Here is a 288,358-nt window from a genome sequence, read left to right as displayed (position 1 = left end):
TTGAATTTATAAGATTAGCATAATGGTACACAATTGAATTTACCTTTTTGTTATCTTATTTATATACTTACTTACTTACGCCTGTTACTCCTCGTGAAGGAACATAGGCCGCTCACCAGCATTCGCCATCCAACCCTGTCCTAGGCACTCCTTTCCAGCTCCTTCCAGTTTCTCTCCATTCTTTTCATATCTGCTTCTATTTCTCGACGTAATGTGTTCTTCGACCTTCCTCTGTTCCTCCTTCCTTCAGGATTCCAAGTTAGGGCTTGTCGCGTGATGCAGTTTGATGATTTGCGTAATGTATGTCCTATCCATTTCCATCGTCTTTTCCTAATTTCCTCTTCAGCCGGAAACTGGTTTGTTCTCTCCCACAAAAGGCTGTTACTGATGGTACCCGGCCAATGGATGGTCAGTACCTTCTTGATGATGGTTGTTGTAGTTCTTCAAGTTTCAGCTCCGTACAGTAGAACTGCCTTGACATTCGTATTGAAGATTCTCACTTTGATATCGGTTGAAAGTTGTTTTGAGTCCCACATGTTCTTCAAGTGAAGGAATGCGACCCTTGCTTTGCCAATCCTCACCTTTACGTCTGCATCTGATCCTCCTTGTTCATCGATTATGCTTACCAGGTATGTGAAGGATTCTACATCTTCCAAAGTTTCACCATCAAGAATGATTGGATTGCTGTTTTCCGTGTTGAATTTGAGGACCTTGGTTTTCCCCTTGTGTATGTTGAGGCCTACTGATGCAGAGACTGCTGCTACACTGGCTGTCTTTATCTGCATTTGTTCGTGTGTATGCGATAGGAGGGCTAGGTCATCTGCGAAGTCCAAATCGTTTAATTGGTTCTGAGCTGTCCATTGTATTCCGTGTTTTCCCTCAGATGTGGAGGTCTTCATAATCCAGTCGACCACCAGAAGAAAGGAAGGGAGAGAGTGGACAGCCTTGTCTGACTCCGGTCCTTACTTGGAATGCGTCTGTCAGCTGTCCTCCGCCTGTAGCTCTTCTAGAGTTACTGCCGGTCCCAAGCCCGGGTAAAGGAGGAAGGTTGGGTATGGGGTTAGCGACCCCATCCCGTAAAAAACCAACTCGCTAAAAAAACAATAACCAGAAAAATAATTTATTTATATACAATCGTATATAATTTATTCTCCAGTAGTATATTTAACATTTTAGAATTCAGTAATTTGCTATTTAATTCCAACTACTTACTTGGGGTATTTTTGAGGAAAGACTTAATATCCAAATATAGGAAGTCTGAATTCAGTACAGTACTGTACAAATTATTAAAGAAAATCGAAAGTCGAATATATTTAATAATTAATAAAACAAACTTATTAGACATTCTGACTTTTGATTTTTTTTATGCATTTAAAATGAAGTACACATGCATCTGAGAGTTATGTGTTTATTGAAGGCTATTTCAACTAACATTCATTTGGAAAATCTTAGAATAATATGCACATAACTTTCATTATAATACTCAATTGATGTGAATTCGTGTGAAAAATATCGTAAATTATCTTTATTTCAAAAAACCTATTGCCTCATATTCATTTCTCTTTTTTGTTTAACTGTAAAAACGTAATTATTAATTGAATTGTATATCAGAAGACTCATGAGTAACCCATAAGTAACTCATAAGTAGCTACATGCAAAATTCTTGACAGTTGACCTTAAATAATAATTCACGAGACTTGATAACTTCGTTGACCAAATCAATCATTGTTTTGTGCACAATTGTGCTTTGTTTGAGTATCTGGTTACCTATGCATTATTTCGATTGTGTCGAATAACTTTTTCTATGGTGCTACTTATACGGACAGATATAAATAGTATGTACGAAGATTTAGAAATATTCCTAATGAAAGAACAGAAGCAAAAAGAGAAGAGAAAGAAAACCATGAGCAGTCCAAGTAGTGAAAGAAATAAAAGAACTATAAAGTATGTTAAAAATAACTCAAATAAAATGTGCAAATGATGTATTACACGTGTTGTTTCCATATTTTTTCAAATGCAGTGTGTGATTTTGCTCAATACAAAATTGGTTTACCATACCTGAATCTTCGTTTATCACAATTCCATTAATTACAAATCATGTTATTTTATGCAATTCTAGACGTTGTCGGGCAACATAATTCATGAATGAAATGAATTTCGTCGACTGATAAAATAATTTTTGCTTGTACAATATTGTGAACGTTCATTAAAAAACGTGATGCATAAATAATACATTAAATCTTATTCAATACATTCAACAATGAAAATTCAGTTAATAAACAGATTACCAGCTTTATACAATCGTATCTATGTCTATGTTAACATTAATTCATCTACTAAATCAATCCAATTCGATACAGATATATCTTGATAAAACATAATTGGAAAACATCTGAATAACAATATCAATGTCTATGGATACTTCTTTTTTTACAGCACGTGAAACTTACAAGCTTCGGAATATTAAAAGATGAATTGAGTGTATGTACTCTGCATTTCAACTGCAAGTATTATTCTTTCTCTTACATATGTTTATGAAATAAATATAAATTCATTTTGTCAAATATGAAGTCAAAAGCATTTGTGTAAAAATGATTCAATTCGTTTTATAATTTGTTTTCATATAATAACACACTAGTAAACACCTTCATAATTTAGTTAACAGTTTAAATAAAACTTTGGTAAAGTATTATGAAAAAGGACTCTAACTTCGATTATCATACAAATGATCGTTTCAGAATATTTGGATTAGTAAAGGTAGTTTATCTTAAATTTTTTGAAAAATAATTTCTGATAGTTGAATTCATAAGTCAAGTAAAGCCAGACTTCCATGGAAAACCTGGAAGCACTGTATATTAATAGACGGCTGTTTCGTCAAGGTATGAGACTACTCAACAATGCCCATCCATGATCCTAACCTCTAAACCCCTGAGCCGGCCAGCATCCAACGGTTTAAATGTCTAACTTCAACTAATCCATGAAATTGAGCGACAAATTCACCACTGCCTTCAGTGAGTTACTATTTCACAAAAGGCCCGACTGAATTCCACCGATCACTGCTTTTCACTAGAACTCCAGGAAATACCTCTTGAAGTCAGTCACTTGTGAGTACATGATAATTATAATCAGAGAGATGTTTTGTGGATATTATAGTAATTTTTAATAGTTTTTATCATGTAATTGTAAAAAGTGCTACATAGATTTTAATATAGCTCAAAAGTCTTATTTATATATTATTGAATGAAATTATTTCCAATGGTTCTAATTTGAATGTTCTAGATTATTTGTGACACTCTAATTCAAAATATAACCCAAAAAATTATGTCTTTAGATAATGTGAACTTAGTAGTTAGTCTCAGTTAGTACTGAATTGACTAAATAATTCGGTTCAGCATAAAATTATTACAGCACAAACTCTTATTCTACCATCAAGTCATGCTGCATTAACGACTTATTTCCCTAGTGATTTATTTTTTGATTCACTTTGTAATGTATATATTACCGTTAATTCTTATTCTGTTTTCAAAAAAACACATTAATTTATTTACATATTTCACGTTTCTTCCATTTATTTCTTTTCTTTCTTTCTTTCTTTCTTCTAAATTCTACAGTACCTATTTAAATATGGTGAATATTATACAAATATTATTGAAATTTGTGTATAACTGCATTTTTGAAGAAACTCAAAATGATTTCTTTTATAACACTTATGTACTAATAAGGTGTTTGTGAATAATAACAATAATCTGTGTGAATTAAGTCGAAAACATACAATTCGTTTTTTGTCCATAACTTACTTTTAACAGTTCAAATAGTATAATACCTTAAAAATTATCAATAGTTTACTTAAAAACCCATGATAAGTATGATATTTTCCTACTATCAACATCATCAAATAAAGTAAAGATTCTTACAAGTTATATGCTTTTTAAATTCATTTGCTATTGTTTGCTCGTATCTTCCTATTGTTGTTTAAGACTGCAATTGATCAATCTCTTATTAGCATATGTGCATCCTGTGCAAACTGCCACAATATTCTTTTAAGTCACAAGCATTATAAACAAAAATGAACGGTGGCGATCAGGACTCAGTAGTTAAATAGATAACTTCGATGGCGTTTGAAGTGAACGGTACTGCGTTCATGCCCTGGAATGGATATCAACATTCAGATTCAGGTACATCTAGCTTACTAGTTCCAAATAGGAAGAAATACGCATTCTGTATCTCACTTTTAGCTAACATCCATCTTTACTTATGTGCTTTTTATCGTAAATATATTGAAAATTAACTTGGTTAACAACATGAAAATACAAATCGTTATGTTAAAATTAAAACACGAAGTTCAGCGAAGGGATCTCTTTTCAACGAATTTATTATCAAGCTTTACAATCGCATATATATGAAATTTTTTGTTTTTTGTAAAAGTACTAATTCCGCGAGGAAATGTGAACACAATTAACCATGACGTAAGAAAAAAGGTTATAATACTAGATTACGTAATACGAATAATAACAATAGATTTAGTGAATATAATAAGATGATTAAAATGTTTTTGTTATAAAATTTAAAGGTCATAGAGGTGTAAAAAATAAATAAAGTGATATGATGAGCATTTAGTAATAAAACAATGAGAATATAAGACATAAGTAAAGGGGGAATTCAGTAATAATAATAATAATAATAATAATAATAGGATAATAAAAATAATTAAGGCCAAGGTAACGATAACGAAAAGACGTACTTCTTTTGTACGCATAGTTCTGGTTTAAGCTCCTGGATCGTAAGAGCTTCGGCTACTTTTAAGAGTTGGATACGAAGAAATCTGGGTAGATTCGAACGAATCATATAAACAACCTCAAAATCAAATTATGGATCTGTAGAATGGTTACAGTCGATTAGGTGTTCAAGTATAGAACTCCTAACTGCTTTCTTTTCACCCTTATAGAACCAAGCTGGGATATGTTCCCATATTCGAGTTGAAGGCGAGCGCTGGCTACGGCCAATGTACCTCGCTCCACAAGAGCAGGTGAACTGGTAGATTCACATAGAGGCGACCAGACGCGGAAGCTTATCTTTTACGGATACAGAAAATAAGTTCCTACTAGTTTAGCCGCATTAAATGTTCTTCTAATCGTTGTCGTTAGATGACTTTTGATTACGTCTGATGTTCGATCACTTTTAAATTCCAGACTTATATAAATGTTTTTCTTCGAGACGGAACAACTAGATTTCTTGTCGCAGCTACTTCTATTCATATTCTTTTCTATGAAACGTTCTGGGTAACCATTTTTCCTCAAGGTTTTCTTGAGGAATGCGAATTCTTCTTTAATCCATTTTAATTTCTATTTTATTTGATTGATAATTTTTAGTTTTATTTTCTATCTTTAAATAGTTTGACAATATTATTGTCATAGTTTATGCCAATAAAATTAATTGTTTTAAAAATAAATTTACATAAACATTTTACATCATATCGGTTTTCAATCGATGTTGATTGTTTGAAAATAATTTTTCATGTTTAATTATGAAAATGGAATTGTTTCTACAAGTGAAAATTGTTTTCCCAATATTCATGTGATCATGTGACTTTTTGAAATTATCAATAACAATAATTAGTTATTTCTGATTGATGAACATTAACTTGAATGGCTACTAATATTAATATTTAAAGTAGTTTATTAAGTTTACTAATTAAAAATTTATCATTGTTTTCAATGTATTATTTTAATGGTGAGACTATAATATATATCAGAATGGGTTTTGTGGAGATTTTTAGAAATTTCACAGGTTGAAATCATAAGTCAATTGAAGCTAGACCACTATGGAAAACCTGGAAGCACTGACGGCCGTTTCGTCCTAGTATGCGACTCCTCAGCAGTGCGCACCAGTAAGTTCTGTGTTCGAATCCCGCGGGGTACGGGATCGTGGATGCGCACTGCTGAGGAGTCCCATACTAGGACGAAACGGACGTCCAGTGCTTCCAGGTTTTCCATGGTGGTCTAGCTTCAATTGACTCACGATTTCAACCTGTATAATATATATGAACGATCTTCGAGCGACACTTGACTGGCCTTGACAGTGTTAGCTGTAATGCCAAAAACTGTATTTATCCGAATGATTGAATGAATTTCGCGTCGAAATCCAAGACCTGTTATCTTATACGTAATTGGTTAGTCCATAAATTATAATCTCGACATCCTAATATATTGCTTGTTCAACTATAATTATTGCTTATTAATATAAGGTAATATTAATGATGTTTTTAAGATGTATTGGCTTTAACTTTGAAATTAAGTAACTATCACTTCTAATGAGTTTAAAAAATCTAAATATTCTACCTATACTTATTGAAAAATATTGATCAGGTGACAGATTGAATCAAGCTATAAAAATGCGGCTTCTTAAGATTGAAAATATATTTATCCATTGGTCTGCTTTTCATGCAACAAATTTGTTAAAAACATTATATTCTTAAAAGTATTTATTGTCCATACCTGGTGTCCTGCTCAAACATATGAGCTACCTCTTCCTGTCATTTATATATTGCAAAACGTTACCTGTTTTTTTGTTTGTCTTAACACATCACTATGTCTATTAGTCGCATAACCTATTCAAACGTGTTTATAAAACGTTTACCACCTTTCCCTACACAACTCACAAAGTTATGATCATAGGCATCGTAGTGGCTGGCAATATGCACTGAAACGAATGAACATTAATCATATATCAATTTCTGAACTGCTAAATTCTAGTTGCCAATCACCAATTGGCAAGGTGGACTGTCTTCAATTTCTACTAAGTCTAAACATGTATCGTAGTTATGTTATAATCAGTATTCAAGAATCCTACAAGATTTCAATATTTATTATCAGGATCGATCAAGCAGTAGGAAACGAAAACTTGTTGAAATACTTTGTGCCGAAAATTCTATGCTGTATCAAACACAACATTAAATATGACCATGTATTTTTAAATGAGACCCAACATACGAAAAGATATTTTAATCTAATTATCGACATACTTCAAAGCGATTTATAGAATAATTCACTAGGGTATATAATGCAGAGATATTGTTAGATATGAAAGGCTTTTATAGTTGATAATTATTGATTTTCCATTTTATATGTCTAAGTAGTTAGTCACCTTCCACTAAATGTCTAGACTGATTGTCAATAACAAGACACCTAGTTCCTACTGTGTACAACTTACAAGGATGATTTATTTTTAACTGAAGACATCAACTGACTAGAAATAGTGTCTGAGAAAAACCTCACAACAAATATTGTTTGATATTTTAATCCAGATGTTTATATTGAACTGTGGAATTTAATTTAACGAATGAAAGCGAATAATAACAAATCACTACATGCCTATTTACCAATTATTCGCTTAGACTTAACAAACCATTACATCAAAATGTCAAATTTACGATAAACAAAGAAATGTAAATTTCAACCTGATATGTAAGCTCTAGCAATTATAAAATCTAGAAATTATACAATAATTAAAAACTTTAGTTTATAAAAGTAATATTCGTAATATCTGTTCATAACAAAGAATTTATTTAATCCTCAGTCTAATGGATAAATGAAAAAAGAACTTAAAGGTTAGACGATTTGGACGAGTAAAAGTGAATAAGATGCGAAAATGTATTATGAATAATGAAAATATAGTTTTAAGGATACATGTGATGTAGATTATGTATCTGCTTGATAGTTTGCACAGAATCCTAGAAGTACATTTATTTTAACCAACATAACCCTAACAATGAAAGATGTGTACATTTCTGCAAATAACTGAAAGATAAAAACTGTTCAAAACACATCAGTTACTATAATTATGTTTACATACTGTCAATATTTGACACCGTTATAAGTGTTCAACATTGAGAACATTAATTTCGTCACAAAACTTACCAATGTATTATTATAAAACCAAAGTATCTTATGCTATTACATTCGAGAAATCGAGGTTACTTTCCTCGATTAATATGCCTTCAGGGTGAAGTTCAATAAAACGTTTCTTTAAACTCATTCGTACTTTTTTGACTAAAATTGTGATTTTTGGTCAAATCAAAACAGTTTAATCGTATATGCAAATTAGCAATATTAATTAAAAGTTATATAGATAGTCTAAATAACCTAATTTTATAACCGGAAATAGGGTTTGTCAAATAAATATTGTCAATTCAACTATAAGAAACAATTAAAATAAATCTGCGTATTTCCTCCATCATCTACTCGCCTAAAATTTAGGAAAGAATTTATGTAGTTGAATGAACTAGTACTGTGTGTACCCAAGTAAATTGTGTAAATCATGTAATTTCCTAGAAATCTTCAGTAAGGAGTACTAATGCTATTGGAAATGCATATAGCTTTGTAGTTTATGAGTAGATATAAATCAACTTGAGACAGACATAATCTTATCAAATAATAAGGACAAATAACAATACCGTCTAAAAATACATGACATATATTTCTCTTGGAATCATAGTGTTGATGAATTGATCCGGTATAGGTCTATTATGATTGCTCTTCCTTTAATTTTATTGAACTGTCAGTAAACTTAATTTATAGATACTGATAAATATACATTAGTTTAGCTTGATTTTAACACATTGAATGATTACAATAATGTTTGAGGAAATAAGAAAGTGCATTGTTATACGACAGACCTTATTTAAATATATGATATAGAAAGTCATTTAAAATCTATTTTAGAATAGGATTTACGAAACAGTCTTAGTGTTCATAAGTACTTACTTACTTAAGCCTGTTACTTCCAATGAAGTATAGACCGTCGACCAGCATTCTCCAACCTACTCTGTCCTGCGACTTCCCTTCCACTTCTATCCGACGGTTGCTAATTCTTCTCATAAATGTCTCCATTTCTCGAAGTAATGTATTCATTGGTCTTCCTATTTACCTTTGACACTGAGGATTCCATGTGAGGGCTTGCCTTGTGACGCAGTTCAATGCTTTCCTCAATGTGTGTCCCATCCACTTCCAGTGCTTCTTCCTGATTTCCTCCCCCACTGGCATCTACTTTGTTCTCTCCCACAGTAGGTTTTTGCTGATAGTGTCTGGCCAACGGATCCGAAGTATTTTGCGTAGACAACTGTTGATAAACACTTGTATCTTCTGGATGATGGATTTCGTAGTTCTCCAAGTTTCCGCCACATACAGTAGAACCGTCTTGACACGTGTATTGGTGATTCTGACCGTGTTGTTGGTTGAGAGTTGTTTTGAGTTCCAGATATTCTTCAATTGTAGATATGTTGCTCTTGCGTTGCCGATCCACACCTTCACATCTGCATTAGATCCACCGTGTTCATCAATCATGCTGCCCAGTTATGTAGACGTTTATACGTCTTCCAAGTCTTCTCCGTCAATTTTTATTTGATTGATGCATGTTGTGTTGTATGGGAGAATCTTGCTCTTGCCTTTGTTTATGTTGAGACTTACTGTTGCTGAGGCTGCTACTACACTGATCGTCTTCTCTTGCATTTGTTGTTGCATGTGCGATAGAAGGGCCAGATCATCTGCGAAGTCTAGATCGTCCAGCTGCATTCTAGTTGTTCACTGTATCCCATGATTCCCTTCAAATCTTGACGTCTTGATAATCCAACCGATCACCAGGAGAAAGAGAAAGGGTGAGAGTATGCAACCTTGCCTAACACCGGTCTTTACTTCCTGAGTGTTCATAACATAACTTCAAATTATTACAGTTCAAAATATGAAAAGAATTTTTCAGTTTTACTGTGTTTTTTTCTTCACCGTAATGTACAATAATCTAACTACAAGAAATTTCAACAATTACTTTATGAAAGTTTAAAAACAATGAAGATACAATAAATAATGTATTTTCTGTCTAAATTCTTAAAATATTTTTTTCAGAAAAAGGGCTTTGATGAGTGATGTTTCTAACCTTATAGACAAAATCTTAGGTTATTTATTGTATTAATGAGGTGATCACAAACCTATCAATTCAAATAGTAGGGGATTGATATGATGATGATTTAGTTATACGTATGTATTTTAAAAATAATCAAACCACTGATAACCGATTCATATTATATTCTATATTGTGGACTAATTGAATGTAATATTAATGTAATTCTCAATAATTTTTCTAAAAGAAAATAACTTTATAAACTTATAGAATCCGTAAGATTTAGATTTGGTTCATGTTTCATTCAGTTATCACTCAATTTTATCTCTCAATTTTCTCGTACGTATAAAGATAACCACACTTTTATAGTAAATAGTTCAATTGATTTCATAATGGAAGTCGATTTTTCAACTGGAGAATGGATACAGTAAACCGACCAATATTTTACAGTTTATATTTCACTAACATCACTAAATTATCAATCAGCATGCTACCTACTACTTTTATTGTTTTGTCAATACAAACAAACTAAGATTTTTACCGGTCTATTCCCACATTAGAGAAAGTGATTTTCAATATATTGACTCTTTAGCCTTTAGTTCAGACGAAATTACGTATATATATGATAAAGTTTTAGACTGATTCCAAATATTTTCAAGATAAATGTCAGTAGAATCATCTAAAAAGTCATTGATACATACTTAAATGAATTATGTTTATTTGTGCATGAAATGTACCATCGTTTAAAGTCTATACGAAATACTTGTAATATTTTATGAACTTAAATTGTTTATCTTAACATTTATCGGTTAAAAAGAATGTTATCTTTAGATATCTGGCTGATATTTTGATATAATAACATAAATTAATTGTAGGAGAAAACTACATCTCGAAGGAAATTCTATTAAGTAATTATCCTTTAATATATTGAAAAGTTCATTTAAAAAATAATGACACTACTTCTTCTATAATTAAAAAGTTAATATCCATCAAACTGTAAATATCAAGAACTTCATTCATTGTATTTGTTGATGAATAGATTTCTTAGAACACTTAAAAAATAAGTATATTAGAAATTAGTGTCTTTCAAGCGATTGAGCAATGAATGACTCCTATCAGTAGCTCTTAGCAAAGAATCTCTGATTTGATCACTAGATAATATCAGTTTATGAATAAATTACGGTTTAAACAAATGAATTTCTAAGGTATGCATTTTATTTACTATAGTCCGTTATAGAATCAAATGTGACCATTCATAGAATGTTTGTTCAATTTTAAATGTAATATTTAGAACAGTACTTTACATGTACATCTTGAAAGATGAAAATCAAAATTATAAACTGTGCTATATTGAAGCTTCTAAGTAACTAGAAGATAGTAATACTTTCTGCTAATACTTCAAATTAGTTGTTATTTTCACAAATAACAAATAATTATTGGATCAGTTCTGAACATATATAAGTTGTTTAGATTTTCCCATTGATGTTTAGGACTGCAACCGATCAGGTTTTTTTTGTATATGTACATCCTGTGCGGATAGTCTCGATATTGTCAGTAAGTATAAGCATTTTAAGCGCATATGGATAGTGGTCAGCAGTAGAGTTCACTAGATAGCGCGACAGCGCTTAAAGCGAAAGGTGCTGGGTTCGAGACACCAACTATTTAATCCAGGGACATTCAGCTGAAGAGTCCTAAATAAGATGGAACGCGAAACCTGGATTTCATTGATAGCTATCATCCATATCTGCTTAAGTTAAATCAGTCCCACAAAATGCTGGCATACCGAAGTCGGTGTTTATAAAGTCAGTGGATGCTGAGTTCAGTATAAACTTTGAGAATTCTATGTTTGAATTAACTCATATAACTGATTTTACATAAATAGTTACTAATGGAAAACATAATTTGTAGATATAATTGAGTAAAGTAAGTACTTATAGTTGACTAAAAATCGTGAAAATCACTTATCAACAGAGATTCTAGCTTCATTTCTATTAATAAAATGTCATAATCGTTAGTTAATTTATAATAATCAACTAATACATAGTTCATCTTGATAAGTTCAAAGTAAATCTAAATTTCAGCAGTTCAAAAATCACCACAGATTATTGAAAAATGAAGAATATTTGAGTGAACAGCTGTTTTCAATAACTTCATCATCAAGCTCTACAGTTATAAGTCCATAATTTTGATATTTTACAAAAGCCAAAATAAGGCATCTATTAATTGATTTTACAATGTTATGTGTTAAAAATGGTGAACGTTTGCATCTGTTACGACATATAAACTTCAAAATTGTATTATTTGCAAATCAGAAAGGTCATTCAATAAAGGTTAGGATGATTTGGAGTAAAATGTTCAATTACAATCAATAGAATAGTATAATAGCAAAAACAAAAATGCAAAATAATTGTGGGAACAAAATGAACAGTAGGAGAATTTCATATTGCCAATTGAGATAATAATAATAATAGGTTAAGCGTTCGCGCGCGAGACTTAATGCCCTGAGTTCGAATCCCGTGAACGGGATCGTGGATGCGCACTGCTGAGAAGTCCCATAATATGACGAAACGGCCGTCCAGTGCCTCCAGGCTTTCAATGGTGGTTTAACATCAATCGGTTCATGATCTCATTCAGAACTTAACAATCTCCACAACCCCTATACTGATAATAATAATAATATTGTTGTGTGAATATAATATGTAATAAGGGGGTGCTACCAAAGTAATTGCGACAAACAAATTTGGAATGATGGATGTGAAAATTAAGATAAAGGTAGTAAAAAAAGAAGGGAGTAAGAGGTTTACAATATCCAGTTTAAGTATCTGATGATCCAGTCAAAAGCCAAGGTAAACATAGAGGCTGGATATGCCTTTTCTGGATACATAAGTTTGGTTTTCTGGAGTTGATCCAGATGGCTTCGGCTATGTAGAGTAACCGTAATCTATCTCCTTGAAGTAGATATTTTGGAACTTGATATAAAACAGAGAAAGCTTCCTCTATTTTGATATGATGTTCACTATATACCAATTGAGAAAGAATGGTGCTGTTAATCTATTTAGTAACTTCTTTTCCCGACTATGCTCATACATGTTCACGAACACGCAAGGATAAAGCCCTCTGAGTACGGCCTATGTAACTAGCTGCACAGGAGCAGTTGACTTGGTATACACACATGGAAGAGCCCATCTTCAGTAACCTATCCTTGTTTAGTTGTGTGAGTACTGGTTTAGTTGAGAAAATTATATGTAGCTTGGCGGTGTGAAACGTCCTTTCAATAGAGTTTTTGAGTCGACGTGTTAATATATATATATATATATCATATTTTTTGAGATTTCTAAACAGTACAAGAAAATATCTACTAGAAACTTTGATTTCAACACACCAATAGTTCACTATCACATACAACTTTATCTTACTTAACATTTCACATTTTCATAAGATATTGTACATAATGAAATAAGTTTACAGTTGAAAACTACAATCACTAGTTTATTCGTTTCTTTGTATTATATTTTCAAATCAAATTTGAATATAAACAGAATTATGGATGGATGATTTAGTTCTATATGACTTAATATATATATTTTTCACATTTAAATATTTGGATGAATGATTTTAATGTTTTTTTCCTTTATTTTTACTATTAATTTATAATTAACCAAGTCAATGAATAAATGTTATTTCTACTTTGAAATGAATAATTCTGAACAGAATTATTTTCAGATGGTTTGTGGAGATTGTTGAGATCATGAGTTAAATGAAGCTAGACTATCATGGAAAACCTGGAAGCATTGGATGGCCGTTTCGAAAATATTAAACTGTTGTAATAAGTTTTATGCACAATAAATTGTAATGATGTATTAAAAGGTAAAACTAACTCTTAAAGAAGTTCTCAGAATAAAATATTTAAGTGAGTAATATTGTTTTCAATTTAATCTTCATCACGTTTTATTCTAAATTACTGAGATGACTAATAAAGATTTAATGGAAACTATAGAGTTTTCTGTTTTGTATTACCGGCTAACTATAGTTAAATAAAGATGTTTAAAAATATCAAGAAACACTGAATATCGACTTCGTTCGAGTGTGGAACTCCTCAGTAATGTGAATACAAATATCTGCTTGATAACTGAAATTGAAACCTATCTCACACTTTTTTTCTAAACGAACATGATTCCACCGTATATTTTATTACTATGAATCGTCACATCGGTAAAGATGATCAGTAGAACACCTTTTTAGAAAATCACAATAGTTCTAACCTTGAATAAACCGAAAACAGAGAAAACTGGAACTTTAGTACCATAGTAGAAGAATTATGTTGTATTTATTTGAATATTCTTAGGTTTTATGAAGACAGTTACGGATTATCTATATAGAAATTTCTGTCATTTTAAAATCTGTAAATCAAAGAGAAATCTCGAAAATATGAGATTAAGTTAGTAGGCATAATTATGAAATGAAAAGTAGGGTACAACGGAGATAAAATAGACTGGAATGGAAGTTGATAGCATTCTGTTTACAGATAGTTTATTAAATAGTGATAAGAAGAGCATGAATTACTTGAAGTAAACCAACCTTGAGTGGTATACTTCCTTTTCAATTTACTTACCACTTACATTTATTGACTATAACCCAAGTCCTGGAATAAGACTACCTCAATGTGAAAAAAATGACATGTCACTTAGGATTCATGCAAATTAGAACACAAATACTATAAGAGTATATGAATATTAGGAGAACTCGGTTACGCTTTCTGCATTATTTACGTATTCGTTTTGTTATTAATCCCTACTCGAAATAAATTACCTATCTAGATCCTTCAAAAGTAATAAAGAATAAAACATATACAATTGTATGAACGAAGAATATTCTTTTCAGTAATTTCTCACCAGGTTCTACAATTATAAATCCAGATTAACAATCCATAAAATTGGCCAGATTTAAGGCAAAATACATCATTTGGAAATTGTAATATGTGAATCAGGAATTTTTTGTTATATAAATAAAATCGTTAATGTTGGGGCTGACTAATATGAAGTGTTAACTTGAATCAGTTTATAAGTGAAATGAAATTGTGAGATAAATTATCAGAATAAATATGGTCAACATGGGGTAAGAGAGAGAGAGAGAGAGAGAATATTGTGATTAGAAATCGGAAATTGCGTAATATGTAAAATAATTAGGTCAAATATAGTAGATTCAGGGGTGGATATTGAATAAATTCATCATACATAGTGAGCCCACATTTAGTTAAAATCAATCGACAGTTAAATAAAGGAACATCTTATGAACTCTGGTCACATGGTTTCACTTAATAAGTCGTTTTAAATCACCTGCGCAGTAAAGTTATTTAGTACATGAGTAACGGAAATTAATAACTTACACTCTGCAGAGGCTCTAGGATATCATCTTTTCAAACTTTAACTCACTGTGCGAAAGAGATACGTACAAGTCGTCATTCTTTCATGGCCCAAACGCTTATATATCATAAACGGTAATTTGATTTTGCAATACATCCTTCTAGTATTTTTAATCTCCTGAATTTTAGTCAAACATTATGATCATTTTCACATTTTCAATTTATTTTCCACCTTCTCCAAACTCGTCAAGTGTACAATTATCTTTCACACATTTAATTTCATCTTATTATCTCTTTTCAATTCACAATCATTAAGTAAATTCCTTTGACACATGATATGATGTAATCGTTCTCCTATTTCTAATGGACTATTTTATTTATCACTTAAACATAAATACGGTTGTACGACATGAGTAAATGATATTGTCTAAAAAAAATCATCACTCAATTGTCTTTAAATCTTGTTCAATTCCATAGAAATTTGTTTTTTCTTATCATATCTGACTGTTATTATTACTATGCCAAGGACTGCTATCGCCCGTCTAATTTCGAGTCCCTAAAGTTCAAAAAGTTTATTTCAACTACAAAAAGAAGTGGATAGCGAAAGCTTTCCATATATTGCTAAGAAAAGAAAGACTCACTATCTATCCGACTTGGAACATCTGTACAAGCAACCGCGCCTGATTTTATTCATATCTCACACTATTATATATAAAAATTCAACTCTTTTCTTCCACATTACAAATGTCAAATTTTTCATCCATTAAACAAACCAAGAAATACGCGAAAACATCTCATAAATCACGTTGATCGAGAATGACATAACATTGAACTAGTCAGACCTATTTTTTGATCGACATTCAAAATCTATCAAATACTTTAGTCTGTTGACACAATATAACAGACTAGAAAAATTTTAAATAGCCAAAACTTTGAACAAATTTCTGATGATTTTGAATGGAGGCTGAAGGACAGCTTAACAAAACAAACTGACTTACTCTCACCATTACATCTTTATATTGTTAAAATGATCTAAACATATATATCTTTATAGTGAGGTGTATAAAAATTCTACGTTCATTGTTGATAACAATAGCTATTCTTAATAATAAACCATAAATTCATTTCAACGACCTACTGATATCAAACAGCATAAATAAATTCATCTTCATTAATAAACTAACACTTCTCTCACATCAGCTTTGAAAATATTAGCCTTTCACTTGGGTATGCAACTGTATGTATTCATATTTGTCTGTCTTTGTAATTGTATAAAGCAAACAAAAGAATCATTATATGTGTAAAATAAATTATGCTAAAGAATAAATTAAATAACATACACCAAAATCATGATTTAAGTGTAAAAACAAACCTGGCTAACAATATTACTGTCACTAAATAATTAAAATTAAAAAAATATCCAGTCACAGTACTTGAAAAGTCACGAGTACCGGGAGATAATAGATCAATCTGGGACTATGTGCATATAATTTACAACACAACTATGTGTCGTTTGGATTTTTACCTCACACGTTTGATGAAGTAACAAAAAATAAATTCTTTTCCACTTAAAAATGAAATCAACAACAATCAAATTAGAATAAGATCTTTGTTGTGTTGTTTCTTTTTAAAAAAAAATTATTTTCATATGACAAAATTTCGATGAATATTTTTTGTAATTTAACTCATAGACTGGAACAAACTTTTAAAAATAACTTGTCTCTATGCAGGATAGTTTAGTCTCTGTTATAATACTTTCCAGTATCTCAGAATATTTAGATACTTATTTACTTAAGCCTGTTACTTCCAATGAAGTATAGACCGTCGACCAGCATTCTCCAACCTACTCTGTCCTGCGACTTCCCTTCCACTTCTATCCGACGGTTGCTAATTCTTCTCATAAATGTCTCCATTTCTCGAAGTAATGTATTCATTGGTCTTCCTATTAACCTTTGACACTGAGGATTCCATGTGAGGGCTTGCCTTGTGACGCAGTTCAATGCTTTCCTCAATGTGTGTCCTATCCACTTCCAGTGCTTCTTCCTGATTTCCTCCCCCCCCCACTGGCATCTACTTTGTTCTCTCCCACAGTAGGTTTTTGCTGATAGTGTCTGGCCAACGGATCCGAAGTATTTTGCATAGAAAACTGTTGATAAACAGGTAAAACCAGCTGATGAGTTATTATTATTAATGGCTTTATTCAATATTATATTTTGGTACAATACAGAATTTTTCACAGATTGAAATCATGAGTCAGTTGAAGCTAGACCACCATTGAAAACCTTGAAGCACTGGACGACCGTTTCAATGGTGGTCTAGCTTCAACTGACTCATGATTTCAATCTGTGAAAATTTCCAAAAATCTCCACAAACCCCTTCTGACAATATAGAATTCTCAGCACAGCGTATTTCAACAAGTTACTTACGCAACAACAACAAAAAAGACAGTAACAAATACAAAAACAAATAAAAAAGGTTTTAAAATAAAACCCGAAAAACTGTACAACTTTTAAAATTAGAGACATGTTAAGAATGCAGGTTATTGACTAGGTTAACTCTAACAACCTGTTCGTCACAGAGTATATTTGCTAGGTAAGGTATTATAGAACTTTTATACTTTTGCTTGCGTACATGGATTCTAATGTAATTACGTCTCGTTCTACCAGAAGATATACAAGGAGAAAGATAAGAGTGAACGGGATGGCTAGTATCTGACAAAATAACACCTGCCAGGAGTTTGCATGATTTTAAATGTCTATCCACAACCACATTAATTATGACCTCGTAAGATTCACCACACATCTTGCTAACTGCCTTCAGCACTCTCCGCAATACAGCAAAGTCTTTTCTCAAAAGCCCGGGAAAGAATAATGGAGAACAGTAAAGAATAATAGGTAAAATGCAAGAATTGACAAATTGTAAGAGTAAATGACGAGTAATTCCCAAAGCATGCAATCTCTTTATGTAGTAGGTCAGACGGAAAACCTTCTTCGATAACAATAGAACGTGGGAAGACCAAGACAGATCAGAGGAAAAGGTGACACAAAGATAATTGACATTCGACACTTTATCAAAGACTCTCCAACGGTACAAGCATTATGGGATCTCAAAATGGTGTCTAGATTTGATAAGTCTTATTGATTGAACGCTACATTAGTTTCCTAAGCTATTCTGGTACCCCGAAAGCTAGAACTGCACAGTGACTTGAACACCAGAGAGAAGACGCAAGTATGAGGGAAAATACTTTACTCCGAGGTTCACTTTATTACAGAAAATATAGGGTTTTTATAATATATCTAAATGTCCTTGGGTCGCTGGAATATTCTGGAATGCTACTAAATATAGTAGCACTGTAGTAGCCAACCAATCAGAGCTTCCGCATGTGACGTTTCGCTACCCTGATATTTCTGGTCAAGACTCCAAATGAACGCTGATTGGACGAAACACTTCATAGTGTTTCTTGATGCTTGCTTGTCTTTTGCAAGCGATTTCTGGATCACCCCAACAGATTCCGTTCATGTCTCATGCTGAAGTTAACAGCTTGATATTTAGACGGATTAAGTATGAGACCATTACCAACAGACCGACAATCAATACGAGACAAAAACTCATTCATTTCTACGGGATGTAAAGAGGAAGAGATAGGCATACATACTGTGAGATCATCCGCATATTTCACAAAAGTGTTTTCTGTGGAAGATGGCAGATCATACAGAAAGAAAGAGAAAAGAAGAGGTGAAAGAACAGCTCCTTGTGGTATACGTTCATGAGACAGTAGAGACTCTGAACACTTCCCTTCAAACACAGTGTACTGTTCCCTTCCAGAGAGGTAGGAACATAGCCAGTTGGTTATCCAGCCCTCAGTGTTGACGCTGATTAACTTGTTAAGTAAACGTTGTCTTGGTATAGAATCAAAAGCTGAAGTATAGTCCAGAAAAGCACATCGAACATATTTCTGACCCTTTTCTAAGTTGAACACTATGTTGTGATGCAGAACAGCAACAGCATCTAAAGTGCTTCTTTTGCGTCTGTAAGCAAACTGATATGGATCAATATGCTATTTTATCGCAGGCTGAAGTGGAAGTAATAATAATTTTTCCATTGTTTTGAGGAAGGGTGAAGTTATTGCAATAGGTCTAAATTTTACATTCTTATCACCAGATGCTTTCTTCGGTACAGGAATTATCTTCATCTTTCTCCACATTTTCGGTATGAGATTAGATGAGAAGGATCTGTGGAAGATAGTTGTGAACGGATAACCTAGGACATCAGCACACTTTTTAAAAGGAGGTTTGGGATACCATCAGGTCCCAAACATCGAGATGAATTAAGCGACTGGAGACATCTTCGTACATCAGTTTCAGTGAAAGTAGGAACACAGCTACTATTTAAACCTGTGGATAGAGGGAGCATCACATCAGATGACTGACGTACAAAAGACTTATTTAAGTCACAAACATTCAGCTGGTCATCGCTTCTAAAATGTCTGTCACCTGTAGGTTCTGTAAAGAGTTTCCACATACTTGGAGAGTTTTTGCAAGACAAGAGTTTTTGAGTAAACATACAGTTGAGACGTCTAATCTCAAGGTTTATCAGGCCATTTAGCTTACGAACTTCATTAGAGTTCTTCTCCTTGTACATTCTTTCTTTCATCCTCCGTAGTCGTTTTAGTTGTGAAGATGTAAGTCGATCAAAACTTACAAAAATGGTTTCAGTGGGACACTAAATATCAAAACAGAATTTAAGGTAACAAGTGATAACATCAGTAGTGTTTTCCAGTGAGTCATTCGTAAATAATTCCCAGTTGGTCGTATGAAACATGTTTTTCAGATTTCGGATATTTTCTTCTGAGCAATTCCTATATTTGACTTTCTTGGTTTGATGTAAGAGTGTACTCTTCCCATGCTTTCCATATACTTTAGGTAGAACACGAATTATACAATGATCCGAGCAAGACAATCGAGCACGTTTACGAGTCGCATATGTACCCACATCATTAATGAAGACGAAGTCTAAATGCGCATCCAAACGGGTAGGGAAATCTACTACATTTTGGTGACCTAGTGACGTTAGGAAGCTACAGTCACATGAATTGAAATCACCACATACAACTGAAAGTGAATCACTGAAGGCAGTAACAGTAAACTCAGTGGATTCATCAGCGAAAACAGATAGCGCAGATGATGTGCAATCTGGAGTCACGTAGATATTGGTAACATAAACATATTTGTATTTATTCAGATGTTTTGGACGACATCTTATAGTTAGACAGTCGATAAAGTCATTTGAAAACTTAAAACACTCAAACAAAGATCGACACCAGTTTATGTTTACAAACGTAGCTACACCGCCACCACACCTCTTTTCATTGTTTGATCGATCCTGACGATAAATTTTGAAATCACGTAGTGATACTAGGCATTCATCCTGTAAATCATTTAACCAAGATTCTTGAATTGTGATGACATCACAATTACGATACGTATTTTGACTTAGTAGGAATTGCAGATAGTCTACTTTGTTGATTAGTGATCGGCAGTTAGAATTTAGCGGCTCGGGAATCGACATACGATTAATGTCCATTCTCTTTAACTCATATTGCCAACCACCACGATGTCTTTTATAGTACTTTTTTGTAACTTGTGCAGCGAAAGGTCGTAGGCTTTTCATAAAAGCGCCTGAATAATTTATGCAATTAATGGACAGAATTATAAGTTAAATCAAATGAAAAAACAGGTAATTTGTTGAAGTAATTAGATGGCAGAGACAGGTAGCCCAGATATTCAAGCAGGCCGCCAAATAGGACGAAACGCACATCCTGGATTCCACTGCTAGCCATTATCTATATTTGCTTATAAACCCTTTTTGTCATCAGTAACATCATTATAGCTTTTGACCTATTCCAAATTTTTAATAATTTCCATAAATTACCACGAAACTGCAAAAACATTTTGTATTCATCTATTAAGAAGCAGACGGTTAATATGATTCCTTATTGTGGTTATCAGAATTAGTTTATATTCTGTTCTTTTACTGAATATAGGGACATTTTTTAAACATTGATGGCTTTATTTAAGCACATGTATTGATGATTTGTCTTAGACTAATATAAGGTCAATCACTGGTTAATTATTAACATGTTACCTAAATGATAACTCAACCCAATCAATTTTCAATACTATACAGGGTTAGATTCAGCCTTAAAGCTTTGTAAAACGAATTGTTACTATTTTCAATTAAACCACATATCTTACTTTCCTATTAATTTATTGAATATGTTGAGAAAGTAAAATCTTTCTTCTCTGATACAGATGTCATTTTAAGTTTGTGTGCTACATCAATTTCATTTTCGCTGTTTATCAGACAAATAACAAGTTGTTTTCTACATGATAAGTTGCTAACCCTATACCAAATTCTGCTTCTTACCCAGGTTTAGGACTGGAATTAACCTCAGAATGACTACAAACAGAGTTTCAAATAAGTGACATAAAGTGTACTATTTATTTTAACAGTAATTTTATGACCAGTGATATGTTCAACATCTATCAGTTACTTTTTTTCAATAGTCAAGTATATGATGAAAAGAATGAAATAAATATATACCTAGTCAGGATTATAGTCATTCTAAAATAAGTACCCGAATTCCAAATTCAGAATAGTTTTTTTCAACTTTTTATTCAGTTAACATGTAATTATTATGAGTAAATAATGGATTTCTTTTTTTGTACTAATTATCTGTAATAACCAATTGTTTCCATATGATATTTCATCATATTTTTAATTAACCTATAATTTGATTGATCTTATGAAGTTCTAAGAATCAAGCTTAATCTGTATTGTCTCTTCTTATCGATGGTTTGTTTTTTCTTTTATTATTTGAAATTAAATTGTTTGCTTAAATAGATTGTTATTTAAATATTATTTGCAAACGTAATTACTTACTTACGCCTGTTACTCTTCGTGGAGGAGCATAGGCCGCCTACCAGCACTCTCTATTCAACCCTGTCCTGGGCACTCCTTTCCAGTTATTTCCAGTTGTTATTCATCCTTTGCATATCTGATTCTATATCCATAACCGTTAATATAACCATCTGATATAGTGGATATTTCTCTTATTTAGATATTTTCATTGTAAATACAATGAAAATTGATTTGACTAACAATCACAAGAACATATATATATATTGTGCTTACAATATGCTTTGTTTAATTGATAATTGTTACTACGATTTGTAACTTGATACGTTTATACTTTTAATGAAAGAATCATAAATTCATTGAATATTTAGTTTGTTTTATAAATTATCCTAAAATTTATTTTAGAATATCATTATTCCTTAATTATATATTCACTTTTAATTTAATGATATATGCTGTGTGAAGATAAGTAAATGTCAGAAGGGGTTTTATGGATATTATAGTAATTTTAAAATTTGAGGTCATAATTCAATTGAAGCTAAACCACCATGGAAAACCTAGAAGAGCTGGACAACCATTTCGATCTATTATGAGACTCCTCAGAAGTGTGCAGCCACGATCCCACATAGCAGGATTCGAGCACTGAACCTATCAGTCTCGCGCGCGAACGCTTAACCTCTAGACCACTGAGCTGACTGCCATCCAACGGTGTAAATGTCTAAAATCAACTAATCCATGAAATTGAGCGACACACACACCAGTGTCATCAGTGAGTTACTATTTGACGTCAGATCCTGTCGAACTCCACTGGTCACTGCTTCTCACTAGAACTCCAGGAAATACCTCATGAAGCTAGTCACTAGTGAGCATACAATGATAATTAACAGAAGGGGTTTTAATAGAGATTTTAGTAATTTACTAGTTGAATTCATGAGTCAATTGATGTTAGACGAACATGGAAATGTGACGTCAAAACTATAGGAATATGTTTTGCACAATTTTAAATTAATAAATTTCTAGTCGCTAACATTTAGAGATATGGAAAGTTTTTATGTTAATCAAAGAGATTTCGTTCCGATTGATATAATAAGCACTATCAACTATAAAGAAATTCAGCTGAAAATATTCAAATTTGTGAAATTATGTTTATTGGAAACCCACTTGAACACTTTCTTTTGATGAACAGATGAAATTCTATCAATCTAGTCTGACAAGCTCAATAACACAACGTTTTATATTTTATTAAATTTTCTTTAGTTAATTGGACTTACGATATAATTTATCTGTCACTAGTCAGGTAGCTTCTGCATCAGTAGGCTTCAACATATACAAGGGAAAAACCAAGATAACATGGGGAACACTAGCCCACTAACACTCGACGGAAAAACTCTGAGGGGTGAAAAATTTCATGTATCTGGGAAGCATCATAGATGATTATGGAGAATCTGATGCGGACGTAAAGGCGAGGATTGGCAAGTCATTGACAGCATAACTACATTTGAAGGACATATGAAACTCAAAACAACTGTCAACCAATAAAAACTACAAAACCCGATCTCTTCCCCAACAGGTTCAGGTCTAGAAATACTTTAAATATCATACCCGGATAGACGATTATCTGAGAAAAAGAAGATAAATCTTTTTCGTCACTTACAGCCAATACTCAGCAAAGACAACTTTCTTTTCGATGGTTTCATTTACTTAAGCTATACAACTGTATTCGCAGTTAAATTTGTGTGCTAATTATTATGTTAGATTTTACACTAAAACATTTTCAAAGGATCCTGGAAACACATTCTCTTTATAATCAGTTAAGGTGTGAACTACTGATTCATGTACTTCAGCTGTTAAAATCAATATCATTTTTCACTAATTATTAATACCTAAATAATTTTAATAGACTTCACTGTTCTCAGCCATTATTTAGTAATTTTCAAATATAGGATTCCGTAAAATAGAGAAGTTACCTGATTTTACAGAAACTTACCCGTTACAAAAGTTCAGGACAATTATCATCATTTAGAAAATAGTTGTAAGTTATCAATAGGTCTACCAATTCAAGTAAAAAAGGACTGGTGAAGATTTAAATTTTATTAAGTGGATACATTTCAAAACTTTTAGATTATTGACAACTAATTAATATCGTATTTGTGAATTCGTAAATTATTATCAGAAGAAGTTTTTGTGGATATTATGGCAATTTAATAGTTGAGTTCATGAGTCAGTTGTAGCTAAACCACCATGGAAAACTTGGAAGCACTGGACGGCCGTTTCGTCCTACTGTGGGACTCCTCAGCAGTTCGAATGTTGATTTATTATAATTTTTAATGATTTGACTGAAAAAATTAAATTCATAGTTAAGTGATATCCTTTGCTAATCAATAAAATTCAGTTGTCATTCATGCCCTGTTAAATTTTATAAACTGTTCTTATAGTTAAATATTTTTTTCAATTTGTTACTATATATCCTTCAATTTTTAGATTGAAATACCATTTATGGACAAGATATTCATTGGTTTTATAATTGTAGTTATTTAATTAAATACCGTAAAGATAAAATAAACTGATTGATTTCCTGTCACTTATGTTTAGTTAATATTGATTAATGTCCGATCTGCATGCTACTTATTATTTACACGGTCTATTGATACAAACAAAGTCATAAGTTTTCTTGTTTTATTCTCTTATACGAGTACATGATTTTGAATATCTTATTGTTTTATGATGTGATATACATTAAATAAGGTCATATACTCGAAAACATTAATATACGTATCTGGCAAACTTGTAGTATGTTTTTACATCGTCTTCCTTCGCTAGGAATGTCGGCAGCGTCTTTTTTTGAAAACACTATAATACTATACAACAAAGATTATTTGATCTATACATAAAATGTTTATATGTTTAGCAACCATATGAAGTGATTATATTACTTTGTAGGTTAAAAATGCATTACTCTAAAATTATTCATTTCAAATACATTTTTTAAAATCCCCCATTTGTAATTCCTTTATTATCAATAATGATTAGTCCTGATGGGAATATGATGTTCACGATCAAACTGTACACTTCTTATCATTTTCAAATGTAAATGTTAAAGTTAGTTTGTCTGGTCAAAACCGATTAAACACAAAATATGAAAATCAGTTATTTCAGACTAAATATCATTATTTGTACCCATTACTCCGACTAATCACTTTATATTCATAATAGTTTATACACTTCTATTAACTAAGTCTTTACTAATTTAATCCAGAAGAATCTAAAAAAACTGATAGATACCTATACTGATCAGAAACACGTTAGTACTTGGTAATACTGTTATACATTTATATTTTATAGATACCTAATGTCATAATTTATACATGTTGTTATAAACATAAAAATTCGTGTTGTAATGAGGACACTGACCAGTTCATGAAGATTAATTCATGAAATAATCTTACTGTTTTCACCTGGCACATTTTAAATTGATTAGATATTCGAATTGTAAGCTTCCACCAAGATTATATTTCCCGAGGATGTAGATTAATTAAATAAATATGAAGATGATATCTCAAACAACAATACTAACTTTTCTATCGCATATTACTGAGAAATGAGAGTAATTTTAATTATCTTGATATACTGAACATTGATTACAACAATTATTTCATAATTAGGAGTAATTTTGGAAAAAAGCTAAAATGAAGCAAGTTTTCCTTTACCAGTAATTGTTGTCTCTAGTGATAAGTGGGAATGGATACTCTGAGAAACGTTTCATGAATAAATCTCCTGAACTACCAACTGTGCACTAGCATAATGAAAGTCGTTTATATGGAATAAGAAAACGTTTTTATAAGCTGTATATCAAGATAAATGGAAAACTAAACGCCGAACATTGGAAATGTAAAGTGAATTAGATAGAAATACTATTATTCTCCTTGAGTAATTCATCATATTTTGCAACAAATAAAAAACACAGAAGAAACAAGAATAATTTAGAAAGCATGTCATTCTAAAACAAATGAAGGACATAAGCTAATATGAATATTTTCCCACATTAGATGTATTTTCTTTTTCGCAGTTGAATTCATTAGTCGATCTAAGCTAGACCTAGGTTGGAAACCCGAACGGCTGTTTCGTCCTAATACAAAAACTCACCAGCTGTGCATATCCATGATCTCATATAAGACACCTGAACCCAGGACTTTTGGTCTCGCGAGCGAACGCTTAAACTCTAAACCACTGAGCCGCCATCCAGCGGTGTTAATATCTAACATAAATAGACCCATCGATTTGAGCAACTCAACATCCATTGTTTGAGGTCAATAACTACTTCACACCTAACACAGATTGGATTCCTTTTACAAATACAGTAAGTTGACTGATTTTTACCAATATTTATAAAGTTACAATTTACAGTAACATAATTTGTGAAAAATAAACTTGAAAATATAAATAAATAAATTCATTCAATTACTGAAAATTATTTCATAAACAAATAATTTAACATGACCGTTCGACCATAACCTCTTAAAAAACACATTCATATTCCAATTGAATCCCATCAGATTTACTTCTTCATTAATTTCAATTGAACATTTGCAAATTATTTTATAACATTATTTTTACATCATTTGTTTAATCTCATAATAATCAATGTGAACAAATGCTTTGATTCGTTTGTGTACAGTTACAAATAGTAGTATATTAGAATTGTAAATAACTTTACATGGAATATGTGTTTTGAATTAAATACAAAAAATTGAATTACTCAAAATAGTTTTGCTATTTATCCTATTATCAATTTAGTTTCCCTGGTAAGGTAAGTAATAACAATTTTAGTTTTTTTGTGAGCCGGTTAACTAAAAGAAAATTGTAAAATGGAGCAAATGGTTTATGTTGTACTTTCGTTAATGCATAATATACCGGCCTTTTCCAGAAAAATGAGTTGCTTACCTGTTTTCTTGTGTTCCCGTTACCAAGCTTGTTTGAAAGTATATATCTTGGAATAAAGTCCAAGTTTGAAATGTACTATAGAAATTCATATACTTAAAACCTTTTTCTGTGTTGAGTATTACATTGTGATGTAAAGCAACCTCTGTGTCAGAAATACATTTAAGTTCGCCTGGAGCACCTCTTGGGCTACTGCAAGTGCCATGCCCAGGTAAAGGAGGAGGGTTGGGCGTGGGGTTAGCCACCACATCCCCTAGAAAACAAACTCGCTAAAAAAAATCTAAACAAATGACCAACACTTTATCTTAGTATAAGTCATATGCATATAAATTTCAATTTATATCTTTAAGCAAATTATTTGATTTTAGGATGCTTCCTTTTGACTATCTCCTGTATCCAACATTTCCTACCTAAAAAATTGAACAAATAAAATACGCTTAAAAATCCTGTTTCTCAACTTCACGTTTCTCCAAATCACTGACCAAAACCGGTTCTAGAGAAGGAGAGAGAGATCAGAAAAGTTAACGAAATTTAATAGATTTCTGTCAAATACGGTTTTAGAAGGCTGGAATCACCTGGAAAAATGAACGACACACGAGGTCAAATGCGATTGAAAGAATTTACATTTTAGTATCAAGCGAAAGAGATTTTAATTATTTTAAATATTATTGGAAAATAATCCAACATTTACCATTAGTTTTGCAAATCAGTTTTCAATTGAAATGTGAACGCTTTTTGGAAGACAATGTTACTGCGTGATTTAACCTCATGTCTTAAGCATAAAATCAAAATCAAACTATTATAGAAAATACTAGTTTGTAGCTCAAATTTCCAAAGATATAATGCTTTCACAGTTCAGTTCAAGGTACAATGATGTTTAATTTAAACTTTGTTTCTTGGCGAAAAACTGGGTTCGAATTCCGCGAGAGGGATCGCGGATGCACACTGCTGATTAGTCCCATGATAGGACGAAACGGCCGTCCAGTGATTCCAGGTTTTCCATGGTGGTCTAACATCAATCGGTTCATGATCTCAATCAAAAAATTTTTTAATATTTACTCTGCAATATTTTGAACATTTTGAAGAACAATCATTAAGACAGTGTCACACTGTCATTCACACGGAAACAAATGGATTTAATGGTAGAAAAAACTTATTAACATCTATCACTGAAATAAAAGAAGTAGTTTCAATGTTTGTTGTCACTTCACAGTTTACTACCTGATAACTTTTCTAATATTTGATCAAGTGTAAAACAATAGAAAACCACTTTTGTTGAATTACCAATTCATATCTGCATATCACAAAATGAGATCAAATTTAGATATACAATAGAAGTATTGACACTAGTCACACACTTGATTAATTCCCTTGACCATTTTCTAGAAGAGAAAGAAGTGTAGCTAATTTGAACATAGTAAAAATCACGGATGAATTAATTCCATATCTCATGCTTTTTGATTTTAAAACAACTAGTTTATTGATTTTGATTTCCATAATTAAAACTCGTAGTTGGTGTAGTCTGTGAACAGATTACACTACTTATGTAGCCTAAAGTAGTTGATTTTGGACAAAAACATTTTGATATGGTAATGTGTTGCAATTAGTTTTATTCGGATAGATTGTAATTATTAGTGAAAGAAAATGTTTTATTTTCTAACATTAATCAATGTATTCAAAGTTGAAATTATCTTTAAAGAAGTCATTATAACAACGCGTGTACGCAAACGAAATTGTTTTCAGCTAGATCGGGCTTTACTGTATATTAGAATAAAGCTTATATTTATTGTTTTCACTGACACGATGAGAATTTTTGATATTCTGACATAGTCACTGATTTATATTTCGTCTTGAAATGATTCAGCTTAGCTGAGGTCATCAAAACTTATTATTCGATTTCTAAACACTCCTCACTTTTTGTCGAAATGTAAATTGCTACTCAAAAGATCTAATCATTTGTATTAGGAACAACGGTGCAATAGATCGAAGAAAAATGTCAATATAAATAATCAGGAATATTTGGAATTAGCATTCAACTTGTTTATATTTGTCTTGATATCCCTTAATTATGAAAAGATGTTTTTAGAAGTTTATCATCATATTTAGATTAATTATACTTGTTTGAATAAAGTCAAATAAAATCGTTTTTAGGTAATAAATCATGGCTGAAATCTGTGGGCCTTAATATGGATAAATGAACGTTTGGGGTTTTTTATTTCTGTTAAAATATTCTTTATGTTTCTATACACAAAAATATGTGAGAAAGATAATAAAGAATTAGAAATGTCAAGTCCTCTTATATCACATACTGGTTGTATCATATGCTATAGTGTAACACATTTTTCACGAGTCCATTTGAATTAAAGAGCTTAAACAAGAATAAGAAAGAAAGATTAGTTCAGCGAAGAGTTCTCTTTTCGGCGAATTCATTTTCAAAGCTGTACAATCGCAAATATATATACTTATTTTTACAGGGTGATAATAATACTGATAATAAACTTATGATATACATGGTGACAGTGAGGTTAAATAAACAAAGGTATTAGAAAAATTTTTAAAAACAAGGAAAGTTTGATAGTTAATGGCTTAGATATTCATCGGGTAAGAGTAGCTCAGCATGATAAAATAACATAAAATGTTGAAACAGAGATGAAATGTGATCGGAATGACCGTTTATTAAAAAATTCTTAAACAAGAAGCCAAAATGACATCATTAGCAAGAAATTCACTTGAAAACATCCTTGTATTTGATTCTTCTCTCTGCTTTTTCTGAAGGTTTTTACAACAAGTGTATGTTTCAATAATAATTACTAGTCATCAGTATTATTTTTTTCAAAAATTACATTATCATCAAAGTCCATTTTTCCATGACAATTATTTCTTAGGTCTATTATCAAGAATGATGCAAAGTACACTTTACATATCATACAGATCAATAAATGTTATTAAAAAAACATTAACATGGCATTTCTATAAAATGAATTAAAATTAAAATTTAGTTTTGAACTTATACCTAATAAAAACATGTTTAATTTTATATATTGTGGATAATCTCAACAATTTTCGCAAAAAAAATCAAACAGTAATGAGTCTATGAGTTTGATATATTTGTCCATTAGACCTGTTATATGCTTACTTACACCTGTTACTTCCAACGGAGTATAGGCCACCAACCAGCATTCTTCAACCCACTCTGTCCTGGACCTTCCTTTCCAGTTCTATCCTATTTTTGTTCATTTTTTCTCATGCAGCTTCAATTTATAAAACCCCATAGTGTATTAAAGATAATCTATTAACCTTTCCTAGTTTTTAGTACTGCTAATTTGAAGCGAAAAGTCAATATTTTATAATTATCAGGGTAACAAATATGATTATTTCCAAACTTTTTAGTAACAATGATCACTTTTATCTAGTTTGATCCAAGGAACCATTTCACCCATTCTAATATCTCGCAAAACACAGTGTTTAAATTGATTTTAGCAGATTTTATTCATGTAGACTATATTACAGGAAGCAATAAAAATATACGCTAACACAATAGTCTACAGATGTACAAAGACAAACCTTACATAATAAATAATACATCTAAAACCGCTTAAGACTAGCTAATAAAGAGAGATGTATTGTTCGTTACATGTTTTCATTTAATGAAATAATAACAATCTATAATTTAATAGTTGAATTCATGAGTCAATTGAAGCTAGACCACCATGAAAAACCCAGAAGAACTGGATGACCGTTTCGTCCTAGTATGGGAATCCTCAGTAATACGCAGCCACAATCCCGCCCCTCACCACGAGATTCGAACCCAGGACCTGTCGGTCTCTCACGCGAACGCTTTACCTCTAGACCAACGAGCCGGCCGCCATCCAGCGGTGTAAATGTCTAGTTTCAACTAATCCATGAAATTGAACCACCCTCCATCATTGTCATCAGTGAGTTACAATCTCACAACTGACCCCGTTGAACTCCACTGGTCACTGCTTATCATTAGAACTCCAGGAAATACCTCAATAGTGAGCATATGACGATTATAATCAGATGGAGTTTTGTGGATATTATAGTAATTTACTAGTTGAATTCATGAGTCAATTGATGCTAGACCACCATGGAAAACCTCGAAGCACTGGATGGCCGTTTCGTCCAGGTGCAACTTTGTGGATTAATTAAAGTTAGACATTAACACCGTTGGATGTCGCCCGGTTCAGTGGTCTAGTGGTTAAGCGCTCACGTGCGAGACTGTGTTCAAATCTAGAACGAAACGGCCGTCCATTGCTTCCAGGTTTACCATGGTGATCTAGCTTCAATTGAGTCATGAATCCAACCGTTAAATTACTATAATATCCACAAAACCCCTCTCTGATTATAATCTATAATGTATTAGATATAATTATTTTATTTGTTTAACATTTTTATATGTATATCTTTTTATTTCCAAGTGTTTAGTCACTTTTTTTTATTTGATGAATGATATTTAAATTATAATCTATTTATTTATTCACGCATTCAATATAACAGAATAATCTTTTCCGTTGATTTGCGTGTTAGTTAATTGATTTGGTTAAACCAATATCTTTTTGAAAGTTTCCCATGCTGGAATAATGATGTAATTTGTTTTTTTGTTTTTACCTTGGTAATAATTATCTTAAGTTACGTTTATGAAAAAATTAATCATGTATAATCTCTCACTCAAACTACTTAATCATATTAAAATAGGTATCACTTTATAGTTTTTACAACAGTTTAAAAATAAATGATCATTAGTATTTTATTCTAATTGGCATCTACTCATTAGTAGAGAAAAAATACCTAAGACGTTTTATTATGAGAATTTTGTAATCTGAATAACAGATGATATTGAATTGTTTTTTTTTTCTGCAGTTAATTTGTTAGTTACTTGATTGACACTTATTATCAGATACAAATCATTTTCGATTTTATTGAGTAAATGAAAAGTACAATAACATAACTAATCTCTTATAACATAGTAGAGTGAATTCAAACCTGGTAATATCTTATGCGTTTAAACAAAAAATGTTTTTCCTCATTATCTTGAAGTACAGATTCCAAATATATTTGTGCGTATATAAATATTCAGAAACATAATTCTAAATACAAAGATTGGATTTTCATTGATTCCGACCATCAAGCTTTAACCACACGCACCTACATAACACCAAATAAACAGCCCTCTGAATTCGAGGTGGTAAGTATTTTTAATAAGATTGAACTTTATATGCCAGAAGAAAAATTTCTGTCTTTAAAAGTATCAGATGACACAAATGATGCGTTGATAACAATCATCATACATAAGAATAAAATAATCCTGTTGCCGTACAAAGACAATTTCAGTGAATGAATTAGTTATTCTTAGTAGTTTGGTTTTTACAGTCATAAGTTTTATAAGGTCAACTAAAATACTGATCTTTAACCAGCTTTCAGAATGCGTTTGGTACAATACTCTAAACGTTATGAGTACTGGAAAACAAGTGATCAAACAATACAATGAACAACCGATTTAGAACACAACAATGAATTATTGAGATATCCAACTTATAGCCCATATTTTTTTATTACATAACATAAATAACATGTCTTTCTAAAAGCAAACTTGAAATAGTCTGTTAAGAGCAAATGTCAAGTTCTACTTAAGAATTTATACTCGTTCACTAAGATGTTAACAGAAAATTTCCGTATGATCAATTAGGTTTTGCTGTACAGGAATATTTGAGTTTGATGTTCATTATTGAACAGATATGTGAGTTATTACTAAAAAATAAAATTTAACAATTAGGTTTTTTGTAGAAATCTGTATTTCTGATGTTACGTAACTTAAAGTTTCGATGAAGAAATGACTTACATTAAGACATGAAACATCAGACTTACAAATTCCTGCTCATCCGGATATCACAAAGTATACCATTATTATTATTAACTTTCTATCTAATGCTCAATTTATTTAGAAAACAATAAAATTTAAGATATTGTTCATAAACGTGTTTCATCGTGTAAAAGTCGAGTACTTAGGTTGATTACTTTCATAAAATATGGAAACCATACATTAATTACATTATTTGTGTATCTTCACTCAGTTGTTCAAGTTTCTTCCAATCTTGTTGTTATTATAACTGATCTCTATTTCTCTCCCTCTTCTCTTTAATGCACTCTCATCAATTTTCTGCTAGCGGGCATTCCAGTTTTGACTGATGTCACATACTACTTATATCTGTCAACATGAGTAGTATGCCCCACAACCTCATTACTAATAAAAGGAAAAACTGTTAACAAAAATGGATAGATGCTTTTATAATTTTTATATTTCCTAGGAACTGTGAAATTTAACACAACACTCTTAAAGGAATATTGGGAATCCTAGTTTTAATTATCAACAGAATCCAAAGTGTGCCTATATGCTATGGATTCGGCTTTTATTACTATACATTAGACAAGAAATTTTAGTTCACTATTTATTAAGAACTCAACTTTTGAAACCGTTGAGCAACATGTGAAGTGTGAAGATGATAATTGGTTTTGATTTCTGAAATGTAGGATAAATATCACAATTTTCAGGGTTTTTTTAAAGTAGTCTCTCTGACGGCAAAAGTCAAATGAAATTTCTTCAAAAAATGGAATCTTGTTCAAATCACTGAAAGCAATTATCAAAAGTTTTATTTTGTTTCCCTTGAAGACTGTGTAAACAAACATCCTTTTTGGATTTGTTTTTTTATAATTATTGGAGAATAATAAATATAATATCAAAGGTGTGACATGAGATTATTGATGGACCAGTTTTATTTGTCTTTATCTAAAGTTTCTACATTGTAGAAAGGAATAGATTTTTAATAAAATCATCTGAAGTAACTTTTTTTTCAAAGGGTGAAATGAGTACGAAACTACTGCTCATCTGTTGGTTGCGTTTCATTTCTCTAGTTATTTGTTGGACAGTATCTAAAGTACTGTCTGAATGGTTTTTTGATATAGTTGGAAAAGTCTTACTTTGTCATCACTAGTAAATAAATTATTTGCAAACACAACAGACCATATTCTTATGTATGAATGAGCTCATATATATTATGACAATACAACAACAGGCGAAGTTTTTAACATATATAACAGTCAACAATAAACACCTAAACATTGTCTATGCCTTGAGTATTTCCATGTAACAAAAAACTGTCATTAAATTATAGTTGTGTACCTCTTGTGAAATGTTATAAACACTTTACAGTAGGCAGATGATTACCGACATGATACTGTAATACTAAAAGCTAGAGCTGCATTTTTTTCTTACTTAATGAGAATAATATTAGTTGCATTGTTCATAGAGTCTGTTTGTTAATAATTATTCTCTTGACAGAAATGCTTATTTCTAATTTATTACTCTTTGTAAAGTTGCCTTTTTACTCATTAATTAAAATCATAATAGTATTTGTAAATAAAAGTTTTTACTAATATATTATTTTGAAAACTTAATTGGCGCTGGGACTGGCTGATCACGAACGCCCGGGCCACAGGTGGAGTCTCGCCATTGCCCTCCAGAGTGTTGAAGCCTGCGACGATCGCTAATTGGGCTCGCTCGGACACGTAGTTTTTGTGAAAACAGCTTTCAATTCTCATTTATAAAAAGTTAGTTTTCAGGGTACTTCAAAAAATAACTTTCTGAAAAATCGATTGTCTGAAATCAAATTTTCCATGATTACATTTAAAAGTTTTGCTTTTTAGATGAACGTTTTATGTATAACACTATGCAATAGTTATGTATCAAACAAGCTGTTTCATCTTTTCCGTGTTTTGCTTTTAATCATTAACTATTACTTGGTTATCGTTGACTGAACATTCACTGGTCATTAGATTCGTGGAATAAAACAACATTTATGATTCACATTTTGACAAATAATAACCAGTGTTAATGAATTGAGTTCTCACATTAAATGAACTTAATCCAATTTAAGTATTTCAACACAAAATATGCGATAATATGCTCATGAAAAGTATTTTACCCCACAATATATTGATTTATGTTAAAAGTGAGATGTTTTCCCATTGTACTCAGTACAATTCATGCAAATAGAACTAATTAAAACAGATTATAACTTCAACATAATTTTGCCTAAAGTTAACCATTTCAAGCTATATGATTAGAATAAGCTGTTCATTGATATAGCTAACTACAAGTGTCAACTGTAGAAATCAAAGTCAGTAAACAAAATGTTATTAACTATAATAAGCATGAAAACAAACGTCAACCAAATGAAAAGAATGTAGGGTGTTAATGATACATTGAGCACTTTTGCTTGTTGATAGTCTTCTAAAGATCCACTTATGCTTTCGGAATCAGATAAGATCACTCTCATATAAGTCAAGAGAATAATAGTCATCACAATAATTCATTAGATTTCAAAATGAGTTAGGTTTGTAGAACAAAATATAGTATATTCTTGTTACTACTAAAACTGTTATTTGGTTTTTCGCTACATTTTCGCTCTTTCTGGTAATAATCAGTAATATGTTGATGTATATGGGTAATTTCGTATTCTGCTCCATGCTTGCCTAAATTTTATTTTAAAACTCAACCCATGATAAATATATTTTTGTTGTCATTTACATCACTGAAATCTAATATTTTATGACTAAGGTTAACTTTCAACATTAGTTTATGTTTATTCACAGTCTTTATACATGTGTGTCTGCTATGTATATGTTGTTAAGTATATACAATAAGTATCCTACTCTGTCATTGTTTACGTTGACTTATTATTATGAATGGAAAATGAAATACTGTCTATAGGTAATAAATTATATGAAATACGATATCCTGTTACCTAACTCTCATAACTAACGGAATTTTCACAAACAAAATATTATTATTCGTAAACAGATTTCAGTATGATTAGAGTGCAGAATATATCATTGGATTTTTTCGATTGAGATCACGAACCGATTGATGTTAGACCATCATTGAAAACCTGGAAGCATTGAACGGCTGTTTTGTCCTATCGTGGGACTCCTCAGCAGCGTGCATCCACGATCCCGCTAGCGGGATTCGAACCCAAGGCCTTCATTCTCGCGCGCGAACGCTTAACCTACTGGACCATTGAGCCGACATCCGATGACGTTAGTGTCTAACATCAATATAACATCCGATGCTTCCAGGTTCCTAACAGTGGTCTGACATCAATCGGTTCATGATCTCAATCAAAAACTTGATAATCTCCACAACCCCTATACTACTAAGTCATTGAACTCAGATTCACAAAGTATTAAGCATTTTTTTTTAATTTCTAGTAGTTATTGCGTCGTAAGACAAATATTGATCAATCAGAGCAACAACAAGATACTGGTAAGTCATTGGAATCTTTTCAATGTAACCAACATAATAGGTGGATAAATAGTAAACCTATTTTGAGTAATTCAATTTTTTGTATTTAATTCAAAACACATATTCCATGTAAAGTTATTTACAATTCTAATATACTACTATTTGTAACTGTACACAAACGAATCAAAGCATTTGTTCACATTGATTATTATGAGATTAAACAAATGATGTAAAAATAATGTTATAAAATAATTTGCAAATGTTCAATTGAAATTAATGAAGAAGTAAATCTGATGGGATTCAATTGGAATATGAATGTGTTTTTTAAGAGGTTATGGTCGAACGGTCATGTTAAATTATAGTGACTCACGTGCAATCGAGTTTAGTTCAATCAAGGTCTTTTGTTGACCTATTTAATGGACAAAGTCATCCATGATATAACAACTTGTTGTACTATCTTTATTATTATGCTTGTATGAAATACATATGCTTGAACATTGTTTAGCGCCTACGCATGTATTCATTCTGCTAGCTTCATTATTAACTGCTTAATCTATTCGCTGACTCATCCATTTTCCTATACATATATATATGTGTACATTTGCACCCATTCACTACTACTACAACTACAACTACTTGCTACTGCTACAATCGTAGTTCGCTTGCTCATTCATTTTGCCTCTCTGCTGTCTGGTCCGAATTATCTACTAAATAAACTGTAGTAGCTGCTTCTTTTTGCCTTCTGATTTCAAACATCGTTGAAGATTATACGATAACGGTTCGAGGGTGATTAATTAACGAAGCACAGCCACTACAGAATTGGTAATCCCGACGTGAGAACGGGAAGCGAATTTTGATGAAATAATCAAATTCCAAAAATTCGACTACCTTCATCTGAATTTGGATTATCAAATGAACTATAATTACAACTGTGGATTTATATTATTATTATTATTTTAATTACACTTACATTATTTTGCAAACATTATTAAACGTGACAATTATAATCATAATAAATAACAATTATTCATAAACTATTGATATATTGGTGCAATTTAGTAAGTCTGTTCTATTTTATAAATTGTGCCATTTTTTTATTATCATTGTTTTCGCCCGTCTATTCTTCCTTGTGATTGTTAAATTATTTTCGTGTGCTACTTAATTTTTATAAGCATGTCTTATGAAAACACAGTTTCAAGCGTACAGCAAGCCTCGTCCGTGAGGTCTCTTAACCTCCCTGCCCCTTCTTTTAAAATCGCAGACCTAAAACTTTGGTTTATAAGACTTGAAAATTATTTTCTCGCTAACCGCATTCTCTTGCAAAAGCATAAGTTCGGCCTGACAAGCACACTACTCCCAGACGAAGTAGCTGACAGCGTTCGAGAGGCACTAGCAAAACCAGACACAGAAAAACCATACGACGTGCTAAAAGAGGCTGTAATTAAAACTCTCTCTCTCAGTGACCAACAAGCCGTCGAACAACTTCTTAACCAAGTACAAATTGGGGATAGAACCCCATCACAACTAAAAAACTATATGAAAAGTCTACTTGGCGATAGACACATTGACAATAATCTCTTTTATCAACTGTGGCTCCGCCGACTCCCTGCAAATATACAGCAGATCCTAGCTGTGGGAGATACGGATGCTGATTTAGACAATATAGCAAAGATAGCCGATAGAATATACGAAAGAAGCAAGCAAGCAAGCCCTCCACTACACAATGTGACGGTAGACGATAGACTTGATACTCTACAGAAGGAAATAAATGTTTTGTGCCGAAAACTCTCAGAGTTAACGCAGAGAGAAAAGCCACGAAGGTCATCGCGAGATCGTTCGCGTGAAAGGACCCGGTCAACTTCTAGACGACGCACAACTCCCGCGATATGTTGGTATCATCAAATGTTCGGCTACAGGGCTAGAAAGTGCCTACAACCTTGTAGATTTAACAGGGATAGTAACCGATACCCACGAGTATCAATGGCAACAGCATCAACACACATAATGCCTGAAAATAGTCGCCTCTTTTATATACAAGACCGGACCACTGGCGCACAATTCTTAGTTGACACTGGAGCGGAAATTAGCGTAGTACCTCCATTTAACGAGGAAAGAAAAAACATTAACCCGTCGTTAGTGCTAAGAGCAGCAAATAAATCAGATATTAAGACATATGGTAAACGGAAATTGTCCCTAGATTTTGGACGTGGCGCTTCATACCGTTGGAACTTTGTCATAGCAGACGTATCGATGCCCATAATAGGCATAGATTTCTTATGTAACTTTGACCTGCTAGTAGACTCTAGACGACACAGACTTATAAACGGCAGTCAAACCACTTCGATAAGAGGAATACTTACGGAAGCCGTTTCAATGAACCTTGTGATAGATAAAAGTTGTGGTGATCCATATAAATTGTTGTTAAGGGAGTTCCCTGAACTCGTAAAAGTAACATACAATAAAGCGGATCTCAAACATTCTATTCAGCATCACATCGTAACGAATGGTCCACCAATCAATGCAAGACCAAGAAGGTTAGATCCCAAAAGACTAGCCATCTCAAAACAGGAATTCGACAAGCTAATGAGGCTAGGCATTATAAGGCCATCGAACAGCCCGTGGGCATCCCCGCTACATATGGCCCCGAAAAAGAATGGAGAGATTAGGCCATGTGGGGATTACAGAGCACTAAACAAACAAACGGTAGCTGACAGATATCCTATACCGCACATTCATGATTTCACCTACAGTATAGAGGGCACTACTATCTTCTCGAAGATCGACTTAGTCAGAGCATACTACCACATCCCTGTTGCCCCACAAGACATACCGAAGACAGCAGTAACAACCCCATTTGGGCTATATGAATTCCTGCGTATGCCTTTTGGACTGACTAACGCGGCACAAACCTTTCAGCGGTTTATCGACCAGGTCATTAGAGGTTTACCTGGGGTATACGCGTATATCGACGATTTATTAGTAGCTAGCAACACTAAGGATGAGCATATGCAACAACTACGGCAATTATTTATGCGACTCAGAGAACACGGCATTTCTATAAATATTGAGAAGTGTGAATTCGGAAAAGAATCTTTACAGTTCCTAGGTCACAATATAACTTCTCAAGGCATCACACCAATAACAACAGAAGTCGACGCCATTAGGAATTATCCCCTACCCGACTCATGGAAAAAGTTACGCCGATTTCTCGGGTTAATAAATTATTACAGACGATTTATCCCGAATTGCGCGTCAATATTACAACCACTAACAGATGCATTACGCGGAAACGCACGGACATTTCAATTATCACCAGACGCGATCCAAGCATTCGAGAACGCTAAAAAAGCACTAAATAAAGAAGTGACACTAACTAGACGAAAGAGCGAAACACCGTTAGCTATCATGACGGACGCATCAGATGTAGCAGTAGGAGCCGTTTTACAACAATTAGTAAATGGCATATGGGAACCGCTCTCATTCTTTTCGAAAAGACTGAATCCGACACAAACAAGATATAGTACTTTCGGAAGAGAACTCCTAGCGATTTACTTGGCAATAAAACATTTCCGACATATGATTGAGGGTACCATTTTCACAGTATATACAGACCATAAACCCCTCACAAAAGCATTGAATGCCAAACAGGACAACTACTCGCCGAGGGAAATCCGACAATTAGAATTTATTTCCCAATTCACGTCTAACATACAGTATATCAAAGGCAATAGTAACGAAGTGGCAGACGCGCTATCCAGAACGATGGTCAACGCTCTCGTCCAGTCCGAAATCGATTATCACAAGTTAGCAGCATTACAAAATATCGACGTCGAGTTAAACAGACTAAAGTCTGCCAATACAACCTCGTTAGTTCTCAAAGAAACTCCATTGGAAGAAGTAAGCATCATCTGCGATATTTCTACAGGTCAACCAAGACCATTTATTCCAAAGCCGCTAAGGCGAAACATTTTCGAAGCCATGCACAATATTTCGCATCCCGGAATAAAGGCCACCATCAAACTAATCAGCGAACGTTTCGTATGGCCAAGTATGAATCGGGATATTCGTAATTGGACGCAAGCGTGTATAAAATGCCAGAGAGTTAAGATACATCGCCACACCAGTTCCGCAGTAGGTCATTTCCGTCATCCCGATAACAGATTCGAGCACGTACATATCGACATTATAGGACCACTGCCGGTTTCGAATGGCTTCAGTTACATTTTCACTTGCATTGATAGATTCACGCGATGGCCTGTAGCTGTGCCCATAAAAGATATTACAGCCGAAACTATCGCAAAAACCCTAGTAGAACATTGGATTTCCCATTATGGCGTACCTACTAATATCACAACCGATAGAGGAGCTCAATTCGAGAGCCGCCTCTTCCAACAACTCACAGAACTACTCGGAATCAAACGAATTCGCACAACATCCTACCATCCGATGTCGAATGGTATGGTAGAGAGATTGCATAGGCAACTTAAAGCTTCTCTTACAGCTGTCATCAGCAATAATGATTGGGCCAGCAAGCTACCGTTAGTCATGTTGAGCTTAAGATCAACAATCAAACAAGATATAGAATGCTGCCCAGCAGAATTGGTTTATGGAACCACACTACGTCTGCCAGGAGAGTTTTTCACTGCAAGTAAAAGCGTTCCAACTGATATAGCGGACTATGTACAGCGTCTTAAGCAGCATATGAGTAGTCTAGGGATAACGCTTCCGAGACAACATCAACGCCGTGTGTACATACCCAAACAACTAAGTGACAGTACCCATGTGTTTGTCAGAAGGGATAATGTGCAACGTCCCTTACAACCGGCCTACGATGGTCCATTTAAGGTGATTAAAAGAGACGGCAAAACTATCACGGTAGAAAAAGATGGAAAAACGGATGTAATTAGCATCGACCGAGTCAAACCAGCTTTCATCGAAGCCTACGATCAGCCAGTACATACAGATACTGCGAAAACCGTTGAATCATCGAAGCGTCAGTTCCAATCATCAACGACATCGACGAACACAAGCGAAGAGAATCCAGTAACGACAAGGTCTGGCCGAAGAGTAAGATGGCCCCAACATTATGTCGCTGCAATCTTCTATTAATAATTTTCTACTATTTAAAATATTAATTATAACTTCCACTTCATTGTATACACATGCATTACTAATTTCATGTTATACGCTATAAAACTCAACATATCTTATGTACCCCTACACTTACACGTATAATTTTTATTTAAAATGTAAAGCAATACCGCATTCCTTCTATTTATTGCTATTATTTTTTAAAACCTCACGGACAGGCGCAAACCAAATGTACAGCACACACTAACTTCATCTTAATTCTGTACAAACCATTTTTTTTCAAACGATTGTAACTACCCTACTCAGTTTACTATATTTTTTTGTGCAAACACAGACATTTTTCCATATATCTTTGTTTGCAGTGGGGAGCTATTATAGTGACTCACGTGCAATCGAGTTTAGTTCAATCAAGGTCTTTTGTTGACCTATTTAATGGACAAAGTCATCCATGATATAACAACTTGTTGTACTATCTTTATTATTATGCTTGTATGAAATACATATGCTTGAACATTGTTTAGCGCCTACGCATGTATTCATTCTGCTAGCTTCATTATTAACTGCTTAATCTATTCGCTGACTCATCCATTTTCCTATACATATATATATGTGTACATTTGCACCCATTCACTACTACTACAACTACAACTACTTGCTACTGCTACAATCGTAGTTCGCTTGCTCATTCATTTTGCCTCTCTGCTGTCTGGTCCGAATTATCTACTAAATAAACTGTAGTAGCTGCTTCTTTTTGCCTTCTGATTTCAAACATCGTTGAAGATTATACGATAACGGTTCGAGGGTGATTAATTAACGAAGCACAGCCACTACAGAATTATTTGTTTATGAAATAATTTTCAGTAATTGAATGAATTTATTTATTTATATTTTCAAGTTTATTTTTCACAAATTATATTTTTATAAGCTGTAAATATACTAAATATTAATAATTTGTTTGAATCTAAATCAGCATTTTCTTTGCTTTGAAATCAATTATATTAGAGTGATAGATGGATCAATTCGTTTGTTGGGCATTTCTCAACGATTGACTGCAGCCTATCGTAGATCTGATCCTGTTCAGTAGGTTAGATCCCCAAAACTCATATTTTGTAATTTTATCTTTGTGGAGCTTGTATGTAGATGTATGCTCAGGCATTTCTTACCACACACGCACATAGCTAATTGACGAACTTATCGATTAAATGTTTAAAAACTTCCATGGCAATATCGATTATAAATATTTTGTATAAATACGCTTGATTTGTGTGCTTGAGGGATCTGGTATCTTCTGGTTGACTGTAGAATACACTTTCTACATCTTACCAAGACTTCTGGATCGAGTTAGCTGAGTCGGGGGACAACAGACTAGTATAGCCTATTGAGTCTCTGGTTGCTTGATTCTTCGTTCCGTTCCGAGTAAGACGAATCAGTAGTAGCATTCAAGTTTAACGAACATAACAGATCCTTAACGTCTTTATTGTTATCGTTGGTAGGTGTATAGCATTGGATGACGTTCATTACAATGCCCTCTTTCTTGGAAGTGGATAAGACACATTGAGGGAAGCATCCGACTGTGTCACAAGGCAAGTCCCCACTGGGATTCTTCAGTGTCAAAGGAGAAAAGGAAGACCAAAGAACACATTACGCCGCGAAATGGAGACAGACATGCTAAGAATAAACAACAATTGGACAGAACTAGAAAGGAAAACCCAGTATAGTATGGGTTAGATAATGCTGGTCGGCGACCTATGCTTCATTAGAGAATATCAGGCATAAGTAGGTAAGTAAGAGAGAGAGATTTAATTGACGTACATTCCCTGATTCTTTCTAGTTGTTCCGTCAAAATGTACATAATTTCTATATTACTCATTTATTCATAGCTATACTGGAGAAGATTTGGAGGATGTAAAAACCTTTACATATTTGGGCAGCATGATTGATGAACACGGTGGATCTAATGCAGATGTGAAGGTGTGGATCGGCAAAACAAGAGTAACATATCTACAATTGAAGAATATCTGGAACTCAAAACAACTCTCAACCAACAACACGGTCAGAATTTTTAGTACAAATATCAAGACTGTTCTACGGTATGGAGCGGAAACCTGGAGAACTACGAAAGCCATCATCCAGATAATATAAGTGCTTATCAACAGTTTTTTAAGCAAAATACTTCGGATCCGTTGGCCAGACACTATTAGCAACAACCTACTGTGGGAGAAAACAAACTAGACCCCACTGGAGGAAGAAATCAGGAAGAAGCACTGGAAGTTGTTAGGACACATATTGAGGAAAGCATCTAATTGCGTGACAATACAAGCCCTCACATGGAATCCCCAAGGCCAAAGGAAAAAAGGAATACCAATGAATACATTACGCCGGGAAATGGAGATAGACATGAGAGAAATGAACAAGAATTGGATGGAACTAGAAAAGAAGGCCCATGACAGAGTGCGTTGGAGAATGCTGGTCGGCGGCCTATGCCCCATTAGGAGTAACAGGCGTAAGTAAGTAAGTAAGTAATACTGGAAACAGACGAAATGAAAGACCGACTCGATAAGTTTGATTTGATTTCATGTGTAATATTATGAATATATAAATATTAAAAGCTGATAAAGAATAAACACATCAAAAAATGCTAACCAAATGTAAAGCTTTATGTAGAATTGATTCAAACATCATTTAGCATTTAAAATAACCTGAAGAATAAAGTTCTATTCGTTATGTATTGTGTGATATAGTATTTGGTCTAACATCATCATATTTTAACAAATATACGAGTCACTTTTGTTTATATCTTCTTGATCTTCATATTTTATTCGTTCTATTAGAAACACTGACTTCTAATAATTTAGCATAGTTTCTAATTCAAAAACGTTTACGTCAGAAGTTTTAAAGAAACTTTCTTTTCGTGTAATATAAGGGATGAAACTTACGAGGGAACATTGGATTGTTTCAGTTTTTTTTTCAACTTCCTTAAAATCTTAGAATATTTGCTATTTTTTTACTTTGCATCTAATTTAAATTATCTTCTTTTGCCCATATATAAACCTAAATTTCTTCAAATTCTCTTAAAAATATTTTATGACACATGGAGAAAAAATAACAACCTAAGCTCTATCTAGGAATCTAAATGGTTTGAATAGGTGAACGAAGTACCATTATTTTTTGTATTGAAGTTACAGAATTATCAGTAAACAAAAAAATGTTGAAAAATCAAATTGTACTCCTCTTTCGTCTTTTTAAAACTAAAATGTTTATGTCAGCAACAACAACAATATAAACTTATTGCGATCATAAACCAATCAATGTTAGACCACCACTGAAAACCTGGAGGCACTGGACTACCGTCTTGTCTTAGTATGGGACTCATCGGTAGTGCACATCCACAATCTTGTACATAAAACTCGAACCCAGCCCTTTTAGTCTCACATGATAGTGTTCTAGCATTGATCTATTCATGATCTCGATAATAACTCAACAGTCTCCACAATCCTATACTAATAATATAAATTTAATTTTTAAGCTTATTTGCTCTAACCACATTTTTTGATAAGTAACATCATAACAAACATGCAATTTTTGTAGTTGGTTTTTAGTCTCCCCATTTTGTGGCAAATTCAATTTATTATTGTTTACCATACTAACGATTTTATTACGGCTCTGAAATGTAAGATCATATGTGGTACATAAATTTTAATATATATTGGAGAGACATGCATGAACATATACTGCGTTTCCAATACATCAAATAATCAATAATTAGAATTCACATCATAAATTAAGCTAAAAAATCTAAACATGGTTAGGTAGGTGATGAATGTAAAATTGTTTTTGTGACCTTCTGTATCCTCAATAAACGTGATTTTGATATATGGTTTGTAATATTTTTAAACTGAATATACATTGAAACCAAGTATCCTACAAACCCACATGCCTTAATATTGAAAGTTTTAGAGGTACAGTACTAACAAATATATTAAAATGCAAAGATTTTAAATCCTTCTTGAAACTAAAGCTTAGATTTTTGAATGAACTTAATGTGAAAGAACATTCACTTCACAGAATAACATAAAGTTAAATAAAAGTATTAATAACTGTAAAAAAATCAGATTCAAATAAACATCAACCGTCATTCCTAACGATTAATTCGGATAGAGGTTTTCATATGATTTTAATCATCCTAAATTTATTAAGTCGTTATTAATAGCTTCCTGAAAATTCTATGCGTTTTATGAATTATTGTATCAAATGATTGATGGTAGTTAGTTGGATTCATTAACTTAATTGTAATATACATATATCCAAGTTGACTGGAATATGTTAAAAATAAAGTGGATAAAAATAACAAGATATACGTTACAGATCTAACCTAGAAATTCTTCAGAATTAAATTGGTAGGGACATTTTTTAAATTGACTTATAAACATACTCAAAATATCAGAAAACAAATGCGGTTGATTATAATTATGGTTCAAACTGGGAAAAATTTTAGATAGACTTGTCTAAGTAGTTTTCTTTATTCAAGTTCTTTTTGAGTGATCCATATACTACTTGTTATAATTAGAGTATTTCAAAGCAATGTTCTGTCTTCATTTTCATCCTTGCTTGTGAGCTTAATAAATAAATGAATTTCATTAAATCTCTTGTGAGTCCTCAACTAACCAATATTTTATTTACAGAGGATAAATATACCGTTCATATAATGGAAGTAAAATTTGGATTTGTTAATAAAGTTTTTACAAATTGTAAAACAATTCGGAGAGACTATAATTTATGGACGAAACAATCAGATTTAGAATTTTAAAGGTCTTCGATTTTGGTACGAAATTCATTCATCCGTTTGGACAAATAGCGTTTTGGCATTTTAGCTGATGTCATTTCGAAAAGAAAGACCTAGATCTAATTCCTAAGCCTAATCACCAACTGTAAATCATAATCCATATTCATTAAACAGGTTTATAAGCCTCATTTAGCCGTAGTATGTTGGTTGACATTCTCGATGTCTCACAAAGGTTATCCATAAATTATAGTCTCACCGAGACTGGCAATAATACAACTTACAAAACACTAAATAAATGCACATTTATTTTATTTTGCTACTAATTTTCAATATTTGAATCAATCATGTCTATAATGGTGAATGTTTTTAAAAAAAATATGTTCGAATTAGACAAATAAAACATAAATAGTATTCTTACTGTCTATGGCATAATCTATGTATTAAATCAACACTTTTGCCGCTTGATTTAAACAGAGAGAAGTTATCAGAAAAATTCTTATGAATATTAGTGATATTAAAGTCCATCTGTATGGATTTCGGAAAATTTAATCAATACTAATACCTTTTCAATAGTTGAAATCATGGGTTATTTGAAGATGGACCACCATAGAAAACCTGAGGGTACTGGACGGCCGTCTCGTCCTATCGTGGAACTCTTTGATAGTGCGCATCCACTATCCTGCTAGGCGAGATTCAAACGTAATAGGACGAAACGGCAGCCCAGTGCTTCCAGTTTTTCCATAGTGGTCTAGCTATAATTGACCCATGATCTCAACTACTGAAAATACTATAATATCCATAATAACCCCTTCTAATACTAATACTCTTTTATACTATTCTACAATTACTTTGTACATGTATCATTTGTTTTCTTGAATTAGTTGTTTATTATGAGAAAGTAGCACAAGAAATAAGATTGTAATCAAGATAATTCGCCATTTCCGCATAATCAAAGATATGAAGTGGAAGTAGATTTTATTCATAATAAATTATAAAGAATATTTGACTATAAATATTTCATTTAATTTTCATAGAATGTGGCAAATTAATGTAACCTTGAATAGTTTGTTAGTGTTTTGTCTTTGATTCGTAAGAAATGACGACATTCATGAAGAACTTGATTTAAAAATTACTTTACAAATAACACGATATGTAATAAAAACAACATTTATAGTGAATTCCATTTGAAGTTTAATAAATGAAACATTATTCACTGTTTTAATAAATCATGTTCAGTAATGCTTGTAAAGTGGTTTGTGTGTGTTTGCAACAATTTAAATAGAATTTCTTAAAGCTTCCAGTGATCCCATTTGTTTATAACCATAACATAATCTATATATTATGTCAGCAATGAATGCTGTTTTATGAAAGTTGATTTCCATATACAGACATTTCGTTTGAGCAAGAGAAGTATTAATGATTACAAACGTCAACCAACACATTCATTCATATTGAGATTACTACGTAAGAACGGCAAAGATTTTAGATGGTTATAGTAAGATTTATCCAAATAAATGTGCAAAAAAAACCAAACCTTAAGATAATTATTCTTATTGACTCTAATTAAGTATAATGCTGAAGGGTGTATATAACACCTGCATTAAAATGTAGATTAGATTACTTTTGAATAGATCTGTAGCAAACAAAATACTATTTGATAAGCTAAACGTTGGTTATTAGGTAATTAAGTAAACTTATGAAATTGTTATTGTAATTAGTATAATAATAAGTTACGGTCTCAGAAATGATATTTAGCCCTTTCCTGCACGTAACTATATCTTTGAAGCTCATTTTAAAATATACTAGTCAAAGTAGAACAATAACAATGCAGTGAACTTCGTACATAGTACTGATATACTTCATCTTCCCATTGGATAAATAAAGCTATTACTAGCCTATTAGTTTGTATTATACTATAATTTAAAAGCTTAAATAATGACAATATCTTTACAATTCTTATTATCATCACGATTTACCGATAAATTAATGTTTTTTAATCATATCGAAAACATATTTTCTATTGTTATACTCATGTTAAGCTTCAGCTATATTCGGTTAACAACCACACTATTCATGTTTCAGCAAAAATTAACCTAATTTAAATTTCATTTATATCGATTATTAGTTTTGATTTCTGAACACTTAAAACAACTAAAATGGATAGAAGTTAGTGTTCATTATTTCTTTCATATTTGACAAAAGTCAAATATAACCAAAAGATTTCCCTTGGATTTGAGCCAAATCATCCCATTTTTATATTTAGTTCATATAATCTTATAACCAAGTATAATCCATCTTAATAATACCAACTGGTTTTAATATATACATAAGAAATAGTTAGGAAATATTCAATCTGATTATAAACATACGATCTCATCTAATACCAGTTATATTACATAATTACAGACAGTATTCAAAACAAAATATCTTTTTAAAGATTATTACCAGAATCATGAATTCGTGCTTACAAAATAATCATTTTGCATGGATGTTTAGCATGTGAATACTTCATCCATAAATCAAACAATCGTTGCTGGGGTGTAGTACAATATTTGTTTTATGTCAAATATTCTATTGACTTTTGTAACAAGAAGAAAAGACATAGGAACTATATAAGCTTGTCATATATATATGAATGCTTTTTTATGAATGACCTTATTTCGTGTTTACCGCACACCAAAATGATATGGCATTCAAAATCATCTGCTTACATATGAAAATAAGTGAAAAAATGTTCTTGTTCCATTTGTATCAACAAACTGTATAAACAATAAATAGCATGCGGATTAGAAATTAATCACTGTTACAAGAGATAGAAAACCAATCAGTTCACTTGGTCTGTTCGACATTTGAAAAAAATTGTATTGTCCGATAACGCTGATAATATCTTTAAAGATAGAAAAAAATAGTAGAAGTGGGTAAAACAAACACACATTATAACCAAAAAAGATATGTTCACTGTAAATCTAGCGTATTTTAAGGATTATATATCAATCCTGCGAAAAACATTCAGATTACCTCTCAAGCTCGATCCGTCAGTTTTCTCGAGAAACCTACGGTAAATTAAATTTTTTTTCATTTTGAGTTATGACATCTTTTGTTAACATAATCTAGACACTTTTTTAATATTCAAAATATGATACAAAATTGGCATGCGTAAGCTTGTTGACCTGGATCTAGTAAAGGCTTGGTTTGGGTGAAAATATATTCTATCTCACATATTGTATAACTCATTGATATATATGTATATATATATATATATATATATATATATATATATATATATGATGCGAAAGAAAGAAGACTGACTGTGGGAAACTCTCATGTAATCTTCTGGACATATTACGTTTGATTTTCAACAGAAATACAACGCAATCATTAATATTAACTGATAATTTCAATGTGAATCAAAAAACCACAAACTGTAAACCGAGCATTCAAAAAAATAAGTCTTAATAATTTTATACATGCAATACAAATAGTTAACTTTTTTTCGATCCTAGAACGAATTTTCCCTAAGATATCATTCAATCGAGAGTCAGCCGTTTTAAAAAATGCCATTTGATTAACCACACAATAACAGACAACTCAAATATACAGAAAACTCTTCATATTATGTGACTGAAACATTGGAAACAATAAATCCATCATTGGGATTCTAATGACAGGTAATACATTGATTTCAGTAAACAAATATATTCCAATATGATTGGTTAAGTTTGCGCACCACATATCTAAAGAGCTTCCAGCCAATTATCACCAACCACCTGAAATAGCCTATAAATTGACTGCCATTTGATTAGTATATCATTTCTACTCCCTTCATCACAATGTTTGATTTAAATTAATGTACAAACAGAAATAAGCTGACAAGTCTTGATATTAACGAACAGGATATTTTATTTATTACCGTTTGTAGGAAAACATAAATAAAATAAAGTGTGACTTTACGACTTAAATCCACTTTTATTTACAATAAAAATAATCCCTTTTTGTATACCTTAAACAGCTTTCTACTGTCCAGTAAAAATTTATAATACTTAAGCGCCTCTTTTGCTTATTATTAACCGTATAAACAGTGGAAACAAATTACTAATTTATGTTAGAAAGTTCTTCTTCTACATCATCGGAAAAATAACTTATTTAAGACAATTCGGAAAGGAGTTGTACAATCGTAATTGTGGTTATTTTATATATAATGGCCATTTTATAAAAAATGAAATTGTATATCACTACTAACAGTCTCATTAAGATGTTCAAATACCTAACAGAAGTGGATTAATGATCTAAAAAGTATTAAGAAGTAGTAAGGTGAAAGAGAAGATTAAAAAAAATAGGGACTACACTGCTCAGTGTAAGAATTTAAAGAACGATAGCCTGTATTAGACAGCATACAAACATTTGAAGTTGAGTAAAGTTAAAAAGTAAGAAGAGGAACGTGTATCGTTGTTCAAAACATCAAATTTTATTGAGTATTGATTGTTTAAAATATGATAGTAAGAATTAATATATCTGATCAAACAAAAGGTAGAATATAATCAGCTCTGTTGTGGCTGTTTGTTGTCCAGACATGAGCCTACTGTATTTTAATTGTAAAACATCTCATTAAAATATTTTGATACTCTAGTCAGGAAATTTTAAAGAGACCTGTAACCTTGTCAATAAAAAAAATCACGAAATGTTATTAATAACTAACCAATGATTTCAGGTCTTTGAAGACAACTACAGTAAAGTCTTGAACATGCTTTTCGTAATATTGGTGAGGATTATGGTTAGCATTAATATGTAGTCAAAATATAATCAATTAAATAACATAATGGATAACAAAACAAACGTTTGAATATGTTTCATAAACATTATTTTACTAGCTGGAATTCCCAATTTTATATTTTATCAAAATGCCTTTGTTTATTTAATATTTTATTACTTAGAATATCAACTTATCAGTGATTATATTAAGTTTCTAACAATAGAATCCATCAACATTTGCTTCAGTAATTTTCTTCAAACTTGACTACTAATACAATAATAGTAAAATTTACCACAAAGTTTATTTGATTCCAAGATCTTGTAAACTGTTAAAAAACAATTGACAGCTTGCTTAGTTCTGTTGTAGTGAACAAGAACACCAGTGGGGACAATCAAATGTATTTAACACAAAATTACAGGACTTGTTAATAAAATCTAACAATCATAAAGTAAATGCTTAATTTGCAAAATGTTCACCAGTTGTCTCAAAATGACCCAGACTTCATTGTCCTCACATTTTCATACAAATCGCATCCTGTTCCACTCTTTATTGTTCGATTCTCCTGTCTTTCTGTTGCCAGACCTTCTGTTCACGACTATCATCATATACTACTTATGTCAATATTAGTAGCACACACCAGTGTCATTTTGTATCTACCGATAAAACTAAAAAAATCTTGTCAAGTTCAACTTCTCTTTTATTTTTAATTGATGCAGACTAAAATCATGTTTTGAGAAGATAAAATTGAATATGGCATAGCTTTACCAAGGTCTGTTTAATGCAATCAATGAAGAAGATCTTATTGACTAACATTTAAAATCTGCAAAGAAGGAAGTACTTCTACTTCTTATACCTTAACTTCATGTGCTATGAAAATGTTGTGATGTGTGATTTTGTTAGTAGATATTATGGACGTTTTGAGGGGAAATAAACCTTCTTAAATGATTCGCATTTCTACAATTTTATTCCGTTTCAATTGTTTCCTGTTTTACTTTAACACACATAAATCTACAATCGTCATTTTAAAAGAATCAACAACATTCAACAAAACTTATCTCTTTATAAATTGAATTGTTTATTGAATAATCTTTCAACCTTTTTTTATTAATTATACACATCTTGTGCAACCATATTTATTGTCATTTAAATTTTCTAATAATAATTTAGCTTACTATCTAGAAGTAGTGGTTGAATATTCACATAATGAAAAATAAATATTCGCTAGAATATTCATTTCATCTTTCAATGCTCAACCCCAAAATCAGATAGATCAACGAGTTTGACAAAGAAGAAAAACTAGAATTCTGTAGAACCGAATAATTTTTTGTATCAAAAATTTGTACATGGGTCTCATGTATGATTATTCATCTAACCTCATCTGGACTGGGAAAACTTCATGGTATGCATTCCTCTTATCCAGAGATTCTTTAGATTAGCTGGTGGAGCAGAACATTAGGCATGAAAATAAAACTGGCATATTTGTGCTTAATTCCGGAAGATATTCAGTGATTTAGTATCCCAGTGAATAAACCTATAATTATTCAGAAAAGTAAGAAAATAGGTCGTTACACGTCCCTACTAGCTCCTGAACACACTCCTGACTGCTACTAGAATCAAATCAAACTTGAGTTTCACTAAAAACTTTATACCCGGGTATTCTTCAGTGGTAATCTTAATGAGTGATTCTAACACTTAAATAGATAGGCAAAGTTATGTTGAAGGACAGTATTCTGGCATTTCAGTGCTCTAGTTAACCAAGTCAATTACGGTGATTGTTTCCCTTAAGTCATTCTTAGATAATCATTTGCTACTACGATGAGATAGAAATTGACTGACCTGACGATCTCCAACGTCGAACTATTGGTTCAAAAAATAGTTCACATTACTATCAATAACAAATGAAGTGCTTTGATAAAAACTACTGATCCTTGTAGAGCACATCAATAGACTACAAACGTGCTCTGGTCCAAACACAGATTAGTTTGCCATACTGAAAGAAAAATATTGCAGTATAAAGATACCTTCCAGCTGACTTTGATACTGGAAATATCAGAAATTTCCTTTGGAATGACTTGTAGACTACTGTAAAAATAGAGGTCAAGCCTGCTCGTAACCTGAACCGGGTGATAAGGAAGAACCAGAAGATTTTAAAAGTTTCCATATATTATTTGATGGTGAGAAGTTCGTTCTGGCAGTCCCTAAACATTAAAAGTAGAAAGAAGAACTTGAGTTCAGATCAACAAGAAGTCTAGATATTGATTAATAAAAGTAGTAGATAACGAAATTAAATATAATAGAAAGCCCACCGATGAATTATAACACATGATAACTAGTTGAACTCATAAAATAAATTATGATTAAAAAATTAACGTCAACTGAAACGATATTTGATCTGGACTGAATTCCATCAAAATCACTGGCATCATTCTGAACTCTTTATTTTTAAATTGATTATCATATGTTTCACTTTTATGAATCTATATGATACTATTTCCACCTCTTTTTATGTCAATTTCCCCTCTTCTTATATGAATGAAATTCTTGTAATTTAAACTGAGTAATCTGTTTATTCACTAAACTAATTTCCTTCCCGAACTTACCCCTCCAAAACTTATGTTTTTGTATAACAATATAAAAATAAATGAATGAACGTTAACTTTGAATTAATTAAAATTACATGAGAATACAAATAACTAGGTTACTTGATCGTGATACGTACATTGTACTTACAGATACCATTATAAGGAACTCCAGAAAGAAGTCTTCTTATCTGATAACGTTATCGTGATAGACAATAGAATCATAACGACAAAAATACACACTTTAAAGAAGGTAATCTCAAGAAAATATTCTTTTTGAGCTACAAATCTTCTTTTTCCCTTTTCAAATTCAGAAGTATTTATGTTGTTACAAATTCATTAATCATTAATTGAATTGTACGTGAATTGTTGGTTATGGAATTACATACAGTAATTTAATAAGAATTAAAACTAGGATAATTTTTTCTCATAATTATATTCATAAGTCTATTTGTTTGTGAAAAATGATGAAATCAAATATCTTCATAGCATTCAGTGAAACAAGAAATAGCATTCTAACTATTAATCATTATAAATCTCGTAACATTTAATCACCATATCAACTGACTTTTGTGTACTTAAACAAACTGTATGCTAGAAAGCTAATTCCACTTCATGTTACAAAAAGCATTATGAAATCGAATAGCCATTGAATTTATGATATTTTCTAGATGGTACTTACTTACTTACTTACGCCTGTTACTCCTCGTGAAGGAGCATAGGCCGCTCACCAGCATTCTCCATCCAACCCTGTCCTGGGCAATCCTTTCTAGCTCCGTCCAGTTGTAATTCATCGTTTTCATATCTGCTTCTATTTCCCGACGTATTGTGTTCTTTGGCCTTCCTCTGTTCCACCTTCCTTCAGGATTCCAAGTTAGGGCTTGTCTCGTGATGCAGTTTGACCATTTGCGTAATGTATGTTCTATCCATTTCCATCGTCCTTTCCTAATTTCTTCTTCAGCTGGAAGCTGGTTTCTAGATGGTAATTATCCTTTTATAATTCCTACAGTACTCTTAATCATAATCAAATTCTTTCTTTATATCCTTTATACCAATTATTTCTTTTACATTCAATGAATTTATTTCTTAATATTTTTAAGTCGGATTAGAAGATTTAGTAAGAATTATAAAAATCTTATTCTACTTCTGTCTGATTATGTAATGATCAACATTTTTGTCAAAAACAAAAAAATACAAAAAAAAGGCAAACAAATATTAATTTAGGTTATTTACTAAAATATTTTAGACAGATCATGTGATCTACCATTTATTTTATTCATTTGTATATTGATCATCATAATAAAATTCATATCCAAACAAACGACGTTTAATGTACATCAAACAATCTAAACAAGTTGTCTTTAGCTCCATTGTGTAACCAAATAATTTACCCAAATCATATTTCTTATGAATAAATACAAACAATCTAATAATGAATTTTTCACTGGTTGAAATCATGAGTCAATTGGTGTACGGTGGCGCAACATCGTGGATTGGTTGAGGTTAAACATTAACACCGATGGATACCGGCTGGCTCAGTGGTCTAGTTGGTCAAGCGCCTGGCATGAAACTGATAGGTCCTGGGTTCGAATCTCGCGGGGTGTGGGATCGTGGATGTGCACTGCTGAGGAGTCCCATACTAGGACGAGACGGTCTTCCAGTGCTTCCAGGTTTTCTATGGTGGTCTAGCTTCAACTGACTCATGATTTCAACCAGTGAAATTTCTAAAAATCTACACAAAACCCATTCTGATAATAATAATAATGAATTGTTATTTGCATCTCTATTTCGATCAAAATTATATACATCTGAAATTTATTCAACTTTATTTGTTTTTTCTTCGTAAAGTTTACTTAAGTTTTAAATATTGAGAATATTTAACCAAATATGAAAATTACATTTTTAAGAAAAATAATAATTATTATAAATAAAATAAATGAAAATATAACATTTTCTGGACATATTTATTAAATTACTATAAGATCCATAAAGCAACTTTCTGATTATAAACACCATATGCTCATTATTGACAGTCTCCAAGGGGTATTTTCTGGAGTTCTAGTGAGAAGTAGTGGAGTTCAACAGGGTCTGTTGTCAAACAGTAATTCACTGATGACAATGTTGGATGCGGATTGGATGATGGACTAGTTGAAATTAGGCATTAACACCGATGGATACCAGTTCAGTGGTCTGGAGGTTAAGTGTTCACGTGCGAGACTGATAGATCCTGGGTTCGGATCTCGTAAGGCGGGATCGTGAATGCACAGTGCTGAGGAGTACCACAACAGGACGAAACGGCCATCCATTTTTTCCAGATTTTCCATGGTGGTCTAGCTTTACTTGACTCATGAATTCAACTATTAGATTATAGTCAACATGTTGTACAAAAAACATTCATAGCATATTCATATAAAATAATTTCAGTTTTAATACCATCTTTTTGTGTCTTTTTAACGTAAAACTAGTAATTTCGATTTTATTACAAATATTTTGTCATGAAATTTTTTAATATTTAAAAAAAGTTTCCATGTTTATTAAAACAAATATACTTGATCAGAGGGGATTCTGTAGACATTATAGTGATTTTAATAGTTGAATTCATGTGTTAATTGAAGCTAGACTATCATGGAAAACCTGAAAGTACTGGAAGGCCGTCTTGTCCTACTATGGGACTACTCAGCAGTGAGCACCCACATCTATATATTTGAATTGGATGAAAGATATTTCTTTTTTAAGAAATTCTCAATAAATTCTACTATTCTAAACATAATATAATGTCCCAAAGGAAAAATCAACTTAAAAAGGTATATATTTCTTTAAAAATGCACTAGAGAATTGTTAGCAAAACAAATTTGTTATGATTGAAATACCTGATGTGTTATTTAGCTTTAAATAGTTTATACGTCAGTTAGAAATTATGATAACAACAATCAGAAAAAATACAGAATACTGATCTTAAAAATGATGTACAAACTCATTCAAATTAAAGTTATGTACTGAACGTTTTAACATTGACAATTTTATTTTACTGTTTTAGTAATCTTCCATATTCTCACATAAACGCATACACCAAAACAACATGAATTTCACCGGATCACACTACACAGAACCAAATCGACCATATCTGCATCAACAAAAAGTTCAGGAGGACGATGGAGGATGTGAGAACCAAGAGAGATGGTGATATAGCCTCAAGTCATCACTTGCTGGTTGCCAAGATGAAATTGAAACTCAAGAAGCACTGGACAATAGGGCGGACAACATCACAAAAGTTTAATCCAGCTTTCCTTCAGGATACTGACAAACTCAACAAATTCAAGATAGCCCTCGGCAATAGATTCCAGACCTTTCATGATCTACTCGATGGAGAAGGAACTACTGTGGAGAGCAACTGGAAGGGGATCAAGGAGGCAACCACTTCAACATGTCATCAGGTTCTGGTCCACAATAAGCACCATCACTGTTGATACGCTAGATAAGATTCTAGAAAGGAAGAACAAGAACCAGCAATCAATGTCAGTCAAAAAAGAGCAGAGAAAGCCAAGACACAAGCTGAATACACAGAAGTAAACTAGCAAGTGAAGAGGAGCATTAGAACTGACAAATGTAAATATGTGGAAGATTTAGCAATGACGGTGGAAAAGGCTGCAAGAGGAGGAAACATGAGTCAGTTGTATGATACAGCAAACAAGCTCGCTGGAAATTATCGTACACCAGAACGACCAGTGAAAAGCACGGAAGGCGAGGTAATCACCAACATTAAAGAACAGCAAAGCAGGTGGGAAAAGCGCTTCAAGAAACTCTTGAATTGACCAGCCCCACTAAACTCACCCAACATCGAAGCAGCACCCACGAACCTCCTAATCGATGTTGGCCCACCGACAGTTAAAGAGATCAGCACGGCCATCAGACAAACCAAGAGTAGCAAAGCAGCAGGACCAGACGACATTTTAGCAGAGGCATTGGAAGCAGACGTAGAGGTAACTGCAAGGATACCCCACATTCTCTTCAATAGGATTTGAGATGAGTAACAAGTACCAACAGACTGAAAAGAAGGACTTCTGATCGAAACACGAAGGAAAGGCGATCTCAGCAAGTGTGATAACTACAGGGGCATCACTATTCTCTCAATACCAGGGAAAGTCTTTGGTGGAGTGCTGTTAAACAGAATGAAGGACTCCGTAAACACCCAACTTCGAGACCAACAAGCAGGATTCCTTAAGGATTGATCGTGTAGAGACCAAATCAGTAGTAAACATTTACTCTGAGGTAGAGGTACATCCAGCTGCCAGATTCAAAAAAGACGGAACTAGCGTCCTGGATCCTACTCCTAGCTAAAATCCATCTATTCTAAACAAAGACCTAACATTTTCAGCTTACACGTTTTACAGAAAATGGTTACTTTTGTACAACTTTTTCACATAAGAAATGTAAATTACCTTTCATTTATTAAAAAAATGCGAGAAACTGTTATAGTTTTCGCTGCTAAAACAAAGTACAAGCAATAAAATGACTTGATGCTTAGTATAATTTCGTGGTTTGATACTTTAGAGATGCTGACCATAAATACTAGCAAGGTCTGTTTCACAGAAAAAATAATGACAGTGCAGTTAAGAAAACTTCTATAATAAAATATACGGACATTGTACGATATTATTCATAATAGATCCCACCCTAGCATATGAGTTCATCAGAAACAAATGAGTTATTAATCATTTGTTTAAGCATTGAGTATAAAACTGTTTTATTGATCATGTAGGAATTTTAAAGTTTTGACTGGACAGAATCATTTAAGATAAAGAACAGGTAAGCTCTCAACAACTGTCGAATGGTTCTTTTAGAATTGAGTTGTAACAAGTGTCTGACAGTTTGATTCGCCTTATAGTATTTTGGCTTTAATTGCTAAACCCAGAGTCACTTTCCTCTGAACAAGTTTAAACTCACCATGAAAAGGGATCTGCACGTTTAAACCTAAAAAGAGTGGACATACAATTCTAATACAGCAAATGTCACCAAACTTTCAACAATAGAGGTCTTGATTAACTTTGGTTTGTGTATAGATAGCTACTATTCATAATATAAGGAAAAGCTTTTGAAGCCAACATTTTTTGTGTAAACGCATCCATATAAACTTCATTCAGAACACTATGGTAATTCAAAATGGTAGAATAAAACTTCTATAAACCGTACAACAGGTGTGATAAGAAAGTTCAGTGTTCAACAAAATACTTTTAAAGATTTAAGCTGCATTGCTGTCTTAAAATTGTGTACTGATAATCTTATAAATGAATCCATCCTAAATTGTCAGAACAATATCTAGAAAGTGAAATTCTAAGTTTCATTCCTAACCTGACTTATATATAAATCATCCATCGTTAAACTATCAGATTTATTTACTCAACAAGTACACTGATTTCAGGAAATGAAGTTAGATACCAAATTTTCAATAAAAAATGATGTCAATAGTTTTCCCACAGAAGAATATTTGCCAGCAATCTTGATAGCATTGGCGTGATAATTTACATTGCTTATATTGCTATTAAAAGCTACAACCATATAAATTAAATCAGTTTTTCTGATAACGAGTACATTTATAAAATTACTATTAGATGATATTTACTCTGTTTTCATTTAGATAAGCAATAATTTTTCATTAAAGGTGTCAAACATGTAATTTCCTTATCATATTTTCCCATACTTTAAACATTCGGATATATACAACAATTTTAATGAACAAACTATATGTGAAAGCAAAATATTACTTCACTGGTTGAAATCATGAGTCATTTGAAGCTAGACCACCATGGAAAACCTGGAAGCACTGAACGGCCGTTTCGTCCTAGTATGGGACTCCTATTTTATGTAATTATATGTATAAAGTATTTTGCGCACATTCAAACTATTATTCAACGGTTCAGAAAGGTCTTACCTCACTATTAAATTCCCAAAGTTTATAAGTTAAAAAAAATTTAGAAATTGTATTCAAACTTTATGCTATGATTCTATTGACATGCTTTTAACAATTGAATAACTACGAAACACGCTTTAAAGATAGCAAATATTTTTTATGTTGCGTAACGAGATACCCCAAATATTGGGGTGTCTTATTATCAGTTTGTATTAACCTGGCACAGAATAGCGCAGACAACAAGTCATTATAATAAATCCTTTAAAAGAAGATTCACTGTATATATATTTGAATTTGTTGTTATATTAGTGTTCAGAAAATGTAGTCTAACATTCTGACAAAATTTTTGTAGTGACTAGTCTGGCATTTAAATACTACGTACAATCAAAATTTATCCATCACAGTAGCCTGATTTAAAAGTGACTCAACATAAAGAGAAATTTACAGGAAAATTACGCTTGCAAATATATATATATATATATATATATATATATATACCAAAGATCTATCGTTAAACCCAAACCAGAAAATCGATCGGTTATTGCTCTGTATTGTTTGTTTCATAAACGATGACGTAACTTAATACAGAGTATACTGCTAATATAATATTTCTCATTCACCTTTTGAGATCCTATGTTATATACCTAACACTACCACAGTTGCGTAAACTAATTATTTACTCAGTCTTTCTTTTCATTCCTTCTTCTATTGTACTTTTTCTTTCTGTATAACAGTTTCATCAACTGCCATTACATTTATAACATCTCAAAATGACAAGGGCATTTGCAGCACTTTTTCAGAGAAGATAACTTTACAGTATTCATACCACAATCTCCATATTTCTGATTAGTTCTTGACCCTTTCATTATGTTTATAATGATCTCTATCACATATCTATTTTCATAAAATAAACATAACTTTAAATATTCACCAGTAAAATAAGAATAAACATACCTTGTACCCATATATTCAATTATTTATGTTCCTAGTCTGTGGCAAATTCGAGGTCACAATTTTAATTTAATTCATTATTTAAAAAAGAAAAAAACTCAATTGAATTACCTTTTAATGATAAGTTATATATAAATCTGTTATGTTCTTTTTTTCGTATTGACGACAATCACAGGAATTAATGTTCAATTATAAGTCACTTTATATTTCTAAGGATCAGTTTGAGCGATTTAATAAAATTCTAAATAAATAAAAAATAATAATTTCACTTGTTAACAAAATAAATAAAAAAATATTCTAATAAGTATAAATTATTTTAAAATTGAATAAATAAAGAAAGAAAAAGTCATTTTTTAATTCGTTTCCAATGTTATCAAAATTTATTTATAATTAACCCTTCAGGGTAAGGTTAAGTTTACTTTCCATTTAACTGACCTAAAGAATATTTTGAGAAAAGATTATTCGAATAAATAAAATAAGTAGGTATCAGTTTAGGTGTTGTGGAGATGTTTAAGTTTTTGATTGAAATCACTAGTGACTAGCTTCGTGAGAAAATTCTCAGAGTTCTGGTAAGAAGCTGTGATCACTGGACCTAATCCGTGTCGGGTAGAAACAGGTGTCTACCTCAGTACGATGGAGGATGGTCGCGCAGTTTCGTGTATTGGTTGGGGTTAGACATTAACACCGATGGATGCCGGCTGGCTCAGTGGTCTAGTTGGTTAAACGCCTGGCGCGAGACTGATAGGTCCTGGGTTCGAATCTCGCGGGGTGCGGGGTCGTGGATGCCCACTGCTGAGGAGTCCCATACTAGGACGAAACGGCTGTCCAGTGCTTCCAGTTCTCCATGGTGGTCTAGCTTCAGTTGACTCATAATTTCAATCAAAAATAAGTAGGTTTTGAAAGATTTATTTAAAGATATAAATTGGTTGAATAATAAAGATTTCAGTATTTCATAAAATCAGTTTTGTATGAATACATAAGGATTGTTCAATCTTTTGAAATCAACATCTATCACAAACGAACACAATTAATTTATTTCATTGTATATGCATTAATAAGGAACAATAAACGAAGAAAGATCCGTAATCGCCTGCAACATGAATTGCATAGACTTCTAGAAATATCATATTTGGTAAAATAGATGGCTCCATTATTTATTCATACATGAACATATTCTAGCAGTGAGGCGAAATGATATTGCATTATGGATATCAATACACAAAGACAACCATGGGTATGTATCCGATTGGAGAATAATTGAAGTTAATCACTAGGAAAACTCTAGCAATTCCAGAAATGTTCTAGAATTATTACTTTTAGATCGATTAGCCATCAACAGGCACGCTGAAATAAATTTAATTCTTGGACCTACACAGAAGTGGTAAATTAATCACAAAACCAGAAATCAACCAACGAAGACAGACAATATGAATACAAGAACAAGATCTACAAAACTTATCAATCATAAGTCAAACAATTAAAATGAATGACTATAATACTTGTAGAATAATTGAAAAATTGTTGCACAGAGTAAGTTCTGAAAATGTTCAGAATGGTAGTGAAAGCTTTACAAATAAAACATCTAACTCTATAGACATACCACGGTCATTTTTTAATATAAAATGTTGAAAAGGTATTACTTACTTACTTACCTAAACCTGTTACTCACAATGGAGTATAGACCGTCGACCAGCATTCTCCAACCTACTCTGTCCTGCGACTTCCCTTCCACTTCTATCCGACGGTTGCTAATTCTTCTCATAAATGTCTCCATTTCTCGACGTAATGTATTCATTGGTCGTCCTCTTTCCCTTTGAAACTGAGGATTCCACGTGGGGCTTGCCTTGTGACGCAGTTCAATGCTTTCCTCAATGTGTGTCCTATCCACTTCCAGTGCTTCTTCCTCACTTCCTCCTCCACTGGCATCTATTTTGTTCTCTCCCACAATAGGATGTTGCTAATAGTGTCTGGCCAACGGATCCGAAGTATTTTGCTTAAGAAACTGTTGATAAACACTTGTATCTTCTGGATGATGGATTTCGTAGTTCTCCAAGTTTCCTCCCCATATAGTAGAACAGTCTTGATATTTGTATTGAAAATCCTGACCTTGGTGTTGGTTGAGAGTTGTTTTAAGTTCCAGATATTCTTCAATTGTAGATATGTTGCTCTTGCGTTGCCGATCCACACCTTCACATCTGCATTAGATCCACCGTGTTCATCAATGATGCTGTCTAGATATGTAAAGATTTTTACGTCCTCCAAAGCTTCTCCTTTAAGTGTGATTTGATTGACGCATGTTGTGTTGTATGGAAGAATCTTACTTTTGCCTCTGTGTATGTTGAGACCAACTGTTGCTGAGGCTGCTACTACACTGATCGTCTTCTTTTGCATTTGTTGTTGTGTGTGTTGACAAGATATAGCTTATATAAAAACGACGAAATTTTACCATATAAATAATAGTTTCTTATTATGTAATTAATAATCAAAACAAAAAATTGTCATTTTCAATTTTTTTTAACTTTATCCTTTACCAGAATTTAGATTTCATAAAATCTAATAATAACTCTCACCTTAATAATACGAAGAATCTGTAGCCCTGAGGTCGTAGAGGAAGAATTGAGACTTTTAAAAGAGATACTTATCAAAAACGGATATCCTTCTATATTCATTGATAAGAACGTGAAGCCAAAAATGCCAAAACCACAAACAATTACAGTAGAAAAGAAATTTTTATACATGAACATCGATTTCAAAGGTGATAGAGCCGCATATATCTTAAAGAGGAGAATTTCGGATTCTTCAAAAAGAACATTCTTAGCAGCAACATTGCGGATATTATTCTCCAGCCGATTACTGTTCACCAATAATCTAAAGGATAAATTATCGCATCTGACCAACTCAATGTGCATTTACCAATTTACCTGCTCTTGTGGAGCTAGGTATATAGGTCGTTCGATGCGTATTTTATCCAAAAGAATTCAAGAACATTGTCCGTCCTGGTTAAAAAGAGGAGGCAACGGCTCAATAAGAAGTTGTATAATCGAACACCTTGTGAACACAGGTCACTCAATCAAGACAGACTCTGCGTTCAAAGTCATCTACAAGGTAAGTAGTAGCCTTCCTAAGACAATTAGACTGCATCTTCTTTGCATTGCCGAGGCAATAGCCATACATTTTAAAAGACCAGAATTATGTGTACAAAAGAGACTGGTACAACCTCTTCTTCTACCATGGTCTTAATGTATTAAAAAAAATTCTCTTTCTTCATACTCTTGTTCCCTTACAACCACCTGCTTCACCTTCCATCTTCCCTTCAAATCTTCTACCCCCAACCGGTTTGTTTTTATTTCCACGATCATTCCGATCACATTTCATCTCTGTTTCAACATTTTATTTTATCATGCTGAGCTATCATTACCCAATGAATACTTCAGCCATTAACTATCGAACGATTATTAAACTTTCCTTGTTTAAATTTTTTTTTACCTTTGTTTATTTAACCTCACTGTCACCATGTATAACAGAAGTTTATTATCAGTATTATTATCACCCTGTAAAAATAAGTATATATATTTGCGATTGTACAACTTTGAAAATGAATTCGCCGAAAAGATAACTCTTCGCTGAACTAATCTTTCTTTCTTATTTAATGTCATAATGGGTGTATTCCGTTTATAAAAATCTACTAGCCAAACAAAAGATTTGTAAATTCCATTATATTTATTAATCTCAATTAATTCACATTCATTTACAAAAGCTTTAAATAGGTTAGTAGAATGCTGAATTCTTGCCTTATAAATATTTATTGATTTATTTCTAATATAAAGTTATTATTAATAATAATTATTATTATTTATTTATTTATTGGCCTAAAACCAGGTTTTATTGGATTCTTTTTTTCTCATAAGGATTTATTATATTTAATACATTTAAATGTTACATTTTTCAATCCCATGAAATTCTTTCAAATATTAACATGATCAACCGAATTAGCTGAGGATATTTTGTCAACTTCTTGAATGAAAAAAAAAACAAAAAAACAAAAAGAACAACTTATCTAATAATCACCGACCGATTTATTAAGTTCAACATTTACGTACATAAATACACCTTCTTCCTCTTCTTCTTCTTCTTCTTCTTCTATGGTATCTTCCTTTCAATTCTAAGTTCAAAAAAAAAGAAAAAAATTGAAGTATACAATAAATTATTAAGAAAATATCTGATCTATTTAGAAACGGTTATTTTGTTGTGATGCTTAATAATTTCTTCATTCCTTTTGTTTGTTTGTTTAGCATTTAAGAAATAAAATTTTATATTTAAGAAGGAAAAAAAAGGGTGATGAATATTTAAATGAATATTTTCATGAAGTAAAGAAATGAAAGTGAATTATTCATGATTTTAGTTTATTCTTTTCATGAATGAATGAAGTATCTAATTGAATAATGAGTATATTGTTTTCCTTTTCAATAGAATTAGCTATGTAATTTATTCATTTATTAATTGTTGACTAATGAGTTTTTAGTTGAGATCACGAATTAATTGATGTTAGACCACCGTTGGAAACCTGGAAGCACTGGACGGCCGTTCCGTCCTATCGTGGGACTTCTCAGCAGTGCGCATCCACGATCCCGCTCGCGGGATTCCAACCCAGGGACTTCAGTCTCGTGCGCAAACGCTTAACCTACTGGACCACTGAGCCGGCATCCAATGGTGATAGTGTCTAACATCAACCAATCCACCAAATTGCGCGACCAACTTCCATTGTACTGAGGTAGATACCTGTCTCTACCCGACACGGATTAGCTCCAGTGGTCACGACTTCTCACTAGAACTCCGAGAATTCCCTCACGAAGCTAGTCACTAGTGAGCACATGTTAATTATCAGTATGGGGGTTGTGGAGATTGTTAAGTTTTTAGTTGAGATCATGAATTAATTGATGTTAGACCACCGTTGGAAACCTGGAAGCACTGGACGGCCGTTTCGTCCTAGTATGGGACTCCTCAGCAGTGCGCGCAATTTCGTGGATTGGTTGATGTTAGACACTAACACCATTGGATGCCGGCTCAGTGGTCTAATGGTTAAGTGCTCAGGCGCGAAGCCAGTAGGTCCTGGGTTCGAATCCCGCGGGATGCGGGATCGTGGATGCGCACTGCTGAGGAGTCCCATACTAGGACGAAACGGCCGTCCAGTGCCTCCAGGTTTCCAACGGTGGTCTAACATCAATTAATTCATGATCTCAACCAAAACTTAACAATCTCCACAACCCCATACTGATATTGAGTTTTTAACTAAAAACTTGATTAACAAAATATTTGGATAAAGAAACTAGTGTATATGATAATATTTGATAAATGTTACATAACATGCTATTCATATGAATAAACAAGCAGATTGTTTAAAAGATTAGCCATTGTTTAAATTTTTATGTGGATATGTTTGATGTACATTTATTTGTCCAGGGTTTTCTTTTCTTTTGAAAACTTTATAACATTTAGAATTTAATATCAGAAGGGTTTTTTGTGGATATTATAGTAATTTTAATGGTTGAGATCATGAGTCAATTGAAGCTAGACTACCATGGAAAACCTGAAAGAAGTGGAAGGCTGTTTCGTCCTAGCATGGGACTCCTCAGCAGTGCGCATCCACGATCCCGCCTCACGAGATTCGAACCCAGGACAGATCAGTCTTGCGCGCGAGTGCTTAACTACTAGACCACTGAGCCGGCCGGCATCTGTCAGTGTTAATGTCTAACCTCAACTAATCCACAAAATTGAGCGACACGTCCACCATTGTGTTCAGTGAGTTGCTATCTCACAATGGACCCCGTCGAATTCATTTAGAAATTCTGGAAGTTGAAATAATGTGAATAGTAATGTGAACAGAATTCATTAATTTGTTCGAAGTGGACAACCGTCATGAAAACTACATTTATAAATATAACTAGCCTTTAATTCTTATTGAATTGTATATGATCCCTACTAAGTCATTTTAAATTAAACTTAAACTATTATGGAGTATTAACCAGCATTTGATTGTTTTGGAACTTGTATCAACTGCTAGTTAATACTATTTGTAAATTAACATGATTGATATGTAACAAACGTTAAAATATTATACTGATTTTGTTGGTTATTCACAAATATCAGCCGTAAATTTTTTCACGTATGGTACTTATGATCAACCTTCGAACAGTAAATATTTTTTTATATAAATGAATAAGTTTTTGCCTTTAAATCTTCTTACCATTGTACATGATTGGATAATTATTTGTAATCAAATTTATTTATTGTATTGAAAAACAACATTATCAGAAATCAATATCAAATAGTTTTGTATGTGAAGTCTCGCTGAAGAAATAATGTCGACGATAACTTGTAGCAAATATTGTCCCTAAAGAAATGTTAAGCAGTTTTTAAAAAATAACATATTTTTCAATTTGGAAAATCTAAGATACACATTAACAACTGAAATCATTTTAGTTAGATATTTTTATAAGGCTGTAGCGGGAAACAAATCCTTGAGATAAATAGTTCTGTAGGTCTTTGCCATTTCATCCTGCCTCATTAGTTTTACTGGACACACCTAGCTGAAGGTGCTCGATCACACATCCGCACCAGGTCACAAGTGGATACGCATCTCTAACAACCGTAGGGGAGCTTAGATTAAATATTTCCCGTTATGTCTATAACCTTTCAAATTTATCTTCGAACCTCTTGATTGCTGAATTTTGATTTGACTGGGTTGGCATATTCCGATTATAAAGGTGTTATGTGTAAAGGCATTGTCTAACTTCGAATACCTGTGACATCTTTGAGGTAATCTATTACGTTACCAGTCAGGATGAAATTTATATCTTGTTTCTTTTTGTTATTTAACATGTTTAATACATTTTAATGAAAAGTTAGTAACCTCCGGATTTCTACAGTCCTATCAACATGTTTTTCTGGTACTGTAAGTGTTCTGAAGCTATTTGTAGTCAGACATCTTTTTGAGGAATCTTCATATATATGAAATATAAATTGGGATATTGTGTCCTCCATATTATATTATCAGTGGAAGGGGAAGAATTATGTTAATGGTAAAATTAGCTTATCGTTATCAGTCTATATTTTCTATGCACCTGGGTGGAATATACATTGAGATTAATGCATTATCTAAATTAATACATCGATCAACAATTTAACTCGCTTTCACATTGTCAGTTCACAACACATTAACAAAATGCAGAGATTAACACTCACAGTCTACATTACGTTCATATCAAATTTTAATGTTAATTATTTTTATTAAACAATATTTTACGATAATATAGAATAGATGGAATGAAGCAAGCAATGGAATTCAGAATGCTCGTTTCGTCTTATTAGGGATTCGTCAGTTGAATGTACCTGTATTTTAGAATTACTGTTCACTTCAGGACTCCATCGAACACTATCATGTTAACTAACTAGCAACTTATCTCAGATAGTCAATCACTTATGCGACAGGTGTGAGTTTTAATTTAATTTGTAATAATTTGAGTTGTTCAGTTGTTGATATTTTGTTTATATAAACTTATATCATAATAGCTGATCAAATTTCAATCAAAATATTAACAGTGAAATAACCTTAGACAACTCAATTTAAATTGATACTCTATGATGGGTGTAACTCAAACTGAATTAAATATAGTTTGATAAAATAATAATAATAATGAAATTTAAAATAAGTCATAAACAATAATATTTATTTGTACTATTGGTCAATATTACTTACTTATTTACGCCTGTTACTCCTCGTGAAGGAGTATAGGCCGCTCACCAGCATTCTCCATCCAACCCTGTCACAAGCAATCCTTTCCAGCTCCTTCCAGTTCCTATTCATCCTTTTCATATCTGTTTTTATTATCCGACGTAATGTGTTCTATGGCCTTCCTCTGTTCCACCTTCCTTCAGGATTCCAATTTAGGGCTTGTCTCGTGATGCAGTTTGACCATTTGCGTAATGTATGTCCTATTCATTTCCATCGTCTTTTCCTAATTTCCTCTTCAGCTGGAAGCTGGTTTGTTCTCTCCTACAAAAGGCTATTGCTGATGGTATCCGGCCAATGGATGTTGAGTGTCTTGCGTAGACAACTATTTATAAACACTTTCACCTTCTTGATGATGGTTGTTGTAGTTCTTCAAGTTTCAGCTCCGTACAGTAGAACTGCCTTGACATTCGTATTGAAGATTCTCCCTTTGATATTGGTTGAAAGTTGTTTGGAGTTCTATATATTCTTCAATTGTAGGAATGCGACCCTTGCTTTGCCAATCCTTGCCTTTACGTCTGCATCTGAGCCTCCTTCTTCATCGATGATGCTTCCCAGGTATGTGAAGGACTCTACATCTTCCAGAGTTTCGCCATCAAGAGTGATTGGATTGCTGTTGTCCGTGTTGAATTTGAGGACCTTGGTTTTCCCCTTGTGTATGCTGAGGCCTATTGATGCAGAGACTGTTGCTACACTGGCTGTCTTTGTCTGCATCTGTTCGTGTGTATGCGATAGGAACTATTGGTCAATATAAGTTAAATTTATAACCTTTATCTTTCTGAATTTAACTTATGGCATCTAGTTACTAAGTGAATGATATGACACAGTATGATCATTTATATCATCCACTTGTGCTTTGATTTTTGTCAAATAATTTTCTTTAACTGTTTCATTCCATTTGTTTATAAGAGTTATTTACTTGTGTTTACTACATTAATATTTATGAAATCCTACTAATATGAATGATGAATAATTACTAAACATTATTAATTGTATTAAATTAATAAAGAATAAACCAAAACAATATGTATCTTTGAAATAAAACTTTCAAACTTGAATATTATCAAAAACATTTCTCTGATGACAACGAAAATTTTCATAATAACAATCTTGTGATTTTTTTGATTGGGATCATGAACCGATTGATTTCAGACCACCATTGGAAACCTGGAAGCACTGGACGGCCGTTCCGTCCTATCGTGGGACTTCTCAGCAGTGCGCATCCACGATCCCGCTCGCGGGATTCCAACCCAGGGACTTCAGTCTCGTGCGCAAACGCTTAACCTACTGGACCACTGAGCCGGCATCCAATGGTGTTAGTGTCTAACATCAACCAATCCACCAAATTGCGCGACCAACTTCCATTGTACTGAGGTAAATACCTGTTTCTACCCGACACGGATTAGCTCCAGTGATCACGGCTTCTCACTAGAACTCCGAGAATTCCCTCACGAATGATGGTCTAACATCAATCGGTTCATGATCTCAGTCAAAAAAAATTTAACAATCTCCACAACCCCTAAACTGATAATCTTGTGTTTGTTTATTTTTTCGTTTTTTCTGTTGATCTTTTGTTGTTTTCTTTTAAGTAAATTAGGTAAACTGGGTTAATAAGTATTGATAGAAAAGTTGATTAAATTTTCTAAAATATTTTCCACTTGAGACAAAAACTTATTATCATTTTGTCTAATATTTATTTATTCAATTTAGTTATATAATTTGATTTTAGTGAAAATTTTGTCCTGAAAATTAATAATTTTCAAATGAATAATTTGATTGATATGATAAAAGTTTTACAATATTTCTTTTCTTATTTAATGTAATAATGTATATCTTGGTAAGTTTGTAAAACTTTTAATACTGATTCTATTATATATATATATATGTTCTTTCCAATTTTTATAAACAAGAAACTAAATGACCAAATATATTTGTAATATCCCAATGAGTCGAAAAATTAGATTCTTATCTGAAGAAGTGGCTTACACTGAGTTACGAAACACTAGAAAGTCTAATTTTACTACTCATTAGGATATTACGAATATATTAATTTATTTGAAACAATCTATCATATACTCAGCTTATTCGTAATTACCAAGTCAAATCTTGGTAATGATGCCTACATAAATGACTAAAGTTTACATTCAAGTAAACTAATATCAAGTGAATTTAAACTTCATCCCATTGCGTGAGCATGTGGCTATCAGGATTAAATAGCTAAGTGGATAACGCGATGGCGTTCGGAACGAACGATACTGGGTTTGATTCTCAGCGTGAACATCAAGTCTGAGATTCAGGTACATCCAGCTGACGAGTCCGCAAATAAGATGAAGCACGCGTCCTGAATCCCACTACTAGCCACTATACATTTTTGTTTGTAATGTTTGTGAATTAAGGCAATATCGAGGCAATTCGCACAGTATGCAGATATGTCAATAAGAGACTGATCAATTGTAGTCCTAAACATCGTTCGGAACATTTAAGGAAAACAATACCAAGTGAATTTACAATAAACTTTACATTGTTTTTTGCTTTAATATTGTTAAACTTGTACAACTTTCAAATTGACCTAAATACTTATTCATTACTTATTAGTCATTGAAAAGATTAAAGCGTAATTAACCCTTAAAATCTCCAATGATTTTACCATATCTAGTTCCATCAATGAATTTCACTTTAAATATCAAGGTATGTTTTGCAAAGAAATTCATTTGTATGAGTTTTAATTTACTCATTTTAGGATCTATTATAAGAATGTAAGTGATTATTGAAATCACTGTCTACAGATGCTAAGTTCCTATTCCTAAAACTAGTTAATTGACTGAAAAAATTTGGCATTATGAAACATTTTATTCAAGATCATTTGTATAAATAAATAGCTAAATCTATCTAAGCATTTGCATGTTAGTGGAATCTTTTAATTATTCAACATTATTCTGATAATATTATTTATTTGATAGTCAACTTCAATTAAGTGAAAAATAGCCTCATTCTTAATTATTTAATTTATAAATCCTAATTAACCGGTAATTAAGTAAACAGCTAATGTTATTCACGTTTATTTAATGGTAAAATAAAATTCTTTTTATCTATTCAAATCGTGTAAATACTACATGGTTCCCTTTCATGATATAATTGAAACAAAATTCTTATATTATTTGTGTAAAGCAAATATTTCATGCTTCTATAAACATCTGATATCCATTTGAGTTATCCCTACTTACTTATTAATATCATTTTCGATTAAAATTACATTGATGAATCTAAAAAACAAACGTCTCTGAAATCAAACCAAGTAAATACAACTCGAAAAAAAATCCAATTCAGCACATAAAATTATGCTTTGTGTGAGACAATAATAATGTTATTCAATCTTCAGCACTATACAACCATTTTATACTAATTAATATGGATAGACTTTGTGAAAATGCTACGAAATAATAGGAGTTACAAATTGAATCAATAAAATTAGACACCTTACTAAATGCAGTTAGTTGAGAAAAAGACAACTATGGTCTGAATAAATTCAAGTGGGTTGTGGTTTTAAGATCAACTAAATGTTGATATTATTTATAATTTGCCTTCGAATGATATACAAAGCATGTCATTTAAGTACATGTATTTAGTCTCTGAAACCAAAATATCTCAATTCACTCTGTAATACACTCCGTAACTATCAATAACTTTTTTTAAAGAATTAAATGCAGATATTGTATAATTCATGTTAAAATTTCAGCGTATTGCAAAAAAATATTATTACTTGGTAGCTCTCTGTTTTCATTTAGTGTATTGAGCAGTATGTAGAATTGCAGCAAAAATAAAAATATAATGATGAATTGTACAATATAAAAAATGTGTCAAAATGTAACTGAAGAACACCAATATAGGTAGCCCGAATCTAAGTTATTATCGTGATTATTCAACTTTTTTTCTTCTTTTTCAGAAAGTATCATATGGAACCAAGTATAAACGCTACCTTCACTATTCATTCGCAGTCAGCCTAATTTTAAACAAAACTGTTTTTAGATGAAGTTATGTAATAATTTTTCGGTTATAAGTCACAACCTTAGTTATGTGATTGAAACACTTAAACTTACAAACAATTATTGAATACAATATATGAAATTAAATAATAGTGCAAACCGGTTATGAATATAAACAATCGAACATTAAACTTTGTTATGTTGATCTAAATCAACCTACTTTTCACTTCATAAGTAGCTTAACAAATTGTTAATAATTTTAGAAAATTTCAAATCACGTCTTGCAGTGTGATAATAATCACTTTTCTTATGTTTTCCTAATCCTCACATCTGTAAATTGACGACAGTAGGTTAACAAAAATCCTTTTCTTTTCAGATCTTATTTTAAACACGATAATTTAAATGAAAAATTTTTAAAATAAATATAATTTCAAACAATAAAGCACAAGATCATAGGACAGTTATCGACAACTTGTTGAATTTAATTATTGTATGAGATCAAAATCAGCTTATTTGCAGTTTCTTGAAATAAATCGTTCTAATAATTTTTCTCAATAACCTTTGAGTCTTTGTTGAATCAATTTGTATCTTCATTATATTAAAACATTGTGTAGATAAATTTTCTCCTAATACTCAAATTTCACAATGTAATAACTTGATTTCATGCAATTAAATACATTGATTTGTGTACGCCATCAGTTTATTTTTTTTTGGTGGGTAAGGTCTTTTGTTTGATTTGACTTTCTGTGATTTTTTATCGTTTTTAACGCCTTTCATGAACATGATCAAAGTGCAGAAGTAATTATTATATTCAGAGAGGGGTTTTGTCGATATTATAGTAATTTAGCAGTTGAATTCATGAGTCCTTGGAAGTCAGAACACCATGGAAAACCTAGAAGCACTGGAAGGTCTTTTCGTCCTATTGTGGGACTCCTCAGTAGTGCGAATCCATGATCCCGCCTCGCAATATTAGAACCCAGGAACTATCGGTCTCGCGCGCCAACGCTTAACCTCTAGACGGGATCGTGAATGCGCGCTGCTCAGGAGTCTCATAATAGGACGAAACCGCCGTCTAGTGCTTCCAGTTTTTCCATGATGATCTAGCTTCAATTGACTCATGAATTCAACTATTGAATTAATTATTGTATTTAAAATATGTCCCCAGAATTTACTATTGACCGTTGATTCGATTTCGGACACTTTTTATTTCTCCTCTTCCAATGATTTTAAAAGTTTCACTCAAGCTTAAACTTACAACTTAAAATAAACTATTGATTGTACAATGAATTTATATCACCGAAGCACAGTATCAACCATCAGATCAAAAACTGAGTACTTCATCAAAATTGTATCTTTATCCTAGTATTTGATGACCAATTTGAGGATGTATCATGAAGTAAAGTATCGAATTTCAACAGTTATGGAACTTTCACTTTCCTGTACAATGTACACGTTTCGCCAATACAATTTTCTAAAGTCATGTTTATCTAGTCTATATGTAGCTCCAGGTTTTCGATAGTATCAATGGAGATGTTCTCATAATTGATTAAAGTTTTTTAGTTATCGTCCAGACATTTCGCTTTTCTTGCAAGATGTTTGAAAAAGATTCAGTTCGAACATCTGCAAATGAAGCTTGAAAGTCCCTTTATCGAAACACCCATCTGAAATATAAGATATATTTTCACTTTGAATGTAACATCCTAATCAAGCAGGAAATCAGCGCCCAACTACAAGTAAATGTAAACCACTTGTTTCGCATGGTTAGTCACATACCTATCTGTCTACATTTCATTTCTCTACTATTTCAATTCAACGACAGATTACTTAATAACGCTAAAAATTTTCAAGTCACTTTAGAGTTATCAAGTCCTAACCCAACTAAAATATGCTGCCAAACACTATCAACCAGCGATAAAAAAAATGATAGTGATATCAGCATAAATATGTACAGAGGGATTTATAGTAATCTCATGGCTATTCATTTCAAACTGACAGATGAATTTAAAATGGGTTTTTTTCAATTCGACTACTCAAAACTGTAAGTAGTATATTTCATTTAAAAATAAAATTCAAATCGACTTTTTTTTCCCTAATATCTTATTTCAATTATTCACATTTTAGAAATCAGTATGTAAAATACTGACGGGTTCATAAGAGACTCCTTCTTGAGGTAGCGAAATAAAGTAATCTGGCTTGTAAAAAGTTCCGTCAAATGTGGCTTCATCTTAATAATAGCATTACTAAGTTACTGGACGTAATTAGCTAAATATTCTCTCTTTCTTCCAAAGAGATATGTATTTTCGCAAGTTGATTGTTATTAGTTCATATAGTCATTGGACACATCCGCAGCTCAGTTCTATAGTAAATAATCTTATATGAACTACTATCGTTAAGTATTTTTATTATTAGCTCGAATGATTTTAATGGGAGAATTCTACTGTAGATTCACGATATTGTTTACTTGAATTTCCCCATTGATGTTTAGGACTGCAATTGATCAGTCTCTTATTGGCATATGTTTACACTGTGCGGATCGCGTCGATATTGCCTTAATTCACAAGTATTATAAGCAAAGATAGATAGTGGCTAACAATGGAATCCAGGAAGCGTGTTTCGTCCTATTTGGGACTCATCGGCTGGATGTACCTGCATCTCAGAGTTGATGTTTACAAGCAAGTGACTATCAGGACTCAGTAGCTAAGTGGATAACGCGATGGCGTTGGAAGCGGATGTTATTGGGTTCGAGTCTCAAGGTGAACATCAACTTTGAGATGCAGGCAAATCCAGCCGGTGAGTCCCAAATAGGACGAAACATGCGTTCTGGATTTTACTGCTAGCCACTATCCATCTTTGCTTATAACACATTTTACCTTATAAAAAAACAGTTATTTACATCTCTGTAGAAGTTAGAAGAAGATCGCTTTGACAATCGCTTGATATTTAGGAAATTTAATTACATTTTATCAAATGGAAAGTTAACCCATCTAATTTTGAAATATGTTACAAATTTTCAATTTAACAGTTCTAGAATTATCAGATCCTCATTAAGAATTATTTCATTCGATATAGGGTTTCTATATGATTCTATTTGTAATGTAGTTTTATACATAACAATCATGAATTTATTAATATATCTTCGAGCTCAGCCAACGAATTCGCGAATACTTCTGCGTTTTCTTAATTGACTGAAGTGTATAGTTATAAAACTACTCTACTTTTAAAACACTTTAACACATGTCTAATTTCTTTAAAAGTGACTTAGTAGTGCAACTATCAAATAAGTAAACGAAAACTATAAATTTACATCGAAATATATATAGAGTGATGATACAAATGTTAAACACTAGAAAGTGTGGTCATTTCTATGATCATATCTACTAATTACCAATTTTGATTTGGAATTAAATAATTTAGACTCTTATATGACCTTAGTCACATAAATGTATAGGTACACAGAAAATATATCCCTATAATAATCTAGATTAAAAGTTTGTTTTAATTGCCTTTCAAATAATCTCTTCCTTTTTTTCTGAAAAATTTGTTTTAAATATCAAATCCTAGTAGAAATATTATTATATTAATCTAAAATAAATAACCTGATGTCCTTATTTGAATAACTTTTTCTTACCAACACCTCCCATTACAACCACCACTCACTTAGTATTTTTAATCTCCAACACAAATCATCCGTCATCACTCTGAACAGTTTTAAAGAATCTTTAAAAGTAACAAGATTTGCTAATTACCACAGAGTTTATCTCTGTTGATATATATATATATATATAATTCCATTTCAGACTGATTATCTTTCCAAGTTTAATTTGTCAAAATTCTCATGAGACAAATTCAAAGAAAATGAAATACCGAAATAACAAATAAACACTTATCTGTTTCCTAACTATTCCCATTTAACTTCAGTAACTTTGAATTTGAATCCTTTTTAAATGTTACTGTTTATAGATTAGATATGAACGCATATGTTGTTGTGTTTTTTTTTCCTTCCGCATTTGCATACACTCGCTATCTTCTCATCCACCCTCTATAAAAAAAGTTAACTCTATTGGTCATCAAATATGACTAGCTTAAATAAATAAATATATGCATAATTGCGTAAACATCTAAACTAATACTTCATTTTAATGAGTATTTGAAAGAAAACATTAATTCTCTTTATTTAAAAGATTATTTCTATTGCTATGTATGAAAAACCCTCACTATGTTAAAATCTACCCTATTTCATACATATGTCCAACGTACGTGTGTGAATAAACAAATTAAGAAGGAAATTATTCTAAAACAAATGCGATAGTAAATTTATAAATAGATGGAAAGACAGGAGAGGGATGGGAAGATAAAAATAGTATAATTAAGTAAGATAAATAGAAGATACTGAATGTATAGATAGAATGGAACCGAAATGGTAATCGAATTCCTCTGATCAATCAACTTATTTTCACACAAACTTAAAATAATAATTAAACCATAGAATAAATTAATTGTATATATAAAGAAGAGAATAGTATGAATTTCATGCTCATCAAAATATTGGCTTAAATATACATATTCTTCAGCCTGACAATTTTTTGACAGTTTATAAATTAGGCTGTATATTTAAACATGATGTAAGTTAAACATTTGCAGCATAAGTTCAATTTATTATTTACACCCGAAATAAGTGATGTGGAAACTATCATTTTCTGCGTGTGTGTGTGTGCGTATGTGTGCAAGTTTATGTTTTAGTCTCTCTATCTTTCTCATTCACTCATCCAAATTTAATACTATCTTAACTTTTAAAATTCTATCCACCCTATAGTTGTATAAGTATAACATATGCATAGTACACTTGATTGAATCTCCTCTATTTCCTTTATTTGCTAATGTTAATGATATATAAACGAAGAAGTTATAAAATCAAATAAATTAAGAAATATAAGTATAGTATAGAAGAAATAACCTCATTATTATTCACACAAAAAAAGAAGAAGAAATCTATTGAATCATATTGTTAATAGAAATATTCGTTGAAGCAGAAAAACCAACTTATAAAATTAACTTTAGTTAAATTACAATTTTTTATTATTATTTTCACTTCTATTCACTTGATCCTTGAAGATAGTTGCATTTAATATGTATCATTTTAAATCCATGACTTATAATAAATGCTGTAAAACATTTTTATTCATTATTAATTTAAACTAATGGTATCCATGCTCTACAATGTACAATTTAGAATTATACGATCTGTTTTAAATACTTTATAATTGTTAATCTATAATCTAAGGTGTCATACTTGTTAGCATTCCAACAATACAGAGTACACTTGTTTCCATATCATAAATTAATGCTATTATTATAAACTTATGCAAACACTTCATCTATAGTTCATAAATGATATTATGAACTGTTTATTCTGTATATTATGATCTGAAGTAGATAAGACGATTGCTTCATCAATGAAAGACATTCTAAGTATAATTTTATGCTCAGTGCAGAAAATGCTTTCGTAACAGTATCGTAGTTAATGGTAAATAATAATTTTTGAAAATCTACTTAATGTTGTATACTTTTACGTAAACAAAAATTGTTGTATAACTACTGATACATTTGTAAAGCTATACACATATTGAAGTAGGATTTACAAGTTTGATAAGTGCTGATTTTGTAGCTTAAATGTTAAGAGCTCTTCGAAAGACCTGAACCTCCTGTGTTCAGTCTTCGGTAAGTTAAAGATTGGGATTTCAGAAAAGCCACTTAATAAGATGAAATAGCTACTTAGTTCAGTCTGATTTTAACTGGTTTCCAAAATACTATCAGTTTCAGATGTAATCTATGGAATGAAACATTCTCTATATGACCCTGAAATAAATACTTTTCAGTATAATTAGATTTCTGGGCACTAGTGAAATTCGTTTTCGAAATGATCCATCCCATTATTTTATCATGGTTAAATCACCGATTTAAGAGTAAAAAAACTGAGCCCATTTATTTCACAGATGTCGAAAATGACTTAATATCTGTCTTAATTGATTATTCATTGGTCAGTTAGACTTAGACTGTAGTAAGTTATGAATATGTGAATCAAAAGGCCATTGACATATTATCTTCAAAACAACTCACTCAATTTGATAGTGGATATATTACTTATGAGAATCATGTTTAATATTTAGCAAAACATTGGAATAATTTGTTAGGTTGTTGGAAGTAGTTGACAGAAAATCCCGCTTCACCTAGTTTAAGTGCTAGTTTGCACTCATCCGAAATATTTGGTAGTAATCTTGAAGAGAATGAAATTTTTTATTAGATCCCAACCTCCAGCGCTATGCTTCACAGTACGAAACGTTCCCAGTGATCTATTTGGACATCGATTGACCTGTGAGACTGAGATATCTGTAATTGATCGATCAATGACTAATGAGCAACGCCATATTTATCTACTTCTTTGATGCTGACAGTATTCAATAGATCGAGTGAAAATGTAGCCACTAGTCTAAGTGATATGATTTCACGTAGACTCTTTTGAGATGTTAATTTGTTTGTGAAATTCAGTAGTACTGGACACACATAACATTGGTCACTCCCAGTAGCTAATCAGTCATCAAGCTCTCGGGCCCATAGGATATCAGTTGCAGCCAGAATAAAACGGTGATAGCATAACAAACTATGAAGACGAGTAACTCAGGTTTCGAAATCACATATAGCATTCGTTTTACCGAGATTGCAGGTACGCCTTCTTAATAAGTGAAAACTAGAACATGACTTTGGTGAAGCAGGATCAATATTTTCTACGAATATTGGATATTTTAGAATACAATCGGGAATAACAACCATTATAAGTGTTTTTTAAATGCTTTTGACTGACTATTTAATAGGAAAAATATTCTATGATAACAAATCTCAAATGAAAACAACTTATATTTCGTCATATTTACTTGAATACAATAACTTTGAAAGATAATAACTTAAAGTTTTTAAATTAACACAAACTCTAATTAATTAAATTGAATATTAACTGGTTTATTTTGTTTGTAATAATAAGAATTAAAATCCTATTTTGAGATAGAATAAGTACACATAACTCATTTATTATGGATTCCGCTGCTGGAAATATTCACAGTAATAGCTTTATTTGATAATATAACTTTCGGTACAGCATAGAATTCTACGCACCATTTGTGGAATATTACAATAAATATCTATTCAACATGCGTTAAAATTGTTATTATCTAAAATGTGATTTGTAAGTGTTCTAATTATCAAAATTTATCACCTGTATTCAATCACAAGTCTTTTACCAGTTCATTTGCTACAAGTATTTTTTATATCCATTTTCTATTGAATAAATGAATCCAAATATATTTCTTTTTGTCAAAAAATATGGTGTTTTTGCTTGGCTTTCCTAGTTCTTAGCACTGTAATAATTCGCAATGTTTTCATAAAAACTACGAGGATATATGCAGGTAGCATTGATAATTATTCACTTCAAACAAATCTGAAACAATTAGTCTAATTGTCCTACTTACACACAATATACATAACCCGAATATTTAAGTTGACATGATGTACAAAACAACAGTAGTCAATGTATTCTAAACATATTTGTCAACTTCAGCCTTTTTTCGAAATATACAAAAAATATTCAAGTCTAGTCAAAGGTGCAAACAAAAATTATTAAACAAAACAGTCAATAGCGCACAAAACTATCGTAGTAAATGTTAAATTTCTAAAGAAATGATTACCAAAACCTTCATTTATAATATCTATCTCTTATTATATTAAAACCACTAAGTTATAGGGTAGCATTAATAAGTGATATATATATATATATATAGTCTCTGATCTAATCTATATTTGATACTATGTGACAAATAGTATCTTAATCAATTATCAGTAATTTCTAAAAACAATAGTTAAACTTGTTATTTGCCCTCATCCATCTACATACTTCACTACTTAGAAGCTTAGTTCTTGTTCAATTTTTCGTATACATTGACAATGATATTAAGCTGAAAGGATTATTTGTTTTCATTTATCTCTGTAAATCTGTGTTCATATATATAACAATGAAATGATTAATGAAATACTAAGAAATAACTATCGTTAATAATTATCAAAAAAAATTATTATTCTATGACAATTATCATTTATATTATTACTATTATTATTATATGATTATTGTTATTACTCGATTAATGTGGTTTTCAATAATCAATTCATTCAATTACATTAGTTAAAAATGCTAATTAAGATATAAGTTATTACTGGTGATATATATATATGTATACTTGCATGTTTGTGTGTTCTATTGTTTCTCATGATTAATATTCATTTGTTAAGTGAAAGTGGTAGGTATACTATTGGTTGCATTTTATTGCGTGTTTTGTTTTCTATTTGTGCATATATATATATATATATATATATATATATATATATATATACATTGGTCAGTTTTGTATCCAATATTTTTATTTATCTTGTTTCTCAATTTCATCTCACCTCTCTACTCTTATTGTTCATTATTATCTGTTATTGTTTCCTTTTTAAAAGGTACATTTAACAATTTAAGAATATTTATGAAGATATTCTACCGAGAAAAGAAAAGAAAACTACACCACAAATATACAAGATTTACATAAATATAAATAAATATATGTTCTTATTTCTATCCATCAGTTTCAATAACAATATGATAAAAAGGTACCAACTAGATGCTTACACTCAATATTTATGATGATTATACTAATAGTAATAGTAGTAATAACAATCAAGGTAAAGATGAATGAAGTAGATTTTATATATATATATATATATATATATATATATATATGTGGTTGTGTGCTTATGTACATCATTGTTGCGTGTATGCAAATATCCCACAGTTTATACCTAATGTATGTATATATATTACAATAATTGAATTATTCATTATCTATTATTTTATAGCATCTAAAATTGTCATTATGGTTATAACCTTAATTGTTTTGAAGGAATATATGATATTAATGACAATATTATGCATGATTATCATCAAATTTATTTTTATAATTGTTAATATACCCGAAAAAAAGAATGAGATGATTAGTTAATCTAATCAATATAGCTATTAGTTAAATGAAATTCAATCATATCAAATAATAATAATGAAAGAAAGAAACCTTGGGGGTGAGAGTAAATGATTCGAATTAATCGTAAACAAACTATTTTTTTACAAATATGTACATAATCAATGAAATAATTATTAAATCTAAATAATTTATAATGTAATTTATTAAAAAAAAGAAAACTGATGGTAATGTAATTGAATATTAAAAAGAATTACTTTCTGAGTTTTTGGAAATAGATATTAACTAACTCGATTTATTCCTTTAAAAAGAACGCCTCCAAATGCCCTGGTATGGCCGAGAGTGTGATGGGCCCTCCCTCCCTCTCGAAATGCTCTCACACGGCCACGCGTATACAGCCTCTGTCACGGAAGTCCTACTCATTGCCTTCTCGTGGCGGGGTGTTGTTTATGAAAATGAGAGGACGAAAAGCGAATGTCCGGTGCTTTAACCGGATTCCAAATCAATGGTGCACATGGGTTCCAGTATCCTGAAGGAACAAATGGCGTATGAACCAATTTTTGGTCACCCGCTACCATGTAACTGCATCTCCTCACGATGCTCCACTGCCTTGTGGATCAGACCCTTAAGTCAAAGGCTCGGGGTGTGGCCCCCTGAGAAACTACCTGCTTCGGTCTGGGCACCCGGGCAGTATCACAGCCCTCACATAAGTCAAATGAGATTTGTGTGGCACATATGTATTTGGTGCCCTCTTGTATCAATATTTATGTGTTCAAATAAATAAATAAAATGATATATTTATAAATAACTTTGTTTTTACCATCATGAATAGAATCATCATCTGATAACTGAATTGAGTACATGTACAGTTTACTGGTGACAATGGAGGACAATCGTGTTATTCAATGAAATTGTCTGATGTTGAAATATAGAAATTATTGAGTTTCAAATAAATAGTTGGGAATATGTTACATTCCTCTTGATTATAAAGATCATAGGTTTAATAACCTGTCAAGTTACAAACACTTCACTTTAAATTAGTCTTAAACTAGATATATTAATGTTTTCTTGAATCTTTAGTGATTTTTCATCATTTGCTTTTACCTATTGACAATAACTAATATCAAACGAAACAGATGTTAACAGTAGTGTTTATAATGGTGATGATGATTATTATCAGTTGCCTGGATGATTCCATGTTTTATAATATTAAACATTCCAGAAGTGTTCAGCTAAGTTTTACTAATCCAAGGCAGATATTAAGAGCATGAATTGCAAGTCATAGCAACTGGAAAACGGAGTCTAAATAAAGTTAATAAGAGAGTCATGGTTGCAGCCCTATTGCCCAAGAAAGGAAGAAAGAGTGTATGTATGTATGTATGTATGTATGTATGTATGTAAGTATGTATGTATGTATGTATGTATATATGTATGTATGTATGTATGTATGTATGTATGTATGTATGTATGTATGTATGTATGTATGTATGTATCTTAAAAACTCATTGTATTAGTGAATAACGTTTTCCATTTTTGTAGTTATAAGTGTCATTCATCTGATTCAAGATTAAATAATATGTTTATATATTTTCTATCAAGTTTCTCAGTCAATCAGTCAGTCGATGAGCAAATTTACTAAATTTCACTACTCCTTAATAGAACCCTAAGGTTAGTGCAAAGGTATTGTTTTTATGAGGTAAGTACAATATTCAAACGGAGAAGATCTATCATGAATATATCCAAAAAACGTTCCATGTTTTGCTGTAACAAATCAATGTATTAATTAAGAGTTGTTATCATTCATTTTTAAGACAAAATACACTTTTATTCATAATCATTTTAAATTGTATTCTTACTATCAAAAGGTTTCAAACCAAAAAGATCTTAGTAATGAATACTTTTAGGAATTTAATTGTTGTTATTTTTAAAGAATCCCAGACAGAAAACAGTCTCTTATAGAATGAAAAGATGTTTGAATGTAGTTGTCTTAATAAATAAGGTTTATATGCGCATATATACACACATATATACATATTGACAAACGATTCACTTAAAAATACAAAACACAGTGTAAGTAGTTAGTATATTTACCCATACAAATATTTCATAAACCAACTTCTAACTAATTGGGATAATGATTTAGTAGCTGGCGTTCGGTTCTTTTTCATTAATTATGGTGATAATTAGACGATATATGTATAACACAAATGCAAGTGTATTGGCTTTATTCATGTAAGCACGCATGTATGTGTAATATATCATTAGAGAGACGGAGAGTATAAAATATAGATAATTCTAGCCAAGAATTCAGTCAATCAATCATTTATCAGAAATGCTTCATTAGAATGACTTCTTTCTCTGGTATCAGTGCCATGAATACTAATTAGAATGAAAGCTTTAAAAAATCGTTACAAAGTGAAATATTCATTATTGCTATGTGGTGAATTTCACTAGCCTTCAATTTGTAGTCTGTAAACATTAAAATACGATCGCACAAAAGTCAATTATTGAATTCTGATTAAATGAAAGACTTGTATTATGAATATAATAATGATATGTTCATTGACAGCATCTGTAACATAGGCTAATTAAATATGAGAGAAAAATAATTTAGAACGTTTGATTTTAAATGTCTATGGTTGACAGAATTAACCATTTTCAATATGGAAAATGAAAATCTTTAAAAAGAAGTTGTGTAATAGCTGTTGCAAATCTTGCTACAAATGGTTTATAGAATAGAAAAAACTCTGAACTATCAAAAGATTTTTGAACAGATCCAAAAGCGGAAACCTTGTACTTGCTACGAGGAACAGTATATCATGAGACTAAATTAAGTGTACAGATATGATGGATGAGGATTGGTTTAACACAGAAGATAAATTTAAATGATATCTAAGTACATTAATTTTTACATGATTTGTTTACACTGACCGGTAGTCAGATTTGTATTTAAAAGTAATTAATCATTAATTTACTGCATGAACAAAAATTCATGTCATAAAATTAAATCTATGTAACTAAAAGATATAACTTATTTACTAAGTTATGAAATAAATCCTTCTTAAAACGGAATCACATATCACAGGCGACTGGAAAAAAATCTGCTTCGTAAGTGACTCGCGTTTCGATCCATCAAGTGTGTTCGTCCTAATGGTACAGACTCTCACATCAAGACATAGTAAATGTTCTATGCTCCCTGGTCTTCATTGGTTGCTTAGCCAAAATCACTTACTAATGTCTTTAAATTAAGCATTCTCCACAAACGTTTTATATTAGAAATAATGTATTTTTTCAAATTTCTCTGATTTTCAGTTTCATATTTCTAAGTATTGAACATTTGAAAAAAACTAAACATCTTTCATAAAATTGATTAGCTTGTTTGTTTTGAACAAAACAAACTGAGACAGAAGTTCCCGCGTGCGGGATTATGAATGTGCACTTGTGGGGAGTTCCATACTAGAAAGAAATGGAAATCCAATGTTCCCCAGATTTTCAATTATGGTCTAACATTAGTTGGTTTATGATTTCAGTGAAGCCTATTAATCTCCATAACCGTGTACTGAATATAATCTGGGTTTAAACACTGACAACAGAAACGTACAGGATGGTAAACAACAATTTTTTTTGTGAAGAAAAAGACTAATTATTTTATATTTAAATTTACTATCTTTACTTTTTTATGGTTTCAGAGGGGAAAACAATTTCTTATAGAAGAAATTTCACTATGCACAGATTGGTCTAGATACATTCATACTTTAAAAGTTATATGTGACAAACAAACTAATTTATTTGTTGAAAGTTTATACAGATGTTACAATTAGCACTTATTTATTTATTTTGCTCATTTTCTGTGTAAACTAAACCACTGACTAATAATTTTTAATAAGTAGAGACTAACACATACAAACAAAAGTGAATAGATAGATAGACAGACAAACACTCAATAAAGATTATTTTCAGTGACATGAAAATCACGTAGATGTAGGCAAAAGTGGCAGTTACTTTTATAAAGGAGAAAAAAAAGATATGTATATGTATAAAGTATCAGAATAAAACAAATCTTCACTCCCACCACAACTAAATCAATTGACAGTTTCTAGGTCTTTTTATTTTCCCCATTTTTTTTTAACGAGAACTAGGGAAATCAAAATACATCAATAATCATCCAAGACAATGCTCTCTATTATTCATCATATTGATGATTACGTACACACAGTCAAGTACACATACACACACATAGACAAACATTCTAACTAGACAAAACGAATTTGTTATAAAAAAATCAATTATTATATCACGTGAAATAACACATTGAATATACATATAATTGTGGTTAAGTATTGTTTTGTTTTGATTTTGTCAATACAACACACCTACATTGATTTCACTTAATGAATGCAGTCAAAAACACGTGTCTAAGGTAATGTGCATATTAGTGATTTGAATAATGAATAAAAAAATTTTTCGTTTTTCAATATACTTCTCATTAATAAATATACATTTGAGACTAGCTTTATCCGAGAAAAAAGTGTTGACTTTTTTTTAAAAAAAGCACGTAAACAACTTTCCATATTCTATGAAACGTGAAGTTACTGTGCTTTATTTCCTATTTCTTTTTCTGTTTTAAATGTTCAATAATTATCCTTTATTGTCACATTCATTGTGAACCATCAGCATACTAATTTAAATTAAATTTTATCATTCAAAGAATAGTATCAGAAGGGGTTTTGTGGATATTATAGTAATTTTAATAGTTGAGATCATGAGTGAATTGAAGCTAGACCACCATGGGAACCTGAAAGGCGGGATCATAGATGCACATTGTTGAAGAGTCCCACAATAGGACGAAACATCCATCCAGTACTTCCAGGTTTTCTATGGTGGTCTATCTTCAATCGACTCATGATCTCAACCATCAGGCGGCCTGCTTGAATATCTGGGCTACCTGTTCCTCCGATCTAGATATTTCATCAAGTTGTCTGTTTTGTTGTTTGTTTTAGCACATCATTATGTCTGTTGTGCTCACAATCTATTCAGGAGCGTTTATGAAAAGTTTACAACCTTTCGCTATACGGGATACAAAAAAGTACAATCAGCGACATCATGGTGGCTGGCAATATGCATTGAAACGAATGAGCATTAATCAAATGTGGATTACCGAACTCCTAACATCTAACTGGTCATCATTCAAAATTTATCGCCACAATCGATCAAGATATAAGAAAAGGAAACTTGTTGAAATAATTTATGCTGAGAATTCTATGTTGTACCAAAAATACAATGTTGAATAAAGCTTCTAATAATAATAATAATAATTACTATGATATCCACAAAACCCATCTGGTATTAATCAACAAATGATCACTAGTGACTGGCTTCAAGAGGTATTTCCTGGTGTTCTAGTGAGAAGCAGTAACCAGTAGAGTTCAAGTGGATCTGTTATGAGATAGCAACTCACTGAACACAATGGTGAATGTATCGTTTAATTTTGTGGGTTAGTTGAAGTTAGTCATTAACACCGTTGGATACCGGCCAGCTCAGTGGTCTAGTGGTTAAGCACTCGCGCGCGAAACTGATAGGTCTTGTGTTCGACTCTTGCGAGCAGTCCCAAAATAGGACGAAACGGCCGTCTAGTGCTTCCAGATTTTTCCATGGTGGTCTATCTTCAATCGACTCATGATCTTAACTATCAAAATTTGAGGAATATGAATAAAGGAATTGTCAATGAATAAAGAAATGCAAAATATGTGGTTAAAACGAACAATAATGTGCCAAAATAATTTGCTTAAATGAAACAAATAATCTTTCAATACTAAGAAAATAATTACATATTCAGTTCACGATTTATATCAGTAAAATAATTAAAATAATAAATTGTGAAAATTAATAAGTGAAATTTCTTGACTTTATAATCAATCAAAATGTGTAACGTAGGTCTACACCTATTACTTCAGTTTAGTTGTAAATATTCCACTTCACGAAAATTTATGCTTCATTTGACATGGTACCAAAAAATGAGCATTAACATACGTACATCTTAGCTAAGTAAACCAATCCATATATATATATTAAGTATTTAGTTTAGCTTTAACAATGATAGTATTGTAACGGGATCAACCCTAATGGATGTATTCTATTTTTTGTCATTTGTGACGAATAATCTTCAAGCAGAAACTACAAATATGTTTTACATATTTTGAAATACTGACATTTCCCAAATTTTAAATTAGAATAACACATCTAGGTGAACAACGTTGTTTTCAGTAAGATCCTCATCAGACTTCAATCCACAGTAATATTTATAAGCAATATAAAAATATTAAATCACTTAAGGCAGTTTCAAAGTCATTGATAATAATTAAATAGATCACATAATTACAGATAAATAAAAAGCACAAACTAATAGTGTGATGACAAATGTAATAGTTGTGATAAGAATAATAAAAGCCTGGATCAATGATTTGTAACAAGAAGTAGGTCAAAAACTTAAAGATGGACATTGAAATAAAGTTCATTAGGAAACTATTAAAATTACATAATAAGAAATGCTCACTGTCTTCATATATGCATATAACTATCACCGTATATTAGAGTAAAATCTGAGAAGAATCTAATAAGATACAATATTCTACATACTTGGAAGATTTTTTTACAAAAGGAAAGACATTTAATAAAACATTTTAATGAAACAAGATAGATGCTTCATACAGATAGATAGTGAAATCCTGGAAAGATCTATTCACAGATAATCTGTATGAAATGAACAGATTATGAATCTATACATTTTATTCCTTATAACACAAATGAAAAAAAGATTTATTTCTTTATGTAATCAGCATAGATGATATTTTAAAATAATTTTTGGAAATTTTTTTTCACATTTACTATCCTAGACCACTCAAACATTATCATTGTAGTGAAGAGGACAAAGAAATATATGAATATAGAACTCAAAAGTAAAATTGAAAACAAAGTTCATTAAAAGTAGTTTTGATAAATTATATCTTCATAGAGGTTATGTCATTAAACTAGTTTAATTCATTAAAATAGAGTTTCTGTATTCTTTTTTGAATAATATTTTAATGAATATGCAATATATCATAAACTTTTCACCTCCATCTGGTTTGGAATAGTACCCTCATTCGTTAAGATGGTGGTTGGACCTAGATTTCGTGCTACTTGGCACTCGTTAGCAAGGTGTACTTGTAATCTTGGGAGAACTGATGCTCCTTGACGTATTTGATCCCGTGTCACTCAGCTTCACAGTCTGAGACTTTACCACTGATATATTCGGACCTCGACTGATCTCCTGTAGGACTGAGATATATTTACAATTGATTTATCACTGGGTGGTGATCAATGTCATGAATGTCATGTCCTTCTTAGTGCAGATCAAATCCTATCGACCATGTTGTATCTTATCTCAACATATTGCATGCAATGTCGAATCGCTTAGACTGGTGGCCACATTACAACTTAGTCGATAGGATTCGATCTGCACTAAGAAAGACTTGACATACATAACAGTGATCACCACCCATTGATCAATCAATTGTAAAAACCCTCATTTGTTATCAAGGTTTAAACAAGGCGTATCAAATACTAACAAATGTTTTACTCAGTCAAAACAACAACAAAAATTATTCATTACAAATTTGAATAATCTCAATAGTTTTATTCTATAACTTTTGACAACTGTTCCTCTATTAACTAAAAATTCGTTCTTATTTTAATTATATATGTCGATTGGCAAAGGAGTTTTCGAAGAAAAAAAGATATTTTCTTTGAAGCTAATCAACAAAATTCATTGAAACATTAACTTTACAATTAAAAAAAAATAAATAATTTCAATTTTATTTTCCAGATGACAATTTCATACATTCACTATCCAATAGTTTATACGAATCCCTACATTCATAGATATTATTCAATAGGATAAATAAAGTTATTACTTTTTTGTTTCTAATGCATAATATATTTGTATTTGTTATTTTGACTAGCAATTTTCTATCTTAGATTTGTAATAAATTCATGATAAATGTTTTATTTTTTTCTAACGGATATCATTCAACCGATACTTTATATTGTACAGATTGTTTTGGTCCCTTCTTCCACTTCATCACTTCAATGAATAAAAAAATAAATAAATTTCTTGATGGAAAATGATTATTGTTGAGTTTGATATGTCAGTGTTTGTTTTTTTTAAATATAAAAATAAATAAGTTTTTATTGTGCATTATAAGTGTGTTAAAGTGAGAATGCACTTGTGTTTGTATGTATTTGTGACATTGCTTACCTCAATCATCTGTCATATTATTTGAGTTTTTTCTTCTTCGTTTATTTCGTTTTCCCGAAATCTTGTTGTTGACATCATGTATTTCTTATCAAATTAAAACATGGTCTAAATACCAGTATAAATTTTTTTAAAGAATTATTATTCTCTGTGTATATAAGAATCTGTGAGAATATACCATCATTAATTGGTGTGAGATCTATCACTACTCATAAATGGACGTATTATATATATATATATATATATATATATATATATATATATATATATACTGTTTAATTTACACAAAGGTAATAGATATGTTAGACGATAGATTGACTTCTATAAGTTATTACATGCGGTGTTTTCATTGTTAATACTGCTAGGATTTCATTGAATAATTTAATAATTTTCGTGTGGATTGTTTTTTAGTATAATAAATCTTGTACATTTATATTGCTAAAGTATTTCCGCACGAATAGACATCTTTTAACATATCTGTAAATTAGTTGATATGATGTTTATATGATTTCCAAGTAAATATGTTTAATAGGTCATCCCTATGACATAGAAAACAACAAATCTAGTCCCTATCAAAAATGTATTCTAACATCAACTAATCAATGCCAGAGGGCAAAACAAAATGATTTATATTCTAGTGGAAATTCAATGAACCAATAGTAGTTGACTGAATAATTTTAATACTTTGCATAATTTTCCTTAGATTCCGCTCACAACTTTACAATTATCAAAAAATATAAACGATTGATTTTGATGGTAAAGTTAAAAAACTTTATTTTCTCTATATCCCTGCTTGTTTGACTTTGACGTTTTTTAATTTACTATTTTTATGAACTGATCATTAATAATAAACGGGAACTGACAATGGTTTCACCCCAATTCTAAACTTTGTAACGTTGCATGAATCTATGACTAAACCATCTTGAACAGAACGCAATTATATTGATTCACTAAATGATAAATCCGTTAATCTGTATTTTATATTTTAGTCAACTAGTAAATAGTAAGGTTTGACGTTATCACTCAACAAATTAGCGGTTCTACAGGCCACAATCTCTTGCTACGACTTTGAGAAATCTATCATTAATTTGGTTATATGTTAGCACACGACTATTGTTTACCAAACCGTTCGGTGAATAACTCTTTTTCGAAAAAAATATTTTTCTAACTTCATTTTTAACCTAGCTTTCCTACTATTGTCCGGCTATACTCAACGTTTGACAAGGCCCACTTGGAATATTGAAAGAGCCAGTATTTCTCTTTGTGATTAAAATCATCGTCATACACATTAAGATATTTAAGCCGGTCGATTACGGAGCAGTAATCAACTTCAAATTTCTCTAGTCTTCAATGCTGAACAATTTCTGTTTATCAATTTGTGATGTAACTACTGGTCTAAATGATTTAATATCGCGTCCAAAGTACATATGTTTAGAGTCACCAATAGAAGATTATATACATATATAATTATTAACGTCAATTTCCTCTAATTGAAATTGAGACACTGAAATACTTTAATATTGAAATAGTTACATCCCAGTTTATTTGCATAAATCGAACCAATCAATGGAATATCATTCCAGAATTGATTTATAGATATTGGACAACAACAAAATATTTTATATCTTAACATATTACAATATGTCCTTCGAGTAAACAACTTGAAACTGATAAAATCTACAAAATAAATGCCTGTAGAAAAAGATGAATCGAGCAAAGAAATGTTTCTATACATTTTACGAAGAACTTTTGTTTCACTGATTACTTGTAGTTTTATATATATATTTATTTAATATTGCCCTTCATTGAATGTAAAAAAGGTTTCAACACTTCAGGATTAATATGATATTTCTGTATTTCATATTTAAATTAAAAACTTCATTTCCAACATTTAAGTTTAATATTTCATCCATAAATCTTAATGGATATTGGATTTTCAATCAACATTTATGTGAATGGAAGATTCTATATTCTCTTAAGTCAATGAAAACTAAGATTAGTTTCATTCGAATGGCAAATAATACAATGGAATTTTCTACATAACTTATAACAGTCTAGATGAATAAGCTTGTCAAACAGTTATGACATGTAGATATCCTATCGACTATCTTTTACAGTTTCATGTTTTTCATGTCACAATAATTTCATTACTGTATAACAATTGAATATTTAAATAATATTATTTAAATCATATTTACTGTCATGAAGAATAAAAGTACATTCATATGCATTTTGTCTAGTAAAAAAGGTTATTGATTATATCAATATTAATCTGTTTGATTTTCGAAACAGTCATCAACTAAACCATTATCACTAAGGTTAAAATAAATTTCATGATTATAAAAATCCTTTCATCCATAAATCATATTTCTACATGTCAGTTCAAATATTAAAAATGACAAATAATAGTAATTTCTTTAAATAAAATTTTACAATAAAATATCAACAGTTTTATGATGTATCAGAAAGGGTTTTGTGGAGATTGTAGTAATTTCAACAGTTGAGAACATGAGTCAATTGAACCTACACTACCATGGAAAACCTGGAAGCACTTGACGGCCGTTCCGTTCTATTGTGAGACTCCTCAGCAGTGCGCATCCACGACCCCGCCTCGCGGGATCCGAACCCAGAACCTGTCAGTCTCGCGCCAGGCGCTAAACCAACTAGACCACTGAGCCGGCATCCAACCGTTTTATGATGTATAATACTTGTGACGGAAACTGAATGTTAAATCATGACCTATGTTTGCTATATGTATATTTGTGATCAGTATAAAATTTAACTAGACATATATTGTCTGATGTTAAAATAATCCACAATTATAGTAAATGTAAATGTAAATGAAAAGTTACGATAATGAATCTAGTTAAGTAAGCATACAATATTTTAAATCGATCAAATTGTCAAAAGCCTTACTATTTAGATAATCTATGTATATTGGGTCTTAGATGAGCATTAAAATTCAAGAAAACAAACGACGAATTATGTCATAAGTCAGTTGAAGCTAGGCCACCATGGAAAACCTGGGAGCACTGGACAGGTTTTCCATGATGGTCTAGCTTCAATTGACTCATGATTTCAGCCAGTGAAATTTCTAAAAATCTCCATAAAACCCCTTCTGATAACAAATTATATTGTTATTTGAAAGTATTATTAAAAAGTTCATCAATATAGACTTTTAGATCTATCAAAACGTATAGTAAATTCACTTGGTATTGTTTACTTGAATCTTTCCATTGATGTTTAGGACTGTAACTGATTAGTCGCTTATTGGCGCATGTACATACTGTGCGTATGCACAGGTATGCACGTACATCTAGCTGACGAGTCCCAATAAGACTAAACGCGCCTACTGGATTTCACTCCTAGGCACTTTTATTCAGCTTTTTTTAAAGCGTATAGTAGTTATAAGAAATTATATTCACATTGACATCTTTCTAATGAACGGTATTCCAACATTTTTAATGAAACACTATAATGAACAACAAATCTAAGAATATTTGTATTAAAAATCTCATAATTATTCCAATGATAGTAACAGAATTATTTGATAATGTGATAAGAAGACGAAGATTACCAGAAGGGAGGAGCAATCGTGATCTTAAAATTAGGGTGTTTGAACATATACCAAAATGGTTGCAGAAACAAATGCAATCAAATGACCCAATCAGAGTAGTGGATAAACATTCATCATCCTTTATTTCTAAACACATAATCGAAACAGGCTATATGATTGATGTTAACTCGGCTTTTATGGTGTTGTATACAAATGTAAAAGGGCGTATACTAAGGTTTATTAAAGCCTTAGCAATACGAAAATCCAAAACTCCTTTGTGTATTCAAAAACAGTTTGTTCTCACCTTAAAGCTGCCCTGGTAATATTGGCTTATTATCTAGAGTGATTAGGTTTCAAATCGTGTTCCCATTACTATTATTACTCTTATTATTATCCTTGTCTACTTTTACCCCCATTTCCAGTCTAGTTGACCTGATATTTTTTATATATAAATGTTCTTAACAAGTCTATGTGTGATCAGATTGTTCGAAATGTATTTCGCTAATATATCACATAGTTCTGATAATTTTCGTCTTCTTATTACACTATCGAAACTTGTCAAAGGGACTAATTGCTTTAGAACGGTCATTCTCTATCTATATGTGATTAATTATTCAATTAAATCCATGATGATAAATTTAAGTGAAAAATTAGGAATTTTAACAATCTCTTAATTGAACATAATTTCTTCACTGAGTTTTTAACAAAAAATTAATTTAGTCTGATTTGGAGAATAAAAGAGTTTTATTTGTTTCTTTAATAATTCAAAATAGCATATGTTTATGAGGTGTACTGTGTAGTTAAGGAAAAAAATTGTATCTTTATAAAGCCCATCATTTGTTTGAATTTTTTGAAAGAAAAAGTGGAAAAAGTGGTAATTTTTTGTATAATGCATATTAAACTAATTAGTCTAAGTTTTTCTACTTAAATATATAGAAATAAACTTACTTAATCAATCACTTGTTATATATACCCATAGGAATTAACTAATTAGTATATTGGCCTATTTCTCCTCTCCCTTTATAAATCATTTCACCTTAATAAAATATCTTAGAGAATTCTATAATAAAACTTGTAATTTATTTTATCTACTAAATTTGATTATGATTAGGATTATTAAAATTCTATGGAAATAACAATAACATTAACCGCAAAAATATGGGTATAAGTGAAATTACATATATACATGTGACTCAACCTCCACCTTTAGCAATTTTAGATTAAATGTTGGTCCCAAGTCTGCTAAAAAAACACTAGCCAGAATAAATAACTAACCCATCTAAACTCGACATTGAGAGTTCAACAATCTTCATTTAGAAGAATTATAACGCTTCATAGTGAAAGTCGAGATTTTTCAAAACTCGCGAGACTGATGCAAATTCCAACAACCAACGCAATAATTAATATATGTATATGAAATGTACGGACCATGTGGGAGAACAAAGGGACCAGTCAAATAGCTACGGAAATGACAACATACAACTTGACGGTGCTCGGAATGAGTGAAATACATTGGATCAAAGCTGGATAGAAAGGGTTAGATTCGGGTGAAATGCTGTTGTACTCTGATCACAAAGAAGAATATGCCTCATATAAACAGGTAGTTGCACGGATGCCGTTTAAACAGACACGAAAAGCACTTATAGGATGAGAATCTCATCGATTCAGAATCAGCGAAACACCCTTCAGAACAAAGAAGGAATGGATCACAGTCAGTGCTATCCAGTAATATCCACCGACCAGTGGTAGCAATGAAGACAATGAAGATCAGTCATAGGAGAGGCTGCAATCGATCATAGACAAGAGCTCAGAAAAGGACATTAACCATTGTGATGGCAGACGTAAAGGAAGAAGTCGGAATGAATAGCACCGGCTATGAAGATATGATGAGACGACATGTACTGACTGTGAGGAATGAACGAGAGTGATGACAGATTTGCAAATTTATCTTCATCCAACAAAATGTTTATAGGTGCTACACTGTTCCACCACAAGCGCATACACAAAGCTAAATTAAAGCAATTAGTCTCTTTGACAAGTTTCGATAGTGTAATAAGAAGACGAAGATTATCAGAACTATGTGATATATTAGCGCAATACATTTCGAACAATCTGATCACACATATACTTGTTAAAAACATTTATACATAAAAATAAACAGTATTGTCCCCTCTAACCATCTATTTCTAGTCTAGCTGATCATTCATTGTTATATATCAATGTTCTTAATAAGTATATCTGTGATCAGATTGTTCGAAATATATTGCGCAAATATATCACGTAGTTCTGATAACATTCATCTTCTTATTGCACTATCGAATGCTAAATTAGTTTCGCCAGATCACACTACACAAAGCAAGACTGGTCATATTTTTATGACTTAAAAATTTCAGAAGATCAACGGGAGACAAGAGAAAGAAGACAGGATCTGATTGTCAAGATGAAACTGAAGTTAAAGAAACACTACAACTGGAGAAACAGCTTTATAAAGACTTAATACAGACTTCATCGAGATACTGACAAACTCAACGAATTCAAGATAGCTCTCAACACTGTGTTCGAAACCGTAAAAGATCTACTCAAAGAAGCAAAAACTATTATCGAGAGCAATTAGAAAGAGATCAGAGAAGCACTAACTTCAACTTGGTCATACACTATCGTGGATTAATCAAAATTCGAACTTTGCACCAGTAGATTCCGCTTAGGCGTTCGCATGCAATACTGAATGTTCCAGGTTTGACCTCTATCTATGATATCATGGATAAACACTGCTGATGAGTCACAAACAAGGTCTAAACAGTTCATTAGTCCCTCCAGGTTTTTAATAGTTTTCTGACTTTGAACAATTCGTGAATCTAATGAAATCTCTTACTTTATTTAATACAATAATATCTTAAAATAACACGAATATTGATATTATTAGTAGTACATCTAGTAAGTGATTAAATAGAATACAATCTGTGGTCTTTCATATTAACTTTATATTTTATTTATAGGTGTTTACAGTGTAAGAAATTAAAAAATTAACCAAATAGCTAACGATAAATATATTTACAAACAAATGAGTAAAACCTTAAATGTTATGGTATAGACTTATGTTTACAATTTATAATATGCATGTGTAAATTGTTGTACATTTATGTATTCAGATGTGTCATTTTATATGTAGTACAAGTAAATAATAATATTCATTAAGAGAGAAATATAAAATGAAAACCATTCAATTGTCTGTTGATAGGTAAGGATATGACACCTGTTTAACATTACTGTATATATTCTTTTATTTTAAAAATACATATACATATAAAATAGCAAATATTAATTGATATCTCTATATAATAATAGTTTAGTTATATGTCATTCATAGAATTTACAGGAAGAGAAAAAAAGTGAATAAATAAATTAACTAATATTCACTATTGTGTTTCTGTATTTCCTTTTACTCTTCTACATATTTATTCTTCATGTTTATTTACCTAAACTGTTACTATGATACTACTAATAATAATAATAATATCAATAATAATAATGGTAAAGGTAGGGAAAATGAAGAAAGAGAATCAAGTCAGAAAAGTGGGGGAGAACAAGAGTTAACACTTGATAAGTGAATATATATATATTGTAATAACATTTTAAATTGGTAATCTTTATATATAATAGGGAAGTGATAGTGATTAATTTTAGACCACATATTTTACTAGAATTCAACTGTTTTATGCATCAATGATAACTATTATTATTAATAATAATAATAAAATTGTTTGTTGATACACATGTTTTTTTCTTCTGAAAAAAATAAAATCTGTACAAAAGAACATATTGAGAATTTAGTCACCAGGATGTTACTTATAATAATAAATAAACAGAGCGTTTACTGGAATATAAATTATTTTTTATTGTAAAAAAAAGATTCTAAGGAATAAAACTATAATGACAATTCACTTTATTATTAGATGTAAACCAGATGTGAATAAGAGACGATTAAATAATATTTATAATTTTAGATAAAATAAATAATCCATTGTACATAGTCAAGTGGTTAGTGTGGTGTGTGCTACTTATATTGACTTAAGTAGTCTATGATGATAGTCGTGAACAGAAGGTCTGGCAGCAGAGAGACAAGAGGATCGAACAGTAAAGAATGGAAATAAGATGTAATTTGTATGAAAATGCAAGAACAGTTAAGTCTGAGTCATTTTGAGAGAATTGGCGGACATTTTTCAAATTAAGCATTTACTTTATGATTGTTAGATTTTATTAACAAGTCCTGTAATTTTGTGTTAAATACGTTTGATTGTCCCCATTGGTGTTCTTGTTTACTACAGTTAGTAGTGACTTGGAGATTGTTTACTTATTGAGCTAGATAGGTATCTGTCTTCTCCATCTATTGATGTTGTGGAATGTTATTGTGTTTTACAATTTATTGTTTTCTCATACATTCACATATAAATAAGGGTAACGCATAACTTGATCATATTAATATTATCAGAATGAGTTTTGTGGAGATTTTAGTAAATTTCACAGGTTGAAATCATGAGTCAGTTGAAGCTAGACCACCATTGAAAACCTGGAAGCACTGGACGGCCGTTTCGTCATAGTATGGGACTCCTCAGCAGTGCTCATCCACGAACCCACCCCCTGCGGGATTCGAACCCAGCTCAGTGGTCTAATGGTTAAGTGCTCGCTCGCGAAGCCAGTAGGTCCTGGGTTCGAATCCCACAGGGGGTGGGTTCGTGGACGCGCACTGCTGAGGAGTCCCATACTAGGACGAAACGGCCGTTCAGTGCTTCCAGCTTTCCAATGGTGGTCTAGCTTCAACTGACTCATGATTTCAACCTGTGTCATATTAATATTAGTTGATAAATATTATTACAAGGTTAAAGAGTAAAGACACTTTTCAATAGAAGTTAAGTTAGTTTCAACTTACAACTTAAAGTACTTTGAATTTACTATTAATTATATGATCTATCTTTCCATTTCATTAATCTACATATTAACTGATTTTAATGTTATCTTTATTGATTTACGTTCACATATTAAATCATGTTATATATGAATGTATTTATAGCATAAAATAAGTCACACACTATCATTATTTACAAAAATAACAGTAAAACATTTCTGAGTAGTCGAATATAGACTTTCATGACGAAATTAAGTCACATGTAGACAAATTAACGATTATCATGTTTCGTCTTAATTCTAGAACACATTAAATATAGAAGTAGTCAGGATACTGACGACACGTTGTAACGTAAATTGCCTCGAAATAATAACTTACTGATAACATGTCCAGGATGTTAAGTAATCAAATACAGTTTAGTAAGAAGAAACTACGTAATCACAATTGCTTGATCACTGGGTGGTGACCAATGTCATGCGTGTCGAGTCCTTATTAGTGCAGATCGAATGCTATCGATCATGTTCCAATGTGACCACCAGTCTAGGTGACTCGACACTGCGTGCACTATTGTGAGATTAGATGGTTGTTGGAGGTAGTCAACAGGAAGCCCTGGACCCGGGTTTCGTGCTACTCGTCAGCAAGGTGTGTCTGTAATCTCGAGGGAACTGGTGCTCCCTGGAGGATTCGATCTCGTGTCACCTAGCTTCAGTCAGAGATGTTACCACTGAGCTATCCGAGCAGCAATAGGAGTGTGGCTGACAAATGAATATCGATGTATTTGAAATGAAACATATTAGTTATGTCCACAGATTCTATTCTTGCCAATCAAACAAGTCCTTTAGAATTAGATCAACTAGCTTTATTCTCTTAGGCTAGTTTTAAGACAAATAGTGCTAATCCTCATATATTGGTTTTTAGGTGACTTGGTAACTATTTCAGCAGATATGGTGGATGTAATTAAAGTTACTGCCGTACAATAATACAACTATCAACGAAGAATATCCTTGGCTCATAAAGTTTCTTGGTTAGTATTGGAAACATTGAAGAAATTTATTAGGCAGTCATCCAAAGCAAAAACATTATAAAGGAAAGTGTATAAAGGAGGAATGAGTAATTAGTATGTTTTCTTATCGTAGTAGGCCTTCTGTAGCTGGGGTAGATAACCATTGAAAGTCACTTTGAAAATTAAGAGCAACCGGAAAGAACGAAACACATGTACCTGTAATTAAGAAAGTTGTTATACGTGGGGCGACTGTATAAACGGATAAATTTAGTGTATATTAATTTCTCCCTAGACTTAGATACAATCACTAGGTTGTTGCATACAAAACTCATTTAGTGGACCTGTTAACAGGCATGTATATCAAAAATAGAGGTGTACTGTGAGTTCGGTGAAGAACTACTTACATCTGTACTAGGATTCCATAGGTCACATGAATTATATCGACGTGGACGACGTCATAAATCCTTTTGAATTTACAGACAGAAACGTTAATATAGAACTTCAACAAATTCACTAACCATTTTAGATTTTTCTAGCCTTTGTAATATTAATGTTCTTCGCAACAAATCACTCATAAACAAAAGCTGCTTTCTGATTGGTAGAAACGAGCTAAATTTACCGCGTATTTTTTAGAACCTCTCAACATCATCCTCGCACTATACTCTTACCTCATTCACTTTCTTATTAATTCAGTAGAATTTCGGGTCATTTAACATGTGAATTAGTTAGGTGTGATTTCTCATCAGCTTAACACTAATTTGTACTAATTAACCAGCCACGATTTTCATTCCCTTGACCTTCCGTCTACTATAATAGTCAAATGTATCAATTCTGTGTAATGATTGTTCATTTTGAAGATTTTTCAGAATAATAATCACTGAATGCAATTTGTATAAAATGAAATAAATTCTATATGTAACTGATCTTCATAGGTCTCTATCAATTAAATTTCTAGACAATCTTGGACTTCCATCTCTGTCTAACAAGCATGAAGGAAGAAGAATGTACAGCTTAAGTAAATGATTTTGTCAAAAAGAACACTCGCTGAATTCTCTTTATTTGTAGTCTCGCGATATAATAACTTACATAGGATATTATCTAGGAATGACAAACAGAATTATTAAATGTTCTGTCGGATTTAGAATAAATGATTCAATTATATTACATTGGTAATGAGATCTGTATATAATGAGTTCAGTGTTTTATGTAGTTGCAACTACATGTTTCTGATAGGCTCAGAACAAAGAAGAAAACATTTTCTGACTTCAGTAGTTTTTCCAAACTATTTCAGTTCGTAATTTAAAAAGAATCTTTTAAAGAAAATTGGTTAAGATCATCTTGTAATTTGAAAAAATATGTTATATCATATCACGTAACACCAATTTTATCAGAATTACACAAGTATTGATGTTAAGAGAATGGAATAACAATCCAATGCTTTCTGATTTTCAACTGTATTCTTATGAATATCAATTTATGAAAGACATTTTCGAAAGCTAACATTATACATAATAATTATTTCCATAAACCGGTTTAACATTGTGGGATTCTACGATAAAATTACTGACATAATTTTTGAAAGACGTCTAACTTGAATAACAGTGTTAAAAATAATCACAAGTGACACATTCTATATCTGATTTTCTGACCATTTCTCAGTTCCTCGAAATTCCGCTATACTTGAGCCTAGAACGATAGACAGCAAATGAGAAGTATGAAAAGTGGCTTTGTTTCCGGGGTTGGTTCATGTACAGAAAGTGAGGATACTTGTGGGTTTACGGGAAACCTTGACATCCTGAAAGTTTCTAGAATACACTAAATTAGACAATTATTCAATCGACCTATAGCACATATCCCCTTGTTTTTCCAGAATTTTTTTAGAATTTTTAACTGACTACTGATTAATCGAAGTGTCCTTAAATTAACCTCAGTTTCTGAAGGTTTATTCGTGAAATTCCCAATAGCTTCCAACTGTAAGAAGCAATATATATTTGGTAAATTTTCTTGCTTTTTTTTCCCGAATCACATTGATATGTAACATATTAGGTTTTTTAACACAGGTTTGCAGATTACGATATAAACTAATAAAATAGTATGTTTTTTCCCATTTTCATATTTTCTGTTCTTATCATCTATTCATATTTATAAAGATTTATATGTATATATATATATATATATATATATATATATATATATATATTTCAGATATACATTAACCACAGTTAATGATTGCTGATGTGATTCGCATATGTTTATGTAGATTCAATTATTTCTCTGTCTATCATCAGTTTGAAGTTATCAATCATATTAAGATTAACATATTCTTTTGAATAATAATAATACTTATTATTATTATTATTATAGTATATTGCTTTATATTTTTACAAAAGGAAAATTCATTCAGTCTTAAATTCCTTCTTGGTTTCAAATATACTAACTTACTTTAATAGACATTTAGTTTTAATGATTTTCTGTAATTAGAAATACAGTGATAATGAACACTGTAAAAAGAACATTGTATAAGTAAGTGAATAAATATATAATATTAAACGAATATCAAACACTCATATAATTGGAATTTAAAACGTAACATAAATATATGATATGTGTTTAACTTGAAAACAATATATAAACATAAAGTGACATCAGTTGAGAAATCATTAACAATTTATATAGTATTAAATCTGATTCAAAATTTCACAATAGTGAGTAGATGTAGTCCATGATGAAATAGAATTATATACCTCCAATTTTCAAAGTAATAGCTATCTGATTGGTCTAAGTGATCGGTATCCAATAATCTACATTGTGATATTATCATTAGTAGATTACTTTTTCGTCCTATTTGGGACTCATCAACTGGATGTACCTGCACCTCAGAGTTAATGTTCACTCTGGGACTCGAACTCAGTACTGTTCGCTCCAAACGCCATCGCGTTATCCACTTAGCTACAGAGTCCTGATAGCCACGTGCTTGTGCAATGGGGTGAATTTAAATTCACTTGGTATTGTTTGGCTTGTATCTTTTCATTGAGGAAGAAACGCACATCCTGGATTCCGCTGCTAACCACTACCCATCATTGCTTACAAAAAGCTTGTGAATTAAGGTAATGTCGAGGCATATGCACAGTACGCACATATGCCAATAACAGACTGATCAACTGCAGTCTTAAAAACCTCAATGGGAAGATACAAGCCAAACAATACCAAGTGAATTAGTAGATTACTTTGTTAGTTTGAATTCAATAAATTTTACAAGTTGTAACTTTCAAGTTTCAATGTTTCGTAAGTTGATGTTAATTTGTCAACAACAACAAAAAGATTATCTTAATTATACAAAAACGATGACTGAATTATTCAACTGAATTTCCATACTTTATGAGAAAATAAATTCATTTTGTTTCTACATTCATTTTATCAACTTCATATTGAGGTATCTATAAAAAAATTAGTAGATAATATATCAAAATAAGCTAATGTATTGCCATGTTGCCTAAACAGTACTTTAACAGTAAAATATCAACGTCTACAAAACGAAAACATCAGAGTTTAATCGAAACACAGATTAATATTTTCGTCATCTAAATACTTCTACTAGTCAATTAACTAGGTTAATTAACGAAACAGCCATCCAGTTCTTCCAGGTTTTCCAGGATGGACTAACTTAAATGAACTCATATCCACAACAACCTACTCTGATTATAATTCAGGAAACAATGTGACAATTAAAGAAGAAACATAATATGAAAACCTATGAATGTAAAATTAACTTTCACTTAACTCATCTGTTCATATTAAAGTGCTTTTAAATCTTTCATTAAAATTGATAATATAATAAAGAGATAATAATAGTAATAATAATAAGAAGAAATAATGATTGCCAATTATGTATTTTCAGTGGTTAAGATCATGAGTCGATTGAAGCTAGACCACCATGGAAAACCTGGAAGCACTGGACGGCCGTTTCGTTCTGCTGTGGGAGTTCAACCGGGTCTGTTGTGAGACAGTAACTCACTGAAGACGATGGTGGATGTGTCGCTCACTTTGGTGGATTAGTTGAAGTTAGACATTAACACCGTTGGATGCCGACCGGTTCAGTGGTCTAGAGGCTAAGCGCTCGCGCGCGAGACTGATTGGTCTTGGGTTCGAATCTCGCGAGGCGAGGTCGTGGATGTGTATTGCTGAGGAGTCCCACAATAGGACGAAATGGCCGTCCAGTGTTTCTTGGTTTTCCATGGTTGTCTAACTTCAACTGACTCAAGACCTTAACCATTGAAATTACTATAATATCCACAAAACCCATCTGAAATTATGTATTTGTTATTCATATAGTAAAACATAGATTTCTTGTAAATATTTACATCTAGTTCGAATTAATTTCTTGTACCCTATTTTTCTAAATTAAATAATAATATAATATAATCATCCAATCATTTATAAGCAAATTATATTATTTATACAATATAGACTACTAACTAACTATTTAATTGGTCAAATAATTGTATGTGTTTTTCTATACAATGACAGTCAATTAGGCTTTTTTTATAAAAAAAAAAATAGTGTGACGTTCATATATGCAACAAATAACAGTATATAATGAGATGTATAGAATATATTTGTTAACATCTATCGTGTTTCTATTAGTTTGTTACTGTGTTTGCATGTATTATTATCTGTAAGAGCCTATAGTTGCTTTAATTTAAATTAACAATGATTAGATAGTAGACATTTATTTTCCTACACCCGAGATAAGAAAAGAAAGGAAATATATTTATCATTTCTGTGAACTTTATATTAGTTAAAAGAAATCAGTAGGATAAAAAAAAATAGCACCCCTTTCATAATAAGAAAAATATTTATCCATTTTATGATACATTGATAAACACACACATACACACATTTACAAAACAATATTAAAACATCATTGCTTTTACATACATCAATTTACATTTATTTATCAACCCTATTGAAAATGAATCAACTCACATCATTAAACTAACAACAAAAAATGGAACAATCACATTCGATGGCGCCAACTCAATCCCCTTTTACAACTGATTGAAATAAAATATAATAGAAATTTTTCTAAATAAGACTGAACCCTTATATTATTTTCAATCTAATTCAAATATCATTTTAAATCTTAACTGTATCAAGTGTGAAAATGAATCTTTGAGAAATAAAATGAATATGAATGAAGAATTAAATATTTCTACAAGTAATAATGATTTTATACTCAATGATGAATTGAACAATTCATGGAAGAATTCTATAGAATATGAATCTTTCTATTCCACTCCCACTGATAATAATTATACTACTAATAATATTACCTTCATTCCAGACAAAACTACAATAAATTCTTCAAATAATAATGAATTAGATAGAAATAACACTCTTGTCAACAATGATGTATCTTATTCATTTGATGAAACAACCAACCAAATAAATGATAAAATTCTAATTACAAACAATCGGAAAACTTTTCTTATGGATACAATAAATGATAAAATTAAACAATCAGATCATTCATGTTATTCAATATGGCAAAATGTTGTAACAACCCTATTAAACAATAATAATTTATCCCCTGAAAAAGAAATCGATGATACAAATAAATTGACAAAATGTCATTCACCACCTAATTCGTCATGCTTAAATGTAACTATTAATTGTACAGATTTTACACATAATACTACCTGTGTATCAACAGTAAACGATAGTGATAATAATAATAATATGGTTTCCATATCCAAACAGTTTAATAATACACCGAAAAAACGTAAAACAGCTTATGGAATACGTGATATACTAGAGGATTCTTGTAAAGACAATGACATTGTTCAAAAACCGGATGATTTCCATGATAAAATCGATATAATCAAGAGTGAAAAACCCGAGAAATATTTAGGTGATGAGATTGAATCTATTGAAAGTAAATTAAATAAGAGTTATTCAACATGGTGGAATACATTACAGTCTTTAACTAATACATTAGATAATTCTGTAAATAAGACAGATGATAATACACTGCAATTAATCTATCAACAATATCGTTTACTTGAAAAATTTTCAGTATTACCAGAAAATTTTCATTCAAATTACTTAATACATTTAACACAATTAAATAAAAATAACACAGAGAATAATCCCATGAATCAATCAACCTCTTCATATCAAAATCATTATACTACTAATTTTTATTCAGAAGAAAATATTGAAACTAAATCTAAGTTGAATCAATTACATTCAAGCATGAATTTATTTAAACGAATTGTATCAAGTTTAACCAATGAACAATTACCTCAACTATTATCATCAACAATAGGAGGGGCATCTGTAACGTCATCAACGACGACAACAACAACGACACCTTGTTTAATGAAAAAAGAAGGATGTAATACATTTTTAGACTGTTTAAATAATAAACACTATAAATCATATGATTGTGAAAATCTTTTCAATATGGCTGCAGCTACAGTGGCTGCCATGGCAGCTGCAGCGTCAATGACAAATTATCATTCACCACTAAATAATTTACACAACTCAACTAATCATACATCATCAAATTTATATGATTCATTGAATATATTCCAAAATTCTTCATTAACCGATTATAATTTGTCTAATAATAACATTACTACTACATCTGTAAATACAGTAAATAATAATAATATTACAAGTAGTAATAGTAATGTCACGTCAGTTATGTCTAATCATTCATTTAATTCACATATAAGTAATATTCACTTACCTATGGGATTATCAACAGGACATATGAATAGTGCAATTAATGCTATGCCTAATATTCATCATTCATTGACATCGCCTACATCATCATCATCATCACCATCACCATCGACAGTTGTTAGTATGAGTAATAATGGAATAAATTCAAATTCTTGGATAAGAACAAATGGTAAATTGATTTATTAATTTGGTGTTTTTTTTTCTTTCTAGAAGTGAAATCTTTTATAGTCATTATTAACTACATTGGTGAGAACATTTTTAATAAGGATTTTCCAGAAATAATATTTTAGGTAAACCATTATTAATAGTAGGAAAGAAGTAAGTATAGTCTTCAAATAATTTCTTACATGGTATATTCGCTTCATTGTAGCTTAATTGAGAAAAGAATCATTATTTACGAACTAGTAAATTTAAAATAAGTATGTAGTGTTAATATAATTCGTTAAAATGTATCTATTTGTGTCCATATGATATGTTTAAGGAAATATTTCTCATAGATGATGTCCAATAAAGATAAATAAGGAACTGGTACTTTCCGGCTCTCAGTGGTACTCAAAATAAGATTGAACTTTTCTGAATACTCCTTGCAAATGAAGTCAACTTTCCAAAAAAAAACTTTCAACTAAGATACAGTCTAGTCAAAAAGAGTTTCTTTTTCCACTCTTGTCATAAAGATTATCATCATCAACTTACTAAATTTTCATTTATGAAAATACTGTTTACTAGACCAATACCGTCCGTTCAATGACTTAACACATGCTATCATCCTTTTATGTGTTTGATTGATTGTTTCTAATTTCCCGATATGTCAATAATATCATGCTGTTTAACATTTTCGGGATATGCATACCTGATACACGTTTTATAGCTCAACTGCTTAGGATATGTAATTAAAAATATAGTGATACGCTCAAAAACGTGTGACATACTATATCCCCCCTTTAAGTATTTTTAAAATAAAAATATCTGTAAAACGCATTATTTTTTAACTACATCATCCATAGATTTTACTTCAGTATACATAAAGAGTGGTACATATTTTAGCTCAAGTGTTTCAGAGAGGAGTAAACATTAAAAAAACCAATATTATCATCCGAATTATAAATCTATTTCTCCATGTCTAAGCTTACTGCAGTTGAAAACAGTTGAATTCCATTTATTTACTGGATATACTATCACGATGCTATATCCTACCAGTTTTAGATAGTACTCAAAAAGAAATATCTGAAATGTTGTGAATAAAATATTTCTGTTATTGTTAATTCTTATAAAGAACTGATTAGTCCGGAGGCGTAGAGTATGTGGAGTCATACCATAGGTTCTGTAAAATCCAGAAATTGTTAAAGCGAATTTAAGTCATTAAAGTATTTATCATATTATGCAGGATTTTGTTTTATCAAAGTATCACATACGATGACAGTGAAGTATCGTTTTGTTTTAACTGACTTTCCTTAGTGTTATGTTTAATTACATTGTCAGAATAGAGGTTGTATACGCTACTAACCAAAAAAACATTTCTACTTCCAGCAAGTCGACTTAACATTACTTAGTCTGTAATGAATTCAAATTAACTTTCTATCTCCTATTAAGTAATTACGACTAAAGTTACATGGTACACCTTTGAAGATGATACTGGAATACTCAACTTGAAATACACGGCTGGTTCATAAAATTGTCTGTCAAAATACCTTATGTAGATCAGGTAAACTATAGATGGTTTATTGGTAAATTTATCACTGGAATGCTTTATAACAGATATTAACAAAAAAATTTAAGGTCGATTATGATGGGTTTTTCAACAAACAACTTCTATCTTGGGAAACAATTTTATTTATTCAAGACTGTTTTTTCAGGTTTAAAATTATGCTGTCTATATCATATTTTATTTTCAAACAGAATTTTTATATCGTATAACATTAACTAAACATGAATCTACACTCATCACTTCATTTTGTTTCTTGTTATATATTTGATCTGAAAAGACCATAAAAAAATTACATTAATATCACTTTTATTCAAGAAAGTTTAGTTTGAATTTACATAACGTTTAAGATCGCCATTTACGTGATTGTAATAATTCGAGCATACTGAGAAATTAGAACTGGAAATATTCTGAAGGAATTCAGTGTACATTTTTAACAAGCTTCAATATATACTTTTTAAAACTTTGGGAAAATTTCCACAAATTACTTTAAATTTCATTGATACTTATCTATTTCAATACTATTTGTTCATAAGTGAAATCATTTTAGAGTAGTTTTAATAAGCTTTGATATTGTTTTTCATCGTTTACTTAAAATAGTTTAAAGAATAAATTTCCGTCAATCTGATGGTTACCATTAAATCTATACTCTCATCATTATCATTATCATTCTATTAAATCTGTTATTTACTACTGAGAATTAAGTAATTCATATCATACATATAAAACAATCTACGTATAATATTGATGGTACATTTATATTTGATTACATTCCATGCATAATTTTAACCAAATATCATAAATTTACTGTTACATAATACATTAGAAATAAATATATAAAATTACATATTCATTAATTAATACAAATAACTCAGTGGTCTATTTAGTTAAGCGCCTGGCGCGAGACTGATAGCGTGCAGGATCGTGGATGCGCACTGCTGAGGAGTCCCATACTAGGACGGAACGGCCATCCAGTGCTTCCAGGTTTTCCATGGTGGTCTAACTTCAATTGACTCAGGATTTGTGTAATCCAACAAATGCCCAATTTTTATTTTTATTTTATCACCAGTTATGTTTCGAGTAACGTAAAATAATCACTAAGTATTCAGAAGTATATTGTAAAATTAAATAAGTAGTCATTTCTGAAATGTGGAAATTTTATTATTGTGTTCACAATCAAATAGCTTATACCTAGACCTTATATTAACTACTTTTTTACTAATATTTAAGTTACATCATGTTTCATACACAGCTATGTCATTTAAAATATATCAATAACTGTATACTATTGATAAAATAAGTTCAAGAATTATTCTACATGAAATATTCTTCCCTTATATGATTTTACATGTGATAATAAGATTAAAAAAACAGTGTTCTGGTTATGTAACAAATATATAATATCACTGATTGAAATCATAAGTCAATTGAAGCTAGACCACCATGGAAAACCTGGAAACACTGGATGGCCGTTCCGTCCTAGTATGGGACTCCTCAGCAGTGCGCATCCACGATCCTGCACCTTATCAGTCTCGCGCCAGGCGCTTAACCAACTAGACCACTGAGCCGGCCGGCATCCAACGGTGTTTATGTCTAACTTCAACCAATCCACGAAGTTGAAAATATATAATAAATGTTCAAAAATTAAAAACATAAATATTCACAAATAGATAAAACACACTATATAACGTTAATCAAAAGTATCTTATTAATATGATCATCAAATGTTTCATAGTTCAATAGTTAAATTTCCAATATATCAATGCATTCTACATGTACAAAAGAATGTAAAACGATCTCTTATTACTAATTATAACATTTTTATGTTAATTTCTATAATTGTTTTCTACATCTTTTTAAAATGGATCATTTCAACTTTTTGTTTAGTTATATTCATAGTTTAATAACAAATTACATGTCTTTTAAAGTGTCATTATATTTAAAACAAAGTAGTTGGTTAACTTTTACACAGAATAATTAATATTCTCTTCTCTAATTGATCATGTTAAGAAAATAAAGAAACGATTTTAATAAATAACATTACAAAACATATTTATTATTAAATTACACTTTACTATTTATTTGGAAATGAGGCGTAAATTGAACATTTCTTTATTAAATAATACAAATTACTAATACAAATAAATACGTAAGTGTTCATGAAATAAGGTGAAAATATCAATGAGTTTTTCATTGACTAATTATAGTTTTCCCTTGAACAATATGTATAATGAAAATGATGATTACTTTTACAGAAATGTACATAACTACTTCTTTGTAAGTTAGAATGTGTTATAAGCAAAGATGGATAGTAGCTAGCAGTGGAATTCAAGACGCATTTTTCGTCCCATTTGGGACTTGTTAGCTGGATGTACCTGCATCTCAGAGTTGATGTTCACTCTAAGACTTGAACTAAGTACCGTTAGCTTCAAACCCCATCGCACTACTCAATTAGCTACTGAGTCCTGATATCCACCTGTGTCCACATATACTAACAAGAGTTTGATCAACCGTAGTCGTATACAACAAGGGGAAGATATAAGCAAACAATATCAAGTGGATTTAAACTTCACCCCATGGCACAAGCAAGTGGCTATCAGGACTCAGTAGCTAAGTAGATAGTGGCGAACGGTACTGAGTTCGAGTCACGGAGTGAACATCAACTCTGAGATGCATCCAGCTGATGAGTCCCAAATAGGACGAAACACGTTCTGGATTCTATTGTTAGCCACTATCTATATTTGCTTATAATACTTGTGAATTAAGGCAATATCGAGGCAATCCGCACAGTGTACACATATGCCAATAAGAGACTGATCAATTGCAGTCCTAAACATCAATGGGGAAATTCAATTAAACAATACCAAGTGGATGTAAAATGTGTCAATTTACTAACTAACAAATTAGTTTTTTATGCACAATTTACATAATTTTGAAAATTGGGTTCCATAAAAACCTTTTTAAAATTATTGATATAAGCTAACTTGATGGAATAGATATTTTATTGTTGTGATTGATATTTTGTAGTATAAATTTACAATGTTAAAGTAATTTGTCAAAAATCAATCCACTTTGAAAATCCATTTTTATTATCACATAATATCAGCTAGACTTCATTTCACTTCCTGAAATACGCAGGTTAACCCTCGAGGAGAAGCATATGCCATCCATCAGAATTATCCAATAAATCCTGTCTTCAGCTCACTTTTCTAATTAGTTCCAATTGCTATTCATTCTTTTGATATCTGCTCCCGATTCCCGATGCAATGTGTTCCTTGGTTTTTCTCTTTTTCATTTCCATTCAGGATTCCCAGTTAGTGATCACCTCGTGATGCAGTTTGATGATTTCCTTATTATGTGTCCTATCCACTTCCAACGAATTTTCCTAATTTCCTCTTCATTTGAAAGTTGGTTTGTTCTCTCCCATAGTAGGCTGGTGGTCAACGGAAATTGAGTGTCTTACGTAGACAATTGTTTAGAAATAATTATAGTTTTTGATGATGGTTGTGATGGTTCTCCAAGTTTCAGCTCCGTACAATAGAACTATTTTGATGTTCGCATCGAAGATTGTGGCTGTGATATTAGTCGACAGTTGTTTTGAATCCCATATGTTCCTCAACTCTAAGAATGCTGTCCTTGCTTTGCCAATCCTTGCATTCGCGTCTGCATCAGGTCCTCCTTGTCAATCGATGGTGTTACCCTCATTCAGTGCTTCTCCATCAAGTAAGATCAAGTTGGTGTTCTCTGTGTTGTATTTTAGGATTTTGATTTTTCCCTTCCGTATGTTGAAACCTACTGCTCCAGAGGCTGCAGCTACACTGATTGTCTTCACCTTCATTTAGTGATATGCATGGAATACAAGGGTTAGGTCATCTGCCAACTGTTCATTGTATTCCGTTTTTTCCACGAGATGTGGAGGTCTTCATAATGCAGCCAACCACCAGAAGAAAGGGGAAGAGTAAGTGTAAGCAGCCCTTTCTGAAACCGGTCCTCAATTGAAATGCATTTGTGAGTTGGGCTATATACGTGATTTTGCGGTGCAGTACGTCGTATGAATTCCAGATGATTTTCATGATCTTCTCAGCTACTCGCTCAATAGTGTCGAAGAAGGTTCCATAATGTCCTACCATCCACACTGTCAAACGCCTTCTCATAGTCAAGGAAGTTGATGTTCCGTGACGAATTCTATTCAGTTTATTATTTATTAATAACTTTCAGTGTCACGATTCGGTCTGTACATAACCGGTGCTTATGGAATGCGGCCTGTTGATCTCGAAGCTGATCGTCTACAGAATTCTTTATTTAGTTTAACAGCACTCTTCTGAAAAGTATTCCTGGTACCGACAGTAGCGTGATGCCTCAATAGTTCTCACATTTGCTCACATCTCCTTTATTTGGCATCTTGATGAGGTATCCTTCTTGTCAGTCTGTTGTCACCTGTCCTTTCTCTCAAATCTTCCTGAATAGAACGTGGAGCATGTTTGCAGTTACTCGTATGTCTGAGTTCACTGCTTCAGATGTTGTATTGTCAGGTACTGATGATTTCCCACTCTTCATTTGTCTGATGGTCATCTTAATTTCTTTGACCGTTGGTGAAGTGTTTGCTGCTTCGACGTCTGGTGGGTTTAATGGTGGTTAGTCTATTGAATAGTTCTTCAAATCTTTCTACCACATGTTTCGATGTTCTTGAATCTCATTGGTTGGCTTACCTTCAATTTTCTGATCTCTCTGTTTACAATATTTCCCTGCTAGTGTCTTCGTTATGTCACATAGTCCCCTTTTATCTTCTTCTTTTATAGCTTCTTCCACTGTCGTTCCCAGCTCTTCTATATATTTCTGTTTATCAGTTCTAATACTCCGCTTCACTTGCTTGGTTGCTTATGTGTATTAAATATGTGCCTCGACATTCTCTGTTCTTGTTCAACCATTGTTAATGGATGTCTTCTTGTTCTTCCTTTCTTGAAACTTGTCCACGGTTTCAATAGACATCCGTTCCTGATAATAGTGTTTCTTGAGGCCAAGAACGTTCCAACATGCTGAAGCTAGTGCTTCTCTGTTCTTTTCAATTATCCTCAATAGTAGTCTTCGCTTCTTTGAGTAGATGTTGTAAGGCTTACAACCTGTTGTTGAAAGCTATCTTGAATTCACTGAGCTTGTTAGTATCTCGAACGAAGTCTGTACTAAATATCTGTTATGCTGTCTCCTCAGTTTTCCAGTGTTTCTTTGGTTTCACTTTCAACTTGACAATCGTCAGGTGGTGAGCTGGAGCTATGACAACTCCTGTCTTCGTTCTCCTGTCACCCATTGATCTTCTGATAATATTGGTGATACAAATATCGCCAGTCTTGTTCTGTGTAGTATGATCCCGCGAGACTAATTTAGCCTTGTGTATGCGCTTGTGGTGGAACAGTGTAGCACCTATAAACATTTTGTTGGATGAAGATAAATTTGCAAATCTGTCATCACTCTCGTTCATTCCTCACAGTCAGTTCATGTCGTCTCATCATATCTTCATAGCCGGTGCTATTCATTCCGACTTCTTCCTTTACGTCTACCATCACAATGGTTAATGTCCTTTTCTGAGCTCTTGTCTATGATCGATTGCAGCCTCTCCTATGACTGATCTTCATTGTCTTCATTGCTACCACTGGTCGGTGGATATTACTGGATAGCACTGACTGTGATCCATTCCTTCTTTGTTCTGAAGGGTGTTTCGCTGATTCTGAATCGATGAGATTCTCATCCTATAAGTGCTTTTCGTGTCTGTTTAAACAGCATCAGTGCAACCACCTGTTTATATGAGGCATATTCTTCTTTGTGATCAGAGTACAACAGCATTTCACCCGAATCTAACCCTTTCTATCCAGCTTTGATCCAATGTATTTCACTCATTCCGAGCACCGTCAAGTTGTATGTTGTCATTTCCGTAGCTATTTGACTGGTCCCTTTGTTCTCCCACATGGTCCGTACATTTCATATACATATATTAATTATTGCGTTGGTTGTTGGAATTTGCATCAGTCTCGCGAGTTTTGAAAAATCTCGACTTTCACTATGAAGCGTTATAATTCTTCTAAATGAAGATTGTTGAACTCCCAATGTCGAGTTTAGATGGGTTAATTATTTATCCTGGTTAGTGTTTTTTTCATACGTTTTTTTCTATGTCATGTGTTTGCTGACCCCATACTAAACAGACCCCTTTATACAGGCTTGGAACAGGCAGTAATCTCAGAACAGCTACAGGCGGAGTTAATATCATTTAGAGAATTATTAAAAATCAAGGACAAGTAGACTCTTGCTTCCTCCTACTTTGAACATCCTTAACAGTTGACACGAATGATAATTCATAGAAATTAATTCATCACCTTCTTATCTCTAGATAAGCACAGCGAACACCAAAACAGTTACGTCACCATTTTATAATCTGTATTTTCAAATTTAGTAATTTGTTTGATGAAAATTGTATTCAAGTAAATTTAATTGTTGTCGTAACTAATTTGGGTTATCGGAAATACATCTATCCAAGCTACCACATCAGGAAGTCGAACAAATAAATCAATAAGTTGTGTAATGCTAAAGTGCTAAAAAGTGTTGTCGATGTTAATATAAAATAAGCATATGAAGTGTAAGTAGAAATTAACAACTGAATTCAGGGAAAGAAGTTTAAAATCTAGTATCAGAACTCAAAATTTAATGGATAATGAAGTCAAGTCATTCCATGATTTCACATTCATAGCCATTCATTTTATAAAAATTAAGTTCCGATGATTTGATGAAGATATCAAAACATATATATTCTTTCATGTGTTGACGAAGGTTGCCGCTTCATAAATCGCCCTACGGAAAGACATATTCTGAAAAGCATTTGCTATTTTCATCACATATCCTGCAACACATTAAGGTAAAACAATTAAAACTAAAAAACAGCAGAAAGTGTCTGGTATTTATCTGTTATTCTTCTGCTGACTATGTTTAACAGAGTCAATCATCATCTTTCAATTCTAACAAAGAAGTAAACAATGGTAAATTTAAAGTCAACAAGAACCAATCAACATCGAGGTGCACAGAACAAGCTGTGAAACACATATGGAGAAATTCGAACACTTCACTTCTATCTGAAGTTTGTGCTGATGATGTCGTTCAGAAGAACGATGAAAGCTCCACGACCAAACCATCCATCTCAGAGAATAAAACTCCACCAAAATCATCCACCTGAGCTACAAATCTTCTCCACCATCTCAATATTTATTGCTTTAAGATAATTACTCAGCATCTGTTTCATTGTTCCGAATAGATTCACTTCTACTTTTCCCTATCCTAAAATAACTTAAGATAAATATTCGTTTTCATAATCCCGACTGAAAACACAAGAACTTTTCTATTTGCATTATCAGTAAAAGTAGAATATCAATTGAAACCACTCACAGAGATGGGTAGTTTAAGTCTAATTTTCACTGAATTTCTCAATGATATAATAAATAGAAGGATGAATTGAATTACTTGCTATGTAGCTGAGTAACTTTTCTCAATGATCTGGAATGTGGTTGCTATCTATCAATAACAGTGCTATCACCATATACAATTTTATTAGTATTGATTGTTTTGCTGACTCCACACATGAAAGTGTTCATAAACTGATTGCTCAGTTAGCTGTGTCGATTTTCTAAAGTACCTTCATATCTCCTTATTTTCTCCTCCACATGTCATTGATATTTTCTTAATTGGACCTACAATCACGATTTCCCACATCTATTAATATACTTGAAGACATGGCTTTACTTTACACTTCCAGTTTTTCTTCTTTCAGATGCAGGTTAATAAGGTAACCATGCTTCCTAGTGTAGTATTTGTCATAGCTATTGATGTTTATTTTACGGATGACACATGATCCATCCTCCTTCATCGGTCCACTCAAGAATTCGCATAGAATAAAATATACTTTTCAGGTTTGCGTTACCTCTGTTCCAAACTTATTTAGTAATGTACTTTTGATTGGTGATAATTTCTTCCTAGAAGGTAAGATGATGCATTTGTATGCTCCGTGGACGAATAAGAATGGTAAGACATTATTCCAGAAAGTATTCATCAAATGATATTTCTCATTACCTCATAGGTTCGATTTTCATCATTTCCTTTTCGCTTTATTTAGAATAATATTTTTATATAGCCATATATATATAAGTTGAATCGTTACTATCATGGTTAGAAATTTAGTTTCAGAGGATTGATTCACACATATCTTTAAAGTTACCTCATTTATTCTACCTAATGAAGAATCGAATAACGAGAGTTTTATTGAATTTCAACTTTTATTCAAGTATGGAATCACTGGAAACGCTAGTAACTAAAATTTCGTTACTTTTCTTTATGTTTATTTCTATAGATTACTTATATAACGAATGTATCAGGAGTTGACTTCTTTGAATTTAATGTATAACAGAACTGTCTATTGTGATATTATTAGTCGTAAAGAGAAATTTCATTCATTCAAGGTTTACCACAAAACTAAGGATTTATATATCAACTGAACTCCATTATCTATGAGCCTAATCTTAATATTTACAACTACTTTGGTTAGTTTGTTTATGGTCCTAATAACTTGAAAGTTTTCCAACTTTATTAATCTAGTTTCCCGTATTCATTACTACTGTTATAAGTCTTTTTACGTCACCTGGAAGTAAAGCACCGTTTATTTATGCCGGAGTTCCTTTAATACTTTTCTTCCGTTTGTAAGGCCGGCTAAGTACTTCTCTACTTCTTCTTCAGCGTCACAAAAAAGTCTGTTTAACATATCACCTCTTGATATTCCCCCCACCACCACCACTATCAAGTCCCACTTCTGCCAATAATAACACTAGCGAAGCATATAAGTACTGATTTGACTACATCTTTTCAAACCTCTTTGAATAATAGTTCATTCATTTTGACCAGAGATTTCTTGTGACAGAATGATTAAAGAATCAATAATTTTGTTGAATGTAAAGAAGGTATTGACATTTTTATCAATTATTATTAGCGATACTTTTAATCAAATTACAAGTAACAAATAGTGAATATACACTAGAATCAATCTGTATAAACTCCCCTCCCGCATAAAACTAATTAAAAGGATGTTAAGAAACATGACATACAGATTCATCTATGCTATTACATATTAATTGACGAGCTCAGATTTACTACAGTAAAGAAAAAAATTTTTGGTTGAGTAGCTACATGAATATATAATAATTGTGAAGTTAAGCAAATTCAATAAGAGCAAACTTTCATAGATGACTTTCACACAAACTTAAGTGTGAAGACTATTGATATAGTCCATCTGTGTAAACCAAATTAAAAATAGGATTCAAACTTGTATCATAATCAGTCAAACTTGAATGATCGTGCAATATTGTAGATTGATGAAAATTAGATATTAACACCGTTGAGTGTTGACTCACTAGTCTAGACATTAAGAGTTCATGTCTGACTGAAGGTCTTGGATTCGAGTCCCGTGTGTGGAATCGTGGATGTGATGTGTTGAGGGGTCCCATACTAAGAAGAAATGGTCGTCAATTTCTTTCAGGTTTTTAATTGTGGTCTAACATTGATTGCTTTATGATTTCAATGAAATTCAACCATCTCCACAATCGCATAGTGGATAAACCTGAATGACTTAATCCCTAGACCACCGATGTATATAGTAATTATAATTCAGTAATCTGAAGTAATAGTTGAATTTATAACAAAATATCCATCAACTGCTTTACATAATTCTATTTCGCTTCAGTCACAGAATATATTTTGTTATAAATTTACATTCAGTATGAATTTATTTATCACTTCCTATCAATTAATCATTCATAATACACTTTAATAAAATTAACTACAAATATACAACCTTATTATGAACCATATAAACGTAGTCAAATGAATTAACAAAATGTTAATGATTAACTATTAAGAACTTATAGTATTGGTACTGGAGTAGATAATAACAATTCAAAGTACATGCTTAGAAGATATGGTTCCAATACAGCTTGTATCAACAAATATATTTAAAAACAAACAAAGAAATACATGGTGATGAACAGGTGTTACATTTGACTTGTAGATTATGTAACGTTAATAACATTTCAATCATATAGCAAACATACACCAGTATTAATTAGTTAATCATTTGACCAGCTGATTATTCGAATCAACAATGACATTAAAAAGGCACTGATATCTAAGCAAATGAATAATCGTGTTAGTTTAATCATATTCATGACTAATCTTAAACAATTGTTAGAATATAATTTATAGAAGTATATCTTTGATATTATTGAGTATGAGTAAGCATATATAAAGTGTATTTTTGCATATAAATAATGTACTATATTAGTTTGAACAAACCATGTGTTATAATTCGTTTCTACACTGACTATGTATGTATATGGTCTTAAATTAAGTGTAATTGATGATTTGATTGTCTATTCACAATAATATCTTGTATGTAGTAAAAGAATAATGACACTGAATAAAAATGGACAATAAACAGCTGTCAGTACTCACAACAAGATAATAAGTCATTAGAAGTTGTAAACTATCCCCAACACATATCTTTTATGTATGTATACAAGTGTTTATACATGCTTTCCCATAGTATGGATATAAATATCCCATATAATTCACTTTATTTGCTGAATTACATTTATCCCTATTTTGCATTTTTTTTGGTACATACGTACACATATTTTTGAAAATTTATTTTAAAAATCACGTAAACAGATACAATAAAAATAATTGTTCAATGAATAACAACTGTTAAAACGTTAGATCATAATTTGCTTAGTTAAATGATAGTAATATATATGGGTTGTGTGATATATGCCCTTATGATAACTTATACTCAGATATATAAATCACCAATTTAATTAGTCTGTCACTAATTAAATCAAATTATATTTATTCAATACTGGAATAATCTTAATCTATAATTCTCAATTACTTTTCCATAATAAAACGTGTCTATACCTATTGTTTTCAGTTATAATTATTATTACCATTGCTATTATTATTATTATTATTATTATTATTATTAGTAGTAGTAGTAGTAGTAGTAGTAGTAGTGTGCGTACACATACATACATTGGCATTAAAAGAAAAAGACAAATTGTTTAATTCGACCAATGTAGTAAATGAACACTTTTTTAATTCTACAAGTTCGTATATGTTTACATATACAAACACATGTCTGTTGTAAGTAATTATAGTTTAGTCGAAAGCCTAGATAATTTTGTACGTCAATTTCAATTGACACCATTGTAATTTATTAATTGTTTATATGGCTATTCTTTGTACTCCTAATATAATTAAATTGAAGGAATTTAAGTGCGACCATTTAAGTCGTATTATAATCGGTGTTAATTAAAATTGAAAAAAAGGTGTCTTTTAACAGCATATGTATTATAAAAGTAAGCAGTGATTATAGGAGCTAATATACAACCAGAAAATGAAATATTTTCAGCCAAATTCAGAAGTGAGTGTATAATAACACTCATTATTGTTCTCATGTATATTATTATTGTGATAAATAAATAAATAAAGTTTTTCTCAACTTTTTTACTTGCCGATTAATTTGAGAACTATGTCAAATTTATGGATATGTTGTACAAGTATTTTACATCAAGAAATTATACCGTTTATAGAATCGTTCATAGGTCGAAAGTCTGGAACAAATGTTCTATTTATCATTCAACAGTGGACACTTACAAAGTCACACTAGTTCTAGGCCTTGACCTTTAGATATGCGTGACAGATATATATACTAAACAGTAAGAAAATTTTGTGAGATATTAGTCTCACGAAGATGGTCCATAAGTATCAGTAAAGGGTTGTGGAGATGGTTGAATTTCATTGAAATCATAAAGCAATCAATGTTAGACCACAATTAAAAACCTGAAAGAAATTGACGACCATTTCTTCTTAGTATGGGACCCCTCAACACATCACATCCACGATTCCACACACGGGACTCGAATCCAAGACCTTCAGTCAGACATGAACTCTTAATGTCTAGACTAGTGAGTCAACACTCAACGGTGTTAATATCTAATTTTCATCAATCTACAATATTGCGCGACCATCTTCCGTTATCTTCAGTGGGTTGAAGCTAGACATTAACACCGTTGGATGCCGGCTCAGTAGTCTGGAGGTTAAGTATTCGTATGAGAGACTGAAAGTCCTTGTTTTGAGTCCCATGTATGATGTCATGAATGCGCACTGCTGAGTGGTCTCATACTGTGGAGAAAAGGTCGTATGGTCCTTCCAGGTTTTCAGTGGTGGTCTAACATTGATTGGTTCATGATCTTAATTATTACTGATAAGTGTTAATTAGCACAAGATTTAAGTTTCATGCTTCCTCCTGACAACTGACAATTAGCTAGAATCAAAAATGGAAAATACACAGTAATCTCGAGTTAATTAGCTGAAAGATCGCACTACAACCAGATCAACATAGTTTGACATGTATTTAGAACCGAACGACTTCGTGTATGTTACTATTTAGTGACCCAAGAGTTAAGTACTAGTTATAATTATACTTTCATTATTCACATTTTTAAATATGGTTCGTTAAACGTTAAACGCGGTGGATGTTGTCAAATAATTTTGAGTTTGGTTATTCCGATGATCTGATGTCTAACGGGAAATCAGTCAGAAATTAGTAGTATCCACCTTTTTTTTCCTTTAGTACTGGGAACAATTCAATAGTGTGCATCCTTAGCTTTACACAGCATAAAATATATTACTTTTAAGTTTTCATGGAATTATCAACGCCTTATATGTTAAGTTGGATAATGTAGAGTTTTTGTTAGATTTTTCTCATGTGAACAAGCACAGAAAATTATAGTGAATTATCGTAGCACCAACAGACGATTTGATAGATGGCCTTAATTGCATTTGTATTACAGTATGCTGAAACATCTTATAAATTTTAAGAAATTCATCACTCTTTATCATATAAATTCATTCTAAATAACATACGATGCTTCAAGAATAAAGAGACTAAATCACAAGTACAAATAAGTAACTCTGTAAGCATGAATTATCTTTCAATCAGTAACCCAATCAATAACCAGAATTGACCTAATAGACTATTATTTTAAGTTTTACTATCAAGAATATTTATAAGAACTGTTTTTTTGTTGGGTAGTCAAAACTGAAGGATTATCTTCATCATTGTAATAATAATAATAATAATAATAATAATGATAAATGACAACATTACACTCAACATATTCAACTTATTTCCATTTCAATAATATAATAAGTTTTATTGAACAAGTGAATATTTATTTATTTAAATTAGGAAGAGAGAGAAAGGGAATTAGATAGTGAAAGAAAACATAAAATAAAGAGATTGGATTCATGTGAAGTTTTGTAAAGATAATTAAAACCTCCCCCCCCCCAAAAAAAATTAAATGTTAATAAGAATAATATAAAAATATGATGTATGTGACTATTTTATCAAAATACAATGAATAACTTGAAAATTTTACATTGATAATTATACTACAGATGTTTATATGATAAAAAGGATAGATGAACTATTTAACTAATATACAAAAGTTAATATCCATATAAACTGAAATAACCTCTTCAGTTAAGGAAATACAATACAAGAAATGAAGTATAATGAAGCATATATATATATATATATATATATATAATATCTTAATAAAGAAACAAATTCCATAAGGCAATAAATGTCAACAGTTTATTTCTTTAATTTGTAGCGATGAATTTATACAAACTAAAGAATACTAGTTGATTACTAAATATGAAGGTTTATGCACATACATGTTTACATTTTTACTCGAGTCTAACACGTTTTGCATCACAAGCTCAACGTTTGATCCATTAAACAATTGAGCCCATGTAGCTACTATCTCGTGAGACAGAGACAATATTTATACCACTATTAGTTATGGTTTAGATGATCTTATTACTGACAATTTGACTAACTGTTTCTAGATAATCTGCGCAGAATATTACAATTACCAACAAAATCTAATTGAAATTCAATTCTCATTCTTGACTAACAATGATGAAAATGTGAAGGATTGATGCTAGACTCCTCAAAAAATGGATTAATATTATATACTCCTAAGAAAATTTAAACTATAATAACATAAAAATGGACTATTCTTATGTTTCCAATATTTCTTCATCTATAGTTGTCGTGTATGCTACTTATGTCTGTCGACACAAGTAATATGTAACATCAATCAGAAGTTGAACGTCTGTCAAAAGAAAGTAGAGAAGATTGCACTGAAGAAAACAGAAAGGGAAATATAAAGAAATTGAGAAATGGAAGCATCATGAAAGATGTAAAGGACAATTGATTGAAGATTTGCAAATGAAGTATTTAATGTATGGTCCTTCACATTTTACGAAAGAACTACTTAATTTTTATCATCGAGTAATAAACCGCTGGTCTTCACCTGAGTTCTCGTTCATTAAGTCAATCAACTATTAAAGACTATTCGTTGCCCATAATAATGTTATAAACACTTAAAAAACAGTAGTCACCAAGTGGAATAACTAAAATGAGAAAAAAACCAATGGACCAATTTTCGATTAATTAAAAACTATTTAATGTTTGATTCACTTTTGTATTGCTTATTTGAATCTTCTTATTGATCTTTAGGGCTGTAACTGAATAGATTCTTACTGACATATGTGTATACTGTGCGGATTGCCTCGACATTGTCCTAATTCACAAGCATTATAAGCAAAAATGGATGGTGGCTAGCAATGGAATCCAGAACGCGTGTTTCGTCCTATTTGGGACCCCAGGACTTGGGCGCCGGAGTAAAAATCAACTCTGAGATGCAGGTACAACCAACTGACGAGTTACAAATAGAACAAAACACCCGTCCATGACTCTACTACTAGCCACCATCTACCTTTGCCTACATTTAACGTTTAATTATAACATTCGTTTTTTCGAATTTGTAAACAATCTTGTTTGATTTAATCATTAAATGCGATTATCTTCAAGCAACTTAAGATTATTTGTCTTAAACTCAAAATACGAAAAGAATTAACATTTGTAGATATTATATAACATAAGTTAATAATTAAAATAATTCAATTATACTCATTTCAACTCATTTTCATCTATATGTAATGAATTATTTACAGATATCTGTTGTTCAAAGACTCATGTTTTAATGTATTATATATTTCTATTGGTTTTGATTTGAAGTATAGTAAATAGACCTTATTTCATACTTCTACTTAAATACAATATGGAACTATTTTCATATTCCAGATTGATCTGTAAGGATTGATTTCTGGATAAAAATCACCAAATGAAATAAAATTAATAATCTTCAGTTGGAAGGTGTAACTAATGACAAAGGTTCCTTTGATCATATTTGAGTTCAAAAGTGATTTTTATTAAAAGTACAGAAGTAATCGTATTTCTGTTTTCAACCGAGTTTGAAAATTTTGATCAGTGAACACTTATAGTCTAAGTGAAGGACTAAGCATAAGACATCTAGACATTGTGGCGAAAGGCAACATTGAGTGAATGAGTTGAGACGCATTAAATCACATTATGAATTTCAGTCAATTATTCACAAAGCATTCGATTTGCCTAGCTCAGAAGTTTAAAATAGCATTATTAATAATGCAAACTTTTAATTCACTTTAGATTTCAAACACAAACTGCTTGAATATCAAGAAATACATGTGAATATATGAAATCTGTGTGAATTCCTGTGACTATTTTCCCATGGAGTTTTCAACAAAAACTGAGTACAGCCTAAAGATTGTATGTTCTGACTTAATTATTAACCGAGATTCCGCTGTAAATCAAGCAATACTAAATTAAAATTCAGCAAACTCTATATGATCAATTTATTAATGACACAAGTTCAACTCGAACTGATGGATAACAGGAGGAGAGGATTGTAGAGATGGCTGAAAATTGACGACATCTTATATCATAAACTGGACTTATTTAGGTGAGCATTAGAAATCAAAAACAAACCGACATCTATTTCATTACAGTATGAAGGTCTACAATAATATGAAACCGCCATACATACATAGATTGTTTTTGAAATCACCAAACTCTCCAAAGTTCACATTAAGCTTATCCTTATATGGCATTATTAAAATTATAAATTTTTCATTGGTTCCTGTTATTACCAAGAACAGCTTTCCGAATTTATCACTTAACTAAATATTGAAATATCTGTCTACACTAACTTAAACAGTTTCATATATATATATATATACCGTTGACGGAACAATAATTAAGCTATTCAAACTTACATATACTTAAACTATAGTAATGGATTATCTCGGTAACGTAATGAAACAATTAATTTCAGAAATACAATAAACACGTCATAAAAGTTTGTTTGTATATCTATTTGAACAGTAATAATAATAATGATAATAATAATAATAATAATGGTAATAATAATAACTGCAGTTTCTTACTGTGTTTATTGACGATAATTAAATTTTATGCGATTTCATTTTTTACCCAAGTATAAATATTATTGTTTAAATTAATAACAGTTCAACGGTCGACGTACATTTTGTCACTGTTAATTGTCCGTTAATTCTTCATGCTTTTTTTTTCATTTGTCTGACATGATAACGTAAGCTGTAATAAGATAAGTGTAAATTATCACTAATAATAATAATAATAATTATTATTATTATTTGAAATTTACAACAGATATTGATCATAACATGGATATTGTAGGCTAATTCACTGAAACGACTATAATCAGTCATTATAATAATTAAATGAGAGAAAGAAAAGAAAGAAAACTTGTAGAATAGAAAAGTTTCCTGTTAATTAAAAACAAATTGAATTTATATTAACGGAAAAGAGTAGGTTCTTAAAATAATTCACTGACTAAAAAAACACGATATAGAATCATGATACAAAAACCATTGTAAACTATTGAAAACTTTGTGATAAACATGCAAATAGATACATCGAAATGAGTGAACTTTTCAATGTTCAAAAGAAACTTATTCTCATTAGTTAGATATTTGAATGTTTGTTGAACATCAGAGAGAACATATAATAGGATGAGAATGGAACTGCATAGTGTTTTTTAAACAGTTCAATTGATTTATTCCAAGAAATAATCATTCTGTATTTATTGGTTAACACATCTATTACTGGATTATCATGATAGATAGTATAATTTTAAATTGTTTATCGAAGATTTAAGAAAATAATAATAATAATAAACAAAAGCATTTCATCGTATATTAGAATGCTAACCGTATTTGTTTTTATTTAAATCTATAAAAGGGAGTTCAATCTATTGAATTCGCTATATAAAAAGAAACGGTAGATCTAAAAATACAAAAGTATTCAAATTACCTTTTACTCTAAGCATAACTTTAAAGCTTCTATAATTTGTAATATAATTGAGGATATTATCGACGATTAATGTTTGACTAAATATTATTTTAAACAATTTTCACTTTTAAAAACAGTAAATAATTAAATTTATGTTTCAATATTATCTCAATAGTAACTAATTGGATAGACATATGATTAAATCTTTCCATTGTCTACTTACTACTTATTTTAATACCTAAAAAAAGAATATATATTCCGAAAATAATCATAGAGTATATGTTGGTTATCAGGTTAATACAAAAAGGAATATAATATGTAGTCGAAGAAAGTATTAGAATACCTAATTTGAAAAGATGTGAATCCATGAGTTATTTTGATAAGACATTAACCAGTTTGGAACTAATGTTGTTTTTTTTAGTAAGAAGATGGAAATATCATTTTTCGGGTTAGTAGTATAACTAAGAGTAGTTTTATCTCTTTTACATAGTACTTACAGTCATTTACAACTGGGATGAAAAAACTAATGAAAAATTATAGCATGGGGCAATAATAACAAAAATTGTAGTTATCGTCGTCAAGGTTGGACGTAATAGCTTCAAATAATTTTATCCAAACAACCACGTTTAACCTTATTTGTTTTCATGAGTCGATCTAATTTAGACCACCATGGGAAACCTGTAGGTACTAAACGGACGTCTCATCCTAGTTATCCACTTCGGACAATACATGAATGGTTTGGCAAGACCATGAATCGATTAGAGTTAGACATTGACAACGTTGGATGCCGACTCAGTGGTCTAGAGGTTAAGGACTGGCGTGTGAGACTGGAGGTCTTGGGTTCGAACCCCATGTGTGAGATCGTGGATGCTCACTACTGATGAGTCCCATGCTAGGACGAGACGTCGGTTTAGTAATTCCAGGTTTTCCATGATGGGCTAGCTTTAATCGGCACATGAATTCAACTATTAAAAAAGGTTTCGACAATCTGCATAAAACCCCCTTTCTTTTAATATTTTTTATTGTTTATTTTACCATTTTGAATTATCAAATGAGTGGCTTTTAATATTATAAGAAATCGATTAATGAATGATATTTATTCTTTTATATCGATCTTTTTTGTTTAAATCAGAAAATACAATTAGTGTTATCGATAAAGATGGAAAAAAGAAGCATACACGTCCAACGTTTTCTGGTCAACAAATATTTGCATTGGAGAAAACATTTGAACAAACAAAATATTTAGCTGGTCCAGAAAGAGCTCGTTTAGCATATTTCTTAGGAATGTCTGAAAGTCAGGTTAAAGTGAGTTGTAATATAAAGTTTTGGAATTTTGTAAATTATCATTACTTTTTTTTATCTAAAATTTCAGTTAAACAAGAAGAATGAAGATTAAACATTTTCGTTGAGCCTGAAATTTTAGTGAATTTTATAGAAAGATTATTACACAAAAAGTTCATTATTTAGCAACCATACATACTCTTTCTTATTATTATTGGTAGTATCATCTTGGAATAACCATGTATCTGTTAAAATCAACCTTAGTGGAAAGAAATTCGCAACACTGCAGGTGTAAATACGAAGGTTATCAAAGCTTGTTTAATTATTACTAGATTATATAAATCTATAGGAACATAATTTCGTAGTACTGATCAAAAACGTGACCAGTGAAGCTTGCTCAGAGCTTATGAACTGGATTATTATGACATTATTCATGACTCAGTGATTAGTCAGTTGTAAATGTTTTAAACCTACAGAAGGTCAATAAATCTCCTAATAGCTCAGAGATAACTTCTCAGTTTGTGGAGCTGAGTGTTTCTGGTTTATTAGTATGGTAGGTACACGTTGGCAAGCGCCATATAACACGGAAACTAGGTCTAAGGTGTACTGCTGACTACCTCGAATTAACTGACATACCGATAACTAGTGTAATATATATGAATACTCACTATTAAAAACTGTGGCCAGACTTCATGAAAAATGATAGTAAAAATCTATAATTAAGTCATATGTAATGTTACAGCAGAAAATCTCATTCGTTCCATTTACAGATGGAGGTTTCATTCATCTCCATCCATATATTATGCAGCATACTTTTCTTTACACACTCCAGTAGTGAGTTGTTATTGAAATAAACTACGTTGGCTCAATACAATAGTAAAGTGAAAACTATTTATCAAAAGAAATCTTTTAGACTATATCATCAACTGTAACTGTACATTCATAATCTCAGTTATTTAATACATTATAATGAAATGATTATGTCATAACACTTTTAGAGATTTTGAATATGAAAAGACTGTACAGTGATCTAGAAGACTAAAATTAAAAATCCTCACAAAAATTTTATTTCCTCGATTTTTATCATCAAAATATCGTAATTTTAAATAGATAATCCAAAAGAAATGTATTTACTACTCTAATGTATTCCTGTAACCTCTGTATTTATTGTTTACTGATGACTTCAACATATTTCGTGTAACTGATGTTAAGAAAAATGTTTTCATTCTCAATAAATTTATAAAACAGATTACATTAATGCATATTGCAATCAATTATATTGTGTTGAAATTACATGAAGTGTTGGTGCCTATCATTTTCGGCTAAGTCTATAAGTCTGATTAATATGTGATATACATGCATATATAAATTGAATGAAAATCTGACAGCTAATTATTTTTATACAAAACTTTCAATGATCCAGTGTTTTATACTTGTCAACAAACATTAAATTCTGATAATCTCATGTATGGCTTAAAATAGAGAACATTATTAAAGTGTTTTATTTCAATTATATAGTCTGTGACAAAAATGAGTAAATCTTTAGAAATTTCCTTTAATATATCTGTCATTACTAGAAAACAAGGTTTAAATAAAAGAAACTACACGTTAACTAACTGAAAGATTAATGGAATCAATTACTGATATCTAAAATTAAAAATGAGGAAATATGTAGCATTAAAACAGGTCAAAAATATAAAATCTTGGTATATACATCAGAATTGTAACCATAACAAAGGTGAGAAAAAACAAACAATTTGTCAGGGACGTCTAAACACAACCACTTAATACATATATTACATTGTTGATCATATCGTAAATTTGAGGATTAAAATAATAACCACTTTCTTTGTTGGATGAATCTTGGCAATTATTTTTATTTTGTCAAGGAATATTATTGTTTAAAGAACCTCTGAAACTAGGTAGTACTGGACTCCTCATTTGTTTTAGTTTCGTTCCCTACTTACTGATAAATTCATAGGTATATTACCGAGGACGATAAACAGAACTGCTGAGTCGGAATGATTCTCGTTTCAGACTTCAGTCACTGTGAAATCTATTGCACTTTTGAGAAGCCGTGAACGAAAATTAGACGTTTCGAGCACAAACGATAAGGTACTATACTGTGCAATGACTGGATTCAAACTCAGTAGTTCAAATGTACCATACTCGTTTCGAAACTTAAGTCTCATTGATGCGATTCTGTTCTCTGGTCGTTTATGCTCACTTCTAAGAAGTTTCAAACTGGTACGTTTTTTTACTACTCTTAGTTTTCAGCAGTTCATTTTCATCATTTTATGAAAGAATTTATCTTAAAAATGAAATTACTTAGTGTATCCAGTTTGTATAGTTATTATTCTAATTTTCAATCATCAATATAATGTCATCTTCAATTTGAACAGAAACCTCAAAACATTAACATGAACAAATAGGAAATATCCACTTACAAAATGTTAACAGATAATGTTAAATTTAATTACTTAGGAATAAATGAGCTATTACTAATTATATATATACTGCTCGAATGACATTTTATATATCACCTGTCAAAAATATTCTCGTTTGACTAAAAGAATAAAATAACCACATCAATAGTTTGATGACAGTAGAATATAGTTATCATTGATGAAAGAACACATATGCCGTTCATATATCAATATAATAGAATACCAATTACTTTAAACAATATAAATATCTATTTACTAGTGGTTTACAGATTATTTAAATAAAATTTGATTTTCTTACATAGTCTAGACGTAAAAATTTGACAATCAATACAAAACTGTATAATATGTGTTGTGAAACAATGAATTAGACCACCTCTTAAGTAGTAAATACTTCTTTATTTTACAATGAAAATGAATTAATTATATGCATTAGTAACAATAGTACAATATATTTTTTAGTTGATTCGTATGATGTACCCTACATGAAAGATTAATGAAGATTTCATCATGTCATTCGTTTTAAAATGAGGCTTTTAAATTAGTGACAAACGAATAATCTAGTTTATTTAAAACAATTCATAGGAAATATAATGTACTAGACAGTGATACACATAATTAACAAGTCATTATGCATTAACTGACGTATCATTTATATTATTCATTAAGTATATGCTAATAGTTAGAATGATTGTGATTGGTGATTATAACATATTGAATGTGCTTGAAACTAATCTATTTTTAATTGGATAAACTTTCTAGTTGTTATCTGTGTTAAGTGTAACTGTCATCGTGAAAAAAAAAACAACTAGATTTCCCAAATTTAATACTGTTACTTATTATAAGTAGAAGTGAATTAACTAATCACCTGGACAAGTTGGCAATGATTGATTATTCAACTGTTTTCTAACCTTTCCTATTAGTATAAATATGTATGCTCGTTCAGAGTTAGAAAATCAAGCGGTAAAGACTGAATTATTATCAAGATAGTTTTTAACCAATCAATTGTCATTGTCTTTGCTAAAAATCCGGCATTATTATGCATCTTAAACTTACCATATAGGTATTGCGATAAAAAAGCAACTTAATTATATTATCAGATCCTTGGGCAGTTATCATCATAGCAGTAATCGAAAAATTCCTGCTAAATCTCAGTCATTTTACAAAAATTGAAAAAGGATTCACATAACCGAATTTTTCGACTTCTTGTAATTCATTCATCAATAAAATCTGAGGCATACAGTCGTGTTTACCATCGTAGTTGACGTCTTAATTATCATCAAAAGACCTATTCGTAAACTTCTAAATAAGACAGATATTAAGATAACAAGATAAATATTTATTTTTAACTGTCAACCTTTTCGAAGTCCTCAATCATAGTTTTTCAGCTATTCAAAGTTACGAACACAGATAATCATATTTGAAATATACGAATTCCACTTAATAAAAATAGTTAATTATTTATACACTTTCTATAGGAAAAACTAGATTATCTCATTTAACGATATGATGCATTTGTATAATTATGAATACACTCAACACATGACTACAGTTCAAAATTCATTTATGTTTATGCTGATATAGGAAAAGATTGATAAAGTTAGAATTCTAATGATAAGTGATCCTATTCAATACATTTTAGTCAATTAATAAATGAAATATTGCATATTGAATATGGATATCAGTAAAAATATTCCATACTAATGATCTTTATCAACTATAAAAGTGAACCTGAGAAAGTCACTTTACAACCAGTCAGGATATTTTTTGATATAAATTAGTAATTTATTCAATAAAAGCCTAAAAAGACTCAAAGTTTGGTTAAGATTTACAATTAGGAGTTAAATTGTCACTAGGTGTTATGGTTAGTGGTTGGGTTAGGAATTTGGGTCAGACTTAGAAATTAGAACCGCAGTTAAAATAAAGCGTTTACAGTTAAAAGCTTCGGAAACAAAACTAGGACAAAAATGCGTTACACCCCCGTGTTGTTGAATATTTGTGTGATTAGTTCTTTGGTATTACGTTACAAGGAACTTTATCTTTAAGTTTTAAAATTTGTGGGTTTTTTTCTTCAGTCTTCACATATTTATCAGTTTTAAGCATTTAAGTAATAAACAAAGATGGTATTTTTTTGAATTCTAAACTGATACAAGCTACCCATCATTGAATTTTGAATTATACTTGGATATAATAAAATAATTTATTTTTATTGGAGGTGAAAAGGAGATAAGAAATACTTTACCCTAATTTTTTAATAACATCGTTTTAAATTATTTAAATAATGTGGCGATCGGGCGTAGTCAATAGGAAACACTGGATTCAGGTATCGAGCTATTTGGCACTCATCAGCAGAGTTTACACGTATTCCAAAGTGAACTGATTCTCTCTGATGGGTTCGATCCCGTGTCATTCAGATATACAAGTGTACCTTTAACATTGTGTGATAACAGGTACACCTTGCTGATTGGTGCCAAATAGAAAAAAAATTAGGTTTACAGTTCCCCACTGACTACTTTTAACTATTTTATGCCTCAGCATAGTGTACATGATGTTGAATCACTTACACCAGTGGTTACATTTTAATTTGATCAGTAGAATTAAGTTATCATCAAAAATATCATTAGACTAGTCACTACTCAGTGATCAATTAGTTGTAGATTTTTGTAATTTATTAGTTTACTGCACATATTCAAGATAATTGTTTCATTCTAGTTTTTGAGACTCTTCAAAAGTTTAGTTAAAAATATTAATAAGTATGATTGTAATTTGATAGTTACTAGTAATTTGTAACCAACTGATTACTGAATAATGATTAACCTTATATAACAAAAGTTCTTTTCTTACTACTTTAATTGATTAATCGAGAAATAATTTATTTAATAATTCTATCAATAGAATTATGTTAAATCAAGGTTAAACGTTTACTAGATCTATCTATATTTGTATAAGTCATATCAATTCACAACCAATTAGAATGTTCATATGTTTTTTATTATCAATATTTATCTTAATATTTAACTTTACTGTTAATTAAGACTTTATTATTTAATTTAATAGTTACATATTTACCAACATTAAAACTAAGTTTATTAGGTAAAGTGATTAAGATATTTAAAATAGAAATTATACATATACGTTTTACCATATCAAATTTAGTGATTGAATAAACAATTTGTTTATTGTAGAACAATCAACATTTCGGCACTAAGTTCTTCATTATAATGAATAATAAAAATATATTTCAATAGGAAAAAATAAATAATCACGTAATAAGGGGTAGGTGAAATAATTTCGAAACTGTTATATATATGTATACAATGAGGGGTTTTGTGGAGACTGTAGTAATTTAATAATTAAATTCATGAGTTAGATAAAGCCAGACCACCATGGGGAATCTGGAAGCATTAGACGGTCGTTTCATCCTAGTATAGGTCTCTTCAGCAGTGAGCACACACAATTTCGCCCCCGCGAAATTCGAACCCAGAACCTATCAGTCTCATGGGAGAACGTTTAACCTCTAGACCATTGAGCTGGCCGGTATCCAACGGTGTTAATGTCTAAATTCAACCAATCCACGAAATTGCACCACCGTCCATCATTGTCTTAAGCGAGTTTCTATCTCACAACAGACTTCATTTTTTTCAAATGTTATGCATATAAATGAAATACAGATTCCACTTATATATGCCTTGTAAATAAACCCTTCTTAGGTTTAAGTTGTCCGTTTTATTTCTAAACAGAGTTATCATTTATATATTATGAATTTGATAACATTCACGTTAGTCATTATATATGAAATATAAATTTCATATCAATGTTAACATTATCTCCCTCTCAGAAACTTTTAAGTAGACTATAAGGATATTTTTATTTTGCTTAAATAAAATTTATCATTTTAACCTCATTGTGCTTTATTTTCAGTAAACCATTCTACGTATACAGATGAATCTTATGAATTTTTTGGGTTTTTTTTGAAGAATATTTACGTTTATATCAACTGTTATTCTGTTCATGTTTATCAGACTTAATCACATATTAGTTTTTCCCAAAAAGAAATAAACGTTACATTCAATATCCAGTATGAACTTAAAACATAATTATCCTTCTCATTCATTCATAATGACACGACTGGTACCGTAGTCATTTATTCGAAAATATTAATATATATATATGGTTGTAGTTGCATACAAAACTTTTCAAGAATAGAGAGTTCTAATTCATATCCAGATAATTTATCACTTCAATAGAATACAATTGGAACAATGATAGTGTAATAATTATGACATGATGCTGTATATTTAAAATTTATATTTAAAAATAATGAGCAGATTAACAAAAATGACAGGATAAAAAAGACAATGCAGAATACAAGTTAACTAGTTAACTATTTAACAAGGAAAATATAGTAAAGTGGGAGGAGAAAATGAAAGTGATTGGTCAAAGGAAGAAAATAAGATACAACAGTATCAATGTTAATATAATGACCATTATATATATATATATATATATATATATGTTCGTGGTGGTTAAAATTTTCATTAGAAGTCAGGATGACGTTTTGTTTGTTTACACAATATGTTTGTCACCATTTCTGGTGAACACTTCAACCACTAATACACATCATAAACAGCTGTATATATGTATAGTCCTTTTGTGTTCATTTCAATATCTTAATCCATCCTTCTCTATTATATCTATCATATCTTTAAAAAGGGAAAGAAATTTGCATATTGTTACTATTGATTCATTCATTATTAGTGAGAGAGATAGAGAGAGAACAAGCAATAAGACGAATAATGATAATAACAATCGGGATTATGAGAAACATAACACTATGATATAAATGATCAATTAAAATTTATTCAGTGAAACTTTTGTTTTTGATTAGTTGATGTAAAGATGATAATTTGTTTTAGAAGTAGTAGTAGTAGTAACAATAATATTTTTTAAAAACAGTTGAATTTCTTCTTACCGACGATATCTGAAAGTTGCAGACAAAAACTAAAAAGGGAGTAAAATGAGAAAGACCAAAAATAGAAATGTCAACAACTAATATTATGTATTTTACTTTGTTTAAGTAAGTTGAACGTGCACTTAAAGTGAAATTATTATTTTATCTTTTTAAATACAAGAATTCATTGACTAAAAATACACAGAATTACATATTGTACTTCGTCTAGATCATATAAGATATATGTTAATGAATAATTATCCTATAACTGGGAACTATTTATATGTTTATGATTAACCATTACAGTTAATCTAACTCTGATATCAAATTCCCATGTTCTATAAAATACGATTAAGTGACAAAAAAATAAAACCACTAAAAAAGCAAATAAGACGACCTGAAGATTTGACAGATTATACTCTTTAAAAGATCTTCAGTGAGAGAGAGAGAGCAAGAATGAAGATTTCAGAAGTCCCAAATCATTATTTTTAGTCTCTTTACAATGGTAAAGGAAAATGCTTACATGAAATTTGTAATCTAATGATTCTCCGTCTTTTTTCTCTATCAGTTTTAATTGAAATTTTTTAAGGAAGTGAATAAGAATAAGATTATCAAACATAAATAATAGATAAATTTTATTTTTTTACAAAGTATTCATTGAGTTTTATGATTAATACATTCACAATATAACGTTTGATTTGGTGTCTGCATGATAATTCCCTCTTAATCCAGTGATCGCATAACGTCTACAGTCATGTTTAGAGACGTACTAATTATTGTGGTTATGACGTATATTCATCTATCAATTTGTAAATATGAACAAAACGAGACAAAGGCTTCTCCACTGTAGATGATTCCTAGGTTTGGTGTTAGACGTAGGCGAAAACTTTTTTAAAAATCAAATCGATGTCCACAAACTTCTCAACCAAATAAGAATGTCAATATAATGAGTCATAAAAATAATTTGTGACGTTTGTCTTTCATGCGCTCAAGCCCCAATTCCTGTAAAAATATGTATTCTAATCTTAAAACCATTTGTAATTGCGTTAAACAAATCAAATTTGTTTAAGGACATCACTGAGTTAAGCGCTTTTTAATTAGTTAGATTACCACATTATTAAACATTACTTGCACAAATCAGGAATTAATCAAAAAGATTATAAAGTTAGGTGTAGTTATGAATGTTGTAGAATTCTTACAGTTTGAATCACAAACTGATCTTGGCTAGGTCATCATTGAAAACCTAGAGTCACTAGATGGATTCTTTTGCGGTCTAGGCGTCAAGTGTTTAAGCTCGGTGTTCAAGCTTTTGGGTATGATTCCCGATTGCAAGTTAGTGAGTTTTTTCTGATCATAACTCCCATACTAGGATGAAACCACTATCCAGTTCTTTCAGGTTCAACGTAAATCTTTTTGTGATTTCAGAGAAATCAAACAATCTCTACAACCTATACCAACAGTCAAATTTGTTTATCCTTCTCAGTAAGAACTCAAAAAATAGATGTCACTAGTTAAGTGATATATTTACTAAGTCATTCAATTCATCTCCTGAAAATATTATTACAAACAAAAAATATCAGGAGGGGTTTTTGTGGATATTATAGTAATTTTAAAATTTGAGATCGGGAGTCAATCGAAGGTAGATCACCATGAAAAGCCTGGGAGCACTGGACGACCGTTTCGTTCTAACGTGGGACTCCTCAGCAGTGCACATACACTATCCCGCCTCGCGAGATTCGAAACAAGAAACTATCAGTCTCACACTTGAGCGCTTAGCCTCTAAACTATTGAGATGGCCAGCATCCAATGGTGTTAATGTCTAACTTCAACTAATCCACAGAATTGAGCAACACATCTATCATTGTCTCTCGTGCGTTACTATCTCACAACAGACCTGGTTGAACTCCACTGGTCACTGTTTTATAGAATTGGTTCAAACCATATAGCCATTTTCATTTATAGTTTATAAACGCAGTACATAAATACCTCGTGAAGCCAGTCACTAGTGAGCATATATCTCATGAGCATATGACTCATGATCTCAACCATTGAAAAAAAAGTAAACAAAGTGCATTTCACATGAAAGCACCAAAAATATATTCACTTGTGAAAAATAAAATAATTTAACAAGTAAACAGATGGAAGAAAAGAGTTGATTTTTAAAGGGAGAAGAAAAAGAAGAATAAAGCCATTAATCAAATGTGTTCATGTATACAAGAGATTTTATAATTATTCATTTATTCTGATTTAATAATAATAATGACAGTAATAATAATAACTGGTTATAGTAATAATAATAATAATATCGACTATAATGGTTTATACCTATTCATGATTAAAAGTATTCCACATTGATAATAATAATAATAGTGATAGTATTATTATATTCAATTTATTAAGTGTACGAATTAATTTATTGGTTTATATGACATTTATTTCAAGTTTTCTTTGAACGTTGACAGAACAATAAAAAAGAAGGAAAAAATACGCAAATAATGATAACAAATAAGAAAAAGAAAAAAAGAGAAACGGGTTCCTCTTTTGTTTTGTTCAACAACTTTCTATATCTCATATAATACAGACATATATATATATAATGTTCAGACAAACACTGGTTATAAGATTTGGGCAGCAATTTTTTTAGATTTCAGTCTTTCAATTATAGTTAAAAGGACAGATTGATTTCATATAAATTAAACATGATTATATATAGGATTAGAGTTTCTTTCTTTTGTACAGGTAATGGTGTTGATAATAAGCACACCTTCATAGAATATAGAAGATTAAAAATATTCTGACATAAATTTTAAAAAAATATATCTATATCCTTATTGTCATCTTTTGTTAAAAATGACCTGTATTCTATTAAATTAATGAAATAAATGTTCCAGTCGGCTTTATTATTCTCTCCTATATTAACATTAATATGTTATCTGTTATTATTATTATTATTTTTATAACTATTGCCGTAAAACATAATTAAGACTAGTTCACACCCTGTTTTCAGGCTATACGTGCTCAAATTTATTAATGGACACAAAAGATGTTTCTAAATAAAGAAACCAAAAACTGAAAAGTGTTGACCTTGTTTACGCTAATAAATGATGTATGATTAGGAGTGAGCTTATCAAGCAAAATGTGATATAAAAAAACAGAACAATTAAGTTGTTCCACTAAAGGATTCTCAGTGAATAATGCATTGTGTATATGAAGTGATAGTTATTAGATTGAAGTCTTAGTATGAATACAAACATCACAGTAATGGTACATCCAACAGAGGAGTTCTTAATAAGGCAAAACACGTGTCCAAGGGGTTCCATTACTATACACTGTTGGACTTCACTTACAAATCTTATGACTTGATAACAATATCGTACAGGTTCCCTTAGGATACGTTTATCCAGAAATGGATTGATTGATTATAGTTCTTAATATCAAGAGCGGGAAGGTTTAAACCCTTATAAGCGAAATTAAGAGAACCGTTTGGTTAAGAGATTAAAAAAAAGATAATACATCTTACATTTCAGATATTTTCAAATAGAAGGCTGACGTAAATTATTCACAACATTTTTTCAGACTATAATATCAAAAAATGTCACTACGAATGTTACACCTCGTACATTTTTTTTTACAGAAATAATAGTTGAAAACTTGATTCTTTAAAAGTAATAAACATCAACATCGATGTATTTTTTCAAATTTATTGTTATATTTCGTTTACTAACTGACTAAAGGTAAAATTATGATAATGTAATCAAATAATTAGAGAATCTATGCCTTCTAGGATACATAAATATACTTATTGTTTATAAACAAAACTTCTACTAAGAACATATTTAATCCCTTATAGTTTGGTATTTACTCATTTAATAGGCATCATAAATAAAGTGATTATAATTATTTGTTTTTACAAGATTTAAGTCTTTTCTTACATATAAATACTATTGAATGCAACATAATTTATTTCATTGAAACAAAATATCACTAAACGTAACAGTAAAGTACATTATTGCATATTAAAACGATTAAATCACTTAAATAGCTTTACAACGATAACATATAGCTAACTACAGAATTATTTAACGATTAGATAAATATTTAAATAGTTATTCTAATTCTCCATTTAGTAGAAATAAATAATAACTTATAGAAACAAGGATATATTTCATAAGATTCTTATAAGTTTAATTTGTGAATTCCTTCCAACTTATGTATTTATAAAGTTGAATGTTATGGCTAAGAAATTCTTAATATTAGAAAGTTAATTGACGATAGATTTAGTATCCACTCAAATAGGATAAATTTTTTTTTTGAAAATAATAATACATAATAACTTCTATGCGAAATAGGAGCACCAGTGAAAAAAACAGATATATATTAAGTAATCTACTTCATCAAGTTTGCTTACCATGAATCAAATTTCTAAAAAACTATTCATTTTGAGTTATATTGACTACAATTTATACTTAATTTTACTTTAACAGTAACGAACATGATAATTTGCTTGCCTTCCAGTCTCATTAGTCCATAGTGGAAAAGCAGAAATGGATCTATACGTAACTGAATATGCAATATGTTTCGAGATAACTAATGGATAATTCTTATATTATTTATCAATAAGCTTAGACCAAACTGGTTGGTAGAACATCGAAATCAATTTCTTCTAAATATTTTCTATCATAAAATTATCCTAAAATCAAAATGCACAATTTTTTTAATTTATTTTTCAAGGTATGGTTTCAAAATAGACGAACAAAATGGAGAAAAAAGAATGCAGCTGAAATGATGTCAAGTAGATCTAATCTGTTTACAGAAAATCCAACATCTAATCTAACTACTAATGCTGTACAACTAGCTAGTGGTGATTATGATCATACAGATTTAGGAAGTGAAAGTATGAGTGGAGACGATTGTTTTTCATCAGATGATGTAAATATGACTAGGCCAGAATCAAATCATTTGCCATTAGAACAAAATTATCAATCAGAAATGGATAATGAACAAAAACGAACTGCAAATTTCTCTATTCCAATTACTACCAATCACAATTGTCCTACCAATACTATTAGAGATAATTTTGAAGTTAGTAATAGTAATAATACATCTATGGGAATCGATTATACAAATACTCAGAAAATATCATCAACCTCAATTAATCTGAATAAAGATAGTAATTCTTGCAAACAACCACAATTAAATGATCTGAATTTATTAAACTTAATGTCTAAATCGCTTGAACATCAACAAGATTGGTTTCAGAAATATCACCAATCCAACCCACTTAATATATCGCCTACGCAAATGATTAATCCACAACATTCTTCCTTTCTTAATGCATATGGTTTGAATCTGTTAAATTCATCCTGTAATGATAACCAAGACGGAGTATCTCATACTTCAACTATTAGTCAATCGACAAGTAATAACAAAAGAACCTACTCCCTTAATAATGATGATTTTCCTTTAGGATCACCTACATCGAAAGGGTTTAGTATTCCCAAAGTAAATGAAACATCATCTTTAGATCACTCTACATTTAATGAAGAAAATCTGAATATGAAATATAATTTAAAATATCATGCCAATCCAAACTTTTCCAATCACTTAACTACATCTATGAATAATGACAAAAGAAAATTTAATCAAAATAAACATCAGAAATCATAGTTTTCTGAAGATTTATTCTCTTCACACAAAAAAATACATGAGCATTTCAATCACTATTAATGTGGCCATTAATAATAATAATAATAATAATAATGTTTAATCGGTTAACAAAATCCTTCATGATTTGGAATCTCTAATGTAACACTTTCCCCGTTATATCATTATGAAATTGATAAAAAAAAGATCATTACACTTCAAATGAATACAACTTGACTCATCAATCATGTACAGAATTAATATTATCGTTGTTATTATTATCATCATGAATGATCGTACTGCTCTTTTCTATTTTAATGGTCTATTTAATGAATTCAAATTCATCAATTTAATACATAATCATTATTTTTTAATTTTAATGGTAATAAGTTAATCTTAAATAAAATAATGAAATTATGGAAACATAAAATATAATATACATATATTTTCTTTTCAATTGTGTCATATCTTTTCTTTAGTAAATATACTACTTCTAATACTAATTTCACTGTTAGTAATATATAAAGAAGTAGAAGTTGGAATGACTATTACATTACAATTACACCAAAGCTTTATATATATACATATAGAATCATTCTGCTTTAAAGTACACATCAGTAAACTTATTTGATTATGATACATTACACAGTCATAAATAATTGTTTAATTAAAATTTGTAAAAATGTACTATTTCACCTTGAATTTATGACACATTTGTAAAATCAACAATAAAACAGAATATTCAATTATAAATGAGTCAATAAATGAAATTTAGGTTCCAAAAGATATTTCTTTAGAATAAAACAATAATTTAAAAAATGCAGAAAACGTCCATTGTGTATAGTTTCTTCTATTGTTTGTTGTTGTTTTTTTCAGGTGCAATCAGTATGTAATTAGAAATATTTCCATATTATATATTTTAAGATAAACAGTGTTTTTCTTGTATCCATTTATACCGATGGTTATTATGAAAACAGTTGAAATGGATAAGCGTTTTTTTTCCTCTTTTCTTCATAAAGTGATTTTAATTGAATTTACACTTGAAGTTACTGATAAAAATGAAGTCTATTGTTTGCTGTCCAGAGATTATTGTCTAGGTTGGTCAGAAATTAATCTTCTAAACTAGGATCTAGTAGACATATAATTGCAACGTCATCAATCTGTCTGTAGGGATAATGAGTGTAGGTATCGCTTTTTTAAGTAATAATCTAGGATGATTATAGCGAATTTTCTGTTTTTACTTTGGTTATATCAGAAGTAAATTGTTCTTGTGAAAGGAACATTTTTGAACAAAGCCGAAATATTAACTGATATCATTTCTTTTCCAGACAGTTGGATGAACAAAATCGAAAGAATCAGAAGAGTCGTGTCATCTAATCTCTTTTTTGGTCAGTTCTAGGACTCCAACCAACTATTTAAAAATCACTTGGTAGGAAAAGTCATTGGTATTCATTCTAAGATAACGAGGAAAACTTTTCATTTTACCTTCAGTATGTCATACAACCATGCGGTAGAATAACTTGATGGTCTTAAATGTCCGAAGAAGTCTTCGTTGATGGTTATCCTGTCTTTAATTTTTTATAGAAATTTCTTAAAATTGTGTTTAGTTTTATTGCTTGTAGTTCTATCTCTGGAGAAACTATCTGCATCTGCCAGTGTAGAGGTCAATTTACCCGTAAGTTCGTTACAGCATAGGAGAATTACCCCAACACCATTGAATGAACAAAGCAATAATAAATCGTTATTTCGTAAATATCATTTAATTGATATTTGTGTTCTTTTGATGGAAGCAATTGCGTAGTAGAGTAGTATCAGTATATTGATAGTGATAACTGAGAGAGGTTGGTTTAAGTTACTTGAAAATTTTTGTCAAAGACTGTGATGAAGTAACTTGTTTGCTTGATGAGAATTTCCAATTGGGTATTTGTGTGGAGTTGGTCAATTTCTGTCTGTGTTGAAAACCTTTGAATCAGTCGACAATTCATGCATTTGGGAGGTCGATGATGGAATACCAGAGTAGATGGATATATATTTCTCAGGCAATTAGGAAAAAAAGGTATTTGATATCGTCTGTTTTTATTATACGAAACAAAATCATACAGTATTCTGCAAATGAGCAATATGAGATCGGCTTTAAAGATATCCATAGATAATTTTTAATCAACTTCAACCTTCTAACCAAAATGCTCAGTGAGTTCAGAATATGGTTCGAGAGACCTTAAAAACTACATTTATATAGCAGTAATAACAGAAAGCTAAATTAGAACAATAAATACAATCAAATAATATTCTTTGCAATTTGATCCTCATCAAGCTTTACTCCAATATACAATAATATTTAAATGCATATATAAATTATCAAGTCACTCAAGGCAGTTTATGAGTCAGTGATAATATTGGAAGATAACAGTACAATAGATTACATAGATAAAAATAATAAGCTCAACTTTTATTTCCGTTACATGAATAATACTTTCATAATTGTTTGTCAGGGCATTGAAAAAAGAACTCTTAGAACTATTTAATAATAAGCACTCAGCAATAAAATTTACATATAAAGCGAAACTTGATAATAAGATACATTTCCTCGACGTTGTGTTAAACAGAAGAGGACGTGGTTCTGTCAGTAGAAGTGTGAGTAAAAAAGTTCGTCTTCAAGCCAATACACACATTTCTCGATCTTTGTACGCATACATTATAGGAGAAACCTGGTTAGATGTTTTGCAAATAGATCGAGAAAGATATGTTCAAATGACACTGTAAACAACGAACTAGAGCTTATTTATAATACGTTGGTTGGAATGGATTATTCAGGTTTTCTGAAGAAACACTTGCACGTAATGAACAGGAAAATAGTGAAATCAGCGGTTAGTAAGAAACCTTTCTTCATGATGCTACAATCCAATGGAGATGTCTAGTGATATTCTACGAGATAGACTGATTAGAGAAACGAAGAGAAAGTTTCATGCAGCTAACCTCTGTATATCGTTCTTCAACCGAACTAGTGGAATTCATCAAATAAAGGATAAGTTACATGGTTTTGCCACATCCATATATATCTACTAATTCAACAATATTGGGCGCACAACCAGACAATTGGGTCAACGAGTTACTGAACTCCCTTCGTGGTTATGAAAGGGTATCATGAAGACAATACGCATCTCTGTTCTATCACACTTGATCGGGAGCAGTCGTGTAGCAGATGGATATAGGTCATTTAGTGATTTATCGCATCCCTATTAGTTTCCCTTATGGGGTCAGATCTCATCTCTTACATATAGCAGAAGCTATAGGGATTCGAGTTAACAAACCACATATCTATATTCATAAGAAATTCGCCACTTTCGTCTCTTCCTTGACCGAATTAGTCTTAATAAAAGATTTTATTTATTATTTTCCATACTTTTAATTCATTCATTTCTCTTCAGCCACCATTTTTTCTTCATTGTCCGATTATCTAAACACATCTTATTATCAAATCTTATCATTTTTAATGAATGTTATTTCAGTGTCTGTATTTCTCGAGCCATTGACCTAATTCTTATTATGAAACATTGATTCAAGCCTTTATTATTCTTATCACAACTAGTACACCTGTCATCACAATAAAAATTTGTACTTTTCACTTATGTTTATTTGTGTAATCTATTCTATTATTATCATTGACTCATAAACTGCCTTGATTGTTTTGATAATTTCATTTGCGTATATAGATATTATTGTATATTCGAGTAAAGCTCGATGAGGATTTAATTGAAAATAATATTATTCGCTCATTATTTGCGGTGTTGTAATTCACAATATGGGAATTTTCAAAATTAGATAACCAAATCTTTACACTAGCTCTTTTGAATGAAGGATTGAAGCGGCATCGACAAAGGTGTTCAGTATGATTATTAAGCAACGAAAGCCTTCTTTACTCTTCCATGAAGAAATCACTGTCACTAAGTATTTTTGAACTGATTTCTTTACAAAGAAAGAAAGTGCGATAAATCTATTTCTCTGATATAGCAAAATAATATATTTGTTACAAAATTACAGGACTTGTTAATAAAATCTAACAATCATAAAGTAAATGCTTAATTTGAAAAATGTCCGCCAATTCTCTCAAAATGACTCAGACTTAACTGTTCTTGCATTTTCATACAAATTGCATCTTATTTCCATTCTTTACTGTTCGATCCTCTTGTCTCTCTGCTGCCCGACCTTCTGTTCACGACTAACATCATAGACTACTTATGTCAATATAATTAGCACACACCACAACGGAACTTCAGTCGTTACATAATTTTTTTAAACTATAAATTAACATTCATCCATTCTCTTAATCCTACCATTTTATTTCACTATTTCTAATCATGAATAATGATTCGAAGCCCGAAAGTAGGATGAATTCGTTTTATTTCCAAAATTATGTTATCCCAGCATTTTCACATTGGTCAAACAAGTTGCATATTATCCATGACTTTTCTTAGAGCTAATAAAATGAATAATGTAAATGTATAATTGATGTTTGAGGTTTAAAGACAGGTCATCAATTGCCATTTCTGAAATTATATAAGGATTTTTAACAGACCTCAGTAGTTACAAGTGCATTTAAGTGGTCAGAAAACAGTAATCAAATTTGAGTAGGCAATTATTAATCTACTGAGTGTTTTATGGAAGACTGTAACCAATTAGAGAACTACTAAAAATCCCAAAATAATAAAGAATTAATTTATTTCTATTTAAAACTCTCTAACAGTTCTATACATCATAAATCAGCTACAGTTGAAAAAAGACCAATGAACTCTGATTTATCAGCCTAAAAAAACCAATATTATCCTCGAGAACTAAACATTATGAGTTTAAATAAGCTGTTTACTATAGATGTCAAATGATAAGGTGACAAATACGAGGATGAAACAGCTTCTCATCCTTGCTTGGTTTTTAATAGTCCTCAACCAATATTATTTCTACATGAAAACTGTCTCGGAACAAAATCTATTATGGTATGTCAGTGAAAGATAATCCATAATCAAGCGTTATTTGTTAATCATTACGATTGGTAAGGATTCTGTCTTGACAGACTACATTCAAAGAATCGTCGAACACTTACATGTTCAGTAAAACAGAACAAAATATTATCATTATCACAAAATAAGCTCATATCATTTTTAGAAATTAATTCATATCGAATAATTTAAGAAATACCATTTTACAGGAGTTATGAAAATGTTTTGCGAATAATAATTAACCTAATTGCATTCAGATAGTGAAATATAATGAAGAGAGAAAAAACACCCCAATCTACTGAACAAACAATTTGCATAATCATATGAAAATAATGTGAAATTAATTCGACCATATGAGTACACTTGTAATATTTATAAATCTGCTTTTATTAGATACCTTTATATATATATATATATATATATATATATATATATATATATATATATATATATATATATATATATATACTACAAGAATATAATTGTGATGTTCCACGCATTCAAAAGTCATCCAATGTTTATGAACACTTATTGATCGTGTAGTGAAGTGTAGAAGTATACAAATATATAAATGTTTAATGTAATTAATTATTCAACATATATTTAGTTGAATTAATTGTCTCTACTTATCTCTATGTAATAATGAAACAAAAACAAATCAACCTAAGTGTTATTGTTTCGTTTGTTTTTTGAAGGGTCACTTACAAGATTTTATATTCATGAATTGAGTTATAGAAACTTCATACTAGGTGCAATAAACAATATGGTGTGATTTACTTTTTTTTATATACCTATATTGAGAAAAATGAATAAATAATTAATATCTAATTAATTTTATTCTATTTATATGCATAATGACTTCATATTATTATATATTTGTCTCTTTGAGAAGGATAGCTAGCTTCTGTTAATTTATACAATTTGTCTGTAAAGATAAAATGACAACTGAAATTTGTATACAAATGAATTTAGTTAAACTTTTATTCGCTAATCACTTATTAAGAAAAGTAGAAAGTCAAACAGTCTTAATATAGACGGTAATAGAGTAATAAAACTAAGTTATAAAGAAATGTTACTCTGTATGACCCAGTTACTATATTTATTATTAATTACCGTATTACTACTTTAGAGTATTTGCACATAACTAGTTCTTTATTATGTAATTATAATGGATACTTTTTGAGATTATTTCACAACAGGATTTGGAGGAATGTGTCAAAATTAAAAGTTGTCATAGATACCATTAACATTAATTTAGTTTTTTGTCTAACATGGTAGCACATAACTCACATCAACTAGTGAATAAAACTGATAATTATGTATTTTTCAAATAAAGTTATATTCACTATTTAATTTAATCATCCTTAGATTACTCGAAAATGAAACAACACAATGTTGATTCAGTTCAGCTTGACGAGAGAAGTTCCTTTTCTTCAGTTTAATGACTAATGTTCTTGTGTAAAATTAGTTTAAACAAAAAAATTCCGAAATAATCTTAAAAAAATCATTCGATCTGAAGTGATTTACTAACCCCAATAATGACGTGAATTAATACATAAACCCTTCAAGGGTACCAACAAAAATTATTGACAATTAATGACAAAGCTAAAAATGATTCATCTAAACCATGTTGCCTTCCACTTATCTCTGTATTCAAAATACAGGCATATGTTTTGTTTCAATCAATTATTATTTACTAAACAATGATTTCTGCATAATTCCAGGTTACTCAAAGTCAACAGTCAAAACATACTGACAGAAGCTTTATACACAATGACATTTTTAATGAATAATATAACCTATACAATACTAAATATTTTCTTGTGCAAGCAGGCATTCTTCTCAAAGTAAACTCTCTGATAAAACGAAGACAATATTTCGAAGAGAATACTACTTCTTTTCGCGAAGTAATTTTTTCACAAATAACTTTTAGTACTTTTAGTAGAACTGTGTAAATTTCTTTAGAAATCGTATAACTTTATACTTTCACTATCAGTGAATTTCGTTTTTGAATATATATATAACTCAGCCTGGAGCCCCTCTGAAGCTACTTCCGGTCCCAAGCCCGGATAAAGGAGGAGAGGTGGGCATGAAGTTAACGAGCTAATCCTATAGGAAATTAACTCGCTAAAAGAACGCCAACCATAAAAGATAATTCAAGTATATGTATAAATGAGATATTATAACAGCAGAAAACTGGTGCTGTTGTTAGAAATCATGAATCACTTAATATCAGTGAAAATACAAAAAAAATTATAAATGAGGATTTATTTAAGATTTAAAATAAATCAAAAACTTATGTAAAACATTGATTTTTAAATGTTTTATTTTTACACAAATGAATAGTAAGATCTTGATAAACTAAGCTTATTACTAATTGATCAATAACTTTCTAAATAAACACAAGCTTAAGATTACAATTGGTTGATCACTGGGTGGTGACCAATGTCATGTGTGTCAAGTCCTTATTAGTGCAGATCGAATGCTATCGACCATGACGCAACGTGGCCACCAGTCTAGGTGACTCGACACTGCGGGCACTCTATATTGAGATTTAGATGGTGGTTGGAGGTAGTCGACAGGAAACCCTGGACCCGGGTTTCGTGCTACTTAGCACTCGTCAGCAAGGTGTACCTGTAATCTTGAGGGAACGAGTGGTCCCTGACGGATTTGATCCCGTGTCACCCAGCTTCACAGTCAGAGACGTTACCACTGAGCTTAAGATTTTATAAAATTAACGATTTTTGACCACCGGATATGATTAATATAACAATTTGCTCTTAAAATGTAACTCAATGTTATAGGCAACTAGTAAAAGAAATTAATCCCATAAGTCACTGTTACTTCAATTAACTAAATACTTACTCACTATAGATTTAAATAACTCAAAGAATTCTCTTTAAGAATCTAAACAATTCCTAACGTTTATATATACTTGATCAAGTATAATCATTTTCTACATTAAAAAAGATTCGATAAAAAATACTAAACATTCTTAAATAGATTATATAATAAAGTAAAACTTTGATAAAATTTCAACTTAGATTTTAATTACAAAATTATTAACGTCTATTTCTTGTTATATGGTTAAAGGAAATCTAAAAAAACAAACAAAACAAACAGCACTAGATAAACAGAATTTGTTTTGAAATGTGTTATTCATTGAAATAAGTTCAACATAACATTTGAACTTACACTATTAATCCCCTAAAGTATTTATACTGAATTGAATAATAGTTATAAAATATAAATATGAGTAATTATTTAAGATATTTAGAATTTGAGAACTAGAAATAGTATAAATTGTATTAGATTCTAAATTTATTTTTATTGAATAAACTTGATATTATGATCAGTAACTATAATGTTTATTATAAAAGTTGAACTATTTGATTGATCATGAATCAATAACAAATTGATATAAATTGAAATTCTTGACCATTTAACTACTACTATATAAATTTAATTTACATCATAATCTCTATAGTAATAAAGATATGAATTACTTTACCATTGTTAATTATAAATTGTATTATTAGAATATTAATAAATATAATACCGGTTAATTAATGTAGGAAAGTTTCATGTAGATTAAAATAAGGTTAATATTTTTCAACTATTATTTAATGGCAATTTATAGCATGTGAATTGTTAAATTACTTTATTCACATTCATATTTAATATCATTAATTTGATTGACCGACATTTTTTATTACCATTATAAGTTATAATAATGATAACAGTAGTAACAGTGATTGTAGGTAGAGTATATATTTACGTAGACATTCATGAATATGATTACAATGATTATAGTACTGATTATGATAATGATAATGAATTATGGTTTTTTTTAAAATATTTTAACAATACAGAATCGTATAACTCCTTAAGTAAGTAACAATACATGTAATTTATTGACGATAATGATAAACATTAACAATGGTAGTAGTAAATATAAGCGCTCAGTATAATGGACCAAACGTGATATTTTTCATTTAGATAAAAAAAATATTTATTAAATATAATTAACCTTGAATAAACACTTGTAACATATATTGATCATTTAGTAGTTAAATTCATGAGTCAGTTGAAGGTAGACCATCATAAAAAACTTGGAAGCACTGGACGGCCGTTTCGTCCTATTGTGGGACTCCTCGGCAGTGCGCATCTACGATTCTGCACCGCGGGATTAAAACCCAGGACCAATCAGTCTCGAACGCGAACGCTTAACCTCTAGACCACTGAGCCGGCCGGCATCCAATGATGTTAATGACCAACTTCAACTAATCCACGAACTTGAGCGACACATCCACCATTGTGTTCAGTGAGTTGCTATCTCACAATAGACCCAGTTGGACTCCACTGGTTACTGCTTCTCACTAGAACTCCAGGAAATATTTATTGAAGACCGCAATTAATGAGATAGTAACTCACTGGTGACAACGGTGGACGGTGGTGCAACTTCGTGGATTGGTTGAAGTTAGACATTAACACCGCTGGATGCCGACTAGCTCAGTAATTTACAGGTTAAGCGTTTGCGCGTGAGACCGATAGGTCCCGGGTTCTAATATCGCAAGGCGGGGTCTTGGATGCGCACTGCCATGGAGTTCTACACTAGGACAAAACGGTCGTCCAGTGCTTCTAGGTTTGCCATGGTGGCCTAGCTTTAATTGACTCATGAATTAAACTACTAAGTTACTATAATATCCACAAAACCCCACGCTGAATAAATTAATCGGTAATAAAATTGTCAATATTATTTTTCGATAATTAACTTTAATGATTTAATAAAATTACTTTCTTTCCTAATCAGTTTTATTCGAGTGAATATTTCTAATGAGAATCTAATGAAGAGACCCCAGGTTGTCATATTAATTATTGATAAATGTCAATTCTTTCGTGAAGGAATAATGGCGATAACTTTTTTTCTAATTTAACATTTCCTCACAAACTTTATTGCTATTTGGTTGGTTATTCTGTGTTTTAGTTTATTGATTTTATTATGCATTGCAGGACAACGTTTCGCTATTGTGTTTATAGAGTTGCTCCACATCAAATTTGTCATTTTGAACGTTAATTTTTTATGATCACCTAACTCTTTATGGCTTTTGATTAGTTTATAGATTATTGTCAAAGTTCTGTGAGTCAGTGTCCAGTCCATCGAATTCGTATTTGATCCCTATTGTATTAGAAGAATCCCAATCATTCCTAATTACAAATTGCCAAGAGTCGTTTGTAAAATTCAACACGATTGAAAGGTGACATTTTTAGATTCAAAGTTCCTCACCGATTAACTATTTTTCATTTAAGTTCTGAGACCAGTGTTCTGATATGACTATAACATCAAATCTCATTATTTATCTTCGGTTGAAAAGAAAATAGGATTTATTTCTAGAATGCTCTGGGTCAAAATAAAATTTTGTTCAGAATTAATAACTTCATCCCAGTTAAAAATTTTAGGAAAAGAGATAATTTGCTTATAAAGCACATTATTTTAGGAACTTTACAAATACTTAACACAATGAAAAACCAAATAGTCTAAATATCAATAAATGTATGTTAATGCAAAACTTAGTAATAAAAGATGAAACAAATGAATCATGATGCATATAATAATAAAATCCTATCTCCATAACGTATATTCAACTTTCATCCTAAATAAACAGAAACGCTCATCCTGGATTCCGCTGCTTACAATCATTGATCTCTGCTTAAAATGCTTATAACTTACTAAGAATTACGGGATAATCAGCATTGGATGCAAATATGCTAAAAACAGATTGATGAATTGCAGTCCTAAACATCAGGGGAAAATTAAAACCACAAATAAATATATTTTTTTCAATTTTTCAACTAAGGATATTAACCCGTACCGGATATATATATAGGCTGATCACCTATTCAATAAAAAATTATAAATTGAATTATTGATATTGAGCCATTATATAGATTATTGCAAATGAAGGCCAAAATAATTCCGTATAGTTACTGAAAATAACTGTTATTAATCCAGTTCCCGTAATACTTCTTTAAGTACCTCCAAAGTTTGTCATCTAAATTTTCAATTTACTCATATATCACTAGTTTAGAATAATGCTATTTATTGTTTGAAAATATTATTTTTCCCTTAAATATTCACATCTTTTATAAGGAAAAAACATGTCAAATAACTGAACAGTCAGTTTTCAAACTACATCAGATTTTCTCTAAATATAATCTATGAAGCAATGTTACAAAAAGCCATGACTATTGAATTTAGCTCTTTACTTCAAAGATAACCTTCCTTTTACTGGTGTGACGCCAGTGCTCTCACATGGCTATGCATATATAGCCTCTGTCAGGGAAGTCCTACTCACTGCCTTCTCACGGCGGGGTGCTGTTTACGAAATTGAGAGCACGCAAGGCGAATGTCAGGCGCTTCAACCGGGTTGGTGGACATGGAGAGTCCACCTAGTTGAGTCGGAAAACCCCCATTCCAAACTAATAATGAACATGGGCTCCAGGATCCTGAGGGAACAAATGGCGGATGGACCAGTCGTTGGTCACCGGCTACCATGGGACTGCATCTCCTTACGTTGCTCAACTGCCTTGTGGATCGGACCTTCAGGTCGAAGGCTCGGGGAGTGGCCCCCTAAGAAAACCGCCTGCTTCGGTTTGGGCACCCGGGAAGTATCACAGCCCTCACACATATTGAGTGAGATTTGTATGGCGCATATGTATTTGGTGCCTCCTTGTACCAATATCTATGTGTTAAAATAAATAAAAAAAATGTGACGCGATTGAAAATAGATCATAATGACCTGATGGAGAGTATTTGCAGTTCAAATCTATTCCTTTACAGTTGTTGAGTTGCCTGCAATAAATAGTTCAATTGTAAAGCTCTTATAATCATTCTCCTTGAAATCATCAGCGCTAACTTTAGTTAATAGTGAATCTATTTTTTTATTCTACCAATTTGAAATTACCTTGTTCTGGTAGCTTAATTTAAAATACATGGAATATATGTGAAAATCTCATTACTAAGTGAAGTGTTGATGATACTGATCGGAAAGATAATGAAAGTTTCACAATTAAAACATCTATAACAGGCAACTCAACAATGCCAACAGATGGTACTCTTTACTATTATCTCAAATTCTTCATTTAAGTCATTTAAAAATAAAATGTTTCACAATCATTAGAAATGGTGGATAACACATGAAATAAATAATGAAATAATTTTCTCATTAAAATACAGAGAAACAAACAAACAAAAAAGAAGGTAAGGTGAACATTTCAACTACTTGATAATGACAAAATGTGATCAGTTTACAGACAAAAATAAATAAATTTAACGTGTAACTCAATCGTAAATCAAACGGACTATTCCAAATAAATAAATAAACAAATATAGATAGATGGATAGATAAACATTTGTATTATTTTAAAAAACTTAAACTGTTTTTAGCTTACTTACATTGAATGTTGTACTTTGTGTAAACAATATATATATGTATATAATATCTTTAAACTAATTTCTTTTTAATCATTTTAAATTGTGCACTAAAAATGGAGTCAAATTACATTTGAATAAAGATAAATAGATTCGAGTTAGCTCTTTACTTATAAATTTTATATTCATATGCTGATAATACTAGCAACATAAATCCATATAAGTTATTTATAAATGTAAAATTATATATATCAGAAATATAAGTTGAAAGAATAACAATATTGATAACGACTGTAACACTGTTAATACTGAAAACTTTAATGATAAAAGTTATATTATTGAATACTTAACCCTCACCCCTTTTCTTATTAACACTCTTTAAAGTTCCATTTACCATGTATTACATATTCCACATTCTACTGAAATTTTAGATACTAACAGCTGGTAAAATAAAATATTAATTAGTGATTTAAAAATTTTTTTCTATGTCCCATATTTTAGAAAATGATTCATTTTGAAACGAAAGTAATAGAGTTTACGTATAAAACCATAGTGATATTCACTAATATACATATAGTGAAGTCAAGGTTTCTATTTATGTTATATTGATAACTGGTTCAGGTTTTATAAATTACATGTGATGTTTGATACTTGGATTCTTGTAAATTTGACATTGATTTTATAAAAAAAATGGAAATCAGGATCAATACAACTTTCAGGAAGTATCTAAGAAAATTTCCAAAAAAATTGCGTTCCTGCATAGTGTCAAAATAATGAGTTTAAAGTGAAAAAGGTGGGTCTCAGGTTTTTCGTCTCATCAAGATTATGGAAATTCATTAACGTGGCCAGTTCTACTTTCAGAAGTTCGAAAATGCGAAAGCATAGCTGATGATAAACTTTTTATTAGGCATATATTTTTAATGCATTTTTCGATAACGATATTTACCATTAAAATTCAAAGTGCACCAAGTTATAGTTGGAATATTTACTAAGTAACTTATATATAAAGGTCGCACCAGTAAACTATATTATATAGACGAATCTTACTATTGCGCTTAAATTGGAAATAACTAAACATTTCATTAGCTTTAAAAAAAATGTAGAATATTTGGTTGCATATTAGATTTTCTTTGGAAGAGTTATTATAAATGAAAAGCAAATTTTAAATTTAAGTCTTTCCAAGTTATTCATTGAATTGATTACACGGTCTATATCACCATACTATATATATTTACTTTACATATAAGCTAATTCCTTCGATGTTTAGAAGGAAAAAAGCTTTATGCTTAAACAAATACCAAGAAGATGTTAAGTATCAAGCGACTGTCAAACTAAGACATAAAATTAACTGAAGCTAGGTTTGAAAAACTTCATATATTTCTTGATTTAACTATCTTCAGTCACTCAATAGTAAACTTGAAATATAATCACAAATAATAACTTTCAGTATTTCAGTAAATGAACTGGTTATTTAATGTGAATGATTTATTCACTTAGAATTGATGAAAATGTTATTTAAAAAGACACCAACAGACGGTTGAAAATTAATTTCATTATCAAAGAAGGTATATATGTATATATTACAGCTACTCATTATTACTATTTCATTCTATTATTTTTAAAATAAAATTAAAATTTTAACTCTTCAGGGAAATTATTACTTACAAAACAGTAGAAAGTCACAATGAGTAATCAATGCAAAGTGATAAACCTAAGGATTTTAAAGAAAACGTTTTAATACAATACAAAAAGTAAATTTAATTGTTTATTTATTCTGCTTTTTTTAAAAATAATATCGATGAATGTGTATTTTTATTTTTCGCCTTTTTTATTTGTGATATATTCTTCTTCTTACTTTTTCTTGTATTTCAGTAGAATAAAAATGACAACTAAAACTTTAACTGAAGAAAAATCTTTGTCAAACTATTTTACCGGTAATCAGACAATTTAAATAGTGGAATAAATATTGCAATTTAATAGACTAATTAATGTTTTGAATGCAAAAAGTAGCCTACTTTATACTTCTATATGAAGGAGTTGATTTTGTTAAGAACTATGGTGAAAGCCCCGTAATTAAATCATATTGTAGTGAACAAAAACACAAGTGGGGACAATCGAATGTATTTGACAAGAAATTACAGAGCATTTCACTAAAATCTGAGAACTATATAGTAAATAGTTAATTTGCAAAATATCATCCCATAGTCTTTAATTTGACTCTTCCTTTGCAAATATCAGTTATTCATCTCAAATTTCATTGTTCATGCATTTTCATGCCAATTGCGTTCCGTTGCCGTTCTTTTCTTCTCGATCTACTAAAATACCTTCTATGTCCGACCACTGTTATATACTACTTATGTGGATATAAGTAACCCACACCACAATATAGCTCAAAGAACGTAATATTAGCAAATATTTTTGTTGAAAATAAACAAACTGAATTTAATAAACGCTGAATAAAAATTTGGAATTTGATGTTTGTACCAAAAGAATTATAAATGATTGGTATATTATTTATGTATACAAGTAAAAAGGAACAAAACGATGAGACATCATGGTCAGATAGCGTTATGTTATGAAGGACAAGATGAACACTAGTAAAACTTGAACAAATTTCATTCTTGTTCAGTACTGCTTTATTATGAATTTTTTTGTTGTTAAAGCAATTAGCTTAGATAGATCTGATGATATTGTTTTTCTAATATAAGAAGAAATTTAAATTTCAGAGACTACAATTAGTATGGCCCATGTTATGTAACTATTAGGATTTTTTTTAAATAGCTTATAACAGATTGAAGTAGCAACAATTTTCTGTGTAGAAACGATAATTTCTTGTGTTTATTTGTGTAGACGAATCTATAGCTAAATCACTGATACATAAAGTATGTGATTACATAAGCTGACATCAGTTTATAATAAGGCACTACTACATGACGCATGATCCCAAAATATTTATTCGTATAACAATCAGTTAGCTTAGCCCATACACTTCTCAACATATCGGCGACCTTCCAAATATATCCCCGAACTTCTATATTCTTCAATTCTTTTTCGGTTGTTTTTGTGATGCACGATCATAAAGGTGTTACGGATAACAGCGCTGTCATACCTGAATATTCGCGATATCCTTATATGACTCATAGAATGATTTCAAATGTGAATACACTAAGGTAAACCTGGGGAATATGAGTAGTATGCCAGAAACTTATCTTTACATTCGATAGACTTTAATTGTCAATCATTTACCATTAAGTGAAAAGTCCTCTTACTAACAAAACTCAGGGAAAGCTGAAGAGACGCTTCACTTCCAATAACAAAACGTGATAACTTCTGAAGAGCCCTGCGGACTATTTACTCCTTCGTTATTTATATCCATCAGTCGTAAAAGTCTAAAGTTCAGATGACAGAAGCTTCTTCTCAGGTAAACCCTGAGTGAAATAACTTACCAAAACCATATCTATAACCACATAGTAAGTATTTCAAGTCCTCATTTATATCATATCAACAGATATGCTAACAAATCGCGGACACGTTTCCTATTTCTTAGTCCAGTTGCAACTTCAAGTCGTGATCACACAAATCGCGAGCAAATTTTTAATAAAGAATTCAACTGTCGTTGGTTTATGAATATCAGGTTTAAGACATACTTGTGGATGGAACATTAATGTAATTATATGGCATACCTGTAGTCGAAAAAACATACAATCCACCCAAACGTTCGTTAAAGAACCTAACCATTTCTGATAATGCTCATAATGCCGGGTAATTGACGACAAGCTAGTGTTTGCCCAAACTCAAAGTTACAACGTGAAGTGGATGATCACTGAAAACCTTTGAGTGCCTTCTGAAAACGCAATTTCGGATCCTTTCAAATAGATATTTGATCCCAATATGTTGGTAATAATGTTATTGATTTTCGAGTACATAACGCTTATTTATTAACCATCTTTCTGTGTGTAGTAAATTTAAATACATAGTTCAAGCTGTGCTTTTGATTTATTTTGCCCTTTTGATATAATTTATCACCCTTGTTAAATTCGAACCGTTTGAATTATTCATAAAGCTTGTGTTTGAATGAGATTTAATGTGAATAATTCCAAAAGTCTTCACGATCTATGCAAAAGAACATAGTTAAGGTCAATCAAATAAATTTTTATTCTTTGGATCGTCCTCTGCATTCAGATCACATATTGGAATCCTGTTGTTACAATAGTACCGTAATATTATTGGTGATCTGTTCCATTCAGTCTATATTTCCAGTTATCTGATAACCCCTATTCGTGTGCCAATTACAGAGTCGTCTAAATCTAGCTTTTATTCAGTATAGCACAGTTGAATAAAAAGTTCATTATTACGGCGTATTTTGAATATGTCACGCAAAAATCACCATGTGGATTTAAGTTTTGATTTATATCACATCAAATACCTAGGCCCCCATTTGGAAGGGATAAAATTAAGCTGAAACCATCTAAAACTGCCACATTTCGAATTACCCACTGGGTAACTTTCTTCAAGAACTATAACCACTCGCAAAAGGCAACACAACAATCATGAAACTTTCCTAACTATAAATTCACCTTGACATTTTTCGGTATATACAATTCTGAACAATTTGAAATAAAACTTTGTGAGCCTAGGAGTGAAATCTGGTTTTAATATTACAAGCATTGTAACACTGACTGGCAATCCACGTTAAGCTTATTCAGCTAAACAGGACAAGGTAGTTCACGCGTTTCAAATTCGAAGCAAAACTGCATATATACGAACGCAACAAGTTGACTGAACAAAATGGATGAGCTGCATGAATGAAGTGATGCTAACAATGCTCACGTTTAGATTGAGTTTTTACAAACGAAGAATTCATGAGTAGCAACATCTCAATCCTAGGTCCTCTGTGAAAAAGTGGTCGCGTCGTTATAGGCTTCCATTTTACTATTGAAATTACGTTAAAATAACTTATTGATAATAGATGTTGAAATTCAAACGGACTGATGCGTTTGCTTTACCGGACAATTTACGGCAGGTAGACTGAAATGTCTGGTCGCTAAGATGAAATTGAAACTCAAGAAGCACTGGACAACGGGGCAGACAGTATCACAAAAGTTCAATACGGCCTTTCTCCAGGATACTAACAAACTCAACAAATTCAAGATAGTCCTCAGCAATAAATTCCAGGCCTTTCATGATCTACTCAATGGAGAAGGAACTACTGTGGAGAGCAACTGGAAGGGGATCAAAGAGGCAATCACTTCAACATGTCATGAGGTCCTGGGTCACAAGAAGCACCACCACAAGGAATGGATCACTGTCGATAAACTGGATAAGATTCAAGAAAGAAGGAACAAGAAGGAAGCGATCAATACCAGCCGAACAAGAGCAGAAAAAGCCAAGGCACAAGCTGAATACACGGAAATAAACAAACAAGTGAAGAGGAGCATCAGAACCGACAAACGTAAATATGTGGAAGATTTAGCAACGACGGCGGAAAAGGCTGCAAGAGAAGGAAACATGAGACAATTGTATGACACGATAAAGAAACTCTCTGGAAATCGCCGCAAACCAGAACGACCAGTAAAAAGCAAGGAAGGCAAGGTAATCACCAACATTGAAGAGCAACAAAACAGGTGGGTAGAACACTTCAAAGAACTCTTGAATCGACCAGCTCCACTGAACCCACTCAACATCGAAGTAGCACCCACGGACCTCCCAATCAATGTTGGCCCACCAACAATTGAAGAAATCAGCATGGCCATCAGACAAATCAAGAGTGGCAAAGCAGCAGGACCAGACAACATCCCAGCAGAGGCACTAAAAGCAGACGTAGCGGCAACTGCAAGGATACTCCACATTCTCTTCAATAAGATTTGGGATGAGGAACAAGTACCAACAGACTGGAAAGGAGGACTACTGATCAAAATACCGAAGAAAGGCGATCTCAGCAAGTGTGATAACTACAGGGGCATCACTCTTCTCTCAATACCGGGAAAAGTCTTCAACAGGGTATTGTTAAACAGGATGAAGGACTGCGTAGACGCCCAACTTCGTGACCAACAGGCAGGATTCCGTAAGGATAGATCGTGTACAGACCAAATCGCAACTCTACGGATCATTGTGGAACAATCAATTGAATGGAATTCATCACTCTACATCAACTTCATTGACTACGAAAAGGCATTTGATAGCGTGGACAGAACAACACTATGGAAACTTCTTCGACACTACGGCGTGCCTCAGAAGATAGTCAATATCATACAGAACTCATATGATGGATTACACTGCAAAATCGTGCATGGAGGACAGTTGACAAAGTCGTTCGAAGTGAAGACCGGTGTTAGGCAAGGTTGCTTACTCTCACCCTTTCTCTTTCTCCTGGTGATCGACTGGATCATGAAGACGTCAACGTCTGAAGGGAAGCGCGGATACAATGGACATCTAAGATGCAGTTGGATGATCTAGACTTCGCAGACGATCTGGCCCTTCTATCCCAAACGCAACAACAGATGCAGGAGAAGACAAACAGTGTGGCAGCAGTCTCAGCAGCAATATGTCTCAATATACACAAAGGGAAAAGCAGGATTCTCCGATACAACACAGAATGCACCAATCCAATCACAATTGACGGAGAAGATTTGGAAGATGTAAAAACCTTTACGTATTTGGGCAGCATCATTGATGAACAGGGTGGATCTGATGCAGATGTGAAGGCGCGGATCGGCAAAGCAAGAGCAGCATATTTACAACTGTGGAACATCTGGAACTCAAAGCAACTGTCAACCAACACCAAGGTCAGGATTTTCAATACAAATGTCAAGACAGTTCTACTGTATGGGGCAGAAACCTGGAGAACTACAAAAGCCATCATCCAGAAAATACAGGTGTTTATCAACAATTGTCTACGCAAAATACTTCAGATCCATTAGCCGGACACTATTAGCAACAACGTACTGTGGGAGAGAACAAACCAGATCCCAGTGGAGGAAGAAATCAGGAAGAAGCGCTGGAAGTGGATAGGACACACATTGAGGAAAGCACCCAACTGTGTCACAAGACAAGCCCTCACATGGAATCCTGAAGGTCAAAGGAAAAGAGGAAGACCAAAGAACACATTACGCCGAGAAATGGAAATAGACATGAGAAAAATGAACAAGAATTGGAAGGAACTAGAAAAGAAGGCCCAGGATAGAGTGGGTTGGAGAATGCTGGTCAGCGGCCTATGCTCCATTGGGAGTAGCAGGCGTAAGTAAGTAAGTAAGTAAGACTGAAATGTCTACCCTCAACTTGATGTAGATGCTCCTTCCGATTTCTTACTGCACACAATCTTATATGTTACAAAATACTCTGCCTCGCAAATGGTCCTCAAATGTTGCGGGCAACGTAAAGCCACAAGGAATCGCACTCTTAGAATTCTAAGACACAAACGGCACAACTAAGTGGAATATAAATGAACTAGTGACAACAGCACATATAGACAATCCGAGAAAAGCGAGGAACCAATGTACGAAGACAATAGGAGAAGACGGGCTTTGGCGTCAGATAAAGCTAATCGACAAGTCGAGGCACGGTACCAGAAAACTGAAAGCTCGTTTACACAGCACCAATTTTTAAAGGAGGCTTACGTGACTACTTACTAGCCATGAACTTCCCTTCACACCAACAGCACGGTTTCAGAGAGGGTCATTCCTGTATAACCAACCCGCTGATCGCAGTGGACAGATGGACAACCATCCTTGATCGCAAAAGGAAGGTTGACGTCATATGCCTTGACTTCTCTGAAGCTTTTGATAGGGTCAGTCATATGTGTCTTATCAGTGAGCTTAAACGGTAAGGTACCAAGCCACCGTTAATTGTTTGGCCTACTCCACATCTAAATGGTTTATCTTTCAGGGTCAGGGTAAACCTTACTTTTTCTCAGGCTACGAAATGTCTTGGTGAGGTTCCCCATGTTTCAGTACTAGGACCTCTTCTCTTCTTAATTTTTATGAACGACCTTCCTCAGCCGGTGTCGTCCGACTTATCACTACTCGCTGATGATGTGAAACTCTGGAGAGAAGTTTGCAACCAAGATGACTAGCTGGCACTTCAAGACGATCACAATCTACTTCAGAGTTGGATGGAAAACAACGATCTTTAACACTTTAAAATGTAGATTGGTCGATCTGTGACATATTGCAGATTATACATACAACTTAGGTAACTACCATCCAAAGCTATCACAAGTTGAAAATGATCTGGGAGTGTTGGTGTCCAATGATCTGAAGTCTTACGCCAACTGAGACAAAAATGCCTTTCTGGCAGATTGTACACTGGTAACATTGAAGTGCGGCTTTTCGGCCAGTTAGATGGTAGAACTGCTCACTTTGTGTTCGACAGTTTTATTCGACCCCGTTTAGAGTATGGGAACACTTCACCTCTATCTGAAGTTTGTGCTCATGATGTCGTTCAGAAGAACGATGAAAGCTCCACGACCAAACCATCAAGCTCAGAGAACAAAACTCCACCAAAGTCATAATGTTTCCTCCCTCACTCTAAAAGGATGAGGGTACATTGTGATGTATCCAACAGTGGGCCAAGAAATCAGTTCAGGGACCCAAACTCAACTCTTATGAAGAACCCCTCAGATAACTTAATTTGAAGCATTTCAAAAACTTCCAGACATCCCCTTGAATACCTATTTGAGCTCTGTTTCAATACAATTCTTGTGGGTAACACACAGATACTGGAAACACATCATAGCAAAACGGACTACAGACGCAGCTTCTACTCCCTAAGAGTAGTCAGATGTTGAGATTCGATGTCGGCTAAGCTAATGCAAGAGATTTCACAGGAGTCCTGCAAGAGGAAACGTGACATATTCTTAGGGACCAAGGACAGTATCTTACTGTAGTTTACTGATATTTTCCTCTTTTATCGTTGAATATATTTAAGCTCCTACCAGAAGACGTCGTCGATTTCCTCCCACTAGATATAGGAACACACTAAACTAAAGCGTCTTCTATTTCTATATGAACTATTTGAAGAGTTGTTAAAGTTATCATTATTGGCGCACAAATCAACATTTGTTGTCTGGCGGGTTGGTCGCTTGTTGACTTTTGTAGATGATTAAACCATATGCTTCTATTTATGATCCCAAGATTGTCGTAATCTGAGGCTTATGTCTATGTTGACTGATTATTATTGTTTTCCGTAGTGAGTGTAGTTGCATTGCTTGCACATCCGAAGTCGTTGACACACGTTTTCCTATGTTCTCTCCAGCCCACCTCAATCTCCCTTCTACTTATTCCCCAAATTCTCAAAACATATTGTGGCTAGACGCAAACCTTCACAATTTTCAATAGTTTTTAAAAGTGCGTGTTCACGTGATTTTATCTTGCTTATGGTCAGTATATCAGTATAATTCCAGGCTAGCCTAAATTAATGCTCATCTACCCTGTTTCTGTAGAAAAGTGGTGATTTTATTTTAAGAAGTCTTAATTTAGAACTCACAGTAAGTGACTTCGAATATGATGATGACGATGTGCTACGTTTAAGTGTTTAGCTAAATCCACGAGTGCACAAATATACATACAGTTGGTCGAAACAACACATTTAACAGTTTTTAGTTAAGCTGCGTCGAAGTTATTCAATCGAATTGCTATCCGGAAAGTCGCTCATTTGTAACTGCAAGCGTTCACGAATTATAACTCAACAGGGTTACTTTGAAAGTACGCCAATTGCTGTACATGCCAAACCATCACCTATTGTAACAGTGTAGTGTGCTTTATTGATTATCACAATAATGTATTCAGCAAATATATTTCAGTAGCTTGGTGTGGAAGCAGTTACAGTGTAATAGTAGCACGTCATGTGGCGGTTCTCAAAGATGTCCCAATATCCCTATTTTGGGGGAATTTCGGGGGTTTTGTGCCATTTCCCCAAATTTTTCTGTAGCAGCTTCTCCAAACTTTCCCCAAAACGGACAACATTCTCTCCAAAATAGGGAGCTTTGCGTGTTCCATTCTAATTAGCCACTTTGGCAGTCAAGCAATGTCAGCCAAGATCTTAAAAGAGAAATACAAGGTATTCCATCGCACTCCTCGTGCTTTCATGATTTCAGCTTCAGACAATACCTTGCTTATGATTAGAAATGCAGCAGTACACTACTACAGAACTGAGTCAGCTGCTGAATGAGGGGAACGTAAGTTTCGGTAATTTATGAACGTGACTCAAAGCCAATAAAATGTAGGTCTAAATCCCGTTTCCATTTCTTCGTTTTCAGTTGTCTAGCACTACCCTTAAAGCCCATACAATCTTAGTAGATCAAAACATTTCCCGTGGTTAAGCTCCAAGTTGTATGATATAGTCATTGAGTAAGGTTTTACGGCATTAGATGGATAAAAGTTGTATGGATTAAGTGGTTTTCTATGTCCAGATCTTCTAAATTAGTCACATTCACCTTGAATTAATAGTTTGTCTTGTACATTATGTAGATGGATCCAGCTCAAGAACATAACTCAGGGATACATACAAATAATGTCCAGGTAAGCTTACCACGCGTTTTCTGTTAAGTATTGATTAATGCTGATCTTTGACTTAACGTGCTATTAACTATTTTTTCAACTTAGCGCAACGTTGTTATTAGTCCCTAACTTACCATGTCACCAAATTTCTGGTCCCGATTAGTTCGAAACCTGAGTGTCACATGTGTTTCAATTTTCAGTCCAGAACTTGCGTGACTAATTTAGACCAATTATTATGGAAGCGAACAAATCAAAATATATCATCTCATGAAGCCGCAAATAGTTCTGCAATTGAATCGAAGTAAACCAAATAAATTCTTAAGATGATCGAGGTACACTTGTGTATAAAGGGTTGAGAGTTCTTCGATTAGCTAAATGGGTTTCGCGGAGGTTGTGTCAATCGTTAGGTTGTTTTCGTCATACAGGGTATCACAAAAAGCCTGAGCACTAGACATGTTTCGTCCTAGTATGGTATCGCTCGGTAGTGTTCACCCCCAATTCGCTCGTTGGGTGATAGTCCATTAATTACTTTCAACAAGAGCAGTCATAAAATTAACTCATCCTCAGAGTGCTTTGTTGGGCCCATATATTAGTTTGTGGGATCCACGTATTTCAGTGTTAGTATGTAAGGAAGTTTATCTGTCCATTAAACATATAGGTTTGATAAAATACTGGGTTTCGTAACAACAGCCTCGCGACTCTTTCTCGAGAATAAACCCATTTATCTCTTAACAAGTGTATCTTCCTCAAAGCTTGCCAATTTCGTCTGAATTTTGTCTAAGGAAGTCAATGAAACGCGTTCATATGCGTTTTTATTAGAAGCTAAATACCCACTGAAACAATGATGCAATTTATAAAATGGATCTGGGTTCGGATCCAACCAACGACTTGTTTATTCTGCACTCTAAATGAATTCTGGACCATTCTGTTGATTAATATTTTTGCTATTTGTTTGTAGTTTTACATTTCTTGTCCCAGAAGTTTGAAATTTTTTGTAAGTCACGGATTAAAGATTCATGTATCTGACCTTGAGTAGTAATCCTTAGTGTAATGTAATTCTCATCCCAGTTACAGATTCACGTATTTGCTTGGATTGTAGAAGCTAGCAATGCTACGCGGCAACTGAAACTGAAGTATTTGAATGAAGTTTTCACCTGCTACTAAGTATTTCATGTAGCTGAAAACGTCATACATAAACATGAGCTTGATAATTACGAGATAACATTAGCTGACACTATTGAGTCGTTAATGTTCCAGTGTCAGTTCTTGTCTTGTCTTTTGTCGTTTCTACCTACGATTAAAAGCCCCAATAGGTTTAAACTAAAGCGAGTCTCCGCTTTTACTGTAATAGAAGTGTAGAATATCGAAAGCTAGATCATGTTTTTGGTATTGTAGATCATATATATTACGACATAGATGTGCTGCTGTAACTTTGTTAGCCATTACTGCAATCGCATCACCCCTCATACACATTTTGTACTTATGAATAATCGTCCAGCTGTTTCTGTTTCATTTTTAGGGAGCACTTCGGCAGCTTGATTTGTTGGTCGAAAAGGCGGAGCTCTATGCTCAGGTGAAACTTATTGGTTCTGGAACAAAAGATTTGTCTAGTCCCTCAAGAATTAAACAAGAGCAGCCCATTAGTTCTCCTACTTCCCACTCTTTTGGAGAGTAAGTTGTACTCTTATTATCCGAAGTATTGTTTATTCAGCCATCGACATCGTCGTACTGAAAAAGAAGAAGATGAAGAACTATTGACCGAAACTAAGCATAGTTCATCTGGTATTCAGCGTTTTGAAGCTTCTCCGTGGTGTAAGTAATAATTTATTACCCATATTTTCTACATTTTAGATGTAAAGGGAGGAGAGATGCGTGATTATCAAATCCGTGGTCTAAATTGGATGATTCAGCTCCATCATAGTAGTATAAATGGAATTCTAGCCGATGAGATGGGATTAGGGAAAACTTTACAAACAATATCATTACTTGGTTATATAAAACACTGTCGACACAAACATGGGCCACATATGGTAATTGTGCCTAAATCTACGCTTTCCAACTGGATGAATGAATTTGCTCGTTGGGTTCCTTCTTTGCGCACAGTTTCATTAATTGGAAACCATGAAGAAAGGGTAAATACCACTATTTCTGGGTTACTTGTTTTTCTTGTTTCTAGAGTCAAAAAATACAAGAGGAGATCTTGAAAAAGGAATGGGATGTTATTGTCACAAGTTACGAAATGTGTATTAAAGAGAAGGCGGTTCTGAAAAAATTTCACTTTATATATTTAATAATAGATGAAGCCCACCGAATTAAAAATGAAAAGTCGAAATTGTCAGAAATTGTCCGGGATTTTCGCTCTCAAAACCGTCTCTTGATTACCGGTACACCTTTGCAAAATAATTTACATGAATTATGGGCTTTATTAAATTTCCTAATGCCGGATTTGTTTTCTTCATCTGAAATGTTTGATGATATGTTCAAAACGGGTAATGATCAAGAAGAGAGTTTAGTTCAACGTCTACATGCAGTTTTAAAACCATTTTTGTTAAGACGAATTAAAGCTGATGTGGAGAAACGTTTACCACCAAAAAAGGAGTGCAAGATTTATATTGGTCTTAGTAAAATGCAACGTGATTTGTACACCAAGATTTTAATGAAAGATATTGATGTGGTGAACTCTGTAGGGAATAAAGTGGATCGTCTTCGCCTACTAAATATTCTCATGCAACTTCGTAAATGCTGTAACCATCCTTATTTATTCGATGGGCTAGAACCAGGCCCTCCGTATACAACGGATCGTCATCTTGTTGATAATTGTGGAAAGCTGATGTTGCTGGATAAACTGTTGCCGAAACTTAAAGAACAAGGATCACGAGTCCTTTTATTTTGTCAAATGACGCGAATGATGGACATTCTTGAAGACTATTGTTTGTGGCGCGGCCATGAGTACTTTAGACTAGACGGATCCACACCTCATGAAGAACGCCAGGTCAGTATTTCACCTCACTAACAGTAAGAAATTTTTTTATCGTCAGCTTGTAAAATAAATATCATGGTTTTTAGATATCTAAGATTTAATTTATGGTTAGGAAACAACCTCTAAGGATAAAACATATACGAAAGGTACTAATATTCGTTCGTAAATGTCTCTTAAGCTTCATTCGCACATAGTAGAATCACGAGATAACTATTGTTGAGGGTTGGCTGAGACATTTGTTTCTCATACCTAGCCACTGCTTACCTTGGCGTACAGTGCTGCATGACATAGGAGCACATCGAAGGAAATCCGAGGGGACAGAATTGGACGGAGTATCGTTTCATGAAGCCACAGACTTTTGGTCATAGTAGTGTTGGTAGGTGTAGAATCCCTAGTTCGACCCCACCTGGTTATTATAACCACTGTTTAGGGCCATTGGTTAGCATGGCAAAGATATTCATTTTCCATCTTCATACAACTCTAAGGTTTCACCGTTATATCGTACTTTGTGCTTTCTAACTCAATTTCTACTTTAGGATACATTTTCACTGCTGAATCCCTAAAATCTGGCTGGTTTTCGTTCAGACTGTAAATGTATTGACCATTTCTCCATCTCACCCGAATCGTCGAGTATTTTCACATTTTGTGTTGACCTGTTTTTCATGTTAATGCGTTTAACTTAAAGTGTGCTGCTAACGTCCTTGACAGGAACCACTTACGCCATAGTTTACATGTCCTTGGTGGCTTTTCAGCCTAGTAAAACATTTTTACTGTGGTTTTTCACTACCAGTCAGGTAACAAAATGATAGATTCTTCCTGTTCCTTAAGTTCGGTTCATATATGTGTATCCATCGATGTTATCAACTATGCCACTGTCTGGATGCTCTTGATTACTTTCGATATTTGGATCCAATAACAAATGTCACAAGACAGTTTTACTAGCCATTATAAGGAAAGGATCAATCTTATTACTAACATATGGTCTTGTTATTATTAAGTACTCTTGAAATAAGTCTGTGAGGACTCATTATCTTTGAAGTCTCGAACATTTCATCCTTATTTCGAGACTATCGTTTACATTCCGATCCCCATAGTTTTGACCCCGTATGTGTATAACTATGAAAACCTACATTTAATACTCTATTTCTTTTTGCATATTTTGTCACCTCTAATTATAATTTAGATTTCAATTGATGAATACAATCGTCCAGGTTCCACCAAGTTTCTTTTCATGCTTTCTACAAGGGCTGGTGGTTTGGGTATCAATTTGGCCACAGCCGACGTAGTTATCATCTATGACTCAGACTGGAATCCTCAAGTTGACCTTCAGGCCATGGATAGAGCACATCGTATCGGACAAACCAAAACTGTACGCGTTTTTCGACTAATTACAGAACATACAGTTGAGGAACGTATTATTATGCGTGCTGAGATGAAGCTCAAATTGGATAACTTGGTTATTCAACAAGGTGATCTATAAATATGTAACCAACCGTTTTAAACTGTATAACTATGTACCATTAAAGATGGACTTACTGTTACTCCAGATTATGTTACAGTCACTTACAATAGTTACTGAAATTCCAATCAATTATGTATCGTGCTGAAATTATCATATCTAATGCTTACCGCAGTCTCGTACCTAATCGCTGTGAGACCTGTAGGCGGTATAAATCCTACATAAGTCGGTGTCCCAGATCACGGTCCATACATTTTCGAATCCGAAATTTACCTGACTATTTCAAAATAAAGTATACCTAGCAGATTTAAAATAATGACAGTTGGTAGTTCAAAATGCCTAAGCAATTTTGTGTATAATGACACCATTATTTAGCACTAAGAAATAATACAGATGGTCTTGAACAAAATAGCCGACTACTGATTCATGTAGGTACACTTACGGATTTTAATAGGTTTGTTTGTTACGTTCCTTTAAAATATAAGATCTGTTCAGTACATTCGTATTTGAAATGTCAGTATTAATTGAATACTGAGTACTACTTCAATGAAACTTTGTAGGTCAGGTTAATTCTTTCTTCTCACAATATGGACCCTAATTAGCAGTGATCAAATGATTCTTTTCTGACTTAAACATCTGTCATTGTTAGGGGATCTGTTGATCTATGCGTGTTAGGTTCTCGATGTACATATGAATATCCATGGTCTTAGAAGTACGTTGCGTATCAAAAGCCGTAACTTTTAATCATGAACCTAACCATTTCTTGCCAATAATGACTAGTTTATTCGTATTTGTCAGGTAAATTTTAAATTCAGTAACTTACGATCTTCATCATCCCGTCAATTTGACGAGATCGATATTACTTGACAATCAAGATGAAGCTTGCAAAATGTGGCAACTAATGTCTAATTTCGTTTTTGAATCGCAGACGGATATAATTATAAGCTCTGAGTATGACTTCGAAAATAATAATCCATATCTATCTTTTGTGGTTTGAAAGACTAGAAAGAAGCTAAGCACCACCGTCAGTCATATATTCTTTTGTTTATAAACGGATATTCTCAACATTTTTCACGTTTTTAACCTACAGTCTTAACAATTCGGTAGCCAATTGCAGGTTTATTCACTGATCCGTTGTTCTACAAAAGCACAGTTTGGTTAGTATTATTATCTTACAGCATCAACAGTAATCGACTTGGACTTAAATTGAGAAATTCACCATATAACAATCGGTGACCCAAATCATTAAACCACAACTCCAATACGATTTTGTTAACCTTACTTCAAACTCTTTTCTCTATCGAAGGTCAGAATTGTCAACTAGAATATACATAAACACCAATCCTTTTAAAATTATACGTTACAGCACCCTATTTGTTAACGGAAATCTAATTTTTAATTTTGCTTATCATAGTTTGGTGTTCACAAACTATCGTGTGAAATACTTCTTCAAACCCGTTTTCCTGTTCTTGTGTATTCCCAGGTCGTCTTGTTGAGCAAAAATCAAACCAACTTCAAAAGGGTGATGTTTTAGATATGATCAGACATGGTGCCAATTACATTTTCCGTAGCAAAGATAGTGATTTCAAAGACGAGGATATTGATATTATCTTAGCTCGAGGTGAACAAAAGACTGCTGAAATGAATGAAAAACTGGCTCAATTGGGAGAATCTAATTTAAGGTCTTTAAAATTCGATACGGCAGATGAAAATGGTGCACCAACATCAGCATATATATTCGAGGGGGAAGATTATCGAGAAAAACAATGTCGCACTTCCTTATTAGATGTATGCGATTTTAATGGTATAGTTTAGATGAATTCAGAGAAATTTATTTTTACTGTTTTCTCTTTGTAACTGTCATTCGAGTCGTTTATATTTACTGATGATGTGCATTTGTAAATCATTACTGTTCACCATTTGTGGTTTGTGTATTTTAATTTAATAAATATTCTATTTCTAATAGGGTTGGATAGAACCTCCGAAACGCGAACGCAAAGCAAATTATGCGGTTGACGCATACTTTCGGGAAGCGCTTCGTGTCTCTGAACCTAAAGCACCGAAACCACCTCGACCACCAAAGCAACCAAATGTGCAAGATTTCCAGTTTTTCCCCCCTAGACTTTTTGAGCTTTTAGATAAAGAAATATATGCATTCAGGTTGGTCTAGTTTTCTTAGGTTTAATAATTAATCAAAACCCTGTTTTTCTCTATTTTTGAGCCGAAATTACAAAAGCTTGAATAAAAGTGTAAATACAAACAGAAGGAATAGTGTGTAGTTTCGAAAGATTATTATGCATCATTTTATATACATCTAAATTTTTTTACCAATAGTTGTGCATAGACATGGTTGTTTATGTCGCCAAAGATCTTGTGGTTAATTTCAGAAACATTTGCAAAATTAATAAATCCTCAGATACTAATCGCGGCAGAGGGTGTGGGTATCAAAAAATGAGGACAATCTTATTTATCTCCTACCGAGAGATTCGCTTACGGGCCTAGAATACTGTTTGATGAGGACGCCGACAAAATTGTCTTCTGATAACCTCGATCAACAATCCATGCATGTCCGAGATGCGTTTATCCTCCTCCTAATGAGAAGTGTTTCTTAAGGACTAGTTTATGTCACCGTCTAGATTGACCATAGGGAGTGAAGTAATTAAGCACGTCGACTGTTTTATTCACCTTGAAAGTCTTATCAACCCTGCTAGGTTGATGTCTAACGAAATCTCAACCCGAATTCCGAAAGTTCACTTGACTTTTATCAATTTGCGTCACACGGATATCCGTATCTTGACGAAGAGAGGAGTATATTCCGCAGTAGTTTTCTGTTCTACTGGATGACCATATTACGTGATCTTTAAGTGTAGAGTTACTAGTATTTGATTATAGATGCGTTCTTAGCGCACATCGGAACCACTGAAAGTGATCAGTGTTGAGGTTAGATGTAGAGTACTAGTCAAATATATTAAACAGGTTAATAAAATTAAGAATCGTCAGCGATTAAAGTGGTTTTTAAATCTATCTAACAAGCTCTTACCTCGACGTGCCATGTTACCTTGAGTAGAAACATGTTAGGAAAAACTAAAACGTGGCATCAGTCTATTAAGTCAGTAAATTAGCTAATGTTGAAATATAATTGAGCTCGTTTATATGATCTGACTGTTCGTTAAGTGTGTAAAAATATTGACTAATTCACATTTCCAATGTAGTGTAGGGTTAACAGTTTTAAACGTCGAATATCAGCTATTGGAATGACCAAACTACTGGATTCATAAAAACAACTAAGGAATGGCTTTTTAAAACTAATTGATTGAATCAAAAAGGTATGTGAAAAAGAAAATTACTTTATATTAATTATGCTTAGACAATTCAGTATAAATTTGTTGGGGTATCACTGTTCTTTATTTCTTGTTTGGTTGTAGAAAGAGTATTGGTTATAAGGTTCCTCGTAACCCAGATGCTGGGCCAGATGGTGAGCGTGATCGTCTGGATGAACAAGCTAGAATAGATGAAGCTGAACCATTAACTGAGGAGGAACTTGCCGAGAAGGAAGAGCTTTTAACACAAGTAAATGAATAAATGATATAATATTGCTCATTACTATTTGGCTTTCTCAAATCCTTATTATTTAGCTATGATCTCTTCCAAATAAATAATCGTATGTTTGTCTTTTTAGGGTTTCACAAACTGGTCGAAACGTGATTTTCAACAGTTCATCAAAGCCAACGAAAAACACGGTCGTGATGATTTAGAAGCAATTTCAGTAGATGTAGAAGGTAAAACTCCAGATGAGGTTAAACGGTATGCCCGTGTTTTTTGGACAAGATGTAACGAGTTGCAAGATGTCGACAAGCATATGGCTCAGGTAATTGTCAATTTATATCGATACTAATTCCTGTTGATGATTTGAAAGACATTGTCTAGCGTGAATGTCTATATATTACGATTAGTGACTACATAAATACGGTTATTGGAAGGTAATCAATCATAATAATTTCACCCGGACACTTCCGTATTAATAAAAGCTAAGTTTAAATGTTGTGTTTGCTAAAACCACATATCGTCAGACGTGATTGTTTACACCTCCATTGATATATATAGGGTCTATTACCATATGAATTTTCAGGTGCCAATCAATTAAGTCCTATTTTTCAATTCCACATGTTATCACAATAAAGCAGTAATTCATTTCCTATTCTGAAACTTTATCCTGTTAATCTAACGTATATATGCCTTCATCGTGAAGTTTGTTAAGAGTATTCTTATCTCACTTTTCTGTTTGCTCATCAGATTGAGCGTGGTGAGGCGAAAATCCAAAGAAGAGCTGCTGTAAAACGTGCTCTTGACCTAAAGATGGCCCGATATCGAGCGCCGTTTCACCAACTTCGGATACAATATGGAACAAATAAAGGGAAGAACTATGTTGAGGAGGAAGATCGTTTCTTAATCTGCATGCTTCATAAACTTGGTTTCGATCGTGACAATGTATATGATGACTTACGTCTTGCAGTTCGCTTGGCCCCACAGTTTCGATTTGATTGGTTTTTGCGATCTCGCACAGCAATGGTGAGTAGTGTCAAGTAATCGCCGGTTATTGTTTATGCTTGGTGGAGTTTTAAATTTATCTATCGACTTTTCACTTCGTATACAGGAAACTTGCTATAAATAGGCATTTCAAGATAGTTTTACATTAGTATTGCAGTCGCTATTTTCTTACTTGTTCAAGTCAGCTGTTCACTTTTCTATTTCAGGAACTACAAAGACGTTGCAGTACTCTTATTACTTTGATTGAGAGAGAAATATGTGACTTAGAAGACCGAACAAAACAGCGTAGTGGAGCAGGCGCGAATAATTTACCACTCACTCCTGCAAATTCCGGACCATCTAACACATCCACAGTATCCAACCAAAAGCGGAAGTCAACTGCAGCTGGTGGGATTAACTCGGATTCAACTGCAGAAATTTCCGGAAACGCAAAGAAAAAGAAGGTCACTGCTTAACTAACAATGATTTGTAAATGTCTCTGTCTTATACTCTTGTTGTAGGCCTCTTGCATTTGATTTTATGTACTCAATTCCTTTGATTTCATACTGGTGTATTGTTTACCAAATCTTACATAAATAAAGATTTGTAATTAATATACTCCTTGCCAAATATTTTCATTTGGTATCTATAATAATCTGAAGTGTAACAACGTTCAACAATAAGAATATTTTAGTGTACACTAAAGCATTAACTCGCTTCACATATTTTTGATTTCTACTAAATTGTCTTATACATTTAAATTCATATAATTAATGATCTACCTAATGAGAACGATTAATGACAGAGAATTCACCTAAATCATTCTCACTCATTTGATCAAAAACTCAAAATATAACTGTAGTGAAGAAGAACACGGTTGAGGACAACCAAATTGTATTTAGGACAAATTACAGAATTACTTGGTAAAATAGAAAAACCATATAGTAAATCGTTAATTTGCAAAATATCATTCTATCATATCTAATGTCTCGCATTTCATTGTTCATGCGATTTCTTACAAATTCCATTGTTTTCTCGCTCTTCTTTTCTTGATCTTCTCCATCTTCTGCTGCCAGACATTACGTTCTTTTGACTCACGTTATATACTACTTATATCAATATAAGTAGCACGCACCACACTCGTCCCCCCTTTTAACAAGTTGCTGTCGTAGTCTTTCTGATCTCCGTACCGCTGTGTTCTTTGGTGCTTTTCGTGATTCATACCCATGATGATCTTGAAACCATCTCTGTAGTTGACTAGCATTTACGCGCTTCTGCTTGTCTTCTCTCCGAATAGTGTAGACCGAGCCGCGTCTCTCCGTTATAACATACGGTCCTTCCCATTTTGGGGCCAGCTTCCCCGACCCTGCTCCCCCTGCTATGTTACTTTTTCGTTCTCTACACTTTACTAGGTCCCCCACTGCAAATGGTTTCCACGTTCTCCTCTGTTGTTCTGCCTTCTTTGTGTCTGATATTTGTTTCTTTTTCACGTTCCTTATTGCCTCTCTCCTCTCTTTTCTTAACCTTGTTGTCGTCCACTTCTGTTGTTGTGGCCAGGTCTTATTATGCATTGGAAGTCGTGGTTGTCTGCCATACATGAGCAAGAAAGGTGACTTCTTGGTTGTTCCTTGTGTGGAGGAACGATGTGCCAGCAAAATCAATGGTAACTCTTTCTCCCAATTTCCTCCTTTTGATGCTAACCATTCCTTTAACGTCCGATTGTTTCTCTCTGTAAGCCCGTTTGTCTGAGGATGATACGGTGTAGTTCGTATTCTCTTGATGCCAAACTGCTTTAAACGGGCTTTAAACTCGTCACTTTCAAAACAGGGACCCTGGTCAGTTAATATCATCTTCGGTATTCCGTGACACGCTACAATATGCCGGATTACCACCTCGGTCACTGTCCTTGCCCGCTGGTCTGCAATGGGTACGGCATCTACCCAACGTGTAGCATGTTCCGTCATCACTAACAGGTACTGGTTACCGCTCGCCGTCTGTGGAAACGGTCCCATCACATCCAACGACCATAGATCACCGACTGCGGTTACTGGGATTGACTGTAATGGCGGTTGTGTGTATCGATCGCTTTTCATTAGCTGACACTGCTGGCAGGTTAACACGTATTCAGCCACATCTTCTCTCATGCTCGGCCAGTATGCACTTTGTCGTAGTAAGTCCGTCGTTCTTGCGATGCCTGTATGTGCTACCTGGTGACACTCGTGTATCACTTTGCGCCGCCAGTCTTTCGGGATCACCGCCACCCAATTTTCATCATCGTCCTGCCAGGTCAGCACTCCATATGAGTTCACTCTCAGTCGGTCCTTTTGCCGAAGCAGCGTTATTACCTCCTTGTCCATTGTTCGTTTATCTACGTCTGCTCCCTCTTTTATCACTCTGATTACCTCTCGAAGGTTAGGGTCAGCTTTCTGCTGCCGGACGAGTTCTAATGGGTCTCCCTCTAAACTATTCACCGCGTATGCTGTTAATGGCAGGTCGGCTTCCATGTCTGGTCTTGACAAGTAATCTGCCATTACGTTTTCTTTTCCTGGAACATGGCCGATACTGAAATCGTATTCTTGCAGGCGTATCATCCATCGCGCCAACTTCCCTCGGGGGTCTCTTGCTGTTTTCAACCACTGCAGGGGTTTATGGTCGGTCTCAATGTGAAATCGTCTACCTAAAAGGTATGGTCTCCATTTTTCCACTGCCCACACGATCGCTAAACACTCCTTTTCGATGGTTGAATACTTCTGTTCAGCAGGTGTGAGGACGCGACTCGCGTATTCCACCACTCTATCAGCCTGACTCAACACAGCACCTATACCATGATCACTCGCGTCTGTGGCCACTGTAAACAGTCTTCCCGGTTCAGGCAGTCTGAGCGTCATCTGACGATCGTCTAGCATGTTTTGATTCGGTTGAACGTTTGTTCGGCAGTCTCAGTCCACGTAAACTTGGTGCTGCTTAATAACTTATATAAGGGTGCTGCTATTTCGTTGAAATTCTTGATAAACCGACTGTAGAACGCCGCTCTTCCCAGGAACTGTCTCAACTTCCTTTTCGAATTAGGTACTGCAATATTTTTTATGGTAAGAATTTTCTCCGGCAATGGTTTTATTTCTCCATTTCCCACTTTATGTCCCAACAATGTGACGCTACTTCTCGCTATCTGCGACTTGTCCTTATTAATCCGAAGTCCAAATTCGTCAATTCGCTTTAAGACCGCTTCCACATGCTTGATGTGATCTGTTTCTGTTTGACTGTACACAACTACATCGTCGCCATATACCTCGACATTATCTAGATTCTTGAGCAGCAGTGTCATTAATCTTCTGAACGTGAACGGTGCACCCGCCAACCCGAACGGCATTCGTTTAAATTGATACTGTTTATCACGTACAGTAAACGCTGTCTTGCTTCGATCACTCTGTTTTATAGGCAGTTGCCAATAACCTGACCGTAAATCCAGCACTGTAAACACCGTGGCATTCTGTAGCCGATCTAATGTTTCCGCCACTGTTGGCATTGCACAAGGCTTCAGGTCTGTTATATTATTCAATTCTCTGAAGTCGACACAAAATCTATACTTTCCATTTGGTTTCTTTACCAAGAGTACCGGCGAGCTATATGGACTGTCCGCTTCCTCAATTATACCTTCTTTTAACATTTCCTGGACCTGACGATTTACCTCGGCCTCTAAATGCACCGGGACACGACGTGTTGCAAATATATTTACTCGACTGTTCTTTATCGGTATTTCGTGCTTTACTCTGTCACAATATCCATACGGCTCCCCATCTCCAGTGAATAGTTTGGCATACTTTTTGCATAACTCGTGAATGTTTAGCTTCTTTGACGAGACATCCGCTGCAACTCTTATTTCAGCAACTTCGCTACTTTCGTGTATTGTCAATGAACCATATTTCGTGACCACCTTACCGCTTCTTAAGTCAACTATCGCTTTTACTTCTCTTAGGAAATCTGCTCCTAATATCGGTCTCGATAAACTTGTGGTTACGACGAACGGAAAATTTATCTCAGCATCCCCCACTTTTACGATACTGTTAGATACGCCAAACACCTCTAACATATGGCCCCCTATCGTGTGGACAGCTAATGTACACGGCTTGATTCTCTTACATTGCTCTTTGCCTATTAACGATACTGCTGCACCTGTATCGATCAGACAAACTAAATCGCGCTCATTTATGTTCACTCTCGTATATACTGCCCCTCTGTCTACTAACGCAACAATCCCCAGATTCCTAGGATAGAAAGAACAATCGTTGTAACGTCTAACATATCTGCGTTTTCGTCTTGTTGGACAGTTTAACTTCCAATGTCCTGTCCCTCCACAAGCGTAACATTTATCGTTCCTTTTATTGTTCACTCGTATTGCTGCAATCTCACGCTCCAGCTCCTCAATCTTCTTCTCGACACTACTCATCTCCTGCTTTTCGCACCCGACTGGAGCTACTGTTCGCGTCATTAGCTGACGAGTCACCTTCGCCAGTTCACTGATATCCATCGGTTGCGCTGCGTTCACCAGTTTCAGTTGTTGGGAGACGGTGGCAGGCACACTCTCGATAAACTGTGACGCCAACAACTGTGCCTCCGACTCCTCATCCAGACTCGGCAGTGCACGGCGTAACAATCTGGTAAGCTCCACAGCCAGCACCAGTGGGTCACCATCGACCGGCAACCTCGCCAGCCGGAACTTCTGCAGCGCGTTCTCTCTGTCCACTGGGCTGTCAAACTCCGCCGCCAACCGCTCCGTGACTGCCTCCCATGTCGTCTTCTCGCCAGCACCGTCCAAGCTGTCATACACAGCCTTCGCCCTGCCTCTCAGCAGCGTCCCCAGCACCACCAACTTCGCCTTCGGCTCCTTCACTCCCACCAGCTCCGCCACGGCCTCAAACTCCTTCAGGAAGCTCAGCACATCTCCGTCCTCAAACTCCTTCGGCCACGGAATCTTCATCCTTAGTGGAGGCAGCGACACCAAATGTAGTGAAGAAGAACACGGTTGAGGACAACCAAATTGTATTTAGGACAAATTACAGAATTACTTGGTAAAATAGAAAAACCATATAGTAAATCGTTAATTTGCAAAATATCATTCTATCATATCTAATGTCTCGCATTTCATTGTTCATGCGATTTCTTACAAATTCCATTGTTTTCTCGCTCTTCTTTTCTTGATCTTCTCCATCTTCTGCTGCCAGACATTACGTTCTTTTGACTCACGTTATATACTACTTATATCAATATAAGTAGCACGCACCACATAACTTTCTCATATCAAATATATTTAAGAAAGTAATTAGTAACAATAGAATCGACTTTATAAAACGGCACTACTTATAAATGACCAAACTTTAGCAGATTTTCGAAGAAAACGATCTATTTCTTAGAATGTCTGCTTCAAACGTTTTCACGAAGAAATACAAATTTTAATTAACATGGCTGCATCACATTTGTAGTCCTGTAAATCATTAAAATAATCGATATTCATGAACAGTTACAATTCTTGAGAACAGCTGGATCACGATATCATCTTATAATTATTCTAGTTAGTTCACTGGGTATATCGTTAATCTAATCATCATATTCAAAAAAGCGTTTAACCTAACAACATCGTGTTTCACTTTAGATTGGCACTTTTTGCACGAAAACAGATAATCTTCAGCAAGAATGATGCGTCCGAGTGATTTTTCTTTAACGCTTACTTGCGTTGTTTTACAACTTCAGGTAGAGAATGTCATGCGTTTGAAATGTGTCCAGTCCCTGTTGTCTTGTACTGTGATTATTGTTTAGACCCTGGTTTCTGTAGATTGTCAATTGTCTCATTATGGCTTACAAAACGTATGATAAATGTTTGCAGATAGTTTATTTTCTACTGTATACTAAATTACGTATTTATAAGTTATCAAAGTAACCATAATTCACAGCTGGACGTAAACAATGAATATAAAGTGAAATATTATTACTTACTTACGCCCGTGAAGGAGCATAGGCCGCTCACCAGCACTCGCCATCCAACCCTGTCCTGGGCAATCCCTTCGAGCTCCTTCCAGTTGTTATTCATCCTTTCCATATCTGCTTTTATTTCCCGACGTAATGTGTTCTTTGGCCTTCCTCTGTTCCACCTTCCTTCAGGATTACAAGTTAGGGCTTGTCTCGTAATGCAGTTTGACGATTTGCGTAATGTATGTCCTATCCATTTCCATCGTCTTTTCCTAATTTCCTCTTCAGCTGGAAGCTGGTTTGTTCTCTCCCAGAGAAGGCTATTGCTGATGTTATCTGGCCAATGGATGCTGAGTATCTTGCGTAGACAGCTATTTATAAACACTTGCACCTTCTTGATGATGGTTGTTGTAGTTCTTCAAGTTTCAGCTCCGTACAGTAGAACTGCCTTGACGTTCGTATTGAAGATTCTCACTTTGATATTGGTTGAAAGTTGTTTTGAGTTCCATATGTTCTTCAACTGTAGGAATGCGACCCTTGCTTTGCCAATCCTTGCCTTTACGTCTGCATCTGAGCCTCCTTGTTCATCGATGATGCTTCCCAGGTATGTGAAGGACTCTACATCTTCCAGAGTTTCTCCTTCAAGTGTGATTGGACTGCCGTTCTCCGCTTTGAATTTGAGGACCTTAGTTTTCCCTTTGTGTATGCTGAGGCCTACTGATGCAGAGACTGCTGCTACACTGACTGTCTTCATCTGCATCTGTTCGTGTGTACGTGATAGGAGAGCTAGGTCATCTGCGAAGTCCCAATCGTCTAATTGGTTCTGAGCTGTCCATTGTATTCCGTGTTTTCCTTCAGATGTCGAGGTCCTCATAATCCAGTCGACCACCAGAAGAAAGAGGAAGGGAGAGAGTGGACAGCCTTGTCTGACTCCGGTCCTTACTTGGAATGCATCTGTCAGCTGTCCTCCATGCACTACTTTGCACTGTATTCCGTCGTATGAGTTCCGGATAATATTGACAATCTTCTCAGGAACTCCGTAGTGTCGAAGAAGTTTCCATAACGTCCTCTTATCTACACTGTCAAACGCCTTTTCATAATCAATGAAGTTGATGTATAGTGATGAGTTCCACTCAACTGATTGTTCGACGATGATCCGTAGTGTTGCAATTTGGTCTGTGCACGACCCATCCTTATGGAATCCAGCTTGTTGATCTCGAAGTTGGGCGTCTACTACATCCTTCATCCGGTTCAGCAACAATCTGTTGAAGACTTTCCCTGGTATTGACAGTAGTGTAATGCCTCTGTAGTTTTCACATTTGCTCAGATCTCCTTTCTTTGGAATCTTGACGAGGTGTCCTTCTTTCCAGTCCATCGGCACTTGTTCCTCCTCCCAAATCTTTTTGAATAGAAGATAAAGCATGCTTGTGGTTGCTTCGATGTCTGATTTCAGTGCTTCAGCTGGTATGTTGTCGGGTCCTGCTGCTTTCCCGTTCTTGATTTGTCTGACGGCCATTCTAATTTCTTCCGTAGTTGGTGGATTGACATCTATAGGAAGATCTATGTGTGCTGCTTCGATGTCCGGTGGATTCATTGGAGCCGGCCTATTCAGGAGTTCCTCGAAGTACTCTACCCATCTGTTCCGCTGTTGTTGAACCTCAATGATTGGCCTGCCTTCTTTGTCCTTAACCGGTCTCTCTGGTTTACTATATTTCCCTGATAGTTTCTTCGTTGTATCGTAAAGCTGTTTCATATTTCCTTCTCTAGCAGCTTTTTCTGCCGTCGTTGCTAGTTCTTCCACGTATTTCTTCTTGTCGGCTCTAATGCTCCTCTTCACTTGTTTGTTTGCTTCTATGTATTCAGCTTGTGCTTGGACTTTCTCTGCTCGTGTTCGGCTGTTGTTAATTGCTGCCTTCTTGTTCTTCCTTTCTTTGATCTTGTCCAGTGTTTCTGTAGAGATCCATTCCTTATGATGGTATTTCTTTAGACCGAGAACCTCTTGACACGTTGAATTTAATGCTTCCTTGATGCCTTTCCAGTTGTCCTCCATAGTAGTTTCTTCTTCTTTCAGTAGATCTTGTAAGGCTTGGAACCTGTTGTTGAGAGCTATCTTGAATTCATTGAGTTTGTCAGTATCTCGAAGGAAGGCTGTATTGAACCTTTGTATTGCTGTTTGTCCACTTGTCCAGTTCTTTTTTAGCTTCAGTTTCAAGTTGGCTACAACTAGGTGGTGATCTGAAGCTATGTCAGCTTCTCTCCTGGTTCTCACATCTTCCATTGTCCTTCGGAATTTTTTATTGATGCAGATATGGTCTATCTGGTTCTCTGTAGTGTGGTCCGGTGAGATCCATGTAGCTTTGTGTATACGTTTGTGTGGAAATATTGTGCTGCCTATGACCAATTTGTTGAATGCACATAGATTTGCAAATCTTTCTCCATTTTCGTTTCTCTCTCCCAGTCCATGTCGTCCCATAATATCTTCATATCCGGTGTTGTATATCCCTATTTTGGCGTTTAGGTCTCTTATCAAGATGGTGAGGTCCTTTCTTGGGCAATTCGCTATGACTGATTGCATCATCTCATAGACATGATCTTTGTCATCTTCATTGCTACCATTGGTGGGTGCATAACATTGGATAACATTCATTGTGATCCCCTCCTTCTTTGTTTTGAATGATGCTTTGATGATTCTGGATCTGTGAGATTCCCATCCTACAAGTGCATTTCGTGCTACTTTGGACAGCATTAGAGCGACTCCCTGAGTGTGTGGAGCATTTTCCTCTTCATGACCGGAGTATAGCAGCATCTCTCCCGTATTTAGCCTTTGTTGTCCAGCTTGGGTCCTATGGGTTTCTCTGATTCCCAGTACTGCCAAGTTGTATCTCCTCATTTCCGTTTCTATTTGACTGGTCTTCCCGGTCTCCCACATTGTTCGGACGTTCCATGTACCTATAAAAATTTTTTGCTCTGGTTGTTAGAAGGGCATCGGCCTCGTGGCTTCCGAAGGAACTCGGCTTTCACCATTAAGCGTCATAATTCTTCTAAATGAAGACCTAACTTTCAGGGCAGAGTTTAAATGGTTTGGATAATTTTTTCTGATAAGCGTTTTTTAGCGAGTTAGTTTTCTACGGGATGGGGACGCCAACCCCATACCCAACCCTCCTCCTTTACCCGGGTCTGGGACCGGCAGTAACTCTGGAAGAGCTACAGGCTGAGTTAAATATTATTATTTAAAATTAAATATAATTTATGTAAAAGATGTGTTGTTTCTGAATTTATTCAGTAAACATTCGTCCGTTAGAACCAAAGGAATAATTGATCTGTGGTAGAACTTAGAGATTCAATGTATAATATTCGTATGGACAAAAATACTACTAGTAGCACGAGTTACGAAGTATATATATTCGTCTATAATGGGTACATGATTGTGACGAGATGGCATAGATTTTATATGTACTGTCATTAATATAATTAATTAATATTTAGACGAATTAAGTGAAAGCTACTGTTTGTATAACCTACTCTATGGTTCAACAAGTTAGTATGAAAAAAATTACAGATAAACAGTTCCACTGGAATATGTGCTATTTGAGTAAAAATGATAGTTTACCTAAAGAAATTGGCACTAATAATGATGTGAAGTACGCTTGTAGATAACTGTCTCCCTACTCTGTTTTCACGATGAATGATTCTGTGTAGTGGCTTTTCTTTCTAATTCCTGTCTCCTTCTCGAAAAGCCGATTTTCATGGTGAAATTAATTGTTTTATCATCCAAAACTGCTGTTATAGCACGACCTGTTTTTGTGATTTCGACTTCCGTGACCTCTGCTTATTGTAACAAAAGTTTTATTCTTCCTCATTATCTTTAACAAGTTTTGAAGTTCTTAATGGCTTGTAACGGTTATCATGTCTGACATATGAATATAGTTAATAAATTAATTAATTAGATATAAAGTGTGCATTTCTAACTCATAATTAATAGACCGTTCACATTCTAGCTCAGTTACTGCATGTGATTAGCTATGGCTAGCGAATATTGATAATTGTATGTTTAGTAGATTGTTCTAGAGATTGTCTTTATCCACCAATGGTTCGCCGACCTAGTAAGAATTATTTTTTTCAATCAGCATAGGGTTGTGGAGACTGCTGAATTTTACTAAAACCACGAACCGATCTAAATTAACAACCACTAGAAGCGCTGAACGGCAGTTTTGTTCTGGCATGGGACTCCTCAACAGTGCACATTCATAACCCCACGACTGGGAACCCAGCCCAGTATTTTAGGTCTCACGTGCAAATGCTTAATCTCTAGACTATTGAACTGGGATCTATGTATTGAAAATAAGTAACTCGAGTCGTAAATTTTTATCTGCAATTTCTTCTAAGGTATTTCAAACTTAGCAAACGGTACTTGACTTTCTAATTTTTCCAGTAATTCACTCAGTAGAATGTATACTAATTATTTTTTAACCAGTTAGAAATAGTATTCCAACTATATTCATGTAAAACTCAAAGATCCCTCATCTTGGATCTGCTTGACTCGTCCATAGAATACAGTTCTACCGAACTCTCATCTTAGGATGCTGCAATGAAGTCAGTGAACTACTTTGAACCATAGGTTGTTTGTTAGATAAATGCTATTATATTGTTGTATGTGAAAACATAATTAAATCAGTGTTTGATGAATATGTTGTTATTCATAATAGCTACCAGTCACTTGAGTCATCTTATTATCATTATACGGTAAGAGGCCATAGTTTACTTATACGTCATACAACCTGTGGTCATATTCCTCCTATAATCATCGATAAGCGTTTATGAAACCGAATTTTGTACAAACGTTCGTTCAGCTTGAAATTCTTTAATCAAATTTTTATCAGTTCTACAGTCACTTGTAATGATGTCCCAAGGATTGTTAGTCTGTCCAACCAACCAAAATCATTTTAAGTTTCAAAAAGTTATATTTTCTATGCTATCCTCTCAACATGAATTTAAAAAAACACTTTAAAGTTACATTTCTAGTTTCAGAAACCCACTAGAAAATTCAGTGTTTAGTTAATGCTGTCTCTCACTTATAACTTCTGAATCTCTCAACCACATTGATAGACCCTTATTGGAAGTGATATATCAATACCAAGGACGAATTATTATTCTTAACTTCGATCAGTTCACTTGATACCCAATCCTTGAATGAATTTTATTTGATAAATTTACAGAATTTTCAAAATAAAAAAATTGTTCCATAAAACATTTCACTGCATGAAAGATCAACTCTTAATAGCCTTCAGTATCTTTTCCGATAACTATGTTGTCTAGATTTTCATTAACATTTTCTAAGGCTCAACAGTCATGGAATATATGTGCAATTGTTTAAACGATAAAAGCTATTATAGCTCGGGTCCTGATAAGTCCACTTATTTATTTAAAAGACAGAATTCGAAATAATATTGCTATCTTAATTTCATTCAAGTTGAAAACTTGTCATTTTGTTCTTAGTCGACAGTTAATTTAATTTTTATAGTTGAGATCATGAGCCAGTTGAAGCTAGACCACCATGGAAAACCAAGAAGCACTGGACGGCCATTTCGTCCTATTGTGGGACTCCTCAGCAATGCACATCCACGACCTCGCCTCGCGAGATTCGAACCCAGGACCTATCAGTCTCGCGCGCGAGCGCTTAGCCTCTAGACCACTGAGCCGGTCGGCATCCAACGGTGTTAATGTCTAACTTCAACTAATCCACCAAAGTGAGCGACACATCCACCATCGTCTTCAGTGAGTTACTGTCTCACAACAGACCCGGTTGAACTCCCACAGTAAAACGAAACGGCCATCCAGGTTTTCCATGGTGGTCTAGCTTCAATCGACTCATGATTTCAACTATTAAAATTACTATAATATCCACAAAACCGCTTCTGAAGTTAATTTAATGTCCAAAATGATATTCCTGAGTTTAGCGAAAATTTTCAAACTATGATCTTTCAGAACAAAAATATTTAACCTGATAGTGGTGCGTACCATAAAATATCACATTGGTTGGTGAATCCAATTATCTTCACGGAAAAGCCCAAAGAGACACTCGCTATGAAAACTCTTAGTGCCAAACCCATCACAACTTCATTAGTTTACATCTAAAAACAGTTATTGAACACTTTTGTGTGAAATATTAACTGCCTTCGTTTCGTTTAGTAAATGTCATTGTCTATTGACAAAGCATATAATAGATAAAATACACCAAGTATATAACACTGAACTTATCTGAGACGCCGACGTGCGGCTCCCCTGGGGACAAATAAATGACATATTTCAAGCTGAGAATGGCAAGCTTATTCCAGGTCTTCGTCGATCCTCGATCCAAACACCTGAGCGAATTCCACTTAAGAGACTCGTCCCCAGTCTCTGTTCAGTGATATTTTCAGCATAGACTGATGATTCTGTTTTTCTAATATTTAGAACTAATTTGTAAGTTTGGCACAACTTTTCACAGTACTTGAATTATTGGAACTAGTGTCGGCTTGTGGTGATAATGGTAGTATGAATAGTGTTACAATTTTTTTCACTTACATAGACATAAATTGTTCTATTATGTTCTATGCACGTAAGATATATGATAAAATAGACACCTTTCTGGTTATACGTTGCACAAATAACCCCCGATTTTTTAATGCTTAAACCATGTCTCGAAGATTTAGGTCAAAATTCTTCTAGAACATCGTACAGAGATACTTTACATGCCACAACGTTTACTTACTAATTGATCATCCGGATGTACATAAAAGACAAAACAGTTAAAACCATACACTTAACAAACTCCTCGTTTCTGGTCCTAAATTGAATTGTCATCAGTGCTGTGAAATTATAAATTAAATAGTTAACCAGCAGGTTTCCAATAAACTTTTTCTACCTTTTCTCAAAAATACTAATTAGTTTATAACATTCACCAATAGTTATCTAATATCCAAGTCCCGGTTTCAACAAAATATCTGGTGAGTCAGCACTGATTCTTTTCCAAAACCAACTGCCAAACAAATCGCAACCTAAAACGCACTCAATTGATTGCTCATTGTTTTATTTCTCGCTCACTCTTTCAACATTATTCAGATGTATATAATCGTAGATAGGAATTACTTATAAACTAGTCAGGAATCTATATTACTATTAGATAGTTTGAATTTGCCGAGAACAGTTCAAGTTATCTATTTTTTTATTACATGTTATTTCCTTCTTCAATTGATGAATAAGCTCGATGGGAATTTCCTAATTCATGTTTCCGTAATAACTTTTTTGTTATGACTGACTGTTGTCATTTTTGGTTTGCTCATTTTGTTGTGGCCCAAGGCTATTGAGTGACTACAAAGACAGTTCTTAATCTCAATTTCTAAATTCTGTCCGGAATATGGCGCCTTTCCTTGAAGTCCTGTCTTCTCTATCACATATCAGTGCGCGAATTTCCAACTCTGAAGAGTCGTTGTGTGTTAGCTTTTATGATTTCAAGTTCACAGTAGATTTCCATTTTGAAACCATTGTTTTTATCGATTTTAAGCAGCATTATCCCGTTGTCGATATTCCTGACTGAATTTTGATCAGTCTTTGTTGACATATACGCATCCTGTGCGGACTGTGTATAGCCAAAATGTCGCGAACTTTATGCAAAATAGATGAAGTGTAGCTAGCGGCAGAACCTAAGATCCACGTATCGCCCTACTTGGGACTCTTCAACCGGATGTCCCTGTATCTCAGTGATGTTCAAACCATGACTCAAACCCAATACCTACCGTTTTAAACTTCTAACCCGTTATCCTCTGGGCTACTGAATCTGGTTGGCTTCTATCTTGTTCGACGGGTATGATATTTTTATTATTAGAAAAGGCTTGGTTTATCCCGCTGTTGATATTGTTGACTGGATTTTAACCAGTCTTTGTTGATATGTGTGAATACAGTGCTGATTGTCTCTCAGTGCGTTTAAAGAGTAAGGTACAATGTCCGAGTCCCCACATGAATTTCAACATTGGGGTGCAAGTATAACCAGCCGATAAGTCCGAAATAGAACGGGATGCGCACCCTGAATTCCAGTGCTAACCACAGCCTATCTATTCTATATAAATAGAAATCCAGATGAACCCGCAAGAAAATATGACCATATGATGTAAGCAATTTTACAACAATAACTGAAATATGATCATGAGTTAATTATAAAGCTACATACCAAAACAGCCATTCATTCGTTAATTAAAGCAACTAAAGAATATGAAAAGATGTATTAAAAATAAACATATATGTATTTATTCATTTTTAATGACTGAGAAACAGAAGTTTGCAAAACTCCAAATAAAATAAATTTCTATTAAGTAGTAAATAAATCAGTTATTTTTCTTAGTTTGAATAAATATTAACAAGTAAATAAGTATTGGTATGATTGAGCAAGAGAATATGACTAGAGAAAAACAAACAAATAATAAAATAAATGAGTTTTGCACAGGATTGACAATAAAAAGACAATAAATTGCACATCATTTAGGTTTTAATGAGAATATTAGCGGTAGTAATAGTAATAGTAGTAGCAGAAGTAGTAATAGAAAATTAAAGAAATGAATATACATAATCATTATCATTTGTGTTGTGTATTTTTCGCATAGGAATGTTTTCATTTAACACAGATCATAGTTAAATAGGTAGTTAGTTGCCCAAATGTATTTGTCTACAACTACATAAATATATGTTATACAAAGACCGATAATAAACAAATAGGAAAAACAAAAAAAAGAATTATAAATATCTCTCTCATACACGCATATATAAAACAGGCTAATGATGTAATAAATAAACAGATCAAGAAAAATTTTATTTTAAAAAAATATCATAAGATGATTTGAAGATAAATCCAATAATTTATGCAATTTCAAACGGTTTAGAGATCATGAAAACCAATTAGTTCGACCAATCCAACAGTGAACATACAACCAATTTGTCCATTTTCACACTGAACTGTTTGTGTTAAATCAGCTGGATCAGTAATCAAGCAAGGATTAGAAAAAGTTAGAGTTGGACCACTTGAAGCCGTTGTGAGACAACTATCCAAGCTTAAACCTGGAGGTCCCTTACTTATACTGCCACCAATTTCTATACCATTATTTGAAGCTCGTTGAAAACGTTGGTGTTGTATGGAATGTATAATCTTTTCATCATCAGAACTTGATCCGATCCACCTATATATAACAAATGGACCAGGTTTAATGCGAAATAGAAAGCATAAACCATTTCCATAGTAAACAGATTCAACACGAGGTTGCCATCTATCTGAACAAAAAGCTCCAATAATACTATTCCTTGACAAACTACGTACCAATAGAATTGTTGCAGGATTTTCTGTCTCTGCTGCCTTAGCATAAAATGTACGCAGGCTATTACCATCTACATTAGATGAAAATACTCGATACGGTTTGAATAAACAGGAATATTTGCGATCATCAATCGATGTGATAATTGAAGCTAATTCATTACTCGATACACATTCAGACGGATGAATTTGTTTTTCAGCGTCACCACCAAGTAAGTAAGCAGCGAATGTATTCTTTCCGCTTTTATTACATGGTTGAATTAGCTGTTTGTCAACATCAAAATTCACTTTCATTAAAGAAAAGAAAGTTAAAAGTAATTGAATTAAGACTTTAGTTATACATATAATTAGTTGAGCTAAGAATAATAATCGATTTATTCTCATTAAAGAAAAATGTTTCAATGTGCAGTTGATAATATATAGTAATATTCTTCCTAAGTACAACAAGAATATTTCAATCGATATCTCGAGGTAAAACTGAGAAGTATGCAATAACAGGTTGAGAGAAAATACGATCACCGCAAATACACTTTTTACTGTACATTTTTAATTCTTATTAATATTTGGTTTAATTAATTTTAATGGGCAGTTTATCGCACTGTTGGACTATTAGTTCCCCATAAATCCATTTTTAAAAAATATGGTTTCGCATTTACAAAATTAGAGACGAAAACAAATAACTTTCGATATTCCTACAACTTACTGAGCAATAAACTACCACTATCATAATGTTTATCTTCTGTTTTAAGGACACTTATAAAGACTAGATTGATCATTGATTGTTTCCAGTTATCATGTGAACAACTTCACTTTACTGTGTAATCATAGTGTTCGGTTTAATAGTAAAGACATTATTTAAGGAGAAAACTCTTGGTGTAGAAAAGCAAATATGCTTAAAATATCATGAATATTTTACAAATTGTTAGGTGAGCAAAAATTACCTTGGAGAGACTGAACACTTTTGATTGCCTGAGAAATTTTCATCCGACTCACACCACGCAGTGAGAACATTTTTCTCATTAGCTTTGATGGTGTCAATGGGATATGTTTGAATATTTCTTCATCATACACAAACCCATGAGAATAATCACCAACATTCCTCCCGATTCCATTGGTTTCACTGCTAATCTTTGAATACTTTCCACTTAAGGAGGCTTTAAGAATCTAAACGATAGATTGCAAAAAAAGGAACACAATTAATGTGCTTTGCACAAGAACATAATTTCTTTAGAAACGATTCAACACTAAGGTAATTTTAAAAATCAAGATTATAAAGTGGTTAAGATTGCGATTAGTACTGAACTTCCATAATGGGTTTATTAACGAATAACCTGCTTTGTAGAAAAACTAAATCGTATTATAACCTTCAAAACTTTACTTACCGCACAAGTCGGTTACCAATAAACAACCGCTTATTATTTGACTTCAATTAAAGTTATGCGAGGAAAACATCATCACACTCTCTGAAACATTGACATGACAACTTAATGACTTTTATTAGGAAAGTTCATCTTTCATAATCAACATTTCTGAAGCGAATTAGTCAGTAGTTTCTCTGATGTTACATTCATAACGTTAACGCCTCTGAGTTTTTGAAATATGGTCGGACAATTCGAAAATGAATTCTTTGATTGGTGCTATCTGCCTTTTTTAAAATAAGAACTAGTCCTTCTACTTTGCCTGGCTTGCTTATGATCAGTGTTATCTTTTCTAAGCTTACACAAAGCATCTTGATATTGTTTGGTATGTGGAGATTTATTTACCATTTTTGCATTATTGCCAGCTATCAGTCAACCAACGTGTTCTGAAGTCTAGTAAGTTCCTCGAATAAGGTTGGGACCAAATATGTTGTTTATGAAAATAATTTCTCAGACTGCAGGTCCGTATTTAGTTAATTAATTTTATATCCATAGTCACAGAATTTATTGGCAAGCGATAAAGCCTCTAATTAAATTATATTCAAGTTCACATTGGAAAAATTGTTTCGGTCAATAGGGAACTTAATTTCTGGTTTTTTGATATTCAAGCGAATTCAATAATTCTATCCCTAATTTTTTCACTCTAATTTTTGCCACAGTGTTGACACAGCTCATAAATTGTGATTTCACACTTAGTGGTAAGTTTTCGACAGTAGATTACCTTTGTAAAAAATTGCTTTCCAAATCAATAGTGTGCACTTTTAATAAATCTGTTTGACTACATATTATTTGCCACTCGTTTTCAGTGTACTGTAAAGCACAGGACTTGAATAGTAAGTATTAGACAAGCATGACATTATGATCAAGTGACTAATCAACGTAAATATAATAATTCTTCAGGAAGTCAGTTACAGTTAGAATGTCTTAGTGGTGATGTTTCAAACCGTGAAACTGAGTGCGGTGGGTTCAAGTCTTACAGCGATTATCAGTTCATTTCATACTGTACATGTGTCTTGTTGATGATTCCTAACTGACATAAGACTTGAGTCTAAAACTAACAAATATAACTTAACGAAGACCTAAAGCCTCATGTACTGAACTGCAGTTTATATGAATAAGGGGGAAAACGATAGTCAATTTTTTTTAACTTTTAAGGAAGTGGTTAGTTACTAAGGTAGATGGAAGCCGAAGAAGAAGAATGTAACACTAAGTGAGTTTGAGAAACAAATCATAATAATGTGTCTACATAATTTTAAGAAAGAACCTTTTAGTGAACCGTAGACTATAATAAGGTGTTTAATAACTGTTGTTAACGCTGGATGAACGAGCTAGCTTTTATCATATCTAAAAACAGAAAACGCATTATACTCTTTTGGACAGATGTATTGTACAGTGATTACAGATAATATAAAATCAGTGATATGAAAAACTTACAACTAAACCAGCACGATAGAACACTTTCGGTCCTTCTAACAAAAAGCTATCAATTAAACAAACAAGATGTTCGAAAGGTAACTTCCACAGTAATAAACACCAACGGGCCAACTGAAGTCGTCTTTCATCTTCTTTACAGGTGGCACTAACATTTTTCTCATTTGATTTGGAAGTCATCAATATGGTACGTTTCTGACTATCTCTTCGTAAAAGATTACATAAATAGGCCAACTCTTCTAATGATAAACAATGTTCTTTCCAATCAGATTTTGTTTGAATTAAAATACCAGGTTGATCCAATAAAGTGAGTATACATTTACGTACAACTGTAATAGGCATATAGTGTAGAAATAATGCTGTCAACGGCCATAGTTGTGGAGCATAAACAAGTTCCGGGCGGTCAATAAAAATATTATGTAATATTGTCCGTAAACAATTTTGACCAAGTGTATTTAAGAAAAAAGTTGGCAATAACATTTGATTGGAAAACTCGTAACCAGCCAATAATGATGAACCATCAATGTTTGTAACACTGGTTGTTAAAATATCATTACTATGGATGCTTGAGTCGGAAATCTAAGTAAAATCAACAACATGAAAGTTATGAATACACAAAGATGTATATCGATAAACAAATAATTATTATAAGGAGAAAATGGTGGTGGCATATTCATTACTTTATTCCGATAGAACTTCATTCTAATCCCCTCTCATTATGAATGTTTGTAAACCACCATTGTACTGTTAAGATATGTCAACGTAAATTGATCCATAGTTACACAAGATCTATTGAAATGAGTGTCACTTAATATATATACAGAATTAAAAAAAGCTGATTGGGAGAAACATTTGATTTTACTCCTAATTGAAACACATGACTGATATATGAAATATTTTTTATTAAGCAGACTTTAGATTATATTTCATTATTAAAATAAGGGTAAAGAACTATAATAGATGGATTGCACTCTATTAAAGGAAATGTGTAACTACTTAGATGAACTGAGGATAATAGAGTAACAAAACACTCGGCTATATAATAAACTTCTTGTTATAATTCTCTGATCATGTTAAAAAAAACTAGAAGTACTATATTCACTTAAATAATACTGCCAATTGGTCACATATCGTGGAACGACGGAGTGAGCAATGTTCAAGTTAGACGCAGGACACCAAGTAAAGATAGCAAGTCAGTTGGTAAAATTGTAAATGCTCATAGACTGAGGTGGACAGAACACATATTATGTATGCCTAATCATCCCCTACCTTGATAGGCAATGATTGCTGGTGTAGGAGTATGTTGGAAGAAAGTTTGAAGCGGCCAAACGATGATATGGCATCAGTTCATGTGTACATTGGCTGTCGATCTGAGCTATCAGTCAGTCAGTAACAACGTAGAACTTTGTACGTACGTACATCAGTTCGAGTTGCCACACCACATTAGCACACAGATGCAGTGGTCGATTCAAGTCTGAACAATTGTCTGCTATTACCTATTGCCGCTGCCTTTTCCACCTCTCTTGCTTTCGCTACCCACCACTGTTCACGATCATTGCGTAGACTTCTTGTCAGCTTGTGCTTAAGCTGACTCCGCTCTTCATTATGTTCAGAGTCAGGTGGAATGAGTTTCCGAGCATCTATCAGTGCAATAGATGCTGCTGAGATCCTGTGTTGCTCCCTAACTTTATGGGTTATCGTACTAGCAGATATCATTGCTATTTCCATAGCTTTTCGGATGTCATTCCATGCTGCCTCGGGGTAGGCATCACACACATGGCTGCCTAACTGTTTTCCTAGTTGTTCCTGAAATATACTCTTAGCTTGACTATCATTAAGTAGGGCCCTAAGAGGTTTACTTGCAGCGTTTTTCCTACGTCCAGTAAGACGCAGACAGATACGCGCTCGTACTAGAGCATGATCTGAATCTAAGCATGTGCTCCAGAATGAGCGACAGTCTTCTATCGAGCCCTTCCATCGGTGGTTGATAGCGATGTGATCTATTTGGGTCCAACGTTGGGACGAATTAGGGGGTCGCCATGCTAAAAGATGTTTTTCCTTATGCTTAAAGTTAGTATTTGCAAGAAAGAGGCGGTTATCTGAGCATAGCTGCAACAGACGGTCGCCATTATCTGTTCTTTGAGCCACGATGCTATAAGATCCAGCCAGGTGTCTTTCCCTTTCGCTTAGTTTACCTACTTGAGCATTAAAGTCACCGGCCACTATTACTACATCAGAGCGCCTAGCTTTTCGGAGAAGGTCGGAGAGCTTTCTGTAAAACTCATCTTTTACATCATCTGCGCTGCAGTCAGTGGGAGAATAGGCAGAGACTACGAAGAGGCAACGACGAGTGTCCCTATCTTTTCGGACCCTTACTGTTCCGTTCAGTCGGACAGCGCACAAACGACTGTCTACTGGGATCCACTCTAAGAGAGCTAGTCCTGCCCTAGGACTCAATGCTATACCTACGCCGGCGAGGCCACGGGAAGCAGAATCAGGGCTTCCAGATACACGGAGTGTGAATCGAGTCGGTTCTTTATTTTGACATGATGAGGTCAGATGAATGACGCTACTTGGATCCTGTATGCGCGTTTCGGAGACGCAGCACACACCGATGGCGCGGGATTCTAAAGTCCTAGCTAAGGAAGCCTGCTGTCCTATTTGGCAGTGTTCGAACGTTGAAAGCTCCTACGTATAGTTTAGAGTGTGGTTTCAGGAGAGCAGGAATAGCGTTCCGCGTACTCGAATCGTTTGACCTAGCGGTGCGAGGTGATAAAGAAATGTGAGGAGGGTTAGTCATGGAGATAAGAGAGGTATTAGGAGGTGTAGGAAGGATTTGAATGTGACCAACTTGGTCTCGTGTGCTGTTACGGGTATGAGGGCTGATATCACTTCCCGGCTGCCAACACTGTGGAAGGGTATTTCTTGAGGAACCTGAAAAGGAAATTGGACTAGTGTTGGTCTTAACGACCTGGGAGCGTGACCGCAGAGCCCAGCGGACAACTGCTTGAGGCCGGTTGCGTACAGCCTTTTCGTGGAAGGTTTTTAATGTGTTAGCTCCGTTCTTCAAAGGGCCTTACCGCCGGAGACCGAAATCCGTGAGGTAAGATGAGGTGTGACATTTTTAGGGTCGACCTTTTCTAACTCCACCCCTCCTTATGGGAAGGCAGCATCGTTGCAGATGCTGGTTGTCCGAGGGAAACACCTTACTGCTGTCACACCCCTCTACAGTCAGCAGTACGACTTCGCCCTCAGACCTTGAGTTGCTGCTTTTAGTCTTACCGTTCTCCAATCGACCTGCCTGGCATGGTAGAACCTACAGGAACATATGTTCCAGCCAATATAGCTCGGCTGGGTCATCATGATAGGCAAGCCCGACCACCGCGTCAAGGTAGCAGCTTCGGTCGGGGGTCTGAGCTATGCTAGCATATTTGGACTAAATGGTCGGGGTCCTTGTGATAAACGTGATCAGTAGCTATAGACTAGATGATATGGTTCAAAATCGTCCACAATTATGCTACTTATCTTGTTGATTTTATTCTGTCATTTCAAAGTGGTAAAGCAACTTGGGATAGCACATATTTGTCACAAGCTCCATGTTGGTTATGACTAATTGACTATCATTAATTGTCGTTATTACGTCGAAAATGAACAGTCGGTTTGTCTGACATCCCGTGAGAAAAGCTCGTATCTATCCAAGTATTCAGAAAATTAATTACCAGAATAGGTAATGATAATGATGACCATACAGTGTTAAGCAATACAAGTGTACCATCCTTTAAAAGATTTAGATAACGTACTTCAAGTGTTTATGTTATATCATGTGATAATACAAACTGTTGTTTTGATCAATTGCTGTATAAATACTTTCATATGATAAAAATGATGACCAGAAAATTGATGTGACAAACGATTCCCATAGTCACACTACGGGATAGGATTTGTGGTTTCGTAAAAGCAGGCTAGTATTATCGAATTGGAACGTATGTGCATTAGTCAAAGTTGACTAATGACGAGTATCTGCAGTGATGGAAGGAACAATTGTATGGTAGTGTCCATATTTGAGAGTCTCACAAAACTTGTGTTATTCAATTCAAGCCACTCTATGTGGACTTATGCAGTGGAATGATTTGTGCCTATACCTATTTTGAAAATTTAATGAAATGGTTAGGTCAGTAGATTATTTTACTTAATACGCAGTCTAGTTGGTTTAAATTGTATCTGCTCGTTTACACTACATGTAACACTGGTGAAGTATCTAACTATCTACAAAATGATCATGTCGTGCAACAGTCCTCCCTATAACTATCAAATTTAAGCACTTAAAAAGGAAATATGGAACTTGCAGGTGTTCGGTTATCGATACATGGGCATCATTGTCAGTGTGTGGTGAAAGCATAAAGTTCGCATTGCAAAAGTGAGGCACGAAAATCTAGACAAACTATAATTCAGTCAGTGTACGTATAAATGACGTTACGACAAAAAAAGTAAGATACACCCAGAAAAAATAATAATTACAAACCGGGTTCCCAAGTTAAAACACTGTTGGAGATTGGATATTAAACCATTTACGAGAAAAAAGTGAAACTATGGCCTCCTTTATGATTTATAATAGCCTTTAAAAACGACCGATTATAAAGTAAAGTGAAGAGAGAATTTAGGAGACAAACAAATATTTGAAGATGAACTTTACAAGAGAACACTGGAGCACTAACCTGTAAATTAATGGAATATTTGGTGGATAAAAGCTGTGACCAAAGACTTTTACGTATGGGATGTGATGGGGGTAAATTGAGATTCCGAATGAATATTTTTAACTTTGCATGCCCATACTTAGAAGTTTTATCAAACAACGAGCTCAAAACAGCCAACTCACTGCCATCGTAAACAACCTTTCCTATGCTTGAGGAATCCACCAAATCTGTAAAAGGGCTAGAATAAAATGTTATAGTAAGACTACTTTATGTAAAACAATCTGACATTAAGAAATACGATATATAAAGTTAGGTATGCGACAATTCACAGACGCTCAAGCTTAAAAAAGGGGTTTCCTTATGGGACCAATGTCCCGTTGATTGAAAAGTCTACTCGATGAGACAATGAGATGACACTGTGAACCTTATTTTTCAGATAGCCATCGAGTGGTATGATCTTTTTATTCTTTTTATTACGATCCTAAAGTTTGTATGGTTTGAAGTTGATGTATTTAATTAGATCCAGCACAAACGCATGCACGTAATCAACACAGAAACTGACAAAAATGTGCATCAGTCTAATTTCCCACATCACATCAGCATAACGGAATATTAAAGTAGTAGAAGCAATGATAGTAGTAGCATCAGTGGCAGCAAAAAATTCAGGTACAGAAAATATGATTCTAAAATAATGAATCCATAGAATAGGAAACAAAATAATTTTTAAAATCAGGATATAGGTTTAACATTAAAGTGCATATATCTCAGCCGTTACTACCGACCTTGTAGCCACCTGGGTAGTGGAAGTTAGCGCAACATATTTAGAACTGAGAGCAAGCCGTTATGTATAAAAAGAATCCGAAATATTACTAACAGTTAACTGAATGATACGTAATTTAAAAAAACCGGGGCAAATTACCTAGCTAGAAGTATGCCTCCATTGTAGAACCCAGTATAGGTTTTCATAACACTAAACAGCACAAGTTTGGGTACCCGGGCAGTATCACAGCCCTCACACTAATCGAATGAGATTTGTGTGGCGCATATGTATGTGGTGCCCCCTTGTACCAATATCTATGTGTCCAAATAAATAATACAAGTAGGAAACCAACTACATGAGAACGATATCACGATGAACAAGAAGAACGGGAGATGAAAAATCAGTCCTAAATTCGAATAAGAAATAATTATATCGGGACAACTGTGATCGATTTCTAAGTATGTCATCGCCCCCGAATGCCCTGGTACGGCCGAGAGTGGGGTGAGTTCGCTCTCCCTCTCGAAATACTCTCACACGGCCGCGCGTATACAGCCTCTGCCAGGGATGTCCTTCTCGTGGCGGGGGTGTTGTTTACGAAAATGAGAGGACGAAAGGCGAATGTCCGGCGCTTCAACCGGATCACAAACCAATGGTGCACATGAGCTCCAGTATCCTGCGGGAACAAATGGCGTATGAACCACTCGTTGGTCACCGGCTACCATGGGATTGCATCTCCTTACGATGCTCCACTGCCTTGTGGGTTAGACCTTTAGGTCAAAGGCTCGGGGAGTGGCCCCCTAAGATAACCACCTGCTTCGGTTTGGGTACCCGGGCAGTATCACAGCCCACACACAAACGATGAACTCTATGTCTATGGCAACTACTTTTCTCGCTCCGAAAAACAATCAATCGATTCAAATAATTATCATTACTATTATTGTCATTATTATTATTATTATTATTATTATCCACATTATTCACCCTCTTTTATACTTATACAGCGGCTCGTCTTTGGTGGAAATCCGACTGTATCTAAACGTCCTCGAGTCACTGTCCGGTCGAAAATTGTATGTTACCACCGAATACGAGGACTGAAGCAGTTTTTCTGAAACCACGTGCACCATTCAAACTGGCTGCCTTCAACGTTCGCACATTTATGCAGGTCGGACAACAGATAGGGCTGGCTATGTCTTTGGAAAGTCTTAATATCGATGTTTGTTGTCTATCCGAGACCCGTATTCAAGACTCTGGCGAAGTACTACAAATTCGCTCTCCATCTGTCGCTTCGAAAAGCTTGTTTTACGTGCGCTTATCCGGGGACCCTGTGGCATCTTCGTCTGGTCTTGCTGGCGTTGGTGTCGCACTAAGCGCTAGAGCTGAGGCAGCACTAGTCGATTGGATCCCCATTAACAGTCGGTTATGTGCTGTTAGATTAGAAAGTTCCATCAAAGTGAGAAGAAATCGGCGTGAGAAACGATGTCTTTTCGTCATCTCCGCCTATGCCCCGACAGATTGCAGCCCGGATGCAATCAAGGATGAGTTTTACCACCAGTTAACTGTTCTTAGCCAGAAAGTGCGTTCGACAGATATTGTAGTACTAGCCGGAGACTTGAATGCTCAGGTCGGGCGTCTAGGCACAGAAGAGAGTCGTTTAGGTGGCCGATGGGGACTCGTTGGTCGTAGGTCAGATAACGGGGACCGTCTACTGCAACTGTGCACAGACCACAACCTGTTTCTGGCTAGCACTAACTTTCGGCACAGTCATCGCCGATGTGCCACCTGGCGTCCTCCCTCTGCATCCCAAGCCTGGACTCAGATTGATCACATCGCGATCAGCTACCGCCGGCGTGGTTGTGTAAAAGACTGCCGCTCCTTTTGGAGTACCTATCTGGACTCTGACCATGCCTTGGTCTGCGCCAATCTTGCCTCACTTTTCAGTGGACAACGAAGTGACCACCACCAAAAGATTGATGTTAGCAAGCTGGTTGCAACTTCTGTTGCAAGTAAGTATCGAACCGAGCTAGCCTCTAGGCTAGCTACTACTCCACCGAAAAGTATAGATGAGCATTGGTTGCAATTGCATGACGCCATGAAAATGGCGGGAACAGTCAGTTGTGGGTTTGCGAAACGTCCCGCTTTTAAGCACTGGGTTTCTTCTGGTTCCTTACAACTCATTGAAGCTCGTCGGTCTACTCCGGGTGACCGTGAGTTTGACCATAAACGAAGGAAGTTACGTAAGGAAATTGGGCAAAGCTTGCGTAAGGACCGAGAAGCCTGGTGGTCGAAGCGTGCTAATGAGCTGGAAGCAGCAGCTGCATCTGGCAACTACCGGAAGCTCTTCCAGCTCATCCGAGCCACTGGCAGCAAGAAGTCTGGTGTGAGTGAAACAATCTGCGAGGATGATGGGATGCCAATCACTAACATCCATCGACGTCTTGGACGATGGGCAGAATTTTTCGAAGGGCAGTTCAACTGGCCTGCTGCTCCGGCAACATCGGTCAGAATGTCCTGCCCTCCATGGCCGGTGACGACTGATCCACCAAACGAGGAGGAAGTCCGCAAGGAACTCCAACTCTTGAAGCGTTACAAATCACCTGGCCCAGATGACTTACCTCCGGCTCTTTTTAAAGATGGTGGTGACTTTTTGACTAAGGAATTGACGACGTTGTTTACCAAGGTTTGGGAACTAGAGAGTGTACCAACGTCATGGAATGAGTCGATAGTTGTCCCTATCTTTAAAAAGGGTTCACGTCGTTCCTGCAACAACTATCGGGGGATAAGTCTACTTCCGATTGCGTCCAAGCTATTGGCTTCCGTCATACTTCGTAGGTTGTTCAAAACTCGAGAAAGACTGACTCGCGAGGAGCAGGCTGGGTTTAGTTCTGGTCGAGGATGTATTGATCATATCTTCACCCTCCGCCAAATGTTAGAACACCGTCACACTTATCAAAGGTCAACAATCGTGGTGTTTCTTGACATCAGGGCTGCCTTCGATTCGTTGGATAGGACTGTTCTCTGGGATTGTCTATTGAAGAAGGGTGTGCCTGAGAAGTTTATTAACATCCTAAAAGCCCTATACACAAACACCTCAGGCAGAGTGAGGGCATACAACCATCTCTCTCCATCGTTCCATTCGAGTAGTGGGGTTAGGCAGGGTTGCCCAATCTCACCATTCCTCTTCAACTTTGCCATCGATGACATTCTGGAAACAGCTCTGATGAATGTAAGTAATGGCGGTGTGGATCTGTTGCCTGGAGAAAGACCTCTCGACCTTGAGTATGCGGACGATATTGTCTTACTGTGCGATAATGCCCAAGGCATGCAATCCGCACTTAATCAGTTGGCAATCAGTGTCCGTACGTATGGTATGTGCTTTTCACCTTCGAAGTGCAAACTACTTCTACAAGACTGGCAGGATTCTAATCCTGTACTCACCCTGGGTGGTGAGCAGATAGAAGTAGTCGAGTAGTTTGTGTATCTAGGTAGCTGCATAAATGCCGGTGGTGGCATGAGTGATGAGATCGATTCACGTATAGTGAAAGCCACAGTGGCTTATGCCAATCTGGGTCATCTTTGGCGTCTTCGTGATGTTAGTCTGGCTGTAACAGATCGGATCTACAACGCGTCGGTGAGAGCAGTTCTGCTCTATGCTTGTGAAACCTGGCCTCTCCGAGTTGAGGACGTTAGACGACTTTCTGTGTTCGATCATCGCTGTCTCCGAAGGATTGCTGACATTCAGTGGCAACACCATGTCAGTAATGCAGAGGTTCAGCATCGTGTGTTCGGGCACAGAGATGATAATTCAATTGGTGTCACCATCTTGAAACACCGACTTCGGTGGCTTGGACATGTTCTACGAATGTCGTCCCAGAGAATTCCACGTCGTGCATTATTTGCCGACTCTGGGACTGGTTGGAAGAAGCGGAGAGGTGGTCAGTGCATGACATGGTGTCGTGGTATGAAAGAAAGCTGCAAAGGACTGGCTTGTGTCGGTCCTTCACGACTCCCTGGTTGGGGTCCGAGAGATGGTGCTACACAGTGGCTAGAGACGTTATCAGATATGGCTCAGAATAGAAGCCAGTGGCGATCCTGCTGTAACCTTCTTTTACTTTCTTCATAAAAAGTGGTTGTGTCTCCCTTACCTGAAAGATTTCTTCCGATTGTACCTTTGCGTTCCCTGTTTACTAGCACATTACCTTACACCAATCTCTTCGTTATTGTCCTCTCTTTTTTTGTGCTCCTTAGCTTCTTTTTTTTTCTTTCTTTGTATTCCTCTTCGAATATTCATTGTTCTGTGTGGCGCATATATATTGGCGCTCTCTTGTACCAATATTCATGTGTCCAAATAATAATAATAATAATGTCATCGTGAGAAATCTAACCACGAAACATGTCTCTCCACAAATCAGGAAGAAATATCTTTTCAACTAGCATCATTTTTCTACGTGATTACAAATATCAGTTTGGAAATATTCGCACTATAAGCAACAACTCATGTTATTGGACTAGCCAGTTGAAAAAGTACAGTCCTATGGTAGAAATGGTTGTCTGATTAAATAGTTAAGGCATGTTGAATGAGAGCTGAAGACAACGCCTGGATACTTAAGAAGTAGATGACCTAAGGCTTTACCCTCAGGTAATAACTAAAATTCGAATGTTTAGGACACGATGTCTCAGGTCCATAATAATGATAATAATAATAAGCGCTGCTGACAGGGTATTTAGTAAACACATAATAACCAATATTTTGAAGTTAAATAGTTACAAAAATATACTTCTGAGCATGTAATCTATTTTCAATTTTTCACCTCAATTATGGTAGTAAGGAAGTGTAATCTACTTCAAGGTGCCTAGAATTTCTAATAACAGCGACTCGCGATTATTTAAACTGTACATTATTTTCCCCAAGTCATTTCTCCTCATAAACTTTGTTTTTACAAACTTCTCAGATACGAAATGAATAACTAATATGTATGTAGCATGTATCAAAAATCCAACAAATTATAAATTGTTTGGCACAAGTCTACTTAACCACATCATGTAAACGACAAGATTTAATACCTTTCCCCCGAAGTAGGTAAAAACTTACGTGACCCTTTCAGGGATGACGCATAAAGCCATTAGACATCCAACATTTTTTTCACTACACGCCAGTGAGCATTGAGAACGCGATGAAATATTTCTAATCCAGAGACGCTTTTTTAAGACTGTAGACGTAGTATTTTAGAGAAGACTACGGTGTTGTGTACTCGGTATTTAATGGTTAATTAGATATTTCACTCAGACAATTCGGTCGGTAAATCCCAAATAAACTTAGTATCTTTACTGTGATTTTTCAACAAATAATTCATCATTCTCACCGAAATTTTTAAATTCAGTATGATGATCTGAGCCCTCACAAGGTCGGTTCAAAATGTAAGATCACTAGATAATTTGTTTGTGAAAAGTAACTCGTGATTTCAAATAATTCAAGACTTCAGGTTTATGTTATGTTACCTAAGGGACCAATTCATGAAGTCATTTAAAAAAATGATCTGAACCATGTACGTAGGTGCAGACTGCTTGGTTGGGGTCCGCAAGATTATTGTTGGAGACTTTCGGTGGCATGACTTATGATCGTGTGCAATACCGTACGTGCATTCGTTCTTTGTTTTCAATTATTCCCTAGATCTCCCTGTACTTTTTTTCCTCTTTTCTATACCTAACGTTTTCTAATACTACAATTACTACGACTACCTCTACCACTCTTGGATTTATCCCGATAATTCTATCTCGTTGTGTTAATGTGACATGGTAACTTGAACCTAGGCATGCGTCAGGTTCTTCGTTGAATATGACTGACTCACCTAACGATGCTAAAACTTTATGTAATCATTGAAAGATAGATGACAGTATATAATTAGTTACCTAAAACAGTCAAAATCTTATTTGATTATTAAAGAACTATGGATAGATTTTATCGGAAAGTCGTGGTTTTATCAACCTTAATCCAAAAGCACTTATAAAAGTTAATGCAGATACTCGAAATACACATTCCAACTTACGTTTACAAAAGGTCATTTCTTGAAGTTGATTTCTAAATCATCGAAATCTTTACAGTTAGAAGCTAATATGGTTGGGCTTCCAGACTTTGAGCTTACATTTTATACTTATCATAATAAACAGCTTTATATTTCAGTTGAACTACGTTTAAGTATGGAAAACAACACTAACATTTATCTCAGCAACTATAAAAATTAGATTCATCGCACTGATGAGAAGAGACTTTAGTTCTTTCAAATCAGTATTTCAATACATTGCTTGTCCTTATCCAAACTAGTTGGGAAATAAGCTTACATAAAACTAACAGCGATCGTGAAATATACTTGTAAAAAGGAGTAAAACTAAGTTCACTCACCAAGTTTATCTTTTATGTACTCAGCAATTACACATTTCTTGTTAGCAGTAATAATGGCACCCGGCAGCTCAAGTTGAAGTAAGTGTAGCAGGATTAGAATATGAAACCAACTAGATAGGTAAATTTTCTGGCAATCAACCCACCGCTATGTTGAGGTGTTCAACATCGACACTTACTATAATTTGGTTGGTCTGTTGTGCAGTACACTCAGAAACCTATGTTTTACCAAAACTAAGCTCCTTTATATATCTCTAATTATGATCTCACCATTCTTCCCAACTTACCCACTTATCGGTTTGAATAGATGTTTAGGTAACATGTAACTTAAACAGATAATGAAGGATGCTTTTACGTGACCAACCATGACGTAATGGATGATAAGTGCAAATTATCGTCAACGTATGGCACAACCCTACTCAGTAGGCTCTACAGAAAATCGAGACCGAAGTTCTGTCTACATCCACCCATTGTGAGTCACTTACCTCAATGTTGAGCTCATAATAGTTCATAATGTAACAGATGATTGGTTGTTAGTTAAGAACCGAAGTCCCAAATATTTTTGTGGTTAAAAATCAAAAGAAATACGAGCGTTGGACGAATTAACCAAAATCTAAAATATAAACAAATACAAATGATCTAAAATTGTCTGACATTACAGCTAATACGAAAAACTACGGGTGAAAGTATTCGTGAAAATGCCTTTATAAAAATAGCCTAAGGATAGATGTAATTGTTCTACTATACACATTGACTATTATGCTCTCGTCTTTTTTGTTAGGCCCAGACTGAATTGAAACAACGTTGACCTCAGCTGCTAATGACTACCCAATCCATGAAAATACAAGGTATATGGATTATCACATAAGAGGTGCATTAATGGTTCAATCACTAGGTTCAAAGCCACTAGACCCCGCAATAAAAACGTGCACCACATTGTTTAGTCTGGATATCTGAATAGTATCGCTATCCCTCACGCAAGTGTGGCATTAATGCTCCGATCTCGTATGGAGAGATGCCAATGATTAAGTCACTAGCAGACAGTAAACCTAATGGACGCTACAATATCAGCCAGTTGACAAACAGTTAGTCGAAATATGTAGCATTCATCGAAGCATGTTTGTTATGAAAAATGAAACTATGCATATCTGACAGTTATCTGCATATACTAAAACTGATTCAACTTCTTGAGAAGAAAAATGAATACGATTTTTGATACGGTTGGTCCACAATATATGAGTGAACTATGGTCCACTAATTTATCGAGTGAGTTATTTTCTAGCATGTGATTAAGGTAGTAACTAAGTACTAATGGATCCATACATCGAGTGAAACTGTAGTATTGGCCATTTACTTTAACTTGAGGAACGACATCAATCAAAAACATGGGGCTAGGTTAGATATATCTAAGCAAGCCTCACTAGTGATGAAGACTCGATGGATAAACACCCCGTCCGCGAGCAGTTCTTCATATTAATATCTCATAGGATTTTCTTAATGCGTGTGAACACCTTGAGACTTCTGAGAATAGGGGACTTATCGGTAAATCGAGTGAAGATCCCGAACTTGCGTTAATTTTGAGAAAATGAGACAGAGGAAACCTTAAATTTGCCCAGGATTAGGATTTTTACTCAAGATACCAAAGTTGGGAATTTGTGGCCCTTTGACCGAGGTAAAAAATGTTAGTGACCATGTGTCTATTGTGCATGAACTGCAGACGGAATTTATTTTTGATCAGTAAAATTACCCGATGCTGGACTGACTTTTGCAAAACGGAAGCTAGGCGTAACAATCGAGCAAGGATAGCTCAAATACCAGACGACCTTGATAAGTCATCTAAATGGTTCAAATGGTTGTAGACAGAAAAAATAAGCTTTCGCCTAACAGGCTTCCGTGTCTAGAAGCATTGAATCACCAATACCTCCAAGCAGGAACCGTGTATATTAGATTGAAAAGACGGTTCCAGAGTGTAAACTACAGGTACACGCCCGAAGCATCAAACGTTCTTGAACACCAAGCGGCTCATCTAGTTTTCGAAAAAAGGAAAATCTTCAACATCTTTGGTCGTAGTCCTCACTAATAGAGAAAATAGATCGGTAAACCTGGTCTAGTCCTCGCAGCTCATTTTCCAGTGAACATCCACCTACTCCTTGGAAATATTTACTGATGGAGCCGACACTACTTGATCGGTACCGAACAAATAGTGAAATGCTTTAACGTTAAAGCATTTCAGTCAGTGAACACTCAGGTGGACCAAATGGTTCTGGAAAGAATAGAAGATTTCGCTTAACGACCTTCTATATCTAGTAGCAGTGGGTCACAGATGCCTTGTGGTAAAAACATAGGTATATTTAAATGTAGAAGAGAAGGTAGCGGTAAATAAATCTAAAACAATTAGTCCCTTTTATAAATTTCGATAACGTAATTAGAAGATGAAGATTATCAGAACTATGTGGTATATTATCGCAATACACTTCAAACAATCTGAGCACACATATACTTGTTAAGAGCATTTATATATACAAATAAAAAGTCAACTAGACTGGAAATAGGGTACATAAATGCTCTTAACAAGTATATGCGTGATCAGATTGTTCGAAATGTATTGCGCTAATATATAACATAGTTCTGGTAAATAAATCCTCAAAATCAATAGCTCTGTAAGTCTTCGGGATTGAATGCTAACCACATTAGTTTTAGTGGACTCATCTAGCTGAAGGCGCTCGGTCATGCATCCGCACCAGATCACGAGTGGGAACGCCGTGCTCAACAATCCCTCCAATCGCTAGCCAAATTAGATCAGACGATCCTCGATATATTGATAGCCTATCAAGTATATCTTCGAACCTACTCGGTTCTGTCTTTTGATTTCACTTGGTGTGTACGATTCATATTAGGTGTTACTGGTTAAAGTGTTGTCAAACTCCAAATACCTGTGGCATCTTCAATGTATATATAGTGAAGCCTCATTTCTTCAAATAATCACAATTTGTAAATATGAGATGATTCATAGGTTTCACAGCTCTTAGTAAATTTTGGGTTAAATGAAGTGCTACGACGAGGGATTTCGTTAACGATACAAAAGTGTCAAATTATCCCACATGGAATATAGTTTTATTTGTCTCAATTATCAACTATGTTCTATTCAAATTTTCAAGTAATTCAACAGGACTAGATGTGACATTTGTACTAACTGATGATTCCTTTGTACTTGATTGACGGCTGATTGCGAATTCTAAATATTATACGTTCATTTGTGCTCATGTAGTTCAACCTGCATTAAATAGTACTATTACGGAAATCCTAAGTTAGCACATTAATTCGAGTATGCTAATGATGATGGTTGATCTCTATATATTTCACTGGACAAATCGATGAGTTATTACAGTATTTAATGCAGATAGCCCAAATGAACATAACTGTATACTTATTTCAGAAAAAGAAATCTGATATTACGACTGCAAAATGAATTTATTCGATTCTATTGGTTAACTTGTGTTTAGCTGCTTGACTAAATCGAGTGTCTTACACGTGAATCCTCTTACCAGCCCCTTCATTTGGCTGTCTATCTATATATCTATCTATCTACTGACCGTAGTCCACTACCATATTGATCTACCATAGCGACCTGTCTCTAGACCACGAGAGACTGATAACCCCGACTGGTGCTGGTATCATAACCAGTATGGAAAGTCCTCCAGATGTCGCAGAAAACCCTGAAATTTTCCCAACTCAAAATCGACCGACACAAAACCAATTCGGGAAACTTCCAAGCCGGCACGCGTTAACGGCAACAGTAGCCGGCGAACAGAGCCGTCTGTTATACGTCACAGATGTAATAACGAAAGTTCGCTACCTCGTCAATACTGACGCAGAAGTTAACGTTCTTCCTGCAAATTCCAACGACCGGCTTCGCCAATCAGTTTTAAACTTACAAGCGGCAAGCGGAAAGCCTATCGCCACATACGGTAAAAGGTACATTTACCTTAACGTGAGTTTGTACTGTCATCGGACAATAACCACACAATCCTCAAAGCTGAATACGAAACTATTCGGAAAATAGATATTCAATATTTAACGCGGAGAAATACTTAACGATGGAAAAGGCGGGAACAATGAGTTGAATCAATTGGAGTTGATCGGATGGCATGGCTCGGCCATGTAGGCGTGGCTCCTGCGGAATGTTACCTTTTATCTTTCATTCATATTAAATATACTGTTCTTTCTCTGGCCTAAGCTTGTTCTCCACCATGTATTGGTAGTTGTTACGATACAGTTAGTTGGTGTAGATGATGATGTGACTACCACTTAAGATCTTATAGATTAGGCAGTTATATCATGACAAGTCTACAATTTTAGGATTAGGTCTTATATTAGCTCAGTACTAATATCGTAGTGGATCATAATTCTACAGGTTTACGCAAACCTATACACTGGATTTTTGCTGTTGCAGATGTTTCAATGCCTATCATTGGCATAGACCTCCTACAACACCATAATCTACTCATCGATACACGCAAACGGAGGCTAGTAGACGTAAATACTAATTTATCTGCTTGCGTAACTTCTTTTTCTGGTTGCAGATTATCCCCAGTCACAATTAAGCATACAGTAGACCCACTTTATCAACCACTAATCGGTAAATATCCTGGGATTCATCAAACGCAACCGAAACTACCGTGTGTAACCAGCAACGTTAAATATCACATCACGACTGCAGGACCACATGTATTCTCTAAAGCACGACGACTAGCCCCTGAAAAGCTAAGGTTGGTGAAAAACGAGTTCGATCACATGATAGACTTAGGTATCATAAGACCGTCAAACAACCCATATGCATCTCCGTTGCACATGGTCCCTAAAAAGGACAGCAACGATTAGCGTCCAACTAGTGACTATCGGCGATTGAATGCAAAAACCACTCCCAATCGCTACTCGTTGCCTCACATTCACGATTTGACAGCTACCTAGAAAGATACAACTGTCTTTTCGTAAATCGACTTGGTTAAAGCCTATAACCAAATCCCCATGTCTACGGACGATATTACGAAAACAGCTATCGTAGCTCCCTTCGGACTCTTCGAATTTTCGCGAATGCCTTTGGGTCTAAGAAATGCTGCACAAACTTTCCAAAGGTTCACAGATCACGTTTTTCGAGGTCTCAACTTCGTACACGCGTATGTTGACGACTGTCTAATAGGAAGTCCGAACAGAGAATCGCATCTCCAGCATCTGAATCTTGTTTACGACCGACTTCAAAAACATAGCATCACTGTAAACAGTCAGAAATGCCAAACCGGAGCTGACTCATCAGACTTCCCAGGACACAATATAGATGCGCAAGTCATGCAACCCCTTAGAACCAAGGTGGCGGCCACCCTGGTTTATCCAGGATCGACCACCATTAGGCAGTTGCGCACATTTAACGGCCTTGTACAATTCTAACCTTAAGTCCATAATCCCATTTAACGTTAGTGAAAACGACCCACATCTACCAACGGTCTAAGGACAGAACAATCTATTCTAGTAACTAGATGTAACAAAGGGGGCTACCAGACTACCGACAAAATTAGACGGTCAGAATTAGTACTTCATAAGTCCTGCTTCTTAGCCAAAACAAAGTTCTCAAGTGCTATGGTCAAGGGAGCATTGGCTTGTGAGTGATACCTTCTCCAACGCTTAAAGCACAAATATTACAAAAGGAGTGCTCCATAGTAACTCACGATGTTCCCAAAAAGCGTCCTGCTGGATTCCTTTGGACACAAGCCGGTGTATATAGATTTAAGAAAAGATAGTCCCGATGAAGATATACGCCAAACATGTTAAAAGACGCCAAAAAACCCCACATTATACGTTCAGCTGTACTCACCCCGTGGAACACCAGTTTGTCGTATGTAACGTATGACCTGACACAAAATTCTAGGTAGGAAAAATGATAACTGTATAACATAAAAACACATGAAGCCCAGAAGACATGATTCAAAATGATAATATGATTCAGTGTAATGGAAAAAACTATGAAGAGATTTAGAAATCTGGGATATATGGGAAGACAAAGTGAGCATACCTGTTCCATCGCGTCTGGTTTTGAGTCGTTTTACCAGAAGTTCCCAATCATTGGCTACGAAAACTAAGCGATACCTAGCTGGGTGGTTTGAGACTTCAGAAACGGTTCAGTACGATAAGTGGTAGTCTTGTAACAGCTCAGGTTGGTTGGTTAAGAGTTGACCCCAAACAACCAAGCTTATGCCGAAACAGTATTGTTCAAGTATTCATTCACTTCCTTATTTTTTATAAGCGTTATATTCCCTATTATCTTGAATGTTGAGAGCCTTTGTTTGTCTGAACAGATAATCCCACGCTCCACTGTGACTGCGCGAAGATCGAAATAAAGACATATTCACTACTTCTCTGGTTTCTTCTATCAATAGCACGAGGGTTACCTTAAGGCACGAAATTGGTGAGCCCTTTTGAACACAAATTTAACCTCATTTCTGTTATTAACATTTTTTTTTACTCAATCGTAAAAGTAGACCTGATTATCCGTAAACTAATTTGAGTATATAACTAGTTTATTCCGTATTATCTTAAGTTATTCGTGTCATAGTAACCACTTTTTGTGCTAACTTTATTGCTATATTTGTCACATACCTCATGTCAGACTCAATAGAAACCCATAATCTGGAGGATTTGTCACCAGTGGAGATAGACACTGTTATGACTACGAAATCCCGACTTCCAGAATTTGATCGTAGTGATCCTGAGTTGTGGTTTGCTCAACTAGAGCATTATTTTACGAGACACAATATCAAATCTGAAGGGATTCGCTATAGAGACTTGTGTTCTATCCTTCCTCCTTCAGTCGCCAAAGAAGTCCGTGACTTGATTTTAAGTCCACCATCACCACAACCATACACCATCTTAAGACGAGAGATAATGAACCGTTTATCATTATCAGATAGTCAAAGAATCCAAAGACTTTTTCAAGGTGAAACACTAGGTGATCGGTCGCCGTCACAGTTTTTACGTCACCTCCAAGTCTTAGTGGGTGATAACACAGTGGGTGAAGCAGTCCTAAAACAAGGATGGATACAAGCTCTCCCATGCTACGTCCAACACTGTTTGGATGCACAAGATCCTGAAACCTCATTATCTCACTTAGCGCGTATAGCCGACAGAATAATGGAAAGAGGTCCTCCAACTGGATCAGGCACAATAAATCACACACAAAAAGTAGAATCAGCAAAAGACCCCGTCATAGAAGGACTCATTGCGAGTGTTAAGAGTCTCACTGAGGCTGTCACCAGAATGCAAATGGGTCATAGAAACAGGAGCAGGTCACCACAACGACCACGATCCAAGTCACAAAACAGGTCACAAATGTCCAGACAATCTGGGCAGTTTTGTTGGTACCACTGGAAGTTTGGTGTCAACTCAACCAAGTGCATGCAACCATGCGCCTGGCCTAAGCATAATTCTAAGGCAGCGGGAAACGAGTAACCCCTCCCCAGGTCGCGACGACTGAGGAGGGGCGCCTAAACAGTCGCTTGTTTTATGTTAGAGACAGAAACTCGGGCTTGAATTTCTTGGTGGATACTGGTGCTGCTCTTAGCATCATCCCTCGAAATAAAACTGAGATTAGTCGAGAAACATCATCAATTACACTTCAAGCTGCAAATAAAACTAAAATTGCGACATTTGGGCAGAAAACTTTAACCCTAGATTTGGGGTTCAGGAGGCAATTCCCTTGGGTTTTCACGGTAGCCGACTTAGATCTGGCAATACTGGGGATGGACTTTCTAGAGAGATACGAATTTCTAGTTGACACCAAGAAACGGCGATTAACACTAAAAGAAACTTCGTATTACACAAAAGGCAAAGAAAGTCACATCAGCTCTCTTAACTTGATTCAAACTCCCCCAGTAACAACAGCGAAATTCCAAGATATACTCGCGGAATTTCCAAACTTAACTAAACCAAACCCACAGCCTTCTAAAGACAAACTAAAAGTAAGTCACACTATCAAAACCGAAGGTGCACCGGTTTTTGCAAAACCCAGGAGACTAGCACCAGATAAGCTCAAAATCGCTAGGGCCGAGTTTGATTATATGCTACAACTGGGTATTATCCGTCCCTCTGATAGTCAATGGGCATCCCCTTTGCATATGGTCCCAAAGAAGAATGAAGGTGACTGGCGACCGTGCGGGGATTACAGAGCCCTAAACCGTCAAACCGTACCTGATAGGTACCCAATACCTCATATCCAAGATTTCACCAACGGTTTACAGGGTATGAACATATTCACTAAAATTGATTTAGTCAGGGCATATCACAATATCCCGGTGGCTGATGAAGATATTCCCAAGACAGCTATTACTACACCCTTTGGCTTATTCGAGTTTGTACGCATGCCATTCGGCCTGAGAAATGCGGCACAGACATTTCAAAGATTCATAGATAACCTACTTCGAGATATGCCATTTGCGCAGGGGTATATAGACGACTTGTTAATTGCCAGCCCCGATTTGCAATCACACGAACAGCATGTACAAGCAGTGTTGAAAAGACTGGATGAACATGGAATAAACATACATCAAAGTAAGTGTGTTTTCGGTGTTCAAACTTTAGAATTTCTCGGTCACACAATAAGCCCAGAAGGGATTAAACCTATCAAAAAAGAAGTGGATACTATCAAACAATACCCCGTACCTAGTTCTCTAACACAACTGAGAAGTTTTCTAGGCCTAATTAACTTTTATCGCAGATTCATACCAGGTTGTGCACAATTAATGCAACCTTTGACAGATTCACTTAAAGGAAAACCAAAAGAATTCAAACTGTCTTCTGACGCCATCGAAGCTATTAAACAGCTTAAAGATAAACTGGCTCAAGCAACTACGTTGATATATCCGAATTCTCTTTCCCCACTTGCTTTGATGGTGGATGCTTCAGATAAAGCAGTAGGCGGTACCCTTAACCAACTGGTTAAAAACGCCTGGAAACCAATTGCTTTCTTCTCGAAAAGACTCGCTCCAGCCGAAACAAGGTATTCTACCTTCGGGCGAGAACTTCTTGCAATCTACCTGACCATTAAACACTTCCGACACATGTTAGAAGGTAGGGAATTTATAGTCTTTACGGATCACAAACCTCTGACGAATGCTTTAAAAGCGAGAGCCGATAAATACTCACCTCGAGAAGTCCGACACCTTGACTATATATCACAGTTCACAAGCGATATCCGACATGTCAAAGGTCAGGACAATCAGGCGGCAGATGCTTTATCCAGACTAGAAATGAACGTGCTACAGCAGTCTACAGTAAACTTCGAGACGTTAAGACACGAACAAGAGCAGGACCTAGAATTGCAAAACCTACTTAAAACAAACAATTCAAGTCTTAATTTAAAACAATTCCCATCACCTATCGATGGTATTCTAATTTATTGTGACACGACCAAGGCAATGCCGCGACCTTTCGTTCCCAAAAATATGCGAAAGTTGATATATAATAACTTTCATTCTTTGTCTCATCCTGGCGCGAAAGCTTCAGCAAAACTAATCAATGCCAGATATATATGGCCGAATTTACAGAAGGATGTACACAAATGGGTTAGAGAGTGTTCAGCATGTCAACAATCAAAGATTAATCGTCACACAAATTCACCCATAGGTGTTTTCTCGCAACCAGATGCACGTTTTGCCCATGTGCATATCGACTTGGTAGGTCCTTTACCACGTTCAAACGGTTTCAATTATCTTTTTACATGCATAGATCGATTTACCAGATTCCCTATAGCCATCCCGATAGCGGACATCACAGCGGAAACAGTAGCCAAAGTTTTCATGCAGAACTGGGTAACCATTTTTGGTACACCCATAACAATAACGACGGATAGAGGAGCGCAATTCGAATCCGAACTATTTAATAACTTGGCTAAACTTCTAGGCTCCAATAGGATACGCTGCACTGCATATCATCCTCAGGCTAATGGGATGGTAGAACGTTTTCACCGTCAGCTAAAAACCGCCCTTATATCTCACTCAAACCCCAATCAGTGGACAGAATTCCTACCATTAGTTATGTTGGGAATACGAACATCTGTCAAAACTGACGCACAGTGTTCAGCTGCGGAACTGGTTTTCGGAACAACTCTGAGACTACCAGGTGAATTTATTAACCCTAATACTAACAGTCAAAAACTTAATTTAGAAAATTATGTAGATCAACTACGGGACCACATGTCTAAAATTAAGCCGATTAATACTCGTGAACAATCGCGTGCCGTATATATACCTAAAGACCTAAGCAATTGCACGCACGTCTGGATAAGATGTGACAAAATAAAAGCACCACTTAGCCCTCCATTTGAAGGTCCTTTCAAAGTCGTCTCAAGAAAATCTAAATATTTCGTGATAGAAAAACACGGAAACATCGACACAGTAAGTATTGATAGGCTAAAGCCGGCTTATCTAGATCATGAACCACCATACGTGTCGTTAGATCGTTTAACTGACAAATCCATTACGGAATCGAAATGCAAAAACGATAAATCTTTACAAATGACTAAAACGGTTCGCTGGGCACATCCGATTAGCCAATCAAGGATGTTGACAGTTTCAGCTGCAGGATAAAATCTAACCACGTAGCTAATCAGACCCTGCATCTACTTAAAAATAACTTTTCTCCTCATTCCGCCTCACCTACAACTCCCCAGACCTTTTGCCTTTGATATATAAGTGTTATGTTAAATTTTTTTAAATACTGGACACAAGCTAGGTATTCCGAAACGATGGCTGCGGATTTTAATCAAATTCATACAACTAACACTGGCAAATACAACGAATTCAAAAAGCAACCCAGGCGAGTTTTATAATTTCTTTTTCTGGTTAATTAACTATGTTGGCTGTACTTCTTATATATCTATATACATTTTTCACGTAGACTGGCTATACATATATACCATATGAACTAATTCTAAAAGTTTTCGGTCGAAGATGTGTTCAGTAGCTTGATACGCTTAATACTACTATTATTAAGTGGTTTTCTAGACAAAACATTTTGGATTAAACCATGGTCAAATACTTATTAAAGTTCTCATCATTTTTTTTTCATGTTTAGGAAACTTACATAATGACTTAACCAGTTTTCCTACAGCATGCTTTTTAGTGTGATCATATAACCCATCATTATTGGCAATATTCAAATTTTTTTTTTAAATTTCTGACATTTAAGAATCAATAACCGTGAAGATATAGTACAGTGCGTTATTGTAAGGTTACTATGTTAGCCGCATTGATTCCACATACCTAATTTTAAACACAACTTATAAGGGAACTGTTAAGTAATCACAACATTGAACTAATATGAATATCACAGCTATGCTAACGTTAAACCAATTATTATTAGTGGTCCATACAAAATCCTGGAACTTAACACTAGCGTTATAAAAAAACATGTTATGTCAATAACTTATATATATATATATATACCTTTTTTTTCTCGTTGGTTTAATTATAACGTAAAATGGAAATCTACCACACTTGTAGTTTTTTTTCTATAGCATTATTATTAATAAAAACAAAGAACTTGTACTATTCCAATATGGCACTTTGACATATCAATCCGTCCTCCTGTTATCTTTCTCTCATATCTGAGCAACATATGGCCAACAAACATCGTATTGAAGGGGGTTTTGGTGAACGAAAACACTAGCCCCACACGCACTCGAACCTCTGCCCTCCTGGATGCTAGACCGTGTGCCTAGCCATTAGACCACATCAAACCACGGGCGAATGACTGCAATCTTTCCTTTTACCGATTAATCATATATAATACTAACGAGTAATAGGACTTACACATTTCTAAGGTGCAGACAAATTCGTTACTTGGATGAATTGACGAAATATTGCTTCAATATATCATACGTACTTAGATCAAACCAGAAAAGAGTATTTGACACAATTGTACTTAATCCTCATAATCTACACAATTTTTCTCCTCCTTAACCGTATATTCTTTTCCGTTTTGTGGAGTACAACTATGCACCCTTGGTTACGTACCTGGTTATAAAAGGCGGTCGTCATAGGCCCAAGGTCATACATTTGATCGGGTTTGACAATGAGTCCAACTTCTAGCAAGTTTACACTTTTACATATATGCATTATAAAAAATTTTTTTGTGTTCATACCTTTTCGTACATAAGATGGCTACACTATGTCTATTTTCTTCCAGAATACCAATCCTTTCTGGAGACCAATCACTTACGTGGAACCGAACAATTATAAATTATATTTTTGTATTTCCATTTTGTATCTTATTATTTTTATGCAGGCAGTGGAGCAGTTCTTCAGGTGTGATTGGTTTTCACCATTACCTTTGAAGTAGATTCTTCTTTACTTTTTACTTGAGGGCGACTAAAGAGGCAGGTGAGTAAACACCTGATAGCCGGTCTGAGCATGGAAAAATCGTACCTCACCAACATGGTGTTGGGTAGCCCGCTCACGGCACTTCCTCAGATATTCTTATTCCACATTCTCACACTCTTTCTCTTGAAAGCACGCAGTAAACCGTCAGCGATAGTTGTAGAATAGATCACATGCTACAAAATAAGATGACAAGCTAGTAAATGAGGAGACACCCATGGACTATCGTTGACAGCGTCAGTCGTCACTGATTGTAAGTCAAATAGTGAGCGAGTTGATAATTTTCCCTTGGGATGAGAAATAGAACTAAGGTGTTTTCGATAGATAGGTTAATCGAACCGACGTTCCTACGGAAGTCGATTCTAGGGGGAAGCTAATGTAACAGCTCAGGTTGGTTGGTTAAGAGTTGACCCCAAACAACCAAGCTTATGCCGAAACAGTATTGTTCAAGTATTCATTCACTTCCTTATTTTTTATAAGCGTTATATTCCCTATTATCTTGAATGTTGAGAGCCTTTGTTTGTCTGAACAGATAATCCCACGCTCCACTGTGACTGCGCGAAGATCGAAATAAAGACATATTCACTACTTCTCTGGTTTCTTCTATCAATAGCACGAGGGTTACCTTAAGGCACGAAATTGGTGAGCCCTTTTGAACACAAATTTAACCTCATTTCTGTTATTAACATTTTTTTTTACTCAATCGTAAAAGTAGACCTGATTATCCGTAAACTAATTTGAGTATATAACTAGTTTATTCCGTATTATCTTAAGTTATTCGTGTCATAGTAACCACTTTTTGTGCTAACTTTATTGCTATATTTGTCACATACCTCATGTCAGACTCAATAGAAACCCATAATCTGGAGGATTTGTCACCAGTGGAGATAGACACTGTTATGACTACGAAATCCCGACTTCCAGAATTTGATCGTAGTGATCCTGAGTTGTGGTTTGCTCAACTAGAGCATTATTTTACGAGACACAATATCAAATCTGAAGGGATTCGCTATAGAGACTTGTGTTCTATCCTTCCTCCTTCAGTCGCCAAAGAAGTCCGTGACTTGATTTTAAGTCCACCATCACCACAACCATACACCATCTTAAGACGAGAGATAATGAACCGTTTATCATTATCAGATAGTCAAAGAATCCAAAGACTTTTTCAAGGTGAAACACTAGGTGATCGGTCGCCGTCACAGTTTTTACGTCACCTCCAAGTCTTAGTGGGTGATAACACAGTGGGTGAAGCAGTCCTAAAACAAGGATGGATACAAGCTCTCCCATGCTACGTCCAACACTGTTTGGATGCACAAGATCCTGAAACCTCATTATCTCACTTAGCGCGTATAGCCGACAGAATAATGGAAAGAGGTCCTCCAACTGGATCAGGCACAATAAATCACACACAAAAAGTAGAATCAGCAAAAGACCCCGTCATAGAAGGACTCATTGCGAGTGTTAAGAGTCTCACTGAGGCTGTCACCAGAATGCAAATGGGTCATAGAAACAGGAGCAGGTCACCACAACGACCACGATCCAAGTCACAAAACAGGTCACAAATGTCCAGACAATCTGGGCAGTTTTGTTGGTACCACTGGAAGTTTGGTGTCAACTCAACCAAGTGCATGCAACCATGCGCCTGGCCTAAGCATAATTCTAAGGCAGCGGGAAACGAGTAACCCCTCCCCAGGTCGCGACGACTGAGGAGGGGCGCCTAAACAGTCGCTTGTTTTATGTTAGAGACAGAAACTCGGGCTTGAATTTCTTGGTGGATACTGGTGCTGCTCTTAGCATCATCCCTCGAAATAAAACTGAGATTAGTCGAGAAACATCATCAATTACACTTCAAGCTGCAAATAAAACTAAAATTGCGACATTTGGGCAGAAAACTTTAACCCTAGATTTGGGGTTCAGGAGGCAATTCCCTTGGGTTTTCACGGTAGCCGACTTAGATCTGGCAATACTGGGGATGGACTTTCTAGAGAGATACGAATTTCTAGTTGACACCAAGAAACGGCGATTAACACTAAAAGAAACTTCGTATTACACAAAAGGCAAAGAAAGTCACATCAGCTCTCTTAACTTGATTCAAACTCCCCCAGTAACAACAGCGAAATTCCAAGATATACTCGCGGAATTTCCAAACTTAACTAAACCAAACCCACAGCCTTCTAAAGACAAACTAAAAGTAAGTCACACTATCAAAACCGAAGGTGCACCGGTTTTTGCAAAACCCAGGAGACTAGCACCAGATAAGCTCAAAATCGCTAGGGCCGAGTTTGATTATATGCTACAACTGGGTATTATCCGTCCCTCTGATAGTCAATGGGCATCCCCTTTGCATATGGTCCCAAAGAAGAATGAAGGTGACTGGCGACCGTGCGGGGATTACAGAGCCCTAAACCGTCAAACCGTACCTGATAGGTACCCAATACCTCATATCCAAGATTTCACCAACGGTTTACAGGGTATGAACATATTCACTAAAATTGATTTAGTCAGGGCATATCACAATATCCCGGTGGCTGATGAAGATATTCCCAAGACAGCTATTACTACACCCTTTGGCTTATTCGAGTTTGTACGCATGCCATTCGGCCTGAGAAATGCGGCACAGACATTTCAAAGATTCATAGATAACCTACTTCGAGATATGCCATTTGCGCAGGGGTATATAGACGACTTGTTAATTGCCAGCCCCGATTTGCAATCACACGAACAGCATGTACAAGCAGTGTTGAAAAGACTGGATGAACATGGAATAAACATACATCAAAGTAAGTGTGTTTTCGGTGTTCAAACTTTAGAATTTCTCGGTCACACAATAAGCCCAGAAGGGATTAAACCTATCAAAAAAGAAGTGGATACTATCAAACAATACCCCGTACCTAGTTCTCTAACACAACTGAGAAGTTTTCTAGGCCTAATTAACTTTTATCGCAGATTCATACCAGGTTGTGCACAATTAATGCAACCTTTGACAGATTCACTTAAAGGAAAACCAAAAGAATTCAAACTGTCTTCTGACGCCATCGAAGCTATTAAACAGCTTAAAGATAAACTGGCTCAAGCAACTACGTTGATATATCCGAATTCTCTTTCCCCACTTGCTTTGATGGTGGATGCTTCAGATAAAGCAGTAGGCGGTACCCTTAACCAACTGGTTAAAAACGCCTGGAAACCAATTGCTTTCTTCTCGAAAAGACTCGCTCCAGCCGAAACAAGGTATTCTACCTTCGGGCGAGAACTTCTTGCAACCTACCTGACCATTAAACACTTCCGACACATGTTAGAAGGTAGGGAATTTATAGTCTTTACGGATCACAAACCTCTGACGAATGCTTTAAAAGCGAGAGCCGATAAATACTCACCTCGAGAAGTCCGACACCTTGACTATATATCACAGTTCACAAGCGATATCCGACATGTCAAAGGTCAGGACAATCAGGCGGCAGATGCTTTATCCAGACTAGAAATGAACGTGCTACAGCAGTCTACAGTAAACTTCGAGACGTTAAGACACGAACAAGAGCAGGACCTAGAATTGCAAAACCTACTTAAAACAAACAATTCAAGTCTTAATTTAAAACAATTCCCATCACCTATCGATGGTATTCTAATTTATTGTGACACGACCAAGGCAATGCCGCGACCTTTCGTTCCCAAAAATATGCGAAAGTTGATATATAATAACTTTCATTCTTTGTCTCATCCTGGCGCGAAAGCTTCAACAAAACTAATCAATGCCAGATATATATGGCCGAATTTACAGAAGGATGTACACAAATGGGTTAGAGAGTGTTCAGCATGTCAACAATCAAAGATTAATCGTCACACAAATTCACCCATAGGTGTTTTCTCGCAACCAGATGCACGTTTTGCCCATGTGCATATCGACTTGGTAGGTCCTTTACCACGTTCAAACGGTTTCAATTATCTTTTTACATGCATAGATCGATTTACCAGATTCCCTATAGCCATCCCGATAGCGGACATCACAGCGGAAACAGTAGCCAAAGTTTTCATGCAGAACTGGGTAACCATTTTTGGTACACCCATAACAATAACGACGGATAGAGGAGCGCAATTCGAATCCGAACTATTTAATAACTTGGCTAAACTTCTAGGCTCCAATAGGATACGCTGCACTGCATATCATCCTCAGGCTAATGGGATGGTAGAACGTTTTCACCGTCAGCTAAAAACCGCCCTTATATCTCACTCAAACCCCAATCAGTGGACAGAATTCCTACCATTAGTTATGTTGGGAATACGAACATCTGTCAAAACTGACGCACAGTGTTCAGCTGCGGAACTGGTTTTCGGAACAACTCTGAGACTACCAGGTGAATTTATTAACCCTAATACTAACAGTCAAAAACTTAATTTAGAAAATTATGTAGATCAACTACGGGACCACATGTCTAAAATTAAGCCGATTAATACTCGTGAACAATCGCGTGCCGTATATATACCTAAAGACCTAAGCAATTGCACGCACGTCTGGATAAGATGTGACAAAATAAAAGCACCACTTAGCCCTCCATTTGAAGGTCCTTTCAAAGTCGTCTCAAGAAAATCTAAATATTTCGTGATAGAAAAACACGGAAACATCGACACAGTAAGTATTGATAGGCTAAAGCCGGCTTATCTAGATCATGAACCACCATACGTGTCGTTAGATCGTTTAACTGACAAATCCATTACGGAATCGAAATGCAAAAACGATAAATCTTTACAAATGACTAAAACGGTTCGCTGGGCACATCCGATTAGCCAATCAAGGATGTTGACAGTTTCAGCTGCAGGATAAAATCTAACCACGTAGCTAATCAGACCCTGCATCTACTTAAAAATAACTTTCCTCCTCATTCCGCCTCACCTACAACTCCCCAGACCTTTTGCCTTTGATATATAAGTGTTATGTTAAATTTTTTTTAAATACTGGACACAAGCTAGGTATTCCGAAACGATGGCTGCGGATTTTAATCAAATTCATACAACTAACACTGGCAAATACAACGAATTCAAAAAGCAACCCAGGCGAGTTTTATAATTTCTTTTTCTGGTTAATTAACTATGTTGGCTGTACTTCTTATATATCTATATACATTTTTCACGTAGACTGGCTATACATATATACCATATGAACTAATTCTAAAAGTTTTCGGTCGAAGATGTGTTCAGTAGCTTGATACGCTTAATACTACTATTATTAAGTGGTTTTCTAGACAAAACATTTTGGATTAAACCATGGTCAAATACTTATTAAAGTTCTCATCATTTTTTTTTCATGTTTAGGAAACTTACATAATGACTTAACCAGTTTTCCTACAGCATGCTTTTTAGTGTGATCATATAACCCATCATTATTGGCAATATTCAAATTTTTTTTTAAATTTCTGACATTTAAGAATCAATAACCGTGAAGATATAGTACAGTGCGTTATTGTAAGGTTACTATGTTAGCCGCATTGATTCCACATACCTAATTTTAAACACAACTTATAAGGGAACTGTTAAGTAATCACAACATTGAACTAATATGAATATCACAGCTATGCTAACGTTAAACCAATTATTATTAGTGGTCCATACAAAATCCTGGAACTTAACACTAGCGTTATAAAAAAACATGTTATGTCAATAACTTATATATATATATATACCTTTTTTTTCTCGTTGGTTTAATTATAACGTAAAATGGAAATCTACCACACTTGTAGTTTTTTTTTCTATAGCATTATTATTAATAAAAACAAAGAACTTGTACTATTCCAATATGGCACTTTGACATATCAATCCGTCCTCCTGTTATCTTTCTCTCATATCTGAGCAACATATGGCCAACAAACATCGTATTGAAGGGGGTTTTGGTGAACGAAAACACTAGCCCCACACGCACTCGAACCTCTGCCCTCCTGGATGCTAGACCGTGTGCCTAGCCATTAGACCACATCAAACCACGGGCGAATGACTGCAATCTTTCCTTTTACCGATTAATCATATATAATACTAACGAGTAATAGGACTTACACATTTCTAAGGTGCAGACAAATTCGTTACTTGGATGAATTGACGAAATATTGCTTCAATATATCATACGTACTTAGATCAAACCAGAAAAGAGTATTTGACACAATTGTACTTAATCCTCATAATCTACACAATTTTTTCTCCTCCTTAACCGTATATTCTTTTCCGTTTTGTGGAGTACAACTATGCACCCTTGGTTACGTACCTGGTTATAAAAGGCGGTCGTCATAGGCCCAAGGTCATACATTTGATCGGGTTTGACAATGAGTCCAACTTCTAGCAAGTTTACACTTTTACATATATGCATTATAAAAAATTTTTTTTGTGTTCATACCTTTTCGTACATAAGATGGCTACACTATGTCTATTTTCTTCCAGAATACCAATCCTTTCTGGAGACCAATCACTTACGTGGAACCGAACAATTATAAATTATATTTTTGTATTTCCATTTTGTATCTTATTATTTTTATGCAGGCAGTGGAGCAGTTCTTCAGGTGTGATTGGTTTTCACCATTACCTTTGAAGTAGATTCTTCTTTACTTTTTACTTGAGGGCGACTAAAGAGGCAGGTGAGTAAACACCTGATAGCCGGTCTGAGCATGGAAAAATCGTACCTCACCAACATGGTGTTGGGTAGCCCGCTCACGGCACTTCCTCAGATATTCTTATTCCACATTCTCACACTCTTTCTCTTGAAAGCACGCAGTAAACCGTCAGCGATAGTTGTAGAATAGATCACATGCTACAAAATAAGATGACAAGCTAGTAAATGAGGAGACATCCATGGACTATCGTTGACAGCGTCAGTCGTCACTGATTGTAAGTCAAATAGTGAGCGAGTTGATAATTTTCCCTTGGGATGAGAAATAGAACTAAGGTGTTTTCGATAGATAGGTTAATCGAACCGACGTTCCTACGGAAGTCGATTCTAGGGGGAAGCTAATGTAACAGCTCAGGTTGGTTGGTTAAGAGTTGACCCCAAACAACCAAGCTTATGCCGAAACAGTATTGTTCAAGTATTCATTCACTTCCTTATTTTTTATAAGCGTTATATTCCCTATTATCTTGAATGTTGAGAGCCTTTGTTTGTCTGAACAGATAATCCCACGCTCCACTGTGACTGCGCGAAGATCGAAATAAAGACATATTCACTACTTCTCTGGTTTCTTCTATCAATAGCACGAGGGTTACCTTAAGGCACGAAAGTCTCATGGACTGATCCTATGTTATGATTTTGTCACCTATATCTTTATTTCTATATACCACCTCGCCATCGTCCATAAAACTCCGAGGCAGGTGGTGGCTGGACTAGCGTGATACATATCCTGATCAGACTAGCAGATGGAGAACTGTAGTGACATTGGATCGTAACCACGATCCTCAAAGCTGAACACAACGCAACTGGAAAAAGAGATATCCGACATTTAACGCCGGGGAAAACCTAAAAATGAAGAAGGCGAGAAGAATTAATTTAGTGAATCCAAATTAATCAAATGACATGACTCGGTCTTGCAGGCGTGGTCATCCTTGTGTTGCCCATTTCTTTTATTCAAATTAAATATATTTTTTCGTCTTCAGCCTGAATGTGTCCTCCATCACATATTGAAGGTTGTTACGATATGATGAGTCGCTGTAAACAATTATGTGACTTACACGTTAGATCTTATAGACTAAGCAGTTACATCATGAAAAATCTGCAATTTTAGGATTATGTCTATTGTTAGAGCTGTACTAATATCATAATTCTAAAAACTAACTCTCAACACTGATAAATTAACTAAGTGTATGAGGTAAGTAAAACATTCTGGTAACATTTTGCCTACTCTTCCTTGTTTGTATTCCCTCTTAAATGTAACATGATGATATGACTATTTAGATTGTAACAAAGGAACAGAAGACTCTGACCAGTAGGTTATAGTGGAACAGACTACATAATCGTTAGGCGATGTTGCCTCAATGTATCGTTACTTATGGTAAGCAGATACGCTGTTCCAGTTGACCTCATAATAGACTGAGCCCAATAGTTGATCTGAGTAAATGACTGGAAATGTATTCAGTTTATTTGAAAATGAGCATTAAATCTCCACACTTTTCTATATGTAGGTATTGTTAAGACGTTTAGGGATGTAAAATTGTTGTGGAGGTAGAGTTGAACTGAATAAACTAGTCAACTGCCAGAGCATTGTTTTACCCTTACATTCATAAACGGAGATCGTTTATGGTAAACAGTATATATACCTTTGTCCTTTACCTTTTATAGAGTCCCAGTTTCATCATCACACAAAGAATTCAACTGTAAAGTTCAAACATTTTTAGTGTGAGCTCTGTATATTCTTTAGCCAATAGATAGCATTCGTTCTTTCCCACGAGTAAAATCAAAACGCAAATTTGTATTAACAAAGGTCTTAGTCACAAGAATCATGGATGCAGATTATACAAAAATATCTAAGGAAATAACTATACGGCTCTCAAAGTTTGAATAGTCAAGTTTAAAATATATCAAGACAACAAATTACTATAAAACAAAGAATTAGTTGGTTGCCAGGGAAGATGAGTGACGATCAAGCAGCAAAAATAATTCTGCCAGCCAACCACCAAACAATACGATCACTCAAACTCGGATGTTCAGGTTTTTTTACAAACCTTGTACAATCACGACTAGAAGGATTAAGTAATTAAGCACGAAGGATTTTTTGTGCCGTTATTTATCAGCTATTAACAGCCTTTGATGTATAGTGATCAGCTTTTTTCAACTGATTACTTAACAATGATCCGTAGAGTCGCGATTTGATCTGTGCACAATCAGTCCTTATGGAATCTAGTCTGTTGATCTCGAAGTTGGACGTCTACTGAATCTTCCATCCGGTTCAGAAACACTGTCGAAAACTTTTCCTGGTACCAATAGTGGTGTGATGACTTTGTAGTTTTCACACTAGCTGAGATCTCCTTTCTTTGGTATTTTGATGAGGTATCCTTCTTTTCAGTCTATTGGCACTTGTTTCTCCTCCTGAATCTTCTAAATAGAACGTGGGGCATGTTTGCAGTTGCTTCTGTGTCTGACTTCAGTGCTTCAGCTGGTATGATGTCAGGTCCTGCTGCTTTCCCGCTCTTGATTTGTCTAATGACCATTGAATTAACAAAAATTGCAAATCTGTCACCATTCTCGTTCCTTTCTCCCAGTCAGTTCATGACATTTCATGATATCTTCACAGTCTGCATTGTTCATTCCAACTTTGTCCTTTAGGCTTCCTATCAGAATGGTTAATTCGTTTCCTGAGCACTTCACCATGATCGATTGCAGCCTCTCGCAAAACTGATTTTTATCGTCGTCCTTGCTATCATTGGCGGGTTCTAACATTGGACAACAATAATTGATCCCCTCCTTCGTTTTGAAAGATGCTTTGACGATCCTGGGTCCATCAGATTCTTATCCTATAAGTGCATCGCATGCTTCTTTGGACAGCATCAGAGTAACTGCCTGAGTGTGTGAAGCATTTTCTTCCTCGTGACTACAGTAAAGCAACATCTCTCCCGAATCTAACCTTTGCTATCCAGCTTGGGTTCAATGAGTTTCGCTAATTTCAAGGACCGATAAGTTGTATCTCCTCATTTCCGTTGCCATTTGACTGGTCCTCCCGATCTCCTACATTGTCCGGACGTTCCATGTACCAAAAAAATTGTTGCTCCAATTTATCAGCAGATTGACTTAATTCTCGCTCACGACCTAAGTGAATCTTTAGTAAGTCTAATATGGTTATTTGTAACAATACAATACATTTAATAACGTTCATCCATCAATTAATTTTACATCAGAAGATGAACAGAACGACAGCATATCATTTCTAGATGTCCAACTAAAAAGAAGAGCAGACGGAACTTTAAAAACAGGGGTACACAGAAAGTCTGCAGCAGGACAATACACTCATTTCTATAGTGCAGTTCCAATCAGATACAAAAGGAACTTGATAAAGATCTTGACACATCGGGCTAGAATGATTTGCTCTGAAGACACCATCGAAGAAGAACTGAATAACATTCGGAACCTACTTAGCATGAATGGGTATCCCATGAAATTCATCGACAAACATATGATGGAGAAGAAAACAAGGACAAAGATATCCACCGTCCATAAGAAGGTACTATTCATAAAACTACAATTCATAAATGACACCTTTGAAAAAATCTTGACTCAGAAACTAAGAAGAGCCGTACAAAAAACATTTAATACTGCCAGATTAAATGCAATCTTCTACAACTATCCCAAGGTAAGAACAGCCAACAAAGACAGACTGCCTGAATTCGCCAAATCTATGTGTATCTATCGTTTCAACTGCTCCGGTGGAGCCAGTTATATAGGGCGTACAATTCGGCAAGTCCGTCATCGCATTACTGAACATCATCCGTCGTGGTTAAACAAAGGACAGGTAAAAGTGATTAAAAGTTCTATTCTCTCTCACTTGGTTGACACAGGTCATCAAGTCGAATTGAATAAAGCTTTTAAGGCTATCTACAATATCCCATCTAATTCGCCACATGGTTTACGAGTGCGACTCTTGCACATTGCGGAAGCCATCGCAATCCATGTTCACAAACCTGACCTTTGCATTCAAAAGGGATTCGTACAACCACTTTCCCTGCCCTGGCCATCAGTTTAAGATTTCCTTCAAAAGAACTATTTTTCATACTTCCTCCACTTGTTTTTTTTAACTTTTGTAATTTTATTTCTGTTGCTTTTGAACTTAATAACTTCTCAACATTCATCTCTTGATTCTTACGTAACTACCATCCTATTGACCATCCGTTAAAATTCTGTTCCTTCTTTGTTTCTTACATTACGCAACGTAGCAACTTCCTGATCACTTTGAATATTAATAATCCTCTTACTTCCAATTAATCAATGTTAATTTAAATGTAATTATTACGTAACGTATCTACTCGATGAGTATTATATTATTATTGTAAAACATATATATATATTAGCGTAGGGCCATGATGAAAAACTAATTGAAAAGAAATTTCTTCGCTCAATTTGTTCCCTCTTAATATTTTACCATAAACAGTTATATCCATTATAAGTATCATCGTTTTGTACTGAAGTGACTTATTATTATTTAACGTATATGAGAAGAATTATGTGAGTAACAATTGACGTTGATAGTCTTTTCCATCCACTTTCTGAACGTTTACAGGAACAGTATATAACACCACTGGAAGTGCTACATTAAGTAGTCACAAAGTCTTAATAAGTAAAACTATGCGTGATTCTTTTGAGCATGGTGAAAAAACCATGTCATAGTTAATACTGATTGATGATGTGCCTGTTATGGGATTTACGAATAAGTTTCTGTAAACAGAATCCTCAATCACTGACCAAATTATGAATAAAGTTATAATACATATTGTCGAGTAATATCTAAATTGTGCTTACCAAATTTTTTGTTAATACTAAATGTCTAGGCGAAATACCAGAAGGGTTAGAAACAGAAGAGTGCTGTTTACATGAAATGAGAAACTTACAGGTTATTCGCCACCTGCTAGCGAATTCATAAATAAAGTGAAATCAGAGTTTTAAGGCAATATGTGCTGTGAAACCATTAACATTTCATTTACATCATAAACTTGGTATAAACACATGTCATAAGGCTGTGAAGCGTTCACAGTTATATGATAGGGATTTGAAGCTCCTAGTCCTTGATATGACACAACCCTAGAATCAACTAACAACTATTAATGAGTTGATTTTTCAATACCTATTCCATTACAGACTGACTAGTCCAAAGTAATTCATGCAAAATACGTGACGAAAAATGAACTAGCAATCGATGCCTGTATGTTGTGATGACGGTAACTACAGCAAATTGTAAATAACGCTTACTTATGATGTGTCTGCTCTACAGATTACCGATGAATTTCTATTAACAGGATCCGAAATCTCTGATGTTTGCAAATAAGAGACTTGTAAGTAAATTCTGTTACCTTCTATTTGATTAACTTATTGAATGCGATACTGCTGATTAAGTTTGAACGTTTGTTTTTTTGTTTTCCAGAAATGTATGAAGCTATTAAGGTTCTCAAAGCTTTGTGATAATGTTTACGCCGGTGTACAAATTAGGGAATTTGTGATGATGAATGATCATTTGGAAAACCAGTTTACAAGTTTACGATAACTGTGTTATATATTGCCTATTGACATTTTCATTTACCTTATGAAATATTTAAATTTAACAACTATACTCAGTGTTTCACATTATAAATCGTGTAGGTACATACATTTGTGCAGACTATCACTTTTGCGTAAATATCTTTTTATCTGTCGATTAAGTGACTCAACACGATTATTCGTGTTGTTACTCAAAGTTGAAACATTGCCGTAAAAGGCACGCGCCCACATTGCTTTACGTGACATCCAAAAACGAGATAGGTAATGGTCTATCATTCTGTCTCTCCGGTTTATTATTCTGAAATATTGAATAAATCAAGTGAATAAAATCATTTAAAAAATACCTTCCAACCGTTTCTTCAGTTACCAATCGAGTCAGGTACGTTCTCAGTATGTTGTCATGTGTCTAGGGGGAATTTTACGTAAGCAACCAGTGGTGTACCTTTTTACGGAAAGCGCAAATTACGTGAAAAGCGCACAGAATAGTGTTTGCACGCCCGTATGTGGTACGGACAGCCGCGCTTTCTGATCGCGCGCAGTCCATAACAAATTTTTCTGTCCCTGTTGTGTTTCCCATTGTAGCGGTAAATAAATCCCCAAAATAAATAGCTCTGTAAGTTTTCGACATTGGATGCTGACCACATGTTTTAGTGGACTCACCTAGCTGAAGGCGCTCAGTCATGCATCCTCACCAGATCACGTGTAGGAACGCCGTGCTCAACATCTACTGCAGTCACTAGCCAGACTAGATCAAACAATTCCGATATATTGGCAATCGTCAAATACGACTTCTGATCTCCTCGATTCTGTCCTTTGATTTCTCTTGGTGGGTACGAGTTATATTAGGTGTTACTGGTAAAAGCGTTATCAAACACTGAATACCTGTGCCATCTTCACCACGATTTCTTCGCATTTATCAAGAATCCAGGTAACATCTACACGCATTTCTTTTCGCGTTCGCGCAAACATTAGAGTACGTCCTCGACCAAAATTATCTGTTACAACCAACTGGAATAATGAATATCTACAAAGTGGAATACAAGGAAAAACATAACCACTTCTTATTACTAGTATCATGCGGAGAATCAATACACAGAACTTCCGGATATTTATTGTACAACCGTATCTGGCCATAACTGCTGAAGTATATTCTCGTGATATATCCATTTTCTACATGCTCCCTAACTTCACCGTTATGTCGCAGCATGTGCATTACCTGCGCTGGAGTGAAACCTGAAATATATTTCTATACACTTACCAGTGGAAAATTCACCTTTCATAGCTTGACATCGGCAGCGGTAACCCGCTTACCAGTTCTTTCCTTAATACTTTCTATAACTTCATCTGCTGACTGACAGTGCAATACTACTGGCTTCAAGTTTTCTTTTTCTTCGGATGACAATCTTCTTGTCCATGGATCACAAACCATCCATGAACTACTATATGGATGATTGTGGAGCATGTTGTAGGATTTGATGACATATACTTGCTCCTCTAGTCTTACACGGAACTTAGAGTGGCAATTACGGAATTTGGAACTTCAACATCAGATATCAGTTAAAGATCTCACGATTTTGCTTCAATTTCAAACCTTCCGATTTCCGCTGATGACCAAATGTACAGTGAAACGTTACAAACAGGTATTTGAACCTAGCATTCTTCAGCAACTTGCTTTCTGTGTAGATGTAACTAGTATAAGTAGTCTGAGAAGCAATAAAATTACTCTTCCATAATTTTTGGAACTCTTTTAGTGCGCTATCAAAGTCATCTCAGCACGCGAAACGCTTGTTCACAATCATACTTTGAAAGGCATCGCTAAGGTCGACTGAAATGTCTTTAGAGCATGAAGCACTACAAACAGAGAGCATTAACTATAAAAATGTTATTCCTTGCAACAGTAATAACCCAAGGAAATACTAGAAATACTTAGGTTTCACCGGTGACTTATTATTTCGTTGAGATTTACTACAGCAGATGGGATCACAGATCAAATTAGGAAGCAACAACAGAGCCAACGTGTACACTACAAAACAGAGAATATTAAATAAATGCCTTTAGTAGTTATTTCGTGCTTTTTAATGTAGCATAAGATGATTTATATATGAAAAAACTTGAGACGCATACAATCCAACTAACCCACGGCAATTGAAATACGGAATGACCGCCTCTGGTCAGGCCGTTCAAGGTCGTTGAAACAAAAGGGCGGGAAGATTCGAACGGCTCTAACGTGCCATCGTACCTGGTTGGTCACATTATTATAGTAACTAGATTACTCCATTGTTACTAATTGTACGCATAAAATAAACCGATAATCTTTATATTCAAATAAAGTGGTGAATGGTTTATCAAACAGGAATACATGCGACAATTGTGGTATGTAAAACAGCCTAACCCGAGCTTCCAATTTTGGGGAACTTTTGTGGTGTTTTGGAGAAACTCCCAAATTTCGGGGAAATTCGGGGGCTTTTGTGCCACTTCCCCGAAATTTACTATGGCGGCTTCTCCAAAATGTGCTAAATTTTCCCCAAAATTGGGAGCTTGGGTAAGGTTGTTTTATACAAATAAATGTATATATATATAGTTGATTGCGGGCGCCAGTATACCTGCCCATAAAACTACAGTAAGACGCAGACTTAAGTTAACTATTGGTTGCTCAATGGTTCTCAATGATATCATCCCTAAGTGATATCATTCACAGTACAGATGATGTCGTTCAAACTCTGGCATATTTATCGTGTAAGTGTTGATTGTAAACCTTGAACCCATTTTAATACATTTGGAATTGGTTCCATACCTTTTACAGTCGAATAACAGTGCCTGGTCTTCTGATTCTGAGGAAACTTTGTGCAAGCAACATTAGAAAATCCGGAAAATGCGACAGAAACCTCGAAATTTTCCTTAGCCTGGGGTTTTCTCTCAAGTCTAAAGGTATTTCGGGGAAATCTCCAGAGCCAGGGAAATTTAGGGTTTTCCTCAATACCAGAAGGATGTTTCTAACTTTCAGTTCGTCCTTTCTCGGTACTTAGTCTCTGCTCATAATTCACGACACTCAAGACTTCATGTTCCAAAATGCCCGCTACTAAAATCACCGCTCATGATAATTTCGACATCTACATACTGTTGGATTACAGGTTCTCGTACGACTTTATCACTCTTAATGCTAACTAGAATTAATACCTAAGACTAGTTTTTGCGTCGTGTTGGAATGAAGTTCAAAAAGTAGTGCATAACAAGACAGCTGAAGAAATTCGACACAGTTGATTGTGCAACCTATCCATCTTTATTTATTAGTAATAATCTATTTTGTGGTCCATTCTTTTATTTTATTTTAACACATAGATAATGGTACAATGAGGCATCAACTTCGTATGCGCCACACAAATCTCATTCGATATGTATGAGGGCTGTGATACTGCCCGGGTGCCCAAACTGAAGCAGGTGGTTTTCTTAGGGAGCCACTCCCCGAGCCTTCGACCTAAAGGTCTAACCCACAAGGCAGTGGAGCATCGTAAGGAGATGCAATCCCATGGTAGCCGGTGACCAACGAGTGGTTCATACGCCATTTGTTCCCGCAGGATACTGGAGCCCATGTGCACCATTGGTTTGTGATCCGGTTGAAGCGCCGGACATTCGCTTTTCGTCCTCTCATTTTCGTAAACAACACCCCCGCCACGAGAAGGACATCCCTGGCAGAGGCTGTATACGCGTGGCCATGTGGGAGCGTCTCGAGAGGGAGAGCGGACTCTCCCAGCTCTAGGCCGTACCAGGGCATTGGGGGGCTCCTCGCTACACCGACAGCTTTGTAATACAAACAACATAATTTCAAAATGGAGATTTGTAGCTCGGGCGGATAATTTTGGTTTACTATGCCAAAAAAGTAACCACTTAAATGTGCTTATCATGCGGTTTTTAACTAGTCGATTTGAACTTTTGTGCGATCCTCTACTTTTTTTCCTATTCTTTGTAGGTTACAGTCTATTATTCTATATTGCAAATCCCATTCCCAGTAATAGTCCCATTCTTCAACTGCTTGAACAATTCTGGCTTATCCATTTGGGGGCTCAGTTCCCGGTTCAATGCAGCATGACTCTACAGACTACATTAAAGCATTTAAATAAACTTCATCGATAGATCAGACAAGATGTTACGTAGTTTCTCGCGATTTGGATCTGATAAATGTACTCGCTTTCTCTACACGTCTTGTTATGTTAATACACCTAAAATTCAACCAAGCAAATCCTCACAGTTACTGAAGTCATATTTTGAACTTGGACGATTCGCTAGACCAACAGGCACGTGGCTGTTATACCTTCCTTGCACGTGGAGCATTGCTCTAGCTGCACCACCGGGTCACTTACCCGACATTTATATGCTAACCCTATTTGGCGTTGGCTCCATTTTGATGCGAAGTGCCGGTTGTACAATAAATGATATGTGGGATAAAAAATACGACATGCTTGTCAAACGCACAAAGGATCGTCCACTAGCTTCGGGTTCACTAACCTTTCCCCAGGCTTTATTGTTTCTTGGTGCTCAGCTAGCGACTTCGCTTGTAATATTATTGCAATTGAACTGGTACAGGTTGGTTTGAATTGCTTTTTAGTTATTTCCTGAAGTGTATTTCTTGGTATCCTGTCATTGGTTCCTGTCATCACGTATCCTCTGTTTAAACGTATTACTTACTGGCCGCAGCTTGTACTTGGTAAGAATCAGTGTAGAATTTTCTGACCTTGGTTTATTGCAATGTGGTGTTACAGGCTTAACATTGAACTGGGGTGTTTGGCTTGGGTATTCTGCTATAAATGGTTTTTGCCTTTTCTCCGTGTGCACTCCTTTGTATTTAGCTGCAGTGTGTTGGACATGCACGTACGATACCATATATTCTCATCAAGTGAGGATGTTTTGCATTTGTCTTCAATCTTTTTCGCGCTAATAGTTTCTGCATTTTAAGAATATTCATATGTCGACTCATAGTTTTTCGATCCTGCATACTTAGTTTTGTGTTTTGACTTGTCGCCCAGTAAACCAGCAGCACCTTTTTGTTTTTTATCTGAAATTTAAAGATTAGGTTTGTTTGTTCTGTATAGGTCTTACATTCAACTGGGGTGCTTTGCTGGGTTATTCTGCTGTCACAGGTTCTGTTGACCCTCTGATTTCAATTCCTCTCTATTTTGGTGGCTTCAATTGGACAATTATATACGACACAATCTATGCACATCAGGTTTGTGCTCATAGCTTGCTTTAAAGTTTGCTATTTTATGTTGAATCTATAACGAGGGTTTCTATTTTAGGATATCGACGATGACATCCGTATAGGCGTAAAATCAACTGCAATTTTGTTTGGAGAAAAGACGAAATTATATTTGGGCGCTTTTCACATGGGAATGACAGCGTGTCTCCTCACTGTTGGAATTAACGCAAATGCTGGTTGTCTATATTACCTTGGGACCTTCCTTACAATGTTTCATATTGCTCATTTAGTAAGTTGCTGTTTTCACCTCCATATTTAGATTTCCCTTAATATTTAATGGTAGTGTGTAGTATAGAAGACCGGATATTTGGTCCACATCGCATAAATCAGTGGTTTCAACTCACTGATCATTCCTAACATTCACAGTCCATGTAACGTTTCTCTATGCATCTAGTACACTATTGTGTGCTTGGATGATACGATTTTTGTCAATCTGTGGCTTGTTAGCTTAAATATCTGATATCGAATTATTAAGTGACAGGTTCAAACACTTTTTTCCGTGTCAACTTAGACACTAAGCTAGTATCATTTCCCTTCGAACCCTGCTACTGATTTTTGATTAAAACTGGTTTCATTATCGGTTTTTACTTGGAACTGTCATTCAGCCAGTTAAACAGCTGTAAAGTATTCTGAAGTAAATACTTTTTGAAGCCTACCTAATACACTCCCATGTTTGTCAGACGCTTAAGTGTAGTTCATCACTCGAACTAGTTTATTGAACGTGCTGACTTATTCCAACTCAAATAAAGCCAGAACAAATATTGATGCTGAATAGTATGTATTCATAATATTTCGAGGTTTCTCGTCAGCTGCTTACAACCAAATATGTAATAGAATTGTACATTGAGATAAGAAATAGTGTGAAACAATTGACATAAATGAATGTAAATAACTGGAATGACAAAGGTTTACAATAATAACTAATATATATGCAAGAACAGGTCAGAGTCTAATTGGTGTTAGAAATAAGGAAATAATTCAGGGTGGGTGGTGTAATAGTTTAGTGGAGTTCATAAATTGTGTGGTAATTTAAGAGGTAATGAAGGATTCATGGAATTAAAACAGTGATAAGATAGGTTACTTAATAATTAAATAGAATTTGAAAAGTTAACATAATTTAAGAGGATCAGTTGGCGGAAATGTGTGAATGAAAAGTTGGTTTTGGGATTAGGTAATGAGGGAGGAATATAACACAAAATAAATATTTTAAAATAAATAAATGAATAAAATAGCCAAAATTGGATTACCAGGGTAATAATAAGTTTATTAACGTCTCTTTTAGAAGTTTTTTTTTATCGCGATTGCTTCAGCGAAACGGAGAGCAGTCACATTTTTTTGTCTGTTGGTAATTTTGAAAGCATGTGGGATGTCGATACTATGCCCGGTGTCAAGTAAATGCCGGGTTATTGCACTGTTGAGAGCCTTGGTCCGTCGCAGCCTCAAGTTCTTCGGAACATGCTCAGAAATGCGAACATGCACTCTTCTCTCAGTTCTTCCAATGTATGTGCTGTGGCACGTACATGTGAATTGGTAAATGTAGTTGGAGTTACTGAGAAAAGAGGACTTGTCGATTTTAGTTTGTTTGAGTCAGCAGTTCGTTTCCTATACTTTCGTCAGTTTTGCTGCTGGGTAGGCTACTTTCAACGCGGAATTTAATCTGTGATTAATTAATTCAGTAATTTCGTCTCCTTTGAAACGTAAATATGAGAAGCAAGTTTTTTCTACTCTATCATACTTTGCCCGAGGAGTGGTTTTTGCATATTTATGGATGAATTTCATCGGATATGCATTTTCCCATAGACAATTAGTGATGAGAGCAATCTCGTCATCCAGACATTCCTTTGAAAAAATTTTACGTGCGCGGTCAAAAAGTGTTCGTACAATACCCTTTTTGTAACTCATTGGACAGAAACTATAGTAATTGAAATATAATCCACTCCAAGTATTTTTGTGATGAATGTGTCTATGTAATATGCCATCAGATGTTTGTCTGGTTCGAATATCTAAGAAATGGAATTTGCCTTCAACTTCCTGTTCCATAGTAAATTCTATAACCTTGTGTGCTTTACTAAACAGATCGAGTAGTCTAATGGCGTGCTTGTGATTTTTGCAGACGAAAAATGTATCATCAATATATCTACAGTAGAGTGTAGTACCATCGATTGCGTGCCTAAGCTTTTTTTTGTTCCAGGTTCCCCATAAATATGTCGGCCAGAATTGGGCCCAAAGGGCTACCTATAGCTACTCCATCAATTTGGCGGTAAAAGACATTATTGAATTGGAATTGTATGTTCTTAGTACACAAAAACAGGAGCTCAACATTTAGTTATCTGTTCCTATCCAAATATTCCGGTCTAGCTTATTATTTTCCGTCGCGTTTTTTATAGTTTAAAAGGTCAGACCTAAACATAAGATATGGAGGGGTTCGATCATAATTGAGTTGATCTCTTGTTCTGTCAAGAGTATGATGGCGGTTTCCATTCCCCGATTCCCCATATCGTGAAAAAATAATTCTTACCGAAGTAACTGGATTAGTGGAAGTCTTATCGACCTGGGAGCGTGACCGTAGAGCACAAGGGACAACTGCTTGAGGTCAATCGCGTAGCATTTTTGTGTTTCCATGCTAGCTCAGTTCTTGAAAGGGTCCCGTTGCTAAAGATGGAAATCTATTGGGTAAATTGAGGTGTGATACTGAGGGTCGACCTTTTCTGACCCCTTTTCGTCGTTATAAGGTACTATCACCGTGGTTGCCGGTTACTTGAGGAAAGTAATTTACTACTGTCACACCCCTGTGCAATCAGCAGTATGACTTCGCCCTCGGATCTTAATTCGCTGCTTTTAGTCTTACCATTATCCAATTGATCTTCTTGGAATGATAGGACATAGAGGAGCAAATGTTCCGACCAATATGGCTCGATTGGATTAATACAATGTCCAAGTTTGACTATCACATAAGGTTAATTTATCAAGTACCGGTCGTGTACTCATCTTCGAGCTATGTTGTAATATATACGGACCAATGACGTCACCCAGATACCTAAATAAGAGGAGACAAAACGGAGAACAGAACGCGTGATCTTTCTTTTATATATTACCATCATTGAATTAACTGCTTCTATGTTTTGGTGTTCATCTTGTAGTGCTAATGAGGTATGGCAGCTTGAACCGATGCATATATGTGCTTGGTTCTGCGTTGTAGCTGACTGACGGACCTGTGATGTAATCATTAAAATACAAATTCAATGGATCATATATCGAATTCTACTGGTAGAAATTAGAGATGAATCGTTATTGTTTTCAAATCCCTAATCTTTTCGGTCAAATGTCCCTCATATTCCAAACTCAAGATAGTTTCTAATCGAAGTGAGGAATTGATCTAATAATAGCCATAAACATCCCAATGATGTTATATGTAGGTTGTAATGTGATGTTTTGTTACTCATTTGTTCCACCATCACAAATGGACAGTCAGTCATTTATAAGTTATACGCAACTTTGGACCTGGCATATATATGCATCTCTTCAAGTTGCCACACCCCATTAGCACTACGAGATGGTAGTAGTATTAGTGGTGATAGAAATGTTAAGGATAAAATGTGATCTGAAAAGAAAATATGGATTGGTGGAATAAAAAAAACCTAGGACCCAAGGTAAAACAAATTGTTTGGGCCTGTGCCATTGTCAGAGATTCTAATAAATGTTACTCATGGTCTCTAGCAACTAGTTATGATGCTTTTATAGATCCCACCCTGGAAGTCCGCAGCTACCTGTACGCTCCTGTTCAACAGTCAGTGTCTTCATCGACTAATTCCACGCCTTGGTTTGGTCTCATAATGTTCTTATAACCTTCTACCACACCAGCCATCATCGTATGTCAAGGTGGGCAATGGAAGACTTCGTTGCAAGTCAAGAAATTCTTCATAACTGATTACTTTGGAACCTGAAGATATCTCATTCTCACCAAATATCTGATATATTAGTATATTAAAAAATGCCATAATATTATCCGATTTCAATTCGTATCATTGAACCACTAAATCATTGCTGTAGTTACGCCGTTAAAGTTCCCAACCGTTGTTTTGTAATGAAGTGCAGTTATGTTGCTATATCAAACTAGTCTTCCTTTATCTGAATACCGATTCTAGTGGTCATTTTTCTTCCGTTTACGATATGTATTCTATGTGAGATCAATATTTTCGTACTATGTTTACCTCTGCGTATGTATTTCATCTATAACTAAGTATTTATTGGATTACAGTCTACTGGGATGTCCCTACAAATGTCAGGACATTATACAGTCAATAAAAGGCTTCCGTCAACCTTTTCACAGCTGCTCTTGGTTCTTTCCTGAGTTTTCCTCTTGTAGAAGTATAAGAACTCAACAGCTGTTTTTCTGAGTATGGATAAATGTGAAGCATGTTTGAATCCTTAATAAATAATTCACTAAAATTTAAGAATCTACAATAATAGTTTTTAATTTTCTTACTGCTCAGTGGTTGTATTCCCTGAGTAAACACATACAAACATTCTAATCTAGTTCACTATCTATTGTGTTATTTCTATGATATGCAAGTTAAGATACTTCTTTTCCATTTTTTACAGAATAGATGTTGTAGTCACAAATTCTTTTAAAACAAATAAAAACTCAACTGTTAAATATTATTACGGAATCAATAAGAGTCAAATATATATTACTTACTCCCCTCGCAATGCTGTTAATTTCATGAGAAAAAAGTGTTCTGAGATATCATGGCGTTTATCGTTAAAAAGCGCTCATCAACTAAAAACGCCCAAGCTTCATATTTCGGGCTTCTCTCATCCCTCCAAACGAGTAGTCACATACCCTTCTGTTGTGTTGTTTTTGCACCATTATATATGATGGGATTACAAAGGTTTATATGACGATTAATTAATATGTAACCTTCCATAATTTAAATCAAGGGAGCATGGTGCTGATTTTCTTATTAGTTCATAATCATTATCTGCTTGGTTAGAAATCGGTATAATTTCAAGCTGCACACTTAGCTCATACTCAAGTTACTTAAGCAGAAAAACAATGAACATTTGAAGTTGGTTTACTTAATTGTCTGTTTAGCCTTGCATTTTTCGGCTGCTTTTCAAACGAGGAGTAGCATTGAGGATTTCTCCTAGTGTCTATCTGGTTATCCAGTATGCGATTATACAAGTAATATCTAAGTGTAACGAAACCATGTTTCTATACCTAGTAGAATAATTTTTAAACCACTACTTAACCATTGTAACTTTTGGAAATTGAAAACTGACACTTCGCACTTATTAGCGGTTTTTTTCAACTTTCAATTCAGTTTTCGGTATAATCCTTATTCCACTCTCGAAAATTCACCCAATACTTCACTATCTAAGTAGTTTCATTAGGTGATTTATCTGGTTACAGTTATTGATATACTTTATTTGTGTGTTTTACTTAAATTACAAATTGTGATTTTCAGATAAGGAAGACGGACCTAAAGAATCCCAATTCTTGTTGGCAGACCTTTAAAGATAGTAAAAAAACTGGCCTTTTGTATTTTCTTACCATTGTACTGGACAAAATATCACTATAAGCTTATTGTTCCTCTAAATAATAAAATTAACCTTTTGTAAATATTTCAGGGTTTTCAGCTGGCTGTTATACATTGGTTTCCATTCTCAATAAAATCTATTACTTTTAAAATTACTTATATAATTAAACTAATTATCTGACATAGACGTATGATATTTATGATAATTGTGTCTACTTTCTCTACCAAGAATTCTTTTAAACGGGAATAAGTTTTAACAGAGTGTTTATTGTAAATTTTGATACACCGTCAACTGGCAAATGTATTGTTACAAATAGTTTAAAATCTAACTGTCAAGCTCTCTAAACGAGAAATCATACCGTTCTAACCCAAGCAAAAAGCTACTCAATACAAATTATTCCAATTGATTTCACTTATTCTATGTTAGTCAGTTATGAAATAGAATGAACAATTATAAAGGCAGTCTTTTTAAGTTAATCCTAATTCTTGGTTATACAAACAAAATAATTAAGAAATAAACATAACTGAATAAACGTTTTATGCTAAACAGATGTTTTGTGTGACACGAAACAAAGTTTCGAGCTTAACCACCAGCAAGATTACATGAACAACAAACTAAACATGATTCATCCCTCTGTCTGATCTTTCAAACGTACTTAAATATTTACGAAGGGTTTGTCTTATCGCGACTTATTGTCTAGTCAGTTAAATTATATGATTGGAAACCTAATATGGCTTGAGTGCAGAATCAAACAATCATCTGTTTACATCGTTTTGGAGAGCCATTCGGTGTAACCAAAAGTCCTATACATAATTCTGTATTTGGTGTATCATTTAAAAACATAAATAAAACCTAGCGAAAGCATAAGACAGGGTTTTTTTCACGTTTTACTGGACGATAGCCTCCGTCCATCATGTGGCAAACTGGTAGCCTTGCACAGCATTGAAAAACTTCGCACAGTTGTGTGAACTTTTACACATTTACACTACACTTTAAATTACTAATCAATAATCTCAAATAAGATTAATAGTCCTTGGGTGTTAGTAAAGAATCTGATCAACGCACAGCTCATATTGGGAACTTTATTGAAAGTTCGTATTAGTCGAAAGGTACCATTTCAGTTATTAGTTTCACAAAAATGATCAGAAGACGGAATACTACAATATGACGCCGTTAATAAACAGTGACGTTTAACTATAAATTAACGGTTTGACAAATGGAATGTTAAGTAACCATGGGACTCTGCTGCTAGGGTCATTGTAGTAATGCCTTTATTAATTTTGTCCAAAATAGCAGTTGGTGGGCTCTACGATTTGACCACTTATTCGGAAAGCTCATCTTTAGAATTCCGTGTCTTCGAATTTAAGTGACAAAAAGGCTGAAATACAAACACTGGATGTAATAATATTACTAGGAAAAACTACGGCACACGTTATCGCGATGCTTTTCATTTGTACGCTAAACAATCTACGTTAGCAGCCAATTATTTTTAAATGACTAATAAGTTTGAAATTAAGATTATTTGAAGTTACTAACGGCAGATATGCTACATATTCAATTACAAATCACTTATAGTTCAGAGAACATTTGACTCGAAACTTTCTTTGGTTTTACAACAATCTAGTTACCTACTGACACTTCTATGTTAAAACTGAATTCAGCAGTCTATAGTATTTCTAAATTCCTTAACTGATATGACGAAGAATTAAGTTTAACGGTCAAGCATTAATTAGTGTCCTGCAAAACTGATTTGCTTTGATCGTTTATTATTATCGTAATCATCCGTATGGAAGAATGTTGTATTATTTAACAAAAGATCTGTTATTGTGACCTTATCGCCTTGTCTATAATATCAGTTCATTTGGGTCAGTAATCCGGTCACTAACTTGAATATTAACAATACATTTGAAACCTCGATGTATAATCTTAGTAGTTTGGAACACTAACGACACCAGAGTGATATGTTTGAACATTACATTTCGTAAGATTTTAGACTTTATAATCACTCGAGGTATATTTGTAGCACCTTAACAACAAACTTAAGAACGACATAGTAGACTTCAGGATTGACCATGCACGTGCCAGTTGGATTTTTTTCATCAGGGCTTAGCTGGATCAGTGGATCCTCATAACTCTCCGACAATATATGTCAGTGTTGGTCAGTAGCACAAGGGAACTGTCCTAGTAGACTCGTTAGAGTAAAAGTGATCAAATCCGAGACCATAAGAAACCAGCATTTGAATCCCCTGCAGACGTTGTCTAACGACACGAGCTTCGAAATTAAAAGTCACTCGTTTGGCTTGTTCATCTTTTACAAATTAAGGGTCGATTTTCCAACCTGATATGAAGCATCAACGTTTATAAGTGTTGATCATTACGCATAATCAAAACTTCAGAAAAAGAAGAGAGTGAAGATTAATTCACCTGAAACTTTTCGTACTAATTATAAGGTAAATCAATGATATACTGAATAAGGCATTTAAGAAATTAATTTAAAAAAATACTAGATGATAAACAGCAGACATTTATTTGTACACTTAATTGAATGCTTATATGTACAGTTTTAACGTAGATTAACAATTTATTTGCCCAACTGTACATAAGTTTCCAAGTCAGGAACGGCTGCCATAGTTTGTTCTACATGACCTATACACTCCAAACAAATGACCTCAGGATTATCCTGATTCACAAGTACAACATCCTGTTGGTGAGAAAAATAGAAAACAGTGAAAATGAACATGCTACCATGTAGGCAACTGAGATACTTTGCATGGGTCAATTTTATGACGTACTACAGAAATGACATTTATTACCAAAATTTGATATAGGGGTTCAGTCGAAATATTTATGTTTAAAAAATGATCAGACAAATACACATTTTGACAATAAGTTAGTTCTTCATCTTGAGTGAATAAACTTGAGATCTATAAGCTTCGCTAGATTAACTTTCTGATACAAACATTAGAGATTTGATGAATGGACACACGTTCTACACTGAAAATATAGAAGTACTCGAGACTAGTTAGCGCTGCAATTTATCCGCTTTTAGATAACAATTTGTGAACCATATTAGTTTTATAAAACAACTGTCACGTAGATAGGAAGCCAACAAAAACGGAACTAAAATAAATTGGCTTCCCAAATAATAAACAAATTCGTCGTACGTAAGTGTGAGATTCAGGTTTCATTCCACTCAATATTAAGGCATATTGCCCAACGACTGAAAATTTCAAATTCAACACTAATGTTGGAGCAGTGAGTACTTCAATGATTTAATTATCTCTATGAAACTGTTATGTTTATTAAACTACTTTTGCAACTTTTAGTGTTCATTTAGCGCCTCAGTACGAGATAATTCCTTGCAGTTTCTGGTGTTATTTTATAGTTATCAAGCAGACATATTAACTGGTTACACCTGCTTTATTTCGAAATAGATGTGATTTAACAATGTACGGTCGGTTCTCTTTGAAATACCATTGATAGAGAGATTGAAGATGGTATCTCGAAAGTAATCCGCAGATTTGGAATAAAGCCTACATGACAATAAAATAAACAGAATTAGTGACACAGTGAGCCATTCAGATATCGGCCAAACGATAAGCTCACGGCGACTGACCGAGCTATGAATTTCTTTTCTAAGGAATGAAACAAACTACCGGTGGGAAAACATGTCTTAAATTACTAAGGGGTAAATATATGTAATTAAACGGATGTACAGTTATTTCGACTGATTTATATATTTAGTTGAACATATAAACATTGGTATAAAGGGACACCAAATACATATGCGCCACACAATGACAATGAGAATGTGAATAGATGGAGAATGTAAAGTGCCTATAAGAAAAAGGAGGACAACAACGAACAAAAATTAGTGTATGAGATAAAATAATAACAATGCGAGGCAGTCCAGTTAGCAAAATAAAACCAGGAAAAATTCTTTCGATTAGAGAAATTACTAGCACTTCTATGTAGAAAGCAAAGTTACAACAGGATAGCCACTGGCTTCTATCTCTGGGACGACATTCGTAGGACATGTCCAAGCAACCGAAGTCGATGCTTCGAAACGGTGACACCAAATGGATTATCGTCTCCGCGTCCGAACAGACAATGACAAACCTCTGCATTGCTAACATGGTGTTGCCGCTGGATGTCAACAATCGTTCGGCGACAACGATGGTCGAACACAAAGAGTCGCCTACCATCCTGAACTCGGAGAGGTCAGGTTTCACAATCATAGAGCAGAACTGCTCTCACTGACGCGTTGTAGGTCCGATCTGTTACAGCCAGACTAACATCACGAAGGCGCCAAAGATGACCCAGATTGGCATAAGCCACTGTGGCTTTCACTATACGTGAATCGATCTCATCACTCATGCCACCACCGGCATTTATGCAGCTACCTAGATACACAAACTACTCGACAACTTCTATCTGCTCACCACCCAGGGTGAGTACAGGATTAGAATCCTGCCAGTCTTGTAGAAGTACTTTGCACTTCGAAGGTGCAAAGCCCACACCGTACCTGCGGACACTAATTTGCCAACTGGCTAAGTGAGGGTTGAATGGCTTGGGCATTATCTCACCATAAGACAATGTCATCTGCATACTCAAAGTCGAGAAGTCTCTACAGGTAACAGATCTACACCACCATCACCTACATCCATCAGAACCATTTCCTGAACGTCATCGATAGCAAAGCTGAGGAGGAATAGTGAGATTGGGCAATCCTGTCTAACCCCACTGCTTGAATGGAACAATGGAGAGAAGTGGTTGTATGCCCTCATTCTGCCTGAGGTGTCTGTAGATAGGGCTTTTAGGATGTTAATAAACTTTTCAGGCACACCCTTCTTCAATAGACAACCCCAGAGAACAGTCCTGTCCAACGAATCGAAGGCAGCCCTGATGTCAATCAGCACTACGATTGTTGGCCTGTGATAAGTATGACAGTGTTCTAACATTTGTTGGACGGTGATATGATAATAATCAATACGTCCTCGACCAAAACGAAAACCAGCCTGCTCCTCGTGGATGAATTCCCTCGGGTTTTGAACAATCTGCGAAGTATGACGGAAGCCAATAGTTTGGACGCAATGGGAAGTACACTTATCCACCGATAGACGTTACAGAAACGACATGAACCCATGTTAGATATAGGGACAACTAACGACTCATTCCATGATGTTGGAACACTGTCTAGTTCTCAAACCTTTGTGAACAATTCAGACAGTTCCTTAACCAGAAAATCGCCGCCATCTTTAAAAAGAGACAGAGGTAAGTCATCTGGGCTTGGTGATTTGTATCGCTTCAAGAGTTGGAGTTCCTTGTGTTATTCCGCCTCATTTGGTGGATCAGTCGTCACCAGCCATGGAGGGTAGGACAGTCTGATCGATGTTGCTGGAGCAGCAGGCCAGTCGAACTGCCCTCGGAAGAACTCTGCCCATCGTCCAAGACATCGATAGATGTTAATGATTGGCATCCCATCAGCCTCACAGATCGCTTTACGCACACTTGACTTCTTGCTGCCAGTGACTCAGATGAGTTGAAGGAGCTTCCGGCAGTATTAGATGCAGCTGTTACTTTCGACTCATTGGCACGCTCCCACCGCCGGGCTTCTCGGTCCTTACGCAATTCTTCATTTATAGTCAAACTCGCGGCCACCCGGAGTTGACCGACGGTCTTTAATGAGTTGTGAGGAGCCTAAAGAAACTCGGTGCTTATAATCGGGACGTTTAGCGAAGCCGCAAGTTACTTTACTCACTAATTCCATGGCGTCGTGCAATTGCAACCAATGCTCATCTATACTTTTCGGTGGGATGATATCTAGCCTGGAACCTAGCTCGGTTTGATATTTACTTGCAACAGAGGCTGCAACCAATTTACTGACATCGATCCGACCACATTGGCCACCCAAACGGCTTTTTTGTTTCTAGACGCTTGACCTAAGCATTCAAATCTCCGACTAGTACTACAATATCTGTCGAGCGAACTTTCTGTAGAAGAACTGTTAACTGGTGGTAAAACTCATCCTTGATCGCATCCGGGCTGCAATCTGTCGGAGCATAGGCGGAGATGACGAAAAGATATCACTTCTCATACAGATTTCTTCGCACTTCGACGGAACTTTCTGATCGAACAGCACATAACCGATTGTTAATGGGGATCCAGTCGATCAGTGCTGCCTCAGCCCTAGAGCTTAATGCAACACTAACGCCAGCAAAGTCAGACGAAGATGCCACAGGGCCCCCGAATAAATGCACGTAGAGCAAACTTTTAGAAGCAACAGGTGGAGAACGAATTTGTACTGCCTCACTAGAGTGTTGAATACGGATCTCGGGTAGATAATAGAAATCGATGTTGAGATTTTTTAAAGATATAGCCAACCCTATCTGTTATCTGATCTTCATTAGTGTGCGAACGTTGAGGAAGGCCAGTGTGAATGGTATACGTGGATTTAGAAAGACTTTTCAGTATTCGTATTCGGTGGTAGCACTCGACTCTCGACCAGTCAGCAACTCGAGACCATTTGGACAGGATAGGGTTTCCACCATAGGCGAGCTGCTGTATAAGTTGAAAAAAAGCATTTCCAGTTGTAATTGTCATTTCATTTGATTTGTGTGTGGACTATGATACTACCCGGGTGCCCAGACCGAAGCAGGTGGTCTTCCTGGGTGCCACACTTGGAGCCTTCGACTTTAAGGCCCGACGCACAAGGAAGTGGAGCAACGTTAGGAGATGCAGTCCCATGGTAGCCGGTGACCAACAATTGGTTCATGCACCATTTATTCCTTCAGGATCCTGGAGCCCATGTGCACTACTAGTTTGCAGTCAGGGTTTTCTAACTCCCCTAAATGAACCCTCTGTGTTCACCGACCGGGTTGAAGCGCCTGACATTCGCCTTGCGCGCTCTCAATTTCGTAGACAACACCCCCGCCGCGAGAAGGCAGTAAGACTTTCCTGGTAGTGGTTGAAGAATAAAATGATTCCATCTTACTCTACATCTCCACTTACTAACTGGTTTAGGTGCGTATAGGAAGCTTGTGAACCAGGATCAGAATTGGACACCACACAACACATTTATTACTTCAAATAACTGTTTACCTAGACGTATCTCACATATATAACTTCAGAAAAATTTTAGTCGCTATATACATTTGTCATATTTTTAAATGAGCTTGGTTTACTCGCCAGAAATACGACTTAATAGACAAAGGTTTGTAGCGTGGAGTCAAGTCGAAATTGACTATGAACACCACTACAAAAGAACGCGTGCCAGGATATCCATAAAATCCCCCGGAAGCCAAATGTCAGAAGGCAGTTAATGGACCAAATCGAGATATATTCGCTGGCGATCTCGTGGTGTCGAAAGGATAATGAGATCGTGCCAGGATACAAGCTTGGTTACAGAACGTAACCGAATTCGTGCGAGGTCACAATCAAAGTGTAAGAACAATAATGGAAGCACAATATAGCTGTCATTAGCACAGTTAAACAAAGAGCACATTAAACAGTCACTGGTACAATTGGTTATAATAATAATTGTTTTCATTAAACCAATCGTGTTCTCGTGATAAAAATAAGTCACTACAGGTTCACATTAATTTAACATTCAATTGCAAATGAAAATTGCTTAATTATATTTGGTTATCTACGAAATAGCCTTCAATCATGTATTTTGTTACACTTCATTTTATAGACAAAGTGATATAATACATTAATAATACTGATAAGAGGTTGCATAGTAAAAACATGTTACACACTTCTATCCATTGTTTTTAAAAATATGTTATTTCTTATTCTACTACATATGAAAATGTTTACTAATTTACTGAAGAAATAGGTAAGTTTAATTCTAGATGTATTTGGCATCCAATAATCAACTAAGGGATTAGTCAAATTACATTATTCGTACATACAGAATAGATTGTTTCTTTTCAGCATATTTTCGGCACATATATTTATTTATGAGAGGTTGAAAAGTGTGATCTATTGGTCACTTACTGTGGTAAAAAAAATGTAACGTTTATCCCATTAAGTTAATACAATAAACAAAACTCTATTTTGTAACTTCATGAAATAAATAATTAATCCTGCTTAATAATGAACTAATTAACAATAATATTTTTAATCATATAGAAAAAGTGAATGCTGAACAAAGCTTACAGAAGCTATAGGCAATGGACGTGGACAAGATAAATTGAATCGAGCATCACCAACAACTAGACGAACTACTTGATTATCTAATAATTGTATTTTCCCGAATAAACCTTCTTTTATTTCCTCATTATCCTGAAATTAAATTAAATTTAGTCAGCAACGACAATTAAATAAATGAATCAACAAATTTTATAATACATAATAGTGTAATCAGGTATGTATCACCTCAAGCTGGCTGACTATATTAACACAAAGAAATTAAATTATTGGACATACGTTTCGTTGATAGTAAATAATAATTGTTTTGAAGATTTTTATAAATTGGTTAGTTTTTTATGAACAACTTTACTAGGCATCTACCATATTTATTTATCTGAACACATAAATATTGGTTCAAAGTAGCATCGAATACATATGCGCTACACAGGTCATTTGATTTGTGTATGGGCTGTGATAATAACCGAGTGCCCAGACCGAAGCAGGTGGTCTTCCTGGGTGCCACACTTGGAGCCTTCGACTTTAAGGCCCGACGCACAAGGAAGTGGAGCAACGTTAGGAGATGCAGTCCCATGGTAGCCGGTGACCAACAATTGGTTCATGCACCATTTATTCCTTCAGGATCCTGGAGCCCATGTGCACTACTAGTTTGCAGTCAGGGTTTTCTAACTCCCCTAAATGAACCCTCTGTGTTCACCGACCGGGTTGAAGCGCCTGACATTCGCCTTGCGCGCTCAATTTCGTAGACAACACCCCTGCCGCGAGAAGGCAGTGAGTAAGACTTCCTTGGCAGTGGCAATGTGTGAGTATTTCGAGGATAGTGGACTTCCCCCACCCTCGACCGTATCAGGACATTTGGTGGCAAAGTATGTATCGAAGGTGAAATTCGAGCCCACGCTCACGTCGTGTACTAGAAGACTCAGAAAAACAATCTTGAGTCGGGCGCCTTGGACTGCTCCGCCACTCCTACCATATCTATTGACTCTTAAATGAAGTTTAATCTACTGAACTGGAGTACAATTTTAAATTCACATCACCAACAGATGAATATGGTATTTAAACATAACTTGATCGGAGAGACGATATATATATATATATATATATATATATATATATATATATATATATATATTATTGAGCCAGTCAAAGTTCAAATTTTACGACTTAAATATTATGACATTAAATACGATGGACAAGATATTCAATGAATATTTACAACTGAAACCAATGATGTATTTTAACTTGAAACCAAGTCTTTCCAAATTTAATAACTATAACGAAATATATATCAAATGAAAAATCAAACTTCTATATCATACGATAATAATAACATATTTAGGTCTAAACATGTCAATAACTTCTTATAAAATAGTAAATGATGTGATTCTGTATTATAATATTTAACTTGTGTATAACAAATATAATTTTCAATAATAAACATTTACCGGTGGTAACAATTTATCTGGTAGTTGTAAGGTAAATAGTCTGCCTGAAGTAGTACCATCGGAGAATAAATCAAACGGAAATTTAGAACTCCATCCATCAGATAAATCCAAATCTCTAAAAGGATCTAAATGTAAATAGCGAAAGTATATTTTAATGGGAAAAAATGACTAAATATTAAAAGTACCAAATAAACTTTGATGAATAAATATCATATATGGAACGTTAAACATTTGAACTTTTCGCTATTAAACTGTTCATCTATTATTATGGCTAACAGTATCGACGTACTACTGGTTCGTTTTTACTTATTTTACCAACTGATTTTTAAAATTTTCAACGTTTTCAATTTATTTATATAGAATCTAGTTAATTTCTCTTGTTTAAACCGGTTTGAATACTTGTCCGTTTGTAACGGCTAGATTAGACGAAAAAAATATCTTAGATCGAATTTAACAATTATGACAACAAGAGATCTCTGAATCCATGAGTATCGTCCATCATCTCTTCAGCCGTTAATACTTACTTAAGCCTACCAACCCTCGTGGAGGAGTATAGGCCGCCCCCAGCATTCTCCATCCAACTCCGTCCTGGACAACCCTTTCCAGTTGCTATTCATCCTTTTAGTATCTGCTTTCAATTCCCTGCACAATGTGTTCTTCATTCTGCTACTTTTCCTTTTCCCTTCAGGATTTTAAGTTAGCGCTTGCTTCGTGATACAGTTTGATTTCTGTAATGTGTTCCTGTCCACCTCGAACGTCTTTTCCTAGAAGCTGGTTTGTTCCCTCTCACAGTAGGCTGTTGCTGATGGTATCAGGTCAACAGACAATTGTTTATAATTACTTGCACTTTCTTGATGATGTAGTAGTTCTCCAAGTTTTAGCTACATACAGTAGAACTGTCTTGACGTTCGTATTGAAGATTCTGACTTTGATATTGGATAACAGTCATTTTGCGTTTCATATGTTCTTCAATTGTAGGAATGCGGTCCTTGTTTTGCTAATCCTTGCCTTTACATCTGCATCCGATCATCCTTGTTCATGGATGAAGCTGTCCAGGTACGTGGAAGTTTTCATCTCTTACAGAGCTTCTCCATCATCTGTGATTGTGTCGGTGTTCTCAGTGTTGTGTTTGAGAATCTTGCTTTTTCCCTTGTGTGTGTCGAGGTCTACTGCTGCTACACTGTCTTCACCAATATTTGTTGGTATATATAGGATAGAAGAGTTGGGTCATCTGCGAAGTCCAAATCGTCTAGTTGCATGCAAGCTGTCCATTGTATTCCGTGCTTCCCTTCAGATGTGGTCTTCATAATCCAGTCAACCAACAGAAGAGAAAGAGAGAGAGTAAGCAGCCTTGTCTTACTCCGGTCCTCACTTGGAATGAATCTGTCAGCTGTCCTCCATGCACGACGTTGCTGTGTAGACTGTTGTATGAATCCTGTATAATCCTGATGATCTCCCAAGGTACACCATAATGTCAGAGAAGGTTCCATGAGATCCTCCTACTCAGTCTGTCAAATGCTTTATCATAGTAAAAGAAGTTGATGTATGATGATCAGCTTTTTTCAACTGATTACTTAACACATTTCAAAGTCCAAGCAAAATAAATTTCAAACAGTTCGTAAAAGTCATGCAAATAAGGTGATAAATCAAGGAAGTTGGAGTTAGAGCTGAAATAAATATTGGTATCATTTGGAGCCAGAAATAAGTTGAATGAGCGAATGAAGATATTGAGAACAATGAGTAGGATGCACATTGTACTTGGGTCCATATCCTTCGATCATTATTTATTCATCAATAGATACTAGAAGACGAATGTATTTTCTAGCCCCCCTAACAATACTTTTGTTGTTTAATATTCAGTTTTTTTCAAACCTCAGAGCCCAATATATGAATTATACACAAAATCACGGATATTCAGTGTTGGACAATGCTAATGTCCGTAACAAATTTATAGTCTCAGCTCCAAAAACCAGTCAACCAACATGTAGAGAATAAAAAGGGTTCAAAGATGGTTTGTTTTTTCAGAAGTATATTATCTAAACTGGCTAGCTTTCGCTAAGGTTGCGTGTACGGTGATCTCAATAGTGATCTGATGCCTACAGAGCCTTTAACTAGGATGTATCTAGTACGACTGACGGGGCTAGTAGCAATGTCAAAGAATTGCAGAACTGTTTATTTTCAAGGTTGGTTTGTCGCTGTACACGAATCCGTAATCAAGGACTCTCCACAACAGTTCAGAAAAAAATAACGGGACTCACAGTTATTTTTAGACAAAGAATGGAGCTTCTGTAAACCCATTTTTTAAATTCTGCTTATATCACTTGAATCTTTGTTTCCAGAGACCAGTAGTCAATCATTATCGGACATGGTAAATGATCAACGATGGTTTAGAAATGGAGTCGTGTCACAGGGAATTTAGAAATGTCTAGATACTCGTACCGGCACAGTCAGGTTGTTACACAATGGGTTTTCGCGCACACGTAACATATTATCGAGGATTTTTTGTGCCGTTATTTATCAGCTATTAACAGCCTTTGATGTATAGTGATCAGCTTTTTTCAACTGATTACTTAACAATGATCCGTAGAGTCGCGATTTGATCTGTGCACAATCAGTCCTTATGGAATCTAGTCTGTTGATCTCGAAGTTGGACGTCTACTGAATCTTCCATCCGGTTCAGAAACACTGTCGAAAACTTTTCCTGGTACCAATAGTAGTGTGATGACTTTGTAGTTTTCACACTAGCTGAGATCTCCTTTCTTTGGTATTTTGATGAGGTATCCTTCTTTTCAGTCTATTGGCACTTGTTTCTCCTCCTGAATCTTCTAAATAGAACGTGGGGCATGTTTGCAGTTGCTTCTGTGTCTGACTTCAGTGCTTCAGCTGGTATGATGTCAGGTCCTGCTGCTTTCCCGCTCTTGATTTGTCTAATGACCATTGAATTAACAAAAATTGCAAATCTGTCACCATTCTCGTTCCTTTCTCCCAGTCAGTTCATGACATTTCATGATATCTTCACAGTCTGCATTGTTCATTCCAACTTTGTCCTTTAGGCTTCCTATCAGAATGGTTAATTCGTTTCCTGAGCACTTCACCATGATCGATTGCAGCCTCTCGCAAAACTGATTTTTATCGTCGTCCTTGCTATCATTGGCGGGTTCTAACATTGGACAACAATAATTGATCCCCTCCTTCGTTTTGAAAGATGCTTTGACGATCCTGGGTCCATCAGATTCTTATCCTATAAGTGCATCGCATGCTTCTTTGGACAGCATCAGAGTAACTGCCTGAGTGTGTGAAGCATTTTCTTCCTCGTGACTACAGTAAAGCAACATCTCTCCCGAATCTAACCTTTGCTATCCAGCTTGGGTTCAATGAGTTTCGCTAATTTCAAGGACCGATAAGTTGTATCTCCTCATTTCCGTTGCCATTTGACTGGTCCTCCCGATCTCCTACATTGTCCGGACGTTCCATGTACCAATAAAAATTGTTGCCTTTGGTTGTTAGAAGGGATATCGGCCTCGTGACTTCCGAAGAACCTCGGCTTTCATCATGAGGCGTTATAATTCTTCCCTCAACTCCCAGGGCAGAATTTAAATGGTTTAATTTGCTTATTCTGGTTAGTTTTTTTCAGCAAGGTTATTTTCTTCGGAATGGGGTTGCCGACCCCATGTTAACTCTCCTCCTTTAGAGGAATTCTAGAAGAAGAAGCTCTAGAAGAGCTACATGAGGAGTTCAGTCATGACTAGGTTCATATACTGTCACCACGAATTATACGCATAAGCTTTTTGTCTCACTGCCAACCAGCGAAGGTACAGTAATTAGGAAAGTAATATTGAAGTATCCAACATGATGAACAACGCTATTCTACAAAATACAACCTACTTATAGCTAAATTTAAACTTGGTTAACTATTAAATAACCTCGTAGCTGAATGGACGGTGAAAGGTAATTAAAAATGCAATTATACAAACTATTAGTCTGTGTATGACTAATGGGTTTTTAAGTACTGACAAAATTTTCGCTACATAAAGGAATTCAATCAAGTTGATACCTTGGTACTTTCCGATTCAGTATTAAAGATTTTCATTGTGAAGATTACAAAGGCACATAAAAGCGAGCAATATGATTTTTAATTAATTGTCGTCAGAATTTCCTCTAATATACGTGGATATTTACATGAAAATATCAAACCAATCAAGACAATTTGTGAGTCAATGATCACAATGAAATATATTGCATAAATACACAGAAGACGTAAAAAGTACAAATTGATATTAAGAAGACAGGTGTACTAGTAGTAACAAGAACAAGAAAGTTCTAGTGAATCGTTCAACGCAAAAAGTAGGTTAAACGTCGATAAACAGTCTTTAAAATAACCAGAACACTATTAAAACGAGAAGTGTGCCTTGATTGGTTGAATATTTTCCTATAAATATTTATGTATATTAGAGCGAAGTTTGATGAAGTTCTAACTGAAAACGATATTGTCCGCTTTTATGTGTTGTTTTAATTCAGTATTACTATAGTCTAAAATATTTAGTGATTCTACTCTTTCTTAATATGTTATTTATGTGCGTTCAGAATTTAAAAATTATCAATGAATAATTAAAATTAAGCATTCATCTACATATTCATTCAAAACAAGTATTTGACGAAAATCAAACTGAATAGCTCTTCTTCTCCCAATCAATAGGAAAAGTGCATATCCGAGAATACATCTACATAATAAACTATTATGGTAGTACTGTTATGATTTGTAGTTACATAAGCATTAACAGAAAGTTATAAAATGTATTTCGATGTTGTATTTATGAAGACTAGTTATCATTGGAAAATATCTGTTCAATTTATTTCAAATCAAGATGTAGACATCACAGAACGAAACAGAAATTCCTGATTCTCAAAATGAACTAAAAATGAAATCTTTCAATATTCTATGATCACCTCTACCTCTATATAATAAAATGTTAGATGAATTACGACTGAATTAAATTAACAGGACAGTATAAAATATACCATTTGAATTGTCATTAATCGTTTTCAGAGTGAGATAACTAAGACTTCCTAGTATAAACATCTAATGAATATCTACATAAAAAAGCGGAAACGCTCTAGCTCGGAGTGACTAAAAACATGTTGGAGGATTAAATGACAGCTTTTCAACTTATCATTACTGGAACTCCATTTTATTTTCATTACTAGAACTGTTCGAAAAGTTCCTCGTACTTATGAAAATAAGCCTAGAAGTTGGATCAGTTTTCCGAAGAGAACCTTCGAATACTTTGCTGAAATCATTTTACTATATTTGTCACCATAAACAGAAAGTTGTTATGCATTGCTTTATTTTGTTCCAATAAGTGATCAGTAATATTGACATAAGGTTGGACCATCACCATCTAAATGAATAAATCGTCCCAATTTACACACATTTCATTGTGGACGCTTCTTGTTCCCTTAATTAGAATTGGCTAACCTGTCGAACTTTATAATAATGTTCATAGAAGAAAATAAGTCATCACATAATACAAACTCATCTCCGGGTTACGATTTAGAAACTCATTAGTAGTTATTGTACTTTGGTTTCTTAATTGTTCCCTCAGTAAAACGTATTTCCTACCTCAAAAATGATTATCGTATAATCTTCATTCAATACAACAGAAAATGATTTTGTTTTAAAGCTATTTTAATTACCGTACGCAGGTAAAACTGTAGAACGTCTACAAAAATTACTGATTGTCTAGGATTCCACTACAAGCACAAGAAATGGCGTACATGAAATTAATTTTACCTAAATCAAACTCTTGACCAGCAGCAGAATCATGCATTATAATTGGAGGATTTTTAAATAATTGTTTAATATCTGTTACAAATGCTTCACATTGATTGAGAGGATTTAAGTTGGATTCTGTTTCAGCAAACTCCATGGCCTCAGTCTGTGGCAAAACAGCTTCTTTTGTTTCACCTGTAACAAGATGCAAGAAACCTTACAGAAAAAGTATACAGCGGAAATTTCATGAAAGTAATGAGTATAACATACTAAAGTGTTATGTGCCACAAAAATACGGACAGACAAATGTCTTCTCTTTCAAAAACATCTTATGCGTAATGACATATTAAAAAAACCTTGTTTAAACGAGCAATTTAAGTGACTACGGCACTAAACACGCCTAGTAAAAACTTTCCTGATCATTTCAAGCACCACGTGGCCTATTACCCGTTTGGTGTGTGCTACTTATATTGGCATAAGTAGTAAATGGTGTTAGTCGTGGACAGGTCTGGCAGCAGAGAGACAAGAGGATCGAACAGTAAAGAATGGAAACAGGATTCGATTTGTATGAAAATGCAAGAACAATGAGGTCTGAGTCATTTTGAGACAACTGGTAGACATTTTTCAAATTAAGCATTTACTTTATGATTGTTAGATTTTATTAACAAGTCCTGTAATTTTGTGTTAAATACATTCGATTGTCCCCACTCGTGTTCTGTTCACTACACCCACACATCTACCTGATTGAAAGAATTTAATTACTAATGACAACCAGATACCACAAATTTTGACAGAGAAATTCCTTAAAATTGACCCCAAAACGTTACAGCTTTTAACACAGAATGACTTTGTACAACAATTGCTTTAAATTAGTCTAGGATCTGATGGGGTCATCCCAAAAACCATACTGTTATTCGAACTTGTATCGCTGTACTCAGATATGAGCTGGTGGTGGAAAATGGATAAGATGGATGCTTTTAGCCTTCAGTCTTATCAGTTGTTTAAGCATATTGACCCTATTAATGAATGACACGCCTCATGAAGTGATTAAGCTACTCTGTGATCATAATAATTCAACAGCTACCCGGAAAAGATATATGAATTGTTGCAGAGTAGTGATTGTTGAAAGGAATTTAACTAGGTCAAAAAGTGATGAGCCATGTATTAATAATGATAATTCTGATATCGGAACTATATACATATAACGACAACAATTAACACTTAGTTGAGTTAAAATCTGAAGTATTCATTATTTTAACCGAATCTATGATTTGATACAGCCAAACACTTGGAAATAACGCAATGAGTAAATGTTTTCAGTCAAAATTCAGAAACCACTATCGACCACCATCGATATACAACCGCTTGTCCAGAGGTCAAACAGTTGCTAGCATAAGAGTAAATCAGAAGGCTATGAGAACGCGAATGAAAACACCGGATTAGTTCATCAAGTCAGTGTTTGCTGGATTTAACCGAGCAGGAAGGTGCCTGATTAGAACCAGTTTGATAACCGCAACTGGTTGGAGTGACTCGGGTGATATACAGAAGGATTATGAATACTTTGCAACTAAACTAACCAACTCAGATAAGCCAATGCTACAAAAAAATTACGACTGACTTCAAGACGAGTTAAGGTTTGGAAGGAATAAACAAATTTTAGGTACCTCTAAGTAATGAAGTCTTAGTGCTTTGCTCGATGAATAATTGACGGATAAGTGATCAACTTATTTCAGTTTGAAAAAGAACTCTAACTCTGGTTACTTACATAGCTCAACAGTATTCCTATCTGGTTTAGTGATACAGCCTATTCCAGTTTCAAAGATTGAATAACTGTGAACAAATTGTGGTCTTGTACTTTGGCATCCCGAACGCTGAGTATCGTTTTGATAGGACCTAGTTGACCTTGGTTCTGGACGAGTTTTGGGGACATCTTGCCTTGGACATCTATTAGTACTAAAAGGAGGCAAAAACAAAAGTGGTATAGGAAAAAAGAGGACCAGGGCAAGTCAAAAGTGAAGCAAGATCTGTACTTGGAATTCTACGACAAACAACACAAAGAATCGTGCCGAGTCACAAACAAAGGCTCGAAAGTTTTCTTAATCGCTGAACTAAGATCACATAAGTTGGTGGTAAGCCTACCATAATTTTGATTAAAATGTGGATCTAACCAAGTAAACGAAAGCTTTAATGTTCCCATTTCTGTTTAATTAGACCATATTACTCATTAAACACTGCTCTTGATTATCTGTTTACTGATTTTATGACCGGCCTCATTTATATTTATCAACAGCCTTATCATTTTGTTTAGCATGGTGCATCTTTAAGGAAGCGAGAAAAGTAATTTCCATAGACATAGAGAGTTCATCATTTGTGTGTGGGCTGTGATACTGCCCGGGTGCCCAAACTGAAGCAGGTGGTTTTCTTAGGGGGCCACTCACCGAGCCTTTGACCTAAAGGTCTAACCCACAAGGCAGTGGAGCATCGTAAGGAGATGCAATCCCATGGTAGCCGGTGACCAACGAGTGGTTCATACGCCATTTGTTCCCGCAGGATACTGGAGCCCATGTGCACCATTGGTTTGTGATCCGGTTGAAGCGCCGGACATTCGCTTTTCGTCCTCTCATTTTCGTAAACAACACCCCCGCCACAAGAAGGACATCCCTGGCAGAGGCTGTATACGCGCGGCCGTGTGAGAGTATTTCGGGAGGGAGAGCGGACTCTCCCCACTCTCGGTCGTACCAGGGCATTAGGGGGAATTCCACGTCGTGCATTATTTGCCGACTCTGGGACTAGTTGGAAGAAGCGGAGAGGTGGTCAGTGCATGACATGGTGTCGCGGCATGAAAGAAAGCTGCAAAGGACTGGCTTCTGTTGGTCCTTTACGACTCCCTGGTTGGGGTCCGAGAGATGGTGCTACACAGTGGCTAGAGACGTTATCAGATATGGCTCAGAATAGAAGCCAGTGGCGATCCTGCTGTAACCTTCTTTTACTTTCTTCATAAAAAGTGGTTGTGTCTCCCTTACCTGAAAGATTTCTTCTGATTGTACCTTTCTGTTCCCTCATTTCTACCATACTACCTTACACCAATCTCCTCGTTATTGTCCTCTTTTTTTGCGCTCCTTGGCCTTTTTTTTATTTCTCTTCGAATTCTCATTGTTTTGTGTGGTGCATATATATTGGCGCTCTCTTGTGCCAATATTCATGTGTTCAAATAAATAAATAAATCTTTAAGGACTATATTTTAGCAAGATCTACAATTGCCATCAGTAAGGCTATAAATCCAACAGCAATTACTATTTTCCACTCATCCTAATGACACCAGTTTGAGAGAAAGAAGATGCATAATAAAATAAATCTCATGTTGTAGCAATGACAAAAGCGATTAAACACTGAGCATAGAGTCCAAAATGGGAATAGGAAGGCATATATAAGTACTGGAATTTAAGATGTACTACCTTTATTTCGCAAATTGGCGGGAGTATGGTCTATGAACATTTGGGTGATACAAGATATCCTTGACAAACCCTAACCACTTAATACGGTCAAAATGGGATTATCAATTGGAGTCAGAAATTGAGACCAGTTAGCGCTGGAAATCAGACTTACTGTATTCGTCACAAACTTGTGTCAGATATAGCGCTAAAATGTAATATAACCGTATGAATGAATGAAGCGCCGAAATCCAAAAGTCACAAACTTAGATCTAATTTGTCCGTCCATAAATTATAGCCACATCAGAATATTAAACGTAGTAATATTAAAAAAGTGAAAAGTTCATACTATCTATGAATAAACCTGCCAGTTGGTAAACCAAGACTCTTTATTGTCCTGGACCTTCACCAAAACATAATTCAAAATGTTATAGTCCGCTAATGTTCTTATGTTGACATCATTCAATATATATATTAGTCAACCTGATTACCCTAAGCAGCATAAATGAAAGGACAACCTTGGTTCAAAAAGTCACTAGTGTCATGGTAAAAGAATTGTGAAACCATTTACGCTATATTGGAAAGCAGAGATCAATGCTTTGTCGATTTTTTACAGCAAGCTAAACTGCATCTTTTACACAAAGCATACTCACGAAAGAAATACATGGGCACATGACGACGAAGTGTGAACTATTCAGCAAAGTTTTCAAATTGCAGCAGAGAGAAAGCAACCATGACAACACTGACAGCACTTACGTGTCATTTTGACGAGATTTATTTAAGGCCTTGGATATGTTTGGAAGGAATCTTCTCTTCGAGGCTGTGACGCCTAAACTAAGAACGATACTTAGTATTTAGCTTGTAAATCATATTACTCTGAAGCTTCTATCCTGGAGATGCTGTTATGTTTCATCTGTCAGCAATATCACATGACTACACGCCTAGCCAGGTACCACACAACTTTCATAACGCCCACTCCAACAACATCCAATATCTTTATGACGAGCTTTTATGAACCGACTGGTTTCTTTGCGTTCGCTTTTCGTTGTTTCAGTAATATTCCAGGCGTTTGGTAATTTTCAGCACCTGATCGTGTTAAGCTCCAACTTCAGCACTGAGCCGTACCCTACTAACTTCTAATTTCGATTATTAGATTGTCTGTATTTCACGCTTGTGATTTGTTAACTGTTGTTGATCGCTTTCCTTATTAAAAAGGTTTCAAAATGGGCAATCATCTAGTACTTGTTGTGATTTAACTTTGCTTTTGTGTATTCGTTACATCAAAAGCGCTTTTAGAACGGGAAGTTTAGTCCTAACGTGATTTGCATCTAACAAACTTTTGCTGTGTTCTTACGCAACAAAAGTACCATTTCTGATCGAAAGAATCTATTATGAGCTATACTTTTGGTTGATTGCTTTAGTTCGAGTTTCACTCAATTTAATAGTTAACTGTGGTTTTGCCTCAGCTTAATATTCGGGTTTTTTTCAGTCTTTCACTTAAAGGCTAGTTCAGTTTATCTCATTCGTTTTTATCCATTTTTGCTCGTTTTTAGTATGCTTTTTAGTGTTTTTTTTGCGGTCTTAGGCTTTTGCTAGCATCTACAACACAGTTTGTGTCAATATAGTCATGAAAAATTCATCCAAACGACCTGGATGTCGTTTTGTTGTTACATCTGGCATGCAGCGCGAAAACTGCAAAGGTTGGTTCCACGAAGCGTGCACAGATCTCACAGCAACTGCTTACAACAGACTCAGCAAGTCGGATCATAAGTGGGAATGTGTTATGTGCAACACGGATGCTGTAGTCCTGTTGAGTAACATCATTATCCTATTGACAGGTCTGCGGAGTAAGTTGGCAGCAAACTTGGAAAAAGACAGTCATTAAAAGGGTAGACAAACAAAGGCGCGTAACAAAAACAAGAATAAAGATGTCGACAGGTCCACAATCGATGGAGCATGCATAACCACTAATGATGACATGTTGAAACTCAGCACCATCATTAAGTCGACTGTAATAGACTTGTAGTGGCATTGGACAATAGCCACACAATCCACAAAGCTGTGAACACGAGACTACTCAGAAAATAGATATTCAATATTTAACGCGGAGAAATACCTAACGATGGAGAAGGCGCGAACAATGAATTGAATGGACTGGGTTTGATCGGATGGCATGGCTCGGCCATGCAGGCGTGGTCCATCTGAATGTTACCTTATATCTTCTATTCATATTAAATATATTGTTCCTTCTCTAGCCTAACCTTGTTCTACATCATGTATTGGTAATTGATACGATACAGTGAGTTGGCGTAGTCGATGGTGTAACTTCCACGTAAGATCTTATAGATTAGGTAGTTATATCATGACAAATCTACAAATTTAGGATTAGGTCTATTATTAGAGCAGCACTAATATCATAGTAGACCATAGTTCTACATTGGTAAGCCCGACTAAAGAAACGCAACCTATTACAAATAATCCTTATTTCCACTTTAACTTTCTCGATCGATTTTATATTTATGTTAACCCAATATTCTAATAGTCCTCTGATTGATGCTCACATGTATTATCGTAATGTTATATTGATTAGTTCTCATAATATACTAGCTCAATCGATATTAAAAACTGGTCGTCTATATCAAGTAATTAGCTTTGATGGTTCGTTAACAAGCTTTAATAGCATTTACATGCTTCAGCGACATAGTCTTGTTTAAACATCAAGCTCTACAAATATGATCTGTAAATAGCGTAAATATACATCGACTAACAATGCAACCAAGGGCTAAATAGCTATCTGGATCTAATTCTCAGTGTTCCTTCACTTAACACTTCATCCTGTTTTAAACTATGCACTATCCCATAATATTTTTCTTCCGACCACTGCCTGCCTAATTTCATATTCTCGAGTTCAATCGCCAAACAACAAGGATGACACTTCTCAAAAAAATACGGTGAGTTCCAGCTATAAGTTTTCTGCAATCATAAGTTCATTTTAGATGGCTCATTCAATGGCACACACAATCATCTGGATTCATTCAGTTCTGATCAGAGCAAGTCCCAAAAACCTCAACAGCATCAAGCACCCTGGAAGTGATTGCCATTCTGCATGTTTTATTCTGGATACTTTTGGATCATTACTACTCCTCACGAATGTCGTTATATATTGTCGTCCACTGAATAATCTACTTTTCAAAAATAATCCAGGCGAGTTCAACTATTTTACTTAATGATTTTTTTACTTAACATGTATATGTTTTCCGGTTCCTTTTGCTATATATTTGTAAGTGTCCCTAGGCTAAATGCAGTAACTTCTTATGGAATGTTTATAACGCATCATATTCCTGCCCGAAGTTTCACAAGCAGTCTAAACTTTAAAATTATTTTCTGGTCATGTTCATTATTTTCAAATTGTCATATACGTCAACAACCTGCATGTTAACCTGGCCCATACATACGTTACACTATATCTCCATGTCTTCTAAATTTAGAAATCATCTGGATCGCCTTTAACATTTATCAATAAACCCATCATAGTCGTTGTTGCTAATCGTATTTGGGTTTATGGATTAGTTTATCATATTAGCAGCCTAAAATGCGAACATAGTTTAGATAATAAGATTAAAAATTTAGGTACTATCAACCGCACTAGTAAAATAACTAAATCCCTAGGTAGCTGTTGGCTAAACAAACGTTTAAAATCAAAACTCCGTAGCCTACTAGAATTAACATTAAACGAATATTTCTGAATTGAAATTTATAATTAAATTAGGCGTCTCGGATTCTTTAACGTTATAAGTTTCTGATGATTTCGAATCACCTAAAGCAACAATACCTATTTTTCCACTGACTAATCCTCAATCAACACTATAACTAGTTAAACATAATAGTTTCAGGATATCGTCATAAAGCATTGTCATAACTTGACAATCACGTAATATGACTGATAAAATTAATGAAACTATTAACAAAATCGGTCAACAAATTGACTTATAATTACCATTAAATGGTGTTGTTTTCTTGGTATCTTCATCCATCACAGATGATTACAGTATGTTTCTCTATCAGTTGCTCATTCAGTAAATATCTCAAAACCTTGTCAGTCTAATTGATGGTTTAGCGACACAATCATGCATGCAAATAATCAGTATAAGCAGTCGAGCAAATCTCCTGCAAACTGAAAACATCAATGTCGAATTTACCCCAACACTGACTAAGGTTCAAGCCATTATCATAGACATGAGTTGGGAGTGTACTCCCTTGGTTGCAACTTATGTACTCCCTCATAATCACATGAGCATCACTCACTATTTAATCATCTTGTAAAAACTTATTTAGCTAAATACATCTGCAGCACCACATCACTTCGTAATATAACACAGGCCTAACTGATTTTAATAACTTATAACCACTATATCTCAATTAAATCGTATTCCGCCTTATGATAAACTGCATACTTGCAACTAACTTGTATGCCCAATCAGCCAGCAAGTATAAATACAAATAAATAGTCTGCCGCAGATCAGAACATTGAGTCCAGAGCATGTCTCTTGCGAATACACTCATGTATTTCAATTTTATTTTGATAACCATTCATGTGTATTAGTAGTATTACTAAATTCTATCACGGTCAAGTAAAAATGAGGTTGAGAAAATCTCCCCGTAACTAAATAAACCGTATCAAACTAACTGGAACACTAGTTGGAATTCTTCGCCACGGTATACTTTTGTTCCTTCAGTTAGCCTACTAATACAGATGCAATTGGAATTCAACTCATATGGACAACTTACCGCTATAATCGTTATTTGATTTCATAATTTAAACCAAAACTAATACCAATATTAGTATTTCTACAATATTCATCACTTTAATATTTCTAAACGCAAAATACTTACTACCTATACGTTAAGTTATTAACCAACGGCTATTAACACGCATCGTTTTATTATTATTATTATTATTATTATTATTATTATTGTAACCCCATTTTTTATAGCTCAAATAATCTTCACCCAAATTTTCATTTCAAGCGTTTTAAGCATGAAGGCAGATATTTTAAAATTATTACATGTATTTCTCGACCAGATGCTGCCGCTTTCTTTTTGATTTATCTTTCAGCTTACCAATACCCGGAGGATTCTTATTATCCTTGGTAACCCCCCGCGCGCGACGATCCCATCCAATTTGGTATCGAACCAACATCACGTTGATTCTAGTGGGAGACTAGTGTAGTGGCATTGGACAATAGCCACACAATCCACAAAGCTGTGAACACGAGACTACTCAGAAAATAGATATTCAATATTTAACGCGGAGAAATACCTAACGATGGAGAAGGCGCGAACAATGAATTGAATGGACTGGGTTTGATCGGATGGCATGGCTCGGCCATGCAGGCGTGGTCCATCTGAATGTTACCTTATATCTTCTATTCATATTAAATATATTGTTCCTTCTCTAGCCTAACCTTGTTCTACATCATGTATTGGTAATTGATACGATACAGTGAGTTGGCGTAGTCGATGGTGTAACTTCCACGTAAGATCTTATAGATTAGGTAGTTATATCATGACAAATCTACAAATTTAGGATTAGGTCTATTATTAGAGCAGCACTAATATCATAGTAGACCATAGTTCTACATTGGTGAGCCCGACTAAAGAAACGCAACCTATTACAAATAATCCTTATTTCCACTTTAACTTTCTCGATCGATTTTATATTTATGTTAACCCTCAGTAAACTCGGGTCTCCCAGCTCAGGGTCCTTGAATGCAAAAGTGGTTTCCAAAAACTCTGTAGGTGATCGTACCCACGTTGACAGAGCTAAAAAGAACCAGGCGTCACCGTCTAAGCTGAACATTCCAAGTGCTGTATGGAAATCAACTGGAGATTCGGTCGCACCGTACCTGCGGACACTAATTTGCCAACTGGCTAAGTGAGGGTTGAATGGCTTGGGCATTATCTCACCATAAGACAATGTCATCTGCATACTCAAAGTCGAGAAGTCTCTACAGGTAACAGATCTACACCACCATCACCTACATCCATCAGAACCATTTCCTGAACGTCATCGATAGCAAAGCTGAGGAGGAATAGTGAGATTGGGCAATCCTGTCTAACCCCACTGCTTGAATGGAACAATGGAGAGAAGTGGTTGTATGCCCTCATTCTGCCTGAGGTGTCTGTAGATAGGGCTTTTAGGATGTTAATAAACTTTTCAGGCACACCCTTCTTCAATAGACAACCCCAGAGAACAGTCCTGTCCAACGAATCGAAGGCAGCCCTGATGTCAATCAGCACTACGATTGTTGGCCTGTGATAAGTATGACAGTGTTCTAACATTTGTTGGACGGTGATATGATAATAATCAATACGTCCTCGACCAAAACGAAAACCAGCCTGCTCCTCGTGGATGAATTCCCTCGGGTTTTGAACAATCTGCGAAGTATGACGGAAGCCAATAGTTTGGACGCAATGGGAAGTACACTTATCCACCGATAGACGTTACAGAAACGACATGAACCCATGTTAGATATAGGGACAACTAACGACTCATTCCATGATGTTGGAACACTGTCTAGTTCTCAAACCTTTGTGAACAATTCAGACAGTTCCTTAACCAGAAAATCGCCGCCATCTTTAAAAAGAGACAGAGGTAAGTCATCTGGGCTTGGTGATTTGTATCGCTTCAAGAGTTGGAGTTCCTTGTGTTATTCCGCCTCATTTGGTGGATCAGTCGTCACCAGCCATGGAGGGTAGGACAGTCTGATCGATGTTGCTGGAGCAGCAGGCCAGTCGAACTGCCCTCGGAAGAACTCTGCCCATCGTCCAAGACATCGATAGATGTTAATGATTGGCATCCCATCAGCCTCACAGATCACTTTACGCACACTTGACTTCTTGCTGCCAGTGACTCAGATGAGTTGAAGGAGCTTCCGGCAGTATTAGATGCAGCTGTTACTTTCGACTCATTGGCACGCTCCCACCGCCGGGCTTCTCGGTCCTTACGCAATTCTTCATTTATAGTCAAACTCGCGGCCACCCGGAGTTGACCGACGGTCTTTAATGAGTTGTGAGGAGCCTAAAGAAACTCGGTGCTTATAATCGGGACGTTTAGCGAAGCCGCAAGTTACTTTACTCACTAATTCCATGGCGTCGTGCAATTGCAACCAATGCTCATCTATACTTTTCGGTGGGATGATATCTAGCCTGGAACCTAGCTCGGTTTGATATTTACTTGCAACAGAGGCTGCAACCAATTTACTGACATCGATCCGACCACATTGGCCACCCAAACGGCTTTTTTGTTTCTAGACGCTTGACCTAAGCATTCAAATCTCCGACTAGTACTACAATATCTGTCGAGCGAACTTTCTGTAGAAGAACTGTTAACTGGTGGTAAAACTCATCCTTGATCGCATCCGGGCTGCAATCTGTCGGAGCATAGGCGGAGATGACGAAAAGATATCACTTCTCATACAGATTTCTTCGCACTTCGACGGAACTTTCTGATCGAACAGCACATAACCGATTGTTAATGGGGATCCAGTCGATCAGTGCTGCCTCAGCCCTAGAGCTTAATGCAACACTAACGCCAGCAAAGTCAGACGAAGATGCCACAGGGCCCCCGAATAAATGCACGTAGAGCAAACTTTTAGAAGCAACAGGTGGAGAACGAATTTGTACTGCCTCACTAGAGTGTTGAATACGGATCTCGGGTAGATAATAGAAATCGATGTTGAGATTTTTTAAAGATATAGCCAACCCTATCTGTTATCTGATCTTCATTAGTGTGCGAACGTTGAGGAAGGCCAGTGTGAATGGTATACGTGGATTTAGAAAGACTTTTCAGTATTCGTATTCGGTGGTAGCACTCGACTCTCGACCAGTCAGCAACTCGAGACCATTTGGACAGGATAGGGTTTCCACCATAGGCGAGCTGCTGTATAAGTTGAAAAAAAGCATTTCCAGTTGTTATTGTCGCAGAGTTTGTGTTTTGATATCATTTTATACGAGTCACAAAAAATGCTTCGTATGTTATGCAGAAGAACGTAGTTTGACCTCATCGAACTTTGGTTCGTTAGTTCCGTGTTCAGACCGGATACTGGGATTTCGGATGTTACATTGAGTATTGGTGGCAACGCTAATACCATGCACGTTAATCAGTATGATGACTGGTGGTACTGAAATGTATTATGTGGTACGTTTTCTCATTAAATCAGATGGGATAGGATGACTGTTATACTTGTTATCATCTTGAACGATATCCAGAGCAAATATGTCGAACGAGTACCAGAATACAAATTTTCTTGAATACATATTACGGTTATTAATTTCACCATAATCTACATTGGTTACAAACAATTAAAATATAATTAGATTGAATGAAGACAACTGAACTGGAACAGCACTAGTATTGAATCAACATCAAAAATATACCTCTTTGTAGCTGAATTGGATTTATATTTACACTGCCACTTAAAATCACCAGAGATTATGTTGTAATGGGAATAACACCGACAACAGAATAATCAACTATTGTATTGTAGTGGAAAAACGTCCGTGACTATATTAGACTGGTCTAATCTGCACTGTACTGAAATGAATACAAACTGTCTAGAGTGTCAATTATTCCGTATGTTTCAGGTAATAATAGATCAATATGGTAGTGGACTACGGTCAGTAGATAGATAGATATATAGATAGACAGCCAAATGAAGGGGCTGGTAAGAGGATTCACGTGTAAGACACTCGATTTAGTCAAGCAGCTAAACACAAGTTAACCAATAGAATCGAATAAATTCATTTTGCAGTCGTAATATCAGATTTCTTTTTCTGAAATAAGTATACAGTTATGTTCATTTGGGCTATCTGCATTAAATACTGTAATAACTCATCGATTTGTCCAGTGAAATATATAGAGATCAACCATCATCATTAGCATACTCGAATTAATGTGCTAACTTAGGATTTCCGTAATAGTACTATTTAATGCAGGTTGAACTACATGAGCACAAATGAACGTATAATATTTAGAATTCGCAATCAGCCGTCAATCAAGTACAAAGGAATCATCAGTTAGTACAAATGTCACATCTAGTCCTGTTGAATTACTTGAAAATTTGAATAGAACATAGTTGATAATTGAGACAAATAAAACTATATTCCATGTGGGATAATTTGACACTTTTGTATCGTTAACGAAATCCCTCGTCGTAGCACTTCATTTAACCCAAAATTTACTAAGAGCTGTGAAACCTATGAATCATCTCATATTTACAAATTGTGATTATTTGAAGAAATGAGGCTTCACTATATATACATTGAAGATGCCACAGGTATTTGGAGTTTGACAACACTTTAACCAGTAACACCTAATATGAATCGTACACACCAAGTGAAATCAAAAGACAGAACCGAGTAGGTTCGAAGATATACTTGATAGGCTATCAATATATCGAGGATCGTCTGATCTAATTTGGCTAGCGATTGGAGGGATTGTTGAGCACGGCGTTCCCACTCGTGATCTGGTGCGGATGCATGACCGAGCGCCTTCAGCTAGATGAGTCCACTAAAACTAATGTGGTTAGCATTCAATCCCGAAGACTTACAGAGCTATTGATTTTGTGGACTTATTTTACCGCTACAACATCTATGCTAATTTTAATTTAGTTTCCTTACTGTACTACCTACTAATGTGATTTATTATACTCCAAAAAGTTCTCTGAATACTCTGTCGATTTAGTTTGCTGGAAATACCTGAAAAGCGAACGAATAAACTTTTTGTAGTAATATGTGTTCATAGCAAAAAAGGTTAAGCATCAATTGTATGAATGGCAAGGGTTTATGTCATACTAGTATTCATAACACACATTATCAGCCAAGGATTACGGACAGGCAGAGTGTAAAAAATGTATTTTAATATGTATATTGTATTGTGTCACATGTAAATATGTTGCATACTGTAGAATCGATTTCGCAGTTTATAATGTTTATGGTTAAGGATTATGAATTTTTATAGTGTATTCCTATCTTAGTATTTATCCCTTTTATGCTATGTTTTGAGTAGTTAGAATCTATAGGAATCCACTGTTTTCAAAGACTTTTAAAGTCAAATTTAAAGCGAGAAATGTATTTGTTTAAACGTCTTTTCGAAGTTTTTTAGTCACACTAAATTTGCAATTCACTAAAGTTTAGAGTGAAAAGAAATTACTGAAAGTAATGTTAAGTATCTAGTCAGTCAACTCACCTGTGGTCATTCGCTTAGGTTTAGATTCGTTTACCATTTCTACTAAATGTGCCTATAATAGTTAACTGTAGAATAAGTTCCTCAAGAAAAATCATGCAGTCATAGACAAACTTTGATGGCATGAAAATATCGCTAACATCGTTAATAGCTATTGAGAGTAAAAATCCTTCTGGTAAACACACAGTTAATAGAAAAGAAATTAACCATAATTAAAATCTTTTTACCGAATCGGCAACCAATGGTTCCAAGTGAAATCTAAGTTAACTAGCCGTTAGTTGTTTGTTTGTTCATTTGAATTTGTGATATAAGAGGAGACTAGCTGTATTATAAATTATGCTTTTAGGCGATTTTTAGATAAAAAATACTCATTTAAATTTATTTATTTAATTCGTGTAACTAGACTATACTAATTCTATTAAGATATGTATATAACATTTTCTGTGTAGATAATTTTTATGATATTAGACATGGTACGACTTAATGGGGTCCAATATTAATTCGTTTGCAAAAGTTGTCTGAATCATCCCACCGTTGATGTTAAGGACTACAACACAACACAACTGTGTTTTCTGTATCGGTCAAATCATGAAAATTTGTATTCTTCACAATATCGATCAAGTAACCAATAGTAAAGAAGACCATATGAAACAATTTATTTCATAGTGAAATTTAGACCAAAAAATTCACAATTGTCAAAGTCTAATAATTCTCAACGGAGTTAAAATTAAGATCAACAAACAGGCTTTTAACATCTTAGACATATGAATCATTAAGAATTAGGAATAATTACTCATACGTAACAGACTACCTATGTTTCTGCATACATAAGAATAACCGCTTTATTCAATTACATGTGACTAAATAATTCGAACCATTAGCTGCGATTTTAATTGACTGATTTAAAATTTATTTAATTCACAATAACCTTAACGGAAGATACACGCAAACACAATTTCATCGTCAATAGACATTGAACAAAAAACAACCTAATGACATAATACACATTGAAAATGTTTCTGTAATTCTCAAATGTCACATATGAAAGCGTGAAATAAATTTACAAAAGGTTGCTAGACTGTTTAAAATTAATGGATAGATGATGTAAACTTTGATTTTCTGCTATTATGCCACAACTGATATCTCAAGAAATGATATTATTCAGTTAGCAATCACAGACTCGTCAGGCGATAATTTCTGTTTTAAATGTACCAGTTCATCTATAATTTGATGAGACATTAAAACAATGAAATGATTTAAAGAGTTATTTATCATAAATTATATATCAATTGGGAATATATATCACTTCCAAATGGACTGTGTCGAGAATTATAAGAACATAACTAGTATATAACATCAACAGTTACCCTCCATCAACTGATTTTAAAATAGTTTTCTGAACTTGAAAGGTAAGTGGTAACATGTATTTATGTGTTGAGTGTTTCAACACTTAATTGACCTTTCAGAAGAAGCCTATCTTTCCTTCCAAAGTAGAAATATCGCTGGAAGCACTAATATTAATTAATAGATACATGTTTTAACTCCATAGAAATTAACGCTGAATTCATTTGATATCTCGTAATTCAAACTTAATAGCCTTTACGTTACTGCGAATTCCAGGAAAATGGGTTATGACTTGATTACTAGCCAGATGAAATAAACTTCCCCTATGGTTGTACATTTTATGCCACATTGACTTTGTATGAAAACATTAAATAGTTTTACTAAAACAGTCAACCCAGCCAATTTACTCTGTAAGTTAATCACCCCTTACAAAGCAATTATAAAGTAGTTTCACTAGACTTATTTTCCAACTGACTGTCAGTTATCTTATAAGTACAAGAATTGGAATAATGAATGAGCTGACTACGCAGTTTTCGTGGTGGCATTTTGTAGATATTGTGTACATAACCAGAAAAATGTAGTACACATTATAACCAACTGACAGTTTGTGGTAACTGAAGATCAAAAGCTTTCATGCACAATAAATTTGCATTTCGAAGCATAGTAAGTAACTCTAGATCTGGAAGCAGCAGCTGCATCTGGTAACTACCGAATGCTCGTTCAATCCATCCGAGCCACTGGCAGCACGAAGTCTAGTGTGCGTAAAGTGATCTGTGAGGCTGATGGGATGCCAATCATTAACATCTATCGATGTCTTGGACGATGGGCAGAGTTCTTCCGAGGGCAGTTCGACTGGCCTGCTGCTCCAGCAACATCGATCAGACTGTCCTACCCTCCATGGCTGGTGACGACTGATCCACCAAATGAGGCGGAATAACACAAGGAACTCCAACTCTTGAAGCGATACAAATCACCAAGCCCAGATGACTTACCTCTGTCTCTTTTTAAAGATGGCGGCGATTTTCTGGTTAAGGAACTGTCTGAATTGTTCACAAAGGTTTGAGAACTAGACAGTGTTCCAACATCATGGAATGAGTCGTTAGTTGTCCCTATATCTAACATGGGTTCATGTCGTTTCTGTAACGTCTATCGGTGGATAAGTGTACTTCCCATTGCGTCCAAACTATTGGCTTCCGTCATACTTCGCAGATTGTTCAAAACCCGAGGGAATTCATCCACGAGGAGCAGGCTGGTTTTCGTTTTGGTCGAGGACGTATTGATTATTATCATATCACCGTCCAACAAATGTTAGAACACTGTCATACTTATCACAGGCCAACAATCGTAGTGCTGATTGACATCAGGGCTGCCTTCGATTCGTTGGACAGGACTGTTCTCTGGGGTTGTCTATTGAAGAAGGGTGTGCCTGAAAAGTTTATTAACATCCTAAAAGCCCTATCTACAGACACCTCAGGCAGAATGAGGGCATACAACCACTTCTCTCCATTGTTTCATTCAAGCAGAGACGTTATCAGATATGGCTCAGAATATTAGCCAGTGGCGATCCTGCTGCAACCTTTTTCTTTCTTCATGAAAACTAGCCGTATCTTCCTCAACTGAAAGGATTCGTTCTATTTGTACCTTTCTGTTTCCACCACCACCATACACTAATCTGTGGTCGTAATCGTTTTTTTCCCTTTCATCTCTTTAATATGCGCCTTACATTCTTTTTATCTTCCTATTCTCATTATTGTTGTGTGGCGCATAAGTATTTGGCGACCCCTTGTACCAATATTTGTGTTCGGACAATTAAATCCCCAAAGTCCAGCGACATTCTTTAGATACTGACAAATCATTGTACTACTCTTACAGTTAAAGATTAGACTGACTAGACAATTACCTATGGTACTCAATTGATGATTGAAAAAATGATGAATTACTCTATTGTCGATGAGCTCTAAACTGTTATTCTGAAAACCCATGTGGTAAGATGGTATTTCTTACATGCTCCATTCTTTGATGGCCGCCTTTTCATTTGTCACGCATCTCCTACATCTAAACATTCTTGACTTTAAATCAATTGGGAAAAGTTTGCACACGTATCTTATCGAATTTGCAGCAGATTAATTAAGCTACTGGTTCAATAGTATTTATATGATGATGTGAAACAGATTTCACGTTATAACTTGATTGTTTAGAGACATGATCTGTTACAAAATGCTTTTCCGACAGATATGTATAAACCTTAAAAAAGAATCCTAAATGGTTACTAAAGTCAGGGAGCTCGGGTTTCGCAAAATTCATGAATTGAAAATATACTGTGAAATTAATAAGTTTGTAGACAACATATATAGTGTATAATTGGAGATCTTTTTCATGGTCTTCATTTGTGAGAATTTTGTTTTTTAGTAATATTTAAGAACGGACCATAAACAAAGTAGTCGAAAAGTTAAAGAATCAAACTATTACCTCAGGGTTCAAGAAACTCAAAGTTCAAATATTACGGCGACTCTAAACCCCTTTACTTTGAGAAATCACATAGTGTTGTGGTGTGGGTCACTTATACCCATGTAAGTAGTATATGATAGTGGTCAGGCATAGAATTTATTTCAGCAGATCGATAAGGAAGGAATGGGAACCGAACGAAACTGGTATGAAATACATGGACAATGAAATCTGAGACAATGGACTGATATTTGCAAAAGGAACAGTCATGTTTGAGACGTTGGATTGATATTTTCCAAATTAACTATTTACTATATGATTCTCAGATTTTAGTGAGATGCTCTGTAATTTCTTGTCAAACACATTCGATTGTCCCCACTCGTGTTCTTGTTCACTACAGTATGAATAGCGCTAACACAAGGTGCATAATTTGAGGATAATTTCTTCAGGTTAAGCAAAGATAAGAATCGTTGAAGAACACTGCTAAGGTTGCTACACAATAGGATCTTGATGATAAGTAGATTGAATTACCCATAAATCTCAAGAACTTTTAGAATAACTACGGGTAATAACCATATACAAGCAACTCCAAGGTTTTGTTTTAAGCAAGTAGTTGTGCAGTTCTGAAAAAGACAAATATAGAGCTGACTTTATAGTTTGTTGGTCAAGTAACCAAATGTTCGTCAACTGAATTCAGCCATAAAAACCTATTAAAAACATGACTCCTTCCGACTTAATAAATTTGGAGACCATAAATTAATCTTAAAGAAAAAGAGTAGAAAACGCGCAAGTCCATGTTTATCACCTACAATTCTATGAATGAAAAGCTGAAAATGATACATTCGATCCGGATTAGCAATTAATGAATCTCAGCCGTATTTAAGCGCACCAATTCGATCCTTATGGCATGTTTAATTCCGGAATGTATTTGGAAATGAAAACAAGTTATTAAAACACTACTTTATCATTAATTCACATAAATGAATTCCCCTTTAATAATTATTAGTAAGGGCATGAGTAGTGGGCACTGATATCAGATAATAATGAGCTTGAACACAATAGGAGTAAGAAAATGATATAAGAAATAAGTAGTATATCATGAGTCCTTAGAAAAAACACTGGCTTTTTTTGAATTCATGTGTCTGGTCGTATTTTTCTGAGCTAGAGTAGAAAATTAGGGCATGAATACGCTACCTCATATACATAAATACATATTCAAGTATCAATTCTATGGTATATTATGCAGAGGAGAAATCGCTACACCTTTGGTTAGAGAATCTTCAGAAAATGAGCTGTGATGAATAACCACACTGGATCTTCCATTTGAGTTCTGAAAGCAGTATGCACTTGTGTAATGAAATGACAAAACTGTCATTTGATTAAGATCTGTAATATATTAAACAAGAGAGCTGCATTTTGTACAAGATTTATATTTTAGTCAACCAGATTGAGATCAATCAATAAACTCAGGGACTGAACAAAAGTGATTAGATTTACAGAAATGCTAGATCAGGTTAGAAAGTAGCGTCAGAAAAAACGATTATATACAATGACACAATTCACGAGTAGTCACTCTAATTCGTGGAATCTGGCAAACATTGCTCGCTTAACGTTATCTTTATAATTGTCTGACTGAGGTCCTCTTTTTGACGTTTTGATTCCAAGACCAACGCCAGCTTCTCTAAATTCGGCTTCAACTATTTGAGTTCGTCCTTGATTACTTCGACCAAGACCTTGACCAGCTTGCCAGCCCATTTTTTCCATAAGTCGACTTCCGACGTTGGGAGCTAAAAAAATTATGAGTTAGATTCAGTGAAGTAAAATGGTTGTTATGAAAAGCATCTTCATGGGTTTGTGAAATTTACGTTAAACAGAACCATTTTTGCATAAAATGACAAATAGAAATATTCTAGATTATAAGGATACAAACAGTTGGAGAAAAGAATATAAACATGCAACTAAACAAAAGATGATTTTAAATGGTCCACTCGTAATTCCAAGTTTTTTAATTATCTCGAAACTTTTTTAATCCATGAACACATACTTTTTTCTTGAATCACATCTTCTATGCCTAATGGTTTTTGCTATCATTAATACCTTTATTACTTGTATCACTCTGGCAGCTTGGTGTTCCGGTTGATGTGGTGTAGCAAATTCAACCGATAAACAAGTGTCCAATTCTTCGTTATTCATGACTGATCGACTGAAGGAGTTTGTCGTACAAACTAACAGCTACCTACAAAAGTTTCGATTGATAAACCGACTTCATGAATTAGGTGGATGCAGCTGACCCTTCAAAAACAAATTTTATAAGAAACCCTCTGGTACTAATTCAATGACGACTATTATGAATTTAGATATTCGTTTCTTTATACACTTGACACCTTTCACTAAAAGCGAGATAATGGAAACTTCAAAAATAAAATGAACAATTTATAAGACAAAACTATTAAAATCCATAAACTGGATTACATATGTTGCCTACTATTTTAAAATAAATTACTATGCACAATCACATAAACTCACCTTCAATATTTTTTCTTAACTCCCTCCCTCTACGCATTAGTCTTAATGAACAAAAATGACACCAAACGCAATAACCTCATCTAGGACGTTGGGGCAAACAAAACTAAGTCATCACGTTAAAGTTGGTGTAACGATTAGAGGCATTTGTAACATAAAAATCTGATCACTGGAATACTTTATACTTCATTTTATATAACAGACTTTAGCACATAGGTTCTTGATATAAGTTGAGTAGTTGATGCATTTCAGAAGAGGTAAATTTATCGGACTTAGGTCATGAGAGTTATGATTTGTGCTTTTAGTAACCCGTAATAACAACAAAGTTTGAAACTTGCACAACACACAAATCAAGTCAAATTTGGAATTACTTTTCAGAAAAATTACTATTATAGAGGGTTGATGAAAAGTAATTTCTACATAGCAAATAGCTGATTAAGTATGACAGGGGAATAACTAAAATTTTTGCTTGAAATTTGGTTTTACTGATAGAAAACTAAGGTTATTAAACTTGCACAAACCTGACTGGGGTGGAGGTGGAATCGATGGGAGGGGAGGAACGAATGAGTCTTGTTCTATATGCACGACTAACGGCTGACTTTCCAATGACTTCATTCTAGGTGGGGATGGTATTCCATACTTTTCACGACGCTCCTTGGCTCGATCACGATATTGACAGGATGCGCCTGGTCGACTACTAACTTGTCTAGAAGCTACTGATTTCTCATGATTACTGGCCGTTTGAGCACCAATCTGCATTAACGATGCTATTGAAAGGGAATTTTTAGGTGAGTTAACAGCCGTTGAAGCTTCCTGATTTTGCACGGGGGTTGGAACAGGAATTGCTGGTAAGCCATATTTTCCGCGTAATTTATTTAAATTTTCATAATGGAGACCAGAAAATGCTCTATGTTTTTGAAGAGTTGCTGCATCTTTGAAGCCGCGGGAGCACAACATACAAGCAAGTTTGGCCCAATCCAAAAGTCTATAATTAAAAATAATTGATTATAATCATATTTTAAACGTAAAGAGCAGATAACGTTTTTATTCATGGAGCACTTGTTTAACAGGTGGAAAAAGTAAATTAGATGTTACTAATAAAAAGACTTTGTTAAATGAAGACTACATCACTACCAGCATTTTTCAAAGGTTGGAACAATCAGATATGTATTCAGTTAAATATCACCATTCCCTAGTTACACCATAGATTAATAAATGTATGGATATGCAGGATACATAAACTCACTTGCTTTCTTCTTCGGAAACCTTTGTTTCAGCTTCAGCATTGAATGAAATCAATGAATCTTGTTTTTCACTATGTGTCTCATCCTGGCCAGAATCGTCACTATCTTCAACACCGCCATACTCTGCAACTAAACTGGCAGATTCAGGTGTATGCGAGTCACTTGTAAGTGGATTGTTCGCAGACGCCTCCAAAATTGCATACCCTGTGTCTGCTGTTCTACTCGCCTCAGACTAAAATAAATAGAGAGTATAAACTACTGAGCACTCTTTCGGAACTCCATTATGAAAAATAAAAAATGAAATAGTGTATAGAAATTAGAAATTTAAGAGACAAATGTTTCCAAAATCCAGATCCAAATTGTTTTCGAAGTTTCAGACAGCATATAACAAGACCAAGGAATTCAGTTACTTGCCCCCAAACGCCCTGGTATGGCCGAGAGCGGGGTGGGTTCGCCCTCCCTCTCGAAATACTCTCACACGGCCGCGCGTATACAGCCTCTGCCAGGGATGTCCTTCTCGTGGCGGGGGTGTTGTTTACGAAAATGAGAGGACGAAAAGCGAATGTCCGGCGCTTCAACCGGATCACAAACCAATGGTGCACATGGGCTCCAGTATCCTGCGGGAACAAATGGCGTATGAACCACTCGTTGGTCACCGGCTACCATGGGACTGCATCTCCTTACGATGCTCCACTGCCTTGTGGGTTAGACCTTTAGGTCAAAGGCTCGGTGAGTGGCCCCCTAAGATAACCACCTGCTTCGGTCTGGGCACCCGGGCAGTAACGCAGCCCACACGCAATTAATGAACTGAAATTGTGTGGCGCATATATGTTTGGCGCACTCCTGTACCAATATATGTGTTCAAATAAATAAATAATAAAATAAATAATTCAGTTACTTGCCTTAAAACAACATGGTTTCCGAATATAAAAACTAATCACAGAGGAAAGATGGAGTAGGAATTCTCAGGCATTGCCGTTTAGGAACAAAAAGATAACGAGACCATGATAAGACTCCAACAAATAAATTATGGTCGAGAATAGTAACATTATCAAAATTAAATCCAGAACTCTTATCATACTACAAACAACAGTAATAAATTAGACAGATTAGACTAGTAATAGTCGGTACATCACGATACTCGGATTCGGGTTTTAGAAATGGTGTGACTCAGTGGCTTGAGACGTATCCAGGGATGATTCCGAACTAATTAAGATCATTTTGTAGATCTTGCATTCTTCACAAAAGTGAGGGGAACGTTCCTAACTGAATACATGTCATTCGTGGCCGTGTTTTTAACTTATCTCGTTTACTTATTTTTACGAATTATTCAGACTAAACTGCCTTCTTTTCATATATTGATTCACAATTTCATTTTCCTGCTCATGTGGAGCATATTTATTTTGGTGACCATTTGTACCAGTATTTGTTTCAAATAATTAAAAAAATAAGGAGTCACAAAGAAAAGCAGTAATACTACAAAAACCTGTTGGGACTCCCTATCACACGGAAACGGAAGAGAGGTGTATTTATCCTAGGTAAACTCACTGTTATCACATCAGAGCGCTGTCCGGCATTGGATGAGGCTTTTTTCTGAGCATTCATCTTCTTCGCCCACTTTTCCATTTCTCGTGCAATCTGTTGAGCTGTTTTACCACGATCATCCTTAAACGTAGAGAAAGATAAATGTTAGTTTCCTATATACTACTTTCAGTATTACTTGTTATTTTTATTTACCCAGACTTCTACTGAGTTCATAGAAAACGCTAAAAATATGAAACGACGAGATGAAGTCAAATCTTAAGCTGCCTTCAGGCTTTAGATTGATATGTATAAGACTTAAGAAGACGTAGATAATACGAAAATCAAGATTGAACTTACTTTGTTTTTAGGAGCATCTGAAGTATCGGTTTGAGAGTTGGAAGCCGCATTATCGACGGAATTGGATTGAGGATTTGTTTGTGGTACAGGAAGATATGTACTCTTCGTTTGATCCCAATAATAATATTGCTGACTTCCGCGGTCATAGAAGTATTTTGAGTTCGGTTCATACATTAGACCAGTGACAGGATCATAGTAAAAGCGAGTAGACTCATCGTATATGTACTTGGATGTGTCCGGAAATGCTGTGATAAAAATGTTAGACAGTTTATTTGTCAGTAAACTTCAAAAGTGTTCGTTCTCAGTTGATTTTTATTGTACCAAAAAACCTATATCTTTCCTAATAATAATTATATTTCTCTTATAACGTTGATTGTGAAACATAACAAATGAAACCAACACGATTGTGCATCAAAACATACGTTGCCTTCTGCATTAATCAGCTTATTTTAATTAGTCAAATTTATAACCCAGTGAGAGTTATTTGGAGGTTTATTTACACTATATCACGTGCACATTAATCTTAATAGCAATAACCAGTGTCACGATGTCAAAAACTAAATGTTCGAGACAACTTACTGAATAAATTTTATGACAGGATGTAAAGACTATGCCGATTATCTTCGAAGGAATGCTGATCGATTAATCAATGCGATATGAACTGAGTAACATCACTATCTACTCAAGTTTTTAATTTAGAATACATATTAAAATTAATCGTCAAAATAAAAAACAACTACAACATACTAACAGCATGGGTGATTATGATGTGATGCACAGTTTGTGCAGATTTCAAAGACAGTTTACCTAAGCCTTCGTGACTATGGAGATGTTATGAACAGGTTTATTTGTTTAAGTAGTGAATAGAATGCTGACGGACCAGATAGGACAAGATATAATCGATTAATAAGCATAATAAAATTGACGGATAAATAATGCTTTCCATGGTAAAATAATACGTATACAAAATATAAACATAACTGCATAATATTTACGCCTTCCTGACGAGTGCTAACTAGGGTGAGACTAAAATCCATGGGTTCCTTTCAACCGCCCAAAAGCAGAAAAGAGCTCATGTGATGTCAAATAACTTAGACTAGTAGCTACATCGCAACTCGACTGAGAGAACCCGCTCAATTCCAAAGATCAGAAAAACGTGACATTGGCTAATAATTAATGGTTAATCAACGTGAAATAGAAACAAAATTACGACGGGGTTTTGTATACCACTTAATAATCAGTTAAAGTACAACCCGAGTATTAGTTTTATTTCTAATCTTCTATATGTGACTTGATAAACTGAAGGAATTTACAGACCTCGAATCAGTAAACCAATAAACCTACCACGTTAAAGTATTCAGGAAAAATGACCTAATTGAATACGTTAACTCGTAAATATACGAAAAATGATAATTCAACCGTGACTTTCATCAAAACTGCAAATAGACAACAATATAGAGCTTGACGCTGCTTTGACAATAACAACATTTGAGAAGTAGATTACGTAAACTAAATACAAGGAACAATAATATCCATATGCTTCAGTATTTGAATCAAGTACAAAGTAAATGGTTGATGCTAATAACGCATATAATAAATCGCAAAGGTCGAAACCCAATTTTTGTCAGTCATAATTATTTTCCAAAATGTTAGATAATATGGCCTTACGATATGTAGTCGTAGATGCCGTCACAGCGTTGAACGGGAACGAAGGAGGTGGGAGCTGCTGACCGGATGCTACGAGTGCTGCCATAGACGGTGCATAGTTAGATGAGACAGTATGTTCTGAATGGTTACGCAAAGATTTCGTCAGAGCTGACAAAACATGTTGTTCAGTTTGTTTTTGTTGTATCGCTGCCTGGGCAACAGCAGCTCCATTGTTTGAAGTTTGACTCAGTAATGCTGATGCAGCAACTGCATTCATTGCAACAGTATCGGGTGATATGTTATTATTTTGTGCAGCCATAGCTGCATGCGCTAAATCCAGAGCCAAGTTGCGACTGCTGTTTAACTGAGCGTTATATGATCCTTCCGTTTTTAGTGTTGCCATAATAGTACTTTAAAAGATGATAATGGAAAAGTGGAATAGCACATGATGAGTGAAAAAGATGTTTGAATCAGCAACTAAATACACAATTATTGATTTGAATGCGTCAAAACCTACATATACATACTACTTAGCTATATTGTACGACCGTACTAATCTAAAAACTTTAGTCAATTTATGGTTCAGAAGTTAAGAATCAAATTAAGCGTGACAACTAACATATGATTAGTAATAAGACCCGGCTAAACAATTACCTGGTAAAATTATCCCGTCGCTGATATTTTGACTGAAATCTGATCAGTCTTGAATGACATGCGCACAGTATATAGGTCGCATTTATATATATATATATATATATATATATATATATATATATATATATATATATATATATATATGGCTGGCAGCGGAATTCATGACGCGTGTTTTCACCTGTTTGAGACCAATCATTTGGATATACCTGGATTACAGAATTTAAGTCAAAGGGACCGGGCTCGAGTCCTGAAGTGAACATAGACTCTGAGACCCAGATACAAATGAGTCCCAAGTAGAAGAAAACGTGAATAGTAAACTCAACTGCTAGTCACATTTCATTTATTCTATACGAGATTGCCAAACGATTTTGACTTAGCAAGAGTTGTAATGTAGAGGAAATGCTATTTCAAGAATTATTGTTTAGAGATAAGTAGCATAAATAAAGTGTCTACATCTTGATAGGCATTCCGACCTTAGTCATTTATAAACGTGAGACATTCATACTTGATATATAAATGTAAAAATTACGGCATCAGGCTATCCAATGCCTGGACACATTGTAAGATGGAAACCGAAAGAGGAAATAAACTACTATGATACTCAGCATTAATCATAAACTTTTTTAGATGGTCAAAGCACATATCGACTTTTTTCTAATTGTACACAAATATAATCGACCAGGATTATGCTAACTCTTAACTTCCTTACTTCTATCAAAGAATAAAATTTATAAGCAACTGAACACCTTGAACATAAAAAGTAACTAAACAAGAACTTTCATCTAAATTTGAACGAATAGTTTCACAATATTTGGGCGCCGAGTTAATGTGAGTCATTAAAGAGGAATAATATATATTTGTAAAATCTCAGCGAAAGAATTTGAAGTAATTCCAACGTTTCGCCTGGCAATCTGGTCCAAGCTTTTTCAAGGAAAATATAATCAAACAACAAAATTATCGAATACAAATAGGTACATGGTTCTTCGGTTTACTGTATACTGAATAAGTCATCCAATCAACGTGAAGGGTTTTTAAAAAATAGGTATTTGCATTAATGTGTAGAAGACATGTTTATATGAAAATAATAAAGGTCGACCAAATAAAAGTTCAGTTAAAAATGATAATAATAGAAGGGAGAAAAAGAATAAGAAGTTGTCGTGTTATCCTAGGCCATAGAAGAAAAATCCTTCGCGTTGATTGGATGACTTATTCAGTATACAGTAAACCGAAGAACCATGTACCTATTTGTATTCGATAATTTTGTTGTTTGATTATATTTTCCTTGAAAAAGCTTGGACCAGATTGCCAGGCGAAACGTTGGAATTACTTCAAATTCTTTCGCTGAGATCTTACAAATATATATTATTCCTCTTTAATGATAAAAAGTAACTATTCGTATATTTCTGTGAAGTCAAGTATGAAGTACAATGTAATAGGGTGAGCAGTGTTGAGAATCACAAACAACCAAATCCAGATACGTTCTGCTGAAGGATCTAAAACAACAGGTGTTATGAGTTTTACGGTGTCGCGGTATAAAAAACTATACAGGACTGGCTCTTATTGGTCCTTTACAACTCCCTGGTCGGGGTCCTAGGGATGGTACTAGATAGTGGCTTGAGACGTTATCAGATACTGCCCAAAATACAAGCCAGTGTCAATCCTGCTGTAACTTTGCTTTCTTCATAAAAGTGAGAGCAACTTCTTTAACTGAAAGAATTCTTTCTGGTTGTATTTTTCCTAACTGAACTGCTTCTCCCATTAGTTTGTATTTATTGTCGTTCTTTCTTCTTACATTCACCTTCCTATTCGTTACATTACAACCTTATTTTTATTGTGGAGCATCTATATTTTGATGTTCCTTTGTACCAATGTCTACGTGTTCAAATAAATAAATCTGAGGTTGACTGACAATCAGCACTAAAAATCTCACCAAAGGTGCGCATGCGAAAAATGTTCACCTACCTTTTCAGGAAGCCTATACTCTAACAAAGACTAGATAATTAAGTCAAGAATATCAGCAGTGGGAAAACGAGATCGCTGAGATTAATGAAAAATACTGTTTACTACAAACTTGGGTTTTAATTTTGTATCTCTGGCTATCCAAGTGTATCACTGAGTGATGAGTAAATAGTAGTGTTTCTATTTACCGTTAGTTGCTTTATAATCTTAATTTATTTCTTTAAATAATTTACTATAAGAATGGTATTTATACATGTAGACTAAAGTGAAGTCCTAGCACCAAAATCAAACTAAGTAAAATATTACATTCAAGGGAAAACCACTTAGTAGTAAGACAAGGTGATTCTTATACCTGAAGAATGAGTATCATGCTCAACTAGAAAGCCATATTCGCTACTTACGTTTAGTACATTGGTCACAACCAACACTTACCCGAGTAAAATTACTAATTTAACCTTATAAAAGCGGAAATCCATATGACTACAGAAGTGAATGCAGGTCACCTCCAATTAATATAAACCTGAGGAATGTTATAGGTGACAGAAATCAGTATTATTGTGACCTTTCAGACTTATTATTAATGATCATCTGTAATGTGGCAACGTAATCTACGCCTGCTTTTGCTTGATGTACAAAACTATAAGTATTGTGATGTTTACTCGTGTAATTGTATTTTCTTTGAACAAATACACTTTTGAAAGCCCTGTCTTTCTCTGTATTCTTAATCATTGACAGTTACCATAGCTGAGTCGTGTAGTAGTATCCGATCCGTCTAGTCCGCATTAGACAGGCCTTTGTATTAGAAATCTGATCATTCTCACCTTGTATTCCAACAATATCTAAGACTAAACAAGGGAGTGCCGAGGACTCACAACCGATAACTTGAATATATAACCTAATTGCAGCAGAATAAGGACACTCAAAAAAGTATTTAGCTTCATACTGAACTAGTGTGAATATATCAGGAACGGTCACACCGACGAAACATAATCTTGAGCATGATGTGGAATTGCAACGTTTTTGAACTTAGTTAACCTAAAGCTATCCCAACTCATACACGTATAGATTTAAGAACTGGATCTTTGGTTCACACTTGCTATAAGTTTTGAAGAGATATTACCCGCTTCCAAAAAAATGTAGGAGGAACAACGTTTACACTTGAGGCACAACAGTTGAGATCCAAATACTTAAATTACTAGACTATTCTACTGTTGACAAAATCGGATCTATAAAGTAAAACGAGTGCCCAGACCAATTATTGCTAGTTAGATAGGAAACACTCCATGAACGTCAGATAAATATTAGACTAACTTGAAAGTATTCTTTGCGTACGAGACTGTTACTGCTTTTCCTCCAACCTCAAAAAGCTTGAATTCTTTGTTTACTATATCCATGACTTTGTAAGCATCAGCAACCGTGGGAAGCTCCGCAAAAGCAAAGCACCTGGAAGCATGTGTTACTTCATCTCTCATTACATGACATTGTCGCACTTTTACGTCGGCCGTATCTTGAAAAACCTGGCAAATATCATCTTCCGTAGTTAATGCATCCAAGCATCTCAAGACGAGAGCTGAAAATCCAAAATATCTATTCAGTGATTTTTCAACTAATAAGCAAAAACAGTTTTTGTCATACTGTATCTAAGCTTTGAGTATGTCATTGATTTACGTCGAAACCTGCCAATATGGTTTTCAGGTAAGGATACATTAAATGCAAACGACGAATAGCTATTTCTCAATTAATTGACGCAAATTGACCACCCTCATTACTATGATATTCTTAAACTGGAAGTATAAGAACTCCAATTGATTATTTAGATAACAGGAATTGTCTTCAGAAAATACTCATGTGGTTAGTCCTAAACATTTCTTCTCTTTAAGCAGCATTGTCTAGTACAGAAAACTTTAAGCAGACATATATAAACTTATTCTGTCAGTGAGAATCACTTCGTTTAGTGGTCTACCGCTCTTGGGGTGGTTTGCTTTGATGTTACCAAGCTATATCTCACAATCAAAAAGTGGGACTGAATATTTGTTCTCTCACTATCAGTAGAACAGTAACTAAACACAATAACGCTATCTTCTGTACATCAGTTCGTGAAGTTAGGCAAAATGGTATTTTTCCTAGGAGCATATCTGTGATGGCAGTACAGTCACCCTTCACATCCAGACAAGGTGATATGGACGAAGGTCAATAAACTTCGAAGAGCACCCCAACTGGTCTTTTATTGACTGCTACTCACGGATAGCATTAATGAGAGGTCATGTAGTTAAAAACACCGTAACTAACATGAACCAAAAAGAGCAGTACGACCTTGTGGGTTAACTTTAAACGTATTTGAAAAAAGTTTGTTCTACGTCAAAAGTAACTGATATGTCAAGCAAAGCGTGGGATTTCTCCACACAGTGATATTTTTGATGCAAACTGCGTGCCAATTATAGCTAGTAGATGTAGACCTTAGATAGAATGACTCGAAACCAGTCGCTGTGACGTAGATGTATTTGTTATTTTCTCTTTCCCTAAACTTTGGGTTTAAGTATTTCATCTCCTAATTAAGTCTAATATTTATTACAACCATAAACACTACTACTGTGGTGTATGCTACTTATGTTGGTAGATATAAGTACTATGTAACACCAATCGGAAACTGAAAACCCGACAGCAGAGGGTTATGAAGGTCGACATGAAAATAGAAAAGGAGTTAGGAAGGGAACAATCATACATAATGTGAAGGACAAATGATGGAATATTTCAAATGAAGTATTCAATGTATGGTTCTCATATTTTACCAAGAGATTTTGTAATTTTGTATTGGTTGTCCACACCCGAGTTTTCGTTCATTGAACTGCTACCTAGACTCCTTTGCCACACAATCGGTAAACTTCACCTCATTGTGGAAAACAGATGCACATTTATACCACATCCTACGTTATTTATGACTTACTTGACAATCGACATCTAAAAGTATTGAGTATACTTTAAACCATCGAAATGAGATGATAGGAGACTCCATCTACTAATATTAGGCAGTGAGGAATGACAGAGATTTGTGCATCCGGAGGGTTCGTGTGAGTGATGGATACATACGAGTCTGACCCAAACGTTGTGAAAGACGAAAAGAGTTATGATAACAATTGGAGTTGTCGCAAAGTCTGTCTGCCTGTGAGATCGTCTCTCAGAAATTGGTCATGCACAGTGAGAACGTTGTTCCAGTATTCCCAGAAACCGAAAACGTGTATAACAGTGAAGTCAAATATTTGTTGACATTTAACATTGGTTATAGTGGCTTGCCTTAGTGGTCTCTTCACTGTACATCATGTTATGGAGTTGCGTCTTGGTGTTAAATGCTGTGATGAGTTCACAAAGGTAATTATAAGTAACTGATGTTAAATCGTTAGTAGCGAATTTTTGAGTGGGACCCTAAAGATGGTCAATTTAAATGACTTGGAATATTATCATATATAGTTTAACACAGAATACAATAGTGATTCTACTGTAGTTTTGTATTACATTCTAAATGGACGGAATTTACTTTGGTAGTCTTTATCGTCGCACAGTATTTTGTACTTAATGCCTCTCTTGTTTACACGTATGTTTCTATGACCTTTCTCTTATCACTTCATTCTACTGACACATTTCGGGTACTCTATGCTACAACAGTTGTTTTGTGAATAACCGAGTATACCTAGAGAAAATAATATAAAAGGGAGAACGGCGAAAAATGCTAAACATTTGGTATTATTTTACTTACTATTGCATGGAGTTGTACCGATGAGATCAACACCATCGATTGAGTTTGTGAGGGATTGCACTTGAGACCTCGGCAACTGACATTTATAGCACTGATCTCGCCTTCTGAAGTTGTGACTAGAACACTAGATAGGAATTAACCAGTAGAAGGGTCGGGTGAATTATTACTTTAGAAGTTATTTCCAGCACGATAAATTTAAATTTCGAAACAACTGTGAGATGAAATACTTAAATAATACCCACCCTTGAACAGATCCAGTCTCCGGTGGAGACTTCTGACAACGCAGGAGGACGAGTCATAAAGCTTGACGGACCAAGTAACCCGGGAGCATCTCCAGAATGATGTATCAATGAATCAAGCTGGTTGCGGGGAGTGCTGTACATCAATCGTATTTCATAGCGTCGCACACGAAACATACCCTAAATAAAGAAGAAAACATATTTAGATAAGGTTATTTCATACGGATTAGGCCCATGATTCCAAACTATACGACAATTACGAGGTGAAGATAAGCATGTTTAGGAAACTTGACAAAGATAACCTGTACTGTGAATGCATTACTTTTTGATGGTCCATCCAACGTCTTGCTTCATGGACAGAAGCGAAATCCACAAAACCGAAGCCCTTCGATATACCTGCGAACAGATTTGAATAAGACAGGAATAAAGCAACTGCAGAGAAAAATTCTTTATCGACAAAATTCACTATTAGGAATGCGATTTACAGGTCCCGACTCGGAAAACTGGAAAGTTCAGCCAAGAAACAGTGCAGAATAGCCTTTTCCTCGTAATCTAGGTTTAAGTTCCAAACCGTAAATGCATTAAACTAAGTTTGGAATTAGGTTTGTTGTGCCTAAGTGACTACAAAAACTATCTTCACGTTAAAACTCTAGGTTTAATCGTTACAACAGTTGAATACCTATAATAGTTACGAACTAATCTCTCCTTTTCTTGCTTCTTAATGTGACGGATTATTTTAATATCAACACTTAGAGATCTAAGCGCAGAAGCTTGTATATACTCTTCAGACACTATACTCATAAGGATAACACTCGGAACGTTTAACACTTAATAGTTCTGACACTGGAGAAAATATTAACCCTCAAGATTAAAGTCTTCAATGAAACCAGGTTTTTAATGGGTCATCTTAATTAAGAAATGAAAGCTTATGTTGATATCTTAGATATCATCAATTAAATGGCATCTAGTGCAGGACTAATAATCATATGGAACACTTAGAGCAAAGATTATGACAGGCTTTGCCAATCAGTTCTTTAATACTAGAGTTCACACCTTACTGTTTGGTATTACGCTTTTTCGGATGAATGAACATTTTCACCGGAATATATGGGTCTGTCACGAGAATATAAGTGCAACCGAAGCGTCAACAAGAAGCAGACGTATGCTTAACTAAAACCAGTAGCTAGGGCGTACTATAAGAATGGAGACCAAACGAGATACTAAGAAAACCAATCTGGTGGGATACACATATGTTAATATAATAGAAATTTTTCGAGGACTAGATGTAATGAAAAACTTGTGAATAATTGTTCGGAAGTTCAATGATTTGAAGTTGCTGCATATAACGATCCACAGACAATCCAATAAATGATATAGCCTCAGAATATTTATTTTCACTCAGGAATACGTATAAGTTAATCAATTATTAGTAACGTAAAGGTGAAAGCAAGTTCATAATCAACAAACAACTATTATATTTCAATAGTTTATTGAAGCGGGAAAGGAAATAAATACATACCCGTTGTTTTATCCTTGATTACACGAACGTCTAAGTAACTCACGCGAGCATCATCAAGAGCGTCACGAATCTATAAATGAACTGAGTTGAAACAATACGTACATCTCGATGATCAAGGGAAGTGGGGATCCCGCGCAGCATAATAGTTGGTGATGCATCGTCGGACTGAAAGGATTAATTTTATGGACGACCTTACTTCATCATCACGCTTTTCCTTAGGGTTGCTATAGTTAAGCCTAATTATTGTTTTTCGGACCTCAATTTCTCCCTAGACAATACACAGCTTGAAAGTCTGAACCTTACCTGGCAATCTCGCATAAACTGTTTAGCATCATTCGCCGATACAAAGTCAACAAATCCAATCCACCTTCCAGTCTTCTTATCGCGAACAAGACGTACGTCAGTATAGTTTGCGTGTTCACTATCAAGTGTACGTCGAACCTTAAACAATAAAACTCAAGTAAATCTGCACTCACATCACGCTCCGTTGTTGACGAAGTCAAGCCACGCAACATAATCGTTGGAGTAGGTATATCCTGTGAAGAACTCAAAAAAAACCGACTGCAACAAACCATTTCAAAAGTTTCCAAAATAAGGAAGTGAGTTTATTATGAGGGCTTTCGTGCAGCAATTTGAAAAGTTGGGATCTTATAAGTATCAGATTTTCAGTGTTAAGTTTCTGAAATTCGAAAGACTTGATTTCTGAATACGAAATTCGAGATACTGAAAAAAGCTAATCAGTAAGGTATAGAAGCATCACCAACTCTTTCGACGGGAAAACAGGACTACACCAGGAAGATCAACAGATGCGGCTTTCACTAACCGCGCCTCAGTATTAAGGAATCCCACTGATTAGAACAAAATTAGCTTGTTACTCATGACAGAACTGGCAGGTTTCTGTTCAGACCATAAAACGTTGGCGGATAAGACCACATTAGCTTCGATTTATTTTTAAAGGTTACACTAGTTTTCCTCAACATGGTCATGTGATAAAGGATTGTCGTGCCTCATGAAGAAAACACACGAGAGAACCATGATGAAAAAAGACTACTATTGCCCAAGTGCTACCATTATGTAATTATGTTACTGGGAAGCCTATGTACTAAGTAATCTCAGTGTCATCATGTTATGCTGGTCCTTATCATCTTAATATTAATTCTATTTTCTCTACTTTGACGACCTGCTATTCTTTGACAGATTTGAAGCAAAAGTAATGGCCTGAGATCGACGTTGCAGTCGAAACTCAGTATGCTGGCCTTTATTTTGCTTGAACTAATTGACTTTCAGTAGTTCATCATGTCAGTAAAGCTATGCCCATTCGTTTGTAAGAAACTTTAATAAACTATCCATTCGCTAGATTGTTTCGTGAAACGCCTATGAGTAAAAACTTAAAGCGACATTGTATGAACAACCCCAGGATCACACGCGTAATTGCTCGTTAGTCACATTCATGAAGGATACTGAATGCTATCTTATCCCACTCCCGCCACAGCACACATTTGGCAGGAATGATCGAACGGTAGATAATTATTCGTCAAAACGACATTCCTGTAAATCTACTACAGGCTTATTCACGCACTCGCCTTTCACACGGAGTCCGAACATAATGAGTTCCTATATATACGGATGGTTTTGTTAGTGAACTAAGTTTTACTCTAAATCCTAATATTTACTATGCTTGTAGACTTCTGATGCTTTAACAAGTAAGCTTTTCCCTGCTCTAAATTAACCCAAAAGAACCACCAAACTTGAAACATCGGAAGGTAGACGTATTAAACATGAGAAAACGGTATTGATCTTACAAAATGTTAATTATACTGTAAAAATAATTAGAAATGTACCGAGAGAAGATCACTATTGTGAACGGGGAATAAAGTGCCGTGAGTTGGTACGGTTGTTTTGCTTCATCGTATGGTTGACAAAACGTATCAGAAACGATATATTATTAAATTTCTTGTTGGTTTACTGCCCTATCTACCCAATAATATACTGAAGAGGACTTGTCTTGATATAGGTTAAAGCTTTGACACGAAAGGTTAACTGACTCAACAATGGGGCTAAAAACGTGTGAGTCTAAATCGAGACACTAACGATCTTGTGCAGAGAGATGAAAACTTTTCTACCACCTGATTTTTCGGCAAGCAAGAGGGCGAGAGAGAAAACTCGTCTACTGGCATACCACTCCATTAATAAATGACTCCTGATTCCGTTTGATGTAAAAACGATACATGAATGAATAGCTGACTAAGACAAGCACAACGCACAAACTGGGCATTAGAGTAGAAAAATAGAGTTAAAAAGGTTATGTTCAAAGTGAAACATCCTTGGGATAGAAAGAAGAATAGCAGTGAGTCATACATTAAACCGAAGCTTATTGTTTGTAGAATAGAATAGGAACAAAACTAAATGTCAGAATTTAACAAACGTTGAAGTGAGCGTAATAACACTCGTAAAAATAGCTGCCGTTACCTTTAATGATCTCTTTATTCCTCTTTTCACATCAGCTCACCATGAAACAAGGGACGTACTTTCAAGTTCTTTGACTATAAGATATCCAGCTTACATCAATGTAGTCATGTCTTAACAAGAGAGTGTACCGACTAAAACTGTAACAGCTTAGGTTGGTTGGTTAAGAGTTGACCTCAAACAACCAAGCATATGCCAAAGCAGTATTGTTCAAGTATTCATTCACTTCCTTGTTTTGTATAAGCGTTATATTCCCTATTATCTTATATTGAATGTTGAGAGCCTTTGTTTGTCTGAACAGACAATCCCACGCTCCACTGTGACTGCGCTAAGATCGAAATAAAGACCTATTCACTACTTGTCTGGTTTCTTCTATCAATAGCACGAGGGTTACCTATAGACCCGAAATTGGTGAGCCCTTTTGAACACATATTTAACCTCATTTTTGTTATTAATATTATATTTTTTGTACTCAATCGTAAAAGTATACCTGATTATCCGTAAACTAAGTTGGATATATAAATAGTTTTTTCTTTTTTTTTAATTACCTTAAGTTATTCGTGTTGTAGAAACCATTTTTTCGTGCTAACTTTATTGCTATATTTGTCACATACCTCATGTCAGACTCAATAGAAACCCATAATCTGGATGATTTGTCACCAGTGGAGATAGACACTGTTATGACTACGAAATCCCGACTTCCAGGATTTGATCGTAGTGATCCTGAGTTGTGGTTTGCTCAACTAGAGCATTATTTCACGAGACACAATATCAAATCTGAAGGGATTCGCTATAGAGATTTGTGTTCTATCCTTCCTCCTTCAGTCTCCAAAGAAGTCCGTGACTTGATTTTAGATCCACCATCACCACAACCATACACCATCTTAAGACGAGAGATAATGAACCGTTTATCATTATCAGATAGTCAAAGAATTCAAAGACTTTTTCAAGGTGAAACACTAGGTGATCGGTCGCCGTCACAGTTTTTACGTCACCTCCAAGTCTTAGTGGGTGATAACACAGTGGGTGAAGCAGTCCTAAAACAAGGATGGATACAAGCTCTCCCATGCTACGTCCAACACTGTTTGGATGCACAAGATCCTGAAACCTCATTATCTCACTT

General features: G+C 34.2%; 8 protein-coding genes across 13 annotated transcripts; 5 read left to right on the top strand and 3 right to left on the bottom strand.

The window, feature by feature from the left end:
* Positions 1-37,063: 37,063 nt before the first annotated feature.
* TY3BI_3 (Transposon Ty3-I Gag-Pol polyprotein) lies at positions 37,064-42,228 on the top strand. Its single transcript, XM_051208215.1, has one exon. The coding sequence runs from the start codon at positions 37,602-37,604 to the stop codon at positions 41,535-41,537; it is 3,936 nt and encodes a 1,311-aa protein (XP_051066663.1). The 5' UTR covers positions 37,064-37,601; the 3' UTR covers positions 41,538-42,228.
* Positions 42,229-103,767: 61,539 nt separating this feature from the next.
* On the top strand, positions 103,768-139,388 carry NKX6-1 (nK6 homeobox). Its single transcript, XM_051216110.1, has 3 exons — positions 103,768-105,995; positions 126,026-126,198; positions 138,301-139,388. The coding sequence occupies exons 1-3, from the start codon at positions 104,261-104,263 to the stop codon at positions 139,234-139,236; spliced, it is 2,844 nt and encodes a 947-aa protein (XP_051066662.1). The 5' UTR covers positions 103,768-104,260; the 3' UTR covers positions 139,237-139,388.
* Positions 139,389-160,671: 21,283 nt separating this feature from the next.
* On the top strand, positions 160,672-176,363 carry SMARCA5_1 (SWI/SNF- matrix-associated actin-dependent regulator of chromatin sub A member 5). 2 transcript variants are annotated; one of them, XM_051216109.1, is made up of 13 exons: positions 160,672-160,982; positions 162,105-162,155; positions 163,654-163,805; positions 163,846-163,946; positions 163,986-164,266; positions 164,311-165,126; positions 166,298-166,583; positions 168,057-168,361; positions 168,540-168,733; positions 169,999-170,143; positions 170,253-170,441; positions 170,867-171,142; positions 171,328-176,363. In XM_051216109.1, the coding sequence occupies exons 2-13, from the start codon at positions 162,105-162,107 to the stop codon at positions 171,574-171,576; spliced, it is 3,045 nt and encodes a 1,014-aa protein (XP_051066661.1). In that variant the 5' UTR covers positions 160,672-160,982; the 3' UTR covers positions 171,577-176,363. The 2 variants fall into 2 exon arrangements, with proteins under 2 accessions (XP_051066661.1, XP_051066660.1); XM_051216108.1 differs by having other exon boundaries at positions 160,672-162,155; positions 166,298-168,361; positions 168,540-170,143; positions 170,253-176,363.
* Positions 176,364-185,324: 8,961 nt separating this feature from the next.
* MS3_00007772 (uncharacterized protein) lies at positions 185,325-203,233 on the bottom strand. 2 transcript variants are annotated; one of them, XM_051216105.1, is made up of 6 exons: positions 202,846-203,233; positions 201,102-201,711; positions 193,966-194,182; positions 189,254-189,829; positions 187,343-187,565; positions 185,325-186,688 (listed from the first exon to the last, which is right to left on the bottom strand). In XM_051216105.1, the coding sequence occupies exons 4-6, from the start codon at positions 189,728-189,730 to the stop codon at positions 185,973-185,975; spliced, it is 1,416 nt and encodes a 471-aa protein (XP_051066659.1). In that variant the 5' UTR covers positions 189,731-189,829; positions 193,966-194,182; positions 201,102-201,711; positions 202,846-203,233; the 3' UTR covers positions 185,325-185,972. The 2 variants fall into 2 exon arrangements, with proteins under 2 accessions (XP_051066659.1, XP_051066658.1); XM_051216104.1 differs by having other exon boundaries at positions 201,584-201,711; positions 202,862-203,233.
* A 1,550-nt stretch (positions 203,234-204,783) lies between these two features.
* On the top strand, positions 204,784-205,979 carry MS3_00007771 (uncharacterized protein; the record flags this gene model as incomplete). The annotated part of the gene is made up of 2 exons (XM_035729860.1): positions 204,784-205,089; positions 205,476-205,979. 2 exons carry the CDS (start codon positions 204,784-204,786, stop codon positions 205,977-205,979), a joined length of 810 nt encoding a protein of 269 aa, XP_035585345.1.
* A 21,920-nt stretch (positions 205,980-227,899) lies between these two features.
* COQ2_1 (Para-hydroxybenzoate-polyprenyltransferase, mitochondrial precursor) lies at positions 227,900-236,671 on the top strand. 3 transcript variants are annotated; one of them, XM_051216103.1, is made up of 6 exons: positions 227,900-227,967; positions 229,693-230,300; positions 230,342-230,427; positions 230,813-230,946; positions 231,017-231,205; positions 236,445-236,671. In XM_051216103.1, exons 2-6 carry the CDS (start codon positions 229,867-229,869, stop codon positions 236,556-236,558), a joined length of 957 nt encoding a protein of 318 aa, XP_051066655.1. In that variant the 5' UTR covers positions 227,900-227,967; positions 229,693-229,866; the 3' UTR covers positions 236,559-236,671. The 3 variants fall into 3 exon arrangements, with proteins under 3 accessions (XP_051066655.1, XP_051066657.1, XP_051066656.1); XM_051216102.1 differs by having other exon boundaries at positions 229,693-230,306; positions 236,445-236,640; XM_051216101.1 differs by lacking the exon at positions 230,813-230,946 and adding an exon at positions 230,483-230,616 and having other exon boundaries at positions 229,693-230,306; positions 236,445-236,640.
* A 2,273-nt stretch (positions 236,672-238,944) lies between these two features.
* MS3_00007769 (uncharacterized protein) lies at positions 238,945-256,371 on the bottom strand. The gene is made up of 7 exons (XM_051216100.1): positions 256,193-256,371; positions 256,074-256,151; positions 253,652-253,839; positions 251,908-252,081; positions 246,117-246,241; positions 244,681-244,806; positions 238,945-239,218 (listed from the first exon to the last, which is right to left on the bottom strand). Exons 1-7 carry the CDS (start codon positions 256,228-256,230, stop codon positions 239,099-239,101), a joined length of 849 nt encoding a protein of 282 aa, XP_051066654.1. The 5' UTR covers positions 256,231-256,371; the 3' UTR covers positions 238,945-239,098.
* Positions 256,372-269,897: 13,526 nt separating this feature from the next.
* Positions 269,898-285,726, bottom strand: RBM5_1 (RNA-binding protein 5). 2 transcript variants are annotated; one of them, XM_051216098.1, is made up of 17 exons: positions 285,534-285,726; positions 285,342-285,492; positions 285,246-285,305; positions 285,073-285,210; positions 284,966-285,037; positions 284,872-284,934; positions 284,770-284,839; positions 283,573-283,646; positions 283,254-283,430; positions 283,012-283,135; positions 280,572-280,830; positions 276,669-277,057; positions 275,001-275,245; positions 274,668-274,784; positions 273,122-273,351; positions 272,397-272,860; positions 269,898-271,139 (listed from the first exon to the last, which is right to left on the bottom strand). In XM_051216098.1, the coding sequence occupies exons 2-17, from the start codon at positions 285,342-285,344 to the stop codon at positions 270,922-270,924; spliced, it is 2,703 nt and encodes a 900-aa protein (XP_051066652.1). In that variant the 5' UTR covers positions 285,345-285,492; positions 285,534-285,726; the 3' UTR covers positions 269,898-270,921. The 2 variants fall into 2 exon arrangements, with proteins under 2 accessions (XP_051066652.1, XP_051066653.1); XM_051216099.1 differs by lacking the exons at positions 280,572-280,830; positions 283,012-283,135; positions 283,254-283,430; ... (6 more) ...; positions 285,342-285,492; positions 285,534-285,726 and having other exon boundaries at positions 269,898-273,351; positions 275,001-277,369.
* Between the last annotated feature and the right edge of the window lie 2,632 nt (positions 285,727-288,358).

This window comes from Schistosoma haematobium, chromosome 4 (genome assembly GCF_000699445.3).
Source record: "Schistosoma haematobium chromosome 4, whole genome shotgun sequence".
NCBI classification, from domain to species: Eukaryota; Metazoa; Platyhelminthes; class Trematoda; order Strigeidida; family Schistosomatidae; genus Schistosoma; species Schistosoma haematobium.
Note: the sequence above shows the minus strand (reverse complement) of the source record. Positions and strands in the feature narration are given on the sequence as shown.

Excerpts from the sequence above, each read along its gene's own strand:
- TY3BI_3 (XM_051208215.1), top strand. The coding sequence starts at position 37,602 with ATGTCTTATGAAAACACAGTTTCAAGCGTACAGCAAGCCTCGTCCGTG.
- MS3_00007769 (XM_051216100.1), bottom strand. The coding sequence starts at position 256,230 with ATGAAACATAACAGCATCTCCAGGATAGAAGCTTCAGA. Across the intron at positions 256,152-256,192 it reads TCCAGGATAGAAGCTTCAGA|TTTAGGCGTCACAGCCTCGA; the intron begins GTAATATGATTT and ends TATCGTTCTTAG. Across the intron at positions 252,082-253,651 it reads TAGGAATACTGTTGAGCTAT|GTGAAACAAAAGAAGCTGTT; the intron begins GTAAGTAACCAG and ends ATCTTGTTACAG.
- MS3_00007772 (XM_051216104.1), bottom strand. Across the intron at positions 189,830-193,965 it reads AATATTCCATTAATTTACAG|ATTTCCGACTCAAGCATCCA; the intron begins GTTAGTGCTCCA and ends GATTTTACTTAG. Across the intron at positions 187,566-189,253 it reads TCTATCGTGCTGGTTTAGTT|ATTCTTAAAGCCTCCTTAAG; the intron begins GTAAGTTTTTCA and ends TCTATCGTTTAG.
- COQ2_1 (XM_051216102.1), top strand. The coding sequence starts at position 229,867 with ATGTTACGTAGTTTCTCGCGATTTGGATCTGATAAATGTACTCGCTTT. Across the intron at positions 230,307-230,341 it reads TTGCAATTGAACTGGTACAG|TGTATTTCTTGGTATCCTGT; the intron begins GTTGGTTTGAAT and ends TATTTCCTGAAG. Across the intron at positions 231,206-236,444 it reads TGTTTCATATTGCTCATTTA|ATAAGGAAGACGGACCTAAA; the intron begins GTAAGTTGCTGT and ends TGTGATTTTCAG.
- SMARCA5_1 (XM_051216109.1), top strand. The coding sequence starts at position 162,105 with ATGGATCCAGCTCAAGAACATAACTCAGGGATACATACAAATAATGTC. Across the intron at positions 166,584-168,056 it reads TAACTTGGTTATTCAACAAG|GTCGTCTTGTTGAGCAAAAA; the intron begins GTGATCTATAAA and ends GTGTATTCCCAG. Across the intron at positions 168,734-169,998 it reads AAAGAAATATATGCATTCAG|AAAGAGTATTGGTTATAAGG; the intron begins GTTGGTCTAGTT and ends GTTTGGTTGTAG.
- NKX6-1 (XM_051216110.1), top strand. The coding sequence starts at position 104,261 with ATGAATATGAATGAAGAATTAAATATTTCTACAAGTAATAATGATTTT. Across the intron at positions 105,996-126,025 it reads TTCTTGGATAAGAACAAATG|AAAATACAATTAGTGTTATC; the intron begins GTAAATTGATTT and ends TGTTTAAATCAG. Across the intron at positions 126,199-138,300 it reads TGTCTGAAAGTCAGGTTAAA|GTATGGTTTCAAAATAGACG; the intron begins GTGAGTTGTAAT and ends TTATTTTTCAAG.
- RBM5_1 (XM_051216098.1), bottom strand. Across the intron at positions 284,840-284,871 it reads CTTCCCTTGATCATCGAGAT|ATTCGTGACGCTCTTGATGA; the intron begins GTACGTATTGTT and ends GTTCATTTATAG. Across the intron at positions 283,136-283,253 it reads GAGACTGGATCTGTTCAAGG|TGTTCTAGTCACAACTTCAG; the intron begins GTGGGTATTATT and ends ATTCCTATCTAG.